At 37.7% G+C, this 286096-nt stretch overlaps 2 protein-coding genes across 3 annotated transcripts; both read left to right on the forward strand.

The window, feature by feature from the left end:
* Positions 1–496: 496 nt before the first annotated feature.
* LOC306883743 (CCR4-NOT transcription complex subunit 6-like) lies at positions 497–11869 on the forward strand. Of its 2 annotated transcripts, none has more exons than XM_079439189.1 (12): positions 497–686; positions 1874–1995; positions 2116–2302; positions 3134–3219; positions 3301–3405; positions 3634–3702; positions 4828–4985; positions 5375–5529; positions 5652–5803; positions 6509–6733; positions 7651–7853; positions 8200–11869. In XM_079439189.1, exons 2-12 carry the CDS (start codon positions 1884–1886, stop codon positions 8410–8412), a joined length of 1665 nt encoding a protein of 554 aa, XP_079295315.1. In that variant the 5' UTR covers positions 497–686; positions 1874–1883; the 3' UTR covers positions 8413–11869. The 2 variants fall into 2 exon arrangements, with proteins under 2 accessions (XP_079295315.1, XP_079295316.1); XM_079439190.1 differs by having other exon boundaries at positions 548–686; positions 6512–6733.
* A 47795-nt stretch (positions 11870–59664) lies between these two features.
* Positions 59665–239176, forward strand: LOC306883602 (A disintegrin and metalloproteinase with thrombospondin motifs 2-like; the record flags this gene model as incomplete). Its single annotated transcript, XM_079438969.1, has 23 exons — positions 59665–59749; positions 61677–62068; positions 138535–138706; positions 187845–188044; positions 205267–205350; positions 214455–214611; positions 214870–214975; positions 215345–215488; positions 215568–215700; positions 218076–218105; positions 219952–220065; positions 220162–220307; positions 220553–220728; positions 226886–227019; positions 227095–227215; positions 227790–227870; positions 227964–228127; positions 228225–228390; positions 228790–228922; positions 229322–229529; positions 229615–229744; positions 233673–233762; positions 238083–239176. The coding sequence occupies 23 exons, from the start codon at positions 59665–59667 to the stop codon at positions 239174–239176; spliced, it is 4260 nt and encodes a 1419-aa protein (XP_079295095.1).
* Between the last annotated feature and the right edge of the window lie 46920 nt (positions 239177–286096).

A 286096-nucleotide genomic window follows, 5' to 3' on the forward strand; every position in this document is an offset into this window, starting at 1 on the left:
CAACTTTCTTGTATTTATTCCTGTGCATCTGCTTCTAAAAGTTTCAAGAAGTGTGGCATTTCATTTATATTTAGCAATAAAATAATGAAAGGTTTATATGGTTTTGTGGATAGGAGGATAGTTTTCCCAAATTCTGGGTACCCAAATCATAATTTATTTAATCCCTTAACAGTAAGAAAATGAGGATTTTATTTATTTACTTATTTATTGTTATTAAATTAATAGCAAAATAATAGCTAGTAATACCAGAACAGTAATTTCCTGCACATTCAGTACAAATGATTTCTTACATAAAAACAAATATCACATTTTATAAATAGGAAAAATCACATGCTACATCAGTTTGGTTAAGAACATATTGTTTCCAAAACTTAGACTACAGTAGGAATGAATTGGTAGGATAAGAACGACTGTCTCAAATCCTAAATAGCTGCCCACCTAGACAATATTTCTGAGCACCACAGGTGCGTTCTGTGTGGTTGGCTCATCAGGGGTTGAGAGTTGAGACACGAACAGCATGATATGGGCACATGGACCCTTGTTTTGGAGAGCAGCACAACAGCTGCACAAAAACCATCCGCCATGATGCTGTGCTGCTTCCCGTAGCTGCACAGCCGACACGAACGAATGAATTAACGCCGAAGTGAGACACACAGCTGACTTCAGGAGTTGTTATGCTATTGAAGGTAATTCTGAGACATTATTTTTAAAGATTCGTTGCAGATCGGAGTCCCCGTTTGGGTTTGTTTCCAAGTTAGCTATAGCTACACTTGTTAGCCTCTCTTTGTTCATATGCAGACAATGTTATATAAAATTGTTATTTTGAAAACATGTGCATAGTGTTTCCTAAATATCAATGTATTTAACCTGTAACACGTGTTAATTAAGATATACATCTTTTAGAAGGCTGCACCTTCAGCAGCCTGTGGCTAATGCTGATAGCAAGTCAGGTTAGCTGTGAGAAAATATTAACGTTAACTTGCCTCATTAGTAAACAGATACATTGGATGTTTATTACACTTTTAAAAGTGTATGACTAGCATGATATTTCATGTTATGTGACTAGAGGCCGCGTTTTAGAATATTGATTAGTTTAATTGGGTCATTAGCATAGCACAGAGCTAACTTAGCTGTTTATTAGCTTGCGCGATGTGTTTATACTTTCTGCTTCATTTGACATGCGCAATATCGAATAAATATGAAAATTAAACATTATTAGACTTGTTTCTATTTTAATTAACGTTGACGTGTGTGTGTGTGTAACAGGTGTGTTTTGGTCTTGTAAGAGCTAGTAGTTATCAAGTTACGTTTGTTTTGACAGTTCCAGTTAACTTAGCGAGGTCATTTAGCTGCCTGTTTATTTTTTACTTTTATGTTAATTATATTGTATATAAATTAGCACACTTGTGAAACCATTTTTATAGTTTAAACTTTTACATGGTAATGTATCAAAGTTCCCACTAAAATATTTATCTGCAAAATGCAAAAACATCGATAATAATAAATGTCAGCATGTTAGAGTGATTCTATAGTACTATAGATTTATACATCTTTTTTTAAACTTTAAGGGATAATTTATTCAGAGATCGCCATGAAAATAGCCTTGATGCTGGCATGGCGTTAAAAAGTGATTAAATAAATTAAACTTTAAGGGGAGATTTGCTTGTAAGACAGCAGCAACAATCACAATATACAATATCCAGCAGATGCTATATAGGCCTAGTATTCGCATATGCACATCATACATATTATATCTCAGAAAATAAACAGGTGTAAAATGGAGTTCTTGTTTGCATTGTAAACAGGTTAAATCATGTTATGTAAACATGTTTGTCTTTTTCTATAAATCTGATTGTGTATTTGTCCACCACAGTGGTCTAGGGATGCCCAAAGAGAAATATGACCTGCCTGATTTCAGGCGGATGTACACTATCATGTCCAGTGAGGAGGCAAACAATGGGAAAAAATCCATCTGGGATGGGCTTGAAATAACTGGTATGTCTCGAAGTAAACCCTCTGATAGATATTTCACCTTGACATCACTGCTGCAATGAAAGTGAAACATATTAAAGAAAGAAAGAGAGATTTTTTTTTAAATTAATATTTATGTCTCAGGTAATGTTCGGAGTCTCAGCTCGGGCCTTTGGTCGCTCACGCACCTCACTGCTCTGCACCTCAGTGACAACTCCCTGTCACGCATCCCACCTGAAATTGCCAAGCTGCACAACCTTGTGTTCTTGGACCTGTCGTCCAATAAGATCAGGAGCCTGCCAGCAGAGCTTGGCAACATGGTGTCTCTCAGGTGAGCTACTTGGAGCAAAAGCTGTATTATTCTTTCCATGGATCATTTGTTCCATTTAATGTGTTTGCGATACAGGAGGGGAAAATGGGAAAAGGTCCTTAACGTTCTCATGAGTGCACTTGATGAAGCTAGATCACTCCTGACAGGGTTTCCACATTCATGGAAATGTCAGTGAATTTTAAATTTGTGATTTCCAGACTTTATCTCAATGTTACAAATGTCAATAAAATGTTTTAATAACCATTATCGCCCAGAAATCGCTTTGTTAGTTTAATCTTCATAAAATGATTTGTTCACACTTTTTAAATAGTTTCATTTGATAACATTAGGCACTGTTTTAATGACCATTAGTTTTGAGCAGATGTATTTGTGATTTTTATTTGATAATTTTTTTTATCTCCTTTTCTAACATATTTATTCATTTTTTTTTCCATCTAATATTGTATCTTGCTGTATTATTTTTTTGTATAGTTTTGAAATTGTACAGCACATTGATACACTTTGGTTTTTAAAGTGCTTTTTAAAATATATTTTGATTTTATTTGAACTAAATTAGTTAATATGAACAGTGTTTTCACAATTTATTAATTGTAGTTAATTTCAACAATTTTCTAAAACCTTTTTAAAGTCAAAAGTGTTGTGTTGGCTGTAAAGTGTACCAAATACTAAATAACTAACATTAAAGATTAATGCCGTAAAAATAGTGTTAATTGTTCATCACAAATCAGATGAAAAGTACATCGGTCAAAAGATTTTATTGAGAAGGTTTTTTTTTTCTAAGCATCAAGCACAGAGCTGATTGATTAACATTTGTCTCATGGTTTCCAACAGGGAACTGCTTTTAAATAACAACCAGTTGCGGGTTCTGCCATTCGAATTGGGGAAATTGTTTCAGTTACAAACACTGGGGTTAAAAGGTGAGTGGTCAATGTTCTGGTGATTGAGATCCTCAATGTGTAGAGAATGTTTCCTACAGATTTTTTTGGGTGTGTCTACAGGCAATCCACTTACTCAAGAAATTATGAGCCTCTACCAGGAGCCAGATGGTACCCGGCGACTGCTAAGCTACCTTTTGGACAATCTTAACGGTGCTATCAAGCGCAGTAGGTTTCACTGGCCAATTAACTGTTTAGGATCTGTCCATGTCTCTTTTTTTTTTTCTCTATAATTTCATGGACTGTTCTCCAAGGTTAATAATATTCACTGTTAGTGCTGAGCTTCATAGTATGTTGTTAAAGATTTTTTGGTGACTTAATGCAAAATGTCCCAAGGACTGTGTCATTTGACTATTCAAATTATTAACCTGAAGTACACATGCTTTGCCTTCTCAGTCCCAACAGAGCCACCTCCGTCCAGGTCCTGGATTGTGCTGCAGGAGCCTGAAAGAACAAGACCAACAGGTATTTGTTCTTTGACAATGGCTCTATAGTGCAACCATTTCAGTCGCATTTTTGAGATCGCAATGAACTAACTAATAATTGCCTTATTTTGCTTTATTTCATCAGCGAAAATAGTTTCAAACAAAGTAACAGCTGAGTCACTGCATATCTCCATTTAAACACAGTGGTGTTTCGTTTAAGAATGAACTGTGTTTTTAACTGAATCTAGTGAGTCAATGATTCAATTAACCATTCATAAAGACAGTCGCATACTTTGTTCCTGAATGAATCAGCCGTTCGAATGAATCAATTGAATGAATGATTCAGTGATAAAATAAGTGACTTGCCTTCTCCTGCTGTCAGTTTTAGTTGAATTTTTAAAGTATCTTTTCTGTTATTGAAATCATTTAATATTTCTATATTCAAAATTAACATTAACCTCAACATGAATTTATTAATTTAATTGCACTCATGTGGCCACTTGTGTACAAATTTATTTCTTAAATACTGATTTAATTTGATTAGTAACTTATTCTTATTCTACTTGTACTTATTCTGTTGTTTTAATGTTAAAAAGCTTATATATATATATAAGGGTGGTGATGGCATCAGGGGTGGTGATGGCGCAGTGGATAAGACACATGCCTTTGGTGTGAGAGACCCGGGTTCGAATCCACTGTGAGACACCAATGTGTCCCTGAGCAAGACACTTAACCCCTAGTTGCTCCAGAGGCGTGCGACCTCTGACATATATAGCAATTGTAAGTCGCTTTGGATAAAAGCGTCAGCTAAATGAATAAATGTAAATGTAAATGTAAATGTAAATATATATATATATATATATATATATATATATATATATATATATATATATTTTTATTTTTTATATTTTAATCTGACAAACGATTATATACTTTTAATAAAGTTAGAAAAATGCTGCTACAAAGGTAAAAACAAAATTCCCTGTAAATCACTTTGAGTCAAATATCACCTCGTAATGGCAAGGTTAATTTTTTATCAGAATTTTTGATTATTGATTAGAAAGCTCTCCTAAAAAGAAAAGTAAGCGTAGAGCCCTGAATAGTAGAACATAATTCAAAATCTAGGGACACTTTGCCTGATCCTTCCTTCTCTTTGCTTCACAAGCCCTGTTAACTGTCATGTGCTACAACGTGCTGTGTGATAAGTACGCCACACGTCAGCTCTACGGCTACTGCCCATCCTGGGCCCTTAACTGGAACTACAGGAAAAAGTCCATTATCCAGGAGATCCTCAGCTGCAATGCAGATATTATCAGCTTACAGGTAAAAATAACTTATGTAAGCCTAAATGTTCTAGTAAAATTTTTATTTTACAGCAAAATGTGCAGTAACCAATTACAGCAAAATCTCAAACCAGCCAAAAATGCTTGTCAGTCTTTAAAGTGCTTTAAAACGTATCATAACTGTAATACATTTAATGAAATTTTATATGTATTTTAAAATTCTTATGTTTGTTTCACATGATAAGCCACTGATAACCTTTTTGTGTATTAGAGTATGCCTGTCCTAACAGATGAAGTGCTCTACTTGTGTTTCTTTTAAAGGTCACTTTTTTTTAGTTCAGTGATGCACAACAGGTAGCTCTGAATAGTCAATGCAAGTAATCCCCTACAGCACTGTTTGAGTCACTTAGTCTGCTGTGTCATGCACAGGAAGTGGAGACAGAGCAGTATTACAACTACTTCCTTGTGGAGCTGAGTAAACAGGGATATGATGGATTCTTCAGCCCAAAATCCCGGGCCCGAACCATGTCTGAATCGGACAGGAAACATGTAGATGGATGTGCAGTATTCTACAAGACTGAAAAGTGAGTGAAGTAACACTCAAGGGTTGAGAAGTGTGGTGTCAGACTCTGTCTGGGAGGTTTATTTCAGTGTTGATTTGAATGAACACTCGGAACCGGATAATTTATTTATTTTTTGCTGTTAGGTTCAGCATGGTGCAGAAACACACAGTAGAGTTTAACCAACTGGCTATGGCTAATTCAGAGGGCTCAGAGGCTATGTTGAATCGGGTCATGACCAAGGACAACATTGGGGTGGCTGTGTTGCTGGAGCTAAAGGAGTTAATGGAGTTGTCATGTGAGTATCTGCACAATTCAAATTTGTTTTCCTATTGTTTCCTATTTTTTAGACAACTTAGCACCTTGCTACCCTGAGTGTCTTTACTGTAAAACATTACTATTAATTTGTACTGTAATTGTAAAAAAGGTTATACAATAATTTACACTAGTGTTTTGGGCCAGTATGATGGTATTTATAATTAATAAAATAATTACTTTAATAAATTAATACTTTTATTCAGCAAGGACACATAAATTGATTAAAAAGTTAAATTAAAGATTTTACTTTTTTCAAATAATTAAAAAGAATCCGCTTTCCAAATTCTGAATTTACATAAAAAGAATTGAAATATTTCACAATATTACTATTTTGGAAAAATAAACGGTCTTGGAATGCATTTCAAAAACACAGTACAGTATTTATTCAGTGAAGTTTACCATATTGCAATGTAAATCTAATGAAGAATATATAAAACATTTAAGTATTTCTGCATTACAGTAGTGTGTGTGTGTGTGTGTGTGCATCTCAAATATAATTCTACAAAACAAAAATGACAGTGTTTCACACCATTTCCAAACAGTTGTGTAATTTATTGTAATAAAAATGTATAGTATATTTCAGTACCCTAAATGAAGGCTACATTATGCTCATCCAGTCAGATTCTATGTCTTTAATGTCTGTTATTTATCTTTAATGTCTTTGTTCTTTTCTATCTTTCTACAGCAGGTAATGCTTTGGAGAAACAGCTCCTACTAGTGGCTAATGCTCACATGCACTGGGACCCAGAATATTCTGATGTGAAGCTGGTACAGACCATGATGTTCCTGTCGGAGGTGAAGAATATCATAGACAAAGCCTCCCGCAGTCTGAAGCTCTCCTCTGTGTCTGGAGAAACCAACAGCATCCCTTTGGTACTTTGTGCCGACCTCAACTCACTTCCTGACTCGGGTAAGCCTTCTTAAAGGCCCAGATATAAGACGTGTCTTGTTTTCTATTATGTGTTGATAGAAGAGTTTTTGACCCTTGAAGCAGATGATCTACTGTTGTGAGTTTAACAGGAAGAACTACTTTCTTGCTCATTGTGACACACTTTTGGTTACCTCAGCAATGTGGAAAGCATGGATGAAATCATGGAATCCAGTCATAAAAATTGAGTTTACTGTATAATACTGAATGTTGCAGAACTGTGCAAATTTTGAAGGAATAAATTGCTGAAGATTTATGAATTCAATTGATTAGGCATACAGACCTAAAACAGATTTTTGTTCAAATTAATAAATTGTAGTTCAATTGTTTGTTTTGTTTGAAATTAATTAGACACATTTTGATTACTGAACTTTAATCATTAAAACAGAATTCAGACAATTTAAAATGGAAAAAAACAAAACAGCTTTCATGGGGGCCTGTTCAGCAGAAAATTCGTTTTAGAGATCTTTAGAAGATCAAGCACAAAACAAAATAAGGCCAATGATATTTAAGAAAGTAAATCAGGTTGATTTTTGATTTTATGTTGTGTTATAATAGTGCTGTCAAACGATTCATTGCATCCAAAATAAGTTTTTCTTTACATAATGTGTGTGTACTGTGTATATTTATGTATATATAAAACGCACACACACTGAGTATATTTTGTTAAAATATTTGCATGCATATACTTGTATTCATATAATTTATATTCTAAATATATTTAATATATAAACATGTTTCTTAAATGTATATTTACACAGATATTGTTAACAAACTTTTTGGATGCAATTAATTGATTAATCGTTTGACAGCACTAGTGTTTAATAGTAATGTCTCAACTGCAGTAGATGCAGGTATGTGGGCCAGACATGTTTAATGAGTTTCAAATCTGATCTTAGGTGTAGTGGAGTACCTGAGCACAGGTGGGGTGGACTGCACACACAAAGACTTCAAGGAGCTGCGCTACAGTGACAGCCTGACCAACTTCAACTGCAATGGCAAAAACGGCACTTCGAACGGGAGGATCACACATGGTTTCAAGCTGAAGAGTGCCTACGAGAACGTGCTCATGCCTTACACCAATTACACTTTTGACTTCAGAGTAAGTACATTGAGCTCAAAATGACAGCCATTGTTTAGAGTTTACAGCTAGCCATGCCAAATACATTGGTACCAAGACAATTTTACAATAAATTAAAAAAATATATTATTTCTATATTTTATCAATGGTACCTATTTTTGTTCTTCAATTGCTAGGTCCAGTATTGCACTTATAGTTATGACAGAAAAATTACTTGACATTGCAAACATGTCACATTGTGGTTTTTCTTGTTCTGCCGTGTACCATAACATAACAGATGAATGGCAGAAAGAATGAAAACAGTTCTTGTTTCAATTCAGTGATGTATGCTCACAAGTCACAACTCCCTTTTTTAAACCCAATTTAGGGTGTCATTGACTATATCTTCTACTCCAGACCACAACTGAACGTGCTGGGCGTCCTCGGGCCTTTGGACACAAGCTGGCTCCTTGAGAACAATATCTGTGGTTGCCCACACCCTCACATCCCCTCAGATCACTTCTCCCTGTTTGCACAACTAGAGTTGGTCCTGCCTTATCCTCCCCTTCTCAATGGAGTCCACTTAGCTGGACACAGGTAGTGAGCCCTTCTGGCCACTGATGGCGCTGCAGAGTCACAGTTCTTATAAGTTTTCTGAAAAACGATAAAACCTCTAAGCAATTTATATATATTTATTTTTTAGGGTCCAACATGTTCCTGTTTGTCAGGGAGTTATTTTCTATTTGTTAAGCTGTAGATCTTTTTTTATTTTTGTTGAATCATTCCCTCCCACAGGCTAAAATATTATCATACTTTTTTTTTTTTTTTTTTTTTTTTTTAATTGTCCAACTTGTAAGAGGAGGGTAACTCACTTGGTCACACATTCGAAGGAATTGCAGACTGTTTTAATTCCTTTTATGGTCAAACCTTAATGCTTAAACCAGCCGTTGTTGCAATTCTGATCTTGCAAATAAGCATTAACCTTTCTTCCTTTATGAATTCAGCCTCAATTTAAACATGCTCTTTGAAGTTATTTCTTCCACTTGGACTTGCAGTTGAATTTCATTTCATATACGCTTACATAACTCCCCTTTGGATGAGTGACCAATGTGTTTTACAGACCAAATTCATGAAGTAAAATTAGTCCCCAACTGGGAAGGAGAGTGGAACCCCAAGACCTTAACTACTTGTGCGGTGCTGGAACTCGCTTTACATCGGTGCTTCATCTCCTGATGTTTTTATTCTCCCATCAATGGTGCAATATTTGGAATGTTTTAGACGTTCTAAGCGAGGGCACTATTACACAACGTTTTTAACAAGCTTAGACAACATAAAAAGCACTTATTTGTCTTTCTCTCTCTTCCCTTTTGGTGGGATTTGGAAAGGTGTGAGCTTAATCGTTCTAAATGGAAAGCAAATTATTTTAGATATCTCGATTCAGCGGCACTGCTTTTTGCACACTATTGTTTTAACCCGTTCTATGGAGGCAGGCTCTCTTTGTTTCTTTGTACGACAGGCTATGTGAATAATTTAAACTGCGCTTGATCTCACTGTGGTTATAAACAGGAGGTTTTTATTCGAAAGGGAGGTTTTATATAAGAATAACCAGGGAGTCTTTTAACCAGCGATTTCTCACTTATTGGGTCGAAAAGGATTTCCCGTACCTTTTCATCCTCATTACACACATCCTGGAAAGATCTGTAGCACTGTTCTTAAGGCTAGTAATGTTCTGACCTAGCTGCAACCACCTTCTATATTGTATCAGAGATGTTCTCCCAGGTCTTTGTACAAAATCGAATCAAATATATATAAACGGGCAGATTTAGGCTTGACTTGATTGTATATGAGCCACATGCAAGAATACTTTTTAAAATGTTTCTTTTCTTTTTGTACTAAGAATAAATTATGATCCAAATTCAGAAAATGAAAAAAGATTGTATTGTAAGCTACATTTTTATCAGAATTAATCAAAACTTACCAGCTTGTATGAAAGACAAAGAGGTTGTTCCTGGTTCTCGCTGCCATACTTTTGCAATCATCATTCATTTTGCACTCTTTTTTTACTCTAGTAATTTATTTTCTTTTGTAAATCTCAGAGTACATGCTTTTCTTGTCCATCCAATCATTCATCTCAAGCTCGCTGTCGTATACATAAAGGGAGGGGAATCGCAAAGCTCCTTAACATGCCATCGGTCTATGTGAAGTCAAGTCAGTAACACTCCTGCCATTCCTATATATCGTGCAAATGTGTATCTGTTTTGCAAACTCTTCGGTGAGCAACTCCCCAACCACTGGTCTTTGATATAAAATGGTGGATGTTCAGTAGTTTCTTTTTAGATTGCATTATGCTATCATCTTTGTTTCTAAGATTGAAGAGTCTTAAGAAATCAGGTTTTAAGAATGTTTTGATCTTTAGTTATCTAGTATATTTTTTTTCCAAATTTCTAAGTGTTCATAATTTTTGCAACAACACCAAACATTTTAAAGTCCAGACTGTGTATAGTCCGGTATACTTTAATTGTCATATTCATATTATATGGCCATAATCTTTCCTGTGTAGTGCCAGTTCGATATGTTCTTCTAAAGCCAATTGTAAGAGTTAGATTTTCCTCATCTGGTATTTCCGTGTGGGATTTTAATTTTTGAAACTATCTCCTTAACCCTTAGTTCGGAGCGTTTGGACCAAATTATCATCTCTAAGACTTGTAAATGATGTCTGGCAGTGGTCTATTTGTAGTTAGGTGTTTAGCACTTCATGTATTTTGGTTCACTAAACTGATGACATCACACGTTCAACATGTCACAAATCAGTTTCTTTCAACTATGCAGCAGTATCACTTTTACGTCTTGCTATGTTTTCGCAGTATGAACCAGAGCAGTCTTTTGTTATTTAGGGCCTCTTCACAATATTCTTCAGCATTTTGTTTTGTCTTAAGGGACCATGAATTGTTTATGGTATTCTAGTAGAAATTAGATTATTTTTTTTGTAAAGTGTGAATAAAATGTGTATTACATATTTCCTTTCTACAAAACAAATGAATTGTGTTGTGTGTGTGTGTATATAATGAATTCTCCTGCATCATTGGTGTCTATTTTTGATTAATGGTCTGTTTCACGATTCTTAACATTGATTATTGGTCCTAGAACATATTTGCTACTCTGACTGAATGGTAGAAGGATGCAAAGTTGGTGCCCACAGATCGATAATGTTAAATCTGTAGAGCGTCCTGCTTGTTAGTAGACTAGTTTTTGTGAAGTTTTTTTGTCGTGAAGGAGAGCTGTTTGACACCCAGTGTTGTCGGAGGTGGTGTCTTGCTTAAATTAAACTGTATAAAGTATATGACTTGATATCTGTGCATTTCAATCAGTGATAAGATTACGATTGCTGCTTAAAGTGCGAGAAAGTAATATTGGTAATGGAAATGAAATTGTTTTCGGATTCATCCTTCCCAGACAAAAACATTTAAATAAAAAAAATCTTAATTTTAGTAATACACATCCAACATCCATTCTTAAACTAAGAAACTGTGGAATTATTGGATCAAGTCTTTCTTTACTGCCCTTCCATCTTTCATTTTTAATTACCTCTTGCTTGCTTTCTGCTTTACCCTTTGTTATTATAACACACTTTTCAGCCTGGGTTTTTTAATATTGAAAACCTGCTGCAATAAACTTGTTAGATTAGCTGGATGTTTTTTATTTTATCCTCAAACACTTGTTTTGTAGAGGCCAATGACCCTTTGTAGTAGTTTCTCTGTGACTAACACTGTACATACAGTCATGTAGTACATGGGATCAACTCTTGTTTACCATTCAAGATAAAGCCAGCAGAGATACACATCCATAATAAAAAGAAAAAGGTTTTTGCGATTAATTCAATGAATGTTTAATAAAATCCAAAAAAGGCAGCTCTTAAAAAAATCTCTGGAAATGAATGGTAAACAAATATTTTCTGTCTGTTCTCTGTATTCTTAGTTCTAGAGATCTGTACATAGAGGTTCCTTTACACTAATGTATTTTCCTATCTATGGTTGATAATAAATTCTTTCTGCTTCATGACCTGTTGTAATTTCTTTTCATCTGTCAGGCCACTTTCATTCATTTAAAGCTTTAATAGTTTTTTTTGTTGTATTTTTTTTTTTGCACTTTCACAAGTGGCTTATTGTTTCCTTCTCCTTACGATGCATATTGAGATATTATCCACAAGGCGGTGCCATGTGAACAGAAAGACCACAGCAGGCCACAACCACACATCTGAGAAAAGATGAACAACACTTAGCTGAGAACACAAAATACACCTTAGTCTTTAACAACTAAATGGTTCTAAGCAACACTTAAACGTAATCAGTGTCCCTTCATATGATTTTACATTTTAGTAAAATGTTATAGAGAATTATTTAATGACTAATTTAGTTAATTTGTGCAAAATGATAATGTCAGACTGTAGCAGACTAAACCAAAAGTAAAAGTACTGTGTTAGGTTAACTTAATTTGTTTCCCATGGGAGAAATTTGGCTTGGATAAAGGGCATGCTGCACAAATACACACATATATAACATTTGTCAAACACATAACATAAGACATATTAAACACATCTAAAAAATACTCAGTGTCTTACAATTTAACCAGGTGAACATAACACTCCCACCCTAATCCACACCCTCAGAATACATTCCCTTTTGATCATTTAAAAATTTAATTGACAACCTGCACAATGGGACCCTAAATGTGTGAATTCATTATAGAGGCTTTTATTTTTTCTGTTTTATGTATAGTGGGGCAAATAAGTATTTGATACACTGCCGATTTTTCAAGTTTTCCCACTTACAAAGAATGGAGAGAGCTGTCATTTTCATCGTAGGTACACCTCAACTGTGAGAGACCTAATCTAAAAAAAAAAATAATAAAACAGAAAAAAACATTTTATTTGAATAATTCATTTCCATTTTATTGCATGAAATAAGTATTTGATACAATAGAAATATAGAACTTAATATTTGGTACAGAAACCTTTGTTTACAATTACAGAGTTCAGACGTTTCCTGTAGTTCTTGACCAGGTTTGCACACACTGCAGCAGGGATTTTGGCCCACTCCTCCATACAGGTCTTCTCCAGATCTTTCAGGTTTTGGGGCTGTCGCTGGGCAACACGGAGTTTCAGCTCCCTCCATAGATGTTCTATTGGGTTCAGGTCTGGAGACTGGCTAGGCCACTCCAGGACCTTGAAATGCTTCTTACGGAGCCACTCCTTAGTTGCCCTTGCTGTGTGTTTGGGGTCATTGTCATGCTGGAAGACCCAGCCATGCCCCATCTTCAATGCTCTTACTGAGGGAAGGAGGTTGTTGCCCAAAATCTTGCGATACATGGCCCCATCCATCCTCCCCTCAATATGGTGCAGTCGTCCTGTCCCCTTTGCAGAAAAGCACCCCCATGCTTCACGGTTGGGATGGTGTTCTTGGGATTGTACTCATCCTTCTTCCTCCAAAACACAGCGAGTGGAGTTTATACCAAAAAGTTCTATTTTGGTCTCATCTGACCACATGACCTTCTCCCATGCCTCCTCTGCATCATCCAGATGGTCTTTGGCAAACTGCAGACGGGCCTGGACATGTGCTGGCTTGAGCAGAGGGACCTTGCGCGCACTGCAGGATTTTTAATCCATGACGGTGTAGTGTGTTACTAATGGTAACCATTGAGACTGTGGTCCCAGCTCTCTTCAGGTCATTGACCAGGTCCTCCTGTGTAGTTCTAGGCTGATCCCTCACCTTTCTCAGGATCACGAGGCCTCCCGATCACTCCACGAGGCGAGATCTTGCATGGAGCCCCAGTCCGAGGGAGATTGACAGTCATCTTGACAGTCATTTTCTAATAAATGCACCAACAGTTGTTGCCTTCTCACCAAGATGTTTGCCTATTGTCTTGTAGCCCATCCCAGCCTTGTGCAGGTCTACAATTTTGTCCTTAGAAAGCTCTTTGGGCTTGCCCATAGTGGAGAGGTTGGAGTCTGATTGATTGAGTGTGTGAACAGATGTCTTTTATACAGGTAACGAGTTCAAACAGGTGCAATTAATACAGGTAATGAGTGGAGGATAGGAGGGTTTCTTAAAGACAAACTAACAGGTCTGTGAGAGCCAGAATTCTTGCTGTTGGTAGGTGATCAAATACTCATTTCATGCAATAAAATGGAAGTTAATTATTTAAAAATCATACAATGTGATTTTCTGGATTTTTTAAAAATATTCTGTCTCTCACAGTTGAGGTGTACCTACGATGAAAAGTACAGATCTCTCCATTCTTTGTAAGTGGGAAAACTTGAAAAATCGGCAGTGTATCAAATACTTATTTGCTCCACTGTATATGAAAAGTTAATTTGCAAGAACCGACAAACGCCACTTTAAAAAAGATGTAAATTATACCTGTATTTGTGTAAGTTATTATTTAATCAAAACGAGCCAACTGCAGTTTGATTGATATTACTTGGAATGCGCAGTAAAAAAAACCTGATTTCTGAAAAAATAGTTATAAAAATAGTTATCGGTTTATGCAAATTAACTCTTCATTTGTGTGTATGTATATATATATATATATATATATATATATATATATATATATATATATATATATATATATATATATATATATATAAAATACATATATACATATACATACACACAGTCATGGCCAAAAATATTGGCAGTTTACAGCATTGAAAATGAACTGTAGGCTAACTTTTTCCTAGCAGCTTTCTATGCTATTCTTCTCTTGCTTCAGCAGCGATATGTCTGCACAATAGAAATAGAGAAGTCTGCCAATGAAAAGGTGACTCTTTACCTGTTTGAAACCAGTAGAGGTCAAGTTAGTTAAATCACAAAATCACATGGACCCCCAGTTTAGCTTGTGTCTGCTCTGACCCACAGCACCATGTGAATAGGGACGCTTGTGCCTAAGGAACATATAATAACCCTGAATTACACACAATTAAACTGCCCTGACAGCAGCTTAATAATCATGAAGGTTAAACAGAAAATCAGACATCATATCTAGCAAAGAATATAATAAACACAAAGTTCTCATGTGAAATCACTTGTTTAACTCGAAATTGACTGCAATTAAACTCTGCAAATGAAGCTCAGTTCTGTTGTAATTTTCATGATTGTTGGAGCCAACCTAAATCCACTCTCTTTATAAATGGTCTAGTAAAGGCATGTGATAGTTGATGCTTTCATTTCTTCTTGCAGACTTGTACGTCTTCTGTTTTGGTTGTGCTCTCCCAGGTCTTTCATCTCACAGCAGTAGATGGATGGAGAGTCCAGTGTTTGGGCCTGCTGGTTATTGCACTGACGTGGCAGAGTTCAAAATCTCGCTAAGTGTTAGCAGATGTGTCACGCTCGTTAGCATCCTTTCTCTTTCCTCGGATTACGACAACGCTATTGCACCTGACCACAGTTCATGCAAAGACTTGTGGAAAACATGAGCCGCTTTATGTGTAATTTACTGGTCTCAAAGAGCTGCTTCAGACATAAAGCAAACAGCAAACAATTCCAGGAGGAATGAGTATTTTTTTCAAATCTTGGTACTTCAGTGGTTCTTCATCGGATCTTTGGCATGACTCAGGGGCTATATAGCACCGCTACCATATACAGAACCTGTTAAGCTCCTGTATGGTTCTTCAGTGGTTCTTTGGTGTGATTAAGGTGCTATATAGCACCACTGCCGTACAAAGAACCTGTTAAGCCCCTTGAAAGGTTCTTTACGAGTTGAAGTAATACAATGCAATATGGCATCTCTTATGGTTCTACATAGCACCATTTGGCAAAAGTGCTGTATAGCACCTTTAAACATATGGTGCTATATAGCACCAAAAGTAGTTCCCCTATGAGCCAAGAACCACTTTTAGTGCTATAGCACCATTTTTTTTAGAGTGTATTTTTCTATCAAATAAAGGCAAACTAGATTTCATTTATGCTTAGGATGCTTTTTTTTAAAATTAAATCTTACTGAATCTAAACGTTCTTAACATTCTTTTAGCTTATATTTTAATTATATTTTACTTGTCCTTTCAAAAATTCTCTGATCAAATATCTTTTGAAATAGTTTTGTATTTTTCTAGTCTTCCTATTTATTTAATTTTATTTATTTAATTTAATTTTTAATTTAATTTAATTTAATTTTATTTATTTATTTTTTATTTACTCATTTTGTTAAAAACAAATTATTTGCATGTATCCAGGGAACCAGATGTTATAATCCTTGCAGATTTATAATTACTTACACGAATGTTTAAGTTTTTTCCATCATACAAATTGTAGATATTGTAGATATATATTCACAGTACCTTTATACAAAGTGTCTGAAAATACTACTGAACAACTACCTGAAATGAACTATAGCTGCAATATTGTATTGAGCATCTCTAGGGTCACAAATGGCATTTGTCAGTGATGCTAATAAATGTTAGGCAGATGAAAAGGTCTTATTTTTAATTATCAGTGTTGAGGACGCTGCCTTTCTCATGATGGCTCTGGTATGCCGTTGTCTTGGTAAGGAGGGCCACCTGAACTTTCAGGGATTAGCCGTTGTCAAGCGTGAGCCAGGCAGACTTGCTCTCCACAGCAACCTTGAAATTAGATGTGAAATACAAGGGTTTAGGTAGCCTTGACGACCACAAACAACAGCTGAGGCTTTAAGGGGCTTCCAGTGGCGCGACGCCTTTCCTCCGAGTGCTTAAATGTCTCATCTTCACCATGAGCCCCTTCCATTTCTTCGTTATGACAGATAAGAGGCCCAGCGGTGGTCTTCAAGCTCACCTACCATTTATTCATCTTTTTTGACTCCTCACCATGTCATTTTTTTCTGCCCATCCTCCTTAAAGGGAGAGTTCATCCAAAAACAGATTTAATGGGATAGTTCACGCAAAAATGAAAAATGACCCCATAATTTACTCACCCTCAAGCCATCCTAGGTGGACATGACTTTCTTCTTTCAGGTGAATCCAATCAGAGTTATATATAAAAATGTCCTGGCTCTTCCAAGCTTTATAATGACAGTGAATGGCTGTTATTTTTCAATAGTCCAAAAGAAGTCCAATAAAGCGCATCAATCCATAATAAAGAAAAATAGCGAATAGCAAAAATAGCGAATCTTCTGTAGCGAATCGATGTGTTTTTGTAAGAAAAATATCCATGTTTAAAATTGTATAACTGGTAATCTCTAGCTTCTGCTAACTGTTGTACACGTGTTCACAATACAATACTGTTCTGGCGGATGACGTAGAGCATTGGCGTAGCATAAGCTCCGGTGAGAATATGCTAGACTCGAGAGAAGCAACATTTGTTCAAAGTGGCAAAGGAAGCAAAGTTTCCTTACTTTAACAAAGGAAAACCAGACTTATCTTGGTTTATATCGAAATCCTCAGACATTTTTTCTTTACAAATCCTCGTTTTGTACTTCTAATTTGTGACCTGGATTTTGTTTTGCTCTCTCCTCTGCTCTTCTGCGCTTGTCACTTCTCACCGGAGCTTACGCTATGCTGACATCCTACGTCATCCACCCGGAACAGCGTTCTATTGTGAACTGTTTATTATTGTTTATAAAATTGTAAACTATCCCTTTAATTTAGACTTTTATTCACCTATTTACATTGATCAGCAAACATAAACAGAAGCTCAACTGTACTAGCTTAACGCACAAAAACAAACCTCATCGGTTCTTATAGAAGCTCAAACGTGCTGCGTAACACCAAAATGAACCTCATGGGTTCTCAAACATCAAGCATCCTTGGGCTTCCATTTGCAAAAACTGATGTGTGTGCCGATTAATAATTATATGTGAATAAAAGCCTAAATTAAAGGCCTGTTCACACCAAGGACGATAGCTATAATGATAAAGATATAGTTCTAAAAATCTTTCTTAATATTAAAGAATAGTCCACACCACAGCTCTAACAATGAAGGCACAGAGAAATAATATAATTAGAATCACTTTCAGAACGATTTTTTCCAACACCCAATCAGAATCAATCCTGCTATAACAAGCTCAAGAATTTAAAGTGGCAGACGTGCCTGCGCTTAGAATGAACAGACGATATAGTCCGTTGGTGTGGATGCTAGTATAGTTATCTTTATAGTTATCATTCTAGGTTTGAACAGGCCTTAAATTTGAAATGCAATCAGGTCTCATCAAACATTTTGGACTAAAACACTCAATTGACCCATCCCAGACCGCTTGATTGATGTGCGATCTGACCAATCATAATGCAGAATCTGCCATTTTGTCTGACAAACAAATCAGAAGAAGAAAAAAGGAAGATCGCTTCACGTGCCACTTGAACTGAGGCGTTAGAGTGATCTGTTACGACACATTAAAGAGCAACAAAAGTTTATTTATTTTAATAATTAAAAAAAAAAAGACCAGAAGTAACCTGCTCTGTCTTGCCTGTTGCTGCTTCTAGTTTCAGGTCATACAGGCGTAGACCGATGTGAGGGAGAATAAATGATGACAGAATGTTCATTTTTGGGTGAACTCTCCCTTTAACGGTCATTATTGAATTTCATGCAGTACATGTTGTTCTCATATGTATTGATCAGCGGAGTAGGTTTCATTTGATCTTTGGAAGGAACACACTGTTCTTCAGTCGTACCACAAGACCTCTCAAACGCTTATAGCTTAATACATTACCATCAAGGTGGCAAAACACCCACCCACCCAAAACTATGCCTATGATATTGATCACCAGATTTGGCAGCAAATAGCACACAAAAGGAGTTTGTTGGAGGATTTTATGTTGTTTCTATGGTTACCTAATGAGGGTCCTTTTAGGACATTGCGCTGGAATTTGATTGGTTAAGTTCTTTCCAGCCAAACCAGAGGAATCGCTTGACTGTGATGTTTAGCCAATGTGCCTCAATCTCTACCCCTGTCTTTCACAAGTTATTTTAAGATGGTAATTCAGTTTTGATCAGTGTGTACAGTGTAAACTATTTAAAGTGACAGATAGCTGTGATATACAGTAAATCTGTGATATACAGTAAATATACGGTAGTAGTACGGTACTACGAACGGTAGTAAATGTTGGTAAAATGTTTATTTATTAATTTATTTTTATATGACACATTTTGGCCATTTAGCACATTTATTTGTCATCTGAAATGTTATTTTTAATGTAAAAACATTGAATATGACATGACAAAATTTTCAAATTTAAGTATTATTTAGATTTATCTTTAACATTAAGGCCTTGAATAAAGCTTTACAAATGAAGGTTCTCTGTGAATATTCATGGTATTATAAGAAATGAGGTGATCAAATTGTTTGCCAAAGTCTAACATATCTGCCAGATTTAATTATCCTAGTCACGACAGTCTAGAGGAAATTAGTTATTGGACTATTTGGATAAGACTAAGCTTGGAAAGTGGGTTTTTCATTGTAGTAGTTATATGAAAATTGGATACAGATTTCAACACCACCTACTGTATAAATAATGTGTTTTTCATTCACAGATTACATGCAGTATTTCAGTCAATGTAAAGGCAGAATGCACCACTCATTCTGTATTAGCTGCAATAGATGACTGTTTAGCATTCACTCAGAAGCAAACAGCCACAGACCTCTGACACGTTCCACTGATTTCCAAGTTTCAGGGTCAGCGGTGTTTTCCAAATATTGGCCCACCATGTTTCAGTTACAGCTCTGGCTGCGTGTCTCCAGTCTGCTGTCTGTGTTCGGCATGGAGATGACTTTTCTTTGAGCCTGTCACTGTTTTTTTGCAAGCTTTAATGTGGGACAGATGTCAATGTTTTGGGTCCTTGCTCATCGCTGAAACATTGTGCAGAAAGTTTTAGTTGTTCAGATCTAAGACCAGCTTTTTAACCCTGGCGCGGAAGAGAGTGTTGTTTTCTCTCATGAATTTGTAACTGTTATCATTTAAAACTCAAACAGATGTAGAGCTTACACCGGCATTAACACACTTGACTGAAATTGTCTTTTTGATCTTCTTCTACTTCTTCTTAAAGGGGTCATCGGATGCAAAATTCACATTTCAAGTTGTTTGAACGTAAATGTGTGTTGAAAGTGTGTGTACACATCCATCCTATAATGATGAAAATCCACCAAGTGTTTTTTTTTATATCCCCATATTAAAATCCCCTTTCTCAAACCAGGCTGTTCTGATATTCCTGTCAGAATGATGTAGTTCTGTACAGGCCGCTCCCACGATAGTTTATTGACAAGGCCGTCTTACCTTGGACCCACCCTGAGTGAGCTGAGAGCTGTCCGCCATTGTGTCGACTCTGGTGCAGGGGAAGACCAGATGCCTCCCGTTTATCGAATGAGGTGTTTTGTTGTTGGATGTAATAATGAATATAGCAGTCGTCATTTACTCCCGACATCTGAGCCGCTGAAGACGCAGAGGATTAACGTTACTTTCGTTTTTGAAAGGAATGCGATGATCCCTGATCTGCCTAAATGCATCTATGTTCGCGAATCATTCGTGATCCAGCTTCATCTACAGAAGAAGTTAGTATAAGGGTTTCTATGAATCTTTGGAAATGGCCTTTCCTAATATTTGCTAGTTAGCAAGTTTTGCGGCTACAGTTTACAATCTGCTCGTCACTCCATGGAAAAGAGGGGCGGGGCGAGCTGAGCTCATTAGCATTTAAAGCGACATGGACTAGAATGGCTTGCTGAAAACATAGCTTATTTTGACAGGTTTAAAAAGGGTGTTGTTTTACACTACCATTGAGAAATTGTATCTAAAGCATGTTTATCTAAAGCATCCGTCTTTCGGATGAGACGTTAAACCGAGGTCCTGACTCTCTGTGGTCATTAAAAATCCCATGGCACTTCTCGTAAAGAGTAGGGGTGTAACCCCGGTGTCCTGGCCAAATTCCCTCTACTGGCCCTTGTCTATCATGGCCTCCTAATAATCCCTATACACTTGATTGGCTCTATCTCTCTCTCCTCTGCACCTGTAGCTGGTGTGTGGTGAGCGCACTGGCGCCGTTGTCCTGTGGCTGCCGTCGCATCATCCAAGTGGATGCTGCACACTGGTGGTGGTTGAGGAGAGACCCCCCCCACATGATTGTAAAGCGCTTTGGGTGTACAGCAATACACAATAAAGCGCTATATAAATGCATCATTCATTCATTCATTCATGTTATAGACTTTTCATTAAGACCCTAAAGAATCATTTCAACTTGTGGAAAATGGGCATCCGATGACCCTTTTAACATGTTAAAATAAATTCCATTTCCTAGAAATACGTTTTTGTAATATATAATGAAATTTATTTTAATATTATTATTAATTTTGTTGTTATTATCATTTTGTTATTATTATTATTATTAAAATAAATAGTTACACAATTATAATTACAATTTTATTATCATTTTTATGATTACTAGTACTAAATAACAATAATAGAAAATAAATTCTATTTTGTAATGAAAATGTTTATATAATTTAATTTATAAATTATGCTAAATAATAATACAATATTCTATTATGCATTAACGGTATAATGTATTATAGAATTAAAAAGATGAAATAGAAATATATATGTTATTGTTATTAAAAATAAAAGTAAGAATAGGAATAATAAATTAAAATAAATTCTATTATGTAATCAAGCTATATTTGTATATTCAAATTTTTAAATAAAATATTTTCAATATAATCTGTTAATTTAGGTAGTGTATATAAAGGTAAGGTGGCTTAACATTTTTTAATGTGTAATTCATTTACTATTAATGACTTTAATAAAATTGCAAAATGTGGACAGAAGTAATAAATAATTATTGGACTTTATTTATTTATTTAGATATATTTTTATCATTTTTTAACCTAAAGTGTATTTGTGTGTGTGATAGAGAGTACAGCCAACTACCCCACCTGTAGCCAACAAAGGTACAGCACCGAACAAAAGGCCATGCACTGCTTTACATGATGAAAGAGACAGTTGAAAATGTCTGTTGTGTAATGCTAAACTCTTTGAACTGATTCCTGAGCAAAATTCTCCAAACAACAACAACAACAAACCCCAAGGTTGAGGTCGCTTACAGGGCTATGTTCAATTAAGCTGAGTGACTATGATGGTTCTGTGCAGCTTGAACTCATGTTGAAGTTTTCTGAGAGCAGAAGAGATTGGCACTAGTGCAGAAAATGTCAGTGAACATTGTAATCACATCTTCACATGTCCATGTCTGTCATTATATCCCTGAAAAATACAGAGCCTTAACATGGACTGAATTCTTCACTTGGGTGTAATATAAGCAGAAGGTTCCTTGTTTTTTGTCTTAAGTGTCTGTGAGCCCTTTTTATATTTTAAATGTTATTTTAGTTAAAATTGTTTTTTGTATTAAAGGAACAGCTTATGTAAGAAATTCCTATTTGGAAAAACAAAAAAAACAAGCTATTTGTTTTCCATACAATAAAAGTAGACGGCAGTACTCCATTAAGCAATATAAAAGTAGTCAATGTAGATTATGTATCATAAAAATAATAATAATAGCAATAATAAAAATTGACTATAACTGACCATCCATGTACTTTTTTATGCTTGATGGCATTTGGTAACTGTACTTGTATATGTTTGGTAAGGAAATATGTTTGTAATGCCATTAGGGTAAGTATGATGATAGATGTTGCATTTTTATGTATCATAAGGGTTTTTGACTAACTTATCTTAACAGTTTTGCTCATGAAGTGAAGAAACAAACACTAAATTATTTTTTTTATTCTTCTTTATTTTTTAAAGAGGAACTCTCTTTTAATACTTAATCCAGTAAAGTACAAATGTGTGTTTTATCTCTGTATTCAAGAATGAAGACAGGTACAGATAAAAAACTTGAAAGCTATGAGGAGTAGTGGTCCAATTAAGGCAAACACTGTTAGAAAACATTAAATATAAACACTACTGCCCCAGAGGCTAGTATCTCTTTTTGAAACGTTTGGATCCTGTGTAGAGAAAATGATCTTGCTTTTGCTGTATCCTTTCAAATACACTTTTAAAAAGACTAATCTTTTAACAACCATTTCAAAGTAATGTGATACTTCATACTATAGTGATAATATCATTGGCATTTTTGGGCACATGAGCAAAATTTTGACCCCTAAAGTTTAATGTATTATGTAACAGTATAGTTGGAGCTTTATATTTCGGAGAAAAGAAAGTATGAAATACAAAAGAAAAATCTCAAAACTTTTTAAACTCTATTTATTTTACAGCACTTAAATGTCAGGACCTTGTACTAAAAGAACCCCAGTAACGCAATATACATAGCACATATGTAATCATACATTAAATATTAACTGTACTCACTGTGTGTGATCCAGAAGTGCATAATGATTATTTCTGTGTCATCAATTCTTGATGAAACCACGCCTGTCATTGAAACTTCAGAAAATCAGATGTGAGATGAGTGGCTGAACAGGATTTAAATATTCAGTAAGGGGCCAAAGCTTTCTTACCTGCTGTTATCACACACCTAGGCTTACCCCACTTGTTTCTATGGAAACGCCTGAGGAAAGATAAGAAGATTCAAGGACAGGTATGTTTGTAAACTGGAACATCAGGTCACCTTTGTGTACACAAGTGCACATACGCACTCACAAAAGCAAAGCATTCATCCTAGCCGAGGTCAGTTTGTTGGTACAGCAATAGTCAATCAAAGAATTGATCAAACATGATCTTCATTTCATCTCCAAAGTATTTTAATTTATATATATTTTCTGTTGTTGTTGTTGTAAATAATTAATGCATTAATTTTCACTCAGGACCACCGCTGTAGTGTTCTGCTGTAGTTGTTCTATTGCAGACAAAAAAAAAAAAAAAGTGTATAGAGAGAGAGAGCTCTGTTTGTGTCAAAAATCCAGTTTCATAAATGTATGTTTTCTCTAGCGGTGCTTTGTTGGTACCATAATTAAAAGCCTCTTAAATTATTTTAGTACATTTTATGCTCCTAAAGTGACATTATTGTCATGTTTTGAAATAGCTCTTGTGCAAAAATGATCTAGTAAAATATTATGGCATGCAGATGCTGCCATTCAAAAGTTTGGGGTCAGTAAGGTCAGTATTTTTTTTTCCTGAAGAAATAGATACTTTTATTCAGTATGAATGCATTGCAGTCATGGTCTAATGCATGGGAAGTCGTGGCCTAATGGTTAGAAAGTCAGACTCGTAACCCAAAGGTTGCGAGTTTGAGCCTCAGGCCGGCAGGGATTGTAGGTGGGGGGAGTGAATGTACAGCTCTCTCTCCACCCTCAATACCACGACTGAGGTGCCCTTGAGCAAGGGCGCCGCAGCATAAATGGCTGCCCACTGCTGTGTGTGTGCACTTTGGATGGGTTAAATGAAGAGCACAAAATTCCTAGTATGGGTCACCATACTTGGTTGTATGTCACTTCACTTTCACTTGAATTAATTAAAACTTTCTAAAAATTAAAACTTTTTGTTTATCAAAGAATCCTGTGAAGAAAAAGTCACTCTTTCCACAAAAATATTCAACGGTACAACTGTTTTCAACATCGATTATAATAAGAAATGTTTCTTCAGCAACAAATCATATTAGAATGATTTCTGAAGGCTTATGTTGACACAGAACAGCCAGGCCTCCATCCCAGCGCACTCTCTCACCTGAATACTAATCACATTCACCTGCCTCTCATCTGCTCACTCATCATGCTGACTTCAAAAGCACACACAACACCTCACTCCAGTGTCTGGTCTCGTTTATATGTATTGGACTCATTCTCTACTCCTACGAACATTCCAAGGAAGACATTCAGTGTTGTTTCCCATATACTTACCTCCTATGTTTCTCCTGCGTGTTCTCTTTGTCTTCGTCCTCCATTGTCTCCGTGTCTCTCTCACCCACCTTCAAGACTGACTTGTGTGTGTGTGTGTGTGTGTGTGCTCATCTTTCCATCCATCCATAATCTCCTGGTCCTCTAAGACGAAGCCTGCCATCACATTCCTCATTATTGCATCTAAAGTATCATTGCTCAGTTTGCTCACCTGACTTCCTGCTCATCCCACGGTGTTGTCAAATAAACTTCCCATTAACCGCTATCTCTGTGTTCCGAGTATACTTCCGTAACACATGTGACCCAGAAGACTGGAGTAATTCTAACTTTTCCATAAAGCTTAAGATGTTGCAAGCAGTGAATTATTATTATGATTAAATATTATTATTATTATTATTATTATTATTATTATTATGTCTTTAGTATATAATACAATTATAAGCAATTAATTACACAACATTTAACTTATTGGTAATAGGCCTACTAAATATTTGTTATTATAAAATTTATTTTAATGTCAACAAATTAAATTTTGTATGTTAAAGTTCTGTTTTACTGTTTTCCTGCTTCATTATTGCTAGACTGTTATACCATACTCTGTTGTTAAGGGAATTATTTTTTATAATGTGAGTGATGAAGAAAAATATACATGCTGAACCACATTAACTATATTTATGTTTCCATGTTTTTTGTGCATATGTGCATAAACTTAGTTTTTCTCTTTTTAAGGCCTTTTGGATTTCTTGTACAGTTTTCTGCACATGTAGACTTAGTGTAGATGAGCAGTGCATGTATAGGTCAAGAGCTCAGGGTTTGGCTGTTAGCATGAGCCAGTTAGCTCTTGCTAGCGTGCAGAAAATAGATTTTTCTGGCTCCTCTTCTGTCCTTCTTTCCTTTGACTTTTTGTACAGATGCCACCTCCCTCTTGATCGTGATCTTTAGGAGACATCGCTTATTACAAGCATACTAGTGTGTGTGTGTGTGTGTGTGTGTGCACGCTGGGCCTCATCGCCAATGTCCAGTGACTGATGAGACGAGTTCATTATCAAAATGTCAGCTGGGTTCTGGCTGGATTCTGAGTCCAGTCTGCCTCCCCACCTTCCTGCTCTCTGGTTCTGTGTTTCTTCTGCTCATAAACTATATTCAGCCACACACATTCACATCTTGAGAATTTATTGAGCTTGAAATGACAGGAGGGAAAGATGAAGTGGGGTTATGCAGGGTAACCTAGTCAGCTAATGTGTCAACATCAGGGCTTAGACCAGGAGATGATTATGCTCACACCTCCTCCATATTTCTTTTTATGGGAGAACATTATGAAACTTATATGTAAGAACAGCCAAGACAATTTGATTGTTTAAATACACTTTCGTTTTGATCAAATGGCATGATAAATTCATTAGCACATTGCTATTACATAAACAGGCATATTTGATTGTGTCGTGTGACTTTGTAATGGATTGTATATGAATTGATTTGAATGTAATTTCACACTTACTAATGTGAAATGTTCTGCTTTGCCACAGGGTTAACAAGGTGTGACTGAACCCTCTATGTTTTATTATTAACCATGTCATGCTTTTTTGTCTATATTATAACTGTGAAAGAGAGTTGCAGTGCTTTTCAACTTTTTTTTTGTTAAGCTTTTGTTAAGCTAATTCATTAAATGACAGTCTCTATATTAGATCAAATTGTGTTGTATATTATACAAAAATTATGATTTGTTATTATGACTGATATTTTATGTCATAACTGTTACTTTACCATGGATTTTTAACATGACTTAAACACTGTCTTGACAATCAAAAGTCAGGACTAGAACTATACATTTTATCACTTATATAGACAATATTTAAAAAGAAACTTATAATCTTTAGTGAATGTTCGAAGTATGTATAGTGGAATGTTTCCTCTACTATATTCATAACATCCACACCCATTCAAAAATTTGGGGTCAGTAAGATTTTTTTTTTTTCTTTTTTTTTCTTGAAAGACGTTTCTTATAATAATATAGTGAAATAATATTTTCACTATATTATTTTAAGTTTAAAATGTAATTTGTTGCTTTATTTGAAAGCAGTTGTGCTGCTTAATATTTTTGTGGAAATCATTACTTTTTTTTCAGGATTCATTGAATAGAAATAAAAAAAACATTTATTTGAAATAGAAATATTATATAACATTATAAACGTATTTACTGTTACTTTTAATCACTTTAATGCAATCTTGCTAAATATAAAAGTACTAATTCCTTTAAAAAAATCACCACATGTGCTTTTGACATTTACATTCTGAATTCCGAAAATGTTGGGACGTTTTTTAAATTTGAATAAAATTAAAACTAAAAGACTTTCAAATCACATGAGCCAATATTTTATTCACAATAGAACATAGAGAACATAACAAATGTTTAAAAGGAGAAATTTTACACTTGTATCTACTAAATGAGCTCATTTCAAATTTGATGCCTGCTACAGGTCTCAAAAAAGTTGACACGGGGGCAACATAGGTGTTTTTCTTTTCAAATTTTCAAAAGATTCAGCTGGGAGAACATCTAGCAACTAATTAAGTTAATTGACATCAGATCTGTAACATGATTAGCTATAAAAGGGATGTCTTAGAGAGGCAGAGTCTCTCAGAAGTAAAGCTGGGCAGAGGCTCTCCAATCTGTGAAAGAATGCATAAAAAGATTGTGGAATACTTCAGAAACAACGTTCCTCGACGTCAAATTGCAAAGGCTTTGCAAATCTCATCATCTACAGTGCATAACATCATCAATTCAGAGTAACTGGACAAATGTCTGTGCGTAAGGGACAAGGCCGAATACCATTGTTGGAAGCCCGTGGTCTTTGGCCCCTCAGACGACACTGCATCACTCATTGGCATGATTCTGTCATTGACATTACTAAATGGGCCCAGGAACACATCCAGAAACCACTGTCGGTAAACACAATCCGCCGTGCTATTTTCAGATGCCAACTAAAGCTCTATCATGCAAAAAGGAAGCCATATGTGAACATGGTCCAGAAGCACCATCGTGTCCTGTGGGCCAAGGCTCATTTCAAAGTGGAAAAGTGTTCAATGGTCAGACGAGTACAAATTTGACATTCTTGTTGGAAATCACGGACGCCTTGTCCTTCGGGCTAAAGAGGAGGGAGACATTTATAGCGTGTTATCAGCGTTCAGTTCAAAAGTCAGCATCTCTGATGGTGTGGGTATGAATGCTGTTATATAAAGGTTTTAGAGCAACATATGATCCCCTCCAGACGATGTCTATTTCAGGGAAAGGCCTTGTGTATTTCAGCAGCACAATGCAAAACTACATACTGCAGATAATTCAACAGAATGGCTTCGTAGTAGAAGAGTCCGGGTGCTGAATTGGCCTGTCTACAGTCCAGATCTTTCCCCTATAGAGAACATTTAGCACATGTGAATTTCCCTTTGGGATTAATAAAGTTAATCAAATCAAATCATTAAACGAAAAATACATCAAAGACGACCACGAACTCTTCAGCAGCTGTAAACCTATATCAGGCAAGAATGGGACCAAATTCCAACACCAAAACTCCAGAAACTCATAACCTCGATGCCTAGAAGAGGTGAAAAGAGGAGATGCTACACCATGGTAAACATGCCCCCGTCCCAACTATTCTGAGACCTGTAGCAGGCATCAAATTTGAAATGAGCTAATTTTGTGCATAAAATTTTAACATTTCTGTTTAAACATTTATGTTATCTACTGTATGTTCTATTGTGAATAAAATATTGGCTCATGTGATTTGAAATTCTTTTAGTTTTCATTTCATTCAAATTTAAAAAACGTCCCAACATTTCTGGAATTCGGGTTGTACCACTACACTAACTTCTTTGTAAAATTAATTTCTGTGTCAGTACGTATTAACTGTCTTTTCTCTTACTAATGTATGCACAAAACATCAGATTTATTTCTTTAAGGTTTCTCTTAGGAGTTGGTGGCATTATAGTGTCATTTTAAATTCACCAAATCACACTGTAAAACCTCCTATTTTATCCCCTTTTATCCTACTGTTTTTTTTTCTCAGAAATCTAATAAATTCCAGTTAGAATGTCTCAATGATTCGAGACTAATTGCTTTGAAGTGTCGATGCTGTAATTTGGCATGCTATGTTGCTTTGAGGAACATCTAGAGCCTCTGGCCTTCAGTGTTCCGCAGATGTTTACAGCTGCTGTTGCTGCTGTGCGTCTACCTCTATCAACAGAACCAGCCAGCGAGACAGAGGCATGGCGCTGTTTCCCTTCTACTCTCACTCTCTGTGTTTATCTGGAACCCTGGTTCTGGCGCAGTCCTGCGCACATGGAAGTACTTAGGCGCTGATACAGCGCATATGGGATCCAGGCAGAGGTTTTCAACTCAAGAAGACAGATTGATAATGGTGAGGGTGGGGGGAGTTAGATATAAATAAAATGCTTTTTTTTTGCAGATCCATCTGTTATTGATACATGTTTTTGAAAAAGATGGTACAAAACATTCATTACACATTGTACTTTTTTATTTATTGATTGTATTGGTCAATGCAACATGCCAGCGTTTTTAACGCTTCTGAAAGAAGTCTGTCTAGTGCTGCATTTATTTGATCAAAAATATATAGTAAAAACAGTTTTAAAACAACAGTTTTCTATTTAAATATATATATATATATATATAAAATGTAATTTATTCCTATGATGGCAAAGCTGAATTTTCAGCATCATTACTCCATTCTTCAGTGTCTCATAATTCTTCAGAAATCACTCTAATATGCTGATTTTTGCTGCACAAAAAGTATTTCTTATTATTATCAATGTTGAACACAATTGTGCTGCTTAATGTTTTTATGGAAACCATGATACATTTTTCAGGATTGTATAACTGTTCTCTCTTTTTTTCTGTCTCAGACAGTTGTGATCATCAGTCTACTTCTGTGATATTCAGTCAGGTAGACATCTTTGAATGGTTAAAAAATGGCAGCAACAGTAAATCAAATCAGGAAATCAAAAAATAGATCCCTAGAATAAAACTGCTTTTTATCTTAAAGAAAGTCTTTGATAGGTAAACTTTGATATCATATACAAGACTGTCATTATGCATCTGTGTACTTGAAGTGAGTGTTTTGAAGGCTGTTGGGAGGTTCATCAAGTCAAGTCAAGTCAATATTATTTGTATAGCACTTTTAACAATGCAAATTGTGTCAAAGCAGCTTAACATCGGCTTGATATAAAGCTGGATGGCTTTATATCAGCTTTACAGTATTTAGACGGGGAAATAGTTTGTCAAAATAGTGTCAATCAGCAGTTTAAATCTAGGCTAAAGCAGAATCAGATTGTGCAAAGGACTCATCTGGTTCCTGTGGTCTTGTCCTGATGGCCGTCTTGAAGACAGGGTCTTCACTGGGGATCAGTCTCTGGGGCTCATCTAGGTGACCTGGCTGTAGAGGTCATCTCTAGGTACTGATCCACCATCTGATCTGGATACAATCTGGATCTGGGTGGCTACGGTGACCTCGGAATAAGAAAGAAACAGACTAATATTAGCGTAGATACCATTCTTCTAACAATGTAACAAGTACATCTGGTTTAAATCCGCTAAATCAGCAGTTTAAATCTAGGCTCACAGTTTGGGCGCTAAATAGGAAACACGATCTCCTGCCCGCAGTTGATTTTGATATTATAGGTATTATCAAATGGCCAGAGTTTTGAGATCGCAGCGGACGTGAAGGACTATAATACGATAAGAGCTCACTCAAATACTAAGGTGCCAAACCATTCAGGGCTTTATAGGCTTTATAAGATCTTAAAATGTATACGATGTTTAATAGGGAGCTGCTGCATTTTGAACCATCTGGAGTTTGTTTATTAAACGTGCAGAGCAACCACCCAATAAAGCATTACAATAATCTAGCCTCGAGGTCATGAATGCATTAATTAATGTTTCTGCATTTGACATTGAGAGCATAGGTCGTAATTTAGATATATTTTTAAGATGGAAAAATGCAGTACAATTTTACAAATGCTAGAAACATGTTTTTCGAAGGACAGATTGCTATCAAAAAAGTACGCCTAAGTTCCTAACTGATGATGAAGAATTTACAGAGCAAACATCAAGTATTAGACCGTAATCTAGTTGATTACATGCAAAAGTTTTAATTTAGCATTAAGAAATTGCTAGTCATCCAGTTTTTGATATCAGCTATACATTCCGTTGGTTTTGCAAATTGGTAAGTTTCATCAGGTCGCAAAGAAATATATAGCTGGGTATCATCAGCATAACAGTGAAAGCTAACACCATGTTTCCTAATGATATCTCCCAAGGGTAACATGTAAAGTGTGAAAAGTAAGGGGCCAAGTACTGAGCCTTGAGGTACTCCATACTGCACTTGTGATTGGTATGATACCTCTTCATTTACTGCCACAAATTGATGGTGGTCAGATAAGTATGATTGGAACCATGCCAGTGCACTTCCTCTAATGCCAACATAATTTTCTAGTCCATTTAAAAGAATGTTGTGGTTGATAGTGTCAAACGCGGCGCTAAGATCCAGTAGCACTAATAGAGAGATACAACCACAATCAGATGATAAAAGCAGGTCATTTGTAACTCTAATGAGAGCAGTCTCAGTACTATGATATGGTCTAAAACCTGACTGGAAATCCTCACATATATAATTTTTCTCTAAGAAGGAACATAGTTGTGATGATACTACCTTTTCTAATATCTTTGACAGAAAAGGGAGATTTGAGATCGGTCTGTAATTAATTAATTATTTGGGGTCAAGTTGTGGTTTTTTAATGAGAGGCTTAATAACAGCCAGTTTGAAGGTTTTTGGGACATATCCTAATGACAATGATGAGTTAATAATATTGAGAAGAGGATCTATTACTTCTGGAAGCACCTCTTTTAGGAGCTTAGATGGAACAGGGTCTAAAATACAGGTTATTGGTTTAGATGATTTAACAAGTTTATACAATTCTTCATTTCCAATAGAAAAGAATGAGTGGAATTGTTCCTCAGGGGATCTATAGTGCACTATCTGATGCGATACTGTGGCTGACAGCTGCATGGTTACAATTTTCTCTAATAGTTTCGATCTTGGAAGTAAAGTAGTTCATAAAGTTATTACTACTATGCTGCTGTGTAATGTCTGCACCTGCTGATGTTATATGGTTTGTTAATTTAGCCACTGTATTAAATAAATACTTGGGGTTGTGTTTGTTTTCTTCTAAAAGAGACGTAAAGTAATCAGATCTAGCAGTTTATAATGCTTTTCTGTTGGATAGGGTACTTTCCGAGTGTGCTCATTATACCATGGTGTTGGACTCTTTTCCTTAATCTTCCTTAAGCGTAAACGAGCAACCGTATCTAAATAGTTAATAGTTTCTGTTACATCATCAAGTTGCTCTGAGCTATTGGATATGCTGAGGAATTGAGATAAGTCAGGAAGATTATTTATAAAGTAGTCTTTTGTGGTAGAAGTGATGGTTCTACCATATTTGTAACAAGGGGTTGGCTTTACAGCTTTAGCTATATGGAATATATCACTCTGCTGCAATATTTCAATACCACTGACATCAATTCCATATGACAGTATTAAATCTAGAGTATGATTTCGACAATAAGTAGGTCCTGAAATGTGTTGTTTAACACCAATGGAGTTTATAATGTCTATAAATGCTGATCCCAACGAATCTCTTTCATTATCAGCATGGATATTAAAATCACCAGTCGGTTTAGCCAGTCTGTCTGCTTCCTGACTTGGGCCCCAGTTAGTCAAGTATGAACTCTAAGACTATGTGTCATATTTCTAGAGAGAAGAGCGGCACCACCCCAAGAGGGATGAAGACCATCTCTTTTCAGCAGGTGAGGTCTGCCCCAAAAATTCTTCCAATTGTCTATGAAACCTATGTTATTCTGCGGGCACCACTTCCAGTGACATCCAGCCATTGAGTGACGACTGTCTGCTATGTATCTCATCACCCCGGTAAACAGGGAGCAGACCAGAGCATATTACAGTGTCTGACATCGTACTTGCAAGTTCACACACCTCTTTAACATTATATTTAGTGATCTCCGACTGGCGAAGTCGAACATCATTAGCGCCGATGTGAATTACAATCTTACTGAATTTACGTTTAGCATTAGCCAGCACTTTTAAATTTGCCAAGATGTCAGGCGCTCTGGCTCCCCGTAAACATTGGCCTATGGTGGCTGGTGTCTCTATTTTCACGTTCCATACAATAGAATCGCCAATAACTAGAGCACTTTCATCAGGTTTCTCAGTGGGTGCGTCACTGAGTGGGGAGAACCTGTTTGATGTTTTGATCCGAACGGAAGAGTGGTGTTTTGACCCGCGACTAGGCCGCCTCACAGTCACCCAGTTGCCCTGCTGCACGGGCTCTACCGGAACCGAACAATGTACAGGACTCCCTGAGCTAGTCACATCCAAAGCAGTATCTACAGCCCTCACATTCTTACTGTCCTCAACTAAAGTTTGGATGCGTGTCTCTAATTCTGAAATCTTCTCTGTCAGCCTAACTATTTCCCTGCCTTTATCACATGTGAATCCCTCCTCGCCAACAGAAGGAGGAGAAGAAGCCATTACTCACCGTGATTGAAGAATGATTCGCTTACCACTGTTGTTTGATGAACTCGTGAAAAACGGAGCGAGAAAAAAGAAAACAATAATAGGCGCGAATAGAAACGCAAATGGAACCGCGAGTGACAAGCTAACCGGCTAACGAATGCTAACGCGCTGCACGCGCGCTGTACTCGCAGTTTTAAAAAGTGAACAATCAAATTAGTTTGATAGATAATACCAGAAATATGGTGGGAATTAAGTTATATATTAAACAACAGAGAGTGAAAGTAAGATAGCGATTCAACAGAAAAGCGAAGCTACACAGAGCTACAATCGCAAACCTCTCAGCAGCACGACAGACAGAAGTAATTGTAAAAGTTTCGAAGTCGAAGTTTCATAAAATCAATACAGATCTAGTGGCCAAAGGCTGCTACCTTATTAAAGAAGTTATTCAACTGGGCCTGTTTTTTAGTTGCTCAAGATGTATCAGCACACATCCAAGTGACTTCATCTGTTGGGAACTGATTGTGGAGATGAAGCCATTTGGATCAGCAGTGAAACAGAAAAACATGTCTCGTTGACTAGATTAACATCCTGCCTGAAAACTGCATAGACTGTTACCTTAATGACGTGGCAGAAACATTCTTGTTTATATTGTTGTGGCAAAGGAAACTGTTGCTACTGCATTTGTTTATTGGTGTTCATGAAGGGATTCATAGCTCATTTTCATTTCGAATTTGTTTTGAAGTAGTGTTTGTTTCCTATATGCCCTTCAGGAGAAAAATCATATCTGGAATTTGGTCTGGAATGTCTACTAATGATGCTTTTTGTATTGAGGATCTTTTTAGGGGAACAGTGAGAAAACAAAAACAAGGATTTTAAACCGATGCAGAAGAGCTAGGCTTTTATATATAAAGAGGACAACAATTTCTGACCGTTTCAAGTTTTTATTCTTAAGTTATTTATTCTTGCTCTATTTCTGTTCGTTCATGGCCCTGCTGTCAGTTTTAGGGTTGAGGTTGTGGCAAGTTTAATATATATATATTTTGTTTCAGACAGCTACTTTCATCCAGACTCTGGTTTGTCTGTAAAATCATTTTAAACCTTTGAGCAATAGACAAAAGTCCACAATAAAGGAATAAGGACAATCACAATGACAAAAAATAGAAGAGTTTTAGAGGGACATTGGACAACCGCTGACAATAAGGACGCATTTAAAATTAAATTAAAATAAATTATGTAAACTATTGTTGTACTTAGATTTTTAAAAAGTATTATTAATTAAACTGACTATTCTCTGACTTGCAGTTCAGTAAATTCCACTTCCTCTCATTACAATTCAATTTCAAATTCAACTTCCTGTATGAAGGGAAGTGGGGAAGGGGAAGCGGTGTGTGGCCATTGCAGTTTATTAATTGAAAGAAGCACATTTGGTATTTTGACCAACACTGTTGTACATTTTGTCTTCTCATGGACTACATTGTGATGTGGCATCAAGGTCAAAGGTCAAAAGACATTTTAAGTTTAATTAATCAATCATGATCTCAGTCTAGAATACTGGCCGTATTGTGAAGCACTTCAGTTTATTACATCTGTTTGATCAGTACATTGGGAGTTCATATTTACGAACTAAAATCCCAATGTAAAGCTAAACACAAGCTAAAGCTAAAAAATGTGCTTCCCTTCATTTAAGATTTGTTTGTTTTAGAATATATAAGGAAGAAATCATTCTGATTCAGATGAGAGCTTCATTTGCCTGAACTGAATTATTAATACAGACTAACCAAACCATTAACATAGAGTTGATGAAATAGAGGTGAGAGAAAGGGTGAAAGAGAAAGTGAGAGAGAGCGAGAGCGAGAGAACCAGAGTTTGTTTGTACAGACATTGATCCACAGCCTCCTGGGTCTGCGGCTGCCGTTTACCAATTTGTGTCTTCCCTTTTTCTCAGCACAGCTCGGCGGGAACAAACAGCCATGCTCGCCAACACTAGACCACACGTTGCTCAGCAACAGCACACTGGTCGGAAGGGAGGGTGGAGAAGGGGGGGCGTGAAAGGATAGAGATTCGTGAAGAGGGAATCAAGGCCTTTATTAGCCCTGAGTACGGATCCCGGACCTCTGCACTCTTCATGACCCACATAACAGCAATGAACATGTTACAAAGCTCTTCTAATGGCCTAAATGTAGGGATGCACATTGGTTATAGTACTTATTAGGGCTGGCAATGTTGCTATTAATTTGTTTTGAAATTATAAATCGGTTACACTTTATTTTAAGGTGTTACAATGTAATTACACATTTAAGTAGAGTAATAATAATTAACTACATACTGTTAGGGTTAGGATTAGGGTTCGTCTTAGGGTTACTTGCATGTAATTATGCATCATTTATTGTTATTATAATACTAAGTCTGTAACTTGTGGACACATTCAAATGTATTTATTTATATATAAAACCTAGATATGAAGTTTAACAAAATCATTTAAGTATCACGTTACATGTTGTAATGTATCTCATTAAAGTTCAAAATGTGAAATATCAGTCATAAAAAGATTATACCAGGTCCAAAATGCCTGCCTGGAAGTTTCTAGTGATACTGAAGACCTTGGCTAGCTGGTTCAGGTGTGTTCTACCTTCATATGTCTCTTTCTTTCAACTAATTATTCACTAATGAGTGTAAGGCTGCATGTTAGTTTTTATTAAAGTGTAGTTCAATGACAATTACCACATTTTTAAGGCAAATGTAGTTGAGTATTATGCACATAATTGGGCAAGAGTCTAAATATGAGCATAAAGATTTGACATTATTAGGGGTCCAGCCCTTTTCTGTCAAATGCACTTGTTCTATAAATTTGACAATATTCTATTCATTATTGAAGAAGATTCTTTGTTTTACGTTTGTCTGTCTCATTGTGTAGTATTTCTTTTCTTCAGAAACCTTTTTTGACAATATGCTCAAAATATCTAAGAACATTGCTTTTGTTGAAGTTCAAACCAGGCCACAGTGCAGCTGAAGCCACCAAAAACATTCAATTAACATTTTTGGAAAGACAGTTTGTCTGAAAAGTCTGTTTGGTCCTCAGACTTCCAATTTGGTAGCGTGAGGCTCAGAATTGAACAACTAAATCTGAGTATATGTATTAGTATGCCATTGAGAAGAGGCTTTTAAGCACATGAGCATATATGTTGATTTAGTAAAATAAGTGGAATTATTTAATTATAGTTATTTCCTACTGAATAGTCTATTTAATGTGATTTTACTTAATAGCATAATTTATTAGAACTGCACAATGCATAATTTCTCCAAGAACGGCATCCAAGATTTTATCGTTTTAATAGATTCCAGTCGTCAAGTCAGTCAGATGTTTTCAGAATATTAAATTGACTTTTAATCACAGTATATATGATCTGTGTGTTCAGACGATGTTCAGTGCCAGGTGTAAATTTCTATCAGTGATCCTTCCAAATTTCTGATTCAATTCTTATTTTGATTTGTGTGTGTACGTGTGAGTGAATGGATTTCTGAAAGAGAAACGGAAAACACAGAAATGAATTATCAGGTACAAGAAACGAAGGAAAGGACGTGAAGCCAAGTCTGGTGACCCATACTCAGAATTTGTGCTCTGCATTTAACCCATCCAAGTGCACGCACACACACACACACACACACACACACACATGTTGGTTTTTGTGGTTTATGGGGACTCTCCATAGGCGTAATGGTTTTTATACTGAACAAACTGTGTGTGCTATTGCCCTACACCAACCCTACACCTAAACTTAGCCCTCACAGGAGACTTTGTGCATTTTTAGATTTTCAAAAAAACACCATTTAGTATGTTTTTTAAGCCTTTTGAATTACGGGGACATAGGCAGTGTCCTCATAAACCACCTTCATATTATAATACCTCTGTCATTATACAAATTTGTGTCCTCATAAACCACACACGCACGCACACACACACACACGCACGCACACACACGGACACACAGACACGGAGCAGTGGGCAGCCATTTATGCTGTGGCGCCCGGGGAGCAGTTGGGGGTTCGGTGCCTTGCTCAAGGTTCTCACCTTGAGGGTGGAGAGAGCTCTGGACATTCACTCCCCTTCAATCCCTGCCGGACCTGAGACTCAAACCCACAACCTATGAGTTACAAGTCTGACTCTCTATCCATTAGGCCATGACTGCCTATCAGTTAAATCAAGTATCTAGTAATCTTCAGACATTAACAATACATAGTTGGATATGCTTTTGTGACAATCTCCAGTTTGAAAATGTAGGCATTTTTGTTAGCCCCCCCCCCCACCTTTTTGAATTATAGTCTATGTGCTTGGTTATTATTTCGCAAGATATTATGTAAACATGAGGCTTTCCACCAGAACAATTTTTAAATATAACAGACTCTCAATAACAAACGTGTGCTTTTATCCTCATTCAGAATCATACAGCCCTAAATACTCCAGCCGTTCCTATCCATTCCCTGCATGGCTTACCGGATATGACAAACATATGCTGAGAGCTGTCTGTGTAAGGTTTACCTCAGTCCCTGGACGAATAAAATAGAAGGATTATTGGATTAGGAAAGAGAGAGCGATGAGGAGATTGCTTTTTCCTCTACATGCTGTTTCATTTCATATTCTTGTATATTTTCAATTAAAATACCTCATAGAGATAAAGCCAGATATGATGAATCACTTTTACATTCAGTACCTTTTCAGTACAGGTTAAATACCATGAAATTAATTTTATTTTATTTTTTTATTTTTTTAATAAATTTAAGATGTGCATTTGTTTTACATAGTTTTCCGAACAAAGCCAACGTGTGATGGTAGATTGTGTTTTCTGGACATATAAAGGGAAACTGCATGTACGTCCATGTTTTCATTTGCACAAACCTCACTGGATCACAGATTCAATGCATATGCACGCCACCAAACCTCTCAACAATACCATGCTGCTTTCTTTTGTTTTATTTTTTCTTTTGTGGTGCCTGTTTTCGTGTGGCTTCACTTTTAAGGCTGATATGAGAGTTCTATGCCAGACATAAGAATGTGATCACATGCACCAAACAAGCTAAAATAGCATTCCCAAGGGCCTTGAAGCTCCCAGTTCCTCAACCCTTCCAGCCACAAGATCATAGCCTCTCCATACAGCAGGAAATATAAAAGTGCACATTTTTACAACACTTACAGTCTCTTAGGGCTTCTATTTGAATGACGCTTCTTAAAGTCAAGCCATATGTGTGCTTAACTCTTATGTGTGCAGAAGACCCTTGTCACCCAGGTGGAATGCCTTTTAAATGCATAGTAAAACCTAGACTGTTGGCAAGGATTTCAAGGCTATGTGTTTAAATAATAGGTAGGCTCTATAGGGATTGTTGGCTTTGCATACATGTATTTGTGACCGATAGAGCTGGAGTTCTGTTAATGCATTGAAAGTCTTGGATAGTGCAGTAATGATGGTGTGATTCAAAATTACATGGCTTGGAGGGAATTTTTAAAGCCTGGGGTTGGATTGGCTGGACTGCTATTTGTCATGACATGGATGCTTGCATGTCAACAAGTTGAGGCACTAATTCAAGCAATGCAAGTTTAAGATTGTCTGCATTTAAGATGCGTTATTTTGAATTTAATCGATTACTACTAGCTGTTTTGATAGAGTCGCACTAGCAAGCCAGCAAGGAAAAAAGTATGATTATGCAACATGATTATGTTGCTTATATGTTGTATATATGCTGTTTGAATAATTATTTCAGCCTATGTCATGTTAAAAATTTTGCATATTGTAGGGCTTATGCAATTTACGCTAATAGTAATACTTTTTAATGTTTGATTTTAGGGACAATAAATTTGTTGGGTTGCCACTTAATGTCCAATTTAAAATCTTTGTCCTGAAGCAAAACCACTTAAGAGCCACTGTATGTCTAATTCATAAAAATGAGCCTGATTTCCCTTTAGAAACCAGGTCATACTATCCTACCGAAAATGCAAAAGCTGCACATTTGTCCTCTGTCTTAAATCCTGAGGCATTTTCCCTTTCAGATGTTTTATTACATCTAACCTGTACATCTGGATGATCACCTAAAATAACTTTTGCATGCAGGCCTCTTTCATTTTACTGAGGCATTTTTGTGTTAACTTTTGTAGGCCCAGACATGAACGTCTCACATGAAAGTACAAGCATCAGTTTGTGATTCATTTGACCAACTTCTGAGGGTCAACAGTCAGTTTTCCGAGAAGCAATTGATTTAAAAAACTGGGTGTGCATGTAAGTTAGGTCAAGTTTTATTGAGTCGCCTGACCGTGTGTCCCGCTAACTAGGAGCATCTGTCCTATGCTTCATGTCTTTGACAGGTTCCAGCCATGAGCGTCTCGCATGAGAAGTTTCAATTTGACACCGTTTTGACCAACATGGGGACAGCAGTCGATTTATCCATGTGCTGAAGATTTAACATTCACATGTTATAATTGGAATGATTCAATCCTTTTATCGACCATAAACATTAACTATTGAACCCACTTCAAGCAGCTACCCTGTGAGACATGGACATCTGTGGGTACATCACACCACAGGTCCAGTCAAAGCTTTAGCAGTGCATTTAATGAGCACCCAACCAAAGATGATGTAAGTAACACAATCATTAAACCAACACAATGCCAAAGTCTCCATCTCAAAGTTGATCTTCGCTCCTTTTGCAGATAATGATAACGGGAAAGGTTTGCAAATATAGAATCAGTCTATAATCACTGGTCTTTTAAATAGGGGCAAGTGGTGCTTGCGGGGGCGTCTTTACCGTGTCTAATGTTCACGATCCCTTTATGTACTTTTATTTCTTATGTCTATTCTGTACATCCCAGACATGGAGAGACACAGAGTTACCCGACTATAGAGAAAGAAAGTGATAAGCTGTTTGACTGTAAACATAAATGTTTTCATACCATTATGTGCCATGATTGGCTGACAACAAGGCACTGAGCCTATTTCTATTGCCCAAACATGTATTACATACTAGGCCCATCGGCTCTACAGCCTCCGTTTTTATGCATAACCCTCTAGTTGGACCGGGTTTAAAGAACCGCTATAAACATCAGAACCAGATACACGAGTGGATTTGCATGAGAGTCTCACACATCCTCTTTTTCATTTCTGTCCAAATGATAAATCAGTCAAAATCTTTGTCATTGCACACAACATTCTTGAGATTCTTCAGCTTCTAGTCACACGATTGCATGGAGAAGTGCGACTAGAATATCTCATTCTTAGCCTACAGACAGACAAAACAAAGAAGTCACTCACCTTGAGGCAAGATTCTTGGAAATTCACTCAGTGATCTGTGTGTTTTCAGCTGAGAATCATTGAGTGTCGGAAAAGATTCATGTTGGTGCAGCTGGAACATTTGCTCCAGTTTCAAGAGTCTTGAGATAGAACAGCATATAAAGGCATTTTCAGACATAAAATGGCATAAGATGTCCATGTTTAAATTTAGATAGATTCAGGATAGAAAAAAAAGACTTATTCTATTGATCAGTCAAGGCCACATATATAACTGTAGTTCCATGAATCCATATGGAATGTATTGGCCGTATCTGCACACTTTTGAACACTTAAATCACCTAAAAAACATCTGAATATCATTGCATTAGATAGGCTACATAATATCTAATGATGCTAGAAAGAGCTCAGAGCTACTGTCACTTTTCAGAATCTTGGTCTGTGCAGGTTTGTACTTTGGTGCTGGCCTACCTGGTGGACTAGGACAAGCAAACTAGTAAAAAAAACCCTGTGTGTGTTTTCACCATAGGATTTCAAGACATTTTTTAAGTGGATTATGTGTCCAAAACCTTTTATGGCCATTTTAGACTTTATCTAGGCACATTTTTTTTTATGCCCATTATTTTAAAATCACATATTGGCAAATTTCTTTAGCACTTGATTCTTTAGTACTTTATTTCCGGCGACGACACTGCAGGTATTTACTTTAATTCAAAATGTCATTTCTATTTATATGTGCTTGAACAGTTACATTAATGCTCTCTTTTGAAATGCATACCTCTGAAAATGTCTCGCAACAAAAGGCCTGTGGAACAGCAAGTAAAAGCATTGATTTAGATCAGCATGTAGCGCTTTTTGACAATGTGTTGGATGCCTTTGTGTAAAACTGCTCCATATAGCATATCACAGTATATGTTTAAAAAGGTTCATTAACAAATCATACATGTTTGGAACAATATGAGGGTGAGTAAATGATGACAAAATTTTTATTTTTGGATGAACTATCCATTTAACTCCTTTTAATTCCCAGTATTGGACACCCAGTACTCAATTCAGATCATGTCATTCCAAGAGCAGTTTGAGATGGAGCCATCCACAGATGGTCAGTGTTGTGTACACCCAGAGCAAAGTGAACTGGGAGGGTCAACGGGCCAGGCAAAGGGTCCACAGAGAAAGGATGTATACGTTCAATTGGGAGAAGGACCACCAGCTGGCATCTGGCAATCTAAGATCAGCAGCTGCCCAATCTGGTGCACATACCACTCAGTAATATGGAGGAACGGGACCACCGGGAATGTCTGGACATGCAAAAGAAGTTTATGCGGGTGAGAGGTAGTTCTCCTATACAGCCAAATTTCACTTGCACATTTCTGTCTGAATTCAAATCCCACACACTGAGAATGGTTCTATCATCACCTTTAAAATTTTTCAAAATATCTTCTTTCATATTCCCCAGACAAAAGAAAGTCAGATCATACAATAATATAGTCCACTCTAAAATGAAAATTCTGTTATCATTTACTCATCCTCATGTTGTCCCAAACCTGTATGACTTTTTATCTTCAATGGAACATAAAATAAGGTATTTTGAAGAATGTTGGTAACCAAACAGTTTTGTTTCCTTTGACTTCAAGGACAAAAAAAATACAATGAAAATCACATTTTGATCTTCTTTTGAAAAATGAAATGCATTGACGTTTGGAAGAGAATTAACCTCTCCCTTTGTGTTTATTGGGTATTATATTCAACCTCAACAGACAAGTTGCCACGTCATTATATTTAGATCTAGTTTGTTTCATTCACCCTTGACAATGGTAAAAGCAAATGCTGAAGCACATGGACAATGTTTACCTCTACACCCCCCCCCCAACAACTCCCCCCCCTCAACTTGTTGATGCCCCAAAGACAGAACTGAAAAACATTTAATTACTTGGTGATGCAGTGTATCTAGAGTTCCTAATTATGTTTCTAGAGTCTGGGAGGGAATGTTCATTCCTGTGACTGCAGGCTTTCATAGACTGACGGATCCCTTGGCAACTGTTTCTCTTGTTTTTTTTTCACCCTCACACTTTTTTTTCTTTCCTTCTCCCTCTCCTTCTTCTTTTAATTAGAGTGGAAGATCAGTGAAATGCCAAGTGTCAGAACCAGAGAAGATGAGAATATAGCATAAACGACCTTTTAAACTTTGTTGATCTTTGATAAGGCCACAAATGGAGCATCTTGGTCCTTCGTCCGTGCTGCTTGTCTCATTCTACCTGGGCTGTTATCTAACAGGCAGATGTCTGGACAGCTGAGGACTGTGACGGCAATATGTGATGGATAGAGCTTTTAAGCACATCATCAGATAGACAAAAGAACTGAGATCAGAGGTGCATCAATAATAATAAAAAATGCTTCATGGTTTTTAAAAGAATTTTGTTGTTCCACAGTTGTTTGCAATGCATTTGCAAAAATGTTGACAGGTGGTTTGCTAGGATGTTCTGATGGGTTAAAGAGCCCACCAGTGTGTTTTTTTTAAAATATTATTTACATACTAGTGTAATTTTATTAATATTTTGAATTAGCTTTATATTGATATTTTCAGTTTATTTTATGTTTTAGTAATTTTGTTATGTACTGTTGTCATTTTTATTATTTTTTAAAAATATCGCCATGTATTTTTAAATATTTAATATCTTTAATTTAATTTATTTCAGTTTCAGTAATTTTAGTACTTTCAGGATTATTTTCTAATTATTATTTTTTAAGTTCTAAAATCTATATTTTATTTTATTTCAGCTTAATTTCAGTTACCTAAACCTAATAAATAGTCTTAATTTTAGTTGTAATCAACAATAAAAACACTGGATCCCTCCTCGAATAAGTCTTTTTTTATATAAATTGTGGTCTCTAGAAATGGCTTAGACCTTCCGTAGATCAATGGAATTTCAAGATATCATAATTTTATCATCCAGTATTTTGAGTATTTTTGAAAGTATGTACTGTATTAAACAACTAACATTTACTGTGTGATATATTAAAAGGTATTGCTACTACTATTATTAAAATATTTGTATTATTTGCTATTTTAAATATTTAGTTTACACCTGTATTGAATGCTGCACACTCTTTCCCATTTTCCCGTCAACAAGGACAGTACTCTTCCTGTTTAGCAATTAAAATTCACAGACTTCGTTGCCAAATTTCTGAACTTTCTATGACATTGGAAGCCTTTGGGTTTTGCTCCTCTCTGGCTAGAATAATCACCTACTTTTGGCTTGAGGCTATAAACCACACTTCATAGGAAGGGAGAATCCAGTCTGACAGTCAGAGAGACTAGTGTCAGGACATTTTATTCAATCACACATTTTACCAGCCAGAATTCAGATCATGTTTTGGTTCAGGCGTTATGAAACCACAATCCAACAGCCTTAGGGAGAAAAAGAAGTCTCACATGTTGCAGTATATGGAAGTCAGATTGAGATCTAGTCTGTTTGTGTGTTCAAGGTGGGTGTTGTTTAGAATAATGATAAAACAACAGCAGTACTACTACTGCTACTAGCGCCACTGCAATTTCTGTTATCGTGCTATTGCGTATTTCTCCATTTTTCAAACGATTCCTAATTATTCTATGTACTTTAGAATTTTCTCTGATTGTCTTCTTTGTCTTTTTACATTATTTTGGGTCACTTTAGCCTTTGACTTTTATTCATATTGTCAGCTTACTTGTGCTAGACATTGTGTGGGCTCTGATATTCAGATTTGGAGAGAAACGCTGAGAGCATCTCCAAGATGAGTGGGAGGGTAAGACACTTGCACCTTGTGGTTTGTTGTCTTTTGGAAAACAGATAACAGCAGCTTTGTGAGAGATGACAGCAAATTGAAATTTCCCACAGGTTTCCAGGAATGAGATGGATCGCTAGTCAAGAGGCGAATCCAGGTATTTGACACTTTTTTTTTTTTTTTGTTCAAGAAACATAATATCATAGAGCCTCATTTGCAGAATACTTAGATCACTTAGACTGCTTTGTTTGCTTCCCGCTTCCCTACTTACCCTTACATTCTAAAGGGAAACAATAAGCATCAACTAGATTTTTCTGTTTTTCTCAAACTACGAAAAGTGAAGGAATGTTATAGTTTGACATAGTTTAAAAAGAACCCATCACCATATTTTATATACTTAGCTATGTAGTTCCTAAGGAGGTTGCTAGAGTGTTTTCCTAGTCCAAGGCAAAATAAAAAACAAAACAAACCATACTTTGAGCTTTTATGTCCATAACAGAAATAGTGCACATATGTAAGTACTGTACATTGTAAAAAATTTTTTTTCTAAATTAAGTTTTACAAGAAAATGTTAGTTCGGTCTTTCTATTTGAAGATGTGTTACTTGTTGTTTCTTTGTAATTCTTTGTCAAATATACCAGCAATTTCAGAGTGAAAATGGTTTCTAAACCAAATTATAAAGAAGAAAAAGCATGAAGAACAGAAATAGTGATCCTTGCTTCTGAAGCACCATTAAAATGTGATCTCAGACTTAAAAACAGATTCAGTTTCCTCTGATTTTTCTGAATGTATAACTATTGCTACACAAACAACTGCACAACATTCAAAATATTGATGTTGGTCACCACAAAGACTTCATCATTCTTTCACATATGAGGAAGCAAGCGTTCAGGTGCGTACATGTAGGGCAGGCACACTCATTAGTGAACTATTCATTCAGATCAAGTTTGTGTATTCTGTTTGTCTTGGCCTGTGATTCAAGAAGTGCAGCTTTGTAATGGCACCCTGACGTTCACTGTCAACAGTCATGCCAGTTTCTACAATAGCGAAATCCTTTTTAACGGATCAGCTGTCCATTGAGAGGATACACTGTGTTCACAGCAACAACATCAGGGTACTTTGTTTAAAAACATCTATTCAAACTTGCATTTAAAGGGAAGAAAAACAGTGCATTTGTGCATATAATGTAAGCTTTGTTGTTGATAATGTCTCATGTTTTCATTTATTGGCAACATTGTTTGCCAGCAGTTAGAGAATCTTGGCACAGGAATGCAATGCTTTAACTGCAAAGAAATAAAAGCAATTGTTAAGAAAATAAAAAAGGATTACGTTATAATGAAGAAATAAACATCAGATTTTTCTGCCAATAGAAATTTGGTGAGAAACAGGTGTACCACTATGGTGTTGAAGTATAACACATTCACATTTGTGAAAACATATTTACCTATGACTAATTATAGTCATTTGACAACGGTAATTTGACATAAAAACCTGCAAATACTTTTATTTTCTTTTGATTCATTTTGAATAAGTCTAAAATAATTGGTTCCTATTTTGGTTCCTTTTTATTTATTTTTTATAATTTAACAGCAATGGATCACTGACTGAAGCATAGAAAGAGCTTTAAGTTTGTAACGGGGTGAACGAGACATGAGGATCCATTTGCAAGCTTTTATTAATAAACATAGAAAAATAACAGACAGGGTCAAAACATCAGCAAACGGGTATAGCACAGGCAAGACACAAGAGTAATCCAAGGGCATGCGTGGGTCCTCGATTGGCGAACAATATCCAGAGAGCTTGTCCGATAACCTGAGCAATAATCCAAACGAGGTATACACAGAGTCCAAAACGGTGAGACAAGGGTAAATCCACGATACAAGGGTGGGAAACAGGAAATGAGACTATAAACAAACTAAACTTAGACTTAGAAAACACAGAATGGCTCGGTAAGGCAGCTAGCACTAGGAGAGTGTTATATGCAGAACAATACTCGGCAAAGACAGAGAGGAAGTTCAAGGCTTATAAAGCGTGTGTAATCAGTGCAATCAGCTGTGTGATCAGAGCAATGTGAGATTGGTGACAGCTGTGTGTGGTCAGTGCAATGGATGGTGGGATGGATGAATTGTAGTTCGTGGGTGAAGTGCAACAGTAGTGTGGTGCAAAAGTCAATGTGATGGAGGAGTGACCTCTGGTGGTGAGTAAACGGATGTCCACAGACCAGATTCATGACAAAGTTACGCCAAGATTCAGTGTTTTTTGGAAATGTTCAGGATATTGTGTTTTGTCTCTCTGTGCTTTTCATGTGTGCTCCCCGCATATTCACTTATATAGATATCTATATTGTCTTCATGCTAATCATCTGTCATGCAGTTTTTATGATTTCTGTATTGCTTTGAGCAGATGATTTTGTCAATGGGGTCACACAAGGTCATCACAAGGGAATTTTTTAAAAATTGCCATGTTTACCTTTCAGACCGGCACAAATAGGAATTGTTGTGAGAGTGAGTCTGTCCAAGAGAGTGTGGGCGGATGTATGTGTGTGTGTATGTGTGTGTATGTGTGTACAGGGATATGAGAGTATGAGGAGTTCTGGCAAAACAAGCATGGATGGCAAAGGGAGAGTGACTGACACAGATGGACTGCGTTTGCAAAATGTGGGAAAAAGTTATCCAAAAAAATGGATTAACACGTCTTCAGTCTCACAGCACAACTGCGTAGCCATGATGTAGAAATTCATGGAGATTAAACTGCAGCAATATTTTTTATATACTTTTAAATCATTTTGGGAAGTTTACATGTCATTTCTTCTTTCTTGTACTCCAACTTTGAATTACAAATTATTTTTAAATTATTAAGCATGCATTGTTGTTATGCCACTGAACCAAAGGGAAAAGGTGACTAAAAAAGGTGACCATGGCATCTAAATATATATGCTTACCATATACGTTCATTTACACTTTGAATTATTATAACTATTACATTATAACGTTATACACTACCTTTTACAGTAAAAACACTAGAATTGTGAAAAAGTATTGCAATTTTAAACAACTGTTTTGTATTTTAATATATTTAAAATTTTAATTTATTCTTGTGATGGCAAAGGTGAATTTTTAGAAGCAATTACTCACATTTTCAGTGTCACATGATTCTTCAGAAATTTTCCTGGTCCTAAAATTTAAAAAGTTGACAAATAACATGGACATGAACCAAAATATTTTATTTGAATGTTTGAATGTTTGAATAAATTGTATAATTTACTTTTAACCTGTTAACCTTCGCCCCCATTGTGGGCCTCACAGGTGAAAATAACCTACCTAAATTAAAATTGTAACAGTTCCTGACGAAGTGTGCTACACAAACAAATTAGGTATCTTTGGAAAGAAGACACTCTAGGCTTTACTATCTATCATCCAGAGTTGATAATGCTCAAAAAGATAAAGAGTTATAGACACTGACGTGCCTTGAAAAATATTTTTCCACACTGAATGTTTTTATTTCATATACAAATACATGAAATAAGTCCTGGAGCAGGACATGTCACATGTCTCATGAGTTCATATTTCAAATTTGAAGAAGATACCATGAAAAATTAGATTCCTGCAATATTTTTTCTGAAACTATTTATAGTCCTCTCACCCCAGTTTGAGGAAAAATAACCACCAAATGGATTGCAGAATAGTTTTTCAACTATAAAATAATAGACAGATTTATTTGAGCACTAAAAAATACAAAATTAATTATTTGAGTAATAAAAAAAAAAGAAAAAAATTGCTTTGTATATAGTATGTATACTGAAGTATTCTGATTGCCAGACATGAAGTGATATTGCCAGACATGGTCATACAGTCAGTAATCACACGCTGATGTCCGTCCATTCAGATGATAATCATACAGATGGGCCATATAATCAATAATAGCTGATCAATGAATCACAATGATAGCCGTCATAGAGTCCGTAATAAACACGCTGATGTCCGTCCATACATATTATAATCATGCAGATACGGCCACATTCCCCACACAACACACACACACACATATAAAAAATGTAGAAGAAAAAACAAACAGTTTTTTTTATGTAAAAAGCAGATCGCTAAGTTACGCCCCGCTCAGATGACAGCGTCATAGCCTGCGTCACGCTTTCAGGAGGGAGCGCCAAATTCAAATAAACTCTATTCCGCTTTTCTGATACTTTTTTTTTCCGTGGACGGTCTCATTCTGTTTGTAAAACTGTATGCTACAACACCGTGTTGTTTTATTACCACCAAGACGCTGTTTTTGAGCGTAATTTATTCCATAACGGACGCGAACAATAACTCTCCCGAAGAAATGAAACGTAAACAAAGGAATATTCATCCTTAATACAACGTTATTGTTTCGCTGGACTAAAAGTGCTCGCTGGGATGTTGTTCTGTGGACCCTTACCTCTCTAACTAAACTGGGATTTCAGCAGTGGACGCGTTTGTGGCTCGTTATTACAATGATAAAGGTAACATAACGTTACGTGCGGCTTTTTTATTCTGCCTGTTTTGATGTGTAACGTTACTGCTGACACAAATGTAGCAAATACATTCCTTATAAGCTTTCCATCGAAAAACAGCGATCTGTGGTCGATGCTTGAGGCTTAGACCTTCAGAATGATATATAGTTTGCCAAGATTAATGATATTCTTTCACGTTAAATTCATTCATAAACATTAAACTAGTGGAAAAAAAAACGCTTCAGTGCGCCGTCGCTCTGGTAACAAACGTTAACAGGTTTTAAACAAAATTTAATTGCAAAAAAATGTTCCCCTAAATCCCAAATAGGCCTAAGTGTTTACAGCCTTTCTTTCATAACATTTACCAGCAACACTGGTCAAGATTTAATTATTTCACAATCCTGTGTAATTTATCTCTCAACTTGCTTACAAATATCCAAGTTGACAAATCAACCCAAAACAAATATTTTGTCAAATAGCTGCCGTCCCCTCCAAAATCATAAAATACGATTGAAAAGTGATGGTGACTCACCCAAAAGCAAAACAACAGGAAGGAAGGAAGAAAGAAAATCAATCAAGGAAAAATAGGTCAGGAGGAAGGATAGACAGAGGAATGGTCTCAAAGGACTGCCTCTGCTCCAGAATGCACAGGAGAGTATTGACGGATGTCTGTTGGCTTGAACCCGCTGTGAAGTGGCAACATGTGGAGATGGTTTGAAATGGTCAACCTGAAAGAGAGATTCAGGGTTTATTCTTTGCTACCTGTATTGGTGATGTTGAATGGCTTGCAAAAGTCACTGTGCTCTTGTGGTGCTGTGCCATTGTGACTAGTGCTTTTCGTGAGGGCAGTTCATTGAGTACTTGAGTACACTTTTTCTCATGCACTGTGGGGGAAAAAAAGAAAAGTCTTTTTAAGAAATATGAATTACACTATTTCATACTGGAAAACTCTGGTGATTTGTCAAGGGTTTATATTGCAGTATAAATTAATTTTATATATAAAGATATAAGACCGTTAGATTTTTGCTGATTACAAGAGCTGGTGAACAATGAAATTAAAAAAGTTAACAATGAAATTAAAAAAGTTAGATTTGTTACTGGGGACAATTGTGAGAAATCAAAACATTTCCGGACATCATATGCTTATTTTCTGCCACAGTGCACAGATTAAACTGTATTGCTGTGTTTGCATTGTACACAGTAAATTCCCCAGTGTTAAATCAACACTGCTCGGTGTACATATGTGTTGATTTAACACCAGGAAATTTACTATGTAGTAAAGTAAAATAAGAAAATAATTTTTCTAAATTAATAAAAGTTAAACAAGTACATTGGTAAAAGCCTTTGGTGGCAGTAATAAAATTCTTCGCCACTTTTGCTGATTTTTTTTATGTTGTAAAACTTTGTTAAAATGCTCTAAGAACCAGTTTCCGTGGCAACTGTGATTGTACCTACAATTATGCTCCTGCTACCTTAGGTGATATCAAATAAAATAATTGTATTATAGTCAAACAGATGATTCTGAATTCATTATTTTTATTGTTTATGTTCTTTATTTTATTTTTCATAGAGATTTTGTGTTATAAAAGTGCAATACACGTTTGTGTGGCGGAGGTAGAGTGTGTGATATGTACATATAGGACTTTGTTGGTGGGTGTTTTTGATTGTGCCGGTCTTTGAGGGGGCTTTTGTGTGAGATTTTGCATGAGCTGCAAGGCAATTCCATACATTTTAATTACATGTTATGCTCCCTGTGGAACAGAGAAGATTAGAATTAAAATTAAAATGTGGTGGCGCAGAAGTGCTCCAGTACTATGGATCAGAGCGATGGTCATCAGAGACCCTGAATCGTCCATATATCCCTATTGCATAGGGAGAATTCAGTGGGTGGCTTCCCATTCAGTAAAAGACTTTAGGTGATTATTTTTAGTCAGTCATTAACTATTCATAAATGCTTTTTGTATCATATTGCGTAATAGGCCTGTAAGGTTTTTGAAGGCTTTCGTTGACACTGGAGCTTGTCCCCAAATGTAAAACGGTTGCATAGACAGTGGGCTTATGATTTGAGCAGAGCTGTATATGTTATAGGCTATGCCACATATATAGTGTGTGTCTGTGTCTATATATTTTTTATTTTAGTTTTAGTAAAATAACATAAGTCATTCCAAACTTCTTTGAATTCAATACTTACACAGAACATTATATTATAACATTATAAAATATTATATTCTAACATAATATTAAAATATTTTAATGCAGTTAACGCACTGGCCCTGCCCCCAGACCTGTAAGTCATCTTACATTTTATATAGTTGACTGTTGACAAATATGATGCAGGGCAACAACTCTAAAAACAACCCTAAAATTCAAGATATTGGTGCAAAAATGCCCTGTATGTGTTTTTGTGTCATATTTATTTCATACGATAAGCGATATCACACAAGCAGTAAGAGAAATATTACACGAGTGCTGATTATGTGCCAAATATCACGAGTTTAAATGTGATTTTATACAACAGTTCAGTAAATAAGAAGTTGATATTGTGTTATATTTTAAACACAATATTATGTGTGGTGCACAGCGGTGTTTAGTTTCTGAATGAATCTGTGTTTTGAACGAATCGTGTGAACCAATGATTCAAAGGCCATTCATAAAGAGAACCATTTGCCTTGTCCAAACACCTACACTTGCGGTATTTGCGCTTGACTACCTATATGACGTATTTCCTGTATTTGGCCCAAGTGTTCAAGTGAGGATGAAGACCACAAGTGTGCGTAGAAGTTTTTATTACCTGATGGGACACACTTAGTGTTGTAAAAATGCAGTTTACATAGCTTTATTTTTATTTGAAATACTTTGGATTTTAAAATCAACTTCTAAATGTCTGTTCAGTAGTTCTACATGACACAATTTAATTTGTGGTGCTTCTAATTAAGTGATAAAAAGCAGTTACAAATGTTGTACAAAATAAATATCACCACTTGGGCTACTCATCTTTGCACCAATAAAACGTGCAACACTTTGTTTTTCAACCAAATTATATGTAATATATAATTATTATATCAATATTTAGCTTACATTGGAAAGTTTTCCATGACCTCTTGTGAGATCTCAGCAAAATTTCTCACGATTTTAGGCCCTGTCCCAAATGGCACCCTAAACCCTCACGGTCTTCCTCTGTTTGAATGAATTTAATGAATGAATGACTCATATACATTTACCGCCACCTGCTGGAAGATTTAGTTTAATATTTAGAGTAACATTTCATAAGAAATAATAATAGTATAGTAAAAAATTATAAAAACCTTAGTTCACCCAAAAAAAAAAAAAAAAGAAATTCTGTCGTCATTTACTCACCCTCATGTCGTTAAGCTGTTTTGATTACCAAAGACTTTCACTGTATAAACAAAAAATTCTGAGATGTTTCTCAAATTATCTTCTTTTAAGTTCCATAGTTTACGTTAGGCCTAACATAGCCTAAATGTTTGTGTAATACATTTTATGTTGAATCAAATAAACTATTTCTTTCTAAAGCTAAAATTTTTAATGTTTACTTCTTTCTCATTTAACACAAAAGTAGCTGTAAGTAATCTTTTGTGGGTATTTTCACAGTCAAATGTATTTTGAGATTATATTAATTAATTGAAACATTTAAATAATTAGATTAAAAATTTGAATCGACTGACAGCCCTAATATATAATTTTATTTTTTGTATGTGTGTTCTATCAAACAAGTTTGGAATGACTTTGAGTAAATGATGACAGAATATAAACTTTTGTGAAAACCATCCCTTTAAAAAAATCAACAAAATCCACGACTAATGCTGCTGATTATTATCACCACCACTAATGTCTGTTCCAAACATAGTATTAATACATTACATAATTTTTATAATAAAAGTAATCTTTTTTTTATTTTTTTTTTACCTCATTTCCAAGAACCTGAGTTTGAATACATTAATAACCAACTTGTTTTTGACTTATGTGTACCTAACATATGCAAGAGATGGTCTGTGCTGACAGCCTATTATTTTAAGTAAGCGAGATCAGATCATCTTCGGTGGTGTTCAAAGCCAGGAGATGCAGTCAGGGTCTTCGGCTCGGCTTGACTTTGTGCTATTCTAAGGAATGGTGAGCTCACTAATTAAAGTCTAATGCTGCTCCTTTACAGGGATGCAGCAGCCAGGATCGTTCCCATGTGGCAGAAATGCAACCGTTATTGAAATGTTCAGGTCTAAAAATACTAATGGCATGAGGTGTGCAATTACTCCAGGATTGTTCTTGGATTAACCACAGCACGTGTAAAGATGGAACAGATGCTATATGTTAACTATTTCAAAAGGCTATTATTAACATTCCAGTGTTGATGGTTGGCATTCCATGGTACTGACAGTTGGTTTTCTATTTTTGTTGTGAAGTTTTGCTCCTTTCTTAAAATGAAAAGGTAACTCTGAGAAGAAAGCATGATTTTTTTTGTCAGTTTGTACAAATATATATATATATATATATATATATATATATATATATACACACACACATATATGCACACACAGTCTTCCCACTATCTTCTCTTTATGTCTGTGCTCTATAGATCTAATTTGTCTTGATCTGCTACCTGTCAGTGCTATATGTTTCATGCTTAGGTCAAGGTCTGCCATGCTCTTCCTCTTCCATGCAGGATAAGCATTTCAGATGGAACTGTGGCTTGACAATTAGTGGAGATACTCCAGATATATTTTTAAGTAATTTTTTTTTTCTCAATTTTACAGTGGATGCATGTTGCTAAGTTCATTTCCAGTATTTTTCAAAACATGACTTAATGTCATGAAACCATTGATTTATATTTTTCTTCCCCTTTAGCCCAATTAACCAGATGTATTGCAATGGACTAATTACATGTTCATGTACTTGTCTACTCAGTCTTTTTCCAACAACAAGCTATTATTAAAAACTGATTGGAATCCGGCACAAGTTTCTTTAATGACTGAACCTTCATTTAGAAACAAAATCTTGCACATGATCTGTCACATTATCGTCCAATATGGAACTTCTTTTTTATCTCCAAGGTATTGGAGAGGGTTGTTGCTCAGCAACTGCACCTATTCCACAGGAATGACAAAGGTGGCTTCCTCCAGACAGGATTTATACCTTATCATAGTACTGACACAGCACTAGTTATAGTCAATGACTTCTTATTGTCCTGACGGATCTCTTTGCCTCTAGATCTCAGTGCAATGTTCAAAACGTTGTCCTAACACTGTCTGGAAATTGATTCCTTATCTAAAATAAGCTTATCAGAAGTTTTGAAACTTTCTGAATGTTCAAGGCTTGATTATGGCATCCTTCAAAGTTCTGTTTTAGAGATATATTACTGATTTACTTGTATGTGCTATCTAGAGGTGTTAAGTACTTGAGAAATTTTACTTGATTACTGTATAGTATTATTTTGGGGGATTTATACTTTATTCAAGTACAATTTAAACTGATTACTTGATTACATTTCTGAAGGTACTGAAAAACAGTACTTTTTACTCCTTACAATTTTATTTAAATTAAAACAGTACATTGCATTTGTATTTTATCTTATGCACATTAAATATGGTAAACGGAAGCTCAAACATGCGTGCTTGACGTGAGAACCAATAATAACTGAAGTAGATATGTTTATGCGTGAAAACAATTATGACTTTCATCAGGTAAATGTCTGGATTCAAAAGTTCATCATCAAATCTCAGGAAGCATGTTGAGGCAGCAAAGTTGCATTTCCCCCCAAAAAGTTTATTCTTTATTCCTTCTGTTTTTATAGAGCCATTAGCTGTGTAATATATTAGCTGAATGCACAAGATTGAGTGCAAATAAAATCAGTGATGAGAATTTAAATATAATTAAAAAAAACATCATTCCCACAAAAATACTAATTAAATGTTACAAATCTCTAAAAAAGTGTTTAAATGAACATTGTATGTTTAATTAATTGTAATTCATGTTTAGTGATGTTCTTATCAGGTAGTGGATAAGTAATAATATGTCATTATATGACACAATCAATAATATGTCATTATATGACACAATGAGTAGGAATTAGGACTCTCAATTAATATTTTTGAAATCTTAATAATTACATGATTTGCTCATTAATTAATATAATTAGTCACAAATAATTATTTATCAATATTTACTGAGAAAAATCCCAAATAAAAATGGACCACTTCAGAAACTACACTGCCACGAATCCAGACTATGAACTTCCGTTCACTCACCACCAGAGGTCACTCGCTCACCACATTGACTCTTAAACTACACTAACTGTTACACGTCACCCCGGACTACAATTCCCTTCATCCATTACACTGATGACACACACACAGCTGATTGCACTGATCACACAGCTGATTCCCATCACACGCCTTACTTAAGCCATGGACTTCCTCAGTCAGATCGCAGAGTATTGTCTGCGTTTATCGCTCTCCTAGTGATGGCACTTTACGGAACCATTTCCAGTCATAGTTTCTAGTCTAGTCTAGTCTTGTGTTCATAGTTTCTAGTCTAGTCCTGTATTCTCGCCTGTGTATCTTGGATTAACCCTTTGCCTTGCCGTTCGGACTCTGTTTGTACCTCGCTTGGACTATTGCTCATGTTATTGGACTACCCCTCTTCTCAAGCCCTCTGGATATTGTTCGCCGCTCAAAGACCCACACTTTCCCTAGGATTACTCGTCTTGCCTGTGTAATACCCGTTTGCTGATGTTTTGACCCTGTTTGTGTTTTTGACCACGTCTTGGAATAAAGCTTGCAAATGGATCTGCATGTCTCACGTCTCGTTCGCCATGTAACACACACAAAGTAAACACAATGGTAAAGTTTAAAATGTTAGTATTTGTAATTTTCTTGCATATGCCTATCGTTTCACTTAAGAAGACACTGATTCATTAACAGGGGTTGTATGAGTTACTGTCATATTCACTTTGTGTAGTTTTTTAAGTGTCATTTTTGGACATCCCATACTTGCGTTATACGAAGAGAGATGATTTAGTTTAGATTATTTAGATTTTAGTATATATATATATATATATATTAGTATATAGGATGGCATGAAGGTGGAAAGGATGGAGTTTCCTTTCAATCCCTTTTCCAGCATTTGTTTGTGTGTGTGTTCCGCTGTGCTGCATTTTAATTGTTATTATTGCACAAGATATATGTGTTTGACCTGTGCCATTGCATTTCTCAATGCGAAAATTATCCCTTTAACCAAACTTATGTATGTCTGTCAGAAAAAAAAGGTACTTTTACTTTTTAATACTTGAGTACAATTTAAAGTTGCACTCTTTTACTTTTACTCAAGTATGTTTTTGGCCAGATACTTGTTCTTTTAATTGAGTAAAATTGTCACTGAGTATCTGTATTTCACTTGAGTAAAATTTTGGAGTACTTTTTACATGCATTGTATTAGATTTATTACTTTTATTAATAAGAAAATTAAATATGAATTTTTATCTGATGCTAAGAATGGTCTAGATTTTTATAAAAGCTTGTTCCTACCATGGGATTAATAACATAATTTTAACTAATAACTAGATTAGATAACAAACATAAAAATTATGGAATAAAAAGTCTCAATTACATTTTTATTTTATAATCGGTGGCACAAAACAAAACAGTGAGATGTAAACTTGGGACAGCGAGAGAAAATTGTGAGATAAAAAAGTGGCAATTCCACGGGAAAAATGGGCTCTTATGAGATTGCCTCTTTTCTCTGATTTCTCTTATCTAATAAATTCAAGTTAATGTCAAGTTCTTGAGAGAGAAAAACAAAGTTCTACACATCAGCTCCATTTTTATTCAATTTCCTATTTAATTGAATTGACAGTTTAATCTAGTCACTTGACAATGTAAAATATGTGCACAGATTCACAAAAAGTTCTGAACGCTTACTTTTGAGGCAATGAAAGAGCAACATCATTTACAGTATACTTTACACATTGATTACCAATAATCTCTGCTTTTTACTAGCATGTTCAAAAAGAGGGGTTCATGTAAGGAAAAAAACAATTGAGACGTTTAGATGATTGCGAGGGATAATGGTGAAAAGTGAGAAGGAAAAGATCAAACGTATTGACCATCAAACCATCAGGCATCTCTTTGTGGAGAAACATGATACACACATCTCCTGCCTCAGAGTGAAAACTCCTCCCAACTGGGCTTGATAAAAATGTACAGCATTAAGGGAATTTCACCGCCACAGTTATGTGCTTGGTAATTACACTGCTGCACACTGGTCTCTCTGTATATCTGTGGAATGAACAGGGTTTCACGTCAGCATGGCCATTTAGAATCAGTTGTCTCTGCTGTTATGTTCTCATTCTTGACTGTAATGAGACAATAAACATATTAATGACAATACATTGTTTTGGAATTGCCTTGTTTCAGGAGTACACATAGCATATTCCACAGCTATTTGTGTTAGCAGTGTGCACAAGATCGTTGTGACCTGGTGGATTGGCTCAGGGTCAAAAACACCATTGTTTATTATTTGGCCTTGAGACCTTGATAAAACTTTTCATGAATGTAACACTTATCTTGTTATTACGACAAGGGTTGGCAATTTATTACGACGTGCAGGCAATTTGCCCTTGAAGGAATAATTCAGCATTTTTTGTGTAAACTGTGCCTTTAATAAGTCCATTAATATGACAAGTGGTTTACATTATAGGAACAAATAATCTTGTTATGCCAAACCAAACTAGTGCAGTGTAGTTGCAACAATATAATGAAAAAACTGATTTCATCCATGTATATTGCTTTGTGGATGTGAAGGTGAAGTTAAAGGTAAACAAATATGCAGTAATAAACTTATGTTTCTATGTACTTTTATCAATACTGTAGCATACTTTCAAAGGGTCTGGCAGCTTTTTAATGAGTATGTCAGATTAATTCTGACACTCTCTAAACCTGATTCTCTGGAGTCTAACCTTTCAAGAGCAAAATTCAAATCTGTCCCATCGCTCATTAGGTATGTTAATACATGCAAACGAATGGATGCCATGTGTTTGACCCTACCAAGGACTTTCTCTGTCCGCATCTCAGAAAGGCTATCTGCTCATCTGCCTTTTCAGAACAATTCTATTCTTGATATAAATATTAGATATTATTATATTCTTGATATAAATTAGAATTCTTACTGAAATTACACTAAATTCAATTCTGCAAATTATATGCAAATCTATATGAGATAACTGTCAATTATTTGTTCAATATCATCCTACCGTTCATAGAAGAATATTATGAGGAAACATTTTTATACCTCAGAATAATAGGGATATCTTATTCTCAGTGACGTTCTCTGACATTACATTATATCAGGTAGGCCTAGAGCTTAAAAACTTCATAGTCTATATTCATATGTAACTACACTGACTGGTGTGGTAACAGTTTTCACTCAGAAATATAATTATGAAGAAACACCAAGTAAAGTATTAAATGAAATGTTAACATTTCCAAAATGCACTGAAATAGCATTTTCGTGTAAACTGTTCTGCAATCGGTAACACTTTATTTTAAGGTATCCTTGTTACACGTTACATGTAGGCTACTTACTATAATAATAATAATAATAATAAATTATGCATAATTACGTGCAAGTAACCCTAAACCCAAACCCTAATCCTAACCCTAACCATACAGTAAGTACTATTACTCAGTACTTAAATGTATAACAAGGACACCAAATAAAGTGTAACCCAATATTTTTTTGTTTACTTAAACTTCAAAAACTATTTTTTTACAGTGATACTGAAATAAGGTATTTTAAAAGAAGATACAATGAATGAATGAATGAATAAATGTGTTTGTTTGCTAGCATATATGTATTTATTAACTGAATTAAATTATTGTATCCCTTAAAGGGCCTCTCAAGCATTTTGATACACTGAAATATCTTTTTTTTTGTCATGCATACAGTACATATTATTTTAATGTCAGTTAATTATTTAATGCTATATGTCTTTTAGTTAATTTACTTTTTGTAATACTTTAATTATTTTATATATCTTGTATATCCAGTAACCTATTTGTATTAAAAGAGATTTGACTTATAGTGGGCATCTCAACTGTTTTATAGAGGCACACAATAAAATATGATATTTACAATGCTGTGTGTAATATTTTATACATTTGTGTGGATGACACGGTTGTTTTCCCACTATAAATGAAAAAAAAAATAGTTCATATTAATTATAATGCTAACTGTAGTATGATTTCCGGTTTAGTGTTGATGACGTGGTACTTAATTAAGCCTACCTGTGAATATTGAGTAAGTGACTGTCTCTGTGTGTGTGTGTGTGTGTGTGTGTGTGTGTGTTTTGTTCAAGGGGGCGCTATTGCTCAGCTGATGATGCTGTGTCTGAATGTGATGAAGCCCAGCAAAAAGTTTGAACGGGTCTTGAAGGATAACCTCACACAAGCAGCATTTCATTTGTAAAAGTTTTAGACGTCTAGCAGCGACATTTTAAAAATTCAGCATTCACTCACACGTGTAGTTTGAAGTCCTTAAAATTTGATTAACATGCGGAAGAATGCGAAATATCAATATTTATATTTCCGCGCTGTGTGTAATGATTCCGCATCCCTCTGTCGCTCAGCACTGTGGAGCGCTCGTGCGCACGCGTCTGTGCTCGCATTCAGGTGTTGACAGAAACCTATAAGAGTCGGTGGGGAAGGAGAGAGAGAGAGAGAGTGTGTGTGTGTATATATGAGAGAGGGTGGAAGAGAGAGAGAGAGAGATAGTGAGAGAGAGAGAGAGAGACACGCGCTCTCTCCTAGTGCACTTTGCAGTAAGTTGCGGGCGGCGGTTGCTGGCGTGGCGGTTGCTGGTCGCGCAGGGAACTTTAACACGCTGGATCCCAAAGTCCGTCTCTCTCACCTGCGCAGTTCGGAGCTGCCATGGATTTCGCGGCCGGATTTACTATCCTAATCACACTGCCGATCTTTCTGCAGACGGACGGCCTTTATATCTCCAGTAGCATAGGTACGTGCGCCTGCCTTTACCTATTTACACTTCCATCCCATCGCAAGATGTCCTGCCCGGTACCACCCCAGTGCGCATCAGACCTGATTGTTTGCGCACTATCCCCATCCCTGTGTTAGAGAAACTTGTGGCACGGGCTATTTCTGATCTTTTAAATTATTCTCTGGAGCTTTAGGAAACACAAATTCTCGTGCACTGTGTCATTACTGTTTGTTGTGAAGAGTGTTTGTTTCACATGCTGCTGAAAATAATTTTCAGCGCAGCTCTGGTCTAGTGGAAATGTTTTGGGTGTTTGTTTTTTCCCCCTCGCGTTTGCGATCTTTGACGGACTCTGACGATATTGATCTGTCTGAGAGCGGAAGTATCGCAGGATATTGATTTCAAATAAATAAATGCCCCCCGTTCTGTTCCCCTCCATTGAGGGCGTTTAAACATATGCGTTTTGCATAAAGAATCTAAAAAACAAACAAAAAACTTTTGATTTGGGAAGAGAAAGATTTGAAGGTTACATGTTTGTGCTACAACTTTATGTTTGTTGGTGACTTGTAATGGTTATTTTCAAATGAGTGCTTGAAATAAATATGCAGGAGTAAGTGCTCTCTTCAGAGATGCACATGCAAAGCTCAGCATCACTTTGACCAGACATATCGACTGTCTCAAAATATAGCGAGTTGCCTAGATAGATAACATTGTTGGGCATCATAGGTGTTTGCAGCATTTTTGATGGACATAGATAACTGAAGCATTTTGAGAATAATTGTTAGGCATCATAAGTGTGAGCATCCTAGGTGAGTGGAGGATTTTTGAGCATCATAGGTGTGTGCAGCATTTTTGTGCATGTTGCATATATTATTATAGGCTATCATAGCCAATGTATGCAACATTTTTGAGCTTCAGTAACTGAAGCAGTATCATTTTAGGCATCATAGGTGTGTGCAGAATATTTGTGCATCAGGTGCATGAAGTATTATTGGACACATGGCTGTGTGCAACATTATATGAGTGTCATATGGAAAATAAGCTTTTTTAAGCTTCATTTTTCAGCATCATAGCTGTGTGCAGCATTTTTGGGAATCATAGATGAGTGGAGATTTTTTTGTGCATCAGGTGCATAAAATATTATTGAGTATTACAGGTGCATGAGACTCTTTTGGGAATCATAGGTGTGTGCAGAATTTTTGGTGAGACATAGGTGAGTGGAATATTTTGGGCGTTAAGTGTGCATACAACATCTATAGGAATGCATGGGACATTTTTGGGCATCACAGGCGTGTTTGGATGAGTGCAAGCTGACTCTGAATGTGCCTGTGATGCCTAAAATGCTGCCTTGGTAGTCTGCTCACTAGGTTTTGTGACACTCATTTAGGATGACTGATCTTTTTCTGAGATCATATAAGTCAATTACTTTTGTTTTTCTCCTATGTGAGTCTGCTGCTGTGATTCTTCTTGATATATTTCAATATTGTAAATACGTCTATCATGCATCTGGCTGTCATTGAAAACAATAAGGCATATTATGAATGATACATTTTATTTATTTTGGTATTTCATGATGGGAGGCAGTCAGATGTACTATTACAGACACAGAACAACACACTTTTCATACAGTCTCATACAGTCTGCGTACAAACAGGTGTCGTTAAATCGGAAAATTATGGTGTCAAACAAGTGTTAATGTATTTCTTCACTCAGACCTGTCTGACCCATATTGCTTCTCATGTGCATTTACTTGCTGCATGGAAAGGAAGGTGTGTTTTAAATGTCAACATAAACACATCTAAATTTAAATTTAATCAGAAGAACCATTGTTTCTGCAAACATCACATGAAAGTCGCCATGCAGCCTAGTGACATTTATTATAGATGCTGATGCACTACAACCAATGTGTGCTGTCTGACTGACTATCTTTGTGTGTAACTCAATGCAGATTCCCTGCAGCACGTTCTGGGGGACTATGGACTGGTGAAGCCCGTTCTTACTGATGCAGAAGGCCGCTTCCTGTCCCATGCGGTATCGGTTGGTCCAGCAGATGGGCAGTTTCGTAGGCGCTGGAAAAGAGAGGCGGCATCGGCCGACCACGCCCACCATGAGTCCGGAGGAGGCATGCCAGAGCGGCTCTATTACAACATCACCGTCTTCGGCCGAGAGTTTCACCTGCGTCTGCACCGCAATATGCGTCTGGTGGCTCCCGGAGCCAAGATGGAGTGGCAGGAATCCGACGGCATGCACTCTGAGCCTTTGAAAAGCGACTGCATGTATGTTGGTGACATTACGGACATACAGGGAGCCTCCGTAGCTATTAGTAACTGCAACGGCCTGGTAAGTGGCCACATAGGCCTTCATGTTGTGTGGTGTTCAGTATGTCCGCTAAATTCACACAAACCCTTCATGAATCTAAACAATATGATTAAACATTTCTATCATTGAAAACAAACTTTTAATGAAAAAGAAGAGTTTAATCCTTCTTAAAAACAATCAGCATGCAAATTGGGTGTTTTATTGGGGTTGTCACGCACATATAGATTTCTTGTGCATAGGTATTTTAAGGTGCTCTTAAGTTGTTTACACACCCTTATTCAAGCCAAGATGTAGATGAGTTCATCACAACCAATGGATCCTCTGCAGTGAATGGGTGCCGTGAGAATAGTCCGAACAGTTGCTAAAAACATCACAATAATCCACAAGTAATCCACACGAGTTCAGTCCATCAATTAATGTTTTGTGAAGTGAAAAGCTGCATATTTGTAACAAACAAATCCATCCTTAAGAGCTTAATTTTTAACTTCAAACCAACTTCACATAATATTGTTTCCTCTAGTACAAAAGTAATCTTATCTGAATCAGGAGAGAAATATGCACAGATCAAAACAGTATTTGTTTAGATCTGATCTGATCTGTGATGTTTTTATCAGCTTTTTGGACTTTCATTCTGGCATCCATTTACTGCAGGGGATTCATTGGGGAGCAAGTGATGTAATACAAAATATCTCCAAATCTGTTCCAATGAAAAAACAAATTAATCTACATTTTGAATTTGCTGAACGAGTAAACGTTCAGAAAATTTTAATTTTTTTGGGTGAACTATTCCTTTAAGGCACACGACCCTGTAATGAGGGTGCTGCTAAGGTCTTTTACGGTGTAGCCTATTTTTTTGTCCTTTGCCTTAAGTATTTACAGTAAGCCATGGAGCTACCTAAAACTATCTGTCTCTTCATTTCAAATATTGAAATGTTCTCTTAGTTCATGCAGTAGTTTTGTGAGATATTGTGAGTATCCAGGGATATTCCTAATACAAGCTGAATGGCAAATAAATAGCTGAGCGGTAGAGTGTGCTTTGTGACTTCTTGTTTGTACTGAGATCTGTGTTTATGGCAGCGACAGATGTGAGGATTGGAGCAGAGGTCTCTTGTTAATTACTGGAGTTTTTTTTTTCTTTACTCAAATAAAACTATAATTGTAAATGGGCCCAGAAGAGAAACTCAGAAAGTCTGTCAGCGATCATGAGATCCATACGCCCCCTGTGGCTGACATCTTTATACAACAAGAAAGAGAGTAAGAAAATAAATAGAGCAAGGAAACTTCATAAACAGGTTAAACGAAGAGGTCAAATAAATGATGTAGACATTAAGTACAGTTCCAGTGAGGGCTGTACCGTCTGCTCTGTTGGTCTCGTAGACGTATCATAGCCCTTGTGGAAAAAAGAAATGCCCCAAATGAAGAGCTTACAGGCATTTTTCTGTATATATGTGTTTGTGTGCTTGTGCACAGGTATGTCCACACTTGTTTCAGTTTGTGTGTGTTTGTGTATGCACGCTCCAGTGGACATAGTGCCCACAGGATTAAACCCTGTCTCCATGCTGTCCTTCAGCTTCAAACAGTCAGGGTCATCCAGGGCTACAGCCGTGGGCATCTTGCATATAGAACAGCCTCAGTAACTCCATTTCCTCTGAGGGCGATACTCCTCAACAGAGAGAATAATGCAACCTTAGCTTCACGGCTCTTGATATTACAGAGATTTGTTTGTAGAGAAGAGCATTTGTATACCAGATAATGTTTCAAAATAAAGAGTGGCTATGCTAATTTCCGAATATTTTGAGTGTATTTTGGATAGCCCACACACACGCATACAAAATACAAATTTTTAAGGGTTATAGGCTCTGTATAATGGTCTTTAATGTGATGGGAAGCAGCCAGATGGAAGTAGGTAGATAGACATTGTGGCAGTAACCAATTGTTGTTCAAGGAACACGTGGAAACTCATTGTTCCATTCCTTCAGAATAACTGGAACTGTGAGAGAAAATCAAAACATCCAAAACATCTGCTCATCGAGAAAGAGGTCACATAAGCTGAAGAGAAATCCATTTATGTGGTATTATGTTTTCTCCGAAACCATCTTTTTCCACAAATTAGAGGTGTATGGTTTACAAGTGTCAGAGGTGGGATTTATCCATGATAATCAGAGGGTCTGGTTTAGTAAGGCAGAACTGAGAATTCTTTGTATGGTTTATCAACAGGTGTTTATCAACACAATATACAGTACAATGTGTGTGCAGGCATCTGTCTTTTGGGATGTTATAATGTTTTAATTGCAGAAGGTTTTTTAAGGTTTTCAATTGTGTAGTTATGAGAGTGTAGCCTACACGTATTGTGTACTACAGTTTGTTTTTAAGGGTTTAGTTTTAGACATGACAAGACTCTTACGAGCCGAGAGGCCTATTTGTATGTGTTCTGTTTTTTAATAAAATGACTGAGGCCAAGATATCCTTTAATAATAGCAAAATGTTGACTGTGCATACATCTGTTTTATTGTGGGGCATTGCCCGATGCTGCAGGTTACGCTAGCACTTACAGAGAGAGACTCAAGGGAACATCTTTGTTTTTTACAAGCTAGAAAAATTAAGCCTGTCCACTCAGTAGATGATGGGGCGCTATTTTCCAATATGATAGCATCAAAAGGCAGTGACTTTCTTATGTGCTTATATATATATATATATATATATATATATATATATATATATATATATATATATATATATATATATATATATATATAAGGTGCATCTCAAAAAAATTGAATATCGTGAAAAAGTTTTTTTTTTTTGGCAACTTATTTCAAAACTATTTCACTGACTCCAGCTTCATTCCACTCCTTGTAATGCTCTTCCAAGTGTTTAAATCAGCTTTGCTTGACAGTATTCTCAAGCTTGTGGTCATCTCTGTTGCTTGTGCACCTCTTCCTACCCAATTTCTTCCTTCCAGTCAACTTTCAGTAATGACTCCCTGTCACTTATCCTCTTTGTGGAAGGTGTCAATGATTGTCTTCTGGACCATTGCCAAGTCAGCAGGCTTCCCCATTATTGTGGTTTCAAAGAACAAGAGATACCCGGAATTTATACTGTATGGATGGTCATTTATTGAAACTGAAATGTAAATATTCTAATATTTTGAGATACTGGATTTTTGACTTTCATGAGCTGTAAGCTCTAATCATCAAAATTAAAACAAAAAAACTTTTGAAATATTTTACTTTACATGTAATGGATCTAGAAAATATGAAAGTTTCTCTTTTTGAAATAAGTTAGCTTTTAACTTTTTCACGATATTCAATTTTTTTTTTAGATGCACCTGTGTGTGTGTGTGTGTGTGTGTATATATATATATATATATATATATATAAGCTGACAAAAAACGATTATTTGAATGTCATTTGGATTGTTTTTGTGGTTCGTTTTGGTGCTTTTTTTTGGAGCTTAGCAGCTGTGGTCACTATGAAGTGTATAGATTCTTCAAACTATTTAATCGTTTATTTCACAGAAGAAATAGAGTCATATGGGTTTGGAAATACATGAGGGTGAGTAAATGATGACAGAAATTTCATTTTTGGCAGAACTGTATGTTTAGTATTCACTACTCTCTGCTTTTGTCCATAGTCTTGATGGTGAGCCAGTTGGCATCTTTTAACCGCAACTAAATGAACAGCTAAACTTTCACAGGATAGTGTTCAGAAAACCAAACAGATAGGAAAGTAGAAACAGAAAGGTGAAAGACACCACTGCACATCCTGAGGAAGGCTTGCGCTCGTAATATGGCCAGACTAATGAAGACAGAGACAGTGTTGAGCAGCTGAGCAGGATAGGAGAGGACACGCCATGGTTGGTAAAAGACAAGGCCAAGGCTAAGATAGCAAACAGGCAGGGGAGGAGAGGCGTATCGAAGATGAATGGTGCTGTCGGCACGCTGGTTTCAGTACACAAGCAGGCCAGTGCGCTTCTTCCCAGGGGGGATAGTCTTTTATATGGGTGTGCTGAAGAGTGGCCAAGGCCTAATCCTTTCACACACTTCACTGGCCGACGCAATTATACTCTTGCCTCTTCTCATCTCTTGGGGCAAATCTGCATCCAGCAACGCTCTCATACCATCAATCAGACCCTCTGCCCATAATCATAGTGTGCATTGCTGGCATTAGTTGACAGCAGCATCAGCACCAAAAGGCAAAGCTGTTCACTAGACTCAATCATGTTTGACTTTACTCACAGAGCGACAGTATCCCCACTAATAGGGGAAACTGCTTAAATTATATGACCTGAATGCTTATTTATCTGTCTGTCTGCCAGTCTCTGTCTGTCTCTCTAACAACAACACTTTTATTAAAAATAAAGGACTTTCAGTTCATTTGTTGGCAGTGTGAACTCCCCTTTAGATATGATTATTGGCATTTGTCACATGCAGTACCACTATAATTCCCTTAGATACTTTAGGACCTGTTGGAAGAGCTATTTTTTTTCTTAACACTTCCAACACAAGTACGGCAGCGTGTCTAATTTTGATGAGGTGACGAATAGAGCGTAGAGTCCCACGAGGTACATTAGCACTCCATTCGCCTTACATGTTGTGTAACATCTGTTTCACTTGCTTCACTTTTACTTGGGGTTGGCTTGAAGTTCTGAAAGCATTACTTGATCTCACCCAGCTAATCTCATTCCTGTAGTTTGAGGGGGTCTGCTCCAGGCTTAAACCATTTCAAGTCCCATAAGTGCCACTGAGTCATTAAATAACAGTTTTAACAACTCAGCAGAGTCAGTTGGTCATTTTAGGAGTTGATGATCCGGTAATGACACAGGTGGTTAAGTCTGAAAACACTAGGTCGAAAGACTTAATTTCTTGAGCAGAAAGCACTAGCTTCTCCATGGAACAGTGATGGGTAGCTGACTTAGCAGAGCTCAAGTGCCATTTACTTCTGAAAATAATCATTATATCAATTTTCTGCTGAGCAGCTGTTATTGACCCCTTTTGTTCGAATTTGTGTGAATTGGCTGGTGCTGGGCATGAACGAACAAGAGATTACGCTATGATTACAGACTCCGCCCTGCAATGTGGCTCTCAAACGCACAATTACTCAATCAAGAGGCTTTTATCAGCCAGTCAGCGGCTCAGCGCGAGGGCAGGAATATTTCTCATAACCTGCAATTACCAATTCCTACCGACTGCAATTCAGAAGCCATTTCACAGTTTGTGCACTGAACGCATAAAAAAAGACAAGGGATTTCCCTTTGATACTACATGAGGAAATTCCACAATTTGTATCTGTATTTCTTTGATATTAGCAACGGCAAGGTTGTGGGGTTGATTCCTCAGGAACACGTGAACTGATTAACAAATTAATGTCATTTATAATGTAAGAAAGCCAAATGCACAAATGTACTCATGGTAATACTGTATGTAAAATGTATTTACTATATATTCTTTATCAGAACATACAGACATAAAATTTAAATCACTGCAATGACAAGAACAGAAATTACAGAAAGCGATTGGATGACATAGGTAACAATTGCCCAAGTGCTCAGCTTCTGCTTTAGAGTCTATAATGAGAGTTTTCGATTCTTTCATAATATAATAAAGCAACATCACACAAGCAAGAGTGCTGTTGCTCTAACAGTATAATTGTCATGAAGTTGTAAATGGTTGTTGTTATTGAGCCTGTGCTAGTTTACCAAATTAAAGCTGCTTTTTTGTCATAAACTGAAGATTAACAAGTTTGAGAGTCACGAAGATCACAAAGGTGCCAGAAACACGGTGTTATCAAAATCACATGTTTTGAGGTGTTTGACCTGATTTATCCCTTTCTGGTCCAGAAAGAAAGACCAGTGTGTCTCACCCGATATCCATGGGCCTTGATGCTTAGCGCAGAACATTTAGCAACTTGTTCACCTGGAGCTCCTGAGAGTCTCCTTCTCACTCCCTTCATTTATCTGTTGGGAGGTGGAGTTGGTGCAGTTTCATAAGCAGCAAAACAGGACGATATCACACTGTTTTGTACACATTCACACTTCCAGGCTTTCAGATGCTGATGTGTTTCATTTGTTTTTGTTATTGATGCAGTAAAACCAGAGTTGTTTTGGTTTGGATCACGATTGAAGTGTTTTAATTTTTTGGTTGTGACTGATTTACACTTGACTCGCTTATTAATGCACAGTAAAATCAGCCAATTTAAATGTGGTTATCTATCTATCTAGCTATCTATCTAGCTGTGTGAAATATGTATATTTTTCCTGTAATTAAATTAATTTGGACAGAAGATGAGCTTCAGAACATTCCCACGCTTAGGATGCAAGACAAAGCTTTCCCATCTGCCAAAGGCAAGTACCCCACCAAAATATTTTTCTAGTCACAGTTCCTGTAACATGCTGTGCATCAAACAATTGTTTACAGAAGCATTAGAGATTGGTTTAATCTTACTCAAGCAATTTCTGATGCCTTAGTTCATTTCCAGTTCAGATCCTCCCATGAGTCTCCAAGCTCCAAGAGTTTTTCAAGGCAATAAATTCTAGTATAATGAAAGCACTTCACTTCTGCAAAGACCACCTTAGATTAGCATGAATTTGGTCAAATTTGCATGGTGGTATAATTTATTATAGTTAGTACTGGTTTGGTGCTGGTTTAGCTCAAAGAGGTCTGTGAAACCTGGAGAAATCTATCAATTAGCATGCCCATTCATTGAAATGACAGTTGTTAACTTCAGTAGCTAAAGCTTGGTCTGGCTGATGGACCAGTATTCACATTCTGTTAAATAACAAAATGGAGTGGCCTGGTTCTTTATAGTGAAGCTAATCGCTGTAGGAAGTATTGTTGAATAAGCTAGTTAAAAGTCTGCTAGGGACCAGCATGCAAAACACAGCATATGCTGGCTGTTTCAGCAGGGTTATTGGATTTTCTTCAATAAAAACAAAACCTCCCCACATTAAAACATGACTATTTAAGAATATGTGTGTCCTCCATGCTCTTTTGTGCTGGTAACGTGCTAATCATCATGCTTGTTGCTTTATGTTCCTCTTTCATGGCGAGTGAAGAATCGCACTCCATGGGTTCCTGCTGTGGTGAGATCTGTTGCCTCTCATGTTCCTGTGCTATTTTTTTTCACAATCTCCCTGCTAAAAAGATGGCTTAACTTGTCTGTAATCCAGTTATTTATTCCTTGTATATCACTCTTGCATGCATTCACCACTGTGTTTTGTTTGCTTCTTAAGCTTTTTTTCACAAAATGTGCAGGTTGCACATAAAAAAAAGCTTCAACACAGGCCCAGCCACCCAGGAGCAATTCGAGGTTAAGTGCCTTGTTCAAGGGCACAGTTATGATAGGGCCTCCCAAATATCTTTCCAGTTCATGTCTCCAACTCTGCACTTTGGTGAGGTAATGCCACATGGACTGTCAGATAGCAGTCTGCTGTAGCAGTTGCATAGGGGGCGCTCATGAGCACCATTCTGAATCATAAAATCTTCCCAGAGACTTGCAAAAGATGGGAATCTTTTGCAAGTTTTGCTCTGGGAAAATTGCAAGCACAAATAACTGCTTTGTGTTCATCTAGTTAACTAAAACTAAGAAATTCCGTTACTTGAAATAAAATATAAAAATAAACTTATTTTATTTTAGTTTGCCAAAGGAGCATTTCTCATTTTCATTTAGTCTAACTTGATGTAATAAAATACAATTCTAGACATAATCAAAAACTAATAAAAATGACTAAAACATTAAAAAAAAAAATAATAATAAAAAAAAAACACTAATTCAAACTATTACTCAAATCTAGTAAATAATAGTACCTTAATGATACAAAAAATTACATGAAGAACTGCTTTTGCATGTGAAAAAGATTATTGAATTTATGAGCATTTATTTTATTTGGAGATGCTGTTAAGGCAGCAATAATCATGACTGTTTCTTTAATTCTTATTCAAGGGATAGTTTATTAAGATAAAAATGAAAATTCTGTCATTATCTTCTTGCCGTCATGTGATATGGACAAAAACAGTTGAAACATTCTTCATAATATCTTTCACAGAAGAAAAGAAAAAATGTCATACAGGTATGTAACAGCTTGAGGGTAAATAAATGATGACAGAATGTTCATTTTTGGGTGAACTGTCCCTTTAAGGACTAAAAGCATGATTTTGACTTGTCTTCCTAAAGCTAATATCAGACGGGTGCTATAAAGACATGTTACTTTGATCCCCATGTGTGGTGCTGGATTGAATGTTTCGTGGTGACTTGTGTCTTTGATAGAAATGGGATGTGACAAGGCCCCTCTGATTGTCTTTTTACTCATGTGTTGCCTGCATTCACCTCGATTCCCAAGGAAAAGCTCTTTCTTTCCTCAATATTATATTTTCTGCTTCTTCCTCACTCGCTCTCCCCTCTGGTAACCCCACCTCCCCCCTGCTTGGGGGCTCGAGCTGTAGGCTGTAACATCAGATGACTGATGCTGTCTCAAGTCATTTTGTGAGCGTGTCTATCCATCCCCGCCCTAAGACTCGCTGAGTTCCTCTGGCCATCTGAGGCTCTTATGTACCGCCGATGGGAAGAATCGTGTATTTGCCAGAAATAAGTTTCTTAAATTGTTACAGCACAGTCTGTTTTAAATGAATTTGATAGGGTGAGGAGGTGTTGGATTCATACAGACGCTGTGTAATTTGTGCCTGGGGTGAGGCGGATGGCATATGCACAGCTTGTAAGCGGCATTTAACAGATAGATTTACAGCACTACTGTCCTAATAAGCATAATAAGATCAAAGCACCTCCACATAAAGCTGTATTCTATAAGGAAGATGGCAAGAATTAGCTGTTATTCTCCAAATAAAGCACTTAACCTTTGAGCCAGAGCACCTGTAAATTGTGGGTCTTCTGTTTTGCTTGCCCAGCCTTCATTTGAACTGTTTTAAACATGCTCAGATGTCTTGTTGTGGGAATGCTGTTTAGACTCAGAATTTTTGTGGATTTCAGGTATTTGGAACTCACCATGCTGGAATGGGAGGGATCAGAGAAACTTGGAACACAGTTCATCTGCAAAGAGGTCAAAAATCCAGCTGAGTCACAAGCTGTTGCTGCTGGAATATTACCTTCTTGTGTGGGAAAATTACAGGAGACCATTTATTATAGTGTTTCTTCAACTATGATCACTTTTGACCCTGAGAACAGTATCTTAAACACTTTTTGTTTTTACACTTTTTTTTTTAATTCGTCTACTAACAGTATAAATCTGTTACTACAGAATTGTGTCCCCCTGAAATTTGTGAACTTTTCCATCATAGCGTAATTTCTACCACCTCTCAAATTATGAAATTACATTTTAGGCATTTTTGGAATATAATGGGAAATTAGTTTTCTTGCTAAGACTACTTTCATAGTGACTATATTGTTTATATTTTCACATATTTAGCATAATTTGACAAGATTTCAGCTTGACTGAAAATAATTCACTACAACAAAAAATTATATGTATTCTGTAATTAAGTGATTTTAACCCTTAAATTTTCTTTTTCTTCACTGTCTCATATTTCAGTTGATATTATTCATATTATATTAATGTTTTAGTTTGAATAAAAGTCATAAGGGACAAGGCTGCCTGAAATCGAATAAGCATCAACACTACCAAAAAGTAAATAAATAAATTAATAGATGGATGATAGATAGATTTGATCAATTTAATGTATGTTTGTTGAATAAAAGTATTATTTCTTTCAAAAAATCTATCTGTCCCCAAACTTTGAAGCGGTGGTGAATATACGCTCTGTTATAGCAAAAGCATCAGACAAGTTCACCAGAGCACCGAGTCACCAAAAATATGTTTAGAACACAATGCAGGTCTCAGCATCAAAATTCAAGATAAGTTCGAAACATTGAAGTCTTCATTTGCCAAAAGCACTGATGCTCACATTAAGATGTCAGTTATTTGGCTGACAATCTTCTCTCAGGCTCGAGTCCAAAAAAACAGAGCGCTCTGTCATCAGGTGTTGAGCTCGTCCTGCAGGGTTTCGCATCAGTTTCCAATCAAATCTGGCCATCTAAAATGACATGAGCATCATTGCGCCTTGCCTTAATTGATGCCCTAAAGAAAGACCTATGGGTCTGGCCAGATCAACCTCTTGATGGCAAATACTCAGGACAGCTGATTGGAGTGTTTGATGTAAGTGCAAACAGTAAACTCAAGGTTGAGAAGAAAGTCAATATACATTAATTGCAAGCTGCCAACTGCCTTTGCTTTTGAACTTTCATTGATGTGGTCACATTTCCCGAGACAAAAATTCACTGTATTGCATCCGATAGCACGTTCTGTGCGCTCCGGGATATTTGGGCTATAGTATCTGCTGCTGCAGAGCCTCAACATCAAGGTCGTGTTTGTATTTGACCCTGTTTTGGGGGCTGAATCTGAAGACGGTGTGCGAAGGCTTGCGGTAGAAGTGGTGAGGGGTAATCTAGTTAAGGAGGTTAACTATGAGAAATGACCAGGCTTGTGTGCACTGTTTTGACACTTTTTCCTCTTCGCAGCTGCAGCTTTGATGTATCGCGGTAATTCAGTGTTTCAGAGGCAGCGCATTACCATCAGCGGGCCTCTCTTAGAGGCAGGGCATCCATATCTATGGGAATAATGGGCAAAGTGACAATTCCTCTCAATGCAACAACAACAACAACACCCCCACCCAACACTCTAAATGTAGAAATCCGACCTTAAAATTGTTTATCTTAGAGAAATGGCACTTGGAGTACCATCACCCTTAGCGAAATGATTGATAACATGCCTTTTATCAAAGCACTTGTCTGTTTTTTTTTTTTTTTTTTTTTTACACTAACAGAGATAATTCAATTTCGAGACTCACATATTGTGGAAAACTGAGACCGCCTGCTGGAGTCTTTTGTCACGGTAATTCGGTACTGTAAGGCTCCACCCATCCGGCCCAAGGAAGGTCTCCGGTGGTGGATGAAGGTTTCCTGCGTGCTCGGTCTTTCCAAATGTGCACAGTTCTTCAATTTTAATTAAACTTTAATCTGACTCCATTTCTTTATGACCTCGTATTTAGCTTGAAATACAAATTGATTGCTTGTCCATTTCTAATTTATTATTCTGATATTTGATTATTCTAGTTAACTCTTGACTTTATATTTACTCGTTCATTCGGTTGCTCATGTCTTTAACAAGGATGCAACGTAATCTACTAGAGTCAATAATTACAGAGTAAAACAGAATAAGGTCAAATGTAACAATTTATTATCAGTCAGGTAAATACTGTATGTATTATGTCAATTCCACAGCAATTCAAAGAGATCAAATCATATCAATACAAAACATCGAATTCTCAAAGATAAATCTATGAGTAAAGAATGCATACCTGACTTTATAGAAATACATAGTGTAAGGTATTACACTACGGGCTCCTGACTACAGAATCGCCCCGATCCTTTTGCCACATTCTCTTTAAGTACCTCAGACCAGAATAAACATTCCCCAAACTCGAGACAGGAACTAACAATTGAATTTGCTTTGATCAAGCCAAGTTGGCACCTTTTGGGACAGAAGGTAATTTGCATGAAAACCATTAGGTGTTGGGCTCCACCCTCTACAGTATGCAAAATGTCTCTGAACTCTTAGGATTTGTATTATCTTTTAGTTTACTTCTTATAAGAATGAGACCATTGTACCAGTCGCTCTGAGACAATTCAAATGATACCAAACATGACTGTAAATAACACTTGCATTAATGCAGAACATTAAATTTCTGCTATTGGCCATTCTGAGTGAGCTGAGTGAAAGGAGAGATGGGTGAGGGGAGAAGTGGATGAAAAGGAACTGATGCATATGTGAGAGAGGCATTTTCTTGTATTCTCTCTCAGTGGGATGTGGAGACAGATGTCTGTATGTTAATGCACTGTGTGTGTGTTGTCCATCTCGGGAGTCCAAAGTGTCTGAGTTTCTGTAATTCTTACAGTTTTCCTCCCTTTGACCACGTGGGTCAATTCCAAATGATTCCCAAAGAGGTCACTTGTCAGACACTTGTTGTGGTCCTTGTGATGTAGTATTTGCAGCTGTGGATGCCTTTAGAAAGACCTTTGTGTGTACCAGTCTCAGCAGGTGCATGTAGCTTGAACTCAGCAGGTGGATGGTTCAGGGTTTCACCTGTCTGGTTGAGAACAACACGTGTGCATCCTTTCATTTCTTGAGTCGTTCCATCATGGAGAAACCTCTGTCTCTAGTGACACTTTCCCTAGGACTTCCTTGCCTCTTTCGTTGAATCTCGTCACCTTCAATTGTGCAGATGTCTGGGCAGACTCCAATAGGTGAAGGTTTCTCGCTGGTTACATACTGCTTTGTGTGAGACACTTAACAGCATCTTAATGGCTCAATGATTGAACAATGATGAACTCGATGTAGAAAGCTGTGAGATTTGGCACAAGAACATATAACAAGGCAAAAAACATAATATCATGTCAACAAGTGCGAATGGTACATTGGGTCTCTGGTGTCATTTGAGGTCTCATTTTAAAACAGTCAAATCCTCACTACCGCTCTGATGGATTTTTAATGGTAGTGGAATTACAGAATGCTTGGTCTGAGTGGCTTATATGAAAAGTAGCAAAAAGTCAGTGTACCTTACATGTTTATAAAAATGGTATGCATCATTAAAACATATGACAATAATAATAAACATTCAATCTCAATTACAAAGGTGTAGACATACATATAATTCTCCAATGCAAAGTCACCTAAGATTTCAAGGTAGTGATCTAAAGTGTGCTTAGGTACGAGAATGGAGATCCTGGATCCTTTGTAATTGTGTGTGTGTGTGTGTATATGTGTGTGTGTGTGTATGTGTATGTGTGTGTTATACAAGCTACGTCACATTCGATGGCATATTCAAGTTGTAAATTTTGTAGTTAATGAACAGAAGTGCCAACACTTCATATTTAATCATTTTGATAATATTTCTGTTATTAGTGATGTGTTGGGAAACCAGCGGGCCCTCTGGTTTGTCAAAACATCCCAATAACAATCAGAAAGTTTAAATCTTTTGAATTTTCATGTCAGATTTGACTCTGCATTCAGAATTATACATCATCGATTTGTGACAGTAGCCCTGCAGATGTATTATGTTTTCCATGAGTTGGTAGATGGTTGTAAATCATAACTATTATGTGTGTCTTTCTGAGACTGCCATCATGGGATTAACTAAGTCCTATGTGTGAGAATCTATGTGTTTCTGTCAGTGTGAAGATGGACAATAGATCTTTAGTGGGGTACCACATTTGGAATCTAAGCCATCATTGTTTTCTGTGGTGTGCAGTGTTCAGACTGGACAGTCTAGATGAGGTGATGATGCGATGGTGTAGATTTGTGTTCTGTGCTCATGTCTGGGAGATGGGTGAAGTCTAATCTATAACAATCTGTGTTGCAAAAATTTAGTTCCGGTGCTAATCCGGAAAGGCCATGTAGATATTTGTGTGGTAGTGTGCTTATTGTGAGATGTGACTGGCCTCTTGAAGTGTTATTGCACCCATCTCCTGCAATTTCAGGTTATTTCTAACAATTCCGCCGTCCTGGCTTGATGCAGCTGGCATCAGGTGCCTTCCTGGTATCTCGCTTTCAAGGAATTGCAGTGGTCAACCTGAAACAGAACCAAATACTGAGAGAACCACAGTTAATTTAACAATTCCGCCGTCCTGGCTTGATGCAGCTGGCATCAGGTGCCTTCCTGGTATCTCACTTTCAAGGAATTGCAGTGGTCAACCTGAAACAGAACCAAATACTGAGAGAACCACAGTTAATTTTGAGTATTTTTCACCTCCCTTTTAGCATTTTCCTAGAAAATTTAGAAGATTGGGTGGTGTTATGTGGCTACATTTAACTGTGGAATATTAATCTTAATCAGTCCTTCTGATCAGATTAAAATTTTGGTTGGTGCTACCCAGCGACGAGTGAATTGGTTTGCATTCGCTTGTGCCACACTTATTAAAATGAAAACCCAACTCCTCCCTTTTGGCACTGGGTAGCATGGCATATCAATCTGCAACAAGATCTAAGTTGTCACAAATAGAATTCACGTGTTAATTCATTTAAATATGGAAAGGCAGGTCAGAGCTGATGCAATGCACAATCACTGTTTTTATGTTTTCAAAGGACTATTTGTTTCATTTAGTCTTGCTGATCATTTTCATTAAGACAATTGTGAAATCACTCTGTGGCCACATGGCAATTCTATGCTCCTGTATCTGGTTAAACTGACCAATCAAGATAAACAAATTAAACATAGACACACACATGTAACTTAAAATTGCTATGCAATTCCAGTATTACAGTTATTCTAATTTCACACAAGAGACACGGTCTAGTATGTATGTAGCATCTACAACCTTAAACCTAAGTGTTTCGTACACTTACAGTGAAGCAGTCATGTGTTTCATAAAGAAATAAACTTAACTAGCCTATGTGCACATGTAGTAGCACAAACAACTATAATGTGTGTAGCATGCGCACATTGTGTTTAGCACAATTACAAATTTGAAAATTTAAACAAGATCATTGAAACTGGGATGTTTACATATTAAAGTCGTCGCTAGTAAGCTGCTAACCCACTAGCAAGTGAAGTCAACATCTGGAGGCCTTGCATCAGCAATGCAGTTACCTCACAAAGAGTTTTACATGAGGATGACTTGTTACATATAAACAATTGGTCTTCGCCTTTAGAAGGTGATATCCTATGTTTCAGAAAATAAGGTGGAGGTCTACCTCTTCCCAGTGACCAACATTTTTCCTCTGTGTGGCCTGTTTTAAGACAGGAACTACAAAACCTGCTGTCTTCACCATACAGTTGTCTGCTGTGTTCTCCTGGAGTTTGAGGTTTTTTATGACTCCCTAATGCTTCCTTTACACCATGCATTCTGGTACATGACTCTGTGCTATTATGGTGTTGCATCACCTTAAGGACTGAAACTGGCACGCTATCTTGAGTAGTAGCACATGCTTTCTCTGAACTAAAAGTTCTAGATTTCCATCTGTTGTATCCCTGTTCTATCCTTGAACCCCAACACACTATCGTTCTGAACGTGTTTTCAGTTGGATCTACTCCATTTGACAATGCATTTTGGACTGGAGTGCCAGCATTGTTCTTTATGAGTTGTAATAACGGTTTGTCATCACGGCTTGTATTTTCTAGACCGGAATGTTCTTTGTATGTTACCCACAGACGTTCGGCGTATATTTCAAACGGCTCGTTGCTGCCCTGTTTAATTTCTAGTATCCTGCCCCAATCCGCGCTTGTTGGTCCTCTCAAGTCTAGCAACGCCAGTTTTAATCTTTCATATATAGACCCAATGTACCATTCGCACTTGTTGACATGATATTATGTTTTTTGCCTTGTTATATGTTCTTGTGCCAAATCTCACAGCTTTCTACATCGAGTTCATCATTGTTCAATCATTGAGCCATTAAGATGCTGTTAAGTGTCTCACACAAAGCAGTATGTAACCAGCGAGAAACCTTCACCTATTGGAGTCTGCCCAGACATCTGCACAATTGAAGGTGACGAGATTCAACGAAAGAGGCAAGGAAGTCCTAGGGAAAGTGTCACTAGAGACAGAGGTTTCTCCATGATGGAACGACTCAAGAAATGAAAGGATGCACACGTGTTGTTCTCAACCAGACAGGTGAAACCCTGAACCATCCACCTGCTGAGTTCAAGCTACATGCACCTGCTGAGACTGGTACACACAAAGGTCTTTCTAAAGGCATCCACAGCTGCAAATACTACATCACAAGGACCACAACAAGTGTCTGACAAGTGACCTCTTTGGGAATCATTTGGAATTGACCCACGTGGTCAAAGGGAGGAAAACTGTAAGAATTACAGAAACTCAGAGATTGGGGCAGGATACTAGAAATTAAACAGGGCAGCAACGAGCCGTTTGAAATATACGCCGAACGTCTGTGGGTAACATACAAAGAACATTCCGGTCTAGAAAATACAAGCCGTGATGACAAACCGTTATTACAACTCATAAAGAACAATGCTGGCACTCCAGTCCAAAATGCATTGTCAAATGGAGTAGATCCAACTGAAAACACGTTCAGAACGATAGTGTGTTGGGGTTCAAGGATAGAACAGGGATACAACAGATGGAAATCTAGAACTTTTAGTTCAGAGAAAGCATGTGCTACTACTCAAGATAGCGTGCCAGTTTCAGTCCTTAAGGTGATGCAACACCATAATAGCACAGAGTCATGTACCAGAATGCATGGTGTAAAGGAAGCATTAGGGAGTCATAAAAAACCTCAAACTCCAGGAGAACACAGCAGACAACTGTATGGTGAAGACAGCAGGTTTTGTAGTTCCTGTCTTAAAACAGGCCACACAGAGGAAAAATGTTGGTCACTGGGAAGAGGTAGACCTCCACCTTATTTTCTGAAACATAGGATATCACCTTCTAAAGGCGAAGACCAATTGTTTATATGTAACAAGTCATCCTCATGTAAAACTCTTTGTGAGGTAACTGCATTGCTGATGCAAGGCCTCCAGATGTTGACTTCACTTGCTAGTGGGTTAGCAGCTTACTAGCGACGACTTTAATATGTAAACATCCCAGTTTCAATGATCTTGTTTAAATTTTCAAATTTGTAATTGTGCTAAACACAATGTGCGCATGCTACACACATTATAGTTGTTTGTGCTACTACATGTGCACATAGGCTAGTTAAGTTTATTTCTTTATGAAACACATGACTGCTTCACTGTAAGTGTACGAAACACTTAGGTTTAAGGTTGTAGATGCTACATACATACTAGACCGTGTCTCTTGTGTGAAATTAGAATAACTGTAATACTGGAATTGCATAGCAATTTTAAGTTACATGTGTGTGTCTATGTTTAATTTGTTTATCTTGATTGGTCAGTTTAACCAGATACAGGAGCATAGAATTGCCATGTGGCCACAGAGTGATTTCACAATTGTCTTAATGAAAATGATCAGCAAGACTAAATGAAACAAATAGTCCTTTGAAAACATAAAAACAGTGATTGTGCATTGCATCAGCTCTGACCTGCCTTTCCATATTTAAATGAATTAACACGTGAATTCTATTTGTGACAACTTAGATCTTGTTGCAGATTGATATGCCATGCTACCCAGTGCCAAAAGGGAGGAGTTGGGTTTTCATTTTAATAAGTGTGGCACAAGCGAATGCAAACCAATTCACTCGTCGCTGGGTAGCACCAACCAAAATTTTAATCTGATCAGAAGGACTGATTAAGATTAATATTCCACAGTTAAATGTAGCCACATAACACCACCCAATCTTCTAAATTTTCTAGGAAAATGCTAAAAGGGAGGTGAAAAATACTCAAAATTAACTGTGGTTCTCTCAGTATTTGGTTCTGTTTCAGGTTGACCACTGCAATTCCTTGAAAGTGAGATACCAGGAAGGCACCTGATGCCAGCTGCATCAAGCCAGGACGGCGGAATTGTTAAATTAACTGTGGTTCTCTCAGTATTTGGTTCTGTTTCAGGTTGACCACTGCAATTCCTTGAAAGCGAGATACCAGGAAGGCACCTGATGCCAGCTGCATCAAGCCAGGACGGCGGAATTGTTAGAAATAACCTGAAATTGCAGGAGATGGGTGCAATAACACTTCAAGAGGCCAGTCACATCTCACAATAAGCACACTACCACACAAATATCTACATGGCCTTTCCGGATTAGCACCGGAACTAAATTTTTGCAACACAGATTGTTATAGATTAGACTTCACCCATCTCCCAGACATGAGCACAGAACACAAATCTACACCATCGCATCATCACCTCATCTAGACTGTCCAGTCTGAACACTGCACACCACAGAAAACAATGATGGCTTAGATTCCAAATGTGGTACCCCACTAAAGATCTATTGTCCATCTTCACACTGACAGAAACACATAGATTCTCACACATAGGACTTAGTTAATCCCATGATGGCAGTCTCAGAAAGACACACATAATAGTTATGATTTACAACCATCTACCAACTCATGGAAAACATAATACATCTGCAGGGCTACTGTCACAAATCGATGATGTATAATTCTGAATGCAGAGTCAAATCTGACATGAAAATTCAAAAGATTTAAACTTTCTGATTGTTATTGGGATGTTTTGACAAACCAGAGGGCCCGCTGGTTTCCCAACACATCACTAATAACAGAAATATTATCAAAATGATTAAATATGAAGTGTTGGCACTTCTGTTCATTAACTACAAAATTTACAACTTGAATATGCCATCGAATGTGACGTAGCTTGTATAACACACACATACACATACACACACACACACATATACACACACACACACACAATTACAAAGGATCCAGGATCTCCATTCTCGTACCTAAGCACACTTTAGATCACTACCTTGAAATCTTAGGTGACTTTGCATTGGAGAATTATATGTATGTCTACACCTTTGTAATTGAGATTGAATGTTTATTATTATTGTCATATGTTTTAATGATGCATACCATTTTTATAAACATGTAAGGTACACTGACTTTTTTAATCTTTCATATATAGCCTCGTCAGATTCATTATTGTTTCGCTTGACTACGTCTCCAGATTTCATTTGAGGGGTTAATTTTGATCGGAGTTCTTCCGGGATGGTTAATGGTGCGATTTGCCATACATCTCTAGTTTCTAATTTGTACACTGTGGCTTGTAACATCAGTGCTTCCCAGTATGGTTGGAATGGCCCTCTTTTGGGCATCATTCCCACGATCTGCTTATGTTTTGAACACTCTTCACATGTTAGTGGCCGGCTAATCTTGGTTATTTCATCATTTGCGTTTGTCATGGTTTTGAGTACAGCAACTCTAGCTGACGCGGAGGGCTTTTCGCTGGGTTTAACGTTAGCTCTTGTTATAATCGGACTTCGCTGACTTTGTTCATGTCTCTGAACGGGAGCTCGGTTACGAGTTTCTCTCCGTGTTTGACTCTCTAATGTGGCTACATCATGATCGCTGTTTTTATCAGGATCAAAAGTCTCATCCAGTGCTGCTTTCTTAACTGCGGCCACTGGAAATCCGACATTGTCGCAACATTCTTCAAGAGCAGATATATAATTACTGCCTGTTTGGAGTTTCTCCTGAAGCGCATCTATTTTTCTCGCCATGTTTTCGCTTTTCCTTGCCCAACCTTGTCTTTCGTATGTAAACGCCTCGACCTGTGCTCTAAGCTTTTGTAATTCATCCGAACGCGCTTTCTCAATTTCTCTGAGACTCGCCATTATGCGCTCATTTTCGGCTAATGTTTCTAGGTCGTTTTTCCGAAGTAAGTAGACAATGGCAGCTGTTGTCTTTTTATCTTTTGATTTAGATGTCAATTTTTCTCCTGCCAAAAACCAGGATATGATTTCATTGTTTTTCCACGTAAGGTTTAATCCTTTATCGTTTAAATGAAGAAGGATATTTTTTATGTGTGCGGCGTGAATTCCCATGATCTCTTGATCTGCACTGCTGCTGTACTGTCCCTGAAAAGCCATGTTTTCTAGCTAATTCTTTTGCCCACCGGATTTTTCGGCTCCGGTCTAAAACAGATATGGGTATACCGACCCGTTCTAAAAATGTGTCTATATGTGAGATGCAAAAAGCTTTCCCTCAACACAAAAGTAAAATGAAGGAACTTACCGCAGCAGTTGCAGACAGGGAAGGAGAAGCTCAAACCTCAATATTCTCCGTCAGTGAGAATCAAAGCGAAATTCGCGCTGGAAAGACGTTGCTCGTCTGTTGCGAGATCACGGAGGCTGGTCACCACTTTGTAAGGCTCCACCCATCCGGCCCAAGGAAGGTCTCCGGTGGTGGATGAAGGTTTCCTGCGTGCTCGGTCTTTCCAAATGTGCACAGTTCTTCAATTTTAATTAAACTTTAATCTGACTCCATTTCTTTATGACCTCGTATTTAGCTTGAAATACAAATTGATTGCTTGTCCATTTCTAATTTATTATTCTGATATTTGATTATTCTAGTTAACTCTTGACTTTATATTTACTCGTTCATTCGGTTGCTCATGTCTTTAACAAGGATGCAACGTAATCTACTAGAGTCAATAATTACAGAGTAAAACAGAATAAGGTCAAATGTAACAATTTATTATCAGTCAGGTAAATACTGTATGTATTATGTCAATTCCACAGCAATTCAAAGAGATCAAATCATATCAATACAAAACATCGAATTCTCAAAGATAAATCTATGAGTAAAGAATGCATACCTGACTTTATAGAAATACATAGTGTAAGGTATTACACTACGGGCTCCTGACTACAGAATCGCCCCGATCCTTTTGCCACATTCTCTTTAAGTACCTCAGACCAGAATAAACATTCCCCAAACTCGAGACAGGAACTAACAATTGAATTTGCTTTGATCAAGCCAAGTTGGCACCTTTTGGGACAGAAGGTAATTTGCATGAAAACCATTAGGTGTTGGGCTCCACCCTCTACAGTATGCAAAATGTCTCTGAACTCTTAGGATTTGTATTATCTTTTAGTTTACTTCTTATAAGAATGAGACCATTGTACCAGTCGCTCTGAGACAATTCAAATGATACCAAACATGACTGTAAATAACACTTGCATTAATGCAGAACATTAAATTTCTGCTATTGGCCATTCTGAGTGAGCTGAGTGAAAGGAGAGATGGGTGAGGGGAGAAGTGGATGAAAAGGAACTGATGCATATGTGAGAGAGGCATTTTCTTGTATTCTCTCTCAGTGGGATGTGGAGACAGATGTCTGTATGTTAATGCACTGTGTGTGTGTTGTCCATCTCGGGAGTCCAAAGTGTCTGAGTTTCTGTAATTCTTACAGTACGGTGGAGAACTCTGGTATTCTCCTTCTAGATAAAACGGCATTACCTTATTTCACCATCTGAGGTAATACCTCACTACTGTGTTATTTTGTAAGATAAATCATACAAGTATGGCTTCTTCAGTGAGCGGCAAACCACAGATGAGCACAAATTGTGTCTGCCTCTCGCTGGAGCCACATAAATAATATTGAGAGATCTGAAAATCCTATTGAGTTACCGAGCAATGTACTGATTTTCTGGTGAAATGACCAGTATTATCATACTCATGCATTTTAGCTTAGTGTGGTATGTCATTTGCAATCATTTGCACTAGGGGTGCTCTGATCAGGATTTTTGAGACCGAAAACGATTGCCGATCACAGAAAGCAGTGTCTGCCGATCCGATCACCGATACCGATCTTTTTATCATGTAGAATTATTTATAGTGATACTCCAATCAGTATTTTTAGACATTTATTCAGTGCCTGAATTTCATTTTTGAAAATGGGGTGAATTCCCCTCTTATTCCCTTCTTGTGAGAGGATTTTTTAATTTGAGGGGTGGAGTATATTTTTCAAAAATATATATTTATCTCACCTAAATGTTTGATCTTCCAGTACATTTTTGTTTTTACAATTGTGCAATTGTTGCAGAAAAGCTTACACACAGCACATGCCTGATTTCACACAGGAGTCCACTACTGATCCATCTGTTTACCACAAACACAACATTTATCCATTATTTTGATTTCAGATCCAAACAGTGTTACTGAAAATGCTTTTTCATTGTGATTCTTTTTTCTTTTACAGTAATACAAGCTTTATAGATGTGTTTAAATGCAATAAATATTAGAAACACGTTATTCAATGCTTTTTACTTTTGCATTTAGGCTACTTCTAGATTTATATATTAAGCTGCTCAAGCAAGTGGCAAAACATACTTTTCTTATGTTATCACAAACATTCTATTAACTAATGACTGGCAGAAACAGTCAGCTCTACTGAATTTACTTTTGCGTTCAAATCTTTATTACAAGCAATCCTGCGGTTTATAAAGAACTTTGCTTTCCATACCTCCATGAGTGCCATCTATTATTGCCTTGTTTATCTAAAAGTGCTCTTTTCCTTAAACCTAGCCAAAAAGCGACATGTGATGACTCTGAAACACAGTAGACTTTATATGCATTTATGGTGTAATTACTAAATTTTCGTGTCCATCCATGTTCATATTTACCGCAAACAATGCGTAGTCACTTTAATTCAGTGCGTGCAGTACAGCAAAGATAGGCTCGGTGTGGAAACGATCTCTGCACTGCTGCACTGCTGCTCATGGAACGCACTACCGGAGGTCAACCGCTAGCAGAACGCTCTGATACATTAACATGTGCGCGGAAAAATACGCATTGCAAACGGAGTAATGTGAACCTGGCATTATGTGTGTGCGCTGCGAGCGTGCACAAGCGCACGGTCTCTAGGAGAGCGTGCGAGTGCTGAATGGTTAAACATTGGCAAGAATTAACAGGAAAATAAATGTATAAACTTTAGTAATGATGCGACTGTTACGGGATTTAGTGGTTGTAGTAAAAATAAACAAAGGATCACGAGAACGAAGTAGCATCAACACACTCTTTCCTTTAATGAACGTTAAATAACATTAAACTCAGGCCAGGACAAAGGTAGAACTGAGGACTTATAAAGGATCAAGAACAAAAGAGCAAACAAGATGATTAATACAAAACAGGTGAATGGAATAAACGATGATTACATAAACTAGGACAGGAAAAACCAAATAAGGGCAAACAGGAACTAAACGGAAACCAACACGTGACAGCGACACTGCCTCAGTTGTGCAAGTGACAATTCCTGTGTCAACTATGCAGCGTGCAGCTTGCTTATAATGCAGATGCGATGTGATTTGAAGCCATTTGCACATTTTGAGATGGAAAGTGAGCGCAGTGATTCACACAGGCTGTTTATGAAATGATGTTTCACAGAAAGTTTCAAATTACTTTATATGTTATTTAATGAATAAATATGAATTGTACCTCACCTTCAGCATTATAATTATTTCACCCGTGTCAGACAGAGACTGAGACGGTGCCGCTGCATGTCATGCTTAACTTCTCACGGCACGCGCGTCATCAGCTAGAGATCGTTTTTTTGAGATTGGCCTTTTTAGAGACCGCCGATCAAACATCCCAACGTGGTTATCGGGCCGATAGTGATCGGTACCCCTAATTTCCTAATTTGCACAGGCTATGACTGAAATCCACTAGCTAGGTTAAAACTGTTTAATATAGTTAACATTGACTGTTCTCTTTTTTTACTCATGTAGACTATTATGTATTTGAACAATGCCTGAGTACCAATAATAGTCTTGTGTTGTGTCTAGAGATTGTAAGACTACTAAAAAAAGTTCAAGTGCTATTTTACACCCACAGGATGTAATTAGTTTTTTTTTTATCACACTGCATGATATTAGCAAAATAGCCCACAGAAATCAGATCAATCACTCTGGTCAGATCCATCAGAAGTATTTATGCTTTTCTATACCTTTTAAACACAACTTATCAGTTTACTTTGGCAATTTCCAGCTAGAGCAAGTAAATTGTGCATGTGTCTCCCACCAGAAAGCCATTCTATATAGAGTGTGGGAACTAAGACATCACTTTGTATGCGGATCGGCTGTTAGCATGAAACTGATTCTCTCGACAAAAAGGCAATAGGATTTTTCCATAGGATTTTGGATTATCGGGAAAAAAGTAAGATCTGTTCAATCATAGTTCATGAAACTTACACGTTTTGTCCATTAAGATAATAATCTTCACAAAATAATATAACTTTGATGAATTTTGAAGCCTAAATAAAAGCGCCAGAACTAAAAAGCTAAACATAGGCTATAAACGAAGTACTGCACTACCGTCGCTCGCCTTCAACGTCACGACCACCATGCTTCTGACAACTTTTTCAAACTTTTTTAAGAAGGATCACATTTCTCCAATCCTAGCATCTTTACATTGGCTTCCTGTAAAGTTCAGAATCGATTTTAAAATAGCTGTTTATGTGTACAAGGCGCTAGCGGGCCTTGCACCAAAATATATCAGTGACCTTCTGATTGCTTATTCTCCTCAAAGAGCTCTTAGGTCCAGTAATCAGTTTCTTTTAACGGTCCCACGTTGTCGCTGTAAAACCAAGGGTGGCCGGGCTTTTTCAGCTGCAGCCCCGAAACTTTGGAATAGTCTGCCTGTAAATGTGAGACTCGCTCCTTCACTAGCTAGTTTTAAGTCTGCTCTTAAATCTTATTTGTTCTCCCTGCCTTTTGAATAATGCCTCCTTAAGGATCTATTGTTTTTTGTTTTTTTTGCTGTATTGTATTTGTATTTGTTGTACAGCACTTTGGTGCAACTCTGTTGCTTTTAAACGTGCTATAGAAATAAACTTTGACTTGACTTGACTTGATGAGCATCTTTCCTCCGAAGACATGTCGCATTTTGGGGCAAAGCAAAAAAACATTGTCGAACGACAAAATGCGGGAAACTATTAATTGGTTTTATGTCGTAGAATAAAATGTGAAGGTACCTTGAGCCTGTGTGAACCACGGACCTTATTTAATTGATTTAACCAAAATCCCATTAAAAAAACCCATTGACTCTGGGACGATGGAACCGGAAGTGCTAAAATGCTAACTCGCTTCCGGGTTTTCGCCTACAAAGTGACATCATAGTTCCACCACTCTATAGGGGCAGTTCTCTCTTAAAGGGGTCATCGGATGCCCATTTGCCACAAGTTGATATGATTCTTTAGGGTCTTAATGAAAAGTCTATAACATACTTTGGTTAAAATTTCTCAATGGTAGTGTAAAAAAGACGTTTTTTTAGTCCATGTTGCCTTAAATGCTAATGAGCTCTGCTGACCCTGCTGGATCACGAATGATTCGTCCGAACATAAACGTATTTAGGCAGATCGGGGATTGGTGCATTCACTTCAAAGCGAAAGTAACGTTAATACTCTGCATCTTCAGCGGCTCAGATGTCAGGAGTAAATGATGGCTGCTTTATTCTTTATTACATCAAAACACCTCAATCGCTTAATCAGAGACATTTTTGTCTTTCCCTGCACCGGAGTCGACACAATGGCAGACGGATGACAGCTCACTCAGGGCGGGTCTAAGGTAAGATGGCCTTGTCAATAAACTATCGTGGGAGGGGCCTGTACAGAACTATTTCATTCTGACAGGAATCTCAGAATGGCCTGATTTGAGAGAGGGGATTTTAAAGAGATGTTAAAAAAAAACCACTGGGTGGATTTTTATCATTATAGGATGGATGTGTATACACACTTCCAACACAAATTTATGTTCAAACAACTTGAAAAGTGAATTTTGCATCCGATGACCCCTTTAAAGTGGCAGTTCCACCTAAAATCTAAATTCTGTCGTCATTTACCCACCCTCATGTCATTCCAAATCTGTATAGACTTTCTTTCTTCTTTGGAACATAAAAGAAAACATTGTGATGAATGTTGAGTATTTTAAATAACAAAAAAGGTATTTTTTATGCTTACATCTCAAGCTTTTTCACTGCAAACAAACCCTCTTGATGGTTTGTAAATCTGTAAACTTTTTTTGGGGGGGTCTGGCTCTTTGAAACTCTTATAACTAAAGTCATTGTCTATTCTGAGCGCTGGACTATATGTGTGGATATTCAGCATGTAAACATGCAATTTTCTTTCTCTCAGCATCCAGGCCAAACTTGTGGGATGTGGGATGAGGTGGCTCTGTTGGTTTGAATAGTTGGCCCTGGCAGGACAATGCCCTGAAGTGCTGTGTCCTAACCCAAGGGTCACGGTTCAGCTGGTTTAAAGGTCCCACATTGTACACCTTTCTGGAGTTTTATTTTAGGTTTTGATGTACTTAAGTATATATATTTGCAGTATAAGTACCAAAAATATATTTACACAATATTTTTTCAGCTCCTCTTTCAGGAGCTCTGCTAAGAACAGGTCGATTTTGGCTTGTCTAATTAATATTCATGAGCCTCTCTTCTGATTGGTCTATTGTTTTCTGTGTGACGCACAGCCAGGCCAACCACAGGTAACTAGTTAGGGCCGACGTCACAATTACGTTACCGCGCTAAGCTGGAAGCAAAACAAAGGGAAAAATGGCGCAGATTCGGCTACATAAGGAGCTTAAAATATAATATTGTTGTGATGTTGGGTGCCAGAATTGACGTAACACAGCCTCAATTTAGAAATTTGATCACATACCTGCTACCACTGCCAGACAAAAAACCGACAACAGCTGTGGTTAAACGCGATAAAATGAGCGGACTGGACAGAAACGATCGTCAAAAATGCAGAAACGTTTGCAGCGCACGCTTCTTATCAGAAAAGGTTCAGTAAAGTGCGGTCTTTTGTTGTTATGGGTGCGTCTAAAGATTTCTTGCATCTCACGACATTTATGTTGTGTATGAAATAATGTATGGGCGCATGTGTATAAAACAACAAACCAACGATTTATAATCATTTGTAAGTGTATATACATTGTCGTGATTAATTGTGGCTGGAGGATGGATGGGACGGTGGGCGTTGCTCGGGGTGGTGACTGTTCGGACGTCACATTTTTACGGAAGTCACAAGGGCTCATGAAAAAGCAAAGCTACTTTATGCAGGCTGTGTGCATTTTACTGTGGACTGATTGTTTTGAAACTTATATGGTAGTTGCATTGCCCCTAGACCTCAGTTACCATGAAAAAAGACAGGAAATTTCAGTTTTGACAATATGGGACCTTTAATGTGGCCCTGTTATCCCTTCTGGTAGATGTGGCAATTACACCATCTGGACGCAAACAACATCTTTCTCCATTGATGTTATATATACAGTGGGGCAAATATATATCTGATACACTGCCGATTTTTCAAGTTTTCCCACTTACAAAGAATGGAGAGCTGTCATTTTCATCGTAGGTACACCTCAACTGTGAGAGACAGAATCTAAAAAAAATACAGAAAAATCACATTGTTTTTTGAATAATTGATTTCCATTTTATTGCATGAAATAAGTATTTGATACAATAGAAAAACAGAACTTAATATTTGGTACAGAAACCTTTGTTTACAATTACAGAGGTCAGACGTTTCCTGTAGTTCTTGACCAGGTTTGCACACACTGCAGCAGGGATTTTGGCCCATTCCTCCATACAGGTCTTTTCCAGATCTTTCAGGTTTTGGAGCTGTCGCTGGGCAACACGGAGTTTCAGCTCCCTCCATAGATGTTCTATTGGGTTCAGGTCTGGAGACTGGCTAGGCCACTCCAGGACCTTGAAATGCTTCTTACGGAGCCACTCCTTAGTTGCCCTTGCTGTGTGTTTGGGGTCATTGTCATGCTGGAAGACCCAGCCACGACCCATCTTCAATGCTCTTATTGAGGGAAGGAGGTTGTTGCCCAAAATCTTGCGATACATGGCCCCATCCATCCTCGCCTGGACATGTGCTGGCTTGAGCAGGGGGACCTTGCGCACGCTGCAGGATTTTTAATCCATGACGGTGTAGTGTGTTACTAATGGTAACCATTGAGACTGTGGTCCCAGCTCTCTTCAGGTCATTGACCAGGTCCTCCCGTGTAGTTCTAGGCTGATCCCTCACCTTTCTCAGGATCATTGATACTCCACGAGGCGAGTTCTTGCATGGAGCCCCAGTCCGAGGGAGATTGACAGTCATCTTGACAGTCATTTTCTAATAATTGCGCCAACAGTTGTTGCCTTCTCACCAAGCTGTTTGCCTATTGTCCTGTAGCCCATCCCAGCCTTGTGCAGGTCTACAATTTTGAATGAATGGTGATGATGAATGATGCATTTATATAGCGCTTTATTGTGTATTGCTGTACACCCAAAGCGCTTTACAATCATGTGGGGGGGGTCTCTCCTCTACCACCACCAGTGTGCAGCATCCACTTGGACGATGCGACGGCAGCCACAGTACAACGGCGCCAGTGCGCTCACCACACACCAGCTACAGGTGGAGAGGAGAGAGAGTCATAGAGCCAATCTAGTGGATGGGGATTATTAGGAGGCCATGATAGACAAGGGCCAGTAGAGGGAATTTGACCAGGACACCGGGGTTACACCCCTACTCTTTACGAGAAGTGCCATGGGATTTTTAATGACCACAGAGAGTCAGGACCTCGGTTTAACGTCTCATCCGAAAGACGGTGCTTTTTGACAGTATAGTGTCCCCGTCACTATACTGGGGCGTTAGGACCCACACAGACCACAGGGTAAGCACCCCCTGCTGGCCTCACTAACACCTCTTCCAACAGCAACCTAGTTTTCCCAGGAGGTCTCCCATCCAGGTACTGACCAGGCTCAACCCTGCTTAGCTTCAGTGGGCAACCGGTCTTGGCCTGCAGGGTGATATAGCTGTGGCTTTTTTTGTCCCTAGTGTCCTATAGACAGCTCTTTGGTCTTGCCCATAGTGGAGAGGTTGTAGTCTGATTGACTGAGTGCGTGAACAGGTGTCTTTTAGACAGGTAACGAGTTCAAACAGTTGCAATTAATACAGGTAATGAGTGGAGGATAGGAGGGCTTCTTAAAGACAAACTAACAGGTCTGTGAGAGCCAGAATTCTTGCTGGTTGGAAGGTGATCAAATACTTATTTCATGCAATAAAATGGTAGTTAATTAAAAATCATACAATGTGATTTTCTGGATTTTTTTTATATTCTGTCTCTCACAGTTGAGGTGTACCTAAGATGAAAATTACAGATCTCTCCATTCTTTGTAAGTGGGAAAACTTGAAAAATCGGCAGTGTATCAAATACTTATTTGCCCCACTGTAAATTGCAAACATTTTATTATATTATTGTCCTTGTTATTAATGTCTGCTGCCTTTCACCTCACAGCATAATCACTAGTGAAGAGTTTGGACAGTAGTTGTGGTTAGGTTGGACAAAAAAAAACTCAGATTGATGTAGAAAATTGCTTTTATCATTTGTTCCAACACATCTGTTTAGGAAGCAGTGTAAAAAATAGGTAGACCAGGTGCATGAAGAGTGTGTGTGTGGTGTGTGTTTGTGTGAGTGTGGGGCAGAAATCAGCCCCATGGGATCCTATCAGGTTGGAGTCAGTGGTAAATTGACTCTGGTTGATTTATTACAGTGATTTTGCTTCATCAACATTAATATAGAGCAGAATCAGTGCAACAAGCATCAGCATTTCCCTTATAAACTGCCAGCATGCGACTAATCAATGAACAGTCGATAGTGAATACCGGAAAGCATCTCAGCCTCTCGTTCTCTGAAAATGAGCCATTTAATTTCAATCAGAGCTTCTTGTTTATAACAGTCTGTAACATTTATGCCTAATTATGACTTGAATGGAAGGATGACAGTTATTATTTACCATTTAATTGTTTGATTTGCTATCTAAATTCCTCTTAACAGCAGTGGGTTAAAGTGCTGCACTCAGCTTTTTCTGCTGTATGCTGGAGAAAGACATAAAAAAACATAACCCAGGCATGCACAAATACACCATACACAGTGGCACAGTTCATAATCGAAAATCTCCTGCATTGCATGTTCATAATAACTAATATATATAATTATTTGACATTTCGATGTCTCAGAGAACAATGAATGAAATCATTATTGTTCATTTTGATCTGTTGGGTTGGTGTATCTTAGTAGTTAACCCTTATCTGACCTCATTAACCCTTAAAGGGTGCTTATTAGCACCTTAATGTATACTAACATGCACTCTATATGAGTAGACAAGGTACAAAGGTGCCTTAAACGTTGCCACTAGGGCAAGCTGATTTTTCACCTTTTTTTCTCACTGTGCAGCATGAGTTTCTATGTTGGCTCTATGTTTTTGCTAGCTTGTGCTATAGCTTAATCATGCTATTCTCCAGCAAAACCTACTGGATAAAGTTTGTTGATAAGTATGGTGTGTCTGGTGATTCTGGTTAGCAAAAAATCATGCTATTTGCATTTAAGAAGCCTTGTCTCGACTTCCTTGATGGAGTAATACACTCAAAAATGAAAGTTTAGTCATTATTTATTAGGCTCCAAACGTGTGTGGTGTTATTTTTGCTGTGAAACAGAATTTTTGAAGAATAATCATGCAGTATTAGTAAATAATCTGATTTTACCGTCTCCTAATGTTCTCAAGATAGAAGTTCATGATGTACAAAAAGAACATCTCACTACAGTGATACACTGGTTTGGAAATAACTTAATTTTGTAGCACCATCTCTAATATATATATATATTATTGATGCGCGGATGAGCTAAAACATCACCCGAATTCGCAGCTTCAAATAAATTATCCACCCTCCCAGTGGCGTGCACAAGGGGGGGCTCGAGCCCCTGCCCCTTTGAGGTCCGACGGTAAAGTGCCCTGCGGTCTGGTGCCCCCGGTCTGCGATTTCTCTCTAGGTTATAAAAATAAAACTTAATTAAAGCTGCAAGCAGCGATGACGGGCTCAAGCCGTCAGTGCAACCGCCACCCCCCGTGGCATCAGGAAAACGGTGCACAGCGAGGACATGCATTACAGTAACCCTCTGGCAGTTTGGATTTGAGGGATTCAGCAATGAAAGGGTTAATCCAAACCATCAAGAGTGTGAAACATACACACACACAACAATACATAAAACTTCTGTAACACTTTCAATAAAGTTTCAGTTACTAACATTAACTATATTAATTAACAAGAACAATATTTATATAGCGTTTACTAATGTTAGTTAATATTCAAAACTTATAAACATTATTAAAATGTAAAGTTTTATCTGTTAACAATAGTTAATGCACTGTGAATTAACATGAACATTTTGATTAACTAACGTGGTAACACTTTATAATAACTGCACACTATGAATCATTAGTTAAGTATTAGTAACTAGGCAATCCGTTTATAAAGCATTGTTCCAGCATTAATAGGCATTAGTAAACTAAAACTGCCCGGTCCTGCAGATTTGCATTATACAATATTAAGAAGATCAGGCCCTTTCTCTCGGAACATGCAACACAACTCCTTGTTCAGGCTCTTGTTCTGTCCAGACTTGACTATTGCAATGCTCTCTTGGCAGGTCTTCCAGCCAATTCTATTAAACCTCTACAATTAATCCAAAATGCCGCTGCAAGATTAATCTTTAATGAGCCGAAAAGAACGCACGTCACGCCTCTGTTCATCAGTTTGCACTGGCTACCAATAGCTGCTCACATTAAATTCAAGGCATTAATGTTTGCCTACAGAACCACCACTGGCTCTGCACCCTTTACCTAAATTCATTACTTCAGACTTTTGTGCCCTCTAGAAGCTTGCGTTCTTCAAGTGAACAACGCATTATTGTGCCATGCCAAAGACGCACAAAAACACTTTCACAGACTTTTTCATTAACTGTTCCCATCTGGTGGAATGACCTGCCCAACTCAATCAGAGCAGCCGCATCCTTACCCATCTTCAAGAAACGGCTAAAAACTTGACCCTCTAACTCTAGCACTCTCTATTCTAATTTTATTTGATCTATATGTCTTTTTATTTAAAAAAAAATATATAATAATAATAATAATAATAATTATCTGTACTGCGTTAGGCTAACCAAGACTTGTAATAGCACTTGCACGTTGTTGCTCTTTTGTTGGTTTTGATTGCTTCTTATGTCCTCATTTGTAAGTCGCTTTGGATAAAAGCGTCTGCTAAATGACTAAATAAAAATAAAATAAAAATATAGTAAGCATTTTATAAATACAGCTATAAATGTTTTGTTCTTGAGCATATATATAATGTTTAATAATTGTATTTTCATACTTTATTAATGATCAATTTAACATTTCTAAATTATTACGTTATTTACAAACCAGTTATTTAGGAGTTGTCAGTGGTTCATAAGATCATTTATAAAGTGTAAGTAAATTATTAATAAACTACTTAAATGTACATTTATAAATCTTATTATTTAGACACATCATAATAATTGCTCAGTGTGTTAATAAATGCTTTATTAACACATATTCCTGCTATAATTCATGATTAAGTCAGGTAGTTATAAAACATTTAGCAGTAGCCAGCCATCTATTTGTGTGAGCTCATCTAAAGTGAGGACTATTTATACCTTATAAAGCATTTACACAGGAGATTTAAACGCTCATTTATCTCCCAAAAAGAAAAGATAAACAAACACAACACAGAGGGATACAGAACACATAAATATTTTTTCAAGATGTAAAAAATGAAACCGTACAACTGTACACTTGATAAAAAAAGAAAAATAAACCTCTGAAACTTCATTGTAAAACATAAAATAAAATAAAAAATTCAAGTGTACAGTTTCATTTTTTGCATCTTGAAAAAATATTTCTGTTTTGTATCCTTCTGTGTTGTGTTTGTTTATTTTTTATTTTAGGAAGATAACTGACCCTTTAAATCTCCTTTGTAATAGATATGCCTTATAAATAAAGAACAAGGCATTTATAGCTGTATTTATGAACTACTTACTAATGACTATTAATGCTGGGACAATGCTTTATAAAGGATTATTTCCAGCATCTTTTGCATATTTGAACCCTTTCCAGCAGTGACTGTATGATTATGAGATCCCCCTTTTCACACTGAGGACAATAGAGGGACTCAAACACAACTATTAAAAAAAGGTTCAAACATTGACTGATGCTCCAAAAGGAAACATGATGCATTAAGAGCCGGAGGGTGAAAACTTTTTGAACATTTAAAACCACTATTAAAGCATCAAAAGTTTAAACAGACCCTCTCTCTCTTTCTTTCTTTCTCTCACCCAGCCCCTCAACCCACACTCAACTCACACAGTCACCCACCCCCCACCCCCACCCGTCACACAGAAGCGTATTAGTATATTGTAAATTCATGAAATTAATCACATTTCCTCAGAATGACTTGTTCTGTGTATGTAATTTTTATGAAGTGTTTGGAAGCTGCTCTTAAAAGATAAAAAACAAATTGTGCTCTCTTTTTTACTGTAACTTTAATAAATTGCCATTAAAACACCATTCAAGATATCCTAAATCGCCCGTTTTTGAGCTTTTTCCAGTGTCTAACTATCATTAATACTGATATGTGTGTTGAGTTTCATGACATTCTAAACATGTTATCTGCCTCAAAATCCCCAGAAAAGAATTCAAGTTTGACAAGTTGCCATGGCAACAGAATTTTAGATATCAATATTCCCTCCACAGTTTTACATCGGCCGTGTTTTGACATTTATTCTGATGAAGTTTGAAGCAAATCGAGTAAAAATAAGATACTGAATTCAAAGCATTTTGAAAATGACACACTTCCTGCAGCCAGTTGGTGGCGCTATAACTTTGACTCCTAATAGTCACATCTATGCGATCGGCATCATACAACAAACAAACCACTGAAGTTTGATTAAAATCAGACAATGTATGTGGCTGTTATTAGGCATTTCCTGTTTTTCATTTTTCGCCATAACTTCATCGCCTCACCATGGGCAAACTGTTCGAGATATCAAAAATCTCTTCGCAATTTAGCATCCCCAGTGTCTTGAGATCATGTTCACCGAGTTTGGTGGCAATCGTTTGGAAATCCTCAGAGGAGTATATCAAATTCCAGAGCATGCGCTTTTTAAACAGCCCTGAATAGCCGACTTCCTGTTGGGCGGAGCCTATGACATGCAGTGTGAAAGTTGTTCGGCTCATTGAGTTCTATATGTGTGCCGAGTTTCATATGAATACGTGTGTAACGGGGCGAACAAAACGTGAGACGTGCGGATCCAAGTGCAAGCTTTTATTTATAAACATAGTCAATAAACAGGCAGGGTCAAACAACGGCAAACAGGTATGGTACGGGCAAGACACAGAGCAATCCTAGGGCTAGCGAAAGTCGACGATCGGCTAACAATATCTAACAGGGCAAGGCAGAGAGATAATCCAGGTATACGAGCAGTAGTCCAAGAGAGGTGCAAACAGAGTCCAAACGGCAAGGCAAAGGGTAAATCCAGGAAACACGGGCAAGAATCAAAACACTAGAAGTCAGTGCAATGGATGATGGGAATTGTAGTTCTTGGGTGAAGTGCAATAGTAGTGTGGTGCAAGAGTCAATGTGATGCAGGAGTGACCTCTGGTGGTGAGTAAACAGAAGTTCATAGACCAGATTCATGACAACGTGCAAGTATGTGTGAGCTATACATCAAGTTTTCTGACAGTTTTCCAAGGGGCGCTGTAGAGCCCCCGTGCCACGCCTGGGTCCCAGCCTCTGCGGCGTCCTAATGGCCGTGGATTCCAACATGTGTGCCAATTTTCAAGAGTTTTTGAGCACGTTAAGGCTCCCAAAAGTGCCCGGATAGTCAAAAAAAAAATATATAATAATAATCCTTAGAAGAACAAGAGGGCCATGGGTCGATACACAGCAAACAGTCACAGATTAGGCAAGACAGAGTAATCCTAGGACAAGCGTGGGTCTTCGATCGGCGAACAGTATCCAAAAGGGCAAGGCAAACAGAGATAATCCAGGTACACAACAATAATCCAGGAATGGGAAAACACAATCCGAAACAGGCAAGGCAAGACTAAAGACTATGACAAAGACTATGAAAACTAAGACAGGCTCCGTAAAGAAACTATTAACTAGGGTAGCAATAAGTGCTTACAATACTCGGTGACTAAAGCAGGGTCTGAGTGTATTTTATATAGTGAGTGTAATAGCTTTCAGGTGAGCGAGTGATTGAGACTGCTGTGTGTACTTAGTGCAATGGATGATGGGAAATGCAGTCCAGGGTAATATGTAACAGTCTGTGTGGTGTGAGAGTCAATATGATGGAGGAGCGACCTCTGATGGCGAGTGAACGGAAGACCACGAACCGGATTCGTGACAGTTCTGGGATCAAATCAAAATCAAATCTAAAAATAACCTGCAGGGAACATAGCGGGAACGTTCTCTTTAGTTTATAAAAATAAACCTGAAAATAACCTGCAGGGAACGTTTTCTCTACGTTATAAAATTGAAACTTGAAAATAACCTGCAGGGAACGTTCTGGGAAGGTTATTTTTAGGTTATAAAATTAAACCTAAAAATAACCTGCAGGGAACGTTCTGGGAACGTTCTCTTTAGGTTATTAAAAAAAGAACCTACAGGGAACGTTCCTAAAACGTTCTTAATTGGTTCACAAAAAATAACCAACTGGGAACCAAATGGGAATGTTAGGGGAACGTTATGTGTTTGTTGGGCAGTTGCTGGTCCACATTGACTTTGATAGTAGGAAAAAAATACGATGGAAGTCATTGTGGACCAGCAACTGTTTGGTTTTCCACATTCTTCAAAAGAGCATTTATGTTTATCAGAAGAATGAAACTTATTGAGGTTTAAAACAACTTTTGAGTGAGTAAATGATAGTATAAAAATAACACTATTTTTATTTTTGGGTGAATTATTCTTTTAATGTTAATAAAACACCAAACACAAAGAGAAACATCGCTCACTACTATTGACCGAAAAACTTTAATACAGTTGCTTTAATAGGAATCTACATAGTGTTTTATTTTTACATTCCGCGATTGTGCCCTTGTAACGCTATTTCGCCCCTGCCCCTCCGGAGGCCTGTGCACGCCACTGCACCTGCCAGCCTATTTTTGTATGATTTAGATAACCGCACCCGATCGTCATATTCAGGGTTCATACGGTCATGAAAAACCTGGAAAAGTCATGGAATTTTAAAACAGCAATTTCCAGGCCTGGAAAGTTTTGGAAAAAATAAATAAACCCAGAAAGTTTAGGAAAAGTCATGTTTCTCTGTACAATATAATTGTTTAATCAGGTCCTGAATTTCGGTGCGGGATTGCGCATCTATCGCATTACTCATTCGCGCAGCTTTCGACTTTAAAATGAGAGAAATTACTGCAAAACATTTATTCAGTATAGTGTGTAGGTTAGATGAGTAAATAAATTCACACAAACCATCAGATGAAATCGGTCATTTGAAAACAGCGTGACACATCGGCGCATCTAGAGCTGCTGCACGCTGCGATACAAGACTTTAGCTCACGTTTCGGTACAGTTGACAGAATTGTCAAATGCCTAATCGGTCATTATTGCATCATCACAAAAAATTTATTATTTGCACGTCTTTTTAAGCCTTTCGGTTCTCACGCTCTCCAGAGGTGCTTTTCTGTACGCTCACAGTGACATCCAAAGCACACGCTTGTTGCACTTAAGTGGCCAAATACACACAAAATGACATCAAAATGGTCGTCCTGGCGAGTATCCTCATAAGCATGGTCGGTTTTGTTTTAAGTTAATGTAAACAGTTGCGAATGAAAACACATGTGTATCAGTATTGGATCCATCAAATAGGTCTTGTGACAGCAGCCTAATAAAATTGTGCCGTTTGTCATTAATGTTAATCAAACAACAAAAGACAGAGAAAATCCCTAACTGCTCTACTAAATAATGTTTTGTTGAATAACTTTTATATGTTAATTTACAGTTTATTCAATTTCTGTAGCCTATTTAACATACGTTCATATTTTAGAAAATGTAGTTAATATTTGCATCATTAATGATTTATCTTATCCACCTGCGATGCACCCGCAAATAATCAGAATGCAATTTTTTATTACCCGACCCGTGGATTATCCGCAGCGTCCGTGGATATAACCTGCCATCTGCGCATCACTAATATATATATATATATATATATAAGTATACGGTATATATATAATACGATTTTTTATATCAAAATTTGTACACAGAGTGAATGCTAAACTGTCTGAGAATTATTTATCAGTCTGTAAGTACCTAGACATGCGTCATTATCTCATTACCTGTTCTGTAAATTGTGAAGCCTGTGGGCAAAAGGCTTGTGTTTTCAGCCTGAAGTATTACAGACACCGCAGTCATGTGACACGTCCACCCTGCCCCTTCATCTCTGATGAAGCCTGAGACAGAGCAAGGAATATATTAAGGAGGACTAAAGGCGTTGCCTTGCCAACTGAAAGGAGAGTTCCTACTCTTGACCACCACACCACATGTAATATCATTAACCAATTTGATCTGATGTTTCTAGATTAATACAGGGCTATATGACCCACTGCCTTTATAGGTAACATACCTAATAGAAGCTGTAGCAGCATATTTAAATTGTAAACATTTTCTAGTACAAGAATGCACACACTGGTTGTCTCTCTTGTCTCCGTGTTATTGCTGGAGCAGGGCCCAGTACAGCAGGCGAGGTGCTACGCAGGCCATTTGCATTGACATATTGACACCCTTGTCAGGATTTATATGTACAGCATGGAAGGCTGGCTGGGGCGAGGACAGCGGAGCAGAGCACAGACATCCCAATCAGGAGATCTCACTTCTCCAAACAACACTGAAACTGCACACTTATCAAACGCTAGGTCTTATTTTCGTCAGATATGTGTGTTTGAGAATCAACAGGGCTCTAAATTAAATTTAAACCTGTTAACGAGTTCATGAATAATATTATCTGATGCTGAATGTTCAGGAGAATATTCTCTCTTTGTCCTCTCTCCCTCTTTCATTCGTTCCCGGATAGACTCCCTTGAGGTCCCTGCATCATTACAAAACTCGAGGCTGAGTTGCACATAATCAAATATTTGACGTAATGAGGCTTTTTAATTACTCTTCCCTGCCTGCAGTATCGGCATGCTGATCCTCTCATTCATTTCCAGAGCCATTTGTCATACAGTTGACAGGCGGTTATGGATACTTCCCATGGTGCATTTTGGGTCTGCGTGAAGCTGGCTGTGGTACTGTTGGGCAGAATAGAAATACTGTTTATGGACAGGGATATTGGCAGATACTTTGAACATCAAGGCATGAAGGATTTGGCAACATAAAAATTTAAATGATGAAACACCTGATGTTTTGATGCTTTTGCAGTTATGCAGTTAACAGTAAAAGCTTATCTGACATATCTAATTTGTCTATACACTTTGTGTCAAATAAATAAGTAAATCATCTGTTTGTCTACCTGCCTGCCTGTCTGTCTGTCTGTTTGCATCTGTCTGTCTGTCTCTGTCTGTCTGTCAAATGGCATCTATTGCTTTTGTTTTGGTTTCTCGTTTTGCAACACTGGTCGCATTGGACTCAGCGTGAGATTTTATTTTTCAGTGTCTGAATAAATTAGCATGGAACACCAGACAGTTCTAATAAGGGCCGTCATCCATGTTTCAGTGTGAAATGTGAAAAGTCTGTGCTCAAACATATTATTATACAAACAGTCTGCTTGCTGCAGTTTCCCAGGGTACCTGCATTTTTGTGGGTTTGTTAAAGATGTTCGTGAAGTCCTTTGCAGCAGCTGAGGCTTAACTTTACAGACATGACCTTGGTGGAAACTGAATGCAAATAAGATGGGATTGTGCAGCATAGTCAAAGACAATGTGCATCAAACACTGGTTGCTTTCATTAACGTGTTCTTGTAAACAGTGAACACACTTGTAAGTGATAAAAATGCATTTTATTTGAAGTTTATACTCTTATTTGCATTTAATTTATTATGAGGTGTTCTAAAGCAACAGCTCATTTCTTGCATTTTCAGATAGTTTTTGCTTTTATAATTTTCACACGTATTCTGTTTAATTTCTCTTGGGCTTATTTGATATAAAAATATATTTTATATATTTTTTTATCTTAACGCTTGCATAAATTAGCACATTCTATTGAATAATCATACTTTATTTACAGGCCTCAAATAAAGTTGAGTGGGGCCAATAATAATGATAGAAGTTTTTATAAGAATTACAGAGTAATTAGGAGCTTGGAAGGAGACCTGCAGCCCTGCTCTTTCTGTGTTCCCCAAACACACATCCTCTGAGACAAGCCATGGCATCCTCACAGGTCTCCTGTCTTTTTTCCCCACATGTGTGGAGATAAAATTCTGTTCTTAGATGAAAGTAGGAAGGAAAAAAAGCATGGCATCAGCCTGTATAGAGTAGGACAGGAAAATGAGTGTCGTTTTTGCTCATTAAAATTGTGGAGTGATGACAGAAGTATAGATAAAATGAAAAGGCTAACTAGAGGTTTTTGCTTTGCCTTAAGGGTCCATCACAACTTGGGGAGGGAGTGGCAGAACCCAGGGTATTAGCAAGCCCACCAAATGTCAATGATCTCTGCATGATTTAAATGGCAGAATGGAAATATCATTGGAGATATCTGGTACAATCACAGTAATAGGAGGTAAAGAGGGCTTTCATAATGTTAGATCTGTACGAGGGAGATGGTGAACAAATGGGAGGGATAGAGAAACAAAACTAAATGAAAAAAGGCAATATGACAGGATGAGAAGGACAATACCATCAGGGGATGCTGGTGTGCTGGTGTTCCTTAATCAGCAAGGCTTCCTTAGTCAAAGAGCATGACCAGAAAAACCATGCGGACTGACCAGCATGGGAATTCATGATAGTTTTTCAGCAGCGTATTTATTCTTGTATGAGTTTAATTTACTCATATTAGTTTTAGACATTGTAGTTTGAGGGTTTAGGTTAGATGTACTGTATATGTAATCAATTATATAAGAGTAAAAAATTATTCATGCTTGATCTTAATTCATTTGTGTTCAGTGGTTCCACAAAATTAAAATGGGGTTTCTGTAACATTGACTGTAAACTTAAATACATTGTAAAGTGGAAACTGAGCTGAAGAACTGAACTGAACAGCAGCACAGAAAATTAGGCATGTCGAAGTAACACCAAATCTTTAGCTGTCAACTACTACACTCTCAGAAAAAAAGGTACAAAAGCTGTCACTGGGGCGGTTACTTTTTCCAAAAGGTACACTTTTTTTAATGCCTAAAAGGGGTATATTAGTACCTAAATGGTACAAATGAGTGTTTTTTTGAAAGGGTACATTCACAGTTACAATTTTTCTACCTTTTTTCCGAGTGTAACAATAGTGTACATTAGTGTTACTTGATTAGCTCTTTTTAAAATAATACAACAATTTAAATGTCATCATATTCTCTCAAAACATTCTGGGAACAAATAAAATTTAATAAATATATTTTCAATAAAATACATAATTAAATGGATGGATGATGTTAAACAATCAAATCTCCATCCAACCAAGGCTGTTTACATTCATTTATTTAGTCTTAAGGGAAATGGGTTAATTAAACTTCTATTTTACAAGTTTAAAATTTTGACCAAAAATTTAAGACTTACATTGCATTAGATTGTTTTAATTGATGTAAATTGAGAAAGCAGCAAAAGTGCCTCTCTTGAGTGTAAGAGAAGGGATGTGTTCATGAGTAATGTGAGCGAGAGCCCTTTATGACCTGTTGATGCTGAGTTACCAGGGCAACATTGTTTTGTTGGAATCCGAAGAGAAGCACACAGCAGACTTGATACGAACCGTCCTTGCAGTGACAGTCATCACGCACACTCTCAAAGAAAGCTTTTTTTTTAACAATACACAATATCACAGTATTAATCTGTGCCTTGTATATAAATATTTTCTCTTACACATTTTGTAGTATCAAAATACAAAAATACTGATTAAGAAAATGATTTTTGCTCTGTCAGTACATCATTCATTCATGTTTAATGTTTTACAACCGGGAAAAAGAGCAACGATATGTATTATGATGCTCCTGTGTGCCCGTCGCCAGTTTTCCAATGGAGTTCTTTCATATGAAAAACACCCAGCTCACTAGAAAGTGGCCCTCTTCCATTCAGCAAGGCCTTTGATGCCATTCATGTCAACATGAGGCATCAAAAGCCAAACAAGGACCCAAGCAGAAGCACACTTGGCTAACCGTGGCTCCTCTCGTTCGCTTTTGCTCAGACACACTGTGTTGATGGAGCTCTTGGCTAGGCTTGAGCTTCTGATGTATCGGGTGGTGAGCTATTCTCACAGCCGGCCGCAGATGGAGGTTCTGGGCTTTTAACCAGGGTGGACGGGGTTGAATTGTGTGTGAGAAGACAGCATGGAAGAGAAACAATTGGAAAGGATGAGTCCAATGGCTTATCAGATCATCTTCAACTCTTTTTTCAACCATGCCTCCATCATTTTCTTTTTGTGATTGGTTTTTAGTGGATAAAATAATTGAATTGAATTTTAACTTCATGGTCAGATTCAAAAAAGGTCAGATTCTACACATTAAATTAAGTTATTTTGGCAGATGCATTTTATATATGAAAAGATATTACAAAAATGGATTTAGAAGTCAAAATAATGTTTATTTCCATACAAATTGACAAAATTGGATAGCCATGGTTTTTAGACCTCTCCCAGCCACACACATTGATGGTGATTTAGTAAAACTGAGTCGAAATTCTGAAAAAGTATTTCAGAGCATACAGAGACACGCAGCAGATACTCACAGATGTTCATCCACAAAATACACAAACAGAAAGATGGAATAGATAAGGAACAGACCACAGACAGATGGAGACAGAATGATCAGTGTTGAGACTGTTCATAAACTGCAGTCTCTCTGTCTGGCCTCTGGAGGAGACAGCTGGTAATTAAAAAGCAAAATGGGGGGTTGTGGGATAGGGGCTTGGGTATTGGTAAGCTATTAATGGGCTGTGGAGCCGTGTGATCCATAAGGAATTTATTTTAGTACTTTTAAAGAAGAAATATTTGGGGAGAAAATAAATGCAGGTCTTTTTGCATTTACTGCCTTCATAAGTCTATTGCCAAATGATGAGTTTTTAGAACAAATAATTTGTCTATAAAGAAAATATTGAATGACACAATATAATAAGGTGTGTTTACACAGACTTTTGAATAACTTTTCATTGACTTGAAGTCCAAAAGCTGGCCTGTATATTAAATTATGCACTACATTCTGAAAGCTTTTTTTAAAATAAATGAATACTTTTTTATTCAGCAAGGATGCATTAAATTGATCAACAAGTGACAGTAAAGATATTTATAATGTTATAAAATATCTCTATTTCATATAAATGCTGTTCTTTTCAACTTTCCATTCACCAAAGAATCCTTTTGAGTTTCCACAAAAATGATAAGCAGCGCAACTCTTTAAAAAAATATATTAAATAGTGTATATTAAAGGGGACATCGGATGTGACATGCACTTTTACAAGTTGTTTGAACTGAAATATGTGTTGGTAGTGTGTGTACACAACCACTCTACAATGATAAAGATCCACCCAGTGTTTTCAATCATTTCCCCTTTCTCATATCAAGCCATTCTCAGATGCCTGTTTGTGTGAAGTCACACAGACCCAGGCCTCTCCCACGATTGTTGATTGACACTGGCGTTTTACCTTAGACCCACCCTGAGTGACAGTCTGCCATTGTTTCGACGTCGGAGCAGATGTAGACAAGAATGGCTCCTAAGCGATTGAGGTGTTCTGTCGTTGGATGTAATAATGAACAGTCATCATTTACTCCTGACATCTGAGCCGCTGAAGACGCAGTGGATTACCTTTGTGTTTGAAGGGAATGCCCCACCACGATCTGCCTAAATGCGTTTATGTTCGCGCAAATCATTCTTGATCCAGCCTCACCTACAGAAGAAGTGAGTATAAGGTTCGTATATGAACCTTTGCAAATCGCCTTTCCTAATAACGTGCTAGCAAGTTCCGCGGCTAAAGTAAACAGTATCATGAGAACGGCTCGTCACCCCACGGAAGAGAGGGGCGGGGTGAGTAGAGCTCATTAGCATTTTTAAGGAACATGCACTAAAACGGCTGTTGAAAACAGAGCTGATTTTGACAAGGCAAAAGGGTGTTGTTTTACAGTACCATTGAGAACTTTTTAACAAAGTATGTTAGAGACTTTTCATTAAGACCCGAAATAATCATTTCAACTTGTGGAAAATGGGCATCCAATGACCCCTTTAAAAATACAAAACAAACATGAGGTAACATTTATTTCATTAGTTTTTTGTTCATGTGGTTAATGATGAAAGTAAGGATTTTTGGTAAAGTTTTTTAATTCACTAACAAGTCATTTATTTGGGTATTAATGTACACTGGTCAAGCTGTATGTTACGGGCAAGGAGGTTTACGTTTACATTTTCACATTTTATCTAAAATGACTTGCATTCACAGTACTGTATAGGTTCTATAAAGCCTGGAGAAACATCTCCATTACCATTCTCATTCTTCTCACTGGCTGTTAATCAAACCTTGAATGTTCGTGATTTGAAATCATCTTGTTAAAACCTGAACCTAAATGCCATGTGGCTAATTTCTGTCATGATAACCCTATAATCCTAACCCAAGTGGAGAGAAAGAAAGATTAATGGTTAAAAACCACCAAGCTGTGCGACAGCCTTGGTGGAAACTTGTTTATGATAGGAATATGGCCATGGCAGACTGATCTATTCAGGAAAAAGTAGAGGTCGAGAAGAGAAGACTTAGGGAGGGAGGGTGATTTGATAGCTAATCAATATCGAGGCTCATCACAGAAAATGATGTTTTATATTCCACCACTAACGCTCGGCTTGTTTTGTTCTCTCTGTGTGCCCTTTGGGTGGCTATGTTTTCTCCTCTGCGTCTGGAGAATTCTCTGTAGTGGCATTTCTGATGCTATCATTGAGTTCCTGTCAGCCAAAGATCACATTAAATGGCCAGTTATCAAATTCACTTAAAAGAATGAAGGTGGAAAAGAAGGAAAGGAAGTTAACAGAGAAAAGAAGAACAAAGTGAGCAGGAAGGAAGACAACTTATGCATTCTTTCCTATACTTTGCAATAGGTTGGTGAAAACTACGTGTGTTTAGTTCAGTTAGTAAACGTTTGTGGTAAAGGACTTTTTTGGTCAATATAGTGAAAGTCAATGGGGTTTAATGTTGTTTTGAATCCCATTGACTTTCATTGTATGGACATTCTTCTAAATATCCCTTTAAAAACTGCTCAACCAGAAATATTAATTCTGTCATGATCCACTTTTATTATTCATAGCATGTATAGTATTTATGCCTGCCATGGATGCAAGCAAATTATGGTCAAACTATTCCTTTAATCGATGTGTGTGTGTGTTTGATATTTGGTCTGAGCTCAAGTTCAGAAATCTTTCAAACCAACTAAACAAACTGAACTCTGATGTCAAATGGACTCAGTTCCATAGCAAAAGCTTTAGTGTGAAAGCAGCCTTATTTTTGTGAAGTATTTGTAGTGTTTACAGTGTGAATGTGTCTATGTCTGTAAGGGAGAGATTGAGGGCATATGTGTGCTGGTATGCTGCAGCGAAGTGTCCATCCAGCATTTAAATATTTAGGTCTATCTGTCAGCCTGACTCCGGAAGGACTTGGCTTCAAGGCACATTTGCTGCAGGAAAAGAGAACAGTACGAGAGAGACAGAAAGGGAATATGAATAAATGGATAAGAATTGTGGGAAGTGAGACATAGAAAGGTAAACGAGGACAAGATGAATACCTGGACTTGAAGTGTTAAAGATCAAAATTTGAGAAAAAAACAATAAATAATATTATTTTAATAAAAAAAAAAATCTAATTTTTTTTTAATTAATACCAAATCGATATCAAACTCTGTGTTGTCATTTTATTTATTATATATATATATATATATATATATATATATATATATATATATATATATATATATATATATAATATAGTACTGTATGTACTGTATGTGTGTTTATCATATGTATTTATATACTGTACACACCATCATGCTCTCCCAGTTTAGCTAAAGGGGGACAAAAAAAAAAACAAATAAAAAGAAAACAGAGAAAAAGAAAAAAAGAAGAGTAAGACGAATGTCCAATGTCCATCTGTTCCATTCACTCTCTGCTCTCAGGACCAAAGATCTTCCCACAGTCCTGCTGTGACTGAAAAACAAATCAAATTTTGGGATGATGTAAGTTCACTATGTTTTTGTTTGTGGTTGCTATGGAAAACGGAACTGAAACCCAACGTCAAGCCAAAGGGGCCTATGATTATCTGGTTTGGCTTTGAATTTGTCTGTGCAGCTTGGTTTCAAATATCTGGAATGTTAAAGTGACACTTTTAGTTCAGAAGTTCAGCCTTCCACTATTATGAAAACTGTGGTTTATGCCCCTCTCACTTGGTGATGCTCTCAACTGGAAATCTCATTTGTTCTGAAAATAATATTTGACAAGACTTGTAGGAAGTCAAAGCTTTGTTGTAAACAACAGCAGATTTGTATGAGCTTGAAACTACACCTACTCTGACCCAGTAACAAAAATCATGTAGACATTGTTTTCATTGACCTGAAAAGAAGGCAGACTCTTATGTTATATTTACACAATTGTGCTGTTGTTATGTTTAGTTGTCTAGTTGCACAGTGTCTAGCAGATTCTGTCCGTACATGTCTTTTTATAGCTTCTAAAATACTCAAAACTCTTGTTTGATGGTCTTTTAAAAGAATCATCACCATCATTAGTTTACAAAAATACAACAGTTTATTGTTAGTGTTTGCTCAGGACTACTAAATAATATTTAAAAAATCAACTTTAATAATTTTTAGTAGATGTTGGTATTAACATGAATAAATTCTTCTAAATCATTTATTCATTATAGCTTCATGTAGTTAACTCATTTAACCTATTGAACCTTATTGTACAGTGTTATCAATCAGAACTTTTGTAGAAGATTTTGAAGAATCTCCATGCAGCTCCTTAAGTCCCTTAACATGCTGTCAGGACATAATGCCAAATACTGTATCTCACATGCTGGAGAACAGTTTTGCAGCTAAGCTTGAATTTAAAAGCATTACGGAGGCTGAGTGATGAACTAACCTTGGCCTGTCATGCTTCAAGTGAGGATCAGAGAGGTCTGTGCTTAGCTGAGGGGTGGCATTAAGCGTGAAGCCCAGTTGATGGTTTGGCATAGATCGTCCATCAGTGAAGCTTGAGGTTATAAATGTTACTCAATAAGATATTAGACAAGAGCTAAAGGCTAATAATCTGTTGTAGTCAAAGAAGGTTGTTTAAAACTGACTTAAGACTCCCTTAAATGTAAGTTACATATACTGTAGAATGTTAAATGAAAAGAAATATTCTCCAAGGACATCAAAAGGACGACGGCATATCAATGGACCTCTGCATCTGATGCTGCACACTAATATAGAGAGAGCTTCCTGATTTCCAGCTTCCAGGAGTCAGAGTGCAGTATTCCTCCTAAAACTAGTGAATTGAAAAGTTTCCTTTATGGTGCAATTATATTTATGGAGTCTTTTTTCCATGGCAGTCTTTTATAGTGATATTTCAGATGTTCTTCATGTTTAAGTTGGTAGCTTTTGGCCAGAATAAGCAGGCCAGCCTTTTTTTGAAAACATACAAAAAATGGGGATGCGATGATGTATTTAATACAATGTAAGATTCGGAAAGTATGCACCCTCTTTAAAAACTTGGACTAACTTCTATGTTTACATTTCTAGTTGACGTAGCCTATATAATTTGAGTGTATTTTTGCCCCTTTAAGTATGGAAAAATAGGCTAAGTGCAGGCTCATTTTCCCTCAGCCTCTCTAGCATTAAGGCTTGGAATTATTCAGTGGAGGGAGGGCTGCTTAATTTTTCAAGCGCATCCCGAACTGAGCGCCCGCACAGTTCCACTGACCATTAACATCAGCTGCCTTGTCACACTCCTCCATCCTTTTCCTGTTCATGTCTTTGCTATCTCACTGATTTCCATTTCAAGCACCCTAAAAGTGCTCACTTCAGATTTCAGCCTCTTACTCAAGGCAAACCACGGTATGTTTTTCTTTATTATTGAGCTAAAACTGGACGGAGTTCGGAATCTTTGCGAACATTACAAAAGATGATGAGTGATGTTCAAAACCGGTTCTATCATTCCCTCTAATGCCTTGTCTCCCTCTCCTAGTCTGAACGAGCTACTTTCACAACTGATTTTATCTGAGCTGGCTCAGATTTACAGCTTGCACACTACATCTTCACACTAGCCTTAAGGGACAGGGTCAAACTCTGTACAACTGATCCCCTTATCTAATCTCTCACTGCTGAGACAGACAGAGAAAGAGAGAATCACAGTGACTGAAGGTGTTGGGTGCTGGAGGTTGTAGAGACAGGTGGCCTCAATGCTCAATTATATAGTTACACACTTCTTAAGATTCAATCCAGTGCTGTGCGCTTTTTCAATTTATATGTGTGTGCTTTGGTGTATTTCACCACAGACAGGTAATGTTTAGGGTTACCAGATTTTTTTTAGGTATTTGGGGGCTGAGGAATTTTTGTGGGAGATCCTGCACCCTTGATGATAGGATTTACATTATGATGTAGACTTTTCATGCAGTATAAAAATAAAATAATAAAAAGTAATATTTATTAAGTAAATAATTGTATTTAATATTTTATTTTATTTTTGTATTTAATATTATACTTAATGAAAATTGTCATAAGCTCAAAATACATATCATAAGCTTATGTGTAAAAATGAATTTCATCACAAATATTTGTGAAGGAAAGGAACTATTATTATCCTATTATCTCCTTACACTCATCTGAACATATGAAGAAATGTGAAAAGACACAAGCAGTCACAGTCAGCTCCCGCTCAAAATCATCTGAAGTTATTTGACACTAATCAACGAGAAAAAACATGACAAGTGACAAAGTATAATGTGACATTTATTTGAATGACTCAGATTAGTCTTGTTCTGTAATTTGTAGTTTAATTTCAATGAATGGCTTTCAAGTACAGTACAATGTTAAATTAATATTTACCTTTTTTCCTCGGGTAACTCATAGTACTGAGACTGCTCTCATTAGAGTTACAAATGACCTCCTTCTATCATCTAATCGTGGTTGTATCTCTTTATTAGTTCTACTGGATCTTAGCGCTGCGTTCGACACTATCGACCACAACATTCTTTTAAATAGACTAGAACACTTTGTTGGCATTAGTGGAAGTGCATTAGCATGGTTCAAATCATACTTATCTGAACCCCATCAGTTCGTAGCAGTGAATGAAGAGGTATCATATTGATCACAAGTGCAGTACGGGGTACCTCAAGGCTCAGTACTAGGGCCGTTACTTTTCACATGTTACCCTTGCGAGATATTATCAGGAGACATGGTGTTAGCTTTCACTGTTATGCAGATGATACTCAGCTCTATATTTCTTCACGGCCCAGTGAAACACACCAAATTGAGAAACTAACAGAATGCATAGTCGATATAAAAAACTGGATGACGAGTAACTTCTTACTGCTAAATTCTGAAAAAACAGAGGTGTTAATTATCAGACCTAAAAACCCCACATGTAATAACCTAGAACACTATCTAACACTTGACGGCTGCTCTGTCAATTCATCAGTTAGGAACCTAGGTGTGCTGTTTGATAGCAATCTTTCAATCTGCCAATGGGGTAAGAAAAATAATCTTATTTCAAACAGAAAACACGATTATTTTGCTTACCCTATTGGTAGATTATTTTGCTTGTTTCAAGCAAAAGCTCACTTAATTTTGACTTGTTTTTTTCTGAAAACAAGACAATAATTTTTACTTGTCTAGAAAATCCTTCTTAATTTAAGAATTTTTTGATATTTTGGCTGGAATCAAGACAAAACATCTTAGTAAGAAAAGCATTTTTTTGCAGTGCAGAAATTCACTTTTACATGTTGTCTGAACATAAATATGTGTTGGCAGTGTGTGTACACACCGCCTTGAGCTAACCGCACATGTTCATCATCTTCACGCTAGAACATTTAAAAGCAGCATTCAAGTAAAAAAAGTCACCTCATTACATCATTGCAACTACTGTAGAATTTATTCATTCCAGAGCAGTGAGTGACTTTCTGCTTTTATTTTATTGTTTGGGTCATATTAACAGTGTAGACAGCAGTAGGTACTGTATATTATACTGCTGTCACTTAAAGGACACTGTAACATCTGCTTATGATCCTTGATGGTCGTTGGGACTTTGTCTTAAGAGACCCCTTTTAGCCTTTTGACATTTGCATATAATTCACAGACCTGGCCCCACATTCTACCTTTATATGGGTGCTAAATTGCCAATGGTTGCCCCCCCCACTGTTAATAAGATGCTAAACAGATCGACTATCTGTTCTCTGCATCTGACTTCACAGGGCTCCAAACTACGACTAAAATGGTCGCATTTGCGACCAAAAATATTAATTTGCGAGTCAAGTTTTTGCTGAGGTCGCCACTGGCGACTATATATAATTTGCATGAAAGGACTTTTTTCCCGATTGTTTTGCGCTCACATCTTTTGTTATGTTCACGTATTAAACTTACATAAGACGATGCGCATCAAAGTTTTACTGGAAAAGAGTTTCAAACAGTCCTCGTCTCTGCCGCACACAGTCTGCTGAACGCAGTGAGAGAGACCTGAAAGTGATCATATAAACACCAGTACCCCGCGTCCACACGGTCCGTGTATGCGTCCGGATTGCGCGAGCGGAGAGTATCGCACTTAATGCTCAGGCGCGATCTCTTTAGCACCTCAGTTAAAGCAGCAAGTGAACCCATTATATATTTCGATTTACTACTATAGTATGAAATGAACATGATCAAAAGGTAGGCAATAAGAAAGCCTATAGTACAACTTACTGAAATGTTTTATGGAAAATCTCATTCAGTGTTTCAAACTGAGGAAATGTATAAAGCTTGTAAACATTGCATTGTAATACATTTACCTCAGAATAACCACTCAGTGTCCATAAACTCATCAGTCAGCTAGAAAAATAACTATAAAGAGGAGCGTTTTGCTATAGCCTATTTATGCGCTGTTGCATATTAATATTTTTACTTATTGTGTTGTACATGATTCAACTCCTATAAAATTGCATTTTACTAATGAAGAGAAACAGACTGAATGTGTGAAAGACGTGACCACATTTATAGGATGCACTGCACTCAGTTGCCAAGTGATGCTTATGGTCCATGATGTTGGTACAGATTCTGTGTAACGAACAATTCTTTGTGACTGTATATTTCAAGTTGTAAAAGACATTTAATTCACACTTTAAGTGAACCTTAGTCCCCCGGTCGACCTGATCATCTACAAGATGGATTAAAATGCTGATAAAGCCTAGAAAAGATTAGACATAAACACATGACAAAATGATTGAAATGTTAAAATAGGGGGGAAAAATAAAATGATAATAATAAAATAAACCACTTTTATTCTGTGGCACCTAAAAAAATAATTTGGCGCCTAAGTTTTTCTTTTATAGGAGCCAATGGCTCCTTACTCGATTTTTTTTGTCTGGAGCCCTGCTTCAAACACATTCCAAATGGCTGACCAGTGGACTACCCCCACGATTACAAGACAAATAACACACACACAGAGACATTTTCTTTATTTAGACCATAATTAATCAGTTACAAATGTATCTGATATATGCATGTGTTGTTTGTATGTTTCCTTATTATATTAGCCTAGTTACCACTCGTTATTCATATTAGTAAGCTCTAAACACTCACATTCATGTGTATGAATGTATCTCTGGTTTAATATCTTTTAGATGTCTCTTTCTCGATATCAAAATGATCTGCTCTTTATTCCTCAAACAATGATATACACTATGTAATCGTGAAATGCATCATACTATTTTTACTGTACTGTGGGAAAAATTACACAGATTCTCCAGACCGGTCATAAAACATGCAAATGAGGTGTCAAGTGGGAGAAAGAAACACTTTCCCATTGAAACTATGTGCCTTGTTATTGGTCAAAGTAACCAAAATGGGTGTTACAGGGAAACCAGGTAAAACTTCTCCCACACCCAAAAGGTGAGGTCTTTACTTTCGGTGCCCTGGAGACACACATATCACCTTGGAAAGTCCAAGCTTCTGGCAGTTTTAAGTTCAGTAACTTTGTCGATTCACTTCGGACCAATCAACCCATGGCTGGAATGACGAAGCTTTCACTCCCAAAGGAATTCATCAAGAATCTATGCATTATACATGCACCAGGACACTTTACTCAGCACCAACAAAACCAATGCAAGTAACCACTTGTTAACTATTTAGATGCGCTTCTAGGCTTCGACCCCTTTTAATAAAGGTTATGCGATTCTCTGATGGTTCTTAACAGGTTGTGGTTAGCTGATGTATAAATCCTATCATTACACTCTACTCTCTTGCGCACGAGCACTAAAAAATAAAAATAATAATAATCAAAATATCTCTTTGGTTTTGAGACTTTAGTCTTTGCAACTTCAGGGATCTTATCTATGCACATTCAGCTTATAACACTCCAAAGAGAAAGGAAAACTTGAAAGTGTATCATATGACCCCTTTAAAGCCATAGACTGCAAATCAGCTCTTTTTTAGACACACCCCAAAAATGACATTTTCCAGCTGTTATAATAAATTATCTGTTGGGTATTTTGGACTGAAACTTCACAGACACATTCTGGGGACACCCAAGGCCAAAGTAACATCTTGTAAAAAAGGGCATAATAGACATTTACATTTACATTTATGCATTTAGCAGACGCTTTTATCCAAAGCGACTTACATTGCATTCAAGTTACAGTTTATAAATTTTTATCAGCTCTTGCTTTCCCTGGGAATCAAACCCATGATCTTGGCGTTGCTAGCGCCATGCTCTACCATTTGAGCTACAGGAAAATAAGGAAAGCATAATAGGTGCCCTTTAAAACACAGATCTAATATAAACGTGCAATTTCTTTCCCAGCTGTTTAACTTCACATACAGTACCAACTGTGTTTTGCAATTTATACGTGTTTTTTACATAAACTTGTGTGAAAGAGAACTTAGTTCAGTACTCATGCCTTGTGACAGCTGCATTCTGTGTGCGTGCTCAGGAAACCGGATATCAGAAGTTTAAACTGATATGGCTTTAAAATGTATGATTTCAGCGCAATATACATGATAATCAAAACCAAACAGATGTTTTTTGGCATGGATCTGAGATATGAGCTGTAAAGGCACTGTCCTATTCTGGAAAAGGGGGCGGGAGCAGCAGCTCCTGTGCATTTAAAGATACATGCACTAAAATAGCGTGTTTCCTCTTCCACTCAAAATAGGCATTTTCAAAGTGATATAATGATCTGTGGGGTATTTTGAGCTGAAACTTCACAGACACATTCTGGGGACACCTGAGACTTTTATTAAATCTTGTAAAAAGGGGCATAATAAGTGCCTTTTAAAGACTTGCTGTTTATAGTTCAGTGTGTTTTAGCTGTGCCAATGTGATCTGCAATGTCCGATTTGTTTTGTGGTGCCACAGGCCAGATTCTGCTGCAGATGCCTAAATGCAGTCTGTGTAACTACAGCTAATTAAAGCTGCATTATTGATAGATCATTGAATTATTCAGTACTAATAATAAAAGATAGCCCAATGATAAGCATGGTGTTAAAGGTTTAGTGCCCTTATAATGGAAAAAGCCTTGCTTTGTTGTTCACCACATTGTCTTCAATTGTCTGTCTCTTCTTTTCCCTGCAACTCCAAATGCTTTTTACCATATCTCTACCAGAACTGTAACACTGCTGACATATAGCGAGACAGATGGTATGTAATAATTGTGAATTGATTGGGTGCTGTGGTACTTTTAGTTTGCGTAAAGCGTAAATGCAAAACCTACATTGCAGCTTATTTTGTACAATAACTACCTACTTGTGGTGGATTTGTAAAGAGACCACAAGTCCTAGAGACAACCACAAATCATTTTCTAACTGAAATAGATTGTGTTACAGTCATAGAATACAATTGGGGGAAAAATGTGCTGCAGTCCCTGCAAACTGTACAGAAAACAAAATATGGCATAAAATATGTGTAACATGTTCTTTCCAACATAGCAAAATATGTGAAAAATAAACTCTCAAAAGTTGTGTAAAGCCAGCCAATCAGATTACAGCTCAGCAGATTGAGAAAGTGTTTTCCAGTTTTTTAAGAAATATGCATCAGACGGTCAGCGAATGGACTGTGGGCGGTCTGTGGGCGTGCCGTCTGAGACTAGGCTACTCTGACATGAATTTAAGATCATCTTAAAGGAAAATATATATTTTTAAGTTTTTTTTTTTATCAACATGCAGTGCATTTAAACTGCTTTAATACATCGGACTGAAGTAATATCTTATAAAGAAGAAAATCATCAGTGCATATAAATACTTACCTCCATTGATATCATCATACATTGTCAAGTCTATTTAGGATGAAATATTAAAACACACAGTCTGCACAGGTTAAAACAATTCGCTGTCGCTCTTCTTTCACAGTTTCTTAATAGTGCTGAATGTGTGTGTAGTTGGCTATATGCTGTGTAAGTTGACCTTTATTACCTGTGTTATGGTGAGTTGGCTCATTAGAGCTGTGGGAAGCAGCAGGTATCTTGTTCTGCTGGGTAATGAGGAAGCCTCTCTGTCCTGTGGCCCACATCTACAGATCAAATCTCCATTACAGACCCCTTATTCAGCCTCTCACCGAACTGTTGTCACGGATTTGCTGCATACTTATTGTGTTAGTTTGCTGAAAGCACAGGTCAGAATGTCTGTCAATACATTTCATCCGTCCGTCCATCCATCCATCCGTCTATTTATCCATTCATCATGCCCCTCAAATTTTTGAGACAAATGAGACTTTTAATTGTAACTTCCATATTGTTACGGTGTGTCAAGGCAGGAAGGCGCTGGAGACAACAGAGATTTCATAAGAGGTAATATTTAATAGAAAACTCAGGACATCAGGAAACACACACTTCAATATAACTAAGATCGGACAAAGACTGCAACGGAACTGAATGCTTATAAAGAACAGGAAACAAAGGAGTAAACAAGATGATTAATACTAAACAAGTGAAAGGAATAAACGATGATGAACTTAACTAGAACAGGAAAACCCAAATAAGGACAAACAGGAACTAAACAGAAACCAACACGTGACAGATATCGCCCCCCTCCCGGAAGGTGCGTCTCGCACCGTAACAGTGATATCGGGGAGGGGGGGGGGGGGCGCTCTGGAGGCCAGAGCAGGGCCATGACAGGGAGGAGACTAGGGAGGCCATGGAGGGACAGGAGACTCAGGAGGCCATGGCAGGATTATTTTTTCAGGAGGCCTAGACCGAGGAACCATAGTGGCCTCGTCCCAGGTCTTCTCCACGGCCACTATGGTTATCCAGACCAGCGGTATATAGCCCCCCCCAAAAAAAATACTTGGGAAAGTTCCCTTCTGGGAGCCGCTCATGGGGAGAAGGCTCTGGTGGGCTCTCTGGTGTAGCGGGCTCTGGTGGGCTTTCTGGTGGAGCGGGCTCTGGTGGGCGCTCTGGTGGATAGAGTGCTTGAGGGCGCTCTGGAGGCGCGGGTGCTTGATTGCGCTCTGGAGGCGCGGGCACTTGAGGGCGCTCTGGAGGTGCGGTCTCCTGGGGGTGCTCTGGAAGCACGGAGCTGGACGGAACCAGTGGAGACGACGGAGAGCTGGACGGGACCAGCGGAGACGAAGGAGGCCTGGACGGGACCAGCGGAGACATAGGAGGCGACGGAGGGCTGGACGGGACCTGCGGAGATGAACGAGGGCTCATGCGAAGAGCAGGCACTGGAGGGCACTTGCGAGGAGCAGGCACTGGCCTTGGGTGAACAATGACCGGAGGGCTTGCCATATTCTCTGACAGTGGGCTTGCCATATTCTCTGCCGGAGGGCTTGCCATACTCTCTGCCGGCGGGCTTGGGTTGGCCACGGGTGGCTGACTTGCATTGGCCGCGGACAGTGGCAGTCTTGCGTTGGCCACGGGCGGCGAACTTGCGTGGGCCACAAACAGCGGCGTGAATTTCCCCACGGACGGCGGGCTTGGGAGAGCCTCGGATGGCGGCATGAGTTTCCCCACGAACGGCGAGCTTAGGAGAACCGCGGACAGCAGCGTGAATTTCCCCGCGGACGGTGGGCTTGGGAGAGCCGCGGATGGCGGGCTTGCGTGGGCCGCGAACAGCGGCGTTATTTTCCCTGCGGATGGCGCGCTTGGGAGAGCCATGGACGGCGGCAGGCTTGAGGTGATCTCGGACGGGACTCCGGGCCGGGATCGGAGACTCTCCAGACACAGGATGACCATCTCTTGTCAATTAAGGTTGGAGGTGTCTGGGAGCTCTATAGGCTGGTGGAAAGAGATCCCGAGCCGGAACAGTGTCTTGAGGACTTCACCTTCTAGTGAACTGGTGAGGGCGAGTGGCACAAATGCCTTGGCAAAATCCAACGGCTTGGGATTAGTGTGAGCCAGAGCAACGAACAGGGCTCAATCATAAATTCCTTTTTGTGGTCCGATCTTCTGTTACGGTGAGTTAAGGCAGGAAGGCGCTGGAGACAATGGAGTTTTCTTAAGAGGTAATATTTAATAGAAAACTCAGGACATCAGGAAATACACACTTCAATATAACTAAGATCAGACAAAGACTGCAACGAAACTGAATGCTTATAAAGAACAGGAAACAAAGGAGTAAACGAGATGATTAATACTAAACAGGTGAAAGGAATAAACGATGATGAACTTAACTAGAACAGGAAAACCCAAATAAGGACAAACTGGAACTAAACAGAAACCAACACGTGACACATATAGGCCTATTACTAGCATTCAAAATATTTTCACAAGAAGTCTATTATGTTATCCAAAGCTGCAATTATTTTTTATCAAAATACAGTAAAAACAGTAATATTGTAAGTCTTTACTGCCACTTTTGATAAACTTCATGCATCCTTATCCTCAATAAGAGTATCAGTTTTAGTAATGTTTTAGTAATGTCTTATTTCATCTGGGATCTCATCAAATGAGTCAGGACTTTGATTCTCTCTCCATCCATCCATTCAGACTGATTTCTGTAATGATTGACTAAATGAACTTATTTTTTGTCTTTTGTTTCTGCCTTAATAGAATTTTCTGATTTTTATTTATTTTTTGTATACATGCCTTGAATTCCAGAAGTAACATCGACACTAGATTATAGCTCTAGAGAGAAAGACTGATCTGATGCACCATGCTGCAGGTTGGTTTTACTGAAGTACTGTTAAGTCAACTGAGCCAGAGTCAAGTAGAATTAGAAACAAAACTGAACAGAGTGAAGAGGAATTTGAAAAACCTAGACAGCATTTGACACCAGAAGATCAAGCTCTCTTTGGTGTAATAGCAAGCACCTAAATCAGCCGGGACCAAGTAGATGTTACCCCGTACCCAGTTTTCCTTTTAAAAGTTGTGGCACCTTTTTTCTCTCAGACAACCAGCTAATTTATTCGTTTAATATTATCAACTTGATCTGTCCGCTTAGAAACTGTGAAAATTGAGAGGAAAGAAATAAAACAAGCTTCCTAGCATTCAAAGGTTTATGAGTGCTTCTCTTTTTGATCTGTTCACTTTGATTCTATAGTATTTTGACAGACATAAAAGAAAAAGGAGGGGAAGGAGGAAAAATAAACAGGGATATTCCATGGGGCGAATATTTAACAAGTAAATATATAGTGTGAATATATATTACGCTGTCATAGTATGTACTGGATGTATTAAAGAACTTTAAGCTAGTTATAGCTAACCAAAAGATCTTTTCATTACCAGTTATGTTAAGAATGCTAAGCTAGCAGGCAAAGCTGCTTGCTAACCTGAATGCTAAGCAAAAAAACAAAGAGTGTATTTCTATTTCTACAGAAGTATATGTACAATGCAACTGGAAAGCATGGTGTTGGTGTTTTTTAAATCATGTATTATGTAATGATTACTAATTAATCCGCTGACAGCTTTTTCCAATAACTGTGCACACTTGGCTGTTTAACAGAAATCAGTTATTCCGCCTTGTTGTCAATTCCAAAATCAACCAGTCTTGTCAGTACATACTGTTCATTTTGAGCAAATATACTACGTAAAATAAGTGTTAATATTTGTGCACACCATTGCATTAATGAACAACTCTGCTGTAAATTTTGATTTCCCAATCAGCATATAATTTTTTTCCTTCAATTACAAACTACAAAAACTGAAGATATTTTGAAGACTGTCCATGTCATAACACTGATAATTTTTTTTTTCACAGAATAAAGAAATGCATAGAGGTTTGGAACGACACGTGGGATGATTTTCATTTTTGTTGAATGATCCCTTTCTATGTCAAGACCTTGCAATGTTTCTTCTCAGGGTAGGTCAAAGGAGGAGGTCAAATGCTTGCTTTATAGTGCACCATGCTAGTCATGTTTATGTATGACTGGCTTTTGTGTGCTATCACTGAACTTATTAAAGGGAAATAGATTGTCTTAAGCCGGCATTGCAGGGGTTAATTTGGCTTTGACTGAGCCTGGAAAGGAGGAGGAGAGACAGAGGGATTGCACGATAATGAACCAGCAGGAGGAGGCATGACTGACCATAATATTGGGGTGATTATGAGACCTCAACAGGGCGAGATATGCACAATGTTGTGTTGTACAATGAGCTAACCGCTTGTGCCTTTTTAGTTCAATACCTGTTGATGGAGAAATAATATGCTTTCATGTCAGGTCAATGTTTGGTTCTGGGGGATTCTTATGGCGTCTCTGTGAAAAGGGTGTGGTGGTGTGATTTGATGCTTTCGGCAGTGCAAATGTTCTAATTTGACTGACACGTGAGTGTTTGTGTATATTTGTATGCCACGTAGTGGCTGATCTTGCGTTCATCCTCTGATTTTTCCTCCTGTTCCTAGGGTGGGGCGCAGTTTCTGTGTGTGAGGTAGGTATGCATCTCAACAGGTCCTATAAAACTCTGATTGGTCAGTTGGGCGCCCTGGGAGATGCAGTCCTTTTTGCCATATTGGCTGACGAGCTGAAGCTGTCACTGCGCAAGAAGGTGGAGGGCGGGACAATGTCTTCCACTGTTGCTAGGTTACAGGTATACCTAATAGTCGAGATAGAAATAGAGATAGAGAAAAAAGATAACAGGAAAGAGAAGTGCGAAATGGAGCGATTGGCATTTCTGAAACTTTCAGCCAGTCAGCGGTGGTTTTGCACATTCTCAGGGCCAAAACAGTTGGCTTGTGTAAACTTTTGCCATCATTCATAACTCCTGTGTGCAATTATCTGATGATTAATGCCATTAGCTATCATTTCAACAAGGTCTGAGTGCAGACAGTATTATTTGTCATTTTTGAACACAGGCGATTTACAAATCCCCAATGTGTCACTTATTAATTGAATATTAGCTGGAGGTTGTTCTATGACCTGTACACAATCTGCTTGAACAGGAATTAGCGAGCACTTAAACATTTATCATGGCACTGTATAAATATAGCCACTGCCAAGCTTTTCGTTCATCTCTTTTCATAGATTACTGCCCCGAACCAGTCCGTCTGGCCTAATTGAGGTAATCTATCACCATCCCCCACTCTGAAGTGAAGAGGAAGTGATGAATAGCTGGTGTACCATGCTCATGTTTCGCTGTTGAAAATAACGTGGCTGATGAGTTGGGGCAGACACGTCGGAAGTGTGGGACAGTGCCGTATCAGTAATCTGAATCGCTAACAAGAGTCCATTTAGAACTGCCAGGACTGCCAACAAGTTGAGCTCCCCAACACACACCAGTCAATACATTCCTGCCAGCTTTGGCAAGGGCTCTGCAGGAACATTGTGTTAGCGCTGCACAAGAAATGCTACACAATTATGACATGAGAAAGTGGAAGAGAAGGAAAATGAGAATCTTATGCAGAGGAGAAAGGTTTGATACAGTAATCTGTGACAGTGGTTCTCAACTTGCTTTGCAGCACAGAGTTGTATATATAGTGGTAACCCAACAACCAGAATTGTTTAACACTCACAAAAGTAAAAAAAAGTGTCTTTAAAATTATTGAACTTTGAATTGAATTGTATATGTGTAGGTTTGTTTGGATTTATAATATTAATAATTAATAATATTAAAAATAAGATTATTCAGTTAACTATATAGTAGTAATAATAATATAATATAAATAATAATATTTTTTGTATGTGATTTTTGCGTAAATATGGTTCGAGTTGGTTTTAAATTGAGTTGCTTATGAATCTTAAATTTAGAAAAACACAGGTTTTACATGTTTAACAAAACCTGTTAAAATGGCTTTTTATTGCTAATAACTCTGTCGTTCATTGCTAAAACAAGCATTTTGTATAGTGAGTCTGATCTATTAAAGGTTAAATGATTTTTCCTTTTCTTGTTAGCCTGCTTCAAAGCTTGGCAACGTTTGTGCGCATCAAAACAGTTGTAGACTTTTGTCTTTACAAATGTTGGCTATTCGCTCTTCACTTCATTCTCGTTTTCCTTCTTTCAGTTTTATGTTAATCTTGCTGTCACCAAGCGCTTACATAAGCAGTTCCATAGTCATTTAATTATAAATATTGTACAGTTGAATAGCCAAGTTGACCTTTAGGAAAGAGATTTACGTTTGTGCACAGGACTTGGCAATTAATCAGCTTGTTTTTTATATGGAAAGACCCCTCGAGTACAGCTGTCTTTAAAGCAGCCTTTTCTAGTGGTGTGACTCAACTGAACTGGGCTCAATTGAACATAATTGAATTAGAGTGGTTTAGAAGCCAGAGAGGCCGGATCCCAGGCAACCAAGTGCAGAAAATCTGATCAGAATGTTGCCTGCTAATTAACTAGTTTCATTAAGATCTGTGACTGACTAAGATGTTAGCACTATTATACAACATATATCATATGAATGAATAATTCAAAGTCTTGAAAACTACTTCCATAATTTGATGCGTTTCAGAATGAAGCAGGATGTTCAATAAGAAAAAATGTAGAACAGGACATCTGCTATTAATTGGATCGTGACGAGTGGATGTTAAGTGGTGTTTTGACTGTTTGGTTAACATTATTTAATAGTCTATGTGGTCCAAGTGATGCTAGCATTAAAGCAAAGTTATATTTTGATTCCAGAGACTAGAATAGCATGCTCCGAGGAATCATTTGCAGTGCAATCATGATTTAAGAACAAAAGTGGTCAGTTTTGATTTCATGTTGATTTCAAGTACTCAGTTGGACCCATAAGTACACAATGACTCATAATTCTTGCTCTGTAGAATCTGAATGAGCTGAAGAGAACCACAAAGAATCATTACTTTCTTTCTGAAGAATCATTTCTTACTTTTGAATACTTTTGCCCTCGATTCTCTCAATGGAAATGTGACATTCATAGCATTTCTCTGCTCTCTGTTTGGCTGGATCAAACCATCCCCCTCCAGCCTCCCTCTCAAACTCTCAAAACATCCACCCCATCGTCTTCTTCTCTCTCTCTCTCTCTCTCTCTCTCTCAGACCCCCTAGTCGTTCACTTCTCATCACCCCTTCCGTGCAGCAAGGCCCTGATATGACACCAATTACTTCATACTGGAGCACACAGCTCAACCTACACTTTTTCTCTATACACTGACACTCACGCATACACTTTATGTGCCTGTTCCTATAATATTTGTCTTATTCTTGTGCAATGTTGAGACCTTTTAATCTTACAATTCTGACATTTTCTCCCACAGTTCTGAGAAAAAAGGTCAGAATTACGAGATGTAAATCCAGAATTCTGAGAAAAAAGTCAGAATTGTGAAATAAAAAAGTCACAATTACCTTTATTTTTTTTTTCCATAGCTGTCATAGTTTCAGTAAAATCACAGTAGCACAATAAGCTTTTAGCCAAACTATGTCCATGTTTGTTTAACTTTCACCCTGCTGATATGAATACCCACATTACAAACTGTCCTACCATTTCTTTTCATTGTGGTGCTATACAAATATTTTTAATTGGCCTTTTTTTGGCATGTTTTTCAGTAAAAATATATATAAAAATATCTAAATCTATTTAAAACATGATGAATTTACTTTAAAATCAGAGTGAAATGGAAATTCACCTTATCTATTTTCTAAATCCATGTTATTAATTTTATTGTGAACATTTTATTGTGCTGTTTTTGTCTTTGCAATTTTTAGATTACAAGAAAAAAAAAAGATTTACAGTGAAACAACTTCAATCTGGTGATGTTTGCCATACTTCAATCACAATGTCTTCATAAACTCTGGCACTTTTTTTGCAGTCGACTTCCTTTTTGCAAACTGTTTCCAACCAATCAACAAACAGTGGTTAGAACCAAGTCCCCTCCCTAAATTTTTTGTTTTAATAATACGTTGCATTGGGATGTGTTTAACAATACGGAAGAAAATATCTGTTGCTACTTCAGCTACAAGCAACAATAAATGAGATATCATGATTTGTTTTTAATATGAATAAAAGTGTATTTTGTTTTACTGCACTGTCCAATTTTTAAATTTTAATGGCTTTGAACTGTGAGCAAGACAAATGACTCACATTTAAGGGGGAGGGGTGTGTATTTAATTACTAGAAACTGATAAATAGAAATATAATTTCTATAAATACAAATAGATTTTTTGTTGAGTTCAGCATGTACTGAACATAGTACATTCTGTACTAACAACATGATGTGCTAATAAGCATAAAAAACAGCACACATACATAGTTTATTTTTGGATTTTTCAAGTTTTTTTTTCTGCCCATCATAATGCATTACGAGAAAGCCTTCTCTTTAAAGGATAAACACAATGCTTCCTTAGAATTTGACCAGAAATAATAATAATAATAAATAAAAAACAGCATATGAGTCGGAAGCTTTAAAATGATACCTACCTAGGCAGCTCACTAGGTTTTGGAAGAGTACCAATGTGTCATATTGTTCTCATCCAGCATAATTTTCATGTGATTATGATAGATTTGTTCTGAAAATAACATTAATAAGACCAGAGACAGTGTAAACCCCTAGCTGGGATGCATCTGTGGGTGTGAGGTGTGTGGTTGACTGAAGGGTAGCTGAGCTACAGCTGAGCTTCAACTCAGCGAGAATCAGTCCCAGAGGAAGAACCACATGTTCAGTGTGTGTGGAGTCTTAATGGGCTAAAGGGGGGATAGGGAGGTAACGGCTAGGCTAAAGATTCAGCTGAACGGTTTAAACAGAAATGTTTAAAATCCAGTGCTACTGATGCTCATAAGTCTGCACACACACACACACACACACAAAAAAATGATGAAAACACGCATGCAGGGCTGCCGGAACAATAAGGGAGCTGGCATTTGACTCAACACTATTCAAACTGCTGGAGTGAAACAATTTCTGATTAGCTTTGGGTGGTATATTTTTTGGAAATTATTCTTAACTTGTTGGCACTGTAGTCTAGTGTGTAATGCAGCTCTCTGACAATGTTGAGCCATGTTGCAAATCCAAGTCATATGAGTTCAAATTTGGCTTGTATATCTCTGTCAATGTATGTATCAGTGCTATCCTGTCCAAACCCAGTCATACATTATAAGCCAGCTGCTGACGTATATACTGTATGACTTAGAAATGATAGTACATGACTGATATAGTGCATGAGTTATATGGACAATTCTTTAAGCAAATGACCCTTCGCAAAGAACTGCCCTCTTATGCCTCGTTTCCACTGAGCGGTACGGTACAGTACAGTTCAGTACAGTACGATTTGGTACAGGTAAGCCTAATCAGGCTTGCGTTTCCACTGCAACAGTACCCTTTACTTGATAGGCGTGGTGTATGTCGGAGAGTAGCGATCGACAATAAAGCGCGACAATAAGCACAACTCTGCCTCTTTTATGTCAGTTTTTATGAACAATAATAGCCATTATAAAAGTATAAGTACAAAGTATAAGAGGCTTATATAAGAGGAAATAAAGACAAAAGCAAACAATTCACAGTCAAACGTTTGCTACAGTCAGCGCTACAAGTTACTACGGTAAAGTTCAAAAGAAATATAAAGTTAAACTTTGTGCTCAATCAAAACGATATGACCAGGAACAAATAATAGATTCATGAGACCACAGATGCCTGTTAAATGTACACAAAACGAATTGATTCTCGTTTAATCACCACAGAGACATCAGAACCAGCGGCAAATGTCAGAAGGACTAGCCGAGCGTAAGGCAGCTCGAGGCGGATACATGAGCACGGAGCATCCGGTGATCGCCTGGAGCTTCGAAATCGGCATAGCAAATTTTCAAATAGGCGCTATATCTTTATAAATAAACCGCAGATGTGAGTTTTAAACTCTACATTCTTGCCTGAAAAACTCTTAAAACTACATTCTATGACAGAATAACAGTAATATTTTTAAAATTACGCTGGTTGTTGGGCAATGACGTTTCACAAGTCCACAAGAACAGACAAGAACACATATTGAGAGACGGTTATTGTCTGTGTGAAAATATAAAAGTATAAAATACACTTATATATTTGTTTTGTGTGTTTGCGCACTCTGATGTAATAAGCACAACGCAGCAGAGCGGATGTAGTGCAGTGAGTTTAGCTCCACCCTTTTGGTACCCTTTGCTGTGCTAGGTACCCCAACGAAAGGGTATCAAAAAAGTGGTACAGTACGATTTGCTATTTTGGTACCATTCACAACTTCTGACAATGGAAAAGGACATAATTGCGTACCGTACCATACTGTACCGAACTGTACCACTCAGTGGAAACGAGCCATTAGTTACTGTTGCCATGTCCGACAAGCCATGGCGCTCTCACCCCACACATCATGCTCTCACGCAGTGAAAAATACAACGCGGAGCAAAGAGGACACAGCATGCTGACAGACAAGACAGAGCAGGTTATTTCTGGTATGAAACAGTCTAAGTTTTCAAATTTTGGCATTTTTGGAAAAACTATAAATACCGTTTTGTCACTCTTTAATATGTTGTGACAGATCGTTTTAGAGCCTCAGCTCAAGTGGCACGTGAACTGATCATCTTTTCATATTTACTAGTTAATGTACAAAATATACATGAATGAATATTAGAAGGTGTTTTATTTCAACTGCAGAAAGACGTCAATACACACCATTCATTGTTACAACATTCTATTTCAAATAAATCTGTTATTTTGATCTTTCTGTTCATCAAAGTATCTAAAAAAAAGTATTTATTAAAAATACTGAGAAGCACAACTGCTTTTAACAGTCATAATAATAAGACATTTTTCTTGAGAACCAAATCAGCAAATTAAAATGATATCTGAAGGATCATGTGATTTTATATTTTTAAGGGTTCTTTGATAAAACGTTAAAAAGAACAGGATTTATTTTAAATAGAAATCTTTTGTAACATTATTAGTGTCTTTACAGTAACTTTTGATCAATTTAATGCTTTCTTGCTGAATAAAATAATTATTTTGTTTATTAATTAATCAATTGAAGTAAATGGCTGAAAATGTAGATTTTCCATCCCAGGAATAAATTGCATTTTAAAATATATTAAAATAGAAAACAGTCCTTTTGAATTATAATAACATTTCACAATATTACTATTTTGCTGTATTTTTCTAAAATAAATGCAGCTTTGGTGAGCATAAGGGACTTTCAGAACCATTAAAAAATCTTACCAACCCCAAACATTTGAAGGGGAGTGCATTTCCTTAAATTTGCACACATATCCCTTAGTGACATGGCCTGGACCATTTTTTTCCCCTTCTGAATTCTTGATGACACGTTCGTGAGTGTCTTTTTACCCAGCTCTCATTCTGACTGTCTTTCTCTTACCTTTGTTCTTTTTTCTCATAATCTCAGTGTCTCACGCATATACATCTCTGTCAGCACCTTCTGAGTCTGTCGAAAAGTTCTCCAGCCTTCACGAAACTGTCAGTTGGTTATGCACAGTCTCTCTTTTGCTTTCTTTTACACTCTCACCTTTCAAAGCCCAATGAACTCATCCGAGGGACATAGTCTCTTGCCGCAAGATGAACTGCCTCTTGTAGCTGAGGTTCCTGCTCAATGCCAGTGAATTCTGCCAAGAACTGTTGTGTGTATGTGTGTGTTTGTATATGTTTAGCCACTTGAATCATTAATCTAAGCAGATCAGTCAACTATGTGCAATAGAAGCTTTCAGGGGGAATTTCATTTATGTACACACAGCCAGACATAAAGCACAGGCCTGGCTGACTTTTAAAGGCACCATAAGCATAAACAGCACTGTTTGAGTAACACACATGCATCTACTTTGCAACTGTTTGGCATACACAGTGGAATGAGTATTCATTTTCATTTGTAATTTGGTGTGAGGGCTCTGATCTGAGAACAGCGTATCTCTCAGTGAACACTCAGTGTAATGAGAGGGATGCTGGGATACGCACAAGGTTACATCACTAAGTCTCTTACAGTGTAAATCGGCCTGACATCTGCCATCCCTTGTGAGAATTTATGAGTATTTGTGACTAAAAAAGACTGGATGAGTGTGTGTTAGCGTTGGCAAAACTAGGGCAGACGTGTAAAGAGACACACACACACACACACACACATCCACTTACTAACCTTAAGACAGATATGGAGCAGACACACTTTCTCATTGTTACAGCTTCCTGAATTCACATGATTACACTGCAAATGGAGTTACTTAAGGACAGCATCTGAAAAGACCAGCTTATACCAGCATGGTCTTTCTGGTAAGGCTAGTTGACTTGCTGGTCAAGCTGGACACCAGCATCACATGCTGAGGTTTGGCACCCAAAACACAACACGATAAACTGACCTTTTCACTGTGTAAGATTTTAACGTTTTAAGGGGGGGGGGATCCTTTATTTTTATATATATATATTTTGAGATTATATACATAATATACATAATATATATATATATATATTAGTGCTATCAATCGATTAAAAAAAAACTAAATTATCGCACATTTTTTTGGGAAATTAATTGCGATTAATCGTGATTAACCCCACCTAACATTAAAGTTTTTAAATATACTTTTATGTTGCAATAATTTCACATTCAATCTTCAAATTAATGTACAAACAACATATTTTTTACATTTGTTTAATGGCATCTTTTTTATGACTGGAGGCCAGTATCACTGATACCAAGTAATAGCCTACTGATTTCCCAATAAAACAAATTCCCCTAATATTTAACCATTGAGCCATTAAACAATACATTATAATTAAGCGCTATCAATTTTTACATTTATTGGACTTTAAAAATTACTTCTAATTTAAGTGAACTAAAAACAATCTTCACATTAACCCATTATAATAAATGTTATATTTAACTAGGCTACCTGTGCCCCTCAGCAGAAATATACAGAAATTTAATAAAGTTATCAAACACTAAATTCTAAACTAAATACAGATAAATACTTACAGCTATATAAAAGTTATTGATTTCCTCTTTTTTATTTTATTCTTGATGAACAGACATCACAGCAGCTGGTTATTAGGTTGTTTTTGGCTGCTATTTTTTAAAGAGATGTCGCTGCTGAACGTGATGCGGCTCTGACACGCATCGTATTTTCTCTCAATTCTCTTGACCTTTTGTGACCCATTTCAGGTCGGACCCATTTCAGTGTTTACTAATGAACTGACGAGTTGAATCGGGTGTGTTAGATGAGGGAGACAGTGCTGGGCTGCTCCAGGACAGTTTTGAAAACCATTTCAGAGACCTGTTCTTATAATGTAACTCATATAACATATTACATGCACGCACAGTTTTAAGGCAGCTTTAATCGCCTTTTTGTTAACCTTAACTGACCACGACACTGCATGCACGTAGTTTATTTTGCGCTTTGATACGAATTGATACAGGCTATCGCGCGCGCTGGTTTCCGCACTTGTTTAACTCGCACCTGCCGCTGAAGTGAAGCTGGAGCGCGCGTCTGAAACGTCTCCGGATTGATGTGATCTTAAAGACGTTCTGCGACTGAATAAATGCACTTCTTGTCAAGAAAAAACAGACAGAAACAGCAGTTATGAGTGGGGTGGCTAACCCTTGGCTCCACCCTTGCGTTAACGGCGTTAAATAATTTTAACTGAAAATATTAAGGCAGTGGCTATTAGCGATAGATGCTATTTACACTAAGTGCAAATAGCATATTTTCTTAGTGATAGATACTATTTACACCAAGTGAAAATAGCAGTATTTTTTGTTATATGCTATTTACATTAATTAAGTGCAATTAGCTATAGATTCTATTTACGCTGTTAAAATAGCAAGATTGTCTGCTATTTATACTACTTATTGCAAATAGTGGCAATTATCTGCACCTCAGTATTGCAGTAATTATAAAACAGTACGCAATAATAACGTATTGAGTGTAAATTATAGTTTTAATAAAAATCATTGAATGGATGCCACCTTATTGGGACAATAAAACCCTGCCTACACCTACCCTAACCCTACCCAATACTTTTATTTTCAACTTTTTGATTATTTCCTTAATTTTTATTGAAAATAAATGCCTTTCCGATGCGATATGAGATTTGAAAAGGGAGAAAAAATGTTTGGCAAAAGGCGGGCTCGAACTCGGGTCATTCGCATCAAAAAGTATGCGCCTTACCATCTACACCACAGAAAGTGATGATGAACAAATGTCCTTTCTTAGTGTTGACTAACCCAATCACACGTTGGTGGGACGGAGTTAGTGTAAATAGCCTTTGCCAACAAGGCGGGCTATTTGCATTTAGTGTAAATAGACACTTCATAGACAATTCATCGCCTGCGTTAACGCGCTAATTTTGACAGCACTAAAATATATATATATATATATATATATATATATATATATATGTATATATGTGTATATATATATATGTATATATATATATATATATATATATATATATATATATATATATATATATATATATATATATATATATATATATATATACGTTTTTATATATTTATATTTAATGTGATAAATTTTATTTTTTATTGTTAAATTATGTTTAACAAATAGTTTTGTCCTCTATAGTGTAGCTGAAAGCAAAATAAAAATATTGCAGTTTGATTACAATTTTATTTTTTTAGCTTAGAAGGAATTTGGTCTGAAATTTAAAGCTGTTTTTCAAATGGCATCTCATCTGTTATTTAACCTCATTGTGTTTTATTGTGTCTGAAAATCAAGGTGCATCAGTCTGCACCTACTGAATATTGTGTGTGTGTGTGTTTGTATGCGACTGTGCGTGTGTATGAGAGAGAAAGACAAACAGAGAGAGAGAGACAAATAAATATTTATGCCCCGCCTTACTCAGTCAGAGAGACACTCTCTCCTCCCTTGTTTTCTGAATGCACAAAGCATCATTCTCTCACAGTAGATAATTACTGCAGTCATACAACGAACAGTATCCAATCCTCTAAATTAATTCTTAGTCTTCCATAGTGCTTCCTTCTCTCTCCTTATGCTGTCGCCATAATGCACAATATTATCGGACTGATATCGGAATCGGCCGATAATGGCTTTAAATGCAAATATCGGCATTGGCCAGATATGAAAAATTATGCCGATATGTCTTGCTAATAAGAAGAATATGTTAACTCACATTTGCTCAGGGTGTGCTAGTGATTAGATCACGTCAGCAGTGTGGCTCATTCTTGAAGAAAAGTTTTGTCTGAATGATGATTAGATTCACTGATTTAGATTGCTGCACTTAATCTGTGAAAGCACTTACAGAATGACGCAATCGGTGTATAAACAGTAATAGCACGTGCAGTGGCAGCAGAGGCAGCCTCCCCCAGGTCCTAACGCCGGTTCGGTATGGAGTTTTAATCTGCAGGGGGCACTGTTGGCCTACTTCTAATTAAATTAAAAGTAAAATAGCCTACACAAATAATATTTAGGCTGTGTTTCTGATTAAATAAAGCAGTAATTCATGTCACAAAATAATGAGTATGTTTTGACTTAATGGTCAGAAGCTATAGCTTAAAAAAAAAAAATCACAAACAAGACACTTGTAAATTAAATAATTTATATATATTTATATATATATATTCACTAATGTGTAATGTTTTGTTTTTTAAACAAATCATGAGCTATAAATGCTTTTCAGAATTTTTACAGCTCTTTTGTTTTAGAACATCTACAAATGTTAAATATTAAAATAAAATGTTAGGGTTAACACTGCATCTTTCTGAGGGACAAATTCAGCGATTGATATAGTTTATATTTAGTAATTTTCAAAGCTTCAATGTACTGTCAAAAAACTTTAATTATTTTTTATTTAATTCTAATAAATAAGTTCTTGTTAAAAACTAACGAAAATTAAAAATATTTTGCTTATAATTTCTGCACAGGAGAGACTTGGTGTTGTTTCCAAACAAAAGAAAATATATCGGTATCGGACAAAATTAAATGAAAAATATCGGCATATCGGATATTGGCAAAAATCCAGTATCGTGCATCTCTAGTATGCAGCATTAGATTTGGTGAAAAAGACCCATTTCACTTTGCTTTCTGAGAAATGTTATGCAGCTGAATGAATGCAGTGGCAAGAGTTTAATACTTGCATTAGAGTTACATTAGAAGCAGTTATTGAAGAAACATTCTTGATATATGAAACAAAATGAAAGACACATACTCAGCATCATGCATTTAATAACACCAAGGACAGAATATGGATGAGGCCAATGGGGTAAGTGCCTCAGAGTCATCAGGGCCAAGGTCTAGAAAAGAATATACGTAAGTAAAAGGTCTCAATTGTCATAAATGTAGTATAAATAGTTATACAATAATATATTGATGCCTAATATATACTGTATGAGAGTTTGGAGTTGGAGTGGGCTGTGTGTGTGTGTGTGTGTTAAATGGTACCAATGGTAGTAGGGGATTCATATTATTATTATTATTATTATTATTATCAAATAAATAATTCATACTTTTAATCAGTAAGGACCCATTAAATTTATCAAAAATAATAGACTGCTGCAAAAGATTTCAGTTTCAAATAAATGCTGGTCTTTTGAACTTTCTATCTTGAAAAAAAGCATCATGGTTCCCACAGGAATTTTAAGCAGCACAACTGTTTTCAACATTTATAATAATAAGAAATTTTATTTTAGCACCAAATCAGAAAAATTTCAGAAAGATCATGTGACACTGAAGACTGGAGTAATGTCTGCTGAAAATTCAGCATTGCATCACATGAATGAATTACATTTTTAAAATATATTAAAATAGAAAACAGTTGTCTTAAATTGTAATAATATTAAAAATAATTTACTGTTATTTTAATCAAATAAATGCAGACTTAATAGACTTATTTAGACAAATAGACAAAAACATGAAACAATATTACCAACCCAATGTGTGTGTATATTATTTTATACAGAATAAACAAAAATAAATAAAAAATTAAATAAATAAATAAAAACAAATAATATCAATATAATGTCATGACATTTTTACATTATTTGGCTATCACAAATGCAGCATGAAGGGGCTAGTGACCATTAAACAACACAGCTGAACACTGGCCTTGTGGGGTGAGCATGAAGTGTTTTTCGTATCACAAGTCATGAACCAATCTAAAAGGCTTGATTTTAGGTTTGACTGTCTTTGGCTTCTAGGGCTTGTCTCTCTATCCATCCTGACAGACCTTTTTGGCTCTCTTCTAAATTGTTTTGCCCTCATCCACTGAACTTGAAGAAGTGCGCAAACAGGGAAGACCCAAGACGAGCAGCCATTTTAGCCCTTGCTCTGTTTCTACCTGCCCGCTCTGTCTTCGTCTCCTAAATTCCGTCTTGGAAGTGAACACACTGTTCTTTCGGCTCCAGCAAGCCTCTGATGTTTTATTCAGCATCTCCTCTGAGAGCGGAAGGGACAGCACAGGCTTGTCCGGTCCCCTCTCCCTTCCTTGCCTCTCCCTTCAACGATCGATACATGCGTGTCTCAGAGTCCCTCGCGTCATCTTTCCTCTCTCGCAGTGCGCTCCGCACTTCCTCTGTTTGGTATTCCAGAGCAGGAGCCACAGTGTAGATCCATCAGCAAGGCCTAGAGATGAAGGGAAGAACTGAGAGAGAGACACACAAACGGAGACAGTACGCCTTCTCTAAAGTTTTCCTCAGAAATGCAGCTGAATTACAGACTCAGTTTCACAAAACTGGCATCTCTTTTGAACTCTTTTTGATAGCAGTTTGTCTTCCTGAACCTTGACAGGTTCTGTGAGCTGCATCACCTGTGTTTCTAAATAGGTAGATGAAAACTTGATTTATAACGTAAGTGTGGTAAATCACAGCCAGTCCATCTGTAGACCTTCATTATACCTGGTCAGCACAGAAGCCTCAATCGTAACACACAGCACTGACAGTGCTGGACCATAATTGTTTGCATATGTAGCCCTAGCCATATTTAATTCCTAATTTTTTCAGGCACATTATTTCAAATCTGATATGTATTAAATATCGCCAGAGAATGTTAAAACTGACTATTTTTGGATATTATTTATGATGTGTAACCAAACCTTTTCTTTTCTCACTTGATGCCTTTTTTTTGGACGTAGAAGAATATACATTTTAAAAATTGTCAGGCTGCTTCAACTAATTATTATTTAGTTCCACAGAAATTTTACGTTCAGTCAATTTCTCTCTTCAAAGTGTTATCTGAATTTACTGAACTAGTTTTATAGTCCATTCAGTTAAAATGTTTTAATTGGTCAAACATATAGAAAACTACAGCGAGTTATGACAATTAAAATTTAACCATTTACTCCATGTGTTTTATATGTTACCTCAATTAAGATGTATTATTCGGGCTTCACAAGAAATTGCTGTGGAACTAGATATAATATTTGATATATTTTTATTTTAACAAAATTATTAAAAATTATTAACTGGTGTCCTTCAATCACTAAAACACACACATTACAACACATAATAGTCTTTATTTAATAACAATCTGCATTTATAACTTTTTTTCATACAGATTAAACATATTGGCTTAAAGAAAAAAGTCACCTACATTTTAAATATAAAGGCAAGAGCTATATATTTTGATGCATAAATACCCATTTATACAATGTGAGAATATTAAGCATGTTATTATAAAGACAACTAAATTAATTGGATTGGATCATTAATTATTAATTCAATTTATACTGCAATCGTAATAAAACCAAATCAAGTCATTAAAATATTCTGTTCTTCACAGGAATAAAATTTTTAAATATATTAAAATAGAAAACAGTTATTTTAGATTGTAATAATATTTCACAATATTACAGTTTTTACTGTATTTTTATCAAATAAATGTTCTTATCTTATTAATTCCAAACTTCTGACAAATACTGTCTGTGTGTAATTTAACATAATATTTAATATTTTCTAATATATTTTAAGTTTAATTTTAAATATAAAATGTCTCACTTCATGATGATAACCACATGCTTATCATGTCTAATTCTATGCAGGAGCCACAAAAGTTCATGCAGCACTAAAATGATCATGTTATTCTCACTGCATGCTCGCCACCAGATCATTCTGCCATTCCTGTCTAAGATGTCAACGTGAGGGGACAGACAATGACAGCGCGCATGTGGAACATGTCTGGGGCATGAATTTATGCCTGTGTGTGATGTGAGATTTCCCTTATGGATGCTGCATAGATGCAGTCAGCAAGACTGGTAATTACCTGTTGTCTAAACAGACAGATGGAATTAAGGAGAGTGAAAGCAATTTTCCGAACGCTTGTTTTGGAGCAAGGAGCTAGAGAGCACAAGAGCATGCGAGAGAGAGAGAAAGATTACCTGACACTGCGTGTTAGCACTGCCGCTTGAAGTTTTTATCTTTCACCCTCCTGGCAGGATACATCTTGCCTTCTGGCCTTCCTTCTTCTAACTTCCACCTCTCCTTCCTCTTCTTTCTTTTTCCTCTCTCTATCTGTTTCTGTCTCCTCTTCTACCTCTCATCGAAGAGAAGGTCATCCAGGGTAGATGCCCTTCTGAGATGGCTTACATAACTCAGGTTGACATATGGATCTTTTAGCACGTTTTTGCTCAGCAAACTCCAACTGTGCTCAGCTTGGGCGGTGACGGCTCCCTCCTCAGTCTCCTTTCGGTGTGAATCATGTCAAGAAACCGTCATTTGCAGTGCCCCGTGTAAAAGCTACAGATGACATGCACTTATCCTAAGCCAATGATGCATGGGTGGTTTGCGCATACTGGCCAATTAGCTATCGAGGGATTACAACTTGTGTTGTGTGGAGGTAGGGAGAAATGTTGCACAGCAGCATCTGATCGCAGTGAGTATAGTAGGATAACTCCAGCCTAGACCAATAAATGAGAACTGAATGAATAATTATCAGAATGAATTACCATCAAACCGTCACATAAAGGGTGTAACTCATAATTAATAAATAATTTTGTGTATTTCTATATAAAATGTAATATACTGAATATTTAATAGATAAATTCAGTATTTATTATACTGAATATTAAATATAATATTTAATAGATAAATTCAATAGGTATTTTATAAAATATATTTAATTTTATTCTATAAAAACATGTGATTATGCATTGTGCCTAGTCTTGTCCTCTAAAATGTTCAGATTGAAGGCTATAAAAATATAGTAAATTGCTTTAAAGCTGCTTGTCCATAGTTTTAAAGGGGTCATCGGATGCGACATGCACTTTTACAAGCTGTTTGAACTGAAATGTGTGTTGGCAGTGTGTGTACACAACCACCCTATAATGATAAAGAATAAAGAATTGCAAAACCGACTTCACGGGCTCCGTATTTTACACTACCATTGAGATGTTTTAACCAAACTATGTTACAGACTTTTCATTAAGACCCTAAAGAATCATAACAATTTGTGGAAAATGGGCATCCGATGACCCCTTTAAAGCAGACATATAAATAACAAAATAACCAAATTACTATTATCTGGAAAAAGGTGAATGATTTGTTTTAATAACACAAATAACACAAATTATATATTTTTGGCTACTGTAAAGGCCCTTTCACACCAAAAGTTAAATTAATGCGCCTCAGGCTGAAGGAAGTGCCTCTGCCTCTGCACTTCACTCCTGATTTCCCCATAAGAGCTGTCAGTGAATTAATGAGAAAACAAAGTAACTTATTTGAAAAAGTAATGCTGATAGTTCTTTACTAGTAATTCATGACTAGATACTTGAAAAAGTAATCTGATTAATTACTCACATTACTTGTAACGCGTTACCCCAAACACTGCCTGTAAGAGTAAGGGCCCGTTCACACCAAGCATGATAACTATAAAAAAACATTTTGTCACAAAATACTGTACTTCCTTTTCCACATTATGTCTGCTTGACACACATAAGCATTCACTTTCAGTTTGCATGAAAAAAAATAGTAGTTGCTTGCTATCAGGACCAGCTTTTTCACAGAATGGAGATCTCCATGTGTGAATTGATCTAACGCAGGGGTGTCAAACTCAGTTCCTGGAGGGCCACAGCCCCGCACAGTTTAGATGCAACCCTAATTAAACACACCTGATCCAGCTAATCAAGTCATTAAGGCTTATTTGAAAACTACATGGTATGTGAGTTGGAGCAGGGTTGGAACTAAACTCTGCAGGGCTGCGGCCCTCCAGGAACTGAGTTTGACACCCCTGATCTAACGTATACAGATAAGAATATGGCTGTAAAATATACGTTATTTACTGGGGAAGACATGTTTCAAATGCTGTAAACAGCACACACACTTTACAGGCCAAGTGACAAACTATATGAGTTTGTTTGTTTGAAGCATCTTATGTGAAGCATTCTCGTGTTTTGGACAACTTGGGTCTTGTGCTTTTCCTCAGCACCTCGCTCTGTATCCTCCTCTATTATTCATATACTATAGTCTATAGAAATGTGTTTTTAAAACTGTAAAGTATAGTTATATAAGTTACTGCAGGCTAATTATTTTTGCACATGCTAAACATAATTTTTTAATAGTTCTTGTTTTAAAGCCAGTGACACACAAAATGAGCATTGGGCAAGTTTTTAGAGATATGTGCCCACCCGAAGTGTACACAGTATGTTCATATTAAAGAGAGAGAATACCTAATTAAGACATTTATGGGAAAAATCTCAGCTTTGGGCTAATGTTTTAAAGACGGGTGGCTGCAAACGTCAGCCTAACCCATGACTACTTCCCTGTAGAATCACACAGTGGTCCACACCATGCACATCTGCAATGGTACTCCAGCCATAAGCAGAGACAGATGATCTGTCTCCTCTGGGAATCATTGTGGCGTATCACTCTCTGGGGTGCTTCTGAAATCCAGTTTCTGTCTCATATGTGCCACAGCTGATTCAGAGCCACTCCTGTTATAAATGTCCTTGTGTTTAAGATGCAGCTGGTGTTAGAAGAACTGATCCTAAATCAGGTGTGGAAATAAAATTGAGATTTGACTGACTTAGGGTGGATATCTGTGGGAGTAATGTGTCTCAGCGCAGGTGAAACGGGGCCTAAGGGTACACTAAACCTTTTAGAGTCTGAAAGCTGGAAAGAGGATCTCAGTGCTATGTGTTAAAGTTTGCCCAGAGGAGGGTTCTGCATTGTGCAGGAGCCCGTATTAGGAATAAAAAGGTGCTTAAATGGAAATTGTGGTGTGAAATTATTTAGAATCAAGACTGAACACACAGAAGAACAGAGTGGCCTAATGATTTCATTGGTGCAGCTCATTTCCTTTTAACCATGATTAATTTTCTTTAGTTTTTTAAAATTATTTTAAATGTCAGTCTCATTGTCACAGTAGTGTATAAATATACAGTATACTACAGTATACACTACTGTTCAAAAGTTGTTGTTTTTTTAAAAGAAGTTAATACTTTTATTTAGCAAAATAAAAATACATTTAAAATACTAAATAAAATACTTTTATTTAGCAAAGTTTTTTTTTTTTGTAAACAACTGTTTATTGATTTTTTTTCTGGGAACAGTAGTATAAAACAAAAAAGCAGCTGTACAAATTCAGAACCACTTTTGTTAATTGTATAATAAATAAAAAGAAAACAAATAGAATACAAAAAGATTAGAAAAGCTAGTGTTAGTTTTTTTTTTTTAAAGAAAAACAAGTAGTTAGTAAATGAATAGAGTGCAAGTTTAAAAGGGACGTTTTTTTTTCAAGAATAGAATTAGAATAGAGAGTGCTTGAGTTAAAGGGTCACATAAAGATGGAAGAGATGTGTTTTTAGCCGATCCTTGAATATGGCTAAGGACTCGGATTGAGTTGGGAAGGTCATTCCACCAGGAGTGACTTTTAATGTAAAAGTCTGGAAAAGTGATTTTGTGCCTGTTTTGGATGGCACAATAAAGCAATGTTCACTTGCAGAATGCAAGCTTCTAGAGGGCACATATGTCTGAAGCAATGAATTTAGGAAAAGATGTGCAGAGCCAGTGGTGGTTTTTTAGACACACATTAATGCCTTTAATTTTATGTGAGCAGCTATTGGTAGCCAGTGCAAATGAATAAACAGAGGTGTGATGTGTATTCTTTTCGGCTCATTAAAAATGAGGTTATATTTAGATGGATATACTATTTGGTTTAGCTCTACTCATCCAGTAGCTCTAACAGATATGGACAAAACCATACAGATAAAGGTTTCTGATTATATAAACACAAAACACAAAATTAATATATTTTGTATGTTATATGTTATTTTATGGCCTCTTTTTTTTGCCTGTGCTATGGTTGTATGTGCAGTCTCTGCACTTTTCAATTACCTGTTTTTTTGAGGAAGGAGTAAAATAATGTAAATGAGTCAAGTTGCTTTCAGAAAGAAGGACTGGAAACATCTTTCTCTCTTGTCATCAGCAAGGGATTCAACCCAACAAACACCCTGCATGGGTCCTTTATTCGCTGTGTCACTCAATTTATCACAAGATATCTGGAGTATATCAAAAATTAGCTTGAAGAACGTTTTGTTTATCCTGTGGAATGGCATTGTAATGTTTGTATGAGTTTGGCACATTGTGTTTATAATTTTTTCTTCTCATAGGCAGGGATGATCAGAACGGAGCAGGAGGAGTTTTTCATTGAGCCAGTGGAAACGGGACATCATGTGATTGAGCAGGAGGAAGAGGACGGTGGCCGTTCTCACATTGTGTATCGTTCTGCCGCTGTGAAGAAGCCTCCTGTTAGTTCGATAGCTGCAGACTTCCACTCCAAAGGTTAGTCCTGTTCAGCAGCCTTTCAGCTGAAATACTGCTGAAAAACAGCTCCCCCGCTTGTAAAGAAAACATGAAATCCTTTGTGTGTTATAGTTGTACCATTGTTGCACATTTCTAAAGCATTTAATTTCAAATTTAGCAGTTTTAAAGAGCGTTTGCAAAAATGCTGCATGTCAGTACATCTGCTGTGTAAAGCCCTCTGATAATTGGTGACTATTGGCACTTAAAATTTTTTTATTTTGCATTTTGAACTTTCTGTTCGGCTTTATAAACCTTCTATTTGTGGGATTTGGTTTTGTTGAAAGATAGATAAAAGCTATGCTTCATTTCAGGCAGAAAACAACATGCATATCCAGCAAGTTTTAGCATGATTTATATATCATGGCCAAAAATATCGGCACCCTTGGTAAATATGATCAAAGAGGGCTGTGAAAATTTATCTGCATTGTTAATCCTTTTGATCTTTTAGTTGAAAAATTCACAAAAATCCAACTTTTCATTGGATAATAAGAATTTAAAATGGGGGGAAATATCATTATGAAGTAATTGTTTTTCTCTAATACACATTGACCACAATTAATGGCACCCTTTTATTCAATACTTTTTGAAACCTCCATTTGCCAGTTTAAACAGCTCTAAATTTTCTCCTATAATGCCCGATGAGGTTAGAAAACACCTGACAAGACATCAGAGACCATTCCTTCATCCAGAATCTCTCCAGATCCTTTAGATTCCCAGCTCCATGTTGGTGATTCTTCAGTTCACCCCACTCATTTTCTACAGGGCTCAGGTCAGAGGACTGGAATAGCAGAAACTTGGTTTTGTGCTCAGTGACCCATTTTTGTGTTGTTTTTGAGGTTTGTGTTTGGATTATTGTCCGGTTGGACCTCCAGCAGAAATATAGGCCCACAACATAAAAAATACAGCAGTATATTTCACTGCACACATGGGGTACTTTTTATCCTTGTGTTCACCAAACCCATCTTGAGTGTTTGCTGCTAAAAAGCTCATTTTTTAGTTTCATCTGACCACAGAAGCCAGTCCCATTTGAAGTTCCAGTCGTGTCTGATAACTGAATATGCTGGAGTTTGTTTTTGGATGAGCTAGGAGAATCTTTCTTGAAACCCTCCTGAGCAACATGTGGTGATGTAGGTGCTGTTTGACAATTTTTTTTTTAAGCTTTCTGACCCCGAGACTCAACTATTTTCTGAAATTCTCCAGCTGTCAAACACTTTTTCACACAGGGCCATGTGGGTTTGGATTTTGTTTTCCCTTCATAAAAAAAACCCTTCATTTAAAAACTGCATGTTGTGTTTACTTGTTATCTTTGATTAATATTTAAATTTGTTTGATGATCTGAAACATTAAAATGTGACAAACATGCAAAAAAATAAAAAATCAGGAAGGGGGCCAACACTTTTTCACACCACTGTGTATATATATATATATATATATATATAAACAGCAAGAACATTTGGTTCCATTTCTTGCCAGAGGAGTGGCAGCCATATGGGAAAAAAATAACTGTTGCTCATGCAAATAAATAATTATGCAGTTAATAAGTGTTTTTTCTTCCTAACAAACCATTTACAGTAGCTGCTCGCTAAATACATTGAAGAGACAGATAAATAATATTTTATTATGAAATATATATATATACAGAAGCAGATAACAGATTTTCATTACTTAAAATGAAAATAACAAATAATTTTCTGGTCCTCATCTCCTGGTTGAATATAGGGAAAATAATGTAAAGTATGAATTAATTAGAGCTTCAAATAAATAACTGCATTATATGTTACACTGATAAGATGAATTTTTTGAGAAATATCATATTTCATCAACATGTTTTTATATTCCAGGATTTTGTAATGTAATACTATTTTAATAGTTTTTAGAAACAATTTACAATAAAGTTCCATTTGTTAACATTACTTAACATAAACTAACAATGTTACTTCTAAGGCATATATGTTGGTTCCAACATTTACTAATACATTATTTAAAATCAAAAGTTGTTTCTAGTAGTGTTATTTAATGGACTTGAGCTAACATGGACTGACAATGAACAGTTATAATTTTATTAACTAATGTTAATTAATTAAATAGAATCTTATTGTAAAGGATTACCAAAAATGAAATAATGATCACTTATGCTCCCAAACTTTAATGACTGATCATTTTCAATCCAGTTTAACTTTTATTTCTTAATATGACACATTTTTGCTGCCATTATTCATACATCCATTATATCAGATAAACCTTGATATTTTGGTTGAAATAGATTTTCTTTTTAATATACATAGGTCACATTTTACATTTAAATGAACAAATCTGAAATTTGCTGTATGATGACATGAATCATGTGTATACTGTGGATCCTTACCATTGCTATTCAAACTAATATATCAATGTGTGTCATCAAAAGAAACACATACTGTTCAAATATTCCCCCATCAGCAGTTTCTTGGAGCTCAGTAATGTGGTAATGTGCAACAATCATAGTCTCATAGTCTTTCATAATTTCCTAATGGCCTTGAATATGTGAACAGACTCAATCAATGAATAGTTCATTTTTGTGTTAGCTTGCTTTGTTTGTCTGTTGCTTAGAAAGGTTTTGCGGCAACATAATTCAGTGTATTGTGCTGCATATTTCTCCATTTGAAAAATATATTAGTGATCAGCTCCTTCAGCAATTGACAGAAATTTTGACAATTTTGTGTGCTCGGTAATCAAAAGGTGATAATGTGATCTTGAGCCAGGTTCACACTATAAGACTAAAGCATTTTCTTTTAATTGTCTACATAGCAGAGTACCAGGAAAACACTACAAACTCATTGATTTCAAAGGGAATGCTGTGCCGTAAGAGAACAAAGTGCAAGAATGCTCTGTAAAGCAACTAAAAGTTACTAAACTCCCAACTGGAGAATGAGAGCAGCAGTGATGCAGCCAGTTGCAAAAAAAAAAAAAAAAACAAATAAGATGACTCAAAGTACACCATATTTGAAGATATTCATGGGACCAAAACATGCCATTTTAATTTTTAATGTCCAATTGATCACCTAAAGGTCAATCAATCTTTGACATCTTTGGCATTGCTCAGGTATGAGAGGCATCATAACTTTCATTTGTTGCTGCTTTGTGTAGCTGTGCATTGAACAGGTCCTGGAGTGTACGGTGAATATGGGGGATTATAAGGCTCTATTCTGAGCGCTCGCACCTGACACCAGAGCCGCCAATAATAAAGGAATAAAAGCAGCTGTGGAGAGGAAAAATTACTTTCCATAAGAGTGCGTCGCAGAAGGATCTGGAAGGAGACAGATCTTAGCAAAGTGTAGACTGGTGTCAATGCTTTGTCACACCTGCTTCTCAGCTGATTCCACTTCTGGAGTGTTAAGGGGGGATGTGTGTGTGTGTGTTTGCATGCTTTTCTTCCTGTGTAACACCCTGTTATGATAATATTATCCATACTGAGCATGCACCCTGTTGTATGTGCATTTAATACATGCATCTCTGTACACATGCACAAAGTAGACTCTCTGTTGCTTGGTGAGCTGCAGTGTGCGCCTATGAAGCGCTGGGGTGAGTCTGGATGGCGTGGGAAGCTACGCTTGGGAGGTGGTTGTGCTGCACTCTGCTGTGAAAAAGCAGAGCTTTTCATGGCCAGACAGTCATGTGACGCAAAGACAACATAACTGAGTTCTGTTCCTGCTATGCTGCATTTCACTTTCTGAGATTTCATACCAAGTGCTATAGCACTGTCCATTTTAACAACATTGGTATAATGGTTGCTCTTGAGGTGAACTAGGAGGTCTAACTGCTTGTTACAATTCATTGTGTAGCACAGAATAATTTGTTGAACATGAAGGTTATTTAAATTATTTAATGATCCTATTTCCTAGGACTGGGTGACTTCCTGAAAAGTCACTATATGTTCATAAGGATTTTGCAGGTTCTATAAAATTAATCAGCATTGTGAATATTGAGATGATTTCAGTTACGTTTTTCAAAAAACAGTGTAATTAGACTAGTTTGCATAGTACTGCATATTTGTTAAAATTATGATAATTGTCTGAGAGGCTAATTAGCCATATTTTCATAGATGTTATTAAAATCCAGTGCAACAGATTTATATAGTGTTAAATAACTTTTTTATTCTGTAAAAGAATAAACTTATAATAATACATTTATTTTTAATTAAATTAAAACCAATTTATTTACGTAATGAAAAACAGCTCATTTGACGTTACCTCAGAACGCATATTTAGTATCACACAGAAGTGAGTACACCCCTCACATTTTTGTAAATATTTTATTATATCTTTTCATGTGACTACACTGAAGAAATGACACTTTGCTACAATGTAAAGTAGTGAGTGTACAGCTTGTATAACAGTGTAAATGTGCTGTCCCCTCAAAATAACTCAACACACAGCCATGACACTCCCACCACCATGCTTGACTGTAGGCAAGACACAGTTGTTTTGTACTCCTCACCTGGTTGCCGCCACACACGCTTGACACCATCTGAACCAAATAAGTTTATCTTGGGCTCATCAGACCACAGGACATGGTTCCAGTAATCCATGACCTTAGTCTGCTTGTCTTCAGCAAACTGTTTGCGGGCTTTCTTGTGCATCATCTTTTGAAGAGGCTTCCTTCTGGGACGACAGCCATGCAGACCAATTTGATGCAGTGTGCGGCGAATGGTCTGAGCACTGACAGGCTGACCCCCCACCTCTTTAACCTCTGCAGCAATGCTGTAAGCGCTCATATGTCTATTTCCCAAATACAACCTCTGGATATGACGCTGAGTATGTGCACTCAACTTCTTTGGTCGACAATGGTGAGGCCTGTTCTGAGTGGAACCTGTCCTGTTAAACTGCTGTATGGTCTTGGCCACCGTGCTGCAGCTCAGTTTCAGGGTCTTGGCAATTTTCTTATAGCCTACGTCATCTTTATGTAGAGCAACAATTCTTTTTTTCAGATCCTCAGAGAGTTCTTTGCCATGAAGAGCCATGTTGAACTTCCAGTGACCAGTATGAGAGAGTGAGAGCGATAACACCTAATATATATATATATATATACAGTATACACGTGACCTTGGCTGTGAAAACCCAGCTAAAGGCTTTTTTTGTGATTTACTGTTTTCTACATAAAATCATCCTTTCACAGAACATTCTGTGAAAATGTAACCTTGATATCTTTAATATCGACTGAGTACGGCCATATCAAAGACTGAAAAACTAATGGTCAAAATCAAACTTTGATGCTTGTTATCTCATAACTAGATTTTGAGACTTTAGTCTGGATTTCACAGAGAGGGTCACACACACACACACATATATATATATATATATATATATATATATATATATATATATATATATATTAGTGCTGTCAAATGATTAATCCATCCAAATAAATCCAAAATAAAAGTTTTTGTTTGCATAATATGTATATTAGGGCTGGGCGATAATTCGATAACAATAATTATTGCAATAGAAGCGGAATGAAACAGCACGACTAATTTGAATCGCGCCACAAGGACCGTTTATCCACTCGGATCAAAGTTCAAACTGCCGCGAGGCGCGAGCTCACTACTAGAGCAGATGCGTTAACACCAGCATTAAGCAGCACTGTGAGCTCCAGTGTGAAGTGCTTGAATTCAGCGAACACAAATGACTCTGTGATTTAAATTACTTTAAAACCAAACAGGAGAAACTCTGTGTGCAACGAGACAGTCAGAAGGATTTTCAATCTACACATTGCCATCATTTACCGAAAGTGACAAGTGGCCAAGTATGGTGACCCATACTCAGAATTTGTGCTCTGCATTTAACCCATCCAAAGTGCAAAGACAGAGCAGTGAACACACACACCATGAACACACACCCGGAGCAGTGGGCAGCCATTTATGCTGCGGCGCCCAGGGAGCATTTGGGGGTTCGGTGCCTTGCTCAAGGGCATCTCGGTCATGGTATTGAGGGTGGAGAGAGCACTGTACATTCAATCCCCCCACCTACAATTCCTGCCGGACTACGGATTACGAGTCCGACTCTCTAACCATTAGGCCATGACTTCCCCCATTAAAAAATCCATTACCATGGATTTACTGTAGTAACACTCACTGCACCATGGTATTATGGCAGAAATGTGAGATATTCACACTGAATTTTATTACAGGAGTAATGTAATTATAGTATGGATTTGTGACAATAGCATGTGTGTATTTATACTGAATGTTTTTAGACTACTGTTTTTTGTACAAAGAGGCTACCTAAAAACCATATAGTTATATTTTTACTATTTATATATTTATATTCTTATATTTTATATTATATATATATATATATATATATATATATATATATATATATATATATATATATATATATAAATACATTTAATATATAAACATAATATATTTTTCTTAAATATATACATGCATGTGTTTGTATTTATATATGCACAATGTACACTTTATACACACACATATATTAGGAAAACAAAAACTTTTATTTTGGGTGCAATTAATCGTTTGACAGCACTAATATACATACATACATACATATGTTTTGAATATTGGCTCTAAAGGTGAAAACATTGAAATATTTTTAGCTGTATCATCCAGCTATAATAGCACTTTGTTTTCCAAAAATTGCAGTCTGTGGATTTCATGTCCCTTCCATTCTCCCCTTTATTAAGAGAATATTCTTTTGGTCAGTGGACTGAGACATGCACAGACAGATGGACCCCCATGAGGCATATCCCACAATGCATCACCTGCTCCAACTGCTGCCTCACCCTCAGGATGTTCTCCAACCAAATACAGTTTGTCTGAATAACTCTGTACTTTGTTTTTAATGGTCATGGTGCTTTTTTCTTGTCTTGCAGTGAAGTTGAACTCTGTTTGGGTCACCGTTTGATGGTTCATTTGGTAGGCCAGAAGTTGACAGCTGTCGAGAGGGTTTAATTTTAATTTTAGTTTTGTTGATTTTGTCTGGAAAAAATAGGTTGCAAGTGAAGCATCCAAAAAATTAGAGTAGTAGCACTTAATTGTCACATTGTTATTCTGTCCATATTGGCAAATCCCTTCTGAGTTGATGTGCACCACCCACATGAACAGGATAAATTAGTGACTATGAACATATTTTAGTGACTAAAATATGACACATGAATATGATCTCACGTGTCATATTTGGCGAGTTGTGTTCATTGTTTCATATGCTGTTTTATTATGTATTCCCCCCCCCCCATTTTTACTGTTTCCATTGCTAAAAAGGGAAGAATAAGGAATGTTTTGAATGTGTCACACAGGATTTTAATAAGATTTTACCCTTAATAACAATAGTCCTACATTTATTTGGCTTTATATAGTGCAAAATATCATGATCTCATTTTTAAAACATGCTGTAATTCACTTTTTATTTATCGCCACAAAACAGGCCCAGTCTAATTTCGTTCCACAACCTTCAGGTGATGTCACTTTACAAAAGGCCCCATTAGATCATTACATGACTGACCCTCCAGAATAACTTTAGTGTCTTGCAGGAATTGAACAAACAACCTTCCAGTTACCAGTCCAGAGTCTTAACCACTACACCAAATATTCTGCTGAATCAATTTAACTGGCCTTTCCCCCATTGTGACTGTTTTTCAAACAAACCTGCAGGCCAAATAAGCAGCAGTTTAAACCTGGTCTGAAAGTGCAGCCTCCTACACAGTGACTGTCCAGGCCCATTACATCATGTCTTGGGAGAATTGCACACATAATGGACAGAAGTGAGGAAAGAAAACAGAAAATAATTCTGTTTCTTTTTATTTCTTTTTCTGGTTTGAGTGTGTTACCCAGTAGGTCAATAAGAGGTCAGTACTGTCCATCAATTTTACTCTATACGCTTGTTGTTTTAAATGTGTTGTGGCAGAATTTGCTGTATTAAGTGTTGTGAAAATGCTTAGTGAGGAATGGCCACACATACGCACAATCACACAACCAGTTTAAATGTTATCTATCTCACTCAATTAATAGTTGTATACTGTCACACATGCACAGATGGCATCCTGCAAAACTCACTGGAAGTCAGCGAGAAAGCAGCTCCACAATAAGTAGGATGGTACTACTTGTGTGTAAGGCTCTTTTTGGCCAGGCCTGTTCTTTCACAAAACATTTTCCTGTTTGCAAACCTATCACATGGTTTCAAAAGTGCTTTTATGTCTCGTCCAGACAAACTTTGGTTTCTGTAACATTCTTCTGAATTCCTGCTCTTGTGTTCTACGTGTAAAATAGAGTCATGCAGGTTTGTAATGACATGTAAATGATGGTGGAATTTTGAGTCTCACATTCAGAACCAAGCTGTACCACAGATGTGCAAAAAGTTGTTTCTTGTTTTCAACTTCAGCTCTCCTGCACCTGTCGAATGCCTGAGTTAAACCTCATCCAACTGTCCATCTGGTCTTCATTCTGGGTTTGTCCCTGTCTCTCTTAGCAACCTACGCTCTGGTATGCCTATCTGTAGGAATTCACAAACTTTTACATTTTCAGCTCAGTAGAGCTGGTGGATTTCATTGGTCATGAGCTGGTGGATTTCATTGGTCATGAACTGGAACTGTGAGGACACACATATGGCCTTTGATACGGCCTCCATGTAAAACAAAACTGTTTGGGTTGGACCTTTCGAGAAGAGGGTATTTAACTTGAATGTTTTTGTAGCTACACCCAGACAAGAACTTGATCAGTCTTCACCCAGAAAGAAGATTGAAACACAAAAGGAGAATTTTTTGAAGAATCGTTATGCATAAAAGATATCGTAACTGTTTATAACGTTACATGTGTCATACTGTCATGTTTCTCAGGTAGTCAGGAACAAGGAGACACAGAGAACTCACAAAACTAGAGTCTTTAATATCCAACAGGGTTACATGGAGCACAGGCAGGGAAGACATTCAGGAAGACAATTCAAGGACCGACAAACACTTACTGAAAGGACTGGGGCTTTTAAAGACAGGATAACGGGGGAACTAAGGAGACACTCCTGGAATCAAATTAAACAATCAACATGAGGGAGAAACTGGGTCACGGAACACCTGGGAGCAAAAAAACACAACAAAAACAGTCCATGATCCCGACACACACAGACGTGTATATATTGTTTTTTTTATTATATATATATATATATATATATATATATATATATATATATATATATATATATATATATATATATATATATATATATATATATTTTATTATATATTTTTTATTACATATTTCCTTTTGTGTTCTATACATTTTCCGGGGTTTTTCCTATTCCTTTAATGAACCATCCAGTTGGTTTTCTCCCTTTCTCCACAGGTGGTCAGCTGGTATTTATAGCTACACCTATAGTATACAATTATTTCAGTCCTGCCATTTCCATCTGTATTTTCTGTAAGAAGTTCACTGGATTTGTTTGAACTCGACAGATTACAGGGCAGCACCAAAGCTGGTTTTAGTGGTCTTTTTATGAGATCTTGACTCCAGAAGATCTGTTCTGAAAGGCCTAATATTACAAAATAATAACACACCCAGTATTCCCAGAGATAGACCCAATGGACTTGACCACCAGAGGAAGCAGCTGGTTGTAGGAACACTTCCTTCACTGAAACTCTATAATTTCCTCACACACTCTCTCTCAGTGTCTCCTTTTCTGGTTCTCTGCCTTTTGCTTACTTTCATGTTTCCATTCATTTGTAACACCTGGAACGGGGACATATTGATTATCAGAACAAAGTGTTTTATTCTTTTTTACAGCTTGTGCTATGAGCTGTTGCAGCGTATGTACTTGTTTAAGTTATGCTGCTAAAATCCTATATGAAAGAACATGTTTAAGAAATATACAGTATAGGAAATATCTATCTGATCACATTGGATGCTATCTGAATACCGAAAGGCATGTTAATGCCAAGTTTAAAAGTTTTTTTTATGTTATTGGCATAACATAATCTTTTGCTTTCTCTCTCTTTACTGCCCTAAACAATATTACCATTTAGGTTTCACAGTTTAAACTACAACAAAGCATATTCTTGGCCAATTTATCACAGTATAAACCAGAATAACCTCCACTGCACTCAAAATAACTGCTGCTCGGGAGCCATGTGCTGTCAGATGCTTGAGATAATTCTTAAGACTGTTTCATGTAAGAGTGATTCACCTCAGAGTGCCGTTCTCTGTAGGTCTGTTATTGAGCCATCACTCTTAGTGCTACACCACTATCATTACAGGGAGGGGGGCAGTATGGGAAATTGCAGGGTGTGTATCCGCCTGAGCTTCTGGGATACACATTACGAAACTGGTGATTCCATCCACAATGTCCATAAGCAATACACATGAATGCACATGACACCAGGGCTGTCACTTTAATTAAAATGTTGTTATTTAGTTAATCAAGTATAAAACATAATATGATAAAGCGATTTACTTATCTGTATGTACATAAGTTCCATAATAAGGACTCTGTTAGCAAAACATTTGTAAACATTTTACATTGTGTTCATTTCTGGTCTAAATGTAGTTCATTTAAGTGTTATAAGGAATTAATGGTAGCACTTTATTTTAAGGTTCAGTTCTCAGTATTAACTAGTTGCTTATTGGCATGCATATTAGTAGCATATTGGCTGTTTATTAGTCCTTATACAGCACATTTAAATGCCTTATTCAGCATGACCACGTTCTAGATCTCTTAATCTGACCCAATACCTAAACTTAACAACTAACTTACTATTAATTTGGTTAACTTACTATTAAGTGAAAAAATAGGACTTTATTGAGGGAAAACCCTTAGTTAATAGTGAATATGTCTTCCCTATTCTAAAGTGTTATTGAATTAATTCCCCATGTTGTTGCTTTAAAAAGGAGAAAAATACAAAACATTGGAAAAAAAGGTTAATGGCAAACACATCTAATAATAATTTTGTAACCAATTGATATTAATGTTTTCGTTTTATTGTGGAAATAATGCCTATTTTTCATTGTGTGTTATTCTTGTATAACGAAAAAACTAACAAACAAACTTTATTTTAAGGACCAATTCTCACTATTAACTAGTTGCTTATTAGCATGCATATTACTAGTGTATTGGCTGTTTATTAGTACTTATAAAGTACATATTCTGCGTGACCATATTTTAAATCCCTTAATCCAGTTCCATATCTAAACTTAACAACTACCTTCCTAACTATCAATAAGAAACAAATTAGGCATTTGTTGAGGGAAAAGTCTTACTTAATAGTGAATACGTGTTCCCTAATCTAAAGGGTTACAAAAAAAAAAGAAAAAACAATTTAGAAATTCTTCATTTGGAGATTTACTTAGCAACTATTGATTAATTGTCAATTATTTTATCATTATTTGTTTATTATGTAAATTAATTGGTTAAAAAAATGTAATTACCAGACAGCTTTAGTACAGAATCACAGTAATACAATATTTGTAAGTACTTTTACATTTCGATGATCATTTATAAAATCATCTGCTCGTTATTACTGCACTTTTTGATCTTTTTTAAACAAATTAAAAGTAGATAATTGAGCATGACAAAACAAGAAACTTTCTGTTATTGTTAGGAAATTGTGAAGTTACCACGATCATCGCAGGCAAATTGGGTAATGATTAGCAACTGTTCAGAATTAGCCACATGGCGTCATGTTTTGTGGGTGATTGTTTTCACTAGCTTGGTTTAAAACCAGCGGTAATATGATCCTCAACGCGTTTTGATGGTTTTTGTTTTGAGGCCTTTTTTAGCTGTCGCCACTTTTGCTTTTCTTTACGTGGTACATGTCATGTTTTTCATTAAAGTTCCACTCCAGATTTGCTGGGAACATGGCTATTTTAATAGATGTTCACATGGCCTTAATTAGAGATACTCCGGGGGTAATTGAATGCCCAAATGACACCTCTGGCCTATTAGAATTCATTAATGTGTTGTGATTAGCATTCACAGCGCTCCCCGGAGGCATTTGAGGAGAGATCATTTTGAAGCAGGAGGTCTGGATCACACATTTCAAAGATGCTACTGCAAAGTCTTGATTATAAGTGTCAAAACTGCACTGCTTATTTGTATAAAACCTCTTTGAAGCCCCACTTTTTTTTTTTTAAGTGGGTATAATGTTTATAATCTCCTGACACTGTATAATTATATTCGAGATCAAGTTTTTAGATGATGGTTTGAACTAGGGTGGTTCGGAGTGGTTTCCTCAGTTCCAGATGGTTTACTCGGTGTGATAATGAAGCATGTTATTTTTGAGCATGAGTGATTTGTTTATTTGGCAGAGGGGAAGGGTTTGATGTTGGTAGTAGCTCATGTAAAGCGTCTAAATGGTTTTGAATGTGTTGCTGGCAGCTGAAACGCCCAATAATGATGTAGTGGCTTTGATTCATGGTGGCGTCTGGCGTGTCACTCCTCAATTTGGACAAATTTAGCATTTTTCATTTATGTTCAGTGTAGTGGAGTATAATTTATAATCAAAATAGCAATATGGGAACTATCATGTTAAGCAGGTCTGGTTGAAGAGGGTACAAAAGCAAACACTAATGCAGAGCAAAATTTACTATCATCGATGGAGGTTTTCTTATACACTTATCAGGTTTAATGAAATACTGACAGGCACTTTGAAGTTTATTTAGCAATAATGACCAACTGGCTGTACATTATACTGCTCGTTACATTACCAAATAAATTAATAAATAGACAGGACATATTGATTTTTATTTTATTGTATTGTGTGAAGAAATAACATTTGAATGATGTGACACATGAAACTGGCATGTAGGAAAAAGTTTGCCTGGGACAGTGCAACTTTTTAATTGTCAATTATGCTAAAAAACATTTATGATTAAGACCAATCACATTCAGGTATTCCACAGATCTTGTTATTTAAAAGTAAAGCAAAAACTTACTTTCTATGTCTTTCTACTGCAGAATATAAAATAATATATTTTGTATAATTTTGCTAGCCAAACAAGTTTTGACTTTAGACTACAGAGACATTTCTCTAAATATATTTGTAACAAAGTTCGTAGATCGGGAAGAAGGAGGCGGGAACCGGCAAACATTTAAAGAGTTTAATAACAAAATAAACAAATACAAAAGTAAAGCGGCAGCCCCTCACGGACGACTGCCGCACAGAAAACACAAAATAAAGTCCAGGCCTGGTCCTCTCTCGTCTTCCACTGTCGTCACTCCTCCTTTTATCCTTCCGGAGCTCCTCCGTGGGACTCGAGACCGGTGAGTGGTGCAGGTGTCGCTCATTATCATCAACTCCACCGGCCTCGCTCCGTTCCCACGGCTCTCGGCCCCGCTCACTACAATATTCTTTAAAGTTCCGCACATGAAAGAAAGTCATACAGGTTTGGAAGAACATGAAGATGAGTAAATAATGACATTTTTTTGGGGGGCAAACTATCCATTTAATATTTTCTCAGGCAATATTATATCATCCTTTTGATAGTTTTGTCCTTTTGCATTTTCCTGCATTCTTTTAAGTGTTTGGATAAAGAAAAAGAGCCTCTTTCAAGAACAAAACTGATTGATTTCTGCAGAGAGTATTGATGATGGTCTACTTAGAGTTTTGACTCAAACATTTGTGCTCATTAGGGAAAGCAATATAATCACAAAATGATTGTGGCTTCAGACATCAAATAGGACTGCCAAATTAAGTCAAGTGGGATCTTGCCAGCATTTATGCACATTAAATATTTGTAGGCTATTTTGGAGTGCAGAAAAAAAAAAGAAAAAAAAAGATTTCCATCATTATTTACTCACTCCGTGCCATTCTAAATCCTTTCTTTATTTTCATTATTTTCATTTACTTTCATAACAAGCATGGAAAAAAGTGACCAAATGCATCATTTCAAAACTTCTCCTTTGTGTTTCAAAAGTCATATAGTTTTAAAACAGGGTGAGTAAATGATGACAGATTTGTTTACTCTAAAGTAAACCATGTGTTAATTAGATTTTTTCTAGTAACACAGTGGCTCCTGTAGTCTTGCTGAACATGCAATGTATACCAAGTGTCTGCTTGATGTATTGTCTTAGAGATTCAGATACCTGCTTTTTCTCTGGGCTGTTGATTATTTTATACAGTATGTTGCTCAATATCCACCCTGATATCAGACAAGTGGTCAAACTAGTTAGCGATTCTGCAGTGCATACATGAGTGTAAGAGGAAAATGGTCAAAGGTGACATGTACTACTGCTTTGAATCACTGCATATGTAGCTTTCACTTAAAAGAGTAAGCAAATGTGTGTAAGCCTGATTAAAAAGATGATCTCCAGTAATTACGAGGGAGCTGATTTTATTGTTCTTGAGGCATGGCTAATTGAATGAACACTTATCTGTCTGTTTTTTTCCCCCTTCTTTTTTCCTGGTTTTACCGCATTCAATAGCCTGTGGGCCTGCTGTCCCGTGAGAAACCATGCTAATCAAGTAGTGTAAGATATATTGTGAATACTACTGTGAAGAACAAAAAGATGTGCAAACATTTCAGTTCTATTTTGTATTTGCTCTGCATTTATTGGAAAGCAAATTTCCAAGAAAATATGTATGTAGTGATCTTCCATTTGCACATGTGCGTAGTCTTCCTTCTTTCTCTCCAATAGAATATATGTCTTTGTACCATTAGCTGTATCCAGAGGGAGTGAAGCAAAATAAAAGCAGTCCAGGGTGGCCACCTAACAAATGGTTAAGGCAATGAACCAACACCTGCACTGGCTTATGGAGAATTGTGTGCTGGGAAACCGTAGGACTACCTAATACAGCTGCACACTTTTACTCAAGCGAATCTTATGCCTGCAGTCCCCAAATCAATTTTACCCCATGCGATGGACATGATTTATTTCCACTAGTCTGAGCTCCTTGCTGTATTGACATTCTTTAGGTTTCATTATTGTGCACCTTGTAGGGGTTTTCTTGGAAGAAATAATCAAATTACTTCAGAATTTCTTTTTACACTGAACCTTGTGCTCATTTTCTTAGTACTGTTAGTCTGTTAGTACTGTTTTTTGCAGCTGAGTATGTTTGCTTTTTAAGTTTCATACAGGCAGAACAAGGACACAAACTTCAGTATTTGTCAGTTTATTGTAGTGTAATGTACTGATTGTCATGAAACCAACACTAGCTCAATATCATGCTCCACTCATGTCTTGATTCTGTGGAATTCTGTCTGTCGTCCTGTTTGTGTGTGTATATTTATACGCACACACATCTGTGGATTATATTTCAAGTCCTCTGAAGCCACAAGTTTTTGTGAGGAATACTGTATATTAAAATTTCAGAATGTCATTTTTGATCACATGCATATGGAAAAATTAGTTTTCATTTAGAATGAACTGTACCTTTAAATGTGTTAAATGTAAACTTTATAATGTTTGTCAGTCATTACAGTTTGCTCAGACCACCTTGACCAAACAAAGTACCCAGTGCTATATTCTCTTTGGAAGTTTTTATTCTCTGTCACAGCGTCGGAAAAACACAAAGATGCCCTGAAGTTGTCAGTTGCTAGAAGAGAGTAATGGGGGCATAATAGACACATCACCTCACGAAATCAGTGTTATAAAGAGAAAAGAGAGACGGCTGTCTCCTTTAAGTGTTTTTGGCAGCTTAACTGATAGTAATGAAACATAACAGCCTGCCATAATAACTGTCACTATTGCTTACTGGGCCTCTGAAGGGAATAAAAAACCCCCCCAAAAAACAGATTCAGTCTGAAACTTCAATCTGTGCTGTACTCTATACTTGCGCAGTTGACATAATTCCCGTATAAGGTTGTCTGCGCGAGAGAAAGAAGTCAAACTTTGACATGATAATGGCTTAGTAATGCAAGCTTGTTGTACTATGTCTGTAAGCTAATGCTTCTTGAGGGAATGCTAGAAAACTCTTATAGCTTATATACAGACAATTTTAGATAATGCAGTAGTACAACCAGCCCCTGACTGTGCTTTCATTTGGGAATGTGGAAAAATAAAATAGATAAATAAAAATAATACCATAAATAAATAAATAATCATTGTAACATTTAAAATAATTGTAATTGTAAATAGTTATTGGAAATTATATACATAATTAATATATACATATACATAATTGAATATAACTTATTTATTTTAGTATATATAAAAAAAACGATATTATGTATGTGTGTGTGTGTGTGTGTGTGTGTGTGTGTGTGTGTGTGTGTGTGTGAGTGTGTGAGTGTGTGTGAGTGTGTATATACAGTATATCACAGAAGTGAGTACACCCCTCACATTTTTGTAAATATTTTATTATATCTTTTCATGTGACAACACTGAAGAAATGACACTTTGCTACAATGTAAAGTAGTGAGTGTACAGCTTGTATAACAGTGTAAATGTGCTGTCCCCTCAAAATAACTCAACACACAGCCATTAATGTCTAAACCGCTGGCCACAAAAGTGAGTACACCCCTAAGTGAAAATGTCCAAATTGGGCCCAAAGTGTCAATATTTTGTGTGGCCACCATTATTTTCCAGCACTGCCTTAACCCTCTTGGGCATGGAGTTCACCAGAGCTTCACAGGTTGCCTCTGGAGTCCTCTTCCACTCCTCCATGATGACATCACAGAGCTGGTGGATGCTAGAGACCTTGCGCTCCTCCACCTTCCGTTTGAGGATGTGTATATATATATATATATATATATATATATATATATATATATATATATATATATATATATATATATGTATATGTATATATATATATATGTATATATGTATTTCTCACAGCGAGTATCATGGCAGATGCCAAAATCCACTGGTATTTAAAAAATAATATTGTTTTGTCTATTTGAAAATTTGCTTTACAGTTTTTTACAATCATTTTTGCACTAATATCAGAACCTTCATGTCATTTTTCAAAACTCTAGACACATAATTCACAACTAAAGATCAAAATGCACATTTTTCGAAACACTTCACACTTTTTCCAAATTCTTGGATACAATACACATTAGCCAAAGATCTTTTGTTCATTGATCTGAAATCACTGGTTCAAAATGACAGAACTTAACATCAAAGTATTACTATTTCAAAATGCAACTCGCGCATTACATCTGAATTGAGTGTATATTAATTTCATTACAATGATCTAACTATCAATTGATACAACTGCTCAGAATACTACGTAACTGTTGCATTGCTCTTAAAGCATAGTTTTATGGAAAATTTTGAACAACATTATGAAAGTGGAGAAACTGAGTGAGGACTGAGTATGTTTCAGGTATGATCAGTTTCAAGATGCCTGTTGTTGGGAGAGGGAAAAAAATCCCCAAAATTCTATGTCATTGTTATCAGTATTTGTTTTTCCTACAGTAAATGTCTTTTTAGAGGGTGACAGAGCTGGAAGCTGATGAAAACCATTCATATTTTTGGATGAGGCAGGCCAAGAGATGGAGGAGAGGTTGAGAACCCAGCAGTTGAGAGGGGCCCAGAACGATGTTCTCTGGGGGGCCTGACCACTCCTCCACTGAATGTGATTTTGAGGGGTCCCATAACAAAATCAGTGCAATGGGCCCAGAATTCCTAGCAACAGCACTGAGTGCAATCCTGGTTTCAGGCTCATCCACAGTTTATCACCTTGTATTTACCCCCATACTCTCCTTAACTGTTACCCGACTGAAGAGTTTTTCTCCACATGGAGGTGGAAGGTTTTCAATAGACCCCCTCACAAACAAGTCACCCTTCTCCAGGCCATAGATGATGTGTGCAATGACAGTAGACCAATGTCAGGTCTGTTTTTGCCATACCAGAAGATTTTTTCCAAGATCTTTAGCAAATGAAAACATCCAATAATCCACAAGACAGGGTTGATAAAAACATAGAAGTGCAGTGAGGAACACTCCAGCTGACATTTTACTGTAGGCCTAATGTAGTTTTTTTTATTTATTTTTTTTACCTGTTGCGAGTTGATTATTTGATGAATAATTTTCGAATGTTGTTCAATGATTCCAGTGTCTGTGCGTTTCTCTCTAATCTATTACAATGATGTATGTAAAGCTGCATCATATGTTTTGAACAACTATATTTAATGATTGTACTAACAACTAAACAGTGAAACTATGGGTATCTTGTGTGTAGGTGATCTAAAGTAATGTTCCTATGATATTTCATAATAAATGAGTATTTTGAACCAATGCTCCTGGAAATGCAAGGCTTCTTTAAAGATATGAAGGCAATATGCAAAGTTTTGAACATTGGACAGCCTGTGTTACAAATAATGACTGTTTTGAGTTTTGTGTCTAGAGTTTTGAAAAATGTCATGAAGGTTCTGTTATTAGTGCAAAAATGATTGTAAAAAACTGTAATCTATTATTTGTTCCAGAGCAAGTTTTGGCAAAATCTCATCATGTTTATGTAAATTCAACACTGTATGTCAGCATCTCTCATAATACTGTACTCCACATGATACACAGCTTTTAATATAGTAATAGAATAAAGCAATAAGCCCCAAAAATGGCCTCAACCAATCAGAATCAAGGACTGGAACTATCCGTTTTATAATAAGCTTTTAATGAAGCAACTCAATGTTCCTTCGTTACTAGTTCTAAAGTAACGTTTTAGAATTAGTAACGGAAGCTTGGGCTCAGCTGTTCAACTGTCAACTTTAGATTTGAATCCGTGGCGGAAGGAAGTAGTTCTGCTCGAAAGAGGGTCTTTAAAAAGACACTCCGTGGTTGTTTTTGATGTGTTTACAAACTCGTGCCATTGAACTGTTGTATGAACACAATATCACACTCGTAGACGTGAGATATGGCTGTATATCGGCACACTGTGATTAAAAGAAATCGAAATTTTATATAGAAGTGAACATTATTTATTGTTGTAAATATATTAGAAATAAGCATGTAATCATTTCTTCTGAAAATATTTTTTATTGTGTTTTTTTGTTTGTTTGTTTTTTTTGGATGTTGTTCCTCTATTGCCCTGCTGGATTTTTAACTAGCGTAAGTAGTTGCATTCTGCTTGTGAACATCTTGGCAGGCTTGGCAAGCATGGAAATTCATGATGGTCTTTTCAGTAGGATTATTAGATAGAAAATGATAACCCCACAGAGAACAGGTTCATTCAGATGTTTACTGTACTCCTAATCATTTCACGCTCATAACTTACATTCTATAGGTGTCATGTCTTCTGGACTGATTCTGAACCCTTGAATACTGACAAGTGGCCGCTGAGGAAATCCCCTATCCCAGCTATGGCTTTCAGCAACAGCACTGCTTTCCGCTCCATCCTGCTGTTGTTGCTTGTGCAGAAGAGGTATTGGAAAGCATGTAGTGTTTTGGTTGAAGTTGTGTGAGATAAATAAGTCAGCAAGTAAATGTTACTTTGAATGCTGAATAAATGCTGCTTTGGTAAATACAGCTTTTTAGGAATAGCGAGTGACTGCAGCATTTTAAGTCTAGAAGTCTGGATGATTACACATTTTGTTTTTAACAACAGTGATGACTTGGTAATAATCTTATGTAAACATAGAGCTTGTGCAGATGGGGTGTCACAGTGACTCCTTCAAAAATTGCAGTTTTGGCATCTTTCTAGGCATGTGTCTGCACTCCTGAGGAGCCCTGCCCTTGTAGTGTTGCTCATGCTCCAAACCTCTGCCCAGTGACTTTGAGCCTGCTGGGCAATATACTGCTGTGCCTGGCATCAAATATGGCTGAGATGTGACTTCCAGGAATCTGCAACAATTTCTGCTCACTCTACATTCTGTACATTGTAAATTAGAGATATCTGTCTATCTATCTGTTATTCTGTCGATTTATCTGTCTGTAATTCTGTCTATCTGTCCTTCTATTTGCCCATCTTTTGTTCTATCTGTCTATCTACTGTATCAGTCTGTCTGTCTGTCTGTCTGTCTGTCTGTCTATCTATCGGCCTGTCTGTCTTGTTGGTTATTCTGTCTATCTGTCATTATATCAATCTATTGTTCTGTTTGTCTATCTGTCATTCTATCTGTTTGTCCTTCTCTCATTCTATCTATCTGATGTTCTGTCTATCAAGCAATTTTCATGTCTATCTGTCGTTCTGTCTATCATTCTGTCTTTCTGTCACTGTCTTTTATTCTATCATTCTGTTATTCTATCTGTTTTTCTTTTGCTCTATCCATCTGTTCTGTCATTCTTTTTATCTATCATTCTATCTATAGCTCTGTTAGTCCAATATTTTATCTGTATGCTCATCCGTCTTCTTTCTGTCATTCTATCAATCGCTCTGTTGTTCTACCTGTTTGTCTGTATGCCCATCTGTCCAACTTTCCATCCATCTCCAATATGTGTTCATTTCTGAAAAGCAGCAATAAAGGATTCTTTCATTATCAGCTTAGTGAGTTTCATGACAAAAAGCATTTGAAATAGAGCATCCTGGTTTGGAGAATCTCAGTAAATATGCTTTGGTGCAGGCATTTAAATTGTAATACAGTCAGACTTACTGTTTTGTGGAGTTTAAAGAAGTTGTTTGCACACAATTAATTATTTTGAGAAACCCAACCATTATACCTGTGCACTTAGTGAAGATGAATCTGCTTTTAAACAAATCCTCTCAGTTAATGGGTTTCTACAGTGCTTTTCAATCTGTGCTAAAGTCAATTAATAATGGATAATGCCTATCTCAAAGTTAAACTAACTCTCCAAAGACCAGCATCTTATTTGCTGATAAAAATATTAAACGTATGCAAACATGCGCATACATTCACCCAACTTTGGATGTTCTGTTTAGTGTCTGCACAGTTCTCCCTGACACTGTTAAAATTAAAAGGAAGGACTTTGTCCATGTTTGTACTAGAAGATTTGTGTCAGATTTGCCCAGTCAAGGGATATAAAAGAACAACTATTTGGCAAATAAACAAAAGCTCACTCACAGCGTCTCTCTCTCAACCACGTGTTGTCTTAACACTGCCAAGTGCAGTTTACCTGATGCTCAGAGAGGAGTTGAAATGACCTCAACTATGTTTTTGTGTCTGTGCTTGTGAGGATAATGTGGGGGATGTCAACAGACATTTCCTTTAGGCAATTCGTATGAGGTTTTGATGCTGTATATGAAAGGGCATGGATAAAGAAAACCCTGCAATGCTCACATAGTTTGGTCTGGAACACTGTGAACACAGACAGGTGAAGTGAATAAACTATATAAAATAAAGTATCGATCATTCCACTTAGGAAGCAATTTCATTTTGTAGTACTATTGGCATAACATTTTTAATGTTTCAGTCATGTTGAGTCTGGCATTAATGCTGAATACGTCTTAAAACTGAGAGATGCAGGTCAACATATAATTAAGCTAGATTGATCAAGCTGTACAGTCTAGTTTTGTCTATTAGTGCAATTACTTTGTGTGCAATAATCACCTGCTCATATCCAGCATCTGCAAACAGACAAATAGGAGAGGTGCCAGTGCATGTGAAAGGTGACGTGGTGTCACATTTAAATAAATTAAATATTGATGCCATCAGTCAATTCAAATTCACCATCAGGGATCTTGGGAACACATTAGTGTTGCTAAGAAGATCATTTCTATTTAATGCCGTCACTCAAAAGAACGAGGGCAGTCCTTGGTCTCTTGTGATTGGATTTTAGACGGGGGTAACAAGGGCAGTTACTGTGCAACAATTTGTGCATAATCTTTGCAAATAGGGTATATTATTAATGGTATAAGACAGGTGTGTACAATTTGGGTGATGTATTGGAATATTTCATCCAGCCTTGACATTGATCCAGGGACCTACAAACTTTCTAAACAAACTCACACACGTTTTGTTTTCTTGAAAAGGGATTATGCCACCTGTTGTAACCTTTAGGTGAAATTTATTTCAGGCACCTGCACTCCAGTGCCATGGTTACCACCCCATGACTGTCTTGATCTTTGCCTAGGGTCTTTACTTTGCAACTTGCAACTCATTTTAGTGTTAACAGACAGTATGTGACGGAGGAACAAGAACATATTTTATGCAAGAGTCGAGTGCAAAGTGCACCGTGACCCTGAAACAGCATTAAACTGCAGCTCCATGCTGATTACCTCCTTTCCTCGCTGTCTCAAACACGCAAGCAACAATAAATCACCCCCCTCAGCAGCCAAGCTAGCTCAGAGTGGCCCGGGGCTCTGTCTCTACAGCAATTAGCCCAATGGTAATTCTATCACTACATTAAACTTTCTTGGTTTTTGGCCTCCCAACTGTTTGGCAGCAGCTTATCGAGTGAAGCCATTGGCTTGTTAGCACTATTAGCAAGAAGATGATTTCTAGTTAGCCAAGAAAATATGTTTGCAGCTTTTCTAATTACTTAAAAATTACTTTGGCTTTGATGTGAAAGGCAGCGGACAGGAAAAAGTCCACTTCATGCATTAAAGAGCCGTCCAAAAAAACCCCCAATGCATCGGCAAAACATCTTCAATAATATAATCAGATACTTGTGATTTATATCTTTTTTATTTCTTTTTTGGGGCCCTAAAGGTGTAGTTACAAGATCTACAAACAGGGGTATTTTTTCCTGGTAACTGTGCTACTAGCGTACAAGTTAGATAAGTAAACAACTTCAGGTTTATATTGCATTTCTACTAATTTTTTAATTTGCATATGTGGCCTTAAGGGTTATCCATTCATCAGAACTGAATTAAAAATGCCTTTTTATCAATGACGGGAATCAATTCCTGAATTTGGATCGTAACATTTAGGTAACAAGGATAATGCATAACTGCAATTCAAATTTTAATATTAGGAAGTGTAATCAAAAGGTAATTTTTTACTAGTTTTTGTTTGAAACATTTGTTAGTTTATATATTGCATTTTGTTTAATAAACTAACTTAAATGGATCATGGTGGAGAAACACTTAATTTCCAGGAATTTCCACCTCAGATTCCAAGTCATGAATTTAACTGAAGCCAGTTATGATTTTTGTCCAATTCTGGTGGCCTCTAAAAGTTCCTAAAGGTAGTACAATGACTGTTTCCATATTGTGGTATTTGTGATATTTTGATTAGGTTGCTTATGACATTTTTAGTGCATAATTAATAATCTGTAGAAAATCCTCCCATTTCTGAAATTCAATCAAGGATACCAAGAATCAAACCTGAAATCTTTGTATTAATAGTGAGGATTGTTAATCATGAGGCATCCACCACAACTGACTGGACCTTCTTTGCATAGTTGCCTAGATCTGCATTTTAACTGGATGAACAAATGGCTTTGTGTTTTTTGTAGTATATGAGCTCAGGTAAAAGTATAATTCACACCTGGAATTCTGAGTATATTCAAACTGAGCGTATGGACAGTGTTTTTACATTACCATAATTTATACATACAAAGCGAGGTGCTTGAAAAAGTGATGTATTCATATAGACAGCACAAGATACACGTTTTGCTCTAGATGCTTTTTTGCCCCTTTGTACATCAAATCGGTCATTACATGTAGCAGCTGTCAGAGTTACTCATGGTTTTTTCGGGGCACAGCACAGGTTATTTTTAATGAACATGAGATTACCCACTGTGAAAATCAGAGAGCCATCAACACTTCAGTGCGAGTCACAGTGTTATTTTAAGGGGTCTAGTTTTAATGTCTGTAATCACAGCACAGATTCACCCAAGGCATGGTGTCGAATCCATTAGCGTTGGTTACAACTGCTTGGTGTGGACGTTGACCGTGTTGAATGTTGTTTGTGTGTCATGTGTTGGCTTTCACACTGGTGGCAGTGGTGAGCAAACCTTCCTAACACAAAGGTAGAGTTACAGCCGCTGTGAAAAAGACTAGCTCACGGTCGACACAAAATGCTCCGGTTACTAACGTAACCTCGGTTCCCTGAGATAAGGGAAGAAGCGTTGAGTAGATATGCTTATGGGAAACTCCTGTTTACTCTGATACTGAAGCCTGATTTGTTCACGTTTGTGTACCTGCATGAAAAAATGGTGCTTCAACCCGCCAAAAGGGGAGGAGCTGACCACTATACAAGTCGGCTCAGAGCGCCATTCGTCAGAATCTTTTGACTGTCAGTGACAGGCATCAACTCACGTGCAGACTTATAGCATGGCAGCATATGCAACGCTCTTTCCCTTATCTCAGGGAACCCGGAGTGTTCCCTATGGAACGGTCTCTCCCGTTGCGTAGATACACATATGGGGAAGGCATCAAATAGCACTGTGCTATAAGCAATTTTGCAGAGCTAATGGTGTGTTCACACTTGTCATGTTTGGTTTGATTAAACGAACTCTGATGCGATTGCTCTGTTAGTGCCCTTCATTTGAGTAAGTGTGAACGCTGCCATCCGAACCCTTGTTCACACCAAATAAGCGGACCGAGACCGCTAAAAAGATGGGTCTTGGTCCACTTCCAAATGAACTCTGGTGCGGTTCGAATAAAATATGAATGCAACACGGACCAAATAATTCTAAGCTAACCAAAAACAGGAAATTATGACAAGATGCGAGGCTATGCGACATGATTTAACGATGCAGAATGAGCGGTGTATCCAAAACAAAATGAGCATAGGGCAAACGTGGAGCAAAGAAGAGGTAAATTGCCTTTTATGAGCTCTTTGTGCAACCTGAATTCCGGAAATATTGGGACGTTTTTTTAATTTTAATAAAAGACTTTGAAATCACATGAGCCAATATTTCATTCACAATAGAACACAGAGAACTTAAATGTTTAAACGGATAAATTTTACACTTTTATCCACTAAATGAGCTCATTTCAAAGTTGATGCCTGCTACAGGTCTCAAAAAAGTTGGCAGAGGGGCAACAAAGGGCTGTAAAAGAAATTTTAAAAAGATTCAGCTGGGAGAACATCTAGCAACTAATTAAGTTAACTGACATCAGGTCTTTAACAAGATTACCTATAAAAGTATGTCTTAGAGAGGCAGAGTCTCTCAGAAGTAAAGATGGGTAAAGGCTCTCCAATCTGTGAAAGAGTGTGTAAAAAGATTATGGAATGCTTTAACAACAACATTCCTCAATATCAAATTGCTAAGGCTTTGCAAATCTCTACAGTGCATAATATCATCAAAAGATTCAAAGAAACTGTAGAAATCTCTGTGCGTAAGGGATAAGGCTGAACACCTTTGTTGGATGCTCGTGGTCTTCGGGCCCTCAGAAGACACCGTGATGTCACTCATTGGCACGATTCTGTCATTGACATTACTAAATGGGCCCAGAAATGCTTCCGGAAACCACTGTCGGTAAACACAATCCGCCGTGCCATCTGCAGATGCCAACTAATGCTCTAACATGAAAAAAGGAAGCCATATGTGAACATGGTCCAGAAGCGCCGTCGTGTCCTGTGGGCCAAGACTCATTTAAAATGGACTGTTTCAAAGTGGAAAAGTGTCAGACGAAAATGGTCAGACGAGTCCAAATTTGACATTCTTGTTGGAAATCACGTACGCCGTGTCCTCCGGGCTTAAGAGGAGGGAGGCCTTCCAGTGTCTTATCAGTATTCAGTTCAAAAGCCAGCATCTCTGATGGTATGGGGTGCATAAATGCATACAGTATGGGCAGACTGCATGTTTTGGAAGGCACTATGAATGCTGAAAGGTATATAAAGGTTTTAGAGCAACATATGCTCCCCTCCAGACGACGTCTATTTCACGGAAGGCTTAGCTTTAGCTTGTGTATTTCAGCAAGACAATGCAAAACCACATACTGCAGCTATTACAACAGCATGGCTTCATAATAGAAGAGTTTGGGTGCTGAATTGGCCTGCCAGCAGTCCAATTCTTTCACCTATAGAGAAGATTTGGCGCATCATTAAATGAAAAATACATCAAAGATGACCACAAACTCTTCAGCAGATGGAAACCTATATCAAGCAAGAATGAGACCAAATTCCAACACCAAAACTCCAGAAACTCATAACCTCGATACCCAGATGTCTTCAAACTGTTTTGAAAAGAAGAGGAGATGCTACACCATGGTAAACATGCCCCCGTCCCAACTATTTGGGACCTGTAGCAGGCATCAAATTTGAAATGAGCTCATTTTGGCATAAAATTGTAAAATTTCTCAGTTTAAACATTTGTTATGTTCTCTATGTTCTATTGTGAATAAAATATTGGCTCATGTAATTTGAAATTGTATTCGTTTTCATTTTATATATATATAAAAAAAATTAGGGTTGTAAGTTTGCAAGTGGTGAAAATAAAATCATATACGTGCAAAAATTAGCACACTTTGTCCAGCAGACAGCATTAGGTGTATTTGACTTAAAGCGGCCCTGTGCAGACCAATCGGCGAATGGGAACTTTGATGTCATATATCCGCAGTGGTGCTTTGTCAAACATACCTTTTCCTATTACTTGGGCTGCTCGGGGAGTTCCGTCATAGAATATACATCATTCAACCCAACGAATCAGGTTGTGAACATATCACAATGCCTTTAGGTTCTGTATCTTTAGGTTCGTTGTCAAAAATTCCAGTGTGAATGCTAAGCGGACCAGGACCAAATGTATAATTTTTCTTTTTGGTCTGGACCAAATGAACCAAACGAACCGAACTACAAGTGTGAACACACCCTAAGAAGCCTTGCGCACTCAGCCCCGGAGCACCCAAATTTGGGGGGCTCCTAAGAAGCATGAGCAAGAATGAGCCCTGAGCTAATAGGGCTCTAGCTTCCATAATAGTGTTAGTCACACTCGCGGAGCTGTAATGGTTCCCGTCAAGCGGCCAAACATGAAGGCTCCACAGCTCTGGCCGGGAATGCCAAGTTGTCCCTCTCACTTGTGAGAGTAAGTCCTCAATGGTATCGGCCACGGGGCTGCCAATAGCAGCTGAATCAACTCAGGGAACCACATCTAACTCCTCCAGAGGGGGCCACCAGGAGGAGTGAGCATCTGACGTCCTTGACCCATCTGATGACCTGAGGAAGGAGGGCAACCGGGGGGTGAGCATATAAATGAGCAATGGACCAGTCGTGGGCCAGAGCATCTTGCTGCATCAAGAAATAAATTGGGCAGTGAAAGTTGTCTTCCGAGGCGAAGAAGTATAGTATACCTCTTTTAAGGCTGGTAAGAAGGTTTTTAGGGCCAGAGAAACTGCTAACATTTCGAGGCAGTTGATATGCAGGCATTGCATCCAAATGTGACCTGGAGCCAGACGCCGGATTGCCCTCGAACAGAGCACCCCAACCTGTGTTGGAGGCATCTGTCATGACCACCTTCCTCCTGGAGGTCAGCCAAGCGTGGGATGGGAAACGGGCTGTCAGCCAATACTGAAGGGGCCGCAGGTGAAGCATGTCCAGAGGAAACACCGAGGAGGTGGCCAACATAAGGCCGATCATGCTTTGGAAAACTCTGATGGGATGCGAAGTCCCACATTGAAAGGACACTGCTAGCTGTTGAATTAACAGAGAGTGTTGCAACATAATCCAAGCCCGCATTTGGGCTAAATCGAACACTGTCCCCAGGAAGAAAATTCACTTGCTGGGCAACAGAGAACTCTTGGCCCTTTTTTAAATTTATTTGTATGTGTATATTACATATTGTCATCTGTATAAGTCTGTAAGTATGTAATGGTAATGTCTATATGTAAATTGTTTCTGCACTGTCTGGAGCATGCTCTCAAGAATTTCACTCACCAAGGCACATGTGCTGTGGTGATGTGACAATAAAAGTGATTTGATTTGATTTGATTTGAATGGTAGGACTGTATACTGATAAGCCACCCCTTCGAACGTGAATCTCAAGAACGGTCTGTGATGAGGGGCTATCTGGATGTGAAAGCAAGCATCTTTCAGATCCATCGATAAAAACCAGTCTCCGGGGGAAATCTGCAGGAGGATCTGTTTCATTGTTAGCATCATAAAATACATTTTCATAAGCGAGTGGTTCAGATGCCTGAGATCGAGAATGGGCCTGAGCCTGCTATCTCTCTTGGGAACGAGGAAGTAGTGGCTGTAAAAGCCTGACTCACTGTTAGCTTGGGGAACTGTCTCTATGGCTCCTTTTGCAAGCAATCTGTGACCTTCGAGCATGAGCATGAGCATGGCTGTCCTGTACCAAAGTTTGAACAACACCTCTAAAGCTAGGTGGCCTGCGAGCAAACAGGAGTAACCTTATTCTATGGTTTTTACAACCCCTCTTGACACATCTGGGATAGCTTTCCAAGCCTGAAGCCAGATGGACAGAGGTTTTAGCTTTCTGACCAGCAGATCACCACACAGGGTGGGGAACTGACAGTCTTGATAGTGAGAAGAGTAGAATTGCTCTTTTGAGTAAGTGGGAAATTCTGCCGAGTTGGCCATGGCCTTGCCGCTCACCTGTGCAGTAGCCTCTGTAGTGCACAGAGCTTGGTCAGTCGCTGTGTGCAGCTCTTTGAAGGCTTTGGGATTTGGTCCAGACTCACCCATGCTGTGGAGGAGTTTGACCTGAAACACTGCACCACCATTTTATGAAGCTCTGAGCCAGCCTGGCCAGCCGCTGCATAAGCTCTATTCGCTAGAGCGGAGGTCATACTGAAGGGCTTAGATGGATGCACTGCATGGGCTTTTAACCCCCAAGGCTGATGGAGGGCACAAATGAGCAGCAACCACCTCTTCCAAAGAGGGAAGCTTGCTGTAACCTTTTTCTTCAGCACCAACAACGGAGGCCAAATAGGGGGTGCACCACGTCCCAGTTAGCTCACTGCGGATCTCTGGGAAAAACGGGGCAGCCTCTGGCGAGAGGAGCGTTGACTGCGCCCCATCAGATTCCACTGGGTGGCTCTTCCAGGGCCGACCATGCTAGGCTAAAATCCTTTACAGCCTTTGTGAGAACGCGGATCAGCTTGCTGTCCATGCTGGGCCGTGTTGGTTGAGAAGATGAGAGGAGGTCCGGGTAATCACCGGGACATGCCCAGTCTTCAGTGTCAGAAGCTGTCATTGACATAGAGTCATCAGCGGTGACATTCTCTTCAGAACCACCGAAGGAAACTAGGCCACTCACGTCGATGAAGGAGTGAAACACACCGGCGAATTGAGGGGCTGCTGGGAGAGTAAAGGCGTGACATCACTCAGAAATTTGCCTGGAAATTTGCTCAGTATTTGCTCTTTTAGAATGCTTGATGCCTGCAGGGGAAGGCGCCAGGTAAACTTCCGCTGCCGGGAACTGCTCTATGGTGAGCTGCTGAGTTCCAGAGTGAGCGTCAGCTTCTGTGTCCCCTTCTCACTTTGACTTCTTGCTTCAGAGTCCAGCGAGGAGATGTTTTTGTCACTGTAGGAGAAAAAATCTGTTGAATGGCGCTCTGAGCTGACTTATATAGTGGTTGGATCCTCCCCTTTTGGTGGGTTGAAGTGCCATTTGTTTGTGCAGGTACACGAACGTGAACAAATCAGGCTTCAGTATCAGAGTAAACAGGAGTTTCCCATATTTGTATCTATGCAACGGGAGAGACCGTTCAATAGGGAACAGTGGTTTTCTTACCCACTACTTTGCCATGTCTCTTGCTCTCTCAGTTAGTGTCACCTTTTCTTCACAGTGACCCACAGCATCGATGTCTGGCACATTATTCCTGTTGAATGATGTACATTTTGCCTACAGATCCTCCCTCTTCACACACGCACACACTGCAGCTGTTTGCAGACCAATCAGTAACCCTGTCATGATTAATAAAAGAAAATGATGGCATCAATTTTTAAACAGTATGACTAGCAAGATGGCCTCATCTTGGTCCTCTTCTGTACGACTGCGTCTGTGTGTTTGTTTAAAGGTGCATCCCTAATTAAATGAATAGAAAATGTTTAAAATGAAATTTATAACATAAGCAATGTGTTCAGTAGAATATTAGTTTTTGCTGTGGTATTAGGAATAGTTATTTATATAATATTATACTTGTACTTTAATTGGTCTGGATTGCTGAAATTTTGGGTGCTATGAAAACTAGGGATAAACGTTGTAAATAATTATTGCCGTTAGATTAATGATTATTTTATTCAAGTTAGTTAACTTTTTTTAAGACTTTTTAAAGGCTGTTCAATCTTTTTAAAGGTGGCATACTGTAAATGCAAGGCAATAATTATAATATACAATTATTTTATTTATTTATTTTTATTAAATACTACTGACAAAATGCAGAATGTGTATGTTGAACTTGTCATGAATCTGGCCTACGAACTTCCGTTAACTCACCACCAGAGGTCACTCGCTCACCACAGGGACTCTTGCACTACACTAACTGTTGCACGCCACCTCAGACTACAATTCCCATCATCCATTGCACTGACAACACACACAGCTGATTGCACTGATCACACACCCTACATAAACCATGGACTTCCTCTTCCTCTCTGCCAAGTATTGTTTAGCGTATATCCTAGTGATAGCTACTCTACGGAGCCCGCTCAGTTGTTAGTCTTTCCTTGCTAGTTTTCTCGTGTTTGATACCTGCTGGTGTTTCCTGGATTAACCCTTTGTCTTGCCGTTCGGACTTTGTTTGCACCTCTCTTGGACTATTGCTTGTGTACCTGGATTATCTCTCTTTGCCTTGCCCCTGTTGGATATTGTTCGCCGATCTAAGGCCCACGCTTGCCCTACGACTACTCTTTGTCTTGCCATATATATATATTCCTGTTTGCCAATGTTTGACCCATGCTTGTTTCCGACCACTCCTTTTAATAAAGCTTTGCAAATGGATCCCCATGACTCACGTGTCGTTACAGAACTACACATTGTTATATGACCAAACAGTCAGAAGTGTAAACTTAGGTCTTGAATCAGAATCCATTCACTGAGTCATTTCTTTGTGAAATTGGACTATACAGGCCACACAGTCTCAGATTCAGTTGTGAAGTTGCTGCACTGCTGAATAAGTTGTCGAATGCTGTATTTTAGGAACCGATTCTTGTTTCCTAAATCTAGAGTGACAAACCTCGCTGATGCACATTGTGTGTATTGAATTAGTTCAGAGTGTGCTGTCAGGTGTCTTGGGATGTGAGCGTTTGTGTTTCTTGGTGATGCTACAAGCATGTGCTCCATAAATCACAGCGTCTCACACACACACATTTAGAGATTAAAAGGCCTCAAGGGCTCCGGCATACACACATGTTCGCATGCAGAGACCAAAAGGCAATTTTCACCAGCATCGTAGTGAGACCCACTTCATTAAAATTGGATAGAGAATGGCGGGCCTGCGCCTTCAGAACAAGAGGAGCGAGAAGGTGAGGGAAAAGGAGAAGAGAGAGCGGAATCTGATTTCCCAGCCTCCTCTTTCTTTACACCCTTCCCCTGCCATCTGTACCATTCTGTCAAGAATAGCTGGGGAAAAGGAAGCTATCTCATTACTTGACATTCCTAGGGCTATGCGCTTTGGCTTCTGGGTTGGAGCTTTAGAGGTTGAATTAGCACATGCTCGATGTGTGGCTGGTTTAATTGCGTAGCTTGTGTGGCAACAGAGGAAACATGCCATATTGTTAGAACAAACGCACGAGCCGTGTGGTTGCTGTCACCGTCTGCTGCACTTTGCTGCAGTGCTGCTTTTGTTGTGCTGTGTCTAATGAACTCATTTGGGGCATGCACTTCATGTAGATCTTCACAAATTGCTGTAGTGCTTGACCTGACTGTGCTATGTGAGACGAGGGGACTGGCCATTTAAGGTTTTCTAATTCTGTTGCCAGTGGGGCTGTGAGATTATTCTCTCACAACAGAGAACTGTGTTTGAAGAAAATATAATGAGCTCTCAATACCTGAAGTAGAAATGTAAATAGAGAGGTTATGTAATAGTTTTTTTTTTTTTTCAAGAAATAGTTCACCCAAAAATGGAAATGCATTATTTACCCACCCCAATGTTGTTTCAAAGCCATATGGTGTTATATTATATATTATACTATATATTATATATATATTATATATATTAACGTTTGATAAATAAAAGATTCATATCTCCACCAAGGCTGCATTTATTTGATCAAAAATGATAATAGAAAACAGTAATGTTTTGAAATGTTATTACAGTACAGTTTTCTATTTTAATATATTTTAAATTATGATCAGTTCTTGTGATGGCAAAGCTGACTTTTTTAGCAACCACTTCTTCAGTCTTCAGTGTCACAAAAAATCCTTCAGAAAACATTTAAATATGCTGATTTGGTGCTCAAGAAATAGCTTGCCTATATATATATATATATATATATATATATATATATATATACGCGATTGCGCAGCAGTGCAAAGTTGATTCTGTGCTTACTTGATCTAATATTTTAAAATTGCATATATTTTGAGACAAAGGTCTTCTTTATGATTTTCAGTTTTGTTTAAGATAATTAAAGCAACAGTTTTTAAATAACGAAAGAATATGTAAAAATATGGTGTTTGGGGTAAAAAGCGCCTTTGCTGTTGGGGCTAAAGGCGCACAGTAATTAACATGATAATTAATAGATAGCTGACTTTTCCATTTGTTGACATGACATAGTTATGTTCAAATGGTAAATCATATATTATGTTGGGTGTCCATGTTCATAATGATGATAATCACCATGTTTAGAATGAAATCATCATATTTAAAAACATGATATAATAAAATATAATTAGTTGTTACTACTGTAAATATACATGTATATTAAATTATTATTGGATCTCCTTCAATACTTTCAGAATCTTATTACAATTATTTTGTTTCTGTATTTTAAAATATATTTTTTATATTAACATTTTAATGACAGTATATTTATTGAACAAAAATTTATTCTTTTATTTTTCTAAATAAGCAGAAAATAGTACAAACTTTGCTAAAGTGATTGTTTTTAAAAAGTATTAATTTAGACATTATTTTAAAAAACATTTATTTTAGCTGAAGTATTTGTATCAATAGCATGTGCCTTTTACCCCATGCTGGTGGGCGTTTTACCCCGTGTTTGGGGTAAAAGGCCCCCCTTGCCACCTCATAAATTTATACGATTTTTAAACAAAATAAACAACTTGAATGATTTCTTTTCACACAAAATCTGTTGCTGTATTAATGTTCAATACAACGTATATATTTTTTTCTGTAACTATACATTTTAGGTGTAGTGAATAGCACATTTTTATTAAGAGGGGCCTTTAGCCCTGTTGTACCCTATATATATATATATATATATATATATATATATATATATATATATATATATATATATATATATGTGTATGTATGTATGTATGTATGTGTATATATATATATATATATATATATATATATATATATATATATATATATATATACATATACATACACATATATATGTTGCCCCCCCCGTTAAACCATAAATGTGGTTTATCACACCTGAGTTCAGTTTCTCTAGCCACACCCAGGCCTGATTACTGCCACACCTGTTCGCAATCAAGAAATCACTTAAATAGGACCTACCTCAAAGTGAAGTAGACCAGAAGATCCTCAAAAGCTACACATCATGTTGAGATCCAAAGACAGTCAAGAAAAAAAAGAAAGAATGTAATTGAGATCTATCAGACTGGAAAAGGTTGTAAAGCCATTTCTAAAGCTTTGGGACTCCAGCAAACCACAGTGAGAGCCATTATCCACAAATGGCGAAAACATGGAACAGTGGTGAACCTTCCCAGGAGTGGCCGGCCGACCAAAATTACCCCCAAGAGCGCAGCGACGACTCATCCAAGAGGTCACAAAAGACCACAACTAGATTCTAATGAACTGGCAAATTACAGACCCATTTAAAATCTTCTAACGTTTAGAAAAAGTTGTGTCTGCTCAATTGTGTTCCTACTTGCAAAAAAAAAAAGATCTCTCTGAAGAATTTCAGTCAGGTTTCAGGCCTCACCATAGCACAGAAACTGCACTTGTTAAAATTACAAATGACTTGCTTCTTGCTTCAGACCAAGGCTGCATCTCATTGCTAGTATTACTTGATCTTAGTGCTGCGTTCGACACTATAGACCATGACACACTCATAGATCGATTACGAAACTATACTGGTATTCAAGGGCAGGCTTTAAGATGGTTTAGATCCCACCTGTCCGATCGCTACCACTTTGTTCATTTAAATGGGGAGTCATCTCAATTATCACCAGTAAAGTATGGAGTACCACAAGGATCTGTCCGAGGTCCTCTGCTATTTTCAATATACATGTTGCCCCTTGGTAATATTATTAGAAAATATGGGATTAGTTTTCATTGTTATGCTGATGATACTCAACTATATATCTCAACAAGACCAGATGAAACTTCTCAGCCATCTAAGCTAATACATTGTGTAAAAAATGTAAAAGATTGGATGACCAATAATTTCCTCCTATTCAGACAGAGATATTACTTATTGGACCAAAAAACAGTACACAGAATCTCTTGGATTACAATTTACAACTAGACGGATACACTGTTACGTCCTCTAAAGTAAAAAATCTGGGTGTTATATTAGACAGAAAATTGTCCTTTGAAAATCATATTTCCCATGTTACAAAAACAGCATTCTTCCATCTTAGAAACATTGCCAAGCTTCGATGCTACCTGTTTCTGATGCAGAAAAGCTAGTTCATACATTCATGACCTCTAGACTGGACTATTGTAATGCACTGCTAGGTGGTTGTCCTGCATCTTCAATAAACAAGCTACAGATAGTCCAAAATGCAGCGGCTAGAGTTCTTACATGGTCAAGAAAATACCCCAATTTTACAGTCTCTGCACTGGCTACCTATTAAGTTCCGTATCATTTACAAAATATTATTACTTGCCTATAAGGCCCTAAATGGTTTAGCTCCTGTGTACCTAACTCGTCTTCTACCACGCTACAATCCAACCTGCTCCCTAAGGTCGCAAAACTCTGGACTTTTGGTAGTACCTAGGATAGCAAAGTCCACTAAAGGAGGTAGAGCTTTTTCACATTTGGCTCCCAAACTCTGGAATAGCCTTCCTGATAACGTTCGGGGTTCAGACACACTCTCTCTGTTAAAATCTAGATTAAAGACACATCTCTTTAGCCAAGCATTCACATAATGCATCTTATAATCTTGTACTGCAGTTATATCTGATCAAATGTACATTATTATTATTCTTTAGCTTGGGTTGAGCAAATAATTTTTTGCTTAGATGGAACAGCAGCTACGCTAATTATGCCTCTATTTGTTTCTCTGTTTCTGTCACGGGATTAACATCCCGTGGTAACTAGGAATTACAGAAGCTTCAGTCTGGATCCAAACCTTAAATGATCTGAGATGACCGAACAACCTGAGAAAAGATAATGCCAAACCCTCAGAGGACCTCAGAGGATGCCAACGCTCAGACAACATACAGAATTACCTCATTTTCCCATAAGTTAAATATAAAAGAACATCATACCAACAGTAAAATAAGGTGGCGGTAGTGTGATGGTCTGGGGCTGTTTTGCTGCTTCAGGACCTGGAAGACTTGCTGTGAACCATGAATTCAGCTGTCTACCAAAATATCCTGAAATCATATAATATCCAAAATCATACCTTTGCTGTATAACTTACCGAGGCAACATAATGTTTACAAAGTGCATGTAGTAGCCACTCTCATGCATAAGCTTTGTAGAATGAACCTTCATGATGAGTGATGATTCACTCTCAATACACTACTCTTCCTTTGGACTGTTACACACTAGGTTACAGAGACGAGAGAAAGGTGACCGCTGCTTCAGTATTATAGTGAAACGGGACAGTCAGGAACTGGCCCTGTAGTTTTTTTTGACGAAGTAATTTAATTTGTTTATTTGTTACGGCTTGATCATTAATTTATCACAGGTTTTAAGTGAAACTCTCTGTCTCTTGCTGATCTGTGCACCGCTGGATTAGAGGAAATTACCTGTGCAGCGAAACAAGGAGAATTAAATAACACAGTGTCGTGTTCAGATTGGAAATGGGAAAAAATAACCCTCTTTGAAGGCTGTTATTGAATTTCATCAGAGAAAGATAAGCCCCAACATTTCCCCTGTCTGTTTCCCCTTGCTACATGTTCAGTGCTGATTCTGACCAAACAATATTACAGTCCAGCATATCTGTTTGTGCTGCTGCTTTTACTAATGAACACCCACATTTGGTTGAGTGAAATCATTACTCTGTATAGGATATTCAGTTCCTTGTTGTACCCTATGAACGCTAACATATTTCTTTATGAATTTTATAACTGAGAAATTGGTCTATATAAGGCATTTTCTCTGAATAATCTCTTTAATAATCATCAGTCATGATAGCTGTTAATGAAAGCTGTTTAGTAAACTTTTGTGTTTCGTGTCGCATTCATATATAAATTGCATTGCAGTTGCATGCATGAACAGGCACAGTTATCAGAGATGAAAGTAAACACTGTGCCTGAAAATCCGATTCTCTCCAAGGATTCAGAGAATTGGCAGTCCAGATTTATTCAGTCAGTGCCATGGGAATGACACGCACCGGACATCTGCTCTGGTGCAGCAATCCGCCACAGATAATCCCATTAAAATTGCAATTTATTAAAATGGATAAACACAAGAATGGATACTTTTCTTTGCTGCTGGAGGAATATAGAGTTACAGAGGGATGAGTGTATTGATTAATGATGGAGCTTGCCAATGGGTTCCAAGAGAGAACACGGATCCCATGATGGGACAATATTGCATGGTTGGGTGCTGAATGGTGTGCATAAAAAGGAGCAAATTTATTGTAAAATTGTTAAAAGAGTAATATTATGCAGTCAACAGGTAATCCATACAGTAATTGTTTTGCTCTGTGTGGAGTGTATTTTGATTCATAAACCTGTATACCAGTGGAATGATTTATTATTAAGAATTATACTTCATAATCTTGGCTTTAGATACGTGTTTATAATTTTTTTTCTTTAGTGTCTGTAATTTATGCCACGATAATCTGTATCTATTGGAGATATTTTATACAAACAAATATCTTTATATCTTTATTTAAAAAGCGCCTGTCATTTTTCTATAGGTTTGCTCAATTAAAAGTATATAACTGGTTGATGAATTTCCATAAATCATAACTTATATATATCCACATTCCCTGTGGGAACTTCTGCCCAGGATCATTTGCATGCATATTGTCTCACACCTTTTGTTTTTCTCTACCTCCTCTACTCAAGACCTTTTCTACAATCTTTTTGCAGTCGAGATGGCTATATGACAGCTAGCTGAAATGATTTCATCTCAGAATTAAACCGCTGAAGTATATCATCAAATCGTATTGCATCAATCCGTATCTGATGTTATTGATAGAGCATGTAAAGATGAGCTTGAACTTGCTCTGCAGTAAAGACAACTAATACATCTAAATTGACTTTTTGTAGGGAACATTTTAGCATCTAAAATGTATGTTTTGTCTTCTAGAAAACTCACCAAAATGTAGGTAGTCACCAAAATGTAGGTAGCATATACAATATTTGTTAACCTTTTTATTTCTCTGTACAGGAGAAGGCAGGGTTCTGTAGTACATCCCTTATCACTATAACATGATGCCATTTCTCACCTGCTGTTCACTAACATTGATCCTGCTTCCTCTAATGGCACATATTTGCTCTAAAGCAGAGAGCTTTTTAGAAATGTTTTTATTTCCTTAGAGATAAAGGTCAGGGACAAAAGACATACACAGATCTGAGTTAAAATCAGTTAGAATTCACACTTTTAACACTGCCTGTGAAATCTTGAAGATTTGAGTAAATGGGTTGCTAAAATACCATTTTACAAAAGGTTCTGTTGAAGGTGAGATTTTGTAACCCAAAGGGTTGTATTATATATATATATATATATATATATATATATATATATATATATATATATATATATATATATATATTCTTTTTTTTTTTTCTTTTTTTTTTCATGTAATTGGAAGTTTTTTTGTAATTGGAATATTTGATCTTATCATTGGTCGGGCCTTTAGGAGACAGTGACTAAATATCATGTAAGTGTTTTCAGATCCAGAGAAAACCATGTAAACATAACATGAATATGGTGATCAGTACTCTTGTACTTTTATTAAAATACCGTTGTATTACTACCTAATTTCATCACTTTAACATGTTTTAATAAGATTTATTTGCTTGTTTATTGTCATTTAAATCAATTAACAGCAGCAGACAATATTAAAAGATATGTGTAAATGTCATGGACCATAAGCCTCTTGGCTGCGAACTATAGTTACAGAAAATGCTTGACTCAACAAATAGAGTTTCAGAGAACTTCCACAGGAGCAGCCGTCTTCCAGGATCTCTGTGAGCCAGAATAACTTTGTAAGAGGCACCTGTAGAGTTCCAGCGCTGTCTATTCTTACAACCGCCTGTTGTATCTGTGGGTAGAGAGTGAGACACTGTCAACACCTTTGGAGGTCAATATGGCCTTGTCTGCTGCTTCTACTCATCTGTTACTGTTCTGGGGCTCATTCACTAACCTCCGTGGCCAACATGCACAGACAGTGACACGGCCAGGTCAGTTGTTACTTTTGAGCTTAAAGGGATAGTTCACCCAGAAATGAACAAACTGTCATATTTTTCTCACCAGCATGTCATTCCAAGCCTGTATGATTTAATTTCTAACATGAAAGTTAAATAAATAAAATATGTTTTCTTATCAACATTCTTCCAAATATATTTGATGTTTTTACATAAATAAAGTCATACAGGTTTGGAATGACATGAGGGTGAATAAATTTTCATTTTTGTGTAGGAGATACCACGTGTTAGGAGTGTTTTAGATGTTTTAAATTAGAAATTGTACTGTTGTATTGAAATTAGAATTAGTCTAATATTACTGTAGTAATAGTCTCATATTACTTTAAGCAGTATTGATTTCTGTATAGCAATACATTAAATACAATTAATGTTTTTTTTTCATGCAGAATAGTGTACACTTACAAGAAAATACTCCCCATTTAAATAAAAAATCATAAATTAAATCTCTTTTATGTCTCAATTGTTTCTCCTAGACAGCAGTGCTATCTACTATAAGTGCAATTAGAATTTTTTTGCTTAGTTTTTTTTTTTTTTCTGAGAAAAGGACCCTAGTAATTTCATGTCTTTTTAAAGAGATCTCATTAGTCTCATTAGTTGTTTTTTTTTTTTAGATACGAGTATCAGTATGACCGCAAATGTTTCTCATTAAATTGCAGGCTTAAGTATCTCAGCTATACCACAGCTACTGAAATATAAAGCACTAAAGACTAACTCCAGGTTAACAATTGTCTTATTTGTGTCTGTTTAAATGCTCTAATGAATTTAGTCACTATAGTCACATTTAGGTGCAGAGAGAGGGTGGGGGAAATGAAGAATGTAAAGCTGACCTGTGAGAGAGCAGGCGTCTGGTGGAGACGCTGAGGAGGAGGTGGAGGAGGACCCCTCCCATCTCGGCATGAGTGGGTGGATTTCTGTTTATCTTTAAGATTTGGCAGTGACAAAAAAGGCTGAAAACTGTCTTTTTTTCCTCTTTCTTGTATTTCATAAGAGGCTCTCTTATGGCATTCTTATGAAATCGTTCCCTTGAGTAGATATCCAGAGTTTAATGTGTGAATTGCTGGATGGCTTGATATAGCCCAGTGGAGCATTTCTCCCATGGTGCTTTGCTGTTGCTTGTATATGTCTGACTTTGAAGACAGTCAGCTATTAAGATTATGGAACACTAAAAATCAGATATTCCACATTTGATAAATCAAAGTCTCCTGTCTGATAAAAACTTGCTTAATTACCTTAGTTATATTTTTCCAGTATTTTTTCTGAATAAATTATATTTAAATAAAATGTTATTAAATACATTTCCAGCAGCCATAGATAATTAAATATATGTATACAGTGCCCTCCACTAATATTGGCACCCTTGATAAATAATTAGCAAAGGCGGCTGTGGAAATAAATATGCATTGCTTATCCTTTTGATCTTTCACTCAAAAAATTCACAAAATTCTAACCTATCAATGAAGTAAAATAATTGAAAGTGGGGAGAAAATACATATTTTTCTCCAATGAATGTTGGCCACAATTATTGGCACCTCTAGAAATTCTTATGAGTAAAATATCTCTGTAGTATATTCACATTCATATTTAAAAAAAATTAGCACTCCAGGGTGACTAGAAGCATGAAATTGTCCAGCCATGATTTCCTGTTCCACAGATTATAAATATGAGGAACACAAAGGCCAAATTCCCTTAATCATCCATCACAAGGAGTAAAACCTAAGATTGTAGTTCTGATGTGCAGAACAAGATTGTTGAGCGTCACAAAAAAGAAAGTGGCTGTAAGAAAAGAGTTAAAGCATTGAAAATCACCATTTCCACCACCAGGGCAATAATTAAGAAGCTCCAATCAACTAAAGATATTAAAAATCTGCCAGGAAGAGGACGTGTCTATATCGTCCTATTGCACAATGAGGAGGAGAGTTTGAGTGGCCAAAGACTCTCCAAGGATCACAGCTTGAGAATTGTAGAGATTAGTTGAGTCTTGGGGCCTAAAAAAATATATATCAAACATCCCCTAAATCACCACATGTTGTTTGGGGGGGTTTCAAGGCAAATTCTCCTCACTCATCCAAAAATAAACTCAAATTCAGTTGTCAGACACGACTGGAACTTCAAATGGCACTGGCTTCTATGGTCAGATGAAAGTGAAAAAAGAGCATTTTGGCAGAAAACCCACCAGATGAGTTTAGTACAAACAGGGATAAAAAGTGCCCCGTGTCGACGGTTAAATATACTGCTGGATCTTTAATGTTGTGGGCCTGTTTTTCTGCCAGAGGTCCTGAACATCTTGTTCAGATGCATGGCATCATGGATTCTATCAAATACCAACAGATAAAAAATCAAAACCTGACTGCCAATGTTAGAAATCTTATAATGGCCCGTGTTTGGATCTTCCACCAGGACAACAATCCAAAACAAACATCAAAATAAACACAAAAATGGGTCACTGAGCACAAAATGAATCTTTTACCACGGCTGTCCGTGTCCTCTGACCTGAACCCTACAGAAAATGAGTGGGGTGAACTGAAGAAAAGAAGTACTAACATGGAGCTGTGAATCTGAAGGATCTGGAGAGATTCTGTATGAAGAAAATGGTCTTTGATCTCTTATCAGGTGTTCTCCAAACTCTTCAGGCATTATAGGAGAAAACTCAGAGTTGTTACTCTGGGAAAAGGACATTGCAATAATTGGGTGCCAATAATTGTGGCCAACATGAACTTGTCACGAGATGTGGTTGTAGAAACACACGAAGACGAAGGAGTAGACGAAAGGAGTATTTAATAAGCATCAACACACAATTTCCATTAGAAAACATTAAGCCGAGACAAAGAACACAACGAAACAGAAGGCTTATAAAGACCAGGAAACTAAGGAGCAAATGAGATGATAAATGAACTCAGGTGATACGAATGAATAACGATTAACTAATAAGAACAGGAAATAAATCAAAAAAGGGCAAACAGGAACTGACACGTAACAGGCCATTGAGAGCACCCCCCCCCCCAATTGTTTTACTTGATAGATTGGAATGATAGGTTGGAATTTTTTTTATCTTTTGAATGAAAGATAAAAAAGGATAAACAATGCAGATTTATTTTCATAGCCGCCTTTGATCATATTTACTAAGAGTGCTAATATTAGTGGAGGGCACTGTATATGTGTGTGTGTGTGTGTGTGTGTGTGTATACAGTCAGGTCCATAAATATTGGGACATCGACACAATTCTAACATTTTTAGCTCTATACACCACCACAATGGATTTCAAATGAAACGAACAAGATGTGCTTTAACTGCAGACTGTCAACTTTAATTTGAGGCTATTTACATCCAAATCAGGTGAACGGTGTAGGAATTACAACAGTTTGCATATGTGCCTCCCACTTGTTAAGGGACCAAAAGTAATGGGACAGAATAATAATCATAAATCAAACTTTCACTTTTTAATACTTGGTTGCAAATCCTTTGCAGTCAATTAGAGCCTGAAGTCTGGAACGCATAGACATCACCAGACGCTGGGTTTCATCCCTGGTGATGCTCTGCCAGGCCTCTACTGCAACCGTCTTCAGTTCCTGCTTGTTCTTGGGGCATTTTCCCTTCAGTTTTGTCTTCAGCAAGTGAAATGCATGCTCAATCGGATTCAGGTCAGGTGATTGACTTGGCCATTGCATAACAGTCCACTTCTTTCCCTTCAAAAACTCTTTGGTTGCTTTTTCAGTATGCTTTGGGTCATTGTCCATCTGCACTGTGAAGCGCCGTCCAGTGAGTTCTGAAGCATTTGGCTGAATATGAGCAGATAATATTGCCCGAAACACTTCAGAATTCATCCTGCTGCTTTTGTCACATCATTTTGTCACATCATCAATAAATACAAGAGAACCAGTTCCACTGGCAGCCATACATGCCCACGCCATGACACTACCACCACCATGCTTCACTGATGAGCAGTTCCTTTCCTTCTCCATACTCTTCTCTTCCCATCACTCTGGTACAAGTTGATCTTGGTCTCATCTGTCCATAGGATGTTGTTCCAGAACTGTGAAGGCTTTTTTAGAAGTCGTTTGGCAAACTCTAATCTGGCCTTCCTGTTTTTGAGGCTCACCAATGGTTTACATCTTGTGGTGAACCCTCTGTATTCACTCTGGTGAAGTCTTCTCTTGATTGTTGACTTTGACACACATACACCTACCTCCTGGAGAGTGTTCTTGATCTGGCCAACTGTTGTGAAGGGTGTTTTCTTCACCAGGGAAAGAATTCTTCGGTCATCCACCACAGTTGTTTTCCATGGTCTTCTGGGTCTTTTGGTGTTGCTGAGCTCACTGGTGCGTTCCTTCTTTTTAAGAATGTTCCAAACAGTTGTTTTGGCCACGCCTAATGTTTTTTCTATCTCTCTGATGGGTTTGTTTTGTTTTTTCAGCCTAATGATGGCTTGCTTCACTGATAGTGACAGCTCTTTGGATCTCATCTTGACAGTTGACAGCAACAGATTCCAAATGCAAATAGCACACTTGAAATGAACTCTGGACCTTTTATCTGCTCATTGTAATTGGGATAATGAGGGAATAACACACATCTGGCCATGGAACACATGAGAAGCCAATTGTCCCATTACTTTTGGTCCCTTAACAAGTGGGAGGCACATATGCAAACTGTTGTAATTCCTACACTGTTCACCTGATTTGGATGTAAATACCCTCAAATTAAAGCTGACAGTCTGCAGTTAAAGCACATCTTGTTCGTTTCATTTGAAATCCATTGTGGTGTTGTATAGAGCCAAAAATGTTAGAATTGTGTCGATGTCCCAATATTTATGGACCTGACTGTATATATGTATATATGTGCAATTTCAAGAGATTCCAGTATATATTTGTCAATTTTTTCCATTTAAAATATAGTAAAATATAAATATGTTTTACATTTTGTCCATATATTTCAAATCAAGAAAATGCATTCACATAAGTCACATTTGAATAAAAACTTTTCGTTGTCTATAACACATTTGAATAAAAATCATCTTGAAAAAAACAAAAAAAAAACAATATAATATAACAATGAAACCTTATTGAATCATTATTTCTCTGGTTCTAGTTTTCTCTAGTAGGCTGTTACATTTGCATTTAGTATACTTTTAGGCTGCTGTACGATTAGAAATGGGTTAGAAGATTAGAAATTAGGGTCTCTTAACTAGTTGCTTATTAGCATGCATATTACTAGAATATTAGCCATTTATTAGTAGTAATTAAGCACATATCAATGCCTCATTCTACATGACCTTATTCTACATCCCTAATCCAACCAATACCTAAACTTAACTACTACCTTACTAACTATTAATAAGCAGCAAATTAGGAATTTATTGAGTGAAAAGTCGTAGTTAATAGTGAATAAGTGCTCCCTATTCTTAAGTGTTACCTTATAAATAAGGTAAGGGTGATATGACGCTATGATTACCACTGTAGATTAAAAAAAGGTGCTGACCTCTATTCTACAGTAACATTGCCAGTTCACTTACAACATAGCAAACATTAGTGCATTGTTGGCATTAATATAGAGCTTAATCAAATGGCATACTTTATTACTGCTGGAGATGATTTAGTTACTGATATCATTACCAGCTCTCAATGGCCTGGTCCTAAAGGCTTAATTTGATCTTGGCTTTTACAACACACCATTAAAGATTAAAAGGCAGAAAGAGCATTAGTTGAGCACTGACTGTTAGAAAATGTGTGTAGCTGGATCAGATTTCCCTAAGGTTGCGATACCCTTCCTCAAGAACACAGAAAGGCTCGCTTGTACATCTGCTGCATGTACACACTTTCTCACACTCTAATTGAAAACATTGTCTGACATCACCGGCGCACAGCCAATTATTGTACACATTATTGTACTTTTGCTACATGGGACAATATTCTGTGCTGTAAAAACTTGCATTTTTAGTGGTCACGTGTAATGACCTGGAGGTCATTTAGAGGAGCCACATTCCTGTTTCTGCTGATGTTTATAGAGAATAATTCTATCATGTGGAATCATCATATGGAGAGTTAAGCTGCTGATGCTGTTTTGTGTCATTGTCATATTCTAATGTCTGTTTTGATTGGTCAGGGATCAATTGTTCTAGCTCTTATGATGTGCAAGGCTTCATTGCCTCCTTACAACCTTCTCACTTGCATTTGGACTTTTTGAGTGAATAAGTGAGTTTTGCCACAGGCATAATTGCTAAAGTTGCTTTAGAAGTCAAGACGTAAAGATTCTAAATTGCTGTGCCAAATTTAAGAGCAGTGGCGGCGCTATGGCAGGGCTTGACAGTGCTATAGCCCCATCAGAAACTTGCTTAGCCCCGGCAGAGCCCCCCCCCCAAGGATTTCCAAATGATTTCCCTGTTTTTTTTTTACTCTCCGTGTCACTCTCATTAACATTGAAAAATAAACATTAAAAACCTAAAATAAAGTGCCTAATATGTGGTCTATAAATAATTGATATTATGGGGGAGGGGTCTAGCAATTCAAGCAAGCAATGCACAAACTTTGCGCAAGACGGTGAACGTCAGTTCACTTTAGAGAAAGTGAAAGTTAAAAAACTGACAGCTAATGCTGCATTATTCTCTGAGACAACGAGAGACGAATCTACTTTAACATATGCTGATAACGGTATATAACTGTCTTAAATTATTCCCTTAATATTTATTTTGTGGCTCATAAAGTAAAAAGCATGAGAAGAAACATATTTCGCATTAAACAGGTTTTTGAAAACCAGTGCCTGAAATAAAGCTGCTCTGAATTGTCTTGATGACTGCAGTGTTAATAATTTTAATCATCGGCTTGTAATTCATTGTATAAATTAATAGATCTGTTTAAAAAAAAAAACTTTTAAAAACATTTTCAATGAGGAGTAAGCTATTTATTATCCTCACAGAGCATATTGCGGTGATGCACTATGAAATTATCGTGGGGCAATAATTTAATGTAGCCTAATTTTAATAATAAAAGTAATCTAATAATAATAATAGGCCTAATAATAAGAAGAATGTAACAGGCCTACATTAATTGGAAATGCTAAATCCTCTTAATATTGCCAATTTTTGATGCTTATCTCTGGCTGTCATCGACACATGATATGATGCAAATCAGCAAGGGGAGGTTATCACCCGCAATGTGTGCCCGTGTGGAAATAGATTTAAAAATAGATTTTATTGTAATTCTTTTTTGTTTTGTTTTTATTGAACTGAAAAAAGAAAAAATCCCAACTTTCTCTCTTTTCTATATCCGTTCATAAATTAAATTACTTAGTTATTTATTGTATTATATTACTGTCATATTTGGCAGTTGGCATTAGTATATTACTAATAACAGTGGCATATGAGAAGTTTAATACCACAAAAAAAGTAAAATATGCCTTTTTCGAAGCTGCTGTATATACAAAACTGGTAGCTAACGTTTAGGGGTTCATTACTTTCTTTCAATTTAATAATTTTTTTAGCTAAAAAAAAACTTGTTTGTGCTTGGCTGTGTGTGCATATTCATGTGCATGTGTCAGAGGACATGTCTAGATACACCAAACTCTCAGTGCTTTAGCAGTTTGGTGGCCCGGCGACCCATAAATCTGTCACTCATAGAGATGAGCATGTGATAGTTTGAGTTGTTTGAAACCAAAGAGAAATGACCTACTGTGAGTTCAGTACTTACATCACAACTGTTGTACATGATATCAATCTTTTCAAATGTTCTGAGCACCATTACCCTCTTTCTTTCTTGCATTTCTTCCATCTTTCTCTCGCCCATAGGTTCTCTTGACATTTCCAAAGGTTCAAAGACAAAGTAGCTTTGTGTCCTGATAAGGGCGAGGACTCCTCAGCCTGAATGTGAATGTTCTCTCATGAGATCAGAACGGGGCTGGGTGTATTTGACAGGCAGGGTGATGGGTCAAGTTTTGGAGGATCACAGAAAAGCTGAACTGAATAGCAGAAAAAGACAGATGTCATAGAAGGAGGTTAGTCGTCACAGTAGGGTAGAACAGGGGGAAATCTCCCTTAAGTCAAACTTTACATTCTTTCTTTTCTCAAAGAACCTATTTTTCCATGATGATGGATATAAAAAATGCATGTTTTTCAATAAATATTGATTTATGTTGTATTTATGTGCATTAAGTTACTACATTTATTTAATCAAAAATACAGTAAAATAGTGTGAAATTGTATTAATTATATATTTTACAATATATTTATTATACAATAATATATTTTTGAATTTATTTTAAAATGTAGTTTATTCCTGTGAATTTAAGCTGAATTTTTTAGCATCATTACTCCAGTCTGTAGTGTCACATGATCCTTTAGAAATCATTTTAATATGCTGAATTGCTTGAACATCATAAATACATTTACTGTCACTTTTGATCAGATTAATGCATCCCGTGCTCAATAAAATAATTATTTTCTTAAAAAAAATCTTAATTTTTAATAATAGTGTATAGACTCAGTATGAGTAGATTTGGTTAAAAATAATTATTTAGCAAATATTTAATACTTTAATACAACCTAAATTCCGGAAATGTATGGACGTTTTTTTAAATTTGAATAAAATGAAAACTGAAAGAATTTCAAATCACATGAGCCAATATTTTATTCACAATAGAACATAGAGAACATAACAAATGTTTAAACTGAGACATTTTAAAATTGTATTAACAAAATGAGCTCATTTAAAATTTGATGCTTGCTACAGGTCTCAAAATAGTTGGGATGGGGGCATGTTCACCATCTCCTCTTCTTTTCAAAACAGTTTGAAGACGTTTGGGCATCGAGTTTATGAGTTTTTGAGTTGGAACTTGGTCACATTCTTGCCTGAAATAGGTGCTGAAGAGTTCGTGGTCGTCTTTGACGTATTTTTTGTTTAATGATGCGCCAAATGTTCTATATAGGTGAAAGATATGGACTGCAGGCAGGCCGATTCAGCATTCCGGACTCTTCTACTACGAAACCATGCTGTTGCAATAGCTGCAGTATGTGGTTTTGCATTGTCCTGCTGAAATACACAAGGCCTTCCCTGAAATAGACGTTGTCTGGAAGGGAGCATATGTTGCTCTAAAACCTTTATATACCTTTCAGCATTCATCATAGTGCCTTCAAAAACATGCAAGCTGCCCATACCATATGCACTTATGCACCCCCATTCCATCAGAGATACTGGCTTTTGAACTGAACGCTGATAGCACGCTGGAAGGTCTCCCTCCTCTTTAGACCGGAGGACACGGCGTCCGTGATTTCCAACAAGAATGTCAAATTTGGACTCGTCTGACTCTTCTAGACCATGTTCAGATATAGCTTCCTTTTTGCAGGATAGAGCTTTAGTTGGCATCTGCAGATGGCACGGTGGATTGTGTTTACCGACAGTGGTTTCTGGAAGTATTCCTGGGCCCATTTAGTAATGTCAATGACAGAATCATGCCGATGAGTGATGCTGTGTCATCTGAGGGCACGAAGACCGCAGGCATCCAACAAAGGTTTTCTTCCTTGTCCCTTATGCACTGAGATTTCTCCAGTTTCTCTGAATCTTTTGATAATGTTATGCACTGCAGATGATGAAATTTGCAAAGCCTTTGCAATTTGACGTCGAGGAACGTTGTTTCTAAAGTATTCCACAATCTTTTTACACACTCTTTCACAGATTGGAGAGCCTCTGCACATCTTTACTTCTGAGAGACTTTGCCTCTCTAAGACATGCCTTTTATAGCTAATCATGTTACAGACCTGATGTCAATTAACGTAATTAGTTGCTAGATGTTCTCCCAGCTGAATCTTTTCAAAATGTAATGCTTTTTCAGCCCTTTATTGCCCCTGTGCCAAATTTTTTGAGACCTGTAGCAGGCATCAAATTTGAAATGAGCTCATTTAGTGGATAAAAGTGTAAAATGTCTCCGTTTAAACATTTGTTATGTTCTCTATGTTCTATTTTGAATAAAATATTAGCTCATGTGATTTGCAAGTCTTTTAGTTTTGATTTTATTCAAATAATAAAAAAAAAAAAAGTCCATTTCCGGAATTCAGGTTGCAGCTTCTGAATCTTATGTTACACAGAATACTGTGCATAATTAAAGACATGAGCCAAGAGCATGTTAATTGCTTTTGTTGTACTGTAGAAGTTTTCTTCCAATTTCGTGTGGAAATCTGCTGACACAGGCTGTGATATTATGAACACCTGCTGGTGAGAGGAAGTTTGCAACCCTACAAAATCCTTCATAATAATAAACACCAACACAAATGAACACACACACACACACACACACCTTTCTTTTTGGTTTATTGGGAATTTTCTGTGCTTGTCTTCTTTCCTCTGTAGCCCCATAATAATAAGTTACTGACACTCAGCATTAAGATGATGAATATTGTTCTTACTCTCGGATTATCATCCAATAAGAAAGTGACTGGTGAGCTAATATTAGTCTGCACCGAGCATTGGTTTACCCATGAGCAGGTTGCCTTGGAAACATTACATAATTGAAGCATAGAAGATGCCCCCAGCTGATTGGGTGATGGAGACAAGGTGATAGATCTTCCTCAGTGTGTTCTCTCCTCCGTGTTCCAGCTATCTGCCTGTAGAGGAAATGACCTCATGACACCACATATAGTGGCTAGTGGTTTGATAGGTTTCTGTCACTCTAAAGAAAAAAGGAAGTACCAGTTTCTTCGCATTGCTGTTATGAATTATTAGTTTACCCTGTGTTTCTTTGTTTCTTTATAGGTGCTGATTTGGGCGGACTATTGGACCTTGAGACTCTGTATCAGGGAGTTGAACGCAGTATTAACCAGAGCCGACGAGCCCGCAGACAGCTGCCGGAACGAGCCTACAACATTGAGGTTTTGCTGGGGGTGGACGACTCCGTGGTGCAGTTTCACGGGCAGCAGAAAGTGGAGAAGTACCTTCTCACTCTTATGAACATCGTAAGTGTGCTCGAGCCACCCACGCTGCCTGTTGTGTTTGGGTTACCCTTGAGAAAAATCAAAGAACGATAGAAACTACTCTGTCAACTGCGCAGCAGTTCTACAGGCATAAGACAGCATTGTAATAAACAACTGAGATGAAGCTGGCTGGTGGTGAAGCATTAGAGACACGGTGTTGACACCAGAGGTACTAGTGTTTATAGCATTTACATTCAATCCAGCAGTGTTTTGAAAACATTTTAAGTAGGGCTGTCAAAGATCTGTCTGTCTGTCTGTTGAATATTCTATCTGTGTGTCTATCTATCTATCTATCTATCTATCTATCTATCTATCTATCTGTCTATCTATCTGTCTATCTATCTGTCTGTCTGTCTGTCTGTCTGTCTGTCTGTCTGTCTGTCTGTCTAGGTATCTGTATTTTGTTTTGTTTGCTGTTCTGTTGTTCTGTTTAGCTAGCCTATAAACTATCGAACATCAACTCTTTTAAAACTTGGCTTTTTCAGTCCAACATTAAAGATTTGTTTTAATATTTTGATCAATTGAACAATTTTATTTTTATTAGATTTTTTTTTTGTGGTTGAATTGATTTCTGGTACTTGCATGCATTCAGATTCAAGAACTGAATTGTAATTTAAAATACATTCTTAATTAAATTCCAAATCGCATAAAATGTGGTTAATTACAACAGAGCACTGTTGTATAAATCTACTGCTGTCCAAAATTATTTTTTTTAAAAGGATCAAAACTTACTGTTAATCACAATTCAGCTGATTAATAACCCTAGCTTTAAGTGTTGTGAAGCTCCACTTGTAAGTATTTAGGAACAGTTTTTTGATATTGAAGTATTTGAAAATATAGAGAATATTACAGTTTTTCTCAGTCGCTTTGGTACATTTCTCAGATCAGAACTGAAATTCTCAAAACTACCTGTTCAATCTTCACATCATTGTGTCACTTGTGTACATCAAAAAAGCAGTTTCTCATTTATTTGAACAAGTTGCAAATGCTTTGGTACATCCATGCAAATGATTGTACAATTCACTGATGTTTCCTACATTATCAATTGCTTATGTCATGTTGCTCAAAATGTATTATATAGATCTCTGTGCTATTGTCTTACCCCTCAAAACATCTAGTCATTAGTTCATCGTATAATGGTTGATCTAGTTGTCATAAACTGTCAAGCATATTTTCTACACATCTCTATTAGACTTTTTGTAAATTTGCCATGAATTGTGCAAGTGAATCTTGACTCTCACTAATGAAGAGAATATAGATCAAACAATTATAAACCAATTCTCTGAAATAGCTCAAAGGTACATTTCATGACCCTTAAATTGGAAAGCATATATAGACACAGGACAACACAAAATTTATAAATTCTGACGATGGATGAACATCCAGAAAACGACCAGGGACAACAGCCAAGAGGAAGAAGAGGAGTAAGGATGCATGGAAGTGCAAAACAGTGGAAGAGGAAGAAGAGGCCAAGGACAGAGGTGCATATGAGATGAAATAATGTTGACAATCATGGCCTTACAATGGCTGAAGGGTGCAGCTAAAAATTGGGAGATCGACCATATCCTCAATAATTCAAACATTTTTAAACAGTCTCTTTCAATCAATATCCCACATATAGTAATGTGTAAATTTGTACTTTTGAAAGGAAATATGGCATACATAAGAAGTGCAGCCTTCTGCATTTCAGTACAGTAACTGTCATCCAAACTGTTGCCATAGTTTACATCAGAACATCCCTCCAGAGTGCACTGCTATATTGACAACATGACTAAGCAATTTGACTGTCTTATCCGTACACAATGACACAAGGACTTGTCATTCTGATGGCACTGACATGTTCATTGACACAGATATTTATTTTTGAGAGACAAACTAAGTATTTTGAGCAAGAGATTGGCTTTTGCAGGTAATCCATTGTGTTTTGCTATTTGTACGAGTTGTTTTGAGAAATGCATTTACTGTTTTGCAAATGATGATTCGAGAAATGTACCAAAGCGACTGAGAAAAACTGTAAAATCTTAGTCACATAGATTTCATGTTCTGTTATCTCTCACTAGTGACATTTGTCACTATAGGAGATATCTGGCTTAGTTTATGCGATTTGTCTGTATTTTTTATTTATTTATTTTTGTGAGAGAAGAAAGGTGTCAAGTTCAGGTAAAGCTGGATGCAGTAAATCAGTGGCTTTGCATCATGCGGTCCAGGGTGATGTTAAGCCGGGGGAAAAATATGTTTCAGGACAAAACTGCTCCCATCTGCGCTTTGCTATGTGTCCTTTAATCTCCATGAATTAAACCTACGCAGTGACAAAGAGCAAGAGAGAGAGATCAGCTAGCCAACAGACAGAAAGAAAAAAAAAAATCACAAGCCAGCCAGATATTATATCATCAGTAATAGTCAATGATGTGAGGTAAAATCAGACACATATTAGATCAGTTCTGCAGTCATTTTTCTACATCATGGATCACTCCATCTAAGATGAAATGTGATGGGATCAAAACGTCCAGAGCAAAATGCATTATAACCTCACCATTTGTCTCTATATTGCATATTTTCTCCAGTTATCACGAGTCCCCGAACAATTTCTGCAGCTGTGCCACTGCCATCTCCTTTTCCTCTCCTCTTGTTCTCATCCTTGGGGGTGTTTCAAACGCTGCATTCTGAATAAATGACAGGAAAACAGATAAGCAGAAATATATAAATAACATCGCGTCTCCTTTCTCTCCCACGCGTTGAGCTCTTGCTGCTTTCTTCTTGAAAGTTTACTTTGCTCACTTTTGGAAGGCATGTCTCCCTCGCTATCCGGGAGTCAAGGAGAGAAAAGTGAGAGACACAAAGCAGGTTTTTGCCCTTTTTTCCTCCAACTATTTTCCCTGAATTCTCCTCTTTTAGTGTTTGTTGAACATAAGGGCTGCGTGTGATGTGTTATGCGTAGCGCCTGAGTTTATGTTGCATTTGTTTTGTGTGTGTTGAGTGTGTGTGCGCGCGCGTAAATGTCACTGCTCTGTTGCTGTGTTTGCTCAGTGTGAAAAAATCCTCTGCAGTCTTTCATTCATGTTCTCCTGGTCAGTGGCTGGTCTCTCTCAATGATCCAGCAGGAGAAGAGAGTGGGAGCCGTCTGTCTGTGCCTGAAAAGGGATCCGTCTACGGGACTATACGTGGGTGGCAGGGTTGAGCGCCTTTCATAACTGAATTTAGAATGCCTCTTAAATTCCTGAACGTGAATCAGATTGGAATTGAATTAACAAAACAAATACAGAATTCAAATTGAAATATAAGGATTTAAATGGAATGACGTTTCAGTATGAATTACCCATAAGCATGTCGACATGAAATATATGATAGTTCCAGAAATGTTAAATGATATTTACATAGTTTAATTATATTTAAGAAATAAGACCCTATCAGTTCAAATTCCAGCTCATGAATGGAATTGGAAACAATTTTAAAATTCTGAATTCACACTGCTACTGCTACAGCCCCCTCAGAAATGCAGTCTGAATTTTCTAACCTCATCTGAATAAATGGGTTTGTTTAAAGCAGTGTCAAAATTAAAATTGTATTATATTTAGTATTTGCCCATGCACTGAAATGGATTTTGGGGCATTTTGTACCTTTTATGATGGCATATTTTTCTTTAAACATTAAAAAAACAGAATATAATCGCAGCATATACTCAGGGCTGCAGCTGGGGTTGGCAGAGCCCCGGTGCAGTTTGTACCAGTGGGCCCTACTTGAAATTGTTTCATTTGTATATTCGTTCTATTTATTTATTTGTGCTATTTACACAATGTTTAAGTTTTTTTTGTAGGTGTCCGGATACAGAAACTGAATAAATGTAAAATAGCACAGCATAGTCTTTACTTAAAATTAAATACTGTCATGCCAAAATTTATTCAGACACCTTCAACATTTCTCACATTATCGCAGTTTATTTGCTATAGTTTAGAAAATAGTAATAAAATATGTCAAGAACTCAGAGTTAAACAGTGTCAGAACAAATTAATCTTTATAATGTCAGATAACTTTGATAGAAAGTTATGTAATGGATTACAATCAACCAAAAATTCAGACAACTGTTAGTATGACAATATCTACACAACTATCAATACTTTTATGACCAATTACCAAGCAATGCTTCATTTTGTTCAGTCTGTGGTGTAAAAAGCTTGCATTAGCAATTAAAGAAAAACACTTAAGCAAAACATGGTCAGGTCAAAGTGTCTGAATAATTTTTGGTCCAAAATTTTGTATCAATTTTACTGGTAGTCCACTGTATGAAGAATGTTTGTGTATAATATGTCACAGTTTACTTTATTTTGCTATACTCACTTACATAAATGAACTGCAGTGTCCTGCACCCACTTGTAAAAACAAATATATATCTGGTGTCTGAATAATTTTTGGTTTGACTGTGGATTAATTATTGTTAAAACTACAAAGTAATTCAGTCAAGAGCAGTGAGTGATTTTCTTTCTTTCATTTTCTTGGATTAACATTAAGGACACCGACAGCAGCTAGTAAATTAGGCGCGGTCACTTTAAGAGACAATGAATCCAATATAATGATACACATCTGATTTATTTCTACACTTTGTACTTTCACTTAAGACATAACTGACAGTTTTTTCGAGGATACTCTCCAAGATGGGTATTTTGACATAATTTTGTAGAAGAGGCAAATTCGGTGTTTAAGCGCTTTAAGACGCGTCTCTCTGTGTGCACCCTGTGCGCACACAACACCGCGCGCGGGTGCTGAATTGGGCTCTTTCACATCTTTTTCTGTTTGCATGTTTAAACTGCTATTTGTATTTGTTCGTTCAGGTGCAGCAGGAGAAGAGCTCGGTTTGGTCTTGCTGTCCATGAGACGTGGCTCTCTGCGTGTGCACCGAACACAGCGCGGGAGTACTCAGTTCAGCTTTTCCGCGTCTTGTGTTTAATGCGTTAAACTCTTTTGAATGTTTAAATTGGCAAGACTTAAAAACACATGCAAATGATAAGCTTTCGTGACGACGCGCAGCAGTGGCCCATCAACTGTCCTGAGCGTCTTTTTATACTGGCCTTAGCCAGTCAGTTGAGATCGCCGGGGGTCCCCCCCTCAGCCGTGGGCCCCTATAATCGTCACCACCTTTCACCCCACTAGCGACGGCCCTGCATATACTGATATTATTCTATCTATCTAAACAACACATTCTTGCTCCCTCAACTCATCACATATTGACGCTTGGTCAGGACCCTTTGGCGTCACTTTTTGACGCACAGGGTACCCCATTAGCATAACCTCCATTACTTTAAATAAGAAACCCTTGGTGTCAATATGCCAACGCGAAAGGCACTGGGAATTTTATTGTCAAGATTAAATTATATATTGGGTAATAATATTGCCATTATTGCATATATGTTGGGGCGAGATTTTTCAATGTAAACAGTCACAACAGTTTTATTTATATTACACCATTTACACATTTATGAGTACGTAACCCACCCCCTGTCCCTAAACCTTCCATTTGTCAATAAAACACAAGATATAACAGGCAGATACAACTATAGTCATAAAAAAAGTATTAATATCCCAAGTCTTCCAAGGCAAAACGATTGATTTGTAAAAGGAATAGGCTCAATAGCCATGTCCTCAGTCTCTGTGCAAATTCAAAAAATGCCTCCAGAAGAAGACTTAATTGTGAAATGCTATTGGATCTTGTGTGTCTCGTGACTGATTGTGTCATGCTACAGGAGTATCTTTTTGAATGGGATGTGAGCGTGTTAACGGAGTTGGATCATTTTCAGTGATTAAAACCTTATGTTTTACTCTCTTTTTAGCATAAATATATTGTTTATATATTGTTTAAAAATTATTTCTTTTTTTTTTTTACAGAGGCATGCAGACCCCTTAAATTAAGACAAACAACTGAAACAATGGAGGACTCTGCATGTCGAAAAGTGTCACTAAAAGGATACCCCTGTGCGTTGAAAAATTATGCTAAAGGAGTACCTTGAGCGTCAAAAAGTGATGCCAAAGGGGTCCTGAGTTGACCAAGAGTAAATATGTGACGAGTTGGGAGTGAGAATGTGTTGTTCATAGGTGGAGGGTGAACCAACTCCAGGCTAAGGCTAAAAGCAGCGAAACGTATTAAACATCATAAACACATCTTTTTAGGCAAGAACCAGACATGGGTGACCTGTAGGCCAATAAAATATGTTTAATGGGACTGAATTTGTATTTAATGTGATTACAATTTAATAAAAACATTAGAAATTGATAATTATATAACGTTTCCTTTCCACGGTTATTCAAACAACGAATAAATTACATATAGAAAGTGACATTATCACTAACTTTGATCTATCGCCACTTTAAGCACTCTCAAAAAAAAAAAAAAAAAAAACTATCATTATAATCACTCAAGCATACACTGAAATGAATCTCTTACTTACATTGTACATGTGCTTTGTTGTTTATGATGAGAGAATTTGCAAGAATCTTGGCATTTTTGTCCAATTTAGTTGCATTTTGCCCCAAGTCCCCATGGCCAGCCTTACAGCCTATGGTGTTGATCTATAGGTGATTTTAAAAAAACTAATCCTAAAAATGCTACACATTCAGATTATATTGAGGAAGTTTAAATATAGCTATTCATTTGTTTTCACATTATGTGGCATTTTTGTCATGGTTCACTTCTGATTCTGGTCTCTGTTCGATACGCTAATCTCTATGTGGGAGTTGTTGTATTTGTGAATGGGATTTTTGTTTGTTCTGGAGAACTGGTCCAGTGACTCACTCTGCCCTCAATTTATAGAACCGAGTGAAACAATTCTTTAAAATGCACTAAAATTGATTGGCTTTACTTCATAGGTCCATGGGAAATGATGAGGAATCGATGCGTCAGACAGGGATCAAAAGATCTGGAGGCCTCTCGACTTACACCCACCCTTCCAATCCACCAATCAGCTGTCCTTCAACTTTATTCCGCCCCTTTAAGACTGGCTCTTTCAGATTTAGTATTGCAGTCGAGATAATGGATCGGTATTTAATGCAGAAGCTCTTTGTGGGAGAGTTTGTTGTTGTTGATTCTCCTTTCGAGTTTTCAGTCTTGGAAAGTCTCACAAGATACCTTTAGCTCAAGACTTTAAGTACCACAATGGATCCAGGAACACACCACCACAGCCCCTCGATGATGCCCACTTACTAATAATGCTTGTACTCAGACTCATTTCACGTATTTGCAGGAGCAACCAACGCAGCAAGCCTGTGTAATAGAGCTGAGACCTTTGTGTGTAGCATTAATTGTGTGAACTGAAAGTCGACAATATTAATTGCTTCCCTCTATATTAGTCGCTCCTCAGGAGTAAACAAGATATGCGTGCGGGCAGACCATTATGTAATCTGCTCTTCATAGACACGTTGTTCTGGCCCTCAAATGTCAGACAGGTAATAATGGTCCAAAATGTCAAGTGAAAATGGCAGAGATTCAGTAATGAGTCTGAGCAAATACTGTCCACCAGTGCGTTCCTTCATATCTCTAAGCATTCCTGTACATTACAGAAGAATGAAAGAGAGATTGGGAGGACGGCCAGCCAAAAGCCTGATGGGATATCTGTACCCGTTCACTTTCCTCTCCCAGACTGAAACAGGACGGTGATGATTCAGCATAATATGTATGTGGGATGCAAGGTAAAAATCAGCATCATATAGATACGAAATGCTTGCTCGGGGGTGTTTTGTCCAAATTTGTTTGGACTGGCAAACTCATTTTTGACTGCAGATCAAAGCATTACCATTATTATACAATTTTTTGTTACTTTAATATCTCTTTCTACATCCACTTTTTAAAGAAGTAGTTGAAAGAAAGAGTTTGCTTAAAGAAGTAACTCAGCGTTGTAACGAAATGCTTGTGCAGGAGTGGTTTGTCCAGCCCGATCTCACGCCAATTCGTACATATTTTACGAGATTTCAATTCGGACCTCACTCGTACAAATTCATATGATTTTTGCTAAATCGTACGTATTTTACGAGTTGCCAATTCGTATGAATTTGTACGAAAAACCTGCACCTAACCCCGCCCCTAAGCCTACCCGTCACTGGGGTTTAGGCAAATTGTAGTAACGAATTAGCCACCTCGCAAAATATGTACGAATTGTGCGATAGCGTTGGTTTGTCAGTATGTATACACTGGCAAGAGGTATTTAATGTAGTTCATTTTTTAGGAATATAATTATTGCAGCTTATCCTTACCTCATTTATTATGCGCAGATCGAACTAGTCCCTACCTCCACTCAATCACACTGGCTCTGCTTTCACTCAGCTAACTTAAGTAGCAAACACTACATAATGCCAAGTGACAATGTTGGATAAATCGTTACCAAAGAGTGAAGCCGTGAGTGAATGTATTCAAATTTTGAATGGATTATAGCTTAGAAAGCGTGTAAAAAGAGCTTATTATTACTATTGTTAAAGCTGTCACTTGTAGTTCATTACAATCTCATAAAGTTACATTAGAATCAATGAACCTCTACACACTGCACAATGAATCTCTATTTACATCTCGTCTACACTTTTTGTGTTATATTGAGAGGATTCGCATAAAACTCAGCACTAGTGTTTTGAGCAGTGAGTGGATACTGTCTAACTTAAACACCTCTGATTGAAGTGAAGTGAAGTGAAGTGACATTCAGCCAAGTATGGTGACCCATACTCGGAATTCGTGCTCTGCATTTAACCCATCCAACGTGCACACACACAGCAGTGAACACACACACACCGTGAACACACACCCGGAGCAGTGGGCAGCCATTTTATCTGAGGTGCTCAAGGGCACCTCAGTCGTGGTATTGAGGGTGGAGAGAGCGCTGGACATTCACTCCCCCCACCTACAATTCCTACCGGCCGGGGACTCGAACCCGCAACCTTTGGATTACAAGTCCGACTCTCTAACCATTAGGCCACAACTTCATTGGCTGATGAATTCAACAGATATATCTGTGATAGTCTACATTGCTCAGTGGTGCAAATCTAGATGTAAATAGAAACCTATTACCAGTGGAGATGATAATATGAAAAACCCCTCTCCACAAGTTGATAGGATTGGTTACATGTTTGTGATGGTAGGAAACGAGTGGTTTCAAACTGCATTTTTGGTACACTGCAGTTTTAAGGAGAAAAGCTTGGCAATGGTATTGATCGATGCACATGGTTTGTCTTTAAACATATATCACGAGTTTGCACTAACATATAATATGATTGAACAATTAGTAAGCATACTTGGCATGCTGTCTGGAGGGAGGGCTAGAACAGAGGTGAGTTGGCTGTATATATGCACCTGATGTGATTGTTAAGGTGATTAGCTGACGAGCTCCACCTGGGCCAGACTGATTATCTGATCGTGCTCCTCCCGAACCTTGTTAATAAAACATCATTAAAAACAGCAGACAGACATGTAAACACCAGACAGACAGCATTGAAAACTTGATTTAATGTTAAAACCCTAAAAATGCCCGATTAAGGAAACACTTTGGAACCTAAATCCCTTCTATTGAAGTTCTTTTTACAGTTTGGCAGGGCCAGATGATAAGCAGGACTGATAAGATAAAAGTTGGCCACTTTTAAATGGTTTCTTTTCATGGTTCTTTCGCACATTTGAATTGCGAATTTTTCATTTCATGTGCACTTTTGTGATCATTATTCTAATATTTCTCAATGTCAACCCATTTTTTTTCTCCTCACTCAGTCAATGGCCACACATGCACACATAGGCTTTTTCACTTCCCCCTTTCTCTCCTCTAACCCTATCTTCCTATCTGCACCCTCTGCTATTTTGTTCACTCTCCCCTCCTTCCTCTAAAACAGTGAAGCCACAATGCTAGCCCCTGCTGCATTATTAATGGGATATTAATGATTTTCTGACTTGCCGACCTCTAGGTCTCCATTAGTTACCTGTAGGCTGATGAAACCCAGTGCTCCTGAACAAGGCCAGCAACCAGGGCAGTACTAATGAGACCTGCACTCTCATGGTCATTAACATAGAGAGCGAGGGGTGGGAAGGGGCTATAGGGTTTTTGTTCTGTAGGAGGTTGAGGAAGAAACCTATTGGTGTTGCTGAAGATTTGTGACTCCAATTACTATTAGAATATCCATGCGGTTTTGCTTGTGATAAGCTTTCCAATAATGTGTGCATGTGTATAGTAGGGGTGGGCGGTATACAACAGCATTTTAGTGGCATGTTAAAATTTTCAAAAATTTTGAAAATATTCTCAATACACCTTTTACGAGAAGTATTATTAATATATTATCAGTATTTTTCATCTCGTAAACATAAACGTAATTTGCAAAACTGACTTGAGATTTTCATTACATTTATATTAAAAAAATGTTTTACGTGTAACTAAAATGCTGTCGTACATTATAGTCGTTTTTGCTAGAACCACTACTCTGGACATTTTTATTGTACATCCAGGTTGTAATGTTTATTCAGTATATCAAATTGTAATTTTCTTCATTCATTAAAAAAAAAAAAATTGTTTTTAAACAAATTAAAAAAAATAATAATTCAAAAATATATATATTTTTTTTATTCTATTAAAATAAAATAAGATTATAAAAATTACTATTGTAAATATTCCATGGTCACACTACACCGCACTAGAAAAGTCTGCCCTGTAAATTGCTTTTTGGATAAAAAAACAAAAACATTGGTCACATTTAGTTTAAGGACAAATTTTCACTGTTAACTTTTTGCATCAATAAACTCCTAATATGCTGCTTATTAATAGTTAGTAAAGGTAATTGTTAAGATTATGTATGGGGTAGGATTACAGGATGTAAAATCATGCAGAATAAGGCATTCATATGTGCTAATAAACATCCAATATACTAGTAATATGCCTGCTAATTGTAACGGAACGTGTGGTTGTAGATAAAGAAAATAAAGGTTAGGCGAACAACGATGCATCAACTCACTTTTCCTTTAATAAACAAGTGGACAGGACAATGAAACAAACCAAACTGGGTGCTTTTAAAGGAACAGGAACAAAGGAGTAAATGAGATAATTAACACAGACCAGGTGAATATGATGAATGATAATTAACTAAATGACAGGAAAACCCAAATAAGGAAAAACAGGAACTGAAAGGAAAACCAGAAAAACCCTAAACTCCTGACACTAATAAGCAACTAGTTAATAGTGAGAACTGGACCTTAAAATAAATTGTTACCAAAACATGTACCAAAATTCGTAAATGTAAATAGAATTTCTTCCCATTTCTACCCTTCTTATACTGTCCAGCACCAGAATATACTGTAATAATATGAGAGAAATAAACTTTTACTTCCAGCTATGTATTTTTTTTTGAAGCCTGGAAACAAGTCAGTAGTCATATCCCATAATGCACTGCTTCTCCTAATGCAGAGTCCTGAGGTGTTGCACAGTGTGTGTTCCGTATGAAAGTCGTGCCTCGGTTTAACGATCATTAACGTTCGGAACACTGGAGTCATGGTCACCTGGAAGTCATTTGTGCCTTTACCAGTCATCTGTATTAACGTGATTACTAAGGCAACCGAGTCTAAGAGCTGCACTCTTTAGAATTTCTCAAGAAATCTTGACGAATGCTACAGAAAAGGCCTATACACTAGTTTGAAAGATAAGCTTTTGGCAGCTGCAGACACATATACTGAAAGGGAGAGGATGATGAATTCAGTTGTGAATTGTAAAAAAAAAGTCTGCAGAAACATTGACAAACAGACAGTGCAACCAAAAAATATTCAGACAGTCAAAAGGAATGACAGCAAGTGGAGAGGGAATGCCAGGAATACAGACACTCAGAAAGAGAGAGAAACGGGGCCCCACCCCACTCTGAAGTTGAACCGGTGAATTGTACATATAAGCAGGTGAGTTGGTGCAGCGACACATCGGTTTTGGAAAGCACGTTGTATAATCCTTTCCCATGGTTTTCCATCTTCCTTGCCGCCCCCTTTTAAGCCCCTTTCTTCTAGTCTGTCTCCGTCTCTTATTCTCGCTCCCCCTCCCGCAGTCTGTCCATCAGAAATCTCATTATTGTTGGCTGTGTATACATCTCGGTGTCTCATTAGCAGGCTTCCAGAGCGGCAGAGGACATCATGTCTGAACTTCTGTACCAATTTGTCTGCCTCTGTCTCGCTCTCTGTCTGGGAACAGCGTTTCCCACAGTGCATTAGGCCCATCCTTCTGCAAACTGAATAAGTAAAGATGGCTGAGGTGTGGGGTGAGAAGTCAAACTGCAGAATCATGGGAAATGAAAAAGGCTCTTTTAAACTTTATTGGGTGCAGCTTGGGAGGTTGTCTATGTATTGTTACATTTGTGTTATGCTTTGTTGTCTCTGCGGGGACAAAATGGCCCTAAAAACCTGACCTAAATCGTCTAACCTAAGTTAGCCTAGTCTTAGATGATTTGCTGGACTTAGCTGGCTTAAGATGGTCTAGCTGGAGTTTAAATTAATTGCTGAAACATTATTATATTGCAACTTTAGCAAATAATAGCATAAGTACAACAGATATATATATATATATATACATAGATAGATAGATAGATAGATAGATAGATAGATAGATTATATGTTCCCTCCTTGTGGAATGACCTGCCCAACTCAATTCGAGTGCTTAGCCATCTTCAAGAATCGGCTAAAAACACATCTCTTCCATCTTTATTTGATTGTCTAACTCTAGCACTCTCTATTCTAATTCTATTCTTAAAAATAAATAAATAAATAAATAAACTTTTATACTTGCACTCTATTCTATTATTAACTGCTTGTTTTCTTAAAAAAACACACACAACTAAAACTAGCTTATCTATTACTTTTGTATTCTATCTATTTGTTTTCTTTTATTTATTATACAATTAACAAAAAGCATAAAAGGCCTCTATGTCACACTTCATGGGCTTTTGTGTTTGTTTTCATTTCATCCCTCGTGTTCCTTGACCTAATTTCTTTCTCCCCTTAATTGTGTCATTATGTTCAGGTGTGTCTTGTCAATTATCCTCATTTACTCTCCCATATAAGTTGTAGTCGGTTCAGTAGCTGCGTTTACATGGACCCTAATAATCCGATCGTAATAGGACTAGAAGCACAATCAGAATAAAAAAGTCACATGTAAACACGTGGGAACAGTGGGAAACTCTGAATATTCATGCAGCGTGCGCATGTCAAAAGATTAAATCCGATCAGAGGCTTGTGACATATAAACGCTCACATCAAACCGATCACTTTATTTAGCGTTCATGTAAACACTACGTTTGGATTCGTCAATCAGATTGAATTCATTCCGATGGAAGCAAAAAGTGTCTATGTATACGTAGCTAGTGTTTCTTTGTCCAGTCTCATCTACGTTACCTGTGTATGTGTGCCCTGCCCACCTGATGTGGATTACCCTTATGTGGATGGATTAAAGACTGTATACAGTTATCTTCTTCGTGTTTGTGCGTTTCTCTTACACCACACCGTGACAGAAGACCGGACTGTAAACAGTAAAACAGTGTTTATATCCCATTTGTTCGTTTTTTTTTTTTCCCGCGATTGTCAGTTTTTATTTTTGTTTATTCATGAATGACCCTGCCTACCTCCTCCTCATTCTGGAGCAGAGGAGCCTTTTCCTTGAGGATCATATGAGGCTATTCTTGGAAATTGTCAACCTTACCCACTTCCCGGACTACTGCCTCTGCACGTTCTGTAAGACCAGCCTGAACGACGAGTGCAGAGCGCGGTTGTCCAGAGATGGTCCTCGGGGCAATTTCGCCACCTTTGTGGAATGGGTACTGGTGTCCTGTGTATCGCCGCTGACTGTGGACATCGCAGATGACCACACCAGCCCCACTTCAGACCCAGAGCCCAGCCCACGATCACCCCGTTGCGCTAAGCCTTGAGCCCACCACTGACAGATAGCTAGAGCCCGCCGCGACTGACGAGCCATCGCCTGAAAGAGCGACAGTGCTGAGGATCGCCCCGGAACCCGAGCCTGTCACGTCAGACCAGGTGCGAGAGCCGGCAACTGAGCATGCGACGGTGGTGCAAGGGAGCACAAGGGCTGGGAGGAAAGCCCCGCCCACCGCTGAGGGTGAGCTGCTGTTGGTCTCTGTGAACTTAATTGACTCTGATTTGGATTTATATGCGGACATGCCCATTATTCTCCCACCATTTTATGAACTGCCATTCTGCCCTGAACTCTCTGTTTCTCCTGTTTCGGCTAAGGAGGCCATTTATGAACTGTCTATCTGCCCTGAACTATTTATCTGTCCTGTTGCGACCACAGAGGTCATTCCCCTGTCCACTGCGCTCCCGGTGTTGGGAGTCGCAATCTTGTGTTTGTGGGCAGCACACACCATCCCTGAAAACCCTGGTGCTCACAAATTCCCACGCACCCTGGGCTTTGTTGGTTGTCCTCCTACCTGTCATTCGGCCACCTCCTGAACCTCCTCCTGCCTGTTTGTGCCAAACTTTTGCCATCCCTCCATTGTCTCCTTCCTTCTCTATGGCGTGAGGTCACGTCTTCTGGGAGGGGAGCGAACTGTCACACTTCATGGACTTTTGTTTTTGTTTTCATTTCATCCCTCGTGTTCCTTGACCTAGTTTCTGTCTCCTCTTAATTGTGTCATTATGTTCAGGTGTGTCTTGTCAATTATCCTCATTTACTCTCCCATATAAGTTGTAGTCGGTTCAGTGTTTCTTTTTCCGGTCTCGTCTACGTTACCTGTGTGTGTGTGTGTGTGTGCCCTGCCCATCTGATGTGAATTACCCTTATGTGGATGGAATAAAGACTGTTTAAAGTTATCTTCTTCGTGTTCATGCGTTTCTCTTACACCGGACCGTGACACTCTACCACTAGCTTACTCTATTCTTTTTCTATTCTGTCTGTTTTCTTTTTATCTATGTAATAAAAAAAAATAAAATGTGCTATGTACTGCGTTAGGCTAACTGAAGCTTGTCATAGCACTTGCATATCATTGCTCTTTTGTTGATTGCTTCCATTGTCCTCATAAGTAAGTCACTTTGGATAAAAGCATCTGCTAAATGACTAAATGTAAACGTGTGTGTGTGCATGTGTGTGTATATATATATATATATATATATATATATATATATATATATATATATATATATAGAGAGAGAGAGAGAGAGAGAGAGAGAGAGAGAGAGAGAGAGAGAGAGTCCCTTTATAAAGCTGTTGTACTTATGCTATTATTTGCTAAAGTTGCAATATAAGGTTATTATATAATAGTGTTATATAATAATGTTTATACAACAGTTTTAAGGCACGAGTGTGTAAATTCATAAGAAACAACAACTATGTGTCTTTAAAAGCCCTGTTTTGTGCAGAACTACTTCCTTCCGCCACAGATTCAAATCTAAAGTTAAAGTTAGTTTAACTGCTGAGCCTAAGCTTCTGTTACTATATCCAAAACGTCAGTATTGAACTAGTAATGAAGGAATTTTGAGTTGCTTCATTGAAAGCTTAAGGCCAAAGTATACTTTGGCGGTCTGTGTCCACGCACCATCCACATTATGTCATTTTCGTCATCAGGAGGGCTCGCGGTCAGCCACGCACCCCATCCGCGTGCGGGCAATTTTTTGATACCGCGCGGACAGTGTGCGTACAATAGCGAGGTGAATGTTGATACAGAGTGCAAGTCAAGTAGGTGGTACTGCACATGTGTCGAGCTCGTCCGTCCGCATTCACCCGTGGTTGAGTATACTTTCAAAGGAATGGAACGTGGAAAGTGAAGTATACCAAGGGCTTTATTGTATTACTGTATTAAAAGCTGTGTATTATGTGGAGTGGAGTATTATGAGACAGAGATGGACTGAGTGAGTGTGATTACCTGCAACTGATACAGCATTCATTTTTTAGCTCAATCTCATATTCACAGTAAAACATAAAATAGTTTGAATGTCCGCTGAGGAAAGCCATAGGCTATCTTTGTCGTACTATCCTTTCATCTGTTAATGGTGATTAAGTGCATTTGCTGGCTGCACACAAGCTGTTGTTGAAAGTAAAAATAACTTCCTTGCCCAAAATAGCACTTTAGTCTCTTTCAATATAAAAGTCTTTACTATTGACTCGTAAAATAGTGTCTTTTTGCCATCTAATGGCGGAACAATGTAACTAAAATCACCATCACGAACACACACACACTGTTTCCCAATACTAAACACTATTATGCATATAAAATATTATTTATTGAATAATAATGTTTAATAAACATCAATAACAGCCATTATAAAAGTTGCTAGGCAATTCATTAAAAAGTACAGAAGCAGTGCTATATACAGCACTGAATTTACATAAAATGTAATGTGATGACATTTTGCCCTCAGCCAGAGCTATTTGCTCTGGAACAAATATTAGATTAATGAGAAAAAAAGACTACCCAAAACAAATTATATTTTATGTTTACCCAGAAGATCTGGCCAATTCATCAAAAACAACTGAAAGTTGTTTTAATATGCCTTAATATGCCAAGTGTTGTAACAATTATTGCCACCACTGTGTATATGTTCTTTACATGTACACCACTGTTTAAAAGTCTGTAATGTTTTAGAAAGAAGTCTCTTATGCTCACCAAGGCTGCACTAACTTTATCAAAAATACAGGAAAAACAGTAATATTATTAAATGTTTATAAACAAGCAAACAAACAAAAAATGTTGCCTATTTAAATGTATTTTAAAATGTAATTTATTCCTGTGACAAAGCTGAATTGTCACCAGTCATTACTCCAGTCTTCAGTGCCACATGATCATTCAGAAATCATGTTAATATGCTGATTTGCTTCTCAGGAAATAAATAAATAAAAATTCCTACTGACCCTAAACATTTTAACATACAAATAGAAATGGTTTTGAGGTTAGTATTTATAATTAATTTATTATTTAGAACTTGAAGTTGCTAGCCATTTTGCACAACAAAACATAATGTCCAAATATGTCTAAAAGGCAGACTGGAACATTGAATCTGTAGAAGATGTCCCCAGTGTGAAGTCTTGAATATCACTTAGTCATAATTCTCACTCAGAGCACTTCAGTTTGACCTCTGTTACACGAGTTTCAGAAAAGCAAACATAATTTCCTTTAATGGAATGTCTTCTAAAATGAGGCTTTTTACTCTTACAGTATCAGCCTGTCTCAACATTAAGATCTTAATGTTGGATCTAACACTGCTTTTTCTCTCTTCACAGGTGAACGAGATCTATCACGACCATTCTCTTGAGGCACGAATAAACGTGGTGCTAGTTCGGATTGTTTTAGTCGATGCCAGAAAAGTAAGAATCATTAATTTATTGACATCATGCATCAGATATCAGATGACAAGTTAAAGCGGGAATTTAAAATATTATTAAGAAGAATTTAAGATTATTTAAGAATTTATTCTGTATGATCATTATGTTATGATTCATCAGTCCATATTTTAAAAAATTGCCCTGCCTGTGAAATAACTTTACTTTAAAAGAAAACTTTTGTTCACAAATCTCTCTTAATTTTATGAAGTCCTGTCCTTCATTCTTTCATAAATATATTATATTGCTCAGAAATAAGTTAAAGTAAGCATATTTGTTGCAAACAGATTTTAATTTTGACTCTATTGCTTGGGTGTTTCATTTTGTTTAGTTTTATAATGGTTTATAGTCACATTTTAAGTCATCTCAAATGTGAACTGTGTCATTTCTTTTGCTAAATACTTCACAGACATATATTAGTAAACGATTTGCATATATTAGTAAACGATCAAAAAAGGTGTAAACACTGTGGTTTTGTGACACTTTCAGGAGTCCCAAACATTACTTTGCGGCTTAACCAGTGGTTTGAGTTTAGGGCTATCTGTTTTTTATTTTTTTTTTTATTTTTTGTTCAATGGAAGATGGAAGGTGTGATTGCAAAACTTGTTTGGTGCTGCTGGTAGCGCAGAAATGATACACTTCTTCATAGTTGAGGTTTCATCTGAGACTTCATATTCAGACTTTAACTTTCACTTTGAGCAAGCACTGATGTAGCCTAAAAAAATATTTTTTTCTCTTTACGCAAATCCCCAAATTGATCAATTTCGCTGTCTGTAGCCGTTTAGCACTTTGCAGTTCTGTACCGTAACAGTTGACATATTGCATCAGGGGCAAACATGTATAACATACACACTCTGTTCCTCTCTCTCTTCCACCTTCTGTCTTACACTCACACCTACATAAACACATAAACACACCACTAGCTTAGCTTACATGCGCATCTTTTTCCCCACCCCCTTCTGCTGGGTGCTCACCATGGCCTAGGGCCTGTTATTCCACCGGACTGAGCAAACGGGAACTAAAAGCATAGAGTTCCCATAGGAGTCTTTTCAAAGTCGCACGCCTTCACAGTTCAACACCGAAGCACAGAGAGTGCTGATGTTATGTAATTGCCTTCCCAATACCCCCCCACCCCAACACATAAACACACACACCAGCACCTCCCCTATGGGACCAAGCAAAGGATTCTGGGAAGAAGAATCAAGAATACAAGATAAACAATCAATGATGACCCTGCCTCATTCATAAACTCAGCTCCACAAAACGCTGTTCTTCCTGTAACTGGAGATCAGTGAGAGGCCGATCTCAGATCAGGTAACCAGTCTCAGATGTGGTTGACCTGATAGTGACCACAGTTGTAGGTTCATCTTTCATCTGACACAGTTACTCACTAAGAAAATCCTGTATCTCTTCAAAATCTGAGGATAAATTGATATTAATAGTGTGTATTACATATGCATTAGAGGTCAATATGTTTCAGTATTCGCAGGTTATATTTATGCCAGTAATTGGTGACAAGTGACTGTCTTTATGAGTGACTAATTGAATCATTAATTCAAGCATTTTTTTCAAAATACTGATTCATTCATGAACAGTCATTGAATATTTTACTTAACTAATTTTCCTAAAAAAAATAATGATTCATTCATTCAGGAACAAAACAATTGATTCTTTTTATGGATGAATCACTGATTAATTCCTATTAGTTATTGAATCCTTCATGTTAATCACTGAAACAATGAGTCAGTCATTGAAAGATTAATTCAAGCAATTAATTCACAACACAGATTCATTCAAGAAGTGACTGTTGAGTCACTGAATTATTTACTTAACTGATTTTTTAGCAATTGAATCACATGAATCACGTAAGCTATTAAATTAGGGATGCACGATAAATTATCGACCAATATGAGAGAAAATGACGTCATTTTTATTGCTCCGATAAATAAATTAAATCTGATAACTAGATCCAATAAAGTATGCTTGCTGGTAAATCAATCAATCAGTCTGATTTATCTGAGATTCGTCTTCTTTCCGAGTGCAAGTGATTGCAGCTTTAAACTGCAGTGACTCTCAGCATGTGTTGTGCTCATTACGTCATCATTTGCGAACATGTCTTCGCAGGTCTGGAAGTTTTTCTCGGTGGCAGAGGAGGACAATGTCATTGCAATTTCCAACGCATGTTCAGTAAGGATTCCGAAAGGAGGAAAAAAGGCATCAAGTAGGGTTGTGACAGTGAGGAAATTTTCCCACTGGTTAATCGACGTGTGTCAACACCTTACTGGTATCACCTCGGTAGATGGGGGGTGGACATCGTTTGAGTCTTCTCTCTTTTCCTCGCTTTCCTTCGGTTTTAAATAGCTTGTAAGCTCTGTGCGCATTTTATTTTCACTTTTAAATTAGTGGCAATTCGGCGTCAAGCATTTGTTTGTTTTTAGTTCGCTTGAGTTTTCTCACTTTCCTTTGCTTAAATAGCTTGTAAAAGCACCGTGCGTATTTTATTTTCACTTTTAATTCAATTCAAGCAACAACAAAATACAACATAGAATATATAGCTAACTTTTATTAACAAAACGAATAAAAATGCACCATGCTATCTGCCTAATATAAAATAACAGATAACTTACAAATTTTAAATATGCATGTTAGGCCTATACAAAACTGAAAATCAGTAAAGACTGAGGAACAAATAATTATAAAACGTAGAACGTTTATTAGTGAGATGGAAAGTTTTGAGGCACAAACTGCATACACCTTGATGTAAAATAATGGGAAAAATATCACAGTTTAAATAAAATAAAAATCAGCAAATACTGTGGAACCAAATAGGCTAAATGAGAAACAAATGTTTAAAAAATAAATAAATAAATAGACCTTCCAATATCACCTTAGATAAATGGCAGGTCAACAGGCTTTTCAAAATCCAAAAATATTTTTAAAACAGGCGCTTTTACATTTCGTTTTGAAACTCTTCTGCCATCGTCTTGTCTTTTTCACCTCACTCTTGTCAGTCAGCTCGACTCACTCTCCTCATGTGATAAATTAAATCTGATCCGTGATGCGCGACTGTCGTTCGTTCACAAAAATGAACCGAAATACATGCCTCACAGACATGATAAATATATCTAAAGAAAGCTTTAAATTGCTACTTAATGAAATAAATAAAAACGAAAACAAAAACTATTTAATACAATCGTTATCCGTGAAGATTCACTTCTCTCTAAAGGCGCGTCTAATAAGGAGATGACAAATCTTTACTATTTTCCGCGGACACATTCATGGTAATGACTTTTGCTGGGGCTTTTTCTTTATTGCGTGTATTTGAAGCAGAACTCTTCAGCTGCGCTGACGGCTCACTGCTGCTGCGGGACACTAAACACCGTCGAGTCGCTCTTGACAGTCGCGGCAGCATGGACTCATGTTGTTTCCACCAGCGCAGCAATTTTTTCATCAATAATTGATGGCTGTCTAAAATATAAAGATAAGGAGAAGCCTAAAACAGGCCCGAGACCCGGCCCCCGTCTGAACTATGACGTGAATATTGGCCCGAAGCCTGGCCCTAGGGACATAAAAAAGTAGGAGCCCAACTTTAAATTAAATAGAAAATAATAATAATAATAATTGGGGGCCGGGTAAATATAAATAATAAAAATAAAAGTGTGTTGTAATGCAAGCGTTACTGAACATGTACCGAGTAAAATATTACTGAAAATTTATTAGTAATGCCTTACACTACTGCGTTACAGCAAAAAGTAATACGTTACTGTAATGCATTACTTTTGTAACGCCTTACTCCCAACACTGCTTAAAGACTATATAACTTTCTCATCATCTTGCACTAAAAACGTTGAATAGATGCATTTCTTTATGCATGAAATATTTGAATATAAATTTGTTTTTAATGAGTTGTTAATAGCAGATAAACCATAGTTCTGTCATAATTCTGTTAAACCATTTCTGTTACAAAGTATTGTGGGGCCTTACACAAAAAAATTTAAAACATTTGAAGAGTCAGGACTGATGTTTGCTATAGTTAGGCCAGAGCTACTAAAATGTCAGTTTAATCAGTGAATCTTAGATTTTGTATTCTCCTGGGTGCACAAACTGCAGATTATATGAAAATTATAATATAAAAATATGAATTTATCGGTAGCTGTATCGGCCATGAGAAGGACTTAATTATCGGTTATCGGTATCGGTTAAAATTGTTCATATCGTGCATCCCTAAATTAAATCAATCATTTTTAAAGTGAGTCATTGAGTGATTTCTTTCAGCTGATTGGTGAAAAACACTTCTGCTCTGCATTGCTCAGAGATTAAACTAATTTAATGAAGCCTTTCATCTAATTAAATCTTTCAACATTGTTTGTTTGAGCTTCCCAACACAGCAACATTTATTCAACCGATGGTGTGCCACTAGTGGCTCAGAAATTACACACTTCACTTTTAAATGACACAATCTAGAGACAAACTAAACTGAGCTTTGAAAGAGCAATTTTTCTCTGGAATCATCTGATTAATATGATGTCTGGAAAAATACCTCTTAATCAGTAGTGAAGTTAATGCCTACTCTATTTATTCAATCAGCATCAGGTTTAGGAAGAAAGGATCTATTCTCCAGGAGTGCTATCTGGATGTGTAACCCATGAAGAAGATATTTTTAAGCCACTTAAACATGACAATCCATCACCTCTCTATCTCTGCGACGGAGCTTACTATTACCACAGATGTCAGTTCACCCAGCGGGAGAAATAGCTCACAACGCTATGGTGCCCTCAAATTTTGCTCTTCTTACTGAGACACTATACCACCCTCAGCCATTATGATAAATGGTGATTTTTCCTCCATGACAGATAGTGTGTGAGGTTACGTGCAGTTTCAGGTGAGATGGAGAGACAGAGGTCCACGGTGTGTCAGGCAGATGGCGTTTCCTGCACTGATTTGTGGTGATTGTCCCTCTGGCCTTGTCTTTCCAGGATTAAGTTCTTAAAATGCAAACTGTTCCACATGAACTCATCAGGCAGTTGGCACACTGGCCTCTCTCTCTCTCTCTCTCTGTCTCTCTCTGTTTATCTGTCAGTTCTCTTTCCATCTCTGTCGCTGTGCTCATACAACCTCTGGTTTCCTTTCCATTCTGTCTTTTTCCTTCCGTCTGTTGCTGGTCACACTTCGTCTGCCTCTCACTGTGCCTTAAAATGTTGTTTAACTCCATTCAGGGATGCAGTGGCCATAGGGAGCACTGTGGCTTGGTTGACCTGTGGTCGAAACCATATTTAGATAAAAAGTAAATATACAATGATTTTAAAGGGAAAAACTGTGCTGAAATCATCAGACAGGGTGGCCACGTCCCAGTGGTAGAGTTTGGCATAGATGACAAACTGTAGATACAAATTAAAAGCAATTGAATGTGTCCCTGTTATCTAGTTGAATGAAAATGTATGTTTATCTGTGCAGGATTTTAACATTAAAACATAAAAATTTTAAATTGTATTTAGTTTAAGTTTTTCAAGTTTTTAATATATATATATATATATGTATAATTATTTCAGCTTTATTTACATTAATAAACAAATGTTTTTTAATAGTTTTAGTTAACTACTATAACCCTGGTTTGCATCCAAGTTATATATTTAATTTATATTAAAAATCTAAATATGTCAAAAACATTCACAAATACACTAGTTTCCATTCTATGTGTTCAAGAAAACAAAACTGTCACTGCCAGGGCGTTGACGCAAACATTTTCTTCTGTGAGTGAGTTATTCTGTCACATGACTCGAGGCAAAGTCACATGTCCTTTTGATTTTCCATTGTAGTTTGTGTCTTCTTACTGAATAACAAATTATCTACCTGTTCACATTGGCATGTTGGTCCTTCCATTTGGCTTTTTATGCAATATACCTTACTCTGTTTTTTTTATCATTTAGAGATTTATTTTAAAACAAAATAATGTGCATGCAGTAGTCCTAGGCTGTTTGTCCCCCAATTTATTCTTGGCACCGTTCATGCAAGTACAATTCAAGAATGTGTCTGACAGACTGAATATGCATATTTTTGCAATAAACACATTCTTACAGGATTATCATGACAGCAATGATTAAATACCCAAGGTGCTTTAAACATAAATGGACTAATAGCTTATAAACCAAGTTTGTACAAACACATTATTTAGTTAAAAAACAAAACACACACAGAACTTGATTCATGGCTTCCATAACTCAAACGTTGTATGGTTAAGGTAGGAAATGTCTTTGAATGTTAAAACCATCATCCGTATGTTTTTTTTTTTTTTGCACATGTAGTACTTAGAGATACTTCCTATTAAATAGAGGCACATTGATGCAGTTGTTCCACTTTAGTAATTTCATTACAGTTTTTTTATTTTATTTATTTAGTCATTTAGCAGACGCTTTTATCCAAAGCGACTTACAAATGAGGACATAAGAAGCATTCAAAACCAACAAAAGAGCAACAACGTGCAAGTGCTATTACAAGTCTTGGTTAGCCTAACGCAGTACAGATAATTATTATTATTATTATTGTTATTTTTTAATAAAAAGACATAGATAAAATACAATTAGAATAGATAGTGCTAGAGTTAGAGGGTCAGTTTTGTTAACCTGTATCTCAACCTCACCCCTCTTTCAGTGTAAAAAACCTTTCTTTCTTTCCTATTCACACTCACTCGCATCCTCGATTCACTCTGGATCACCCACCTATTTCAGTAGCACTGCCACAGATATATATCTTTCTCCATCTGTATCTTTTTCTCTCCACCTCTCCCTCCCTCTTTTTCTCGCTCATACACAAATGCCTGGTTGTTCCACACCCACTCCTCTCCCCTGCCGCCTCAGCCCCAATCAGCATGCAGCCTCGCCCGTCTTGCCAGCAGGTTGTCCATCATTCCCAATTACTGTGGCAACCGTTGCTGCCGGCAGCGGCACGCACCGATCAACCGAGTGACCCCGCGCACCTCCAACAAGGTTCCAACATCACAGTCTCTTCCGCACATCTGTTCTGCTCTTCCCCTCACCTAGCGCTGAAAAGATAAAGAGACCCTGACATGACACACAGCATCAATCCACAGAGCATGTGTGTGTGCATCTTCGGTGGATCACAGAGAAGATAAAGATGCCGAGATATTCTTTTAATGAGCACGCTTGCACGTCTGTCATGTATTTCGTTAACAAGAACAAGAGGAAGTCTCTTGTGTACAGAATTCTGAGAACACCCTTCATGACATTATCAACAAACATCTCAGTGATGGAATGAAGATAAGTGAAGATAAATCATGTGTTTAGTAACTAGTTTGCATTAGTCTGCTGTCTGTGCACAAACCTACAGTGTAAAAATCATCAGTCACAAATAAATTAAGTGTAATGAGAGAATAAAGTGCTGGATGCACTTGTGCTGAGAGTGATGCTGAGTTTAGTTATTTCCCACCACCCTCTGTCTTCCCATGGTGCACAGCTATGCATTGGAATGGTGAAGCCTCCCTCTACTGGTTGGTGAAGACATTGCAGCGTAGTTCTCAGTTTATGACCTTGATGCAACATAAAATTCACAAGAGTGAGGCACAGGGAAAGAGTGAGGCAGTTTGAGGACACGCATCTGGAAAGGATCTCCAACTTCCATGGCTCTCGTGGCCACGTCATCAAAACACAGCCATGCATTCCTGTCTGGATGTTTCTTTGCACACATTTGTCTCTGCACAGATTAGGGAAGAAAACCAGTGCAGTGTTTATGTCTGTGTCACAAGAGCGTGAAATGTAGCAATAATAACAGCGTCACAACTGCCATGGTTTACAATGTAAACTTTTTTTTATTATTGTTATTGTAAACATTTCAGGTCAACGTGTTCAGTTTCGCTATACAAATTATTTTGATTTTGATTGTTTCAGTACTTTCAACATCAAAGGACGTTAATGATACTAGATGATACTAGCTGACTGATCAACAAAAGTGCTGAGCTTTTGAAGTTTGTGTTGATGTAATTGTTTAAGAGTCTGTCCTCTGATTAAAGGAACGGTCTAGGTTCAACCTCTGTGTTTTGACCAGAGAAAAATTTTGAGTAAAAAAAAGAATCAGATGTAACCCGCTTTGTAATCCTTAACATTTTCATAAGTAACTGTAATTTAATTACAAATTTTTTCTCAGTAACTGTAACTGATTACAGTTACTTTTATTTTGTAATTAAATTACGTAATTCATTTACATGTAATTAGTAACTCCCCAACACTGGATATAACTAAAAAGAAAATGTTAGAGTACAGTAATACATCACCTCTCATTTATTTCTCATTTGAACTCATGTAAATGAGAGGTAAAGTCTTGTGATTATATGCTGCCATTCAAAAGTTTGGAATCAGTATTGTAAATAAATTAATGCTTTTATTCACATTAAATTGTCCAGAAGTGATTGACTTAAAATAAATGCTGTTCTTTAAACCTTAGGGGGTGGTTTAAACAACATTGATAATGGGAAGAAATAATATTGATAATAACTTTGCTGAAAAAATAGCTTTGACATCACACATATAGATTATATTTTAAAATATATTAAAGCTATTTAAAATAATTATATTAAATTGTAATAGTGTTTCACAATATTATTGATTTCACTGCAACCTTTAAAAAAATTTTAGGAAAAAAAAAAACTTTGGAAAATTTGTGTACATACATACATAGAACAAAACATCTTTGTCTATAAAACTCAAAGAAAAAAGTTCACAAAACATAATTTATTGAGACACATTGGAAAAGCATTACAAGTCTTTTTAACTAACAGAACTGTGTTAGCTGAACAAAAAGGAGACATGTGACTTGACTCAGTGATTTGGATTGAGTGAAAAGTCCAAAATTGAGTAAACTCAAAATAGCTGTGCAGCAAGTTGTCTTGAAATTTTAAGTTAAGTCAACTTTTCATTTTTTACAGTGTACATTGGTCTGGCAGTAACAATTATTAGTACTTTCAAATGTTACTCACCCTCATCTCAGTTCAAACCCTTGATTCACACCTTGACCAGATGTCAATCGCGAAAATCAAAAAGTAGCTTTGAGTGTAACGTCCTTCTCATGTATGCTTTCAGTCCACGAGCCTCATTGAGCTGGGAAATCCTTCTCAGAGTCTGGAGAATGTGTGTCGCTGGGCTTTCGAACAGCAGAGGAAGGACACTAACGATAAAGAATACCATGATCACGCCATCTTTCTCACTCGTCAAGAGTTTGGACCCACAGGGATGCAGGGTAAAATCAACACACATGCACGCAAACACAGCATCATCAACCTCTATAGATTGAAACATGTTGCTAACAAGAGCAGATGATATTTTAAACATGAACGCGTGCGTTTAGTTTGAAAAATGGGCATATGTACGGACATGCCACAATGATCTTGAAATGACCTTGACTTCAGGCCTTTTCCAGTAGAAAATAAGTGTTAAAAATAAAGTGTGATGAAGATGTGAGGAGGATAAACTCAATCAAGTGTTCATGTGTTGCTAGGTTACGCTCCTGTCACAGGCATGTGTCATCCTGTACGGAGCTGCACTCTCAACCATGAAGACGGTTTCTCATCTGCTTTTGTCGTGGCGCATGAAACTGGCCACGTGTGAGTATCTGCTACAGTATGTCTAAAGATACCTCATGTATTTTTACATTTATACAGCAGTTTGTTCCGGTCCTTGAATCTGATTGGTTGAACAGTTATGTTCCTTGAATCTGATTGGTTGAGCATCATTCGAACAGCTGACTTTCCACTGTTTGTGTCGCTAATTTGTTCAAAAACAAATTCCTTCAGGAACAAATCAAGCGAATCATCGATTCATTCACACAACCAATTCATTCAAATTTTTCCACACAAATATGGCATCTATCCTGACCAAAGTCAGTTTGTAACTTGATTAAAATCTAAAAATGCCAAAATAAGAGGCAAACATGTCTTCAAAATGTAAATTGTATATATGCATATGTGTTATAGGTTGGGAATGGAGCATGATGGGCAGGGCAATCGTTGTGGAGATGAGGTGCAGATGGGGAGCATCATGGCCCCACTGGTGCAGGCGGCTTTCCACCGCTTCCACTGGTCCCGCTGCAGTCAACAGGAACTTGGCCGCTACCTGTAGTGAGTGCTAGACAGGCATACACAGACAATCTTGCTAGTACAACTGTGGATTAAATACCATCTCATTCTGCCTCTGAAGTTCGTATGATTGTCTCCGTGACGACCCATTCGAGCACACATGGGAGGAGCTTCCACACCTGCCCGGGCTGCATTACTCCATGCACGAACAGTGTCGCTTTGACTTCGGGGCTGGATACATGATGTGCACAGCGGTGAGTCTTGAATTCACTGCTGCACAGGCTTTTTCATTCAAGTAATGCATTATTATTATGAGATTGTAAAATCACTATGAGCATGTATAATTCTACAAGCATTCTTCCTTGACAGTCATCAGCTTGCCATAACAATCACCATTTGTGGTCATTGGGTTCACCATAGATCGCCGTGACCCAGTATGATGAGTGTTATACATGCCAATAATGCATTATGAATAGTATTTTGTGTTAAGTGACTGAGTTTTGATATCTGCACATGCCAAAGGGAAAAGGCTTAATGGAACAGAATACTGCACCAAAATGTTCAGTCTGTCACTATTTTACTCATGCTCATGTTGGTTCAAACCTGTATGACATTCTTTCTTCTGTAGTGTACAAAAGAAGCAGCTTTCAAGCTTTATGAAAGACACAAAATGTTAAATCATAAAAGTGGTCAATATGATTCATGCACTTTATTCCAAGTGTTCTGAAGTAATGTAAGTTATACAGTTAAACAGACTAAAATTTAATTTACCAGTCACTGTACTTTTTGGCATGTTCATCATAGAAACAGCATAGATTCATTAAAGGGTTAGTTCACCCAAGAATGAAAATTAGCCTGTGTTTTACTCACCCTCAAAGCATCCTAGGTGTCTGTGACTTTCTTCTTTCCGACGAATCCAATCGGAGTTATATTAAAAATTGTCCTGGCCCCTCCAAGCCTTTCAATGGGGTAAGTGGGTGTTTTTTGTCAACAGTTCAGAAGATGTGAAATAATGTGCGCACATCCGTAATAAAATGTCCCTCACATGGCTTCGGGGGGTGAATAAAGGCCTCCTGTAGAGAATCCATGCATTTTTTGTAAGATAAATATCCATATTTAAGAGGTAATAAACACTTTTTTTCTCACTTCCGCTGACTGTCGTACACAGAAGCCGTCCAGGCGGATGACGTAGGACGTCGGCGTTGCGTGATTAGTGACGAACGCGGAGTGAGAACAAAACAAAACACTGGTCACAAATTAAAAGCAAGGATTTGTAAAGAAAAATGTCAGAGGATTTCGATATAAGCCAAGAGGAGACTGGTTTTCCTTTGCTAAAGTAAAAACGTCTTCTGAACTGTTGACAAAAAACACCCGCTCACCACATTAGAAAGGCTTGGAGGGGCCAGGACAAGTCAGATTGGATTAGTCTGAAAGAAGAAAGTCACAGACACCTTGGATGCTTTGAGGGTGAGTAAAACACAGGCTAATTTTCATTTTTAGGTGAACTAACCCTTTAACAAACTATTCTTTGGAGTCAGATCTTCTTAAGTATTTTTTTCATAATTTTGCAAGTTTGAAAGCCTTTAAAACATTCTGTGTGTTCCACAGAAGAAGAAAAAAATTCATACAGGCTAACATAAGGGTGAGTGAGTGATGAAATCATTTGAATTTTTGGGTGAACAAATCTTTTACTGTACAAGAGAAGAAACGAGCTTTCATAAAACATTCTTATGAAAAAAATGCCTTCTTAATTGCCATTTTCTTCTTATTTTTTTACTTAAGAAAAAAGTTGAAAAATAACTATTCTCAAACATTCTTCTTAAGAACATTATCTAATTTCTTAGATAATGTTAGATAATTTCTTATGATAAAACTTTCAAGAACTTAAGTGAATCTTCTTAAAAATCATCGGACACACACACCGGAAGCGTTCAGTCTGGAGAGAGCGCAAAACCAGCACAAAAATGAATGAAACAGATCACTGCAGCTTGATACAGGCTCTTTAAAAGTAACTATTCAAAAACATGGAGGATTAAAAACGCAAAGATGAGCACCAGTCAAGCTGGTTACGACAAAAATAGTGTGCACGCTTATTATGATTATTAGGGTAATCTGAAGGAAGCACAAAAAGACAGTCTTTGAAGTCATCAGCCATGTATTCAGTCAAATAAAGACATTTTCTTCTCATGAAAAAATACGATGTTTTAAGAATATATTTGAGAACTTAATATTTTTTAAATAATTGCACTTAGGAATATTCTTACAAACTTATTGGAATTTATCTTAAAAATGTGTTGTAAACGTATTTTGTGAATCCAGCTCACAAAATAGATAGATGATATAAAATAAATTCCAGACTTACAATAAAACATATTTGATGAAGACCAAATTTCAAAATGATGTCATTCGTCTATTGAAGAGAAAATGCGTGGCTATAATTATACTGTTTGCAATTGACTGTTGGGAATAAAATTGATCAGATAATCAAAACCAGATGTCATGAGTTTGATATTACTTGATAAACTGGATAAAAATTATTTCAAACATCATTTCTGCTCACAAAATGAGATTCCAGCTGAACAGCAGTTCTCGGACTGGACTTCACTGTCTTGTTAAACCATTCCCTTAGCTGCAAAAGATGGGGCCATCAGGAGCCCAGGTAAGGTGTCCTCCTCAGTTGCAACATTGCCTCTTTCGTTTGAACTTGGTTAAATTCAGATGGTCTTATTGTCATTACATGTTATTGGTTGGTGTTCAGCTCATTGTCATTTAGACACATGCGCCACAGGATACTAAACCCACAGTTGTTTCTGAATTAATTGGCATTCACAAGCATTAAAAGGAGTGCTTGAGTTCAATACAAATTTTAAATAATTCTGCCTCATACTAAAGTTTCTAAAAATAAATGTAAAAAAAACCCCAAAAAACTGTGTGTACATAAATGCACAGAGGCATGCACATGAATACTCAAGCAAAGAGCAAACTCTACACATATGTATGAATTGCATTGGGATAATGCATAACTGGAGGTTTAGCCACCCAGAGGGGTGTTTCCCAAAAGCATCGTTAGCTATGGTCGTTACTTCCATTGAACTCTATTGGTAACGACGGAACTTGCGACCATAGTTGCTTTAGGGAAACTCACCCCAGAACAGTAGTCCCACTGCTTAACGGTTAATTTAGACAACTTTGCAGCTTAAGTAATGCATTTTTGTGTGGAAGAATTTATATAAGTGCTTTAGCAAGAACATGAATGGCACTGTGCTTCTAAACCCTCTGGAATGCCTTGCCACTATGTTTTGGTTCTGATTTCGAACTGAAGGATAAAATTATTCTCTGTAGTAATTGAAAACATGCCGCAGATTCTCTTAATACTGTAGATCTCAAACCTCTTTTGAACATTCCTTTAATGTCAAGTTAACCAGGTCATTGTAGCCTGGTGACTTTTCAGAGAGTTTTCTACATTCATTAGAAAAAATATCCATGAATAGATTGCTGACTGGAGCAAGTTTAACCGTACAGTTCTCAGAAGCATCTAAAAATCTCTACAGGTGCTTAATAATTGTCTAGCTTTTGGCCTAGCAATCTTGTCGCTATTTAGCTTGGCAAACTCTAAACAATATTCAAACTGAGACAACAGTAGAAGCCAGCTGGCTACTGGTGAAAACTGTGAGCCATTATTTTGCACTTGGTGTCTTAATGTGTTTAAAACACTTGTTGGGTTTAGGATCCTGCTAAATGTAGTGTCATTAGTACCACAGCCAGAGATTCTGGTCTTGTCTACTACGCCTCTCAGAGGAAGGAAAACAAAGAGAGATTTTGCGTAACTTTTTACCTTAATTGAGGCCATATCCCATCACTGCCCAGCATTCTGTTGTCTAACTGTGCTGTTGGTCACAGGCTGTATCATAACTTTAAGAGTTTTTGTCATTGTTTTGATTTGCCTGCATGAGATTGCTTTGTTACATAAATATAACCTGCCCATGAATGAAAATATATCATACTGTTTCATCATGCCTGTACAACTGTTATAATATTATATTTTATATTATATTAACATTCTCTCTCTCTCTCTCTCTCTCTCTGTCTCTAATATCTCTCTCTCTTTCTCTCTCTCTCTCTCTCTTTGTATATATATTAGAGACAGAGAAAGAGAGAGAGAGAGAGAGAGAAATATTTATTTACTTGTAATGAATAAATGTATAATAATAATAATACTAATTATAATAACAATTTATTTACAATTTATTAAAAAGTATCTGTTTAATGTTTAATGGACTTTTTAAATTAAAAAAAAATTACTGAACTATTTTAATAGTGGCATTTGTACATCATTTTGTCTTTGTAATGAACAGTTTACTATATTTACCCCATATAATGTCCTTTGGTTTGATCCTAGTCTTGTGACTATCGGACCAGCTGCATCTTGTCGTAAGATTTCTCTCATTCAGAGTATGCGCGAGTTTGAGAGTGATATTTCTTCTCTATGTTCCTCTGTTTCTCAGTATCGCCCCTTTGACCCATGTAAGCAGCTTTGGTGTTCTCACCCAGACAACCCTTTCTTCTGCAAGACCAAAAAAGGTCCACCCATTGATGGCACTAAATGCGGTGATGGGAAGGTACCACTCAGCCTTTCATGCAGATTCATCCTGAGGTGTTAGACTCACTTGCTTCCTCTGTGTTGATGTGTTTGCCCTGCTCTCTTCCTCTCTCAGCACTGTTTTAAAGGCCACTGTATGCAGTTGACTCCAGACATCATAAAAAAGGATGGCAACTGGGGGATGTGGAGTGACTTTGGCGCCTGCTCTCACCCCTGTGGAAGGGGACTACAGTTTCGCACCCGAGCTTGTGACGATCCACGGTGTGTATACTATCTGTCTGTTTATTCAGTACTCTATCTATCTATCTATCTATCTATCTATCTATCTATCTATCTATCTATCTATCTATCTATCTATCTATCTATCTATCTATCTATCTATCTATCTATCTATCTATCTATCTATCTGTCTGTCTGTCTGTCTGTCTGTCTGTCTGTCTGTCTGTCTGTTGGTCCAATTTTTTCATATCTAGCTCATTTTTTCCACTTTTGTTAACTTCCTCCAGTCCAGCTAACGGTGGACGTATTTGCTCCGGCCCAAGCTATCAGTTTCAGATTTGTAATGCACATGAGTGTGAGGACCCGTACCACGACTACAGAGCCGATCAATGTAGCATGATGGACAACAAGTTTGAGTACCAGAATACCTGGCACCACTGGCTGCCTTATGAACAGCCCGACCGTAAGTAATACAGCAGATTTCATGGACCACAGTTGAAAACAGCATTTCATCTGCAAAAAACACACCAATGTTTTTTTTTTTTATAAATAATGTAAATCATTTTAAATATTGTAAACAATTTGCAGATGCAAATGTGACCCCCACCTCATCTAGTTAGCAGTGTTGGGGAGTAACTAGTTACATGTAACAGAATTACGTAATTTAATTACAAAATGAATGTAACTAATCTGTTACAGTTACTGAGAAAAATGTGTAATGAAATTACAGTTACTTGTGAAAACGTTGACGATTACAAAGGGGGATTACATCTGAATATTTTCACACACATACAGATATGACAGATTTTTTTCCTATATTGCATTGACTTTAAAATATGGGACACCAATGTTTTAGGAGTTTAGGACACAGAATAGGACACATTCAATAACTGTATTATGTATATGCTTTATTTTTTTTCAAGGCATTGTTGGATTCCAGTGTTTCCTGTCAGAGCTATGCAAAGATTTGATTTCAAAAACGGTATCATAGCTATTAAACAGTTTCTTGTTGATTTTAAAACTGTATTTAACCTCAAAATGATCTCAAAGTAAAGTGTTAAAAAAATAACTAACAACTTTAAAGTGTTAAAGTCTGATTTTGTGGTGGCTTTGGTTTAAAAATGAATTATTCTAACCTTAATTCAAGTGAAGAAGGATTTTGAAAGTCTGACAGTAATCATTGTTGAGTACTACTGTAAGGTTAACCCAGCCTGCTTTAAATGTTTGAAAATGATTATTAGTTGAAAACATTCGTTAGAAATTAAGAATAGTAATCAAAAAGTAATCAAATGTAATCACATTACTTAATGTCACCACAGTCACCGCAGTCTCCACCAACGACACTCACCAGATCCCAATCCCCTGATTTCTGATCACCGCCACCTGTCAGCACTATATCCCTGCACTCCTCCAGTTCACTGACTGTCTGGTCTCAAACATTCCATGTTGACTAACCTGACCCACTTACCTTTTGTCTACTTACCAGTTGCACCAGTGTTCCTATCCCTGTTCTCCACCGCTCCAGTTCTCCACCGTCTCCACGCTCCGCTGTTACATCCGGATCCCCTGGAAAAGGAAAAAGGACATTCACACTCAGATAAGCCCCTAGAGACATTCCCATTCCCCGCCTGCTTACCTGGGCATTCTGCTCATCTCATTCCCCTCTGCTATTACTCAATAAACCTGTTGATTGTATTGCACTTACCTCTGAGTCCTGTGTCTATCTGCTAACAGAAGACCAGACCAGAACTAACGACCAGAGATGGAGTTCCCGAACCCTGCCACTGCGGATCCCCTCGAAGAGCTGGTTAGCGCTCTTCGAACAGCTCTCTCTCCAGTCACACACCCTCAGTCTGCCTCTGCCAGTCCCATGGCCATCCCTGCTAACTATTCGGGTGAGGCGGTTGAATGTAACGTTTTTTTACTCCAAGTTTCAATCTACATTGAGATGCAATCCCATACATTTTCCAGCGAACGGGCTAAAGTTGCCTTCCTGATCTCCCTGCTAACCGGATGGGCATTGATCTGGGCACGAGCCATCTGGAACTCACAGACCACTATAATTAACTGGACTCGGGAGCCTCAGGAAATTTCATCTCACAAGCCCTCCTAAAACAGCTTGATTTACCCCGCCAGAGACAGGCTGAGCTGAAGATCGAGACCATACAGGTAAAACTGCTTGGGCGTGGGCACATCAAGTTCCGGTCTCCGCCGATCACTCTGCAAGTAAGCTGTCTTCATCAGGAGAGAATTTCCTTTCTGGTACTGGAGGGACCCACCGTCGATATCATCCTGGCTATCTCAACATTCCCCCGAAGTCAGATGGGATACCAGCGAGATCCTCCGAAGGAGTAAAACCGGCATCCAAAACTGTCTCTCCAACGTCCCTGTACCCCTGGTTAGTAACCCGAAGCTCCAAGTTCATTCCTCCCTGGTGGAGAGCCCCGAACCTCGTGAGGTTCCGACGATCCCATCTGACTACATGGCGTTCCAGGATTTGTTCAGCAAACAGGCAGCCACGAAGTTACCACCGCACTGGCCATGGGATTGTGCCATCGACCTGCTGCCTGGAGCGATACTCCCCAAGGGTCGAGTATACCCCCTGTCCATCCCAGAGCGCAAGGCGATGTAGGATTACATCAAGGAGGCTCTCCAACAACAGTTCATTCGTCCCTCCACCTCTCCGGCAGCCTCAAGCTTCTTCTTCGTGGGCAAGAAGGACAGAGGCTTGTGGCCCTGCATCGACTACCGGACCCTCAATGATCACACTGTCAAGCTCCCTTATCCTCTTCCCCTGGTCGCGGCCACCCTCGAGGAACTCTGTGGGGCCCGCATCTTCTCGAAGCTGGACCTGTGGAGCGCCTATAACCTCGTTCGTATTCAGGAAGGCGACAAGTGGAAGACAGCGTTCATTACCCCCTCAGGCCACTATGAATATCGGGTCATACCGTTTGGCCTTTCCAATTCCCCGTCCGTCTTCCAGGGGGTTATGAACGAGGTGTTCCGGGAGTTCCTCCACCGGTTTGTCATTGTATACATAGACGATATCCTGATCTACTCCCGGAACCTGGCCGAACATCGCCATCATGTGACGCAGGTTCTACGCCAACTCAGGAAACACCACCTCTACCTGAAGCTCGAGAAGTGTGAGTTTCACCGCCCCACGGTCCAGTTCCTCTGCTACATCCTCAGTGCGGATGGGATCCAGATGGACCAGGGGAAGGAGGTCCAAGCCATCCGGGACTGGCCCCTGCCTCAGTCAGTAAAGGAACTCCAATGATTCCTCGGCTTCGCAAATTTCTACCGGAGGTTCAATCTGAACTTCAGTCTCCTCTCAGCCCCCCTCTCGTCCATGCTCCGTCAGAAACCCAAGTCTCTGTCCTGGAACTCCAAAGCTCGAGCCGCCTACAAGAAGCTCCAGGAGGCCTTCTGCACTGCTCCCATACTCTCACATCCCGAAGCCCAACTCCCATTCATAGTGGCAGTGAATGCCTCCACCACCGGCGTGGGAGCAGTGCTGTCTCAATAAAACTGGCGCTGGAGGAATGGAGACACTGGCTGGAGGGAGCTCAACACCCCTTTACGGTCATCACTGACCACAAAAACCTTGAATATCTCCGAAGTGCTAAGAGGTTAAACCCCCGGCAGGCTCGCTGGACCCTCTTCACCCAGTTCTTGTTTTCCATCACGTATCGACCCGGAGATAAGAATGTCAAGGCGGATTCCCTATCACGTATCCATGTCCCCGACGAACCCTCCACACCTGAACCCATACTCCCTCCAGCCGTCCTTGTGAGCCCCATCCGGTGGGCCCTGGATGAACAGATCCGCATCGCCTCTATCACCGAACCCGCTCCGCTGGGAGGCCCAGAGGGCAAAACCTACATGCCCACTTTCTTGAGGACTTCCCTTCTGGACTCCCTGCATGCTCCCCCGGGCTCTGGACACCCAGACAGCCAGCGTAGTCTCTCGCTCCTCCAAGCTCGGTACTGGTGGCCCAGTATGGCCCGGGATGTCTCCCAGTATGTTCGTGGATGCTCAGTCTGCGCCATCTCCAAGACCCCGCATCACTTACCTGCCGGAAAATTAGTCCCGTTACCCATTCCATGTCGACCCTGGTCCCAAGTCGGAGTCGACTTCATCACAGATCTCCCCAAGTCAGAAGGTTATACCTGCATACTCGTTGCAGTTGACAGATTCTCCAAAGCCTCCGGGGTTTACCCACAGCCCTCGAAACGGCAGAGGCCCTCTTCGATAATATCTTCTGCACCTTCGGCATCCCGGAAGATGTCGTCTCTGACTGTGGGCCACAGTTTGTCTCCCATGTCTGGAAGGATTTCTTCAAACTCCTCGATGTCACCGTCAGTCTCTCCTAAGGGTATCACCCCCAGACTAATGGCCAGACTGAGCGGAAGATTCAGGAGATATCTCCGGGCCTACTGTCATGACAAACCGCTTCCTCCCGTGGGCCGAGTATGCACAAAATTCCCTCTAGCAAACCGCCCCTAGTCTACAGGGTGCAGGACATCTTGGACTCTTGGCGACGGGGTGGTCGCCTGGAATATCTTATTGACTGGGAGGGATACGGGCCGGAGGAAATATCCTGGGTGGCCCAGGACGATGTGCTGGATCCCTCTCTCCTGGCCGAGTTTCACCAGAACCACACTGACCGTCCTGCACCCAGAGGCCTTGGCCGACCCCGTCGCCGTACTAGAGCGTCAGAAGCTGCCCATGGAGGAGGGGTTACTGTCAGGGAGTCACCACAGTCACCGCAGTCTCCACCAACGACACTCACCAGATCCCAATCCCCTGATTTCTGATCACCGCCACCTGTCAGCACTATATTCCTGCACTCCTCCCGTTCACTGACTGTCTGGTCTCAAACATTCCATGTTGACTAACCTGACCCACTTACCTTTTGTCTACTTACCAGTTGCTCCAGTGTTCCTATCCCTGTTCTCCACCGCTCCAGTTCTCCACCGTCTCCACGCTCCGCTGTTACCTCCAGATCCTCTGGAAAAAGAAAAAGGATATTCACACTCAGATAAGCCCCTAGAGACATTCCCATTCCCCGCCTGCTTACCTGGACATTCTGCTCGTCTCATTCCCCTCTGCTACTACTCAATAAACCGGTTGATTTTATTGCACTTACCTCTGAGTCCTGTGTCTATCTGCTGACACTTAAATAAAGTAATTGAAGTAGTTAAACTATTACTACTTATTACATATTTAAATAGGGTAACTTGTAATCTGTAACCTATTACATTTCCAAAGTAACCTTCCCAACACTGCTAATTAAAAAGTCCTCAAATTCATTTATCAGAGTCATGACATGGTAGTTTATACATGTTGAGCAATGGCCCTACTGTAATTTGTTCAAGTTTGGCTTGCAATATTTCACAGTACTGGACAAGATACTTTTCACTCTGCACCGTATTTTGCCAGCAATTTGGCAAATACCAAAAAAATCTTAAATATCAGTGCAGCAGAATATTTGACTTTGTATTGATTTAAATAAACTTTACATAAAAAACAATGTAGTTTAACTTTAAAGTATCTTTTATTCAGTTATTTTAAATGATTTACATTTTATTCAAAGCTTACTTTAGATTGTTTCCCACTCCTGTCCTGCACAATCAAGCTCAGTTTGTCAGCCAGGCCTGTAACCAGACTGATGTAATCCATTTCTCTGCACAGCTGTTCTCACTTATACAGTGGGTACACATGAAAATATGATTTCATTCAAAACCCCCCTCTTTTTTCCACATGTACTTCTACAATATTCATGACATCACTTAGAACATGAAATCCCTTTTGATGCATTAGTGCTGTTGATATCTTAGTCTTACGATCAACACAGGCACATCCAAAGTAATTCTCATATAAAGAACCTTTTTGAGCCTTTTTTTTCTTTTTTTTTTTACTGTCATGTCAATTAAGACTGAACTGCAGAATAATTCAGAAGAGAATGTTTGTGGTTCATAAAGTGGGCTTGGATACCATTGATCAGATGAGATAATCATTTTTACATGATGATTTTTACATCTTACTCTCTGGAGAACTGTTCTCTGTTGGTCTTGATTTGATTTGTGTGGGTTTGCTTTTTTGGTGGGGAATAAAGTACTTGGTTTACTTGTACTTTTCCCACACAGAGTGAAATTAAATGCTTTTAAATTTCTGGGACATTCAACAGGCATCACATTGTTCGTGGAAAAGTTTTGGTCTTTATGATAAAATGAGCTGGACTTATTAGAATGTTCTTCTGGAACAGAAGCATTCAGTTTTTGGATTATCTGGGAAATTGTTTGGGGTCATATAATGTACAATGATTTTATAGACCATTTCAAGACTATCAAGAGACATTTTTTTGTATAAACCATATCCTCTGGTGGACAAAGATGTAGCCTAATAGATGTGGAATATTTTTTAAAGCATTTTGTACATTTAAATTGTATATTGTCAACATTTATTTTGTTTTAATTTTTTGTCTTAGAATTAGATTTTTCTTTTTAAACAGTTTTTTAAAATTCAAGATAATCTCTAGATCTTCTAAATCTTTATAAATATGCACTTCATCTAGATTCATCCCTCAAGGATCTCTCTTATCTTGTTTTCCATAGCTAAGCAACGCTGCAAATTGTTCTGTCAATCCAAAGAGACGCGAGCTGTAGTCAACATGCAGACTCAGGTGGAACCTGGAACACGCTGCTCCTACAAAGATCCCTACAGTGTGTGTGTGGCCGGAGACTGTGAGGTGAAGAGCTGCGTGTATCACTTGTAAATGTTTGTGTTTAGTGGCCTGTTGCTCATGATGTCTCTCTCCCTTCAGAAAGTGGGCTGTGATAATGTGGTTGGATCAGGTCTACAGGAAGATAAGTGCGGCATCTGCGGGGGAGATGGAACCAAGTGCAAGACTCACAAGTTTAACTTCACCTTTGTAGAGAAGAAAGGTACTGTACGTCTCCACAGCACACATGTAGGCTCTGTTCCAAAACCTAGGCAGCATTTTAAGGCATTACAGGCCCAGTCCAGACACAATGGCTTTTTCCAAACATTGGCAGAATTATAATGCCTCATAAGATCCATTCTTTTGGCCAAATTCTTTGCAAAGGCAATCCTGTAACATAGTGCAACTTGCAAGATCAGTGAAAAATACAAGAAACAAAAATGGGTTTCAAATATCCTTAATTTAATACTGAAAAGTAGTGATCGATGCTTTTGAAAGACTGCTTTGTGAAGCTTGTATCAAACTGCGAAGAGTCATGTGATTTGAGTAAACAAAGCTTTGTTACATCATAACTGTTTTAAAGTTTATGTTTTTAAAAACACATTTGTATAACAAAAGCAAGAGTTGTACTTTCTAGTCTAATATTGACCTGTGCTCTCCATTTAACAAACAAAACAAGCTGTAAAATTTTATAAAATAACACATAGAGACTGGTATTAGAAAGGTTCGAAAAGTTGTTTAATGTTTATTAAATTACTGGAGTAAATTAATAGTGATTTGGAAATGTTTTGGTTTAGGTGTCATTAAAGTGCTTGAAGTTCCCAGAGGGGCGAGACATCTCTTCATTCAGGAACTTAATGGGACTACTCACATTTTAGGTAAAACCTGATCATTTCCTGTTGTTTTTCATACATTAAGCACAATGCCTGTTTGATTGCAGCTCTCTCTCTTCATTTTCTTTCACTGAATAGCTGTCAGGACTAAAGCATCAGGTGATTTCTTTCTCAACGCACACGGAGACTACCCAGAGACACGCTCAGTTATTGAAAAAGGTCTGGAATGGGAGTATGAAAATAAAAACAACAAGGACACCATTCAAACCAGCGGACCCTTGAAAAATGACATAGTTGTCATGGTAATCTCCTGTAGAGATTTACACACACACATACACACACGAGTGGACACACAACTTGTCTTAAATAATTGTCTTTAACAGTGTAATTGTTTACTAGATCCGAATGCATGGATCGGCCAAAGTGAAGGTGTCGATCAAATACATCACTGACAATGACAGACTGAGCGATGGTGCCAATGAGAACAACATGGTCCCTGATAATGCGGTGCCATATTCCTGGGTGGTGAAGAGATGGACACCTTGTTCCAAGACCTGTGGAGGAGGTAGTACACTGTAACCATAATCATTTGTTTGAGAGTAGTTTATTATAGATAGAGACAGCTAAGTTTCTACTATAACAGATCCTTTGCTAAGTCCTGCCTTAAAACATTACTGGAAAATCTTATCTCAGCAATTACTGCTGTCCACTATACTATCAAGCTCTCAAAAGTGACTAAAAGGAGGCGATACTGATAATAGTGAAGTGCCGCCTCAATGATGACATGTGGGCGTTACTTTAGGATGATAGAAGTGGAAGTGCTGAACTTGATTGAGCTCTGACGATGCTTAGTCCAATAGAATGTTAGATTATATTATTTTGATTATTATAGAATTGTATTGTGTTTTTTGTATTTCTCTTTTCATGCTCATTAGTATTTCATTCACTACCTTCTTATGGATAGGTATTCAGATGACGCGTTATGGCTGCCGTAAGAATGCAGAGATGAGGATGGTTCATCGCAGATTCTGTGAGAAAATCAAGCAGCCTCCACCGCTGTTTAGAGACTGTTTCGTGAGAGAGTGTGCTCAGCCCATGTGAGTGTGTGCGCCAAATAAGTTAGAAGGATATTATTATTATTAGTTGTAATTCACATTTTCAATTTTGGGGGCAAGACACACCAAGTGATTCTTTATTTTTACTTTTTTATTAACTATTATCTAAAACACTACTATCGAAAACATTACAATGTCATGTAATGTCTTTTTATTATTTTATAAAAAAAATTATATATGTAGTTAATAGATTTAATATACAGTAATACATAAAAAAAAACTTGATGCAAAAAATTCCCTAGCACTACATTACGTGGCCTGGTTTTCTGCAACTATAGTCTGTCTCCAGTAGATGTCAGTGTGACACTGTTGTACCTTTGCATCACACATGACACTTTGGCACCTGTTTTTCTGGATAAACTTTGACTGTTATGTGTTTAGCTGGGTGGCTGGAGAGTGGCGTGAATGCAGTAAGTCTTGTGGGAAGATGGGAACTCAGACACGCTATGTACGCTGCGTCCAACCTCTGGGCGACGGCAAGTTCAAATCCATCCGCAGTCGTTACTGCAGCGATGAGCGCCCAGAGTCCCGCAGAGACTGCAATCGCAACCTGTGCCCTGCTGAGTGGAGGCTGGGCCCCTGGTCACAGGTACATACATCTGACATGCTGTGTTTCCATCAGTACAGGTCTGATATAAAATAATGAATGTTTGTTTGTGTGTGTGCTGTTGTAGTGCTCAGTGACGTGTGGTAATGGTACGCAGGAGAGGCAGGTGCTTTGTCATACCCCTGACAACACCACTGGACTCTGTCTGGACTCCAAACCAGCTGCATTGAGACCCTGCAGAATGGATCCCTGCCCAAGTGCGTATTTGATTGTGCTCACATTTTCAGTAACTTTAAGGCTAAAATAACAACACAAATAACAGATCAGTACATTCAAAATTTAAGTCAACATGAAGTGCTGTTTGCAGCCTATTTTAAATTAATATTTTGCTACACTCAGAAATATGTCAGAGTAAAAAAATATAGCCTATATTGGGCAGGACTTGAGAGCCATTGAGAATTGGATGAATTGTTATAGGTTGCCGCAACATACCAAAAGGGAGTCAGGGTTAAAAGTAAAGCTCCTATAATGCATCTTTCTAAGAGAAGGGTGTCTCTAAGTGGTTACACTTTACAATAAGGATATGTAGGCCTACATTATTCAACATGAAATACCACTGAACATTATTTCACACCATACAGTATCTCACAGAAGTGAGTACACCCCTCACATTTTTGTAAATATTTTATTATATCTTTTCATGTGACAACACTGAAGAAATGACACTTTGCTACAATGTAAAGTAGTGAGTGTACAGCTTGTATTACAGTATAAATTTGCTGTCCCCTTAAAATAACTCAACACACAGCCATTAATGTCTAAACCGCTGGCCACAAAAGTGAGTACACCCTTAAGTGAAAATGTCCAAATTGGGCCCAATATTCAATATTTTGTGTGGCCACCATTATTTTCCAGCACTGCCTTAATCCTCTTGGGCATGGAGTTCACCAGAGCTTCACAGGTTGCCTCTGGAGTCTTCTTCCACTCCTCCATGATGACATCATGTTGACGTTATCATGTTGGAATACTGCTCTGCGGCCCAGTCTCTGCTTGTATGTCACAGTACATGTTGGCATTCATGGTTCCCTCAATGAACTGTAGCTCCCCAGTGCCGGCAGCACTCATGCAGCCCCAGACCATGACACTCCCACCACCATGCTTGACTGTAGGCAATACACACTTGTCTTTGTACTCCTCACCTGTTTGCCGCCACACACACTTGACACCATCTGAACCAAATAAGTTTATCTTGGTCTCATCAGACCACAGGACATGGTTCCAGTAATGCATGACCTTAGTCTGCTTGTCTTCAGCAGACTGTTTGTGGGATTTCTTGTGCATCATCTTTAGAAGAGGCTTCCTTCTGGGACGACAGCCATGCAGACCATTTTGATGCAGTGTGCGGCATATGGTCTGAGCACTGACAGGCTGAACCCCCACCCCTTCAACCTCTGAAGCAATGCTGGCAGCACTCATCCGTCTATTTCCCAAACACAACCTCTGGATATGACGCTGAGCATGTGCACTCAACTTCTTTGGTCGACCATGGCGAGGCCTGTTCTGAGTGGAGCCTGTCCTGTTAAACTGCTGTATGGTCTTGGCCACTGTGCTGCAGCTCAGTTTCAGGGTGTTGGCAATCTTCTTATAGCCTACGCCATCTTTATGTAGAGCAACAATTATTTTTTTCAGATCATTAGAGAGTTCTTTGCCATGAGGTGCCATGTTGAACTTCCAGTGACCAGTATGAGAGAGTGAGAGCGATAACACCAAATTTAACACACCTGCTCCCCATTCACTCCTAAGACCCTGTAACACTAACAAGTCACATGACACCGGGGAGAGAAAATTGCTATTTGGGCCCAATTTGGACATTTTCACTTTTGTGACCAGCGGTTTAGACATTAATGGCTGTGTGTTGAGTTATTTTGAGGGGACAGTAAATTTACACTGCTATACAAGCTGTACACTCACTACTTTACATTGTAGCAAAGTGTAATTTCTTCAGTGTTGTCACATGAAAAGATATAATAAAATATTTACAAAAATGTGAGGGGTGTACTCACTTCTGTGAGATACTGTATATTAATTTTTGGTAAGATTTTGAAATATTTTTTAAATAAGTCTCTTATACTCATCCAAGATGCATTTAATTGATCAAAAATACAGTAAATCAGCAATATTGTGAAATGTGTTATTACAATTCAAAAGAACAATTTTCGATTTAAATATATTTAGAATTGTAATTTATTCCTTTGATGCCATGCTGAATTTTCAGCAGCCATTACTCCAGTTATCAGTGTCTTATGATTCTTCAGAAATCATTCTAATATGTTGGTTTGGTGCTCATGAAACATTTATTGTTTGATGAGGGTTGTTGAAAACAGTTGTGCTTCTTAATATTTATTCAGTAATTTTTGTAACATCATAAATGTCTTTAATGCATTTTGCTGAATAAAGGTGTTCAATTCTTTAAAAAAAACCTTGCTGTACCCAACAATGAACTAGAACTTTCTAACATTAACTAGATTAATAAATGATTAACAATAATATGCAATACTAGCTTTCTACGTCATCTTTAGTCAATCAACAAAAACTCAGCACACCTGAGAAAAAAAATAGCTGCGTAGGAAAAATAGTCCAACAACACTGTCGAATCCAAAATATAAAAAATGCAATCCCGCACACTATCAGTCCATGCTAAATATAGAAATGTATTATTTCAAGTAAGAGCAACGTTTCGGTCCTTTTGGTTTAGCATGGACTGACAGTGTGCAGGATAGCATTTTTTATATGTGACCCTGGACCACAAAACCAGTCTTAAGTGTCAATTTTTCGAAATTGAGGTTTATACATCATCTGAAGTCTGAATGAATAGCTTTCCATTGATGTATGGTTTGTTAGGATAAGACAATATTTGGCCGAGATACAACTATTTGAAAATCTGGAATCTGAGGGTGCAAAAAAATCCCAAAATTGAGAAAATCGCCTTTAAAATTGTCCAAATGAAGTTCTTTGCAATGCATATTACTAATCAAAAATTAAGTTTTGATATATTTACAGTAAGAAATTTGCTAAATATCTTCATGGAACATGATCTTTACTTAATATCCTAATGAGTTTTGGCATAAGAAAAAATCGAAAGTTGCACAATGCATTTTTGGCTATTGCTACAAATATACCCCAGCGACTTAAGACTGGTTTTGTGGTCCAGGGTCACATATGTCATCTTGGTAACACTTTATTTTAGGGTCTTTTAACTAGTTACTTATTGTCACGGTACACACAGTGGGGAGGAACGATGAACACGGAGACGAGGATCAACTCAAATAAACAGTCTTTAATACAAACAAGGCAGAGCAATACAAGGCAGGGCAGACACACAGGAACACTGGGACTAATGAGTAGACCAGACAAAAACTAACTGAACAGACAGGAACTTAAATACACAGAAAGAAACTAGATAATTAATCAAACACAGCTGAACGGAATCATAATCAAACTAAACAAGAACAGGAAAATGACCAAATAAGGAAACAGGAACTAAGACAGGGGTAAAACAAAACCAAAACCAAAACAGACCATAACTGTGACACTAATTAGCATGCATATTACTAGAATATTAGCCATTTATTAGTACAAATTAAACACATATTAATTCCTTATTCTACATAACCTTGTTCTACATCCTAATCCTACCCAATACCTAAATTTAACAACTACTTTACTAACTATTAACAAGCAGCAAATTAGGAGTTTTTGAGGAAAAAGTCGTAGTTAATAGTGAATAAGTGCTCCCTATTCTAAGGTGTTACTGGCATCTTTAGTGTCATCTTCCAAGTCCTGGTTAGAAGTCCTTCCAAGTCCTGGTTAGAAGTCGTAGATATCGATTTTCATTTCATGTTGATGAAGACCAAAATATATGAAGCCAACTATTCATATATGAAGTATGGTGAATTGGGATTATTTGAATGTACTCATGATCTTCCCAGCATGCTTATTAATGTTATTAATGAAAGTTGTATTATCTGTACTAGTTTTTGCAGAAATAACAGATTAATTCTTAACACGAATGAACACACTAATATAGTTGATGGAATTTTATTCTTTCTTTCTTTCTTTCTTTCTCTCGCTTTCTCTTTGTCTACCGGGCCTTCTCCTTCCCAATCCCTCTCCCACATGCGACAGGGAGCACTTCCGACTTCAACAAGCATGGCAACTTCCTGATACAGTGGTTGTCGCGTCATGACCCCAAATACCCCGTGCAGAGGATGTCAAGTAAAGCGTCTCTCTCCAGCCACGTTGTGGCGCTGCGCTGTCTCACCTCTCTCAGCTGGACCTTCCCTCTGTCTCTCTGCCTGGCTTTACAAGGCAAACTCCCCTGACTGCCTCCCTCTTCCGAGGCTTGCACGCTTCTTTTTCCTGGGTGGTGGTCCTCTTTAATGGGGCGTTTCCGATAGGGGGAGGTTTCTCTGTTTCTCTCTCTCTCTGTCTCTCGCTCTATCTCTCTCTCTCCTTTGTGGAGCTCTGTGTTGTGAACGCTGGCCAGTAAGAAATTGTTGACAAAACAAAACATGTAAAAAATTCGGGGATGTTCGTTAAAGGAGGGGCTTTGTGATTGGACGGGCAGCTTGTGGAGCTAATGATTGCGCTGAGGTTTCTGCAGGGGGCGATGCGTTTGTTTGAATCACTGCCCTCTGCAAGCTGTTTCCATATGGCTCACACTCTCAAGGCAGACGCCGTTTTACAGAGGCGCCGCCTGAGCTGCAGGTGTGAAAGGGAAAAAATAAAAATGAAAAGTGGCTAAAAGATAAAAAAAAAAAAAAAAATGACAAAAAAATAACTAAAGCTTTATTGTGAATGTGAACTTGTCACAATGAGGAAATCTTTGCTAAGTGCTCATTCCACATCCTAGTTCATTCTGGAAAACTGATGGGACAAAAACAAACACTCAAGCTAACAAGTTAAGATGTTAACATGGGACATACTGTTGAACCACCATCATACGTGTTGGTGGCCGATGGTGAACATGAGGTGGAACTTGCTGAACAGGGTCGCTTTACTACACACGTTCGAATGCCATAACCACCTCATCCTCCATCCTCTCTTTGACTGTTAACAAATTCAATAAATGCAGCTTATTTGTGCTTGCAGACTTTAAACAAACATATAAATATATTTGTATTTATATATGAATATAAATCTATATGGGTACCAATAATATGAAATATTAATAATTTGTTTTACCATGAATAAGCTGTAGCTTATTAGCCTAACATATTGACTGCTATTGATCGCTTTAATTCTTGACTGTTACGTGTATTTTATTGATTTTACATAAATACAGATCTATTGCTATTTAATAACAGAAGTTAAGTGTTTCGGGGGAAGGGGAAGACCTATATTATGCAGGACTCACTCAGCCAGTTGCCTCTCCTTTTTTTTTTTTTGTGGTTTCATTTTATTGGATTCATGCTGAACGAGAGAGATTCATGCACATTAAATATCTCCACGTGGTGATGAGTGACATGCGTTTTCGTCATGCCTTCGTATGTGCGAGGGTTTCCGACACACGTGTGCGTGCGTGTATGTCTGCCAGCATGCGTTTTTAACGATGGTTACCAGTGGCCATACAAAAGATGACACATAAATATACCTCATGAACTTTCATCCACATCCGAGCTCACTCTTTTCGGGATGGGGGGGCGGGAGACATAGAGCGTAAGAACAATACCTTACACTATGTTTGAATGTATCGGCATTTATCTGTGAAAGTGATGGCTTAGCACACAGAAACCAGAGGCAGCTTCAAACAAAACCTGAAATAGAACCAACCGATCAACACATCATCACACATCCGACAACAGTGGCTAACTCATTGGATATCGAGAGCATTTTAGTGGAAACCTACACTCGGCATCTCTTTATCACTTCAGATGTGTCATTGTATCGTGAAACACATTTTTGTTGTGACTATGTAGCAAGCTATCCGAATTTTCATGCTCAAAGCCGTGGAGAAAACACTAGGAAAAGCCAGACCTTGCAGTGAGATACTGTAAATAAACATTGGTGTTTACTGTATTTAATAACATTTATGACTGTTATCTCCTTACTTATTAGAAAAAAAAATGCTAATATTATATACTATGAGTAACTGTCATGTTACTTCACTGGCCTAACTGCGTCTTGGCTGGCTGTTGTGGGGAAAAATGTCTGGGGAACATTCAGATGGACTTACGTGCACTGCGTCTATATGCACTTTGATTTATCAGGGAAACTTTATTAATGTTTTGTAAATGTTTAATATATGACACTTGTATGTGCCATGCCAGTTTTTACATCATCATGGAAATCCTGTATTTTATTTAACCAATGACCTATTTATTTATTTACCTGTTCATCAGAATTGCCAATGGATAAATTGTTCTCAAAGTAATGAAGTGTTTAACCAAAGTTACTGTGAACTTGTACCTTTCAATACAGTTGATTATTTATTTTTCTGAAGAAGACAACTCTATCTGTATGTTTAAATGGGGTGGGAGTGCATTTCATTGTTTCAGTTTCTGTCATGATCAACTGCAAAAGTAGGAATAAAAAAGTGTTATAAAAACGAAAAAAAAAAAAAAATCTAATGGCTTTTTCCTGCCTGTGTTGTCGCTCTGCTTTCTGTCTGTTTCTCTGTGAAAAGTGGGATTGTTTTCCAATTACCTTAAATGTGTACTACAGAACATGGGCCTCTCTTTCACAATCTGTGGTAGAATTGCAGGTCATTTTGCTCATTTTGAGTTGTTTTATTCTTATGCTACTAATATAAGGCTTACCATAGTGAATCGGGGTCAAGCAAAAACACTGATATTTGTCATGTATTCAGAATAATGGGTTTTTGTAGTGCAATTAATAATTTGTTGCCAATTTCGGAGTGTCTATTTACACTAAATGCAAATAGCCCGCCTTGTTGGCAAAGGCTATTTACACTAACCCCACCCACCAACGTATGATTGGGTTAGTCAACAATAAAAAAGACGCTCAATTTATATTAGTTTCAATGGCGGAGATGTAAGGCGCATACTTTTTGACGCGATCGACCCGCGTTCGATCCTGCCTTTTGCTGAACTTTTTTTCTTCCTTTTCAAATCTCATATAGCATTGGAAAGGCATTTATTTACAATAAAAATGAAGGAAATAATCAAAAAGTTGAAAAAAAGTATCGGGCAGGGTAGGTGTAGGGAGGGCTTTATTGTCCAATAAGGTGGCATCCATTTAATAAATTGAATTAAAACTATAATTTGCACTCAATACGATATTATTATGCACTGTTTTATAATGTACTACAATACTGAGGTGCAGATAATTGCCACTATTTGCAATAAGTAGTATAAATAGCAGAAAACCTTGCTATTTTTAACATAGTGTAAATAGAATCTATAGCTATTTGCACTTAGTGTAAATAGTATCTATTGCTTAGAAAATATGCTATTTGCACTAGTGTAAATAGTATCTATCGCTTAGAAAATATGCTATTTGCACTAGTGTAAATAGTATCTATCGCTTAGAAAATATGCTATTTGCACTTAGTGTAAATAGTGCAAATAGCCGCTGCCTTTCAATTTTACCAAATTTTCTGTTAAAGTTGTGCAAAATAGGTGTTTTTACAACTTTGTGAATGTCTCCTTAGCTGTCATTAAATTGTGTTTTGTATATATATGCATCATATTGATATATGCAGATATATACCCTGCTCTCATCTGCCAGCCATTGAAAATCCTTTTGACGATCACCAATTTTTGGAGGATCTTGCTAAATGTTTTAGCTAATGATTATATAAATAAATATAATCCATATTCAGGACAAATAACCACATTCATAGTCCATAAATAACCACATTCACAAGGAAAACAAAAGAAAGCTGTGTGTTATCCGATTCATTCTAACATGTTTAGTTCTCTAGTATGCATCTATATGCATGTCTTTGCAGACTTGCTTAATGGTCAGTTCATAACTCTGTTTCTTCCTTTGCTTCAACTAATGCTTCTCTTTATATATTTTTCAATTTGTGCTTATTTCTTACTCAAACAAACTTGTTAAAAGCATGAAAAGTTTAGAAGACACATGTCTAGTTAGCTGTATATATCCTCATTAAGCTCTTCTTTATACATATTTATCATAGATTGTAAAAATGGTAACATGATTGTTACCATAATAAGTTTTTTCAGTCACACTTTATTTTAAGGTCCAATTCTCGCAATCCATTAACTACGACTTTTACCTCAAACTCCTAATTTGCTGCTTATTAATAGTTAGTAAGGTAGTTGTTAAGTTTAGATATTGGGTAGGATAAAGGATGTAGAATATGGTCATGCAGAATATGTTCTTTATAAGTACTAATATACAGCAAACATGTTAATAATAGGCATGCTAATAAGCAACTGGTTAATAGTGAGAATTGGTCCAGTTTTTTCTACTTGATTTGACCTTTAAATTTAGTTATTATCATGTAAATACATTTATTTAGCTTGTTGCAGAGATGTTAAAACATATATTTGACTTTAGTTTCAGTGTACATACATATATGTCTTATGTCCCTCTCTTGTTTTGCAGAGCGTTGTCACGGAGACCGTTCTGCATTCTGTCGCATGGAGGTGCTGCAGCAGTATTGCTCTCTGCCGGGCTTCCAGCGCATGTGCTGCAAGTCCTGCAAGGTTGGCAATTCCACAAAGACCACTGTGACCACAAGTAAGCCACCATCCAAATCGAAAATCACCACCAATGGACAATCCACCACAACCCAAAGTCCCACACTCACAAAGTCCACCACCGAGTGGACCTCCACAGCAGGCTTTTTGTCGACAACAGAAGGGAAAAGTTCCACATCTGTGAGCAAACCTTGGTTATATACAAGTTTAACAAAGTCTACTGATACTCACGAATATACAACAATGCCCTTTTATCCACATACTACAACGCCTATCTATAAGCACACTACTACAGAACAGAGCACATCCTTTGCCATTACTACACCAAGTAGGATCACATCTGCACCTGGAAATGACATAGCAAACGTGACCGAATTACCTGTTAGCACTGTTTCTGCAGCAACAAGGATCACAGTTGCACCTGTAGATGACATGGCAAACAGCACCGAATTACCTGTTTGCACTGTTTTCCCAATCATTTTCAGTGATCTGAATAATGGCACTCTCATTTCCAGCACCACTGTCCAGTTTAAAGAGTTTGATGGGAGTAGTGGTGCACCAGATGTGGACAGCAGTGCGATATTGCAGTCAACAACAGTGAATGGTGTGAATGAAAGTGAATTGACAACCTCAGTCAATATGGATGTCAGCATCCCAGTGACATCTATATCAGAGGTACTAACAACCACTGAAGAACCTGCTCCCCTGGCACCAACCTCTATATGTACAACTTCCAGTACACCACTGTCCAGTACAACAGCATCTGGCACAGAGAAGACGAGCGGACGGCCAAATAAAGTGGAAGAAGTGAGTGAGAGCAACACTATTGATATACCGCATCGAATAATCCCATTGGACAATGAGTTTCCTGCTAATAACATTATCCCCAGGAGAGGACGCGTGTTTCTGCGTGAGAAAACACGGAATAAGCGCATCCAGGAACTGCTTGAGGAGAAGCGAAACTTTTTGAGACGGATGAAAAGAGCACAGGGGGTTTGAACCCTGTCCATTTTCTCTTATAGAGATACAGCTGCCAAATGCAACTTCTAAATGTAGACTTTATTTTGGTGCTTGGGTCAAGAACTGGAAAATGGCCAAAATATTGCAGTGAACTGATGCTTGCCCCTCTTTTAATGACATGGCAAACTGATCTTTGTGGAACAAAACCACTAGCAAGTGCACAGTTGCTTTGAACCTCAACAGAGTCCCCTTTGGAGGTTTCACTGAAGGATCTTCTTCTAATTCAGAGTGATTTATAATTTGAAAGGATTAGATCAGCCAAAAACTTAAATTCTGTCATCATTTATGCAACCTCATGTCTTTCCAAACCTGTATGAGTTTCTTCCTGTCATGAAACACAAAAACAGAGACCCCCCCCCCCCCCCCCCCCCCCCCCATTTTCCATATTACATTTACGCATTTAGCAGACATAAGAGAATTACATAAGAGACATATTACATAAGAGAATGGTAGTGAGGAGCTATGAAGTTCCAGAGATGACAATAAAGCATCATGCAAATCATCTTCCAAAGTCTTCTGAAGCTATGTGGTATTGTGCCAAAAAACAAGTAGTTTTTCACAAACAGAATCATAAATAAATCATAAATCTTTAATATCATTCACATTCCAAGAAATTCAAGCATGGTTCATTAAGATTGTTATGGTACTTTTATGGTTCTGTTTTGTCTGTTTTGAAAGCTTGACTGCTTCTTGTCCCCATCCCCCTTCATTAAATGGAAAAAAGCAGCAGGAAAAAGAAAAGGAAGTCAACAAGAGGGTGAGTGAATGATGATAGAAATTTCATGTTTGGGTGATCTAAAAATCATAGAAAGAGAGTTAGGCAAATTATCATTTGCACAAATCTATGCTTCTCAACATGTTTTTGCCCAAATATGCTCAATGACAGATACAGACGATAGGCACATACTGTATTTTGGGTAAATTAGCTAAAAATTAATAAATAAATCAGTTGGCACCAGTCTGAAATGTACATGTTGGCTACAGTGTGTTTCAGCTGCACATGTTATCATTAAAATGTCTATTAATTTTACAGAGTTAAAAATGGAACCTGTGGTGGTGATGTGAATATACAAAAAAAAAAAACAAATAGCCCAGAGAAGTGATTCAGAGTTAAGTGTGAACATAGCCAGTAATGGCATGCAGTTAAGAAATTGCTATTCTTACATGTACCTATATCACAGTCACACTAATGAGTCATTTGATAAGAACAATTCAGGGATGCACCATATTACATACATACAGATGTTAATGTTGTGCTTGTGTATTATATTTCCTTTCACCAGTATGCACGCTTGTGCTGAAACTTTATCAGATCAGGTGAACATGCTATATATTTTTATTTGTGAGATTTTGACTTGTTATAAGAATACTTTACACCCCTACCCAAAGATGTCAAAGACTCCATCATTATGTAAAAAGCAGAAGAAAATGTCAAAAACAGAAATAAATTTTATATATCGCAAAAAGAGTTTCAGAGTTTTACATTCCTCTTATACATTTTCTTGTGCTTTTACAGACCTTTTTAGATTTAGTTTTTTTCAGATTAAGTTTATATATTTAAATGGTAAAACTATATATAACAATTAATTATTTTCTTTGCGTAGTTCACTTTTAAAAAGTTGAATATGAAACTTGCATGTTGAATAAAACTTTTACAGCTGTTTAATTAAATTACCCATACAAATTATAAAAAAAAAAAAAGAAGACTTGGAAAAAATGCTCATTCTCATCGGACTATTTTACATCTTTGCCTGAAGATTTCTCAGAGAAAGAACTGGGCCAATTAGAACAGAAGGAATTAGATCTGTACCTCTGCTGGTGCTCCTCACCTCACTTCATCCTCTTCATTAGCTTTCATCCTGCAGGTGAAAGTGTGGATGAACCAGTCACCATAAGTCTCACATCCATTCCTTACAGACTCAGGGGTTAATAACAGAGGAACAGGAGAAGAATCACAAATAAAGTCTCATTAATAACTTCTCACTTGTTTGCCCTTGGTAAAGACAAGAGATAAAGATCATCTGATCTGAAATGTTTTCTTAAGTCTGCTGAGAAAAGTACACCATTAATATCCCCAGTGTTTGCCAGAGAGTTACAGAAGGACTCAAAACTTTGACAAAGTGGGTCTACCAACATCTACAAAATTTATATATTTCAGTATGAATAGTTCTAATTTAATTCTGAGCTGTTCTATGAGCATATGTCAATGATTGTCTCATTTGTCTGTTTTATATCTTATAAGGAATTATAGCAGAAACATTGATGAAACTCCTGACTGAAAGTTGATGAAACTGAGCTATGATCAACTGCTAAAAAACTTTTTTGCATTTATTTCCTCTATACAGATCTATAATTCTGGAGTAGGTTGTTAAATACTAGTTTGAACTGTTCACAAGATATTATGGGAAGACTTGGGAAGATTTTATGGCTCTTGGCCAAATTGATTTTCAATCAAAGACACACCAGGTGGCTGAGCAGCAGCGACCTGTGAGCGAGAATTTCCTGCTCCGATCTGGCTAACACAAGCCAAGTGGATTCCCATCTGCCCCAGAGGGGAAAGAGCTGTATCCATGCACTTCGTAAATAAGTGTGCGGGGCCAGAGGCAGTCTGAATGGCTGGACTGTATATTGATAAGCCACCCCCTCGAATGCAAATCTCAAGAACGGTCTGTGATGAGGGGCTTTTTGGAAAGGTCACCGCACTGGGGTGGGGAACTGACATTCATGGTAATGTGAAGAGGAGAACATGTGGGTCTGCTATCACAGTGGTAATTTGGTTGGGCATGCACTAAAGGGCGGGACCAGCTTGAACAGATCTTCCATTGCCCAGAGCTAAGCGTGAAGATGGAGAGCGGATGAAAGCATTCTTTGAGGGTAGTCCAGCCTCAGAGGGACCCTGACCCTCTCCTCTTCCTCTCTGTATATAGGTCAGGATGGCTTCTGTGGCTTATCGTCCAGCATCACTCTTGGACTGGGTCCCTGGCACTTAGGAAACAGCTAGCTGAGGGTGCTGCTGAAACCCAAGCTCAGACTTGGGTTGAGGCTTGGCCGGGGACTGCCCAGGCTTTGCAGGCTGCTGGAAGGATGGGGCCTTCTGGGGACTTGAAGCAGCCTTCGAGCTAGAGTTCTTGGGCAGGAATCGATGCTTGGCCTGCGATGACTTCTGTGTTGCCATGAAGCATTCTGCAAATCCATTCAAGGCAAGGCTGAATAATCCCTTGAGGGAAATATGGGAGTCAAGGAAACCAACCCTATCAGCATCTTTGAAAGAGATTAAGCCACTTGCTGCAGACAAGGGGTGCTCATCCTCACGTGAGAAATACACCGCTACATCAAGTCGCTGCGGGGAGAGTGAAGCAAGTGGCATGAGATCACTCAAGCCCGATAAATCAGTCCCACTGCCCAGCTGTTTCTTCCTCCAAGGCTCCTGGGAGGGTAGAAACGAGGGAGCAGACAAAGGAGGACCGTTTTCATGAAAGAAAGCGATCCGTGAGCGAACCAAGGTGAGACTCATGTTCTCCCAGTGAGAGCAGTTCGTCCCAGTGAGTGTAGCCTCAGCATGAGTGCTGCTCAGGAAAGTGACACACTCACCATGTCCTCATCAGTGTTCCCTGCATGAGCCACACTCACGGTGCTACATTTGAAACATAGCTGCTTTGAAATTTGCTCTTAGAAATGTTCTTTAGATCACAGGATGGCCGCAGTGGAAGCAATGATCAAAGGCGTTCTTCCGCTGCTGAGGCTCTTCTATGGTAAGTAGCAGCCTTCTTGTAGTAGTAGTAGCCCTTTATTGTCACTAGTCACAAGTACCAGCGAAATTAGCCATCAACCTGTCCATACATACAATATGACAAGGGGGTAGACAGGACAGGAAGACAGGGAATTTTGGAAGATAATACAGCATAAACATGAGGAAGGGAGAGGAGAAAAAAAATATAACCCCCAGACTATGCTCCTGTGGGAGTACAGTGTGAGAACAGGAAAAAAAACACCTCAGCAACAGAAGCACATAATCATAACATAGACACATGACTAGCAACGGGGGGAGAGTTGTTCCAGCTCTGGCAAGCAGCCATCCGGTCCTGCAGCTCAAGGCGCCGGTCACAGACCTGCTTGTCAGGTGGCGGTGCGAAGTGGCGAAGGCGTTGAATTAGGGTTGGGAGGTGAAATGCATATCAGTATATGAGTGGAGTTCGTGTGTTCGTTGGCCTGGTGAGTTGTCACGCTGGAATTCAAAAACAAGTTGCCTCAGTCCGCAGATTGTAATAGCGACACAGCAGGTTGCCACGGAAACAGCCTTGGTCAGGACCCCGACAGAGTCAACAACATCAGGTGTCTGGAAGGGGGGAGGAACGCAAGAGAGCGTCTTCACTGCAGTGCTCTTCCGGGGTTGTTTACACCAGCAGTGACCTTGCCAAGCCAGCTGGTTTAGGGGAGCCGAAAGAAGATAAGATTGAGATTGTTTGGTCTTGGATCGAGTAGCCGCATTCCAATTTCACGGCTACTCTCTTAGTCCTTTCTGGTCTCCAAATCCATCAATTTTCAATCATGACGGGCAGCCTTGTGAGGCTTTGGACAGCTGTTTCCGTCTCCTGAATTATTCGATAACCCAGAGCAAAGCTTAATCCAATCAGCAGAAAACCCGTTATCGTGGTTCCGAATAGGTAGATGTCAATGTACTCCATGGAAAGAGCCGCCAGACACACGACCCCGATCAGGTTCCCCGATCCCCTCGATCCCAGGCTTCTCGTCGAGAAGATGGTGTCAATTTCGTTGCGAGACCAGTTGATCAAATCCAGGATTTTTCAGTTTTTCAGAGCACTGCAGAAGGAATCTCTCAAGTACAAGACGAGACGAAGAGCAAGCAGGGAAGATAAGGGGAGGACAGGAGAGAAAATGCGACCGCCTTCGCTGAGAACCAAACGAGAAGACTCTTGCTTCTTGCTTCTTACTTCAGAATCCAGCGAAGAGATGATCTTCATGCTTAACCCTCTGGGGCCCGCTGTATCGCCGGCGATACGAACTCGGTTTTTTTACGATAGGTGCAAAAGACACTAAAAATGCTCTGTTGATTTTGGTCACACAAATAAGTGTTATACATCAATCGAAACTGTTAAGTGTCTACTTTTTTTTGAGTACACTCACGATTACAACAAAACTTTGTGGTTTTGGAAAAAAAAGAAAACCAACAGGATGCGCTCTCTGTCTTCTCCGTCTCCGCGATATGTTTATAGTAACGCGTCACTAAAATGAAGTGTAACTCGGCGAATACTCAACACAGAAACATGAGAGTTATATCTATAGAAAGCCTAAAGTGTCTGCTTTCAAATGAAGTAAGTGTTATCGAAAACAAATATTCTGTGATAAAGTAATCAGTATGAAACCGACACCATGTTCAGTCTGTCCAGTCTAACTCATTATTTCTAATGAGATCCCGCCCCCTCGTGTTCACATGTAAATAACCACGTGATGCGCGCGCGCTTGGAGACGCCCAACAACAAACACACAGTCACGAGACTCCTTCATCTCTGCTGCTGTTCGTTTCTGGAAGAAGACGCGCTGAGTAAAGGCTGGATTTACCTCAGAATAAGTGCAAGACTTCATACAGAAGATCGATCTGAGTAAGTAATGCTTCTTTTTTGCATTAGTTAGCGTGTTATTGTGACAAACTTGAACGCGTTTAGTTGGGTTTTTCCCAACCGACAACATGAATGCTACGCATCTAAGAATGTTTAGAAGAATATTTAATGTTCACAAATAGATTTAATAGCGTGCTAAACAATAACAATTAGTTTCTCAGATATAAAATATCCTTTTTTTATGGTACAAAGTACATCCTTTTGTGGTTCACAGCATACGTGAGTCTATGGCTGCAGAATCATAACAGCTAACTTACTATAAAATCATGCATACTAGGCTGTATGACTACAAAATCATAGTTGTTTTTCTCCCAAACTGTAATTCCAGACTACGGTGTTTGAATATGATGGACAATTTATTGTATTTAAATTTCTTACTGCACGAGTATGTTTTCATGCTCTATATAAAACAAAAGTAATATAAGAGTACATTGTAACATGATGAATGCTACGAGTCTAAGTATGTTTACAACATGTTTATTATTAATAACTTACTCTGTTCAAAAATATATTATAATAGCGTGCTAAACAATAATAGTTTCTCCGATATAAAATATAATTTTTTATGGTACAAAGTACATCCTTTTGTGGTTCACAGCATACTTGAGTCTATGGCTGCAGAATCATAACAGCTGCTATAAAATCATGCATACTAGACTATATGACTGTAAAATCATAGTTGTTTTTTTTCCCCAAACTGTTGTTTTCATGCTCTGTATAAAACAATAAAAGTAATATGAGAGTACATTGTAACATGATGAATACTACGAGTCTGTTTAGAACATGTTTATTATTAATAGCCTACTCTGTTCAAAAATAGATTTTAATAACGTACTAAACAATAATAATTAGTTTCTCAGATATAAAATGTATTTTTTTGTGTACGATAATACAAAGCATGCATGAGTCTATGCTCACAAATGTTTTTTTTTGGTTGTTTGTATTTTTTTGGACCAGGTACCTGAACCACAGATGAATCCTGATGACTTTCTTCAAGATGTTTTCCTCTGAGAGCGCTGTACCAACATCAGATTGTCAACTACACTGATATTCTATGGTAAAACAAGATCCTTGGCTACTGATTGTTTTTTTCTTCTTGAATCCATGGAAATAAGTAAATATCAGGTAGTTGTTTCACTTGTTGAACAGAATCTGTTGCAGGAATAACTCAAAGTCTGTTCACATCTCTGTGGTTAGATCAGTGTGCACAATAATGTGTCTTTGACCTTCATTATGTATGCTTTGATTATACTGTGTTGTAAATAAAATACAAATCATTTAAAAACCCCATTTTTTCAGTCTCCTCACACTCTCTGTCTTACCTGCCTCAGTCACAGTCACACTGATGGGCCATTAGCAGCTTTAGGGGAGGGCCCTTTGTCTCTCAGGTGAGAATCACTTAATATTCAAGCCCGTTACCACTCCCTCGCATATTGGCTTTAGATCACAAAACATGTCTTTAAAAATTTAAATCAATATATTGTTTTCTGTGAATGAGTAAGCTGAATGATTTTCACATAATTGTGAAGTAAATATTCTAGTTTACAAGACTGATTACTCAAAAGTCTTATTCAGGACGATTTAGTGTGGCTTTTATGGCCTTATTTCAGCTACATTATTTTCCCCAAAACTTACTAACCACGCATAATATTTTTTTTCTAAGAAATGCAAACATGTACATCCATCTTGGTCACATATTAGTGTAGCACAGTTTGTGCTGAATACAAAAAAAATTACATGTTGGTCAATAGTATGATTTAAGAAGCTGAAATAAGCACAAATATCAGGGCATGTCAACACATCTCAAGGGCCCCAAAATGACCTCAGACCCCAGAGGGTTAAGGAGAAAATTCTGATGAATAGTGCTGAGCCAACTTATATAGTGGTCAGCCCCACCCCTTTTGGTGGGCTGAAGCACCATTTTTTCGTGTAGCTACACGAACATTAAGAAATCAGACTGCAGTATCAGAGTAAACAGAGGTTCCCCCATAAGCATGTCAATGCAATGTGAGATACCTTTAGATAGGGAAATTACATAATTTATTTGCCACTAGTGGAGCAGGAATTGGTTGGTTAAAAGGTTAGTATCTTTCAGTGCAATTATGCCACGTCAGAACAAACGGTCAGTTATTTCGACCGAACGAAGAGATAGCCCCGCCCCCAACATACACCATTGGTTGAGTCAGTGTTGTTGTATAGGGCTAGATGGGCCAACCAAAATAAATCACTTAGTTGTCTCTGCATTTTAGACTGGGAAGAAAAAAGTTACATTTTAAGGGTAATAACTAAATAGGTAAAAAAAAAAAAACTATAAAGGTAAAAGGGTCATTCCTGGGATTTTGTGCCTTTTGTGTCTCCAGTAAAGATCACGATTTCCTTGAAATTTCCAACAACATTAATTTTAAAGTTGTCTTTGACATAAATAACATCTTTTGAACTTTAAAGGGTTACTCCACCCCAAAATATTTTTCATTAATCTCTTACCCCCATGTTGTTCCAAACCCGTAAACGCTTCGTTGGTCTTCGGAATACAAAATATATTTTGGATGAAAACCAGGAGGCTTGTGACTGTCCCATTGACTGCCAAATAAATAATGCTGTCGAAGCCCAGAAAAGTATGAAAGGCATCGTCAAAATAGTCCATCTGCCATCAGTGGTTCTATCTGAACTTTATGAAGCGACGAGAATACTTTTAATAAAAATAATAAAATAAATAAAATAAAAATAACGACTTTATTCAACAATTTGTCTCATCTGCGTCACTGTAGCGCCACTTTGGAGAACATCTGCAGTTTGGTGATGCAGATGAGACAAATTGTCTCATTCGGTGCCGTCGAGGATGAGCTATTAGATGACAGCATGTCTCTAATAGCATCAGACGCGGAGATGTTGGGCTCTACAGCTGACCCCGCCCCTTCATTGTCTGCCGAGCCCAGCGTCTCTAAGCAAGGGATGGATGCCAAGCTTTTCCGCAACCTCTCTAAGGCAGTCGAGGAGCTGGGTTTGGAGTGGTCTACACCAGAGGAGCCCACTCGTAGTCGTCTGGACGAATGGTTTCTGCCAGGACGCTGTCAGGCCCCTCGTCAGTGGGCCCCTCGTCAGTGAGCCTCTCCGTTTTTTTTTGCGCTTCTTACTCGGCCCGCCTTCGCTCTAACTCTTCTTCTGCTCTCTCCTCAGTGGACGGCCCCGAAGAGAAGGGTTATGAGAGGATGCCCCCTCTCGACGAGTCAGTGGCTGCGCAACTTTGCCCGCCCACTGCTATGCTAAAGTGAAGGTCGCTCACCCCTCCAAGCCCTACAGAACAACTTCTGCCCTCGCTGGACGAGCTTATTCCTCTGCCGGACAGGCTGCCTCAGCGCTTCACTCCATGGCTGTGCTCCAGGTCTTTCAGGCCAAACCCCTCCAGACCATGGATAAGTCAGGACCTGATGCCGCTCCAGCTCTGCAACGGCCTCGAGTCGCTCCAAGCCTGCTCCAGTGCAGCAGCCAGCTAAAGTTGTGCTGTCGCCCGCTCAGCCTGCTCAAAAGCCTGAGCCTCGACAGCACTACCGCATTGTCCTGATCCGCTGGAAAGGAAGAGGATGGGGCAAAGTCTCGCAAGCTCCAGACAACCCCCGAAACGCCCTCTGTTGTGCCTTCAAGCACCCCATTCGGTTCCGGGTGCCAATGGCAGTATGTTTGTTCCAGAAATTGTTGCATATCACGCTTCTGTAGCCGGACAGTCAGTGGGCCGGAACAACCTAGTTGTCCGTTCCTCAAGGGGATCCAGGAGGCTCCATCTGCCCCGACCCCTCACAGTCCCTATATGGGATCTGCCCACAGTCCTGAGAGCCCTCAAAGGCTCCCTCTTTGAGCCACTACAGTCTGCGAGCTTAAAAACTCTTGAGGCTCAAAACCGCTCTGCTGCTGGCGCTAGCATCTGTTGAGCGAGTAAGTGACTTGCAGGCTCTCTCGATAATCCCTACCTGTCTTGAGTTTGGGCCTAACGACTCCAAGGTCGTCCTAATGTCCCTAAGGTGCTCTACACTCCGTTTAGAGCCCAGGTTATTACTCTCTCTGCGCTTCCTCCTTCTGAGGAGGACCAGGAGTTCAACCTTCTCTGCCCAGTCAGGGCATTGAGAATTTAAATCGAGCGTTCCGCGCCCTTTAGGCAATCAGAACAACACAACTCTTTGTATGCTTTGGCGGCCGCACCAAGGGGTCCCCGGTCACAAAGCAAAGGATATCTAGATGGTTAGTTGACCCTATGCACTAGTATACTCCTCCCTGGGCCTTCAGAGCCCCATTGGAGTGAGAGCCCATTCCACTTAACGCCTGGCTTCTTCCTGGGCGTGGTCTAGTGGTGTGTCCATAGCAGACATCTGTGCGGCGGCCGGCTGGGCCTCGCTGTCCACATTTGCCAGGTTCTATAACTTGGATATTGCAGGCCTGGATTTTATCTGCTTAAAGTGGCACACTCCTGTCTAAGGCGGTCTAATTCTCAGGCACAGCCTCATTCTTCAGGAACGCTGTTGGCCCTACTACTAGTGCTGAGTCTGTACTTATGACCATTGGAACAATTATCTAGGGCTGGGCTGACCTCAATGAGTTCAGCCCTCTTGCCTCCTGCAGGGCTCACCCTGCGCATAATTGGTCCATCTGAGCATAATTAAATTATGTCAGCCATTTGATATGATGTAGTTTCCTTTAATTATTTATTTAGGTTTTTATTAATTAATTTAATTTTAGAATATATATACACATTAGAGAAAACTATTACTGATATACAAAAGCACTTGAAAAAATCACTCATATTAAGTATTCATCATCAAAATGGCAGACACAAGCCTGGGGACATAAGAAAAATTGTGATATTTGGTGGTTTAAAATGCTGTAAAATGTTTAGAATTATATATGAAGAGTTTGGTTCCAAAACGCGATAAACGCCATTTTTAAAAAAAAAAATAGTTTCCTCCAAAATCAGTATTGTATCTGGTCGATATTGAAAAGTCTATTTTTTAATTTGATGCCAAATGCCATATTTGTCGTGTTATTCTGTCATGTTTTCTCCCTTTTTTCCCAAACCGCGACAAACGCCAGTCTCCTTTCTCTGCAGAACGGAATAAATCTGCTCAACCAATCACAGCGCACCATTCCACTCACTGTAAACAGTACCGGTAATGGCGGTGCTTTGAATACACCTGGCATCCTAGTTTTCCTCATCTAAGATCTACTTTGTACTTTGTGATCAACAAACACACAAAAATTAGTGCTGCACGATAAATCGCATGTGACTGTCATGCGCATATCGTCAGTAAAGCCGGTTATGCGATCTCCATCACGTACTTTCAGATGGAGCAATATCGCGTTCATAATCGCAGATGAATCGCATTCGATTCACGAATGCGATATCGCGTAGCTTGTCAGTGTAAGTGTTTTTATTAATGCCATTATTATTATTATTATTTTTTATATAGCCTACAGTGTATAGCACTAGTCAACTAAATGAATATAACATGGCAAAGACTGATTGAATGTATTTTTAGTCCAGTGCCGGCCTGTATATAAGATTAGTATTGACCAAGTTTAGAGGCTGTCATATGTCAACTGGATCAACTTATTTGGTTGTGTATTTTCAGTATGAACAAATAACTTTTATATTGATTCAATGGATTTAGTGCATTTTGAAGAAGAAAAAACAAAAACGTCATGGATTTATTGCATTTTGGGAAAAACAATATTAATTTTTATAATAAATCTTTGAAAATCAAAATCTGGATTTGAATTTTTAATGTTATTATAACCTATATATGCAATGTGAAAGTTTGAAACAGAAAATATTGGTTTTCATCTTGCCACTTTCTTGGTAAAGAAAACACATTTTTACTCAAATTAATCAAAATGGATTTATAGCATTTTGGAACCAAACTCTTCATAACTTAAATATGCTTAAAGCTGCAGTCCTTAAGTTTTGCCTCTTTGTCGCCATCTATTTTTGAAAACCTGGAATTGCATCTTTTTGCAGAATTATCTTCCGTGCGTGGGGTTGTGCGCCAATGTTTTGAGGAGTATGCATGGCAGTCAGTAACCGCACCGGTGTGGATATTTACTGTACTTCGCAATCACAGATTCTAGCCTACGTCTTGGAATATATGACCCCAAATAAGAATGTTCACCGTATATTGTCATCTGAACAAGTAGGTAACAAGTCTGCCACGTTTGTTCTGACCAACTGAGGAAAAAAGCATTACCATAAATCGCGCTACCAATGGTGATTTAATCTAAAGATCGCTTAGCTCATATCACATTAAAACGTGCAAATTATTATTATTGTTATACTTTATTTTCAAATTATTAATGTTAACAACATCAGCATTGCTTGACTATGAGTAGCCTTTAGTGTGTATTAGCATGTAGATTTAAATTTCTGTGCAGTCTAATCTAATTGTCATGTCATTCAAATTTCTTTTAACCCAAAAAGCAAACTATGCTCCCTTCTAACTGGTTTTCTTTAAAATACTAATCTTGTGTAATCCCAGGCTATCTGTAATCAGAAGAATATTTATAACTGGAATATCATTTAATTTCATTCACATGTGGAATATCATTTAATTTCATAAACACATAATTCTTTCTGGATCACAATCTGTCATCAAAATGATACATTTACCCCCAGTTTCACAGACAAGGTTTAAACCTAGTCCCAGACTCAAATGTAAATCTAAGCTGTTTCAATTGATAGAAACTTCCACTGACTGATCTTAAAATATATCAGTGTATTTGTTTTGTCTCAAGATGTACACCAGTAATGTTTTTTTCTAAGGCACATTTATAAAAATTACTTAAATGTCCTAATTGAACTATGGCCTAATCCCGATTTAGTCTAAATCCTGTCTGTGAAACCAGGCCTTAATTATTCTAGCTGCTGTGAGAAAAGGCTATAAACGATGCGTCACCTGCAATATCCTCACATGCGTTAGCCTACTAGCCGGGACAACTTCTTTATGTTTACAGACATGACATGACGCCATGCCATGCTCGAATTTCCAGCGAAAACCTACCCGTACCACTCAAATCAGAAAACATTATTATAAGCTAACCGTTATGAATCGGGCTAAAGTAAGGCGATAGTTTTGAACACTGGCTGGTTATGTACTTGCTCAAATATTGATTTTGGATCATTTTTAACCAAAAAAAGTTACAGACTGCAGCTTTAAAACCGTAAATACAACTTTAAAATTGATGTTGTTGAAAATTTTAAGGCAATAATATCATGATCTTTACTGGGGACACAAAAGGCACCAAATCCCAGGAATGATCCAAATACTAGTAACTACTACAAGGATAACTGGAAGCATCCACACCAAATAACGAGAATCCATCTATATAAATATTTGCATATTTATAAAAGCTGAATGGCACATACTAGTTAGCCTATTAGCTGTATTTATTTTTGTTTTTAATTAATAAAATAGCACTTCTGACATTCAGTGCAGATATAACCTTTTCAACCCGATTTTACGAGGATTTTTCCAATTTTACAGGCATTTGAAGATTTTTAGAAAAAAAAAAAAAAAAAAACTAAGCATGAAACCCTAGCTGTTTAAAACCCTAAACGTAGCACTCTGTGGAGCATAAGCAGAAATGTATAAATGGGATTGTACACATGTATACGAATTACCAAAACGTAAGACACATACAAATTGCCATGAGACTTTGTCGCCTTTTTAGCTGCCTGTGACATTAATGGTCCAGCAGATGGTGTTATTTTACAGTACAGCAAACAACAGCCTTTGTCTCTGTACACAAGCATGTGTGAAGGATAAACAACAATATTGTTCTCACACGTCTCCTGTCTCTATTTAAATCATATTTTTAGAACTACATGCTGTTATACTTTAAATGTCTTCTCGGTTTGCAATCAGTGATGAATTCTTGACGGTGTTTTACTGCTAATACTGTAAACAGTGCTGCGTTAGGAGTTTGCGGGGTCCTGGGCTAGCGCAGTAACCCCCTCCCCCCACCTTGACACCCCAGCACCTCCAACCAAGCACCCCAACAGCCCCCCCCCCCCCCAGTTGTCCGTTATCTGCCTGTAATATTCAATAAATTAGTAAATCAGATGTGCAATTGTGCAATCAACCTAACGCTGTATAAGATGCACACGTTATACTTGTAAAATAAAAATGATGCACGTCATAATCTCATAGTAGGCTAAAAATTAAACAATATTATCAAGTAATTAGAAATTTCCCAATTTTGAAAATGACCTCTCTCCCGATGCATTTCACACAGCCTGTGACTCTTGATTCTTGTGTGACAACAATGCTGTACAGACGCATAATTACCTTGATCGAAACGTCTTTTAAAATGCAAAATAGAATTGTCTTGGGGGGCCCCCTAGCTGCAGCCCATGTTGCCAGGATAATGCGGCCCTTACTGTACATGGACCTCTGGTATGAGATTTTTGGGTAGGACTAGAAACAAGAGCGACATTTTGTGAGACTTACTGAAAATAATTAATTGAATAGAATCATAATCTTGCATTGTATGGCAAGTAATGAAGTTTTTAAATATGTAAGATTAATAAGGTGTATGTGAGGAGCAGTTTAAACACCACTAGTATTCAAAATTTGATCTCAGGGAAAATTAATCTGTTTACCCTTGAAATAAATTTCTGTTTCTTTCAAAAAACATTTCATACTGTAGCATTATGGAAGTGAGTTTTAAAGGAAATACTCTCTTAAAGCACGAGGCAGGGAGGGGACAGGAAATAAACTACACAAAGGGAAGGAATGGAAAGCATCAAAACAATATGGAACAAAAGAAACTAAACGAAAAGAAAGAAGAGTACAATTCATGGCCTAGTTTGAACCTGAGAAACAAAATATGCTTTTCTTGAACAAGTTTAATAAAGATGATGATATTTTGGGCCTTTTTATTATTAAAAATATGTTTTAGTAATGACACGCCATCATTTTACAAGCTAAAATGAAACAAGAAGATTAATTGGATCTCACACCCAGAAGCATAAATCCGTGGCTGTTTTCAGACACTGAATTTATAATTGACCAGATTAGACATTTGGCTGATGAATATACTGTAGGATTACAGACGCTCTCTCTGTCCAGAGGCCAAAAGAAGCGTAACTGTTTGTGACTAATTGTGTTTGTTCATAAATCAGGACAGCCATCTGTATAACAAACACCCCCTGCCATGAGTGTGTGTGTGTGTGGTGTACAAAGGTGGGCTGTTCCTGTGGCAGATTCTATTGCCTGGATATGTGAGGAAAAGCGCCACACAATCCACATATGTTTGTATCATCATTCAGGTCTGATTTTTTGGTTCCTCCATGGGAGCATGGCATGAAGTTGGGAGCAGGATTCCTTTAAAATCGCTGTATTCCGTTCTCTCGCCCACAACATTCCTGTTTAAGGAGGCTTGCTCTGTCATTGCCTTCGTATCCAATATGTCAAGCGCATGGAAAAAGACCTGAAAAAGCATATTTGCTGATTATTTGTAATACGTTATAAGCTGACCTTTAGTCCAAGAGCCACAAAGGCACCTCATGAGCCAGCAAAAGCACCTGCAACATGCTAAGATTTAACTATAAATCCTACTCAGAAACGTCTACATTTGGCTGCAAGTAAATTAACGTCTGTAACAGAAGGTCTTAATAATAATGCTGAAATAACTTCAAACTTCTGGTCATAGTGTAAAAAATGTTCTATAGAGTTTTCTAAAGGAAAGTGTTTAGGAGGTCAAGAGCAACTCATTCAGTTCCTGTTCATGTGAAGCGCTGTGGTGAGAATGACCACCAAGGACGTTCTGTCATCAGCTTTAGTGGTCTCAGACTGAGAAAAGAAAAAAGGGTTGAGTAAATTAGATCTCGCTATTAGCAACAAGGACCACAGTTCTGGCTGGATGCTGTATCTAAATAGCGTCTATATGCACTAACCATCTGGTAAGTATTGGTCATTGTTTTTTTTTCAGGTTGAATTTTTCCCCCCAGAAACTAATAGTAAAATCGACTCCATTATACCATGCTCCCGATGGGAGTGGGTGTGTGAGAGAGGAGGGGCGCTGAAACAGCCAGGGCTGGCGGCGTGTGATGAGGCGCACCTGATCAGAATAGAGCCTCATCACCACCGCTGTTTAAATGCCGAGCGCGCCTCTCCTCGAGAGACCGGTCTCTTCCCCGTGCATGCACGCTGGTGTCCTCATGGGTCCAGGAAGGGAGCGTCGAGAATGGATCGATTTCCGCACCCGCGAGACGGCTGAGTAAATGTATAGATATTTATTTATTTTTTATATTCACATTTTATTTTCATATTTAAAAAGTTATATTTAGTGTATCTTATAAGTGTCAACATCAAAAGACACAATATTCAAAATATTTCAAATGGGATTTAAACCCTGGATTTTCAGTGTGTCTCAGTTGGATTGGATAACATATTGAGAATAAAGTGATTAAAACACACCTGGAATGTGTGCCTTTAGGCAGCAACGTCCCTTTCCTAAAATGATCGGGGGGGGGCCAATCAGCTGCCAGCTTGATCAGAATCAGAATCAGAATGTGCTTTATTGGCCAAGTATGTTTACACATACAAGGAATTTGTTGTAGTGACAGAAGCTCCACAGTGCAACAGAAAGACAGTAACAGGACAGGACACAGGTAATAAAAGAATAACAACAAATAACCAAATAGGCAATGTACAAAGCAGCAAAAACACAATATATAATATAGACAACTATGTATGTACAGGTCAAGTATGTGCAAATTAGAAATGAGAAAATAAAAATAAAATAAGTGAGTGTGGTGAATGGAAGTGTATTATAGTTGTGTGTTCCACATTTATTGTTGAGTGATCATGAGATGGATTGCCTGAGGGAAGAAACTGTTCCTGTGTCTGGTCGTTCTGGTGCTCAGAGCTCTGTAGCGTCAACCAAATGGTAACAGTTCAAAGAGGGAGTGTGCTGGATGTGAGGGGTCCAGAGTGATTTTACCAGCCCTTTTGCTCACTCTGGATAAGTACAGTTCTTGGAGAGTGGGGAGGGTTGTACGAATGATTCGCTCAGCAGTACGGACTACCCTCCGTAGTCTTCTGATGTCAGATTTGGTAGCTGAGCTGAATATCCCACTTCAGGTCCTGGGAGATGGTGATGCCCAGGAAACTGAATGACTCCACTGCAGTCACAGTGCTGTTCATGATGGTGAGTGGGGGGAGAGCAGGGGGGTTTCTCCTGAAGTCCACGATCATCTCCACAGTTTTGAGTGTGTTGAGCTCCATGTTGTTGAGACTGCACCAGACAGCCAGCTCCTTAACCTCCTGTCTGTAAACAGACTCATCACCGTCCTGGATGAGGCCGATCAGTGTGGTGTCGTCTGCAAACTTCAGGAGCTGGACAGAGGGGTCTTTAGAGGTGCAGTCGTTGGTGTAGAGGGAGAAGAGCAGTGGGGAGAGAACGCAGCCCTGAGGAACTCCAGTACTGATGGTACGAGTGCTGGATGTGAATTTACCAAGCTTTACTAACTGCTGTCTGTCTGTCAGGAAGCTGTTGATCCACTGGCAGACGGAGGTGGGGATGAAGAGCTGGGTTAGTTTATTTTGAAGGGTTTCTGTGATGATGGTGTTAAAAGCGGAGCTGAAGTCCTCAAACAGGATCCTCACATAAGTCCCTGGTCTGTCCAGATGCTGCAGGATGAAGTGCAGTCCCATGTTGACTGCATCATCCACAGACCTGTTTGCTCTGTAGGCAAACTGCAGGGGGTCCAGTAAGGGACCAGTGATGTCCTTCAGATGAGCCAGAACCAGTCTTTCAAATGATTTCATGCTACATACGTTAGGGCCACAGGTCTGTAGTCATTAAGTCCAGTAATTTTGGGTTTCTTTGGGACGGGGATGATGGTGGAGCATTTGAAGCATGAGGGGACTTCGCACAGCTCCAGTGATAAGCAACCATAGCATCTTGATGAATAAGATGCTATAGCTGCCAGAATTCATATTTAGATACTGATTAAATCTAATTTCTAAGTGAAACCGAATGTGAAGACAGATTTTCTGCTCAAGCAAAAACTAAAAGTCTCTTCCTTTTTGGCCCTGCAGCTCTGCACATCATTCTCATATTCATAAACTTAGGAATTTATACAGATAAACAAATATCATAAATATCACATTACTTCAGCTTGTTGACATTTTGCAAGCCCCTCAGTTGTGATAAATATTGCTTCAAAATAGTACAAAAACACAAAAGCACTCTTATCAGCCAATCAGATTCGAGGACCAGAAAAAACTGTTGCATAAATATATATACATACACATACACACTTGCATATATATTACAGTTATATATTTATTTTGGAACAAATCAATGCAGCCTTGGTGAGTAGGGGAAACTTCTTAAACTTCATTATATCGACATATTATATGTGTGTGTGTGTCTCGATACTGACTACTGAAAAGTTTTTGTTGCATTACAGCGTCAGTTCACCCAAAAATAAAAATTAGCCGAAGTTTTACTCACCCTCAAGGCACCCTCACCCTTTCAGACGAATCTTATCGGAGTAATATTAAAAATTATCCTTGCTCTTCCGAGCTTTATAATGGTATGGGTAGGAGTTTTTGTTCAACAGTTCAAAAGTGGTCAAATAAAGCACATCCATCATATTAAAACGTATCTCACACAGCTCAGTGGGGTGAATAAATGCCTCATGTAGTGAATCGTTGTGTTTTTGTAAAGAAAAAAAAAAAATATTTAAAATGATATAAACAACTTTCTGAGGCATGTTTTAATATTGATGGATGCACTTTATTTGACTACGTTTAGACTGTTGAACAAAAACACCTGCCCATGCCATTAGAAAGCTTGGAAGAGCAGGGAAAATTGTTAATATAACTCCGATTGGAATCGTATGAAAGAAGCGAACATGGACTAATTTTCTTTTTTGGGTGAACTAACTTTAATTTATGCATTTTTTCTCACTCACACCTTTTTGTAAACTGTTCAGTTTGTGTTCATAAAGTAACCGAATCTGAATTCAATTGGTTTTGGTAACAGTGCATTCACTATTGAGCAATGCACATGACCAATCTTAATAAATAAATAAAAATAAATAAATAAACAATAAAATAAAAATATTACTCATTTTGAGGAATCTTTTGAAATTTTTGAAGAAAGAGGAGGCTGCAGCTGAGGTTCTGATGTTGAGGCGAACACCTTATCTACTATAAACAGACAGTGTTGAAAGAACTGGTCCTGAAGGCTGGCCATCACCTGTTCCTGAAAGGACTGACAGAGTTTCACTCTCCTCTTCTCAAACACAGACACTGCATTGCTCCAAAAACCAACAGTCCTGTAGTTCAGCACAGATGCCTGAGACAATGAAAATGGGAATGCTGTCTTTTTCGGTTCTGATGAAATGCATGTCTTCGACACTGACACATTGATTTTTCAGAAGCCAATGGAGCTGTTTTGCATAGTGTAATGATTTGAGACTTTACAGTTAGAGAAATAATGAATAAACAAACAAACCACTACATATGTGCGCCGCTGAGGAGTGTGGGTCTCTTTGAAGCAGCAGTAATAATGGCGCAGTAATAAAGGTCTTTGATATCAGGGTTGCTCGCTCAAGCACCTGCTTGATTAAGAGTGGTGGCAGCTACTTCCTCACAGCCTATTTCAGGACCCAGTGTTTTTCTTACAGGAAATTGCCTGTGTCATTGTAACATGTCATTCCTGGCACGGATGCACAGTTACAAAAATATTATTTAAGTATTTTTCTGCTAACTGTTATCATGTGTGTGAGAAAATGGCCTCTAAGGATTCTTAATTTTTTTTTGACAGCATGTGATTTATTGGGGCTATTTGGCTTTTCACATGTTGTTTCAGACTAGAAGAAAGAAAATATCAAAAAATATACAAGTGTTTATTTTATTGCACTTTGTGTCATAATACATATCTTTAAAAGAATAGTTCACCCAAAAATGGAAATTTGCTGAAAATGTACTCACCCTCAGGCCATCCAAAATGTAGATGAGTTTGTTTCTTCATGAGAACAGATTTGGAGAAATTTAGCATTACACCACTGTTACGTACCCCGTTTTAAAGTGCTCATAGGGAAGGGGTTAAGCAACATAACAAGGACACGTGAGACCACAGATATCGATCAAACTTTTTATTAACAGATCTAGACGGCTCACGTGCCACTTTCGGCAACAATTAACGTGCATTAAATCATTAATTCAAATAAACACAACACGAAACAACCATAGCAAAAACAAACCAATTAACAGCTCAACCAGAAAACACAACAACAACAAACACACCGCTCATCCGAGGCTGACTTGCATTAAGACGGGCACGAAGCTCGCTGGAGACAGCGCTTCGTAAAAGGTGGCTGATCCGCGGGAACAAAGAGCTTCCAAACGAGTGCGAGTCTTGCTCTCAACCAAGCCAGGAAATCACTGTCCTGGCCATGCGCTGGAAACAGGGAGACGCCAACACAATCTCGATTCCCCCTCATATCCAATTCAGCGCTCACTAAACAGGCCACAGGTGTAACAGGGCGGAGCTCAACCTCGAGATGACAGAAAATAACCAGATTTATACAAAGAAAAACACAACAATAAGGACAAAGTAACTTTGACCGTAACACCACGTGCTCACCAGTGGATCCTCTGCAGTGAATGGGTGCCGTCAGAACGAGAGTCTAAACAGCTGAAAAAAAGCATCTCAATAATCCACAAATAATCCACACAACCCCAATCCATTTTTTTATTATTATTATTATTACTCTGGCTGTTGATAGTACTTTCTGGTTCACATTGTATGTAAATTAGTGAATATTTAATTTGCTATAATGCTTAATTTCTCAGAAAACCTGTAGTACAAATGTTTAGCCTACATAGTTAAATTTTTTACCCTATTAAACTGCGAGGCTTGCCTCAAGGCATCAATAAAACCGTTTAAGTTAAACTATAATGCAGTTTATTGCAGTGCATATATTTAACAAAATAATTATAATTTTAGCTGTATTCCCTTTTTTTTTTTTTCTAACTGACACTGACTATTGATGTCTGTCCACAACTGAAATACTAATTTTGGGGTTACTTGAGAGAATATACATTACAGTGTTTTTTTCTGTATAATTCTGCACACCCCCTGATATTCATTCATGGTGTTTTTTTGTTTGAATTTAGTAATAAAATTAACAAAGTTGAAAGCTGAGGTTTTATACTCAAATATCAGAAAACATTTTTTTCTTATAGTTTTTCCGTACGTGGCTAATTGTGACTTCCAACTTAAAATGATAGAGTCTGTCACATACTATGTTACATATCTGTGAATTGAGCTCTGGTCATTTATTTAGTCTCTAATCAAAATCTAAGTGCCATTATGTATAGTATTTGCATGACATCAGAAACACTAAGATACTAGAAAGAAAACATACAAAAGCTGTCACTGGGGTGGTACCCTTTTAAAAGGTAAATATACCGGTTATCTAATAATATGTACACTTTAAGTAATGTACCAAATATTTACACTACTAATGTGTATACTTTATATTACTAATATGCTCCCTTTACAGAGCTGGGTAGTAACTGATTACATGTAATCTGGATTAATCAGATTCCAAAATTAAGTTAAAAAAAAAAAAAACTAAATTACATCATAACATATTATTTACACAATAAATTATTAATGGTCTCATGACATGCTGTAAGTAAATAAAATATTTAGTTTTTTTAGTAAGTGTCATATTTTCATAAATTTTATTGTAAAATGATTTATTTTAATTTGATATTTTTATGATTTAATTCATTATTACGTTAATTTGTGTAGTTCCTTTTCAAAGCCCAGTTTGAAAAACCTCTACGTAATCTAATAATGCACTGTTGTTACTTAAAACATATAGAAAATATTGTCTTACTCTTTTTATTATTATATTTTCTTACTCTTTGTATTGTCATATCAATATGGTTGATATAAAATGATCCTATTTAAATCAATGTGATAAGTGAGTTATTTTAAAATTAATAAAAAAGTAGTCTGATTTTATTACTTAAAATGTGTAATGTATTGGATTAATATGTTACGGTCTACAATTTTTGTCATTACTATTCATGTCATTTGGAATCAATAATGGATTACAATTTGTAAGTAATCTACTGAGCTCTGTCCCTTTAGAATAGTTTTGTATCTTTTTTTTCTGTCCAATTCATTCTGAAAAGACAGTTGTGTCTACAAGAGGTTGTGGGACCTATATAATTTGTTTTGGTCAATCCACTAACACACTTTCAGTTCAAATGGGCTATTTAGTTTTATCGCTGAGCTGCCTGGTGCACTGAGGAATCTTCAAAAGAAATAAAAGATGCAAAAACACCCAGGCTGCTCCAGTGACACCATGCAAGTATCATAAGTATCTTATCTGAATTATAGCAAAGGCGTTTGTCATTTAGATAATATTTCAGGGTCTCCCCTGAAATTTTTACTTGTTTGTTACTATGCAAATTACTCAATTTCAGCTTCCATAAAATCAAGCTGACCTTTCCAGGGACAACTCAGTCTTTCTGGAAATCAGGTTACTCACCCATGACTAGATGAATCATTTGAGAGCACAGTTGTGTGCTGATGCTGTTTTTCTTTGGAGGTGGCATCAAATGTTTATGAACAGCTTCCTGAAAATGATTCGGTCAAAAGGTTCTAAGAAACCATTTGAAGTTATGTGATTTTAAAGAGATTCATAATATGATTGGTTAAAGCTATTTTTAAGTGAAGTGAAGTGACATACTGCCAAGTATGGTGACCCATACTCGGAAGTCGTGCTCTGCATTTAACCCATCCAAAGTGCACACACACAGCAGTGAACACACACACACACCGTGAACACATACCCGGAGCAGTGGGCAGCCATTTATGCTGCAGCACCCGGGGAGCAGTTGTGGGTTCGGTGCCTTGCTTAAGGGCACCTCAGTTGTGGTATTGAGGGTGGAGAGAGCGCTGGACATTCACTCCCCCCACCTACAATCCCTGCTGGCCTGAGACTCGAACCCGCAACCTTTGGATTACGAGTCCGACTCTCTAACCATTAGGCCACAACTTCCCCATTTAACTGATAAAGTAAAAACAAAAAAGCTTGTTTCCATCATAGACTGGGAAACAATCAAATGTAATTCTGACATTATTTATCGTAATTGCAATTTTATTTATTTTAATAAGCATGGCCATCTCTTTAAATCTCACAATATGACTTTTTATGTTATTAAAGGAAAAGAAAAGAAAGGAAAGAATGTGACGTGTGGCCAAGTATGGTGTCCCATACTCTGAATTTGTGTTCTGCATTTAACCCATCCAATTGCACACACACACACACACAGCAGTGAGTAGTGAACAAACACACACACCGTGAACACACACCTGGAACAGTGGGCAGCCATATTTGCTGTGGCACCCAGGGAGCAGTTGGGAGTTTGGTGCCTTGCTCAAGGATCCCACCTCAGTCGTGGTATTGGAGGTGGAAGAGAGCATTAGTCATTCTCTCCACCCACCTACAATCCCTGCTGGTACTGAGACTCAAACCTGCGACATTTGCTTTACAAGTCCGACTCTAACCATTAGGCTGCTCCTATTAATTGACTTAATACATATTTTTATATCTCACAATGTGGCTTTCTTTTTTTAAACATCTCACAGCTGTACCATAGCGCTGATAAATTTGAATATGCATTCTTACATATCCAGCTTTATATTATGAACTGGGTGATAATATGCCTACAAACTGTAATATAGTAAAGGTGATAATATTGTTACAAATTGTCTGTTCTATTTTTATTCTTAGAGGCAAAAACAAGCTTTTATTTTCCACAAAAATTAACAAAAAAAAAAAAAATAAAAAAAATAAAAAAAAATCTTGCTGGTAGGTGTTCTCATTCTTAAGCCAAACAGCTTTTGCATCCGTACATTTTAACCTACATTGTATATTTTCTATGTATATGTATAAAGCATTGGTACTAAAAGGATACAGCTGATTTTACCTAGACACAATTTACTTCAAGAAGTTTTATTTATTTATTTGTTTACTTCACATTGGCGAAAGATCAGTTAGTAGATTACAGTATATAAACATATTTTACTATTGCTGATATACTCCTGGTGCTCTTTAAAAAAAATCACCTTTGATATTACAGTGTTGTTAGTTTAGGCAAAGAAGATGCTTAGTTCAATGTATATGCTGACATCTCTGCATGCTCTAATGATTCGTAAAATCCTTACATATTTTATGTCAGTTTAATTTATTTATTTTATTACTTTATTTATTTACTGGTGGGAAGTAAGGTGGAGGCTGATAGAAATTCTTCCAGAAGCATATCAAAAGACATAGTGAGAAGAAGGGGGTTAAAGCGATATTTTATCTCCTTCCACAGAGACCATCTTCTCTAATGCCAAACGCTTTGTAGTGTCAGGAGTGTGTTGTATACATAAGAGATCCTTCTGTGCCCATCTGCAGTAGACATCGTATAGTAAATGTCTGCCTGGAATGTATATATTCTTATTTCTAAATGGGGCATTCAGAGTGTTGGGAAGGTTACTTTAGAAATGTAATAGGTTACAGATTACAAATTACCCTACTTAAAATGTAATAAGTAGAATAACTTTTCAATTACTTTATTAAAGTAATGTAACTGATTACTTTTTGATTACTTTTCTAAATTTCTAATGTTCTCAACTGTTAATCATTTTCAAACATGTACACCAGGCAAGGTAAACCTTACAGTAGTACTCAACACTGATTACTGTCAGACTTTCGAAAACCTTCATCACTTGAATTAAGATTATACTTCAATTTTAAAGTAGGCATTGGATAGAAAATTCACTTTTACATGGTGTATGCATATAAATATATCTTAGAAGTGAGTGGATACAACCACCCTACAATGATACAAATCCATTCACTCCTTTTTTTAATCCCCCAAAATCCTAAACAGTCTCAATTATCAAGTCGTTTTGATTTTCTGAGCAGTATGATGTCATATTGCTCAGGCCCCACCTTCAACCGCTGAAGTACTGTCCAATATTAGCATATTTTCGTCCTAAGCCAGTTGTATGAAGTCCATAATTTTCTCCACGTTCCAGCATCTGTAGCGACAATGTCTTGTAAGCAATGCTGGTATTTTGTAGTTTTGTGATGTAGAAGAACAAAAGAATCTTAATTTTCTCCCAACATCAGAGCCACTGAGGAAGCTGTGCATTAGTTTTGTTTTTAATGGTAATGCGCCACCGAATACACCTAAATTAATTTATATCTGCGCTAATAATTTACTCCAAACTGCTTTCTGAACTGGTGACAATTTAAGGCAGGTTTTGTTAAAAAGGTAAATCTCAAGGATAGATCAGTACCCATTGTACGTGATCCAGCTGCACCTCCAGAAGAAGAAAGGGTCATTGCACACGGAGTCCGAAATTTTCATATGCGTTTTTTCATATTCGTAATCCTAAAAGTTTGTCACGCGCAGAAACCTTGCACACTGAGTCCGATGCGTATTAATTAATCCGTTGTGAAACTAGCCTACTAAATGGAGTCTTCAGGCATTCTGTAACGGGGCGAACGAGACGTGAGGCAAGCGGATCCAAGTGCAAGCTTTTATTAATAAACATAGTCAAATCACAGGCAGGGTCAAACAACAGCAAACGGTATTGGCATGGGCAAGACACAAGAGTAATCCTAGGGCAAGCGTAGGTCTTGATCGGCGAACATTATCCAACAGGGCAAGGCAAAGGGTTAATCCAGGAAACACGAGCAAGAATCAAAACATGAGAAAACACACAAGGCAAGGCAAGGCGAGACTATGACAACTACGTGGGCTCCGTAGAGTAGCTATCGCTAGGAGAGTGATAAACGCTATACAATACTCAGCAATGACAGAGAGGAAGTCCAAGGCTTATAAAGTGTGTGTGATTGTGTGATCAGCTGTGTAATCAGAGCAATGTGAGATTGGTGACAGCTGTGTGTCGTCAGTGCAATGGATGATGGGAATTGTAGTCCAATGGTGAAGTGCAACAGTAGTGTAGTGCAAGGGTCCATGCGGTGAGCGGGTGACCTCTGGTGGTGAGTGAATGGAAGTTCATGGACCAGATTCGTGACACATTGAGGATGATTTTGTTGTCCTCTCGCTTCTTAAAAAGAGAAAAGGAAAGGAAATACTGGGTCCATCCAATCCTAAAATATAGAGAGAATGGAGAGTTCCCCCTCCTTATTAAGGAGCAGAGGGAATATCACAGGAAATTCAAAGTTTACTTCAGGATGTCAGTGGCTCAGTTTGATGCTTTGCTAGCGATACTAGAGCTGCATATTAAAAAGAAGACCACCAATATCTGTGAACTCGGTGTGCAAGGATCTATATACAGTGCTTTGTGCTGCGAGATGAGGTGGATGAATTTGACAATCCCATTCTGGATTTTGGCGTTCGCTTACGGTGGCTCTGAACTGTCAAAACACCTCTCAAAATGCTTGCTATGGATGCGAAAAATGGAAGAAAACGAACACGATCCAAAGTTTTTTATAACGGATGAAAATTTCAGAGGCAGTGTGTAAACGTGATTAACATAACATGAGGTTGTATTTATTTTTCAACGTGCCAAAATTTCAGACTCAGTGTGCAATGACCTCAGTGTGTCTGACACTTTATATTTTTTATGATTATTTGCAAATCGCCTTTGCTCTTCCATGGAAGAGAGGGGCAGATGAGCAGAGCTCATTAGCATTTTAAGGGACATGCCGCAAAATAAGTCGCTGTGAACAGAGCAAAGTAAAAAGGGTGTTGTTTTACACGACCACTGAGGAATTTTAACCAAAGTATGTTGCAGACGATTCATGAAGACCCTAAAGAATCATACCAGCTTGTGGAAGATCAGTGTCCCCTTTGAAGCACAGCCACCACAAAATCAGATTTACTTTGAGATCATTCTGAGGTTAAATACATATTTAATATCATAACAAGAAATATTTTATTAGCTATGATACTGTTTTTTTTTTATCAAATCTTTGCATAACTATGACAGGAAACACTGGAATCTAACAATACCTTTGAAAAAAAACAAAAAACAGTTAATCTTTAAATAATATATCTTTTAATATATTTTTTATATTTTTTATAATATAAAAAATATCACTTTACGCATCTATAAAAAGAATTGCAATTATTGCATTTTTTTACAATCTTCACACGCCATAGTAGTATATTTGATTAACTTCACTTTATTTATTATTTTTATTTGTTATGTTTGTCAATTACATAAAACAAAAAACAGAAAAGATACTGGTAATTTTCCGACTGGACATCATTATTTAAAGCAACCTCAGGCCATCCAAGATGAGTTTGATTCTTCATCTGAACAGATTTGAAGAAACTGATCATTACATAATTTGTTCACAAATGGATCCTCTGAAGTGAATGGGTGCTGGCAGAAAAGTGGTGTCTTTGTAATAAAGAAATCCATCATTATGATGTTTTTAACTCCAAGCCATTGCTTTCAGCTAAAGTACAGGTCCTTTATAAATGTTGTTGCTTTCTCCAGTGAATAAATCATCTTGTCTGAGTCAGCAGAGAAACATGCACAGATCAAGCATAATTTATAAGCGTCTAAAACAGTTCTAAACAAATACATTTTCATGTGCGAAGACAACTGGGGATGGATTTTTTCACTGTGACGTTTTTATCAGCTGTTTGGACAATCATTTTGAGGACACTCCTTCAACCCTAAAACACAATGCAATCCGTAATGCAAAATACGGCTAAAAATCCTATGAAAATTCAATTAATAAAAATAATTCATGTTATCCCAGTAAATCGGTCCCTATTTTTACCGACTTCTCATAGATTAAAAATCGGAGACAATTTTTTAGTGGTATGCCTTTTTCATGGTTAGCAATGTTCATTATACATATGAACTTTTTGAGCGTTAACTGCTCTAACTTCTTTGTATTATGCTGAAACCCATCAGCGACCTTAAGTCTGGATGTTATAAAAGTCATCCCACCAGTCATCACCTCCTGTCCGTACCCCTTGCCGGCTTGCAACAGTGCGACTTGCTGACTTTACTTGTCCCAGCAGCATGACACTGTACCCGCTTCCCCCATCCTTGGCTGTATGACCAATTAATTCATCTATCATTAAAGAACTACTGTGAAATCCCCCGCTGTGTTCAAGGTTGCTACGACTGTCTGCACTGATGAACACTGAGAGTGCAAATGGCAGGAGAACTGGGTGTCAGGTGAACACTTACATCACCAAACAGGCTCCTGAGGTGGAAGCAGACTCTGATGAGGGAGAGAAAGAGAAAAGAGGATTTTTCTCTCTTTTAAACTTCTCCCACTCACAGACCTTACAGGCCCCTGTGTGGGCCTTCAGATGGTTCCACCCATATGCTCCTTGTCGTCTGCTCAAGAGGAATAAAGAATTGAGGATCTGTCATATGTCTCTGCAGTGCTAAGGCAAGACTTCATCTTCCGCAGCTTATAAGACCTGATGCCTTGTCAGTGGCCTTGTTTTCTTAGGACAGGCACCCTGGAGTGCATTATCAACTCGGATGATTTCAAACAGATCTTAATCTCACCTAGTCTGAACCCAGCTGAGGGACATATAGACCTGCTTAGGTCACACCAGGTAATAATTGAAGTAGCAATTACACCAGGTGCAGTGGTTGGTTCTGATGTACAATAATAGAGTGGAACATCTCACACAGCTGTGGGGGTACTGATAAGAGTAAATGCAAAACCGTACCAGATATTTTACCTTATAGCTGATAGATACTACAGAAAGTAAACTCCTCCTACTTTTTTTTTTTTTTTCCAAAATTAAATAAAGAAATACAGTAACATATTTTGTCTGTATAACTTATCTACTACACACAACCATGTAGGCTATTATGAATTGAATAAGTTACAAAAGATTTAAATTTTGGCAAGTTAAATCCCTTATTGGAAAACAATACAAGTAAACATCTAGCCCCTTACCAGGTATCATGTGGGCTGTGAACTAGAGATTTTGATTTATTCATCTCAGCGACTTAAAGCTTTTGAAATCCATTGACCCAATAGAACTGTTCAGATATTTTCTTGCAGGTTTCATCGCTTCTATGTTTGTGAGTCACGGAGTAATTCACTTAATTCATTAAAAAAATGAGTCATTGAAGATTGGTTTTGCATGTCTGCAAATGCACCCTAGAAACATTTGTGAAAGAAAAAGAAATGTTTCTCCCTACAAATGACAATAAAGCAGATCTTAAACAGTCAACTGAGTCTCATTAGTGCTCTGAATCGCGTTAGTGAAGGGGCGTATCTGTTCAGTAGTTCAACCAATTAAATGCTCTCTCAACATGCTGTGAAATTCTATTGCCTCGCCGTTCCAAGACTGCAGTTAATCTCTCTTTCATCGACTGCAGTGTTGCCATAGTTGATCTTAAAGGTGAAATATGTAGCATGTATTTAATAAACAAAATTAATAGTATTATGAGCACCACTCTGCAGCACAAAATATCAGTGTTTTGTATGATAAGATTATGTTCAAAAGTAACATTGCAGTCATATGGTCATACTATTAAAACAAAAATTTCACTTCAGATATTGGCACTGGGTCTAAGCCCTCTGCCCTCATTTTATGTTGGATGTACTGTAAGAGGTTTCGCCATCAAGCAGCAGAAACCAAAAAAATCTGAAGCTAGTGGAGGATCCTCATCAAAGTTCAACATCTTTTTAAGAGAGAAGAGCTGTAAGAACAGCTGCAAGTCTGCAGATTTGAACACAAACACAAAAGAATATATTTTAGAAATGTCTCAATGGAATTTTTCTTTGTCCATACAATGGAACCCAATGAGCACAATTGTTGTTTGATTACCAACATTGTTATTTTGAAGATATTCTTTATTATATATAAAAATAAAACTTATAAAATAAAACTTAAAGAGTCTTTCTGAATACACCTCTGTCAGTTGCCGATCAAATATTATATTATATTAGTCATAATGAATATTTAGAAATTCATATTTAGAAATTCACAGTTGATTTTTTGGTACATTGTATTTTAATCATTCATAGCAAATCTGAATCCAATGACATCGCTATTTACACACAACATCGTTTTACATAAACTGATATAAAATAACATTATACACAAAATGCAACATAAATAAAGATGAATTACCATGTGTGCCCTCTTAGACCATGAAGATAAAGGAACTCTTTTTCAGGTTCTGCATCGTTAAATAAAATAGTCCAGCGCTCAACATGTGACCTGTTACGTATCAATAGTCACTCTTTCTTAAAGAACCCTTAACTTTTAACATTTCAGTTAAGTATTTTAAACGATGAATGAACTCAAATTAATATGAATTTGCAATGAAACATGTACAACTCTGATTCATCCATGAAGACCAGGGATGTGGGCCATGGCAAGTTTCTCCTGCCTCCATTGTTCCCCACCACTTCACTGAGGTGATGTCCCCATTCTCAGGTTCCTCAGATATAGGAGAAGAAACCTATATGAATAATTTCAGTCAGGTTTCAGGCCTCACCATAGTACAGAAACTGCACTTGTTAAAATTACAAATGACTTGCTTCTTGCTTCAGACCAAGGCTGCATCTCATTGCTAATATTACTTGATCTTAGTGCTGCGTTCAACACTATAGACCATGACATACTCATAGATCGATTACAATTTATACTGGTATTCAAGGGCAGGCTTTAAGATAGTTTAGATCCTACCTGTCCAATCGCTACCACTTTGTTCATTTAAATGGGGAGTCATCTCAATTATCACCAGTAAAGTATGGAGTACCACAAGGATCTGTCCTAAGTCCTCTGCCATTTTCAATATACATGTTGCCCCTTGGTAATATTATTAGAGAATGCGGGATTAGTTTTCATTGTTATGCTGATGATACTCAACTATATATCTCAACAAGACCAGATGAAACTTCTGAACTAAGCTAATAGATTGTGTAGAAAATGTAAAAGATTGGATGACCAATAATTTCCTCCTATTAAATTCAGATAAGACAGAGATATTACTTATTGGACCAAAAAAACAGTACACAGAATCTCTTGGATTACAATTTACAACTAGACGGATACACTGTTACGTCCTCTAAAGTCAAAAATCTGGGTGTTATATTAGACAGCAACTTGTCCTTTGAAAATCATATTTCCCATGTTACAAAAACAGCATTCTTCCATCTTAGAAACATTGCCAAGCTTCGAAACATGCTACGTGTTTCTGATGCAGAAAAGCTAGTTCATGCATTCATGACCTCTAGACTGGACTATTGTAATGCACTGCTAGCTGGTTGTCCTGCATCTTCAATAAACAAGCTACAGATAGTCCAAAATGCAGCAGCTAGAGTTCTTACCAGGTCAAGAAAATATGATCATATTACCCCAATTTTACAGTCTTTGCACTGGCTACCTATTAAGTTCCGTATCATCTACAAAATATTATTACTTGCCTATAAGGCCCTAAATGGTTTAGCTCCTGCGTACCTAACTCGTCTTCTACCACGCTCACAATCCAACCCGCTCCCTAAGGTCGCAAAACTCTGGACTTTTGGTAGTACCTAGGATAGCAAAGTCCACTAAAGGAGGTAGAGCTTTTTCACATTTGGCTCCCAAACTCTGGAATAGCCTTCCTGATAACGTTCGGGGTTCAGACACACTCTTTCTGTTTAAATCTAGATTAAAGACACATCTCTTCAGCCAAGCATTCACATAATGCATTTTATAATCTTGTACTGCAGTTATATCTGATCAAATTATTGAAAATTATTATTTGAAAATTATTATTATTCTTTTGCTTGGGTTGAACAAATAATTTTTGCTTCGATGGAACAGCAGCTATGCTAATTATGTCTCTATTTGTTTCTCTGTTTCTGTCACGGGATTAACATCCCGTGGTAACTAGGAATTACAGAAGCTTCAGCCTGGATCCAACCATTAAATGATCTGAGATGACCGAACACCTGAGAAAAGATAATGCCAACCCCTCAGAGGACCTCAGAGAATGCCAATGCTCAGACAACATACAGAATTACCTAATTTTGCCATAAGTTAAATATATTAAGGTTCTGCAATATATAAATATATTTTGGAAACTTAATTTCATGTAGAGCTGCTTTACAACGATTTGTATCATAAAAAGTGCTATACAAATGAACTTGAAGAAACCTGCATTGTTGCCCACCACTGCCCTGTGGTGAGGGCCATGATGAGCTCGTCTGAGAGTTCAGGAGATGAGCATTGCTCTGAGCTCTCAGTAATACTGGTGGGGATAGTTGACATAGTCATGTTGATGTTCGATCTGATGATAAAAGATGATCCAAAGAAGTTAACAATTTTGCCTTTGAGTAATAAAAGGAAGGAAGAAGCAAGAGATAAAGTGAGTAAACATTTAAGAGCCTGGAAGTTGTTCGTCTTAGTTTTTTTTATATACATATAATGATTGGGGAAGTCGTGGCCTAATGGTTAGAGAGTCGGACTCGTAATCGAAAGGTTGCGGGTTCGAGTCCATGGCCGGCAGGGATTGTAGGTGGGGGGAGTGAATGTACAGCGCTCTCTCCACCCTCAATACCATGACTGAGGTGCCCTTGAGCAAGGCACCGAACCCCCCAATTGCTCCCCGGGTGCCGCAGCATGGCTGCCCACTGCTCCGGGTGTGTGTGTGTGTGTGTGTGTGTGTGTGTGCATTTGTTCACTACTCACTGCTGTGTGTGTGCACTTGGATGGGTTAAATGCAGAGCACCAATTTCGAGTATGGGTCACCATACTTGACAATACGTCATGACTTTACTTTACTTTTACTTATAATAATCAATTAACCAACCAATGTGCATAACTTACATGCTTATAATATAAAGGGATATATCTCTTGCATATGTAATAATCATCATAAGAGGTAACTATTAAAGCTTTTAGTCAGCTTTCAGAATTTATCAGGACTAGTGGATGGAGTTCATCACAAAGATAACATATATGGGGCTGTGTATATTTATGAATAAATGTTTAAAAATGTCATATAGTCTCTCCTAGAGACTTGTCATATAGTCTTTCCTAGAGACTTACTGTAAAAACAAACAAACATAAAACTAGTAGCAAAAGGGATGATTTGTAATAGTATGAAAATATAATATTTTTGTATTCTGCTGGTTTCTCATGCTTAAACTATTCTACCAATTTTTGTTTAACCATCTGAGTTGAGATTATCTAAATAGTGTTTTTATTAAACTTTTGATACAACAAAAGAGACATTGCCATTGACATTAATTTTAGATAAATTAATCCCTATACACTTGATTGGCTCTATGACTCTCTCTCCTCTCCACCTGTAGCTGGTGTGTGGTGAGCGCACTGGCGCCGTTGTACTGTGGCTGCCGTCGCATCATCCAAGTGGATGCTGCACATTGGTGGTGGTTGAGAAGAGACCCCCCCCACATGATTGTAAAGCGCTTTGGGTGTACAGCAATACACAATAAAGCGCTATATAAATGCATCATTCATTCATTCATTCATTCATTCATTCATTCATTGCCAATTATATTGCTAGCATGTTCAGAACACCATGCTTTTCCATGCAGCATGATGAATTCTATACTGTAGATTAGAATGCAGGGTTCAGAAAATGCTCCAGTGCAACAGGCTAATTGTCTATCGAGCCTCTGATTTTAAAGTTATAATTTAAAATGTTCCTTCCTTTCCAACTAGTGACTTCTAATCTATCTTAAAATATTTCTGGTGAGAACCAATTGGTTTTGAATTTTTCTGCTAAAAAGATGTGTATATTATTTGGGTAATGGTCTGGCCTGTCAGACAGAAGACCTAAAAACATGCATCTTCAGAGCTAAAAAAGGTTCTTTTCACAATTATTATGTGGTGTCCTTTAATACAGGTTCATTAAAACTACAAGAGGACTTTGATGCTCCCATGCTAATGAATGAGGCAATCACTTTTCGGCGTGCCAAAGTCTGCAAATTCAGAGTCAGCACGACAGCGACACAGCTGTTAGTGATTGAGACAGCACTGAAACCCTTGAGATTTCCTTTTTAATGCTTTGAGCATACTAGCACGTGTATGTGCTTTGAAGAACCGATTCTCTGATTGTCACAGCATAATATATAGTCTTTCTTGCCAGTTGCTATGAGAAGAAAGCCCCTAGCCGATAACATAGATGTGTTTGGAAATCTCATTTACAAATACAAAGCAAATTGTTAAGACAAAGCAAAAGAAAAGGTCAGAGAAAAAGAATATATGTTGGAATACAAAAGGCTCTAAATGCAGAAAACATAAAAGGTGAAAAATAATTTATCATACAAATGCATTCTAATGAGCAGATTATCATAATAATAGACAGATCAATGAACCAAAATGAACTGCAATTCCAAAAAGCAATTTCAGGAATAAAAACCCCCTAGTGAATTCTATTATATCACACACAAATAATTTTTCCAAGATTAATTAATATCAACATGCACCCTGGGAAATGTTTGTGAAATACCAATTATTTCATTAATCTGTCAAAAGGACAAAGGACTGTTATTCACAATAAGAGGCAGACCAGTCAAAAAAAATTGTGTTGTCAGTGTCCAATTATACGTTTATAATTATATGTTTATGGTGGCTAGAGATGTGGCAAAGGTTAATAGAATGATCTGCTAGCAGGTGAAAGGAATTGGATAAGTCAATGATGTTAGAAATCTCCACGGACTGCCTTAGGGTGAGAACTGCTGATGGGATTGCTAAAAAGCAGCAGGCTTGAGCGGAAAAAAATCCCTCTGTCACAGAAAAAACACACTTTGGTTCTAATGTTTGGCAAAGTTAGAATACAGAATGACATGCAGAGAGCCCTCAAGCTTTCTTCAGTGCTTAAGAATATAGCTGAAGGAGCCTGGGCATTTGTGTCAGATGTCAGTTTTAGTATTTGCTAAACTAAGCAATATTCTCTTCAACCACTCAAACTAAATTGAAAGGATCTGTCAGTTGAAAATCCATAGAAAATGTATATTTTTTCTCAACAACAACAACAAAAAAATTATTTGAAATACTAACACTGATAGTCTTATTGCAATTTGTTGCTTCTAAAAGGGGATGGTTTTGTTTAATGGTCCCCACTACTCCCTGCTGCCCGATCTCCTCAGCACCGCGATCCCCCTCAGCAGCGAGGGCTCTCTGACAGCGTGTCCCTCCTTCCTCCCGGGTTTCGGCACCAATGTAACGCAGTTCGTAGATTCGGGAAGAAGGAGGTGGGAACCGGCAAACATTTAAAGATTTAATAACCAAAATAAACAAACGTAAAAGTACAGCGGCAGCCCCTCACGGACGACTGCCGCACACAAAACATAAAATAATATCCAGGCCTGGTCCTCTCTCGTCTTCCACTGTCGTCACTCCTCCTTTTATCCTTCCGGAGCTCCTCCGTGGGACTCGAGACCGGTGAGTGTCGCAGGTGTCGCTCATTATCATTAACTCCACCGGCCTCGCTCCATTCCCACGGCTCTCGGCCCCGCCCCACTCACCACACACATCTCTTCTCATTTTAAGAGAAGCTTGACTTACTGAACACTGAAGTGCTGTGAAAAAGGAATGCTTTTGGCATATCATTTTAAAATTCTTCTTTTCAGTAAATATCTGTGATTGAATGGTCGACATGAGTAAAGCAGACAAACAAAACCCTGAAAGAAATACATAAAAGAGAAAAGCTTGAAAGTTGTTCACTTTTGCCTGCGAGGAGTAATTTCTTGGATGGATTTTTATGTCATAAGAGAGGCTAGGATGAATACATTTTTCACTGAACAGCATTTCTTTGTTGTTGTTTATGTATTTGATGTATTTCATTGTGTTTTTTTTCAGACATGGCAATCTCCAATTTGTTAAAAACACATTTTGTTTACAACAGTCTCATGACCTGCATTTTGTTAAGGAGGTATACATAAGAATTAAAGAGTTAAAATTACTGCCAAATTACTAAAATGTTGCATATTAAATTGCAACAATAATCATCTCCAAAATCTTCAAAATAGAGTAGCTGAAAAAGAAAATGTAAATAAACTTCTTAGTTTATTAAAAAATATACCAATTACATACAGGAATACGCATTAGCTGTAGAGCTCGTTTACAGGCATTTACTTCAAGCTGACCTGTCTGACTTCTTTACACCTAACTCATATGTACAATCTGACAGGCAACAAAAATCGTAGAGGACAAGAAACTGCGCACTGTATTCACCGGGCTTTATTCACTGCGTGTGTCTGCATAGATGTAACAGATAAACCTTACAAATGGGTTTCAGGGAAGGAATCATTAAACTAAGAACAGCAACTGGAAAAATGTGGCTCCTGTTAAAACCTCACCCTGATTGTCTCATGCAGCCCTCAGGCAGTTTTATACATCCTGGGATGGGCTCTCTCACGAAGGCAAACTGCGACAACTGGGGAACAAAATTGGTGATGACAAGATATCTGCAGTTATTTTTGCTTCTCCTGGTCTCCCTAGTTTTCTAAATGGAAATGCAGCTTGCCTGTCTGGCAGACAGTCCCGAACAAATAACAGTTATGCGGACATGTCAGCTTATGTAAGTGTACACAGAACAGATTTCAAGGCCAGTCACATTATGTACACCAGTGGAGAGGCTGTTGACACATGTAGCTGGATGGAGGGTGTTGTGTGTAGTGGTTTCTAATGATGGTTACAGGTTAGAACTGAAGAAAAGTCTTGAGGGGGTGCTCACATCCCCACGTCTGCTACAGGAGATAACAACTGCTATGGTTTTTGAAGTCTGCCATCAAAACATAACACATTTGCTAACTGTTGTGCTAATTTGTGATGATAGCTCCCTCATAAGGTCAGTGGGGTAGGGCATATCAGTTACGTGTCCTTGTGAGATTCTTTGCATATCCAAAAGCCAAAATTTAGATTTGAAAACTGGCTAAAATGGAGATACATGCAAATCAGCTTGGTACTTTTTTAGAAACTTCAAGAAAATACTTGGTTGGCATAATTGTAAGTGATAATCTGACTGTTATTGATTTAAATGAAACTGCCTATTAAAGAAACCAGCTTTTCTCGTTCCAAGTTTTACCTTTATAGAAAATGTAACATTATAAGTTTATCTAAGATGACTTGATTTGCAGGGCTCCATGCACAGTAGTTAATACTAGTTAATAACAATAACAATCTAGTTAATACCAGTTGAAATAAGCCACTTGTTTTGAATATTTAAATAAATCAGTTGATGGAAGGATTCAACGACTCATTCATAAAGACAGCCACTTGTTTCCTTTCTGAAATCTTCAGTGTTTTTGGATGAATAATTTTAGTGAAAGATTCAATGACTTAAGGTCTCTGCACACTGAGTCCGAAATTTTCGCATGCGTTTTTTCGCATTCGCAATCTTAAAAATTTGTCACGCACAGAGACCTTGCACACTGAGTCCGATGCGTTTTAATTAATCTGTTGCGAAAAAATTCACAAAACTATACAAAATGTCTTCAAGCAGTGAGGATGATTTTGTTGTCTTCTCTCTTTTTAAAAAAAGAAAAAAAAAGGAAATATTGGGTCCATCTAATCCTTAGATTGCGCAGAGAGGAAGGAGAGTTCCACCTCCTCATCAAAGAGCTGCGGGATTATCCCGAGAGATTCAAAGTTTATTTCAGGATGTCAGTGCCTCAATTTGATAATTTGCTAGCGATACTGAATCCACATATTAAAAAGAAGACCACCAATTTCCGTGAACCAATTGATCCTGAACAGAGACTGTCTGAGGTATGGATACCCCCACAGACACACACACACACCGAACGGCATCGGAAAGGTGCGCGCCAGGCATAAAAAAATAGGCTACAGCAGTTCTTTATATTCTGTATCTTTGTATTCTGCAATTTGTTTGTCATAAAGTGCTCTGTGCTGCAAGACGAAGTGTATTAATTTGTCTGACACTATTTTGGATTTTGGCTTTCGCTTGTACGGTGGCTCTGAATAGTCAAAACACCTTCTCAAAGCATCTCAAAATGCTTTATACGGAATTTTTTTTTGACGGACAAAAATTTCGGAGGCAGTGTGCAAACGTGATTGACAAAACGTGAGGCCGTATTTATTTTTCAACGTGCGAAAATTTCGGACGAAAAATTCGGACTCAGTGTGCAATGGCCTTTACTCATTAAGAAGGTCACTTACTGTATTTCATTCCTGAATGAATCTGCATTGGATAAGTTGATTGCATCCAAAATTGCCTACTGTTTGAGTTATTACTTTGCGACCACTAAAATCTATGCTCTATATTATGAATGTGTGTACTGTGAATGCAACCTGGACGTACTGCATCAGCTTGTTGTCAATGACTTACCAGCATCAGTTGCATCACTTCGTGCCTTATTCTGCATGACCATATTTTACATCCCTTAATCCTACCCCATATCTAAATTTAACCTTACTAACTATTAATAAACAAATTAGGAGTTTATTGAGGGAAAAGTTGTAGTGAAAATGTTCTATTCTATTCTAAAGTGTTACCAACCATTTAAAAATGCAGTTTAATGGTTAGTAAGAATAATTATGGCTGGTAAATTTTCTATCTTGCTCTGAAACGTGTGACAAAAGGTTTGTGCATGCATGCAGGTTTAATAAGCCTGTTTTATTTATTTTTTATTTTTTTAATAATAATGCCACCATTGCCGTCATCTCCCACATACTGTACCGTGTATGAATCTCTATCAGAGGTTTGGACAGAACAGCGTGCATTTCAATGTTCTTTGTGCCAACAGAATTCTAAATACATGTGCATGATTCAGTTCTCATAACTGTACCTTTAGGTAACCTTTTTAGCAAGACACGAAATACGTAGCAATAACTACATATTACTGCAGTTTCAGTTTCCTAAAGAAACAAACACTAGAGGCAGTAAAACTCTGACACCTTTTACTTCTTTTCACACAAATTTACAGAGTTTTGATTAATAAAGCATATTTTTCTCACAATTACTTAAATAATATCATGTTACGACTTCAAAACAATATTAATATGCTGGGAGATTTGAAAACTGATGCTTTTGAATGTTAGCATCGCACAAATCCAGCCTCGTATCTATGGGTTTTCATAGACGGAATGTTTGTTCGGTAGCTCACGGAGTACGGAGTCAAACTTAGAAGGTGAGGAGCTCCGGTTTGAATCCCGTGTAACTACAGTTCGACAAAACAGTTCAAATCTGCATGAAAGGGAAGAAATGGCACAGTTGCATCAACAAATACGTTTTTATACCAGTTTTGTATTTGTCAACACTATCGGGTAGGTTTAGGGTTGGGTTTGGTGTAGGGCATATTTCCAACACTATAGAGAATTAACTTTAAGGGACGGTCCCCGGATATTTGAATTCTGAACCGCCGCAGTACGTACGTGTAGCAACATAATAAAAACACACCAATACGTACCTATATCAACGTAATAAAAACACAGCAATGCGTACCTATATCAACATAATAAAAACACAGCAATACGTACTTATATCAACATGCCAGGGTTCACATATTTAACCTGTGTTTTAGCTCCACTCAGTGGACATTTCTCTTTGAAACTGCAGCGAAACGTGCAGTAAGGTACGTAAAACGGTGTCGCACAGAAACTGCACAGAGGTACGTATTTTTATGAGACCGGGTTGGGTATTTATGATCAATTGGTTTAAAAAAAAGTTCAAAATGCTGCAATATTGCCACCACCAAAGGCCAGTTGCAAATGTTGTTAAATGCAAAGAGAACACATATCAACAATTTCAAATACATACTTGAAGAAAACTTTGCATTTACAGACAGAATAGTGGTAGGATGTTCGTCAAAATTATTCAAGAGTGGGATTTGCATGCCGCGTCCTCCTAGTACTGCTTAACCATTCATTCATTATCCCTCCGGGAATGGACCTGAATTTTTACTTCCACTGACAGTTCTTTCCTCATCCATCTGCCTTGACAAGCAATGTGATCTGTTCTCCAACAAATTTCTTCTCCTCCGCTCATACAGAGGTCACATTACAGCCTGTCCATTGCAGAAAGGGAATGATGGGATGATGGTGTAAGGCAGTTCAAGGGCTTATTCTCTGTCTGTGCGGCAAGAGCTAACGAGACACCACAGACCCATCAGTCACTATAAACTCACATACCCACAGTGTCACTTCAGTCTCTCAAAAAGAATCAGAATTAAGTCAATATGGCATCTCTTCATAAGCTGCTGGCATCTCCATCCTTTGTAGTATCTTTATTACGGCGAGATTTCAGTCAAACGATCACATTCATTTCAGCACAAGGCATTCATAATGCTGAGCTTAGACGTTTTTAAACTAGTTGTAGCAGGACTTGATCGCACATGGCTCAGCATATCATCTTCAACTGAATAAGGCAAACTCTATATCACTGGCTTAGAAATTCAAAGAGTATGGGAAGAAGATTATGAGTTGGATCTCAGTTGTGCTTTAAGAGCAGAAAGTCTTTTATCGACTCTGCTGTGATGGTCAGCTTCGTGTCCTAACTGCTGTTGGTAGTACCATGTCATTGGGCTCTCCAGCTGTGTCATTCTGAGTGGAATAGACTCGAATTGTTCTGTGTTTGGCGTTCTGACTGGCAGGCTGGTGCCTGGCATCAATTTGCATGCCATCAGACATTTGACGGGAGCACACCTCTAATGCTTGCGCATTCAAGGTCGGAAAAGGAGGGAGGGAAATTACACCGCAGACACTTCTCAAATGATAGATTGCCGTAATTGCTTACTAATTAGCTTCCCTGTGAGGCAGCAGTCAAATGTGGTATTATAGACACAGCGCAACATGTTGTGTTATGCAAATAAAGTGTGTGGATTAAATCAAATCTATGGTGGCAAACTTGTGATAAAGGGTTGCTACCTGCTTTTTTTTTCAAGATAAAACAGTGGGATTTCTGGTATTTAGGATGTACCTTGGGATCAGAGAAGAGAGGCTATGAAAAAAATGAGGTTGTCTTATTCCTCTCAAAGACTTAACCAAAAATGTGAGTTCTACAGCTTTTAAAAGATCATAAAAGCAGCTGCCTAAACCACATGCTGTAGATTTGATATAGTCTTTCATACAAGTTTATCACACTCAGTAAAAATGTTTCCTAATTTATCAGGTTAACATTAGGCATGTTTTATGTTCATGTTTTTTTTCTTTATTCATCTCTAGAAGTTCCAGTTTTGACCATGTTATCCTTGTCTCAGAAATGCAATTAATTTAAAATGATAATAATAGTCAGGTAGTCAGGAAAAGTCAAATATTAAATGTGAATGAAATAAAAATATTATATATATATATATATATATATATATATATATATATATATATATATATATATATATATATATATATATATTTTAGAGGGGCCTGTGAAATATTTTTATTGCTCACTGCACTGCAAGGCTGCATTTATTTGATCAAAAATACTGTAAAAAAACAGTAATACTGGGAAATATTATTCAAAATATAATAACATTTTAAAACGATCATTTTATCATGATCCTTTCAATAGCAAGTTCATAAGAACAATATTCATTTTAAATAGAATTTTTTTTATAACAATATATGTCTATACTGTCACTTTTGATCAATATAATGCATCCTTGTGGAATGAATGAGTGAAAAGCATACTGACCCAAATGTACTCAATAAACTGTTGTAGATTAACCAAAATTGTATCCTGAAGTAGAAAATCAAAAACTATATTTTACCTTTATTTGCAGGACGAAACTGATATATGGCAAAGAGGAGAAGTTCTTCACTAGATCCTTTTTCAGCAACATGATTTACAGTAATATACAAGCAAAACTGAGCTGTTCAGATAACATGTAAGGTTCCCGGCTTATTTCTTTTCTCACAAGTTCAAACTTTCATTGACATTGTGCAGTAATCCTTTAGCTTTAAAGTTTACTCTTGGAATACCAGAGTTGCCAAATCTTTTCTCTGTGCAATCCAGACTATGTTATTTCATCATCTGAGAAGATAGTGTTCCCGTTTAGCCCAGCCAAGGGTCCTTCACTTGGAATCGAACGCGATGGAATTTCAAAATACACTTGAGTAATGAAATCATCTCCCTCCTGTGTTGGTGAGCTTAGAGGAGTTCAGAGAGCTCTTACATCTGTGTAATCAAAGACACATCTGTCTGAATATTAACTGAGCTGCAGTGGGGTGTATCCTGTTTCCACCTAATGACATGTTTGTACTCCACGCCCAAAACAAACACAAATTCTCTTTCCATCTATATCCCTAATTGTATTTACATATTCAAATATCCCCTCACTGCTTGTTGAGGTGCCATGCATCCAATTACTGGCAATGAATATCACCTGCTCATAAACATTGTTAATCATTAAAAATTCAACTGGTGACAAAGTTTATGCACTTCAGTCTATGGTGGTTTTCTATCACTGCATCATATTCATCAGTGAATGTTTTGACATATGCTACATTATAGAAATAGGCTATGAAAAACTGTAGTTTAATGAACGCTACTGAATATTACAAACATACAGTAGATCTGATAAAAAGTTCATCAAAGATGAATAACTGAACATATAACATTGCTTTGAACCTTAACCAAATGTGTGGTATATATTTTTTAATGGTACACTGGGACTGAAAGTATTCAACAGCATGTCTATATTAAAACAGAATTTGTGATAAAAATAATAAAATTAAAACTTTCTTTCGTTCTTCCTTTCTGAAGCTGACAGGACTTCTACTGGTAATTCATAGGTATACATAAGTTCTTAGATAATCAAAGTTTGGTAAATCAAAGTAAAGTTTTATTTTATTTTATGTATGTAAAATAGTATAAATTATTATATAATGAATTATATATATATATATGTGTATATATATATATATATATATATATATATAATTTTTGTATTTTAACACCAATATAGTGTTTTTAATTAATTACAATTAATATCAAATAAGACCATAATATTTGGTATGTATGGTGTCTCCTCTATATATGTGCTTGTATATGTGTATAAGTTTTACATTGATGATATTTTCATCTTCCTGTCAGTGCAGCAGATGAACCCATTTAAAATTCCATCAGTGTGAACAGGACAAGGTCAAAACTGTCCGATTTTAACTGTGAAACGACAAGAGCATTGACGGGGAAGCACCGCTGTTTTATGCAAGTAATCAGATTTTCACAATTTTACACCAAAGACTGAAATGACTGAGAACGTGAAAGTTATATCAAGCACGCAGTAATACGATTTTCTCAGTTAACAAGGTGGAAGATTCCATTTTGAAGCTCAGATGAATAAATTACCTTAACTAATGGATTTGACAAAAGCTCCTGAATCTTTTTACTTGTGCCGAGTGGTACAACTTTAATGCATTAGATGGGTCCATTGACATTTTAATCCAATGGATGGATCGATTTATTTATTTTTTTAAATGCTTTTATTCTATTGAAACTAAAGTGCAGTCCTCAAGCTATTTTCACTGGGTCTTTTAAGCCAGTCTGCGCTGTTTATCTGAGCCAGTTGTTAACGTGGGATTAAAAACCAAACAAGCTCTAATTCCCAAAGTGAACTGCAGTCGATAAAGAATTAAATTTTTCAATCATATTTTACTGTTGGTATGATGTTATTTTTCTGAAATGCTGCGTTACTTTTACGCCAGATGTAATGGGACACACATCTTCCAAAAAGTTCAACTTCTGTCTCGTCAGTCCACAGAGTATTTTTCCAAAATCTTGGGGATCATCAATATGTTTTCTTTCTTATGGTGGAGTCATAAACACTGACCTTAACTGAGGTAAGTGAGGCCTGCAGTTCTTTAAATGTTGTTGTGAGGTCTTTTGTGGGGTAATTTTAGTCGGCCGGCCACTCCTGTGTAGCATTTTAACCAATCAGACACACAATTTTGCATTTGATTTAACAAATCAATTAGTTATTAGATTAACAAATGGTCACAGACCCCCCCCCCCCCCCACCCAATACACATACTGGTGCTGGTGTGTCTGTCAACGACTCCAGGCCACTGGTTCCATGGCAACCCATCTGATAAGACTTGTTTTATTGCTCAAAGGAATGCGGGAACTCACTTCTTTGCCCCTTAGGAAAGAGAAATGGAATCTTCTCTAATTAATTCATAGAAAAACCTTTCTTTGAATGAACACACATATCTTCAGGTCATTGTGTATATTATTACTGTTCTTGTATATGTTTTGTGTATTGTACACTGTTTTCTGCATGCTTATGATAGATAACAAGTTAATATCACTTTAGCTGCATCATGTTTAGTCTCTATCAATTCGTCTTCGGATGATCTAATTGAGAGTGAATATTACATGTCGATACCTATGCAACATATTAGTGTCCTAAGAATCTTTAGAAGTTTGTGAATTAACCCAGGCGAATTACCTATGCAAATTACCATGTTCAGAGACAAAGGGTCGTAAAACTTTCCCTCCAAAAATCCAGGACTAAGTTAATAGAGTTAATAAAAGTTGTGTGCACAAATTACATAAGTTTCTGATTCTGCCTTGCATATTAAATGTCCCTTTACGATTTTGACCCTTGCTACAATGCTGTAATGTATTAATAGGAAAGTATTTTCTGTGGCCAAGGAAATACCCTTTCTTAGAGTTAATATTCTGTGACATGTTTATGTTAACCTTTGCGCACTTGAGCTAAATGCCTCCTCCACTTGATATCAAACTCTTTCTTTAGTCGTGTTTTTCTCCCTTTAATATCTTATTGACTCAAACCAGATTATAATGTGCTATTAAAATAGACATACCAAACTGCTTTGTATATATTCCAGCTCATTTACTTCCCCTCATTTCTTTCCGTACAGTCAGATTGTCATCTAATCTGCTAGCTGTTGAACCCAGTTGTTTATCATTTGCTTCTATGATTTTGCAGGCTTTAAAAACAAGGGAGTTTTAGATATGCTTTATTAAAGCAGTTTTCACTCTCTTGCTATTTTTATCTTTATTTCCATCCACTTCCCCTTCCCTTCTTTATTCTGCTTTCCTCCTCTGTTTAATGGCAGCATGATTGGATAATTGTTATGCTGACAATTTCTGTCATAGCAGACTTTTCTACCTCCTGCTCTGCAATTACAGTCCTTTCCCATATTTTTCCAGTGATGGCTCATCAAATAGTAATTTTGACTTTGCAGGGGATCATCTTTCAATGGTCATTTTCCCAAAGAAAAAAAAAAATCCAGTAAAAGATGGTGAAACTCCCGTTGCTTTGAGTTTGCTGCTTAATTTGCATCCTCAGCCAGGTATTAAGAGATTAGGAAAAATGTATGCACTTTTTTTTCCAGAGAGTATGTCATATGTTGTTTTTTTCTTTATTATTATTGTCAAGATCCTGCCCTGACTGTCTTGTCTTTGTTCAATGTTTCTTTGTTTGTACTGTGTCTAAGCACATGGTTCTGTCTCTGCTTGTGTTTGCCATGTGCTCCTCTTGTCCCACCTCCTTGTTCTCCCTGGTCACGCCCCCTTGTTTAGTCCTTGTCTAGTCCTCGTTTGCTTGATTGTGTTCACCTGATCCTCATGTGCTCTGCTCCTTTATATTGTGTTCCATTTCCCTTGTGTCTTTGCTGGTTTGTTTTGGTGTTTACCTGTTTCTTGACCAGGTTTGCACACACTGCAATAGGGATTTTGGCCCACTCCTCCATACAGGTCTTCTCCAGATCTTTCAGGATTTGGGGCTGTCGCTGGGCAACACGGAGTTTCAGCTCCCTCCATAGATTTTTTATTGGCTTCAGGTCTGGAGACTGGCTAGGCCAAATGCTTCTTACGGAGCCACTCCTTAGTTGCCCTTGCTGTGTGTTTGGGGTCATTGTCATGCTGGAAGACCCAGCCAAGCCCCATCTTCAATGCTCTTACTGAGGGAAGGAGGTTGTTGCCCAAAATCTCGCAATACATGGCCCCATCCATCCTCCCCTCAATATGGTGCAGTCGTCCTTACCCCTTTGCAGAAAAGCACCGCCAAAGCATGATGTTTCCACCCCCATGCTTCACGGTTGGGATGGTGTTCTTGGGATTGTACTCATCCTTCTTCCTCCAAACACGGCGAGTGGAGTTTATACCAAAAAGTTCTATTTTGGTCTCATCTGACCACATGACCTTCTGCCATGCCTCCTCTGGATCATCCAGATGGTCTTTGGCAAACTTCAGACGGGCCTGGACATGTGCTGGCTTGAGCAGAGGGACCTTGCGCACGCTGCAGGATTTTAATCCATGACGGTGTAGTGTGTTACTAATGGTAACTGTTGAGACTATGGTCCCAGCTCTCTTCAGGTCATTGGCCAGGTCCTCCTGTGTAGTTCTAGGCTGATCCCTCACCTTTCTCAGGATCATTGATACTCCACGAGGCAAGATCTTGCATGGAGCCCCAGTTCGAGGGAGATTGACAGTCATCTCGAATTTCTTACATTTTCTAATAATTGCGCCAACAGTTGTTGCCTTCACACCAAGCTGTTTGCCTATTGTCCTGTAGACCATCCCAGCCTTGTGCAGGTCTACAATTTTATTCCTAGTGTCCTTAGACAGCTCTTTGGTCTTGCCCATAGTGGAGAGTTGGAGTCTTGATTGAGTGCGTGAACAGGTGTCTTTTGTCACGGGGAAGTCGTGGCCTAATGGTTAGAGAATTGGACTCGTAATCGAAAGGTTGCGGGTTCGAGTCCCTGGCCGGCAGGGATTGTAGGTGGGGGGAGTGAATGTCCAGCGCTCTCTCCACCCTCAATACCACGACTGAGGTGCCCTTGAGCAAGGGGTGTGCGTGCGTGCGCGCGCGTGCATTTTGTTCACTACTCACTGCTGTGTGTATGCACTTGGATGGGTTAAACGCAGAGCACCAATTTTGAGTATGGGTCACCATGCTTGACAATACGTCACGACTTTACTTTTACTTTACTTTACTTTATACAGGTAACGAGTTCAAACAGGTGCAATTAATACAGGTAATGAGTGGAGGATAGGAGGGCTTCTTAAAGACAAACTAACAGGTCTGTGAGAGCCAGAATTCTTGCTGTTGGTAGGTGATCAAATACTTATTTCATGCAATAAAATGGAAGTTAATTATTTAAAAATCATACAATGTGATGTTCTGGATTTTTTTTTAGATTCTGTCTCTCACGGTTGAGGTGTACCTACGATGAAAAGTACAGATCTCTCCATTCTTTGTAAGTGGGAAAACTTGAAAAATCGGCAGTGTATCAAATACTTATTTGCCCCACTGTAGATATAT

The sequence above is a fragment of the Barbus barbus genome, assembly GCF_936440315.1.
Source record: "Barbus barbus genome assembly, chromosome: 17".
Classification (NCBI taxonomy): Eukaryota; Metazoa; Chordata; class Actinopteri; order Cypriniformes; family Cyprinidae; genus Barbus; species Barbus barbus.

Bases quoted from the DNA above. Each gene is read 5' to 3' on its own strand.
- LOC306883743 (XM_079439189.1), top strand. From the start codon at position 1,884: ATGCCCAAAGAGAAATATGACCTGCCTGATTTCAGGCGGATGTACACT. The intron at 2,303-3,133 runs GTGAGCTACTTG...GGTTTCCAACAG, and splicing joins GGCAACATGGTGTCTCTCAG to GGAACTGCTTTTAAATAACA. The intron at 6,734-7,650 runs GTAAGCCTTCTT...ATCTGATCTTAG, and splicing joins CAACTCACTTCCTGACTCGG to GTGTAGTGGAGTACCTGAGC.